At 39.2% G+C, this 283,085-nt stretch overlaps 7 protein-coding genes and 3 long non-coding RNA genes across 25 annotated transcripts; 5 read left to right on the top strand and 5 right to left on the bottom strand.

The window, feature by feature from the left end:
• Positions 1–14,409: 14,409 nt before the first annotated feature.
• TRAPPC11 (trafficking protein particle complex subunit 11) lies at positions 14,410–41,543 on the bottom strand. Of its 4 annotated transcripts, XM_026105221.2 has the most exons (29): positions 41,034–41,537; positions 40,247–40,416; positions 39,826–39,896; positions 38,584–38,698; positions 36,384–36,483; positions 35,565–35,638; positions 35,199–35,295; positions 34,293–34,426; positions 33,790–33,937; positions 32,873–32,966; positions 31,471–31,550; positions 31,300–31,378; positions 31,145–31,199; positions 29,531–29,676; positions 28,362–28,423; positions 28,131–28,263; positions 27,276–27,406; positions 26,621–26,776; positions 25,929–26,116; positions 25,076–25,224; positions 23,426–23,547; positions 22,601–22,720; positions 21,231–21,296; positions 20,973–21,129; positions 19,234–19,342; positions 18,405–18,496; positions 17,381–17,514; positions 16,809–16,976; positions 14,410–15,363 (listed from the first exon to the last, which is right to left on the bottom strand). In XM_026105221.2, the coding sequence occupies exons 1-29, from the start codon at positions 41,235–41,237 to the stop codon at positions 15,319–15,321; spliced, it is 3,399 nt and encodes a 1,132-aa protein (XP_025961006.1). In that variant the 5' UTR covers positions 41,238–41,537; the 3' UTR covers positions 14,410–15,318. The 4 variants fall into 4 exon arrangements, 2 of the variants coding, with proteins under 2 accessions (XP_025961006.1, XP_064367085.1); XR_003259937.2 differs by lacking the exon at positions 17,381–17,514 and having other exon boundaries at positions 41,034–41,542; XM_064511015.1 differs by lacking the exons at positions 14,410–15,363; positions 16,809–16,976; positions 17,381–17,514; positions 18,405–18,496 and having other exon boundaries at positions 19,234–19,331; positions 41,034–41,542.
• A 98-nt stretch (positions 41,544–41,641) lies between these two features.
• On the top strand, positions 41,642–48,948 carry RWDD4 (RWD domain containing 4). 2 transcript variants are annotated; one of them, XM_064511016.1, is made up of 7 exons: positions 41,642–41,852; positions 42,023–42,103; positions 44,550–44,659; positions 44,777–44,921; positions 45,276–45,390; positions 46,543–46,592; positions 47,937–48,948. In XM_064511016.1, exons 1-7 carry the CDS (start codon positions 41,829–41,831, stop codon positions 47,967–47,969), a joined length of 558 nt encoding a protein of 185 aa, XP_064367086.1. In that variant the 5' UTR covers positions 41,642–41,828; the 3' UTR covers positions 47,970–48,948. The 2 variants fall into 2 exon arrangements, with proteins under 2 accessions (XP_064367086.1, XP_064367087.1); XM_064511017.1 differs by lacking the exon at positions 42,023–42,103.
• Positions 48,949–95,432: 46,484 nt separating this feature from the next.
• On the bottom strand, positions 95,433–100,668 carry ING2 (inhibitor of growth family member 2). The gene is made up of 2 exons (XM_064511014.1): positions 100,130–100,668; positions 95,433–96,712 (listed from the first exon to the last, which is right to left on the bottom strand). Exons 1-2 carry the CDS (start codon positions 100,317–100,319, stop codon positions 96,045–96,047), a joined length of 858 nt encoding a protein of 285 aa, XP_064367084.1. The 5' UTR covers positions 100,320–100,668; the 3' UTR covers positions 95,433–96,044.
• Positions 100,075–108,749, top strand: LOC135328245 (uncharacterized). 7 transcript variants are annotated; one of them, XR_010389044.1, is made up of 4 exons: positions 100,123–100,208; positions 101,434–101,498; positions 102,489–102,606; positions 107,095–108,749. It is a non-coding gene; the product is annotated as an uncharacterized LOC135328245 (long non-coding RNA). The 7 variants fall into 7 exon arrangements; XR_010389043.1 differs by having other exon boundaries at positions 101,434–102,242; XR_010389046.1 differs by having other exon boundaries at positions 100,144–100,208; positions 101,457–101,498.
• LOC135328246 (uncharacterized) lies at positions 102,237–105,332 on the bottom strand. Its single transcript, XR_010389048.1, has 4 exons — positions 105,221–105,332; positions 104,671–104,773; positions 103,606–103,741; positions 102,237–102,492 (listed from the first exon to the last, which is right to left on the bottom strand). It is a non-coding gene; the product is annotated as an uncharacterized LOC135328246 (long non-coding RNA).
• Positions 108,750–113,404: 4,655 nt separating the features above from the next.
• On the bottom strand, positions 113,405–118,380 carry CDKN2AIP (CDKN2A interacting protein). Its single transcript, XM_064511013.1, has 3 exons — positions 117,956–118,380; positions 117,712–117,842; positions 113,405–116,935 (listed from the first exon to the last, which is right to left on the bottom strand). Exons 1-3 carry the CDS (start codon positions 118,357–118,359, stop codon positions 115,524–115,526), a joined length of 1,947 nt encoding a protein of 648 aa, XP_064367083.1. The 5' UTR covers positions 118,360–118,380; the 3' UTR covers positions 113,405–115,523.
• A 2-nt stretch (positions 118,381–118,382) lies between these two features.
• LOC135328244 (uncharacterized) lies at positions 118,383–184,654 on the top strand. 2 transcript variants are annotated; one of them, XR_010389040.1, is made up of 4 exons: positions 118,383–118,617; positions 121,138–121,250; positions 176,528–176,589; positions 178,226–184,654. It is a non-coding gene; the product is annotated as an uncharacterized LOC135328244 (long non-coding RNA). The 2 variants fall into 2 exon arrangements; XR_010389039.1 differs by having other exon boundaries at positions 118,387–118,617; positions 176,528–184,654.
• Positions 161,827–162,785, top strand: LOC112986081 (claudin-22-like). Its single transcript, XM_026105161.2, has one exon. It carries the CDS (start codon positions 161,901–161,903, stop codon positions 162,558–162,560), a length of 660 nt encoding a protein of 219 aa, XP_025960946.1. The 5' UTR covers positions 161,827–161,900; the 3' UTR covers positions 162,561–162,785.
• On the top strand, positions 163,834–164,531 carry LOC112986104 (claudin-22-like). Its single transcript, XM_026105188.2, is given in 3 exon segments — positions 163,834–163,878; positions 163,880–164,335; positions 164,338–164,531. Coding segments are annotated over 3 exon segments (639 nt in total). The 3' UTR covers positions 164,476–164,531.
• On the bottom strand, positions 165,353–271,824 carry WWC2 (WW and C2 domain containing 2). 5 transcript variants are annotated; one of them, XM_064511009.1, is made up of 23 exons: positions 271,140–271,824; positions 233,771–233,880; positions 218,465–218,668; positions 217,420–217,496; positions 212,552–212,631; positions 209,016–209,145; positions 208,378–208,524; positions 207,317–207,390; positions 202,552–202,794; positions 197,611–197,700; positions 195,138–195,751; positions 191,106–191,229; positions 188,533–188,613; positions 188,363–188,449; positions 185,032–185,224; positions 183,107–183,271; positions 182,218–182,336; positions 181,765–181,957; positions 179,582–179,746; positions 177,383–177,475; positions 176,177–176,419; positions 169,760–169,887; positions 165,353–168,027 (listed from the first exon to the last, which is right to left on the bottom strand). In XM_064511009.1, exons 1-23 carry the CDS (start codon positions 271,268–271,270, stop codon positions 167,961–167,963), a joined length of 3,558 nt encoding a protein of 1,185 aa, XP_064367079.1. In that variant the 5' UTR covers positions 271,271–271,824; the 3' UTR covers positions 165,353–167,960. The 5 variants fall into 5 exon arrangements, with proteins under 5 accessions (XP_064367079.1, XP_064367080.1, XP_025960943.1 ...); XM_064511010.1 differs by having other exon boundaries at positions 195,282–195,751; XM_026105158.2 differs by having other exon boundaries at positions 182,218–182,333; positions 271,140–271,820.
• Positions 271,825–283,085: the final 11,261 nt, after the last annotated feature.

Here is a 283,085-nt window from a genome sequence, read left to right as displayed (position 1 = left end):
GCCCTCGAAGACTTGGGCACCTCTCCCTGAAATGCGTCAGCAGCGGCAGGAGGTCTGCAGCAAGCTGAGGTTGTTCTAGTAAGGAGCAGAAAGCCAAACAAACCTGACGGGGCTGAAGTCTTTGGCTATTTCTATTGCCTGATCCAGAGCTTAGGTGTGGTAAATCTGTGTGCTACAAACGGGTTTCTCTTTATTAAAAACTCCCTGGGAAAAGAAAAGTCTCCTACAAGTCGTCAGTGCCACATAATGCAAAAGAAAGGCTGATGTGAGGTGTATTTTTAAATGGCAACTGGACATTCTTGATTTGTATACAATAAGGCAAGTTGCGTGATTTTCAGCCTAAAGAGTACGTCAGCACATCATTTGTTGTTTAAGATACAGTATTCAGACAGTAAGTCAGCAAGCAGCGTATTGAAGATTTCTCCTGTGAGGGGTTTTTAAAGTGCAATTCCTAGAGGAGGAACATTTTTTTGAATCTCTATAGTGGTTTTATACAAGAAGAAACAAAACCTTCCCTCCTTCACCATCCGGCCAGTGGTGTTACCTGGCAAAAGAGTCCTGTACACTCTCCAGCAGAGTCACCTCTTTCCGGCAAAGAAGCTGTTGTTACACTTCAGCAGGTTTTTGGATGGCTGAAGTTTCTAGCAGCGAACTGCCAAGCCACCATGGAGCTACCAGCTACAAGATGAATTGTTAAGATGTTTCTGTCTGTGGATTTTTTTTTTTTTCCTGGAACATACATGCATCTGTTTCCCTTTGGAAGACTGATTTAAGCTGGAGACTTACGCTAGTGCTGCCTGCAGTTGCAGCTGTGAAACAGAGCCGTGTGGGACTGCCGGCATCAAATACAGCACTTACTGCAACAGCAACAAGAACTGAACTTGCAGACTTCACAAATAAATTTTGACAAGTGTTGCCCTCTCCTCCTGCCCCAGGAGGGAGCTGCACGGGCTTGGCCAGAGCTGCTGCGCGGCGCACACGGAGGCCATGTAAACTGGCTCCAGCTTCTCTCTGTACTGCTGTGGACATGCAGGTAAGAGAGGGGCCAGGAGGGAGTATGCTCATAACAGGTAGCCCTGGTGCTCTTTTTGCCATACTTGAGAAAAAGCAGGAGCCATATCGAAAGAGTGAATGCTCCAAAACAACGGCGATCGGAAAGAGCTGGCAGCTTTTATCTGAGAATAGCAAGACCATGGAAGACGCATTGTAGTAGCTGCTTCTTAAATCTGCTCCCCGAACTGTGGCAGCCTCTGTAGGTAAATATAACTCTATATTTGCATAGTTTGCATCACATGAAAACACAGATTTGCAGCCAAGAATTCATAAAACAACACTTCATTTTCCTTTCCCCTTTTGTTTTGGTAACCTGCTTTTGTAATATGAGGATAATAATACTTCCTCCCGTTTGTAAAGTTCCCTGAGATCTGTTAATCAGAAGCAGCATGGGGATTGCTATTTGACAGCCTCTACTCGGGTCGGAGCCAAGTATTGCAGCTTTCGGTCCTGTCCTGCCATCTCCAATCCAAAAGCCCTACTCAGAAGTCCTTACTCGGGCAACGTTCCCACTGCAGTCCATGGGAGTTTCCCGCGTGCGGAGTGACGAGCCCGCTCCAAAGCGGCCAGCGTGCTAGCAAACCGCGCAGCAAACAGCTGACTTCGTAAGTTTTAAGCTCTGCACTTCCGCCTGACTCAGACTTGCTGGCATCCAGAGGGATCCTGGGGGCAAAGAGCACTCCCAAGAAAGGAGAGGTGATTCCTGGTTACGGCAGGTCTGCCCATCTTCCTCTTGAGGAAAATCCTTGGCAACAATATGAATTTTTTGCCATGAGATCACTACTGTTTGGAGAGGTGAACAGGCAGGGTCCAATTATCTATTGTCTGTTTAACAACAGTCTACATATACTAGGGAAGTTAAACTGACCAGGATAAAAATCACCTCCTAGCAGACGTGGAAAACAAGTTCTCAATTTACTCACAAAACATGTATAATACAAGGCTACACATCTGTCACATTCACACTCAGGTGCCTATGTTTAGAGATACAGTAAATAAGTGGCTCTACAACTCCTGACCTGGAAGGCCCTTTTATTTTATTTATTGATGAAGTTGCAAAGATGGGAATGAGACTTATTAAATGTTTTGAAGCCAACAGCTAGTAAAACAGCTCATCACAGTGTTTTTAACGATCAGTGCAGAGAAATGGAGCCAGAATAGATTCCCGCCATAGGAAATTCTTGACTGCCAAGGCCAGGAAATTGATAGGGAGGGAGGAGAAGGGTATGTGTGTATCTTAACCCTATACATATATTTATCTAGAACAGAGAAGTTTTCACGTGTCTTCCAACCTATAATTGTCTCTTATCTGGTAGGGATTTGGGCCCATTGCACAGCTGATTTGGCCAGGTTACAGCCAGACACTAGGACTGGTTTTAGACAGTTTATTTGGCGGAGACAGAATTTTGTTTCAAACTGTGCAGCTCTGCTCTGTTGGAGCTATAAAGGACTCAATACTTGCAGGTAACATGCAATTTTAATTATGGAAATGATGCACCAATTTGCCTAAAGTATCTCCTTGTCAGAATTGCCTTGCAAGGACCACTAAGAATATATTCAAGCAGCTCAGGCACTGATATACCAAAAGAATACGGTATTTTTAATGATTCCCCTACCGGTAATGAAAAGAAACTTTAAATGAAATGGCCATTAATTTTCATGAGTGCTTTGGAAGAAAGAGCAATACTATCTATTTCTCTGCCCTTCTTTGTATTTGCTTTCGCAGCCTGTGGCCTGGAGCGTGTGGGCTTTTCTCATGGCTGACTCAGCCAAGCAAGGAGGGCCAGTACCAGCCAACACCGGAGGGTGCCTGAGTTGACACCTCCAGGGTCAGCTTGGGGGAGACCAGAGGGTCTCCGCCAGCCTTGTCATTTTGATCGGATATTGCTCTGCTTCGTGTAGGTGTGCTTTCCACCTGTTGCTCCTTCACACGTAGGGCAAGGCAAGTCCTGAGAGTAAATGCTACGGGCAGTGCAAAATTGCACCTAGGAGAATGAAATCACCATACATACACCCCAAAGAGTATGGTGAGCATAGGCCGAGTGAAGCAAAGGGAAGTCCTTGCTCATGTGACACATATCGCTGATGGCTCCAACTCCAGCCCTGTACCGGCTCCATTTTCCTGCAGGGACCCCGTTCAGTGAGGGATGTAAAGGAGAGCGTGGTGACCCTACCCCTTCTTTCTGGAAGTATATCCTGAGCTTTTCCCACATCGTGTGTGTCGACCCACCGACCACGACGCGCTTCACGAGAGCAGATCAGCGCTTGCAGCCTTCCTCTGGGCACCACAACCCGCCGCCCCCGCCTCCACCACCCGCCAGGCTCCAGCGCCGGCGTTGCAGGTCCTACCGCATTTCCTCTGCTCTGTTAATACTCTTCTCTCTTTACACTTCACTTCAGGCCTTAGGTTTCCTCCTCCCAGTGAACGCATACAGCCAAAGGCACAATCGGTTCGCAGATACAAAGGTAAAAGGCACCTTACAGCTGCCTGCGATTACTTTTAAAATGCCTGCTATTACTTTTAAAAACATTTGGATGCGGGCTGTGGTATGATACTAGCCACCCCCTTTCGCTCTGTTAGCTGGTGAGTGACAGTGGAAAACCCCCGAAAATGCTCATCTGGGAGGAGATAACCAGCTTCTCCAGCACCACCAGCTGCAGCCCTGCCGGCGCCGGGTAGCACCGATGGGGACGGCAAGTCCCGAGACCTCGTACCCATTAACACCACCACGTCTGCCTGCAGCCAGCTTCTCCGCTCCCGGGTTATTTCCTACTCGCTCGAAACAAAGGGACAAACCTGCAGCTTGGCGGGCGAGGTGCTCACTCTCAGGGCCCCTTTGGCAACACAGAGACAGCGAAAGGGGCGGTGGAGAGAATTCGTTCCCATTTTAATAGCCCTTTTTTATTGCTAAGTCTTTTGCATAAGTGACAATTTGGCTCCCGTCTCCTGAACATCTGCCCCGCTGTATTAGACTTCTTATAACAGCTGTAATCGCTAGTGTAAGCTCTGCTTTAAGTTGTGGGAGTTGAGACGTGTGTGCCCAGTGTCCCAGCTGGTCCTTCTCCAGTGCCACCAAGCCCGTGACATGGCAGGGTATGCTTTGCAAGTCGTTGCACACTTTCCAGCCCGCTCTGTCTGCTCCTGGGACTGATATTACTCTCCCGCAGGTATTTTCAGCTGCCACCTCGCTTTGCTCCTGCCTCCTCGCTTTGCCTCAGCTTGTCAGGATTAGACAGCTTAACCAGTGACCCTCCTCGTCATTAATCTCAATATTGAATCTACTGAGATAATACAGACAGCTCTGCTCTGTGGAGACAAGCATTTATGAAGTATTTGTGAAACCACTTTAGCTAAAGAAGACAGACAGCTCCATTTTGCGCCTAATATTGCCCGGCAGGTGTGGGCACACCCTGGGATAACTCTCCTGTCATCCTGACTACAAGGTCAAGAGTCTCCGTTTGACAGAGAAAACCGCCCTTGGCACTCCGGCGTAAAAATGAAAACACAGCAGCATCCAGAAGAAAACCCTTTATAAACCAGGTGTGCCAGATTTAAATCTCCCAGAGCTTAATACCTTTTAAATTTTGCAGCTCCTCTTTGAAGATTATCTGTGGACCCAACGCCACACTAAACCAGAAAGTTGGGCTTTTGTTCCTCCTGGGACAATGGCCGTTGCTGGCTTATTGCCTTAAACATCTCAGGCATTGTCAGTAGTTGCTGTTAATTGTGAGTAGAGTACCACAGCATAAACAGCGCTTTATAAACGATACTCCTCGTCCTTCCTCCATGTCCAGCACCACCCTCTTCCCCTCGCCTGTCTCTTTGGAGATTTCAAGGAGCTTTCACTTCATTTTCGAAGAAACAACATTGTCTATTTGTTTATAAAAATTGAAGGTGCTGCCACTTCCCATTCGTGCGAAAGAGAGTTGGACGATAATGTCCAAGAATCAGAGAATTTCTTTGCGAGGGGGAGACGGGAATGAGCAGTACTTACCACAGGCGTGTGTACAGGAGCAGCTATGCCAGGGTAAGTTGTAGACATAGGAAAAAAGACTACTTTGGCTTTTCCTTTATTTTAATGTAGGGAAAAAAAACCCTGCAAATAACGAAACCTAACAGCTAGCGTTAGCGTTCATACTTCTGCCTCCTGCAGCTGAAGGAGGATATTCAGAGGTGCGGTGGCTATCGAGGGTGCTAAGCCAGTGCCGGATCTGGTGGTCCTTCACAGGCTAACCTGCCGTTGCCCCCGAAGGGCAGGATCGCCCCGCCGGGAGGCGGAGAGGGGACAGCAGGGTGCCGGGGGGACGTCATCCCGCACCGTGCTGCCCTTTGGTTCGCCCCTTCGGCAGCGGCACCCCAGGCAGCGTTTCCCAGCGCATTCCTATAACTCTTATTTTTCTGGCAGACTCATTTTTTCTTTCATGCAGTTTAATCATACACAATCTCGGCAGTCAGGTTTTTCCATAGAATTACATTAATCTTTTGACAGATCTTAGTCCTTATACACTATCGCTGCTCTTATTTTGCAGTAATGTTCCTCTTTGCCCCAGATGAGCAGAAGTATGATTATTTTTATTTGATCCCTGCACAAACCTAATCTCCAGTTCTGCACAGTTAAGAGAAGGAGGTATTTATTTCTGTCTCAGAGCACAGCAGCTTTCACACACCGTGTTTTTTACCATGGGCACCTTTCACATTTTTTAAGAGCTGGAGCTTGTTGCACCCGTGCTGGATACCTTGGCAGCATGTGGATATTCCCAAAGTGCAGGGCTGGAAAAGCTGTTGCGGGCTGCGCCTGGCGCAGGTGAGGGGAAGCCGTGCCTGGGGCTTGCGCGTGCTGCCTGAGGGAGTCGGTACAGCTCCCACGCACGGCTCCAGTGGCCCAAAGCGTGCCAGAAACACCATGGCGGGGAGAGGCAGAAAAATCACAGTTCAAGATTTATGCAGGTTTGGTGGCTTTTCTTATTGGAAATAGCTATACAAGATATATTGTGAAATCAGTCACTAGTGCACATATATCCTCAGGAAAATTTATAAAAGATAATAGGCTGTAGCACCCACGGATTCTAATACTAATGCAAACTACAACTCCAGGAGCCAGCGAAAGAAGAGCATAGCTCGCAATGCAGGGTCTTTTTGTTGTTGAATACACCAGCGTTTCCTCTTTTTGTCATTAGCAGGCTTTCCAAGAGGAAATATAAGACCATAGGCAAAATACCGAGATGATTTTGAAATACAGTGTGGCCACTAAAATACAATTTCAGCATTTTGCAAGCTGCTAGCAGAATAGAGCCGGGTCGGTGCAACGCCTCAACAACTGTGCGCAGCAGGAAGGGTGTTTGGAGTGAGCCTTAGCTCTGCAGACTGCAGATTAGCACAACACCAAACACAAACCAAGAGTGTAGGTTAAGGGCGCTGATGCTATAGTGAGAGAGACATGCTAAAGGCAAGAAAGGAGAGTTACACCCCCACATTTACCAAGTGTCATTAACCAAGGTAGAACTGAGAGATTCTTAGAAAATTGTTTCTCTAGGGCTTAATGATCTTCCTCGGAAATGCACTCCTGAAACCCCCCCGGAGTCAGGTGTCTATCCACCATCTTTCAAAAACAAAACCTGTTTTTTAAACCTCGTTCAGAGTCAGGGCTCTCGCTCACATGCAGCGGGCTGGGGGCAGAGCGCAGGCTCCATTCCACGTCCCTGCCACGGGAGTCCAACCCGCCTGTCCTGGGGCTACTTCCAGAGGGTGGGAACCAGCTCACAGAATTAAATGCTGTCAGGAAGATTTTAAGATCTCATTTCTGGATTTAGGGGACTTACATTTCATCCCAGTCTAATTATCAGTGTCTGATTCCTTGCTGAGTCTGGCCTATGGCTCTGTAGATGCATTTGGTTGAGATCTGTGCATTTAGGTATAGACATAATATCCTGCTGCAATATTAGTGTAAAAAAAAAAAAAGAGAGAGAGAGAGAGAGAGAGAGAGAGAGGAAAAAAAAGTGGTCAGAAAGGCTGGTGAATCCCAAAACCACAGTGGGTACGGCATTCCTATGGCAACCTCCAAACACTCTTCACACACATGCAATGTTGGTAGGGAGAAGATAGATAGGCAGCCTCTGTGCATTGCTGCAAATATTTCTGTCCCTTATAGCTGTCCTGACGCCTGTCCAAATCTCGAGGCAGCTGCAGGCTTGTGGAAGCAAAATCTTTTGCTAGCCAAAAGTGAGGGGATGCCAAATCCTTTGCTTCTTTGCAGGGTGAACTGGAGAAAGCTTTCAAGTAGCCTCCTGCCACCTTAGGCCGGGCAAGACTCATGCAATCCGAGTGGAAAAAGCCATGCTTTTTTTTTTTTTTTTTGGTACCATTGCAAGTTTACTGTGCTCAGGGAACTGCTGTATCTCCTGCAGCTGCCCCAGGAATACATGCCTCAGGGGTGCCGTCCACCTTGTTTCGAAGCAGACAGGAGAGCAGCCATCCTTTCCAGGCATGGCTGCAGAGGAAACTCCGGGAGATGACGATCCTGATTTCCAGTAAATGACCGTCAGCTTCACAATAAACTAGACACTGGTTTTGCACTGATGTTTTAGAATAGAGTTATATAAAATTCTGCCAACTTCACAACTTGCTGTTTGTGAATTAATGGTAGCAGGTATCAATTTAAAAAGGGGGGGCACAAGGGGCAAATCCTGACGGCCTGCAGCGTTATGACCTAGGAACGTGGGTTACTTGCGGTAAAGGCTATACAGCAGAGTTCAACAGCCAACGTTTGTTGATCTCCTCATTAAAGAGAAATTAATAAAACATCAGTTTAATTTACCTAGAAATAAGAGAGTAATCCTAAGCCAAAGTTTACCACAGTGATTTGTATTACAGTAATAAACATGCAGATTAATCACAGCCATACATCTCTATTTCCGTATAGAAAAACAACACCCTCTCCACATCATGGATAGCTCGTAACTTATAGCCCGTGCTTACAAGCAGCACCGTATTTCCCCCAGCAATGCAGTCCCAGGTAAGCCACGTAAGCTCCGAGCAGCAGCGCCCCTTGCACCCAGCACAACCCCAGGGTGAAGAACGATGTGCCGGATTCCCACTGGGCGCAAATCAGCACAGCTCCCTCCCCATCAGCCCAGTGACCCCAGTTTATTGCTGTGAAGAGTACAGGTATGTAACTAACATATGAAATAGGGAACTATTTCTGTTAAAGTTGCCATGTGCATTCTGTAGCATCTGGTTAAGGAGGATTGCTGCATTTCTTTCTCACTACCTAGAAACTCGTTCACTGAATTCATTTATCATTCTTATCAGCACCCGCTTCGTTCCTGGGCTATAAGCATATTTGAACTGAAAACTTCTGAAGTCCAAATCCACTCTGAGCAATGAGTATCTTCAAGGTCATAAATTAACACAGGCAATTGTTACATTATCCATATAAAAGCCTTTAGTGGACCAGTAACCCTGGGAGAGAGACTTTTAAAAAAAGATAGCTATAAAGATAACCTGTCTACAACCTCCTAGTCAGGTAAACATCTTATAAACAGGTTATTTTGTAGCAGATAGAGGGAAAAAATAGTTTTCTTTGTTATAAAGAGACTGGTGATTGAAAACTGGACTAAAATATTTTGCTTCATAGCTCCCAAATGTTGGCCCAGAGAAAAACTAATACGGAGAACTGAATGGTAAATACTCAAATATTTAAGTGCATTTCTAATGTCCTTCCCTCAGTGATCATCATACATGTTTTGATATTTATTATAGCAGCTTATTTTGTAAACAGACTCAAATCTCAACTGCTGCATGTAGCATGCCGGGCGTCCCCTCGGCACCTCCAGCACTCCTCGGGGCCCCAGCGACAGCTCTCCCCTACGTCGGTCTCCTTTTCAAGCTGCTTCTTGCAGCCACCCTTGTGGCATCTGCCGTGCTTGCTGCTCTGACACCCGTAACAGTGAAACAACATGAAATGACAGTTCTCTTTGAGATTTTGGAATATGTCAGTTAACACAGCTCTCATGGATAGCAGCACTCAGTTATTTCCTGTGGACAAGTGCCTACTTCTGCCTGTAGGCTACAGAGAGAATTTAAGTCCCATTTTAATGTGCTGCAATACAGCTATAACTCTCCTGCTTGAAAAGACAGAAGGCAAGGGGATTTCTAAGATGGCATCCTGAAATCATATGGTGAAATGAGGCTGGGTTCAGTCAGTGCTGCAAACTAATGGAATACCTTCCAGACAGGATGCTGAACTGAAATTCAAGAGTTTCTCTCATTGTTTGGGCATTTATTTCTGTCCTACTGGGAGTTATTTCACTGACACACATAAAGGCATGTATGTCTGAGTATACATACGTATGTTATATATATATATATATATATATATATATATATATATATATATATATATATATATATATATATATATATATATATATATATATATATATATATATATATATATATATATATATATATATAGTATGTGCATATAGCTGCATAATGAAAATCACCTGGATTCAATATTATACATAATAACTTTTAAATTATTCATCTCCCAAACTATTTTAATTAGCAGATGGCAAAAAATACCATTCAAGTAAGGAAAAACAAATATTTTAAAAGCTCAAGCTTTTCCTTTAATGACATTAAAATGTAGTTCATAAAGTATTCAAAAAACCCACAGCAATTGCTAAAGAATGAAGATAAAACAAAATTAAGCATTTGCATGCAAAATGGTTTACAGGGAGAAAGTGGGTGCATGCTGTGGGTTAGAATGACTGTTGGATGATGAACTGTTCACCTTCTAGAAAAAATAATTAAAATCTCAGCTTGAAGGTCAATTTTGAATACCTGATGGAATCAGGTACTTTCTAGCAACTCCTAAATACAGGGAAAAAATGCTAGCTACGTGTTTTCATTTACTTTCCAGGGAGAAATTTTTGACTCCTGATTTCCTCATCCCATTGGCAAGTTCAGACTACAATAACTAGTATGCATAGTTAACATAGTTTTGTATTGATACAAAGCATCCAACAAGCATGGCTGTACAAACTTGATGGCCTTTGCACAATATCATGTTCCCTAGCAAAGCATCTAGAGATTTGGCATGGAAACTTGCCAAAATAGAAATTTCTTTTTAAAAAATTGGATTAACATTCTATTCAGGTAAGGGAAATTATGTTGTCTTGCATACAGTTTGGGGGCATCCAAAAATCCTATTTGAACACATAAACGTCTGGTTTTAACTATCTAGCACTTGCCTCCTCTTTGCAAATATGAAGAATGGCAATGCTGAGAAACTGAGAGTTTTGCTTTCCTAAAGTCTAAGCTACTCTTATTAGTACTTGCAGCATATATTCTCCCCATACCTCCTCCAAAACTAAAATTGTTTCAGGATAACATGTTAATGATAACAAAAACATGGACAAGCAATATTAATCTAGCCTACTCTTTTTCGCAGAGCTTACCACTCAAGTCCAGCTGTGCAACATTCTACAACGTGAAACAGTCTCTCAAATTTTGTTACATTTCACAGGCTATGAGACCACAAAGCAAAAGAACATCAAGCCTTCTGCAGCACCAGGTGAAGAAGGTTACTTACTGCTAATTTGAGGGACTTTAAGATGTGATGACCAAGTATGCACACACCAGATTTGGAGGCTCTTCAGCTGTAGAGCATGCCCTTTGGGGTTCAATCTCAGGATAACAGAGAAAGAAGAGGTGTTTCAGAAATTGTATAAAAAAAAGGAGTGGAGTCAGAAATTGTATAAAAAAGGACAGATTGTCCTTACTATCTACCCTAGGTTGAGTCAGAATTCTTTGTGTTTTTTCCTAGAGGGACTTTGAAATAGAGGAGAAAGAGCTAAATGTTCTTCTGTTGATCAGGGGAAGACAGAGATGGTCACCAAGCATCCCTTGCTAGAGCTACAGCTATTCTCCCTGGAAAAAGGGTGCAGGTATTGAACAGCGTGCTACAAACTTCGTGCATGAGGTTGCTTAAAGTGTGCAATAGACTTAACAATATGCAAAAAAAAAAAAAAAAAAAAAGTACTCTGCATGTGAGAGAAGGAGAGTGCTGTAAGCCAAAGGAGAACCATTCAGCATCCAGAGCTGAAGTGCAGGATATAAAGGTTTGAGAACAGCTGTTCTGCATTTTGTAAAAAGTGAGGTTCAGAGAGGAAAAAAAAGCTCCTAGGCTTCTGAACCAAGAACTAAAGCTGCTTTTCTTTCTGACCATAAGAGCCTAAAGCAACACAAAACATGTTAGCGTGTCAGTACTTCCAGGATGTGTATTGCAGACAGGTAAAGGTGATTACAGATTCATCAACTACAAAGAGCAAGCAGTTCCTGAAGAAGTTGGGGCACCTTTTATAGCTTCCCTCTTTGTTCATATAAACTGCTGCAGTTGTGCTTTCTGCAAACAGGCTGAGCTGGCTGATCCTGATGTATAGCAGGAATGCACAGAGCTCCTGCAAGCTCATAGCCTCAGCAAAACACAACCTCCTTGGGATCTGGCTCCCACCTGAGCCTCCCCCTGCCAGCAGAGGGAGGAGATGGCCTCATCCGACATGGATGGCACCCTTGCCCATAGAGAGGGATTTCCAGTATCACAGAAGCAGAGCAGAACAGCAGGAATAGATTTTGACCAGTTTATGTATCTCAGGACCATTCCATACCCATACTTTCTGAAGTCATCTCTGTACTGCATGAAAGCATAGCCAAGCATACCACTCCTCAAATCAAACAGGATTAAGCAGGTCCCAGTGAGCACTTATTACATCTGCTAAATTTGTTTCTGGTCACTTACTTAAAACAAACAAAAAGCCCACACAATTAGGGTTTAAAACTTTAGCAGAAACTCAAAGCACTTGGTAACTATTTTCCCTTTACCTAGTTTTACCAGGCTGAGTCCTAGAACCATCACTGGTGAGTGTTCCCAACAACTAGTTCTCTAAAAATATCTGATTTTACATGTTAGATAAGTTTCCTTTCTGAATCTTTCTTAAATACAATGGTCAATTAGGATGCATCCTAATTTTTATTCACTACACATCTCACTGCCAGCAGCCTTTTACATTATCAAACAACCACGTTCTCAGTGTGGTAAAAGGTGTTATAAACATGAACAATTTTATGAGCTGTTGTGGTGAGGCAATCACGAGACAAACTTATTGGGCTAGTAGAAAGTGCCTCAGTACACCACCGGGCAAATGTCTGTCAGGGCATACCTGACATCCTGCAAGCTGAGATGCAATGCAACTGACCTCTTCACTATGAATTTGAGACAGCTGACACTCGTTCACAAGTCCTGCATGGGTTTCCATCCTCCTTTTCAGTAAATTGGGTGAAATACCTAGCCCTTGAATTAGAGCAAAGATTACTCTTGTAGCCCTGTCAGCCTCTTGTGAATAGGGTTCCTGCAGGAGGGCAGGGAAGGTAGGTTGCATATGTTCTCTGTTGTTCCAGTCTCTTACTTAGCCTGACTTCTTCACTGAAAAGATATGAAGGAGCAGCAGCTCACCATTTCTTGGAAAAGGAAGCAGTCAGGCAGGGTTAAGGAATGACATACTTAGGTGGGTTTTTTTGTTTTTGTCCCCCCACCCCCTTCTCCTCCTTTACACACAGCAACCTCCAACCTGAAGGAGAATCAAGGCAGAAGTATTTTTACCTGGAGACTTCCAATCTCCCTTGTCAAGTCAGAGAAAGCTCAGAGAGATTAAGAAGTATCTTGTTCTCTAGTACATGCCAAAGCAAGCTGCTGGACCCTCCAAAACCCTTCTGTAAGCCAAAGATCAGAGAAGGCATAGTAGACCACCATAAAGACCCATCTGGAATTAAATCCTTCGCTTTTCCTGAACTTCTTTTAACTAGAAGTTTAGTGGCCAGAAGCAATGAAGAAGGGCAAGAGTACCATGTTTTGCTCCAGACATCACTTCAGGCCAGGAGATCTGAGGTGATGGGACATGTTCTTCTCCCCTCACACACTTAGTAGCATAAGACAGGAAGAAAGGGTATTGCTAGTGCTAAGTCTCCAGCTCAGCAGCAGTCTCAACATGTTGATCTCTGCCTCCCCGCCCCCCCCCCCCCCGCCCCCGAAAGTTATTTTTAAACTGGTCTAAAAATAGCTTCTCTTTTCTTTGACGCTTAATTAGTTTCAATTAAAATAACCTACATTTAAGTAATATACATTGAACTGAAGTTTGAATGGTGCTCATCAAAATACAGAAAGTGATAAAAAGCTGCACTTACCTGTAAATATACACGCCATCAAGACTTCCAATGGGATTTGTTATGAATGAGATATTCCCCTCAGCATTAGAGTCTTATGAGTCAGGAAAACAGTCATCATTAATCACTTCAAGTGTTTTTAAGAAAGGTGGTTTCTGCTTGACATCAGTCATTTAAAGTACTAGGCACACCTTTTAATCTATGTATAGGCAAATAAGACAAGATCTTTCCTTTGTAGTTTTTACAGCTATAATAAGCTCAAACAAAACAAGAAAAGATTCTTTTGGGGAATGGAATGAAGAAAGAATAGAAATTGCAACTACAGAAAAGTAATAAGTAATTTTTCCTACATGATGTAGGATATTTCAATTTCAATTTTTGTATTATTTTTAGACAGTGCCTACAACTACTCACCATTTTAAATAAAAACTAATTTACACAGTTCACTTAGACTCTCATATTGCTATAATCAAGAAAGCATTTTATGCTCACCTCCTTCAAAAAGGAATTCAAATCATTTAGCTGTTAAGACTGTTTCAAGAAGAAAAAAATAAAAAGGTGTCCCAGTTCTCCAGTGCATACTTGCATCAACACTTCTTTCAAAAAGCAGTAGCATAGATGCCAGAGTTACTGTAATCTGAGTGGCTGCTTAAAAAAATCTGGAAGTGAAATATTTTCCGCTCTTGTCTTTTAAATGGAGCCCAGAGATAAGATACCTATTCCAGGTCTGCCACTTAATTCATATCGCTTCAGCAAATAAATAAATTAAAAAAAAAAAACACAGAAGATTTTATTTTGTTCTTCCCAGCAAGGTTTTTCAGTCATCTTTTTCTCTTCTGTACTAATACCTAACAACAACAACATCCACCTCTTACTTAAATATCTTCACCTGCCCTCCACAGAAAGGCTATGCACGCTCATATCTATATCTATAATCGTCAATGCAGCCAACTAGCCTACACTCCTTCCAGCAGGAATGAATGTTTACACACTTGTCCAATACTTTTGCTCAGTTGTTATAGCACTGAAGTCCAGAACAACAGCTCTAAGTAAAAGTATCTGCCTACAACAGCAAACGGCTATAAACAATAGCTACGAAAACAATACAATTAAGGACACAGTTTCAGAAGTACTCCATTACAAGCTGTTTATTAGAACTTCACTTTGACAATAAATAGGGTATTTTCCAATACCAACGTAATTATTTAGAAAGTTAAACAACTGAAGTTTTCACAATGCTTTTCTTTATATATACACATGATTTACTGTATTTTAAACACCAGTTCATCTGGAGCTGTACAACAGCAGGACATCCATTTTTTGGAATTCACACAGCAGACTATCAAGACATCTTCAATCTAGAAACTGTGTGTAAAAATAATCCAGACTCTATCAAGCTGAGTTTGGATGGTCCAGCTGTTATGAATGAGTCTCTTCATTCATTAGACTAGCTGTTGCTGAACTCAACTTCCGATGTATGGCTTACACAGGAGAAATAGTGCCTTTTAGATTTATCGTTTTAAAGAGTAAGCCACTTGATGCCAATAGGACAGGTTAATCATTTGTAGCTGTATGCTACTGCACACCCTGTTCTGCCCTCAGCACAGAACACACTTCTGCAAAGGATGATCATTTTCAGTGCTGTAAATCCCAGTAACAGCAAGTACAAACTTCACACTTCAACCTACTGTTAATTATGAAAATGTCTTTTGGTTTTGGTCAAATTAATTTGCATTTTTTCTTTTTTGCTTAAATACTCCAGACATTTAATATGCCTATAAAATAATACTTTTAAGAGTTTGACATTCACAAAGTTAATTTCAAAAGAAAGAATGTTCACATTAAATAAAGCACCAACTTTTCCCCATGTTTACTCATTAAAGTATCAAAGACTAGATGTTAAAACATTAGTTCTGCTGAGAGTTGTAATTTAAAAATAATTTAATTCTTATGGTTTTATCAAAGCCATGTTTCCAAAGCGAGTTTTATACATTCTGTGCAACATCCCATTTTCTTTAAGTGCAGAGGTACAAGTCTCCAAGTTATGCAGCTGCAATTGAGTTATCATCTGCTTGTCGACCCTGAGGCTTTGAGGAAATAAAAATAGACTTTAAAAATGCAAAAGACTAGAGCTGTTGTGAAAGTCACTTAGTAATATATCATGTTGATCTAGGTAGGTGAAATAAACAATTGTGGCATTAACTCTATCCTTCCTTCTAAGGGTTTCTAATAGGAGGACTTTCATGGAGCACATCCCACTGGAATTTCACTTTGGCCCAGTCAGTACTTGGTAGCAGGCCTCAGCTCCTTACAACCACCTTGTTAAGTGCCAAGGGCAAGTTATTCAGACATGTAAGGAGTTAACACAAGGCCAGGCTGATTAGAGTTCTCCAAGTATTACTCCAGTATAAAAAACTGATAATGATAAATGCATGAAATGAGAGTAACATTGAAAGTTTCTTGGAAGAATCTTAAAACATAATCACAAGAGATGGGAGACAGTAAGGAGGAAGTTTTAAAAGAAAAAAAGCATCATTACAACAAGGTTCTTTGAGGTTCTGACAATTCCAAAAAGAAAGCAAAGAATTCAAAATCCCAGGAGGTACTTTTGTAAACAGGGGAGTGGAGAACCTCACTTCTGAGGAAAAAAGCCTTTTGTATTAAGAGACTCTAGAAGAGTCATTGATTGACAGCATATATAAAAATTAAGTTTTGCCTAGCTCTTTTGGCCGAAATAAAATTGAAAGAATGCCAGGCCTGTTTCCAGGAAATGGGATTACAGATGTCAGAACAAGCCCATCCCAAGTAACATGAACGAACTCTCCAGGCTCACTTGGTAAGAGTTTGACTAAAAACTCAATAAAATACTCTGGAGACAGAAGCAGCAGAAGAACGCAGTGTTTTAGGTTACTGGATTTAACCTACTTTGAAAAAATTAAGAAAAAAGCACATAAGATCTATTTATCATGATGTGACTGAACTGCCTTCAGAGCTGCACCAGTTAAAAAGAAAGAAATGTCTTGAGAGGGATTCGCTGAAAGGATGTGTCTTTAGGAATTATTTAGGGAGGTGTAGGATGCTACAGTGTTTCTGAACTTAAAAGTCACAGGGAGTGCTCAAACATTTCTTATTTTCAAGAGTGCTACAAATTATAGTATTAAAATACTTTATTACATTTAGCTTCTTCCACTGTACTCTAAGAATGGACAACTTTAATACTAATTTTATAAAGTAAGCCAGCTAACAGGCTAAGCACATTCAGCTATTTGATCTAATTTTAACCAAGTGCCTGTTGCACATATATGTCCTGCTTATACATAAACACATTTCCTAAGGATTTTGTTTGACAACAATGCGCAGGTCATCACACATTCACAACCCAAGACTTACCAAAGCAAACAGCTCAGTTGCTAACTGTCCATTTTAGTCTGCTGAAAAGTGGTCAGCTTTGAACAGAGCTAGGGTGGTAGTCCTCAAGCAGAAAGCAGCCCTACAGGGAGCCCTTCAAACACAACAAACTTCTCAGTCTTACCTTTACGAAAATGTGTGTAGGTATGAATCGTCTGAGCAACTGATCAGTGAAGTTTGGGAATCGCATCAAGTTAATATGAAGAGATGGTAACTGCTGATATCCAGCCATCAGAGGATAGAAGTTGTATAACACTTCCTGCTGCGTGCCAGGAAGAATTCGCAATCGGATCTAAACAAGCAAACAAAAAAAAAAAAACCATATACAGCTCTGTGACAGAAAGCAGTTTTTTATTTATTCATTGTTTACAATCTCTGACTTTGGAAATAATGCAACTACTTTCCCCTTTAATTAAAACTTTTACTTTCATTCCTAAACACAACGTTATATACAAACAACAACATGCCAAACATCTCCTAGTTAGGCTTCCATTTAACCCTTCTTTAAAAGGGGCCCGTAGGCACGCTTTCCTCCAGACAGAATTTACCATATTTATCATTCTTCTGTTTACCATACTTCAAAAATTTACGAAATAATTCTGTGATTGTCATCTCTGCATATCAGTGTAAATCTAATCCAGATATTCTTCACTATCAGTTAAGTAAACAGGATCTGTAGATGTGATGTTTTTGTACCTGCTTAAGGCCAGAGAACATGAAGGCATCACTGGGTTCCACTGACACCTCCACATCCTGGACTAAATTGGTCTTATTTTGCAGGTGATATCTGACAGGGAGGGATTCTCGGACTCGACCAAATGATGGAAGATCTTTGGAAAGAAAGTAAATAATCCCATATATAAAATAAGTTCTAGAGTTTAATAAGTAAGCCTAGCTCAAAGACCAATAAAAAGTTTGGAAAAAAGTTACAATAACTAGGCATCTGAAGTATTTCTGATGAGCTTTTTCAGAAGAAAAGACTAAGGAACATATCACAGCTTTATTAGCATTTTTCAGTAACGCTTCCACAACATGTAAGTCATAAACCCCCCAACTGTTTACAATATGCAGGAATGCAGACAGGGAATCACTATGGCAACTGCTATTGGCTATTTTCAGCTTACCAAAACTTTGTCAGATATCGTCAGGATGCTACTTAAAAATATAACGGGAAAGGATGATGGGGGAGTCTCAGTACAAATGAGAATAAACTGAAGAAAGCATAGGAATTTTCTGTTTTCGGTGAGCTCTGCACTCCCACTCTGCTCTTGCGCAGGTGAAGTGCTAGAAGAGAAATAGTTCACCTGCGCAAGAGCAGTTCCAATACTCCAGGCTGTTTCTTTCCTGGGATGCTGCCAGGGCGTGGGTGGATGGAACAATTCTCGCCACAAGAATCTAGAAAAACCTATGGGAAAGGTAGCTTCAGCAGAAGCAGCTGTGGTCTCTGTGCTGCCACGGAACTCAAGTTGTTCCATTTGTAGCTTTTAAGAGAATACATCCACTTAACTTTCCTGCAACTGAGAAGCTGGAAGAGGAGCAAGGCTTGGGGCAGTCTAAGCAATAATACATTTTCTTCCGCTGGCCCCGTAATATCCATCACTAGTTTTCTGTCTTGTGCTACAGTGAATGCAAGTTCTGGATGCTGTAAGATTCTACAGCCGTTCACTTAAGAATATCTAAAAATTTTATTTGGGCAATATATGCTGCCAATTAATATTACCTGCATTAACATGGAGGGGAATGCTCTCTACAATCACATGTGGTAGAGTGATCACTGTACTAACAACAGGTACACTTTCCACAGGAGAACTTCTGCAGGAAAAAGTCAAACATAGACCATATTGAAAGTTATATAACATTAAACGTCAAGTTAGTAAGCTAAAAGAACATTGCTTATAAGTTTTAAGCAATAGACTAAAATTATAGTAATTCCAATGGTTTAAAAAAGAAAAAAACCTTTATATTGGATTGTTAGAAGTGAGAAAAAAACATATATAGAGAAAATAGCAATAGGCAAGTAGAAACAGTAAACAGCTCTCTGTCTAAACAAAACAAAAACCTAGAAGACAGATATATCTAAGCATTTGTTTCCAATTTCCAAAACCAAATGAGTTAAGCTACAGTTAAGCTAGGGTGAGAAATCATTTAGTTTTCTCATCTTAAGAGCATTTGTTTGTTTTTAAACATCAAAAAAACTATTCCTTTAACATGGCTTCTCAAATGAAATACCTCATGGTTAGAGAAAACAGGGAGTGGAAGTCTGTGACAAAAAAAAAAGCTTTGCAATCAACCTAAAATTTTCTAAAGGAGAAGGCTTCATGAAATGTAAAAACCATGACCACATAACATTTTGTAAGTGAATACGTATTTGCTCAGAAGTCTAAAAAGGGAATCAGAATCAGTAATACTGAGATACAAAGTCTAGACAGTGCTTGTTGCAGGAAAAAAAAAAAAAAAAAAAAAAAAAGCCAAACACACCATCACCCCAAACCAAACCAATTTCTCCTTGCCCCCCCACCCCACCCCAATCCTGGCCAAGAGGCACCTACCTCTTCCAGGAAATGATATAACATCCAGTTGCCACTCCACCAGCATTAGTAACTGGAGGACTTCGAAGGCAAAAGCATTCACTGGCACTCTCACCTGTCTGTAAAACAACTATCAGCAAGATTTTGTTTAAAATCAAAGTGCAATTGTTACTACAGAAGCCACTAAGTCTTAAAATCCAATACTACACATAGATACAAAACTGTTCAGTCTGAAGGGCCTAAAAGTGCTTTGCAAACTATACCTACACAGTATAAGAATTGAATAAACCTAGAAGTATTCTGAGACTCAAAAGTGTTGCACATACAAATATATGACAGCTTATTTTCTGAATAGCATCCTGAGGTCTTCCATGTCTATACAGAACAAGCAAGTGCACATTTAGAATCCATACAAAAAAAAAAAGGCAAGTAATGCCAGTTCAAATTCTTCAAATTCTACGCTTCTCTTTCATAGTAAATTACAAACAAGATTTCAGCATCAACCCTCTTATGTTTAAAATAAAAAGATATATGGACATGTCTCCTCTCCTGCCCAAGCGTATTTTTATTGCTAGGGGTTGGGGAAGAGAGGGAACATAAGAAAAATTTACTTGCTTTTTAAGTTCTTTCAAGTAAGAAAATAAGTACTTTCTCATTTACAGAGTGATTTTAAAAAAGAAAAAATATAAGTGCTAAGAAAATAGAAGTTTTAGTCAAAGTAATAATTAAAGGAATCGTTATTAAGTTTTATAAGGGGAAAAAACAGCAACAACAAACACACACGCTTAAAAGCTGGGCAGCTAAGTAGTTGGTATCTGGGGTTTAATAACTCCTGGCTGTTAGCCACTGGTAGTCAAGCACAAGGTGCCATAGCTAATTATGAAACCTCACACTTTGGTGACTAAAAGACCTGGGGAAATCATTGCTTTCTGCCACGCACCCGCCTTCTAGATTCAACTACAAAGGAACTGGAGTCTTGCAAGCCCTTGATTAAGCGGGCACACAGCTGCCCCATGATCAGACAACCATCCAGGCTGCCTCATTTGTGTTCTACATTTGGTTAAAACAGACATGTTTTCACGTCCCTGTTGACTCAGCAAATGCAAAGACATTGTCCCACTGGAAAACTTTTGATCAGCTCTACTGTAAACTATTCTTTTTATCTGACTTTAAAAGTCAGCATATTGAATTCTTAAAGGTTGGGATCTGTAAGGTAATTTTTATATTTAAGTAGCAAGCTATTAAAATGTGTTAACATAAAAAAAGATGCTTACTTCTAATCGTTCTTTTTAGGCTACTCTGTTTAGCTTCACATTTTTCAGTTTTATGACTGTAAAGTCATGGACATGGACTCCTTTAGCCTTTAGATGCTGCCTCTATTAATTGGTAAAAATCTTTGCATTCTGGACGGTACTTGTAGTCCATGAAAGCTGGAAACATCAAGTATCTTTTCATATGAACACTTCAAAAGTTGCACATCAGGAGTATTCTCAGGTGCTTTCCCTTGCATCTGTTCTATTTAGAATTTTGGTTACCATCCACTGATCAATTCAATTTACCAGATCTAGTGAAGGAGAACCACAGTTTTTAAACTTACTGCTGTCTACAATGTGTTTTATCAAGCAACTGAACTATTCGACAATTTTTTCCTATTTAGAGTTTGCCATTGACAAGCAAATACTGTTTTAAAAATATCCCTCTCGCTCTTAGCTCATGCAAAAAATACCTCCATGAAGCAAGCACAGACTAAGAAAACTTACCATTTTCCACGTAAGACTCCAGCTGATCTACTGGGGTCATGGCAGCTGAAAGCTGTAGCTGGCTGGTCACAATAGTGAGAGGCCAAGGAGAAGCACTCAGAATGTCTGTCATCAGTAAGAACGGGATATCTGCAAAGACTCTGTCCAAGTGTTCCAACTGCCAAGACAGACACGAGAAGTGCCAATTTTTAACTAAACAGGATATGACAATCGGAAGTGGTGTGATTCCAAAATATCAGTGATTTTTTGAACACGTACCTTTGTGGAAACGAATTTGACAGCAACATCAAATGGAAACACTGTTTCTATAGTTACTGTTTCATCCTATATAGGTAATGAAAGGGGTGGGAGGAACGGGGAGAGGGAGAAAAATAAAAAGTTACATCCCATTTCAGATCTGGCCACTGATGTCAAATTAAGAGTAAGCTTACTTTTAACACCATTTTATCTAAGTTCTCCCCAGGGCAGAATGCATCAGTGATCATTTTTTGAGAGCAAAGATAGAATTCTTTCTTTTTTTTTTTTTAATTATATATTTATGAAGGTGCTCACCTTAATTCTGAAAAAAGTGTGACAGTTCTCTTCCTCTCTCTCCCACTAAGAGTCATTTTACCACTATAGAGAGTTATGAACTATTATAGTATGATTAATTCGTATCAGGATTATATACAAGAGGAAAAAAAAAAAAAGATGAACAATTGTTTGCATTAGATGTCGGTTCTAAATAAAGTTCCTTAAAAAATAAAATCATGTTTTAAGTGAATCCAACATACTGTACCTCTGTTCCAACACTTCTGTTCATGCTTGGTAGAACAGACCAACATATTTTCATCATAAACACTTAATTTGCAAGCTTGCCTATTTTGTGCATTTCACAAATCAACACTGGTGTAAACAATAACAGATAGTGAAATAAGAAAGCATTAAACTATTAATCTAGATGAAATATGGGAAACTAGATTTTCATCTGACAGTAGAAATTGGTAGTATCACACGTGAGATTAGAACACAGAGGACACTAACTCACACGCAACCCCTTCACTGCTCTAGTATTAAGTACATTCCTCAAAAACAGTTTCATATTTTTCTATCACACTCACCAGAAGGTGAATCACCTCAAAATATTGAGCACTTGCATCAGCTTTTCTCCCCCAGCCTTCTAACCTCTCTCTTTTTTAAAAACAAAAACAAACAAACAAAAAAACCCTTTTCCATAGAATCCATCAACTAAAACTATCTTCTCAAAATGTATTGGTCCTATTAGGTTTTCTGTTGAGAATTACCTATGAAGGAACACAGTTAATTTCTCTCTTCTCATGACGCAACCATGATACTATAAACAAGCATTTCCTTCAGCACAGAAATTGCATTACTTTTCATTACACAAATCTCAGTTCTGTGCATTGCACTTCCACTTTGTTTTGAATGTTCTGGACATCTACCCACGTACAAACTGTTTTGCCATCCATCCATTCAGTGGATTACTAAATATACTGCTGATTTTGCAGTTTTTCTATATACTGGAAATGCTTCTAAGAAATCTAGAATTACATTAACAAACTGCAAGAAATAGATTCTTAATCTAGAGGTTATATATCTCCAGCAACTGATGCATTTTTATGTTATACCCGATGGCACTTGCAGAGGATTTCTTTCTCTTCAACAGTAGTAGTGATTAAATAGGAAACATAAACCAGAAACATCCTTGCACCAACTGTTCCACAACGAATGTATATTGCTTTTTCCATCTGTAAAGTAAAGGAGACAAAAAATGAGTTAAGCAATACTTAAAATGCACTTAATATGTATGCCTAGAGCTGTCCTGAATTTGTTAAATGATCATCTTAGAGTGCAATACTAGAATGACTATTTTTGACTATAAAGAATCTGTTACACTGTATTGTCTTAACCATGCAGCCTACGATTTTAATACTTAGTAGCAGCATAGTTCTCATTGCTTCCCTACTGATGTTCACCTGCTATTAAACAATGCAAGATCAGAGCCATTATTAGGTATTATATGATATACTCAACTTCTCATTTACTAGTCAGAATTTCAGTTCAGTGTAACATCTACAGATTTGAGCCTCTACCCATGCAGAATCATCTTTGTGGCTACTATTCTCCACTGTCCATTAGTCAATGCATTTAATTAACAGTTGAGATTAGCCTCCTTATTTTATGTCTTAACCTTCACCCTTATCATTGATCCCAGAATATATGCTATTTCAAAATTCCATCCAAAAGGGAACCTAGCTAAAGGAATACTGAAGTATTCTTTTTATATTACATCTGTATATTACTACAAGTAAACATTAGGCAAAACATGCCATAAGTATTTCATTTATCACTTCAAATATCTGAAACTAAATATAAACCCTTCTGCATGGAAGTCCTTTTTTTGTTGATGCTCATTTTCTTAACTATGATATAGAAAAAAGGTTGATGATTACCTTTTCCCCTGGTTGCAAGTCTCCTATAGGGATATCAGGAAGCAATGCAGGAAAGGAGTCATCACATGCTTCTGTTCCATGAAGAGTCACTTGAGTTTTCTGAGTCAGGTTGGCATCTTGCCCTAAAATTAAAAACGGTCTTCATATCCACAGAGGCTTTAATAGTTTACGTTGTTCAAATCACTGAAGCAAATACCTTAATGTTTTTAGCTGCTGCTATTTATCTCAAAAAGCAACACACTACAAATTAACATTGTTCATTTGGTTGAGAGAAGCTTTCAAAAGTACCAGCAAGAAGATCTATAATTAGATGTATCTGACAGCAGCTCAAGCTTTCTAAATTGGAGAATTTACCTCCACTAGACCTTTCTCCCGCAAGGTTTTAGTTTCAACTACTTAGGCCAGAAAATCTCAAGGTTAGAAGCCATACCTAGATGTTCCCTACCACATACAAAGCACAATATGGTTATGTGATCCAAGCTTTTCTTGGCAATCTATACCAGCAAGCAAGGAAAGGCAAAGCAAAATGCAAGTTTCACAGTTCTCTGATTCTTACATTTTCAAGTGCGGAGCTTAATGCTTTTAAGCCTTTTAAAAACTGTTCTTCCAAACTACATCAAAAATACGTAAGAAAAACGTATAGATGTTAAATGACATTATTCTTCATTTATGGGTTGACTAGAATAACAGAGCTACAAAGATCATATGGGATCATTTTCTAAGAAAAACAAGTCACATCTTGCCAAAAAGTTGCAACTTCGGAAAAAATACCATCTTTCCTATAAATGAAAGGTCAATAAGCCCAGAATGACCCTGTATACCAAGTTTAATGATTCAAGATCAAGGGGGAAATCAAGACAGAATATTAAACACTGCGTTAGCAGCTCAGCACAAACATCCAATTAAATACCACCCTACTGATATTAATGAACTGTACAAGTGTATGGGGAACGTGGTTCTATTTCAGATTACACAGTACATCTTGTAGCAGTTATCCAAAAGGCAAAAATATTTTTAAGCCACTGGCATATAAGATACAAGCAGTCATAATGAGAATAACATTTGGACTTCATATTTTGAAAATTGTCAAGAGAAACTACACATAGCTAACTAGAATTTAACACACAATATTTTCACTGTTTCCTTTCCACTCAAAGGAGTACAGTTGCAATTCTCTACCCCTCCCCCAATTTCAAGTGTTTTAAAAACCAAACAACATTTTCCAGGAGAACTCCCCACTCCACACATAATGATGATATATTAAAGAAAAATATTTATCTAGCTCCATCTGATACTTTCACTTCAGCAAGAAAAAATCTATTACGTTTTCTTGGGAAAAGAAAGTTATTTACAAGTGAATTAAATAAGAAGTTCCACATTCTCTTTCAAGCTCACGTGAAAACTTATCTTTTCGTAACTCACAAAAACGCTACTGAGAAGTAGCGATTAAAATAATTACAACTGAATGAGTTTGTTAACTGTTGTTCTTATCACTATTATCTCACAATTCCCAACCTTATCTTGGTTTGACACTTAAGTAGGACAGGAGAGCCGTTTATTACAGTTCTCTGCATAGCATTGAGAAAAGAGAGTCAATTAGGATCCTGCTGGAGTAAATAAACGAAAAAAACGCCACACACCACTACATACCTGGCTTTAAACCCGCGGTAAGCTTAACATCTTTGGCAACTGTCTCCTCATGTGACTGGACTGTCACAATCAAACAATACATTTCGTTCGTCAGGGCCGGAGGTTCATGACGGAGCTGAACAGATATGTTTGGCACTCTAGAAATAATCCTTCAAGAGAAGAGACTCAGTTATTGCCTATTTCTTAAATAACGAGTTTAAGACTAGTTTAAAGGAGATCAAAACACCTTATCATTCAAAGAGAGTTCTGACAACTGTGGCATACTCAGCTAGATGTGAAATTCCTGAAAAGCAGTATGATGGGAGATACTCTATAAAAATTAATTGGAACATCCATACATTAGAAGTTCAGATTTTCTGACAAGACAGACAACCCCACCACCACTAAGACCAAATAGATTTAATTTTTCTGAAAACACCTACTATTAGCCTATTTATTAATGATTATTTTCCAATATAGTTTCTTGGGGATTTTGTGCACACACCTGTGTGCACATATGCGCACATGCCTCTGTGTGTGTATTCTTCTGTAAAAGCCATGAGTAACTCTTTCTGGTTTGCACGAAAAGCAGGGAAAAGTCTGCCTAACAGTTAGGTGAAGGAGAAGAAGTGAACTTGGTATGCTCTGAGACAAGGGCAAGCTTTTTCTGTACCTCTTGCCATCTGGGAGCTCTAGAGTCCTAAAGAATTAAGATAGGTATCAACTTATCCCCAGTTGGCTAGGCAAGGACATACTAGAAAGCTCTTTTTAAGGAAGTCCAAACAAGTCTTTCTTCTTCTTTTATACAGAGCAATTAGAAGTCTGCAGGAATCACATAATGACACATCATAAATATTTTCAAGTTTTTACTTACATAGTGCTTGCCTGAATAGTCAAACTGTCCCAGTGAACTTCATTATCTGGAAGCTTAGGTCTTCGCCTGAAGGAACGGGCTGCCTGCAATGCTTCTTGAGATGAAGCAGCATCTCCGCCTCCTCCCCGCCAGTTCAGAATCACACATCTACCAGAGTCACTTCCCAGGATCAAATCCACAGACGTGATCTGATATATATGAATTCAAACATATACTGTCAACTTCCCCTTTGTCCTCAGATCACCCCCTGTAAGAATGTAATTTTCCAACATACACAGCCCCAGTAAAGATGCATATCACCAAAAAGCTTCTGGCGGCTTAGGAGACCGAAGTCTCCACAGCAGCACTACAGAAATTCAATTAAGGAAATTGTGGTGGAAAAAGTATACATGCCCATGCTTGTGCAATACAGTCTCTTGTAGTTTCCTTCACTCCCTCAGTTCCACAGTGCTTTTCCATGCATTACATATATTTAAAAAAAAAATGAAACAGTATTTAAGTTCTCGTGATTTCCTTTTGCTTTGGTATTGCTCAAAAAAAATTTTACTCTAGTTTTGACATTTAATTTCAGGAGTAATAAATTTCAAACATTGGAAAACCTCAGTGCCATTAGCAACTGGTGCCAAATTAGGAGATAGCTTTGTCGTTCTTTGTGAATATCAGTGGGAAAGGTGCAAAACAAATTGACGAACCTCAATCTTCTTTCCTACGTCTTCAGTTTTTGCAACAAATTTGAAAGTGAACTTTCTTGTTTTGCCAGGGACCAAGCACATTGTTCCTTGTGATGACTGTTCTAGAATATCACTTTTTTGATAGGCTTCTTCTACCACACAGTACTGATTGTAATCCTAATATAAAAGAAAGGGGAAAAGAGTTGGTAGTTAGCGGTTTAATACATTTTTATAGAAAAATGGTAGCATAGTGAACATTAAGGCTCTGTTACCAGATCAAACTATATTAGTTCTTGCTACTTTTCACTCTACTGAAACTAGACTTAAGTAATTAGAGTGAATTTTTTTGATATTAAATACCCACTATATTAACTAATCTAACTTCATGTAAAAACATCAAGTGAAAGATGACATTAAAGTTTCAGAAGGATCATTTTAGAGACCTTCATAGAAGAACAAAGATATTACACACAAATTAAACTCGATTTGGGAGTTTTATTACAATATCAATACAGCTGTCAAAAGGGATAAAGATAATGCAAAAAGCAAAAACAGCTTTCCAACTGAAGTTTTAAGAGTCATCTTAAAACAAGAAGTTTGAAAGTTCTTTTCTAAAATTGTAAAAGATATTATTGCATTCTTTTAATATTTATTGAGTTAGAACAAACGTAGTTACCTGGTTATTGAAACTGATGCAAAGCTTAGAAAACCTGATAGGATGAGGACAATCAGCTTTCAAGTATATATCAAACTGCACAGGAACATCAACATGAAAACTTGGAGCAAAAAATTTTGCTTTACACTGCACTAGAATAAAAAAATAAATAAATAAAGTACTTGTTACATAGATCAAACCACAACACTAAACCCCAGAAGCACCCCTTTCTCTCTCACTATTGTTATGGTATGGATTTTTTTGTATATATACACAAGCCAAAGCTTTAAGAGCAAGTGGGATATATTTGGCTCCTGGTACTGCCACACACAACTACTTTTCAGAATTTTGCTGAAAACTTCGTGACAGGGAGGGGGAAGACAGATGTCCAGCAGAAAAAAGAACAAAAATCAAAAACAAACAAAAAACCTTACTCTTATTACATTTTTTTCCGTAGGTAATGTTCCCTCATGCCCCCTTTCCATGAGATGTATTACCTTGCACACATTCTGTCCCCCTTCAGCAGAATTCTGCTTCAAAGCACACCAGAGTTACAAAAGTCTCTCAAAGAGCAAATTCTTACTATTTCCACTTTATTTAAAAGCATAGGTAGCCTCAGTTGGAAGTTGAGAGGTCTTTCCTCAAACATGACACTCAAATGATTCCTTCTGATGTTGTGAGTCAAGACAGAAGATCACTGGCTTCTCATGATTCCTTATCTTAGTGATTTAGAAGAACAGAGCAGTGCTGGCACAAGAGTTTGTGTTACTGGCTTTAATGCACACTGTGTAATTATTTCTAATTATTTATTTCCAAAGTATGATTATGCCCAAATTTATAGTTTGGTGCAAGTTTGCTTGAAGCTTTATTACTTACCAAATGGTATAAAATCTTGGACTTCTATTGTAAAAACATTACTGCCTGCCAAGGAAACACGGTCAGCCCACAATTTCTGTGATGCTTTCACAGCAGTAGCATCACAATCAGGTTCAGGATCAGGGCTCTCATTCTGTATTCAGAGAGAAAATTACAAATTAAAAGAAGGTTGCCAAACACTGACTCCCTCTTAAGAATATCTAAAAGAGAAATAAGTGTTTTGTCACTTGCCATTAGAACTTTTATCAGATTTTTTTCTATTCGAGATTTCTGATCTTCTTTAAGGGTGGATGCTAGCAAACAGAACAAACAAGAAGATTAAAAAAAAAGTAAGAGGACTTTGTAATTTAAAAATAAACCCTTCCTTTAGTTTGCACTTAAAAAAAAAAATCCTGCACAAAACATCTAACAGCAAATAACAAAGCACTTCAGTTTTCAGAAGTCCCCCCATTTTAAGTGTTTCCTCTTATTTTCACTGGAACTGAGCAAAATAATCTTTGGTTAGGCAAGTATTTCATAAGTTACCAGAGGAAAACCCCAAGGGAATAATATCTATAGCTTCTTGTTATTTCTGTTTAAAAACTGAAGGAACAGTATAAAACAGAACAGTTTGGGACACTGGAAGAGGCAAGCTCAGATAAAAACAAAAACAGTAGCTCAAGGATATGACAAGAAAAAGAGGGGAAAAAACTAATTAAAAACAAACATTTTTCTCTTGAAGATGAGTAAAGGTAGGTTTATCTCATTAATTATTCCTCTGTATAAAGCTGGGTGGCCAGACTAATTAACAGAAGATGCAAAACCATTTTTACCACACCTACCCTAAAAATGATACTAGTTAGCAAATCAAGGCACAAAGATTATTCCTGCACTGTCATTAACAGCCACTGTACAAAGCAAAGTGCTTGAATATTTACTGTGCAGTTACATTAAGTTACTTTTTTCTCCTCAAAACATATCACAGGCAAATTTCATCAGCAGAGTTCTAACAAAAAGTCTGAGAAGCATTTGGGATTTTAAAGTCCAGGAAAACGGTCCTGGCTTTTGTTATTTACTACAAAATGTGTTTTTCCCTTTAGTTATATTACACTTCTCCCCCTGCCCCCAAAGTTTAGGATATTTCTGTTACATTGTTTGAAACATACAGCTTCCTGTCTCAAATGAAGCTCTATGCTTCAGATCTCCTGACTCAGACTATTTGAATGCAATTAATTTCATAACAGAAGAACAACAAAATTCGACTTGAGAGAAGATGATCAAAATTCAGCACAGATATAAAATTTTCTGCGGTCAAATCATTTGAAGTACTGTAAATATGTGACTGACAACTGTCAGACTTCCAAACACATATACATTCTTTTTCTTAATAGGTTAACTGAATATATTTCTTAAAAGAATACCTCTGCCCAGTAGCTCTAAAGAATATGTTATATAATCTTTTAGCTGGGCCATTAGATATGAACATTTGAGAGCTGTTATCAATATGGAAGTAAGAAGAGTCCACCATCCTTCACTGCGATATTCACACATAACATAATCCAACAGCCTGCAAAGTATTAAAATTGAGAGAAAAACAAGTTAAACACCCTGGTATTTTAAGAAACTCAGATTGTTCAGTATCAGTAATACAGAAGTTCTCTTGACTAACACAAATGCAAGACTAAAGCCAAGTCAGCTATTTTTATACAACAATGATTTATTGAAATCAACATGAACTTATTGTGAAGAAACTCCTCCAGCTGTCTGTCTTAACATTAAGGACCAACAAAAAAACAACTGGACAGAGACCAAAAGTCTTAGGCCAGCACTGTACTTAAAAAAAAAAAAAAACCTGCTTTCATGTTGAATATGCTGCAAACTTCAAGAGAAAATAAACCAAAAAACTCACAATAAAGTCGCCCTACCCTTCCAAACAGAAGCATCTGAACGTCCCTTAAGCTGAGGCATTTATTTTCCCTTCTATCCCCCATCCTCTGCTTCCTTTGAGGGTTTCAAAGAGCTACAACCACCACATACATCAATCAACCTGTATCAGGCAAAACTGCACATCCTACTATGGCTTTAATACCGATCAATTTTCACTAGTACTAGCAATAGAGAGAGGTTTGTTTTGTTTTGTTTTGTTTTAAATATACTCTGTCCAACTGTTCAAGACAGCAGTTTCTACCTGCTTAGGAAAAGTCTACCTAAATATGAAGTGCCTTTTTAAACAATAGAGACTGTTCATATAAAAATTAGGCTTGATACAATTTAACCTACTTATCCTTGCCTATTTTCTCTATGCAGCTTCTAGTCAGCTAGTAACAACAATAAAATTGTTACTTCAACATACTTCCTTTACAAAATGCAATCTTCAAAACCTAATTAAAACATTGTGGGACTCCTAGATAAAACGGCCTTGACTATTTCCTCTTAAAAACTCAAAGTTAGGAAACTAAATGCAAGATACCAAGTTCAGACAAGACAGTGGCTGCACATCAGTACTGAGCTCAAGCTTTCCTATGTTTGCAGCCATTAATAATAATAGCAGAAAACTGCACTAATAAAATTCATTTTGCTAATTTCCTGGTATATAAACAAGAATTAAACTCAGTTACATTTCCTTATATATTGAATTTTGTAACTTCAAAGTTTTTAATTAAGTATTATTATATTCTCATTGAGGTAGCAGGCAAGTTTCAGAAGTCACTCCTAAGACGGACAGCACTCACAGAGCTAGAAATAAAATAAAATTTTTAAAATTGCCTAGGAAGGCAAATCCCCACAGAAGATTTTATTTGCTGAACGAGGAAATCCCCACAGAGAAGGAATTTTTATTAATCTAATGAGTAACCCATTACATCCACTGTGCTTTGTTAAAAGTGAAGTCCATAGACTCCAAAGCTTGCTTTTCAATCAAATCCAGGTACTAGAAGCATCTTAAGCGAGTTTCCAACATCATTCCATATTGATAAGATATGTGGTCTTACTGGGAAAAGTAGGATACTAAAGAAATGATCAGGGGTAGTACTCACTTCAAAGCTTTGGTGTAATCCTTGGCGTAGTAATATTCTTCGCCCATCTGAACCACTGATAAAAAACAACAACCACCACCAAACATATGTATCAGATCAGTACTGAAAATCTTTGCAAAGTCAATTGAAAGATGCATCTGATAATCTATACTCACTCAAATGACTCTTCATTCTTGGACATTTGTATTTCTTGAATTGTGCAACAGCATTACTCAACAAAGTGATTATTACCTCCTAACAGATAAAACCAAGAGTACTGATATCACTATATATATAACATTAGGATAGTGTTAGTAAAACAGATTTATTTGTAGAATAAAACTTACTGAGTGAAGAACATTTTTCTCTTTCAGCTGTAGGGCTAAAATCCCCAGCTTCTCTTTTTCAGGATCAGAAAGATCAAAGCCTGCATAAGACAGTGAAAAATCCATTACACTGGAATTTTGTCAAGGCCCAAGGGGAATGATTTATGTAGTGAGGTATATGTAATGCAAGCACCAACTCAGGCATGCTCAGATTCTTAAACATTCTTTTTCCTAGGAGATGGATATATTGCTTTAAGAACTCATCCGTCTTCTGTGTTCTAAAAGTGAATTTCTGGAACAAATCTCTCTTTTATTTAAGAAAAAAATGAAAAAAAAAAAAAGAAATTACTCAGAAATAGCAAACTATTGCAAGACGACTAAGTCTTTAGACTGCATCTGTTAACATTTAAAGCATGTATGTTACCACAAATTTGGAACCTTTTTCCTATCCAAACTCGAGTAAAGCTTCAAGCTTGTGTTTCTTTAGCAGCAGAGAACACCAGCATATAGGGAACTGTATATAGCTTTAGAAGACTAAAATCTCATGCTGAAATACATAATCTTGAGTTCACATTTTAACTGGTAGTTTAATCTTAGTAGTAGATTGTAAACTATTTTAAAAACAGTAATCACTTGAAAATAGAACAGGTTAGACAGGTAAAAGGTGGCAGGGATAGAGTTGCAAAGCCCAAAGAGTATACAGAGAGTATAAGAGAGGTGACCAAAGGGAGAGCGAGAAAGCGAGAGAAGCAAAAACAAGTCAGCAATGAGCATTTTAGAACTATTTATGCATGAATGTATAGCTCTGAGCTACGCATTCAAAGTCTGAAGTGATGAGAAAACATCCTCCTTAGTAGCAAAAACACATCTTCCTTTCTCAAGTTAACATCTAGGCATTGCATCCTCTGCAATCCATTTTGAAATGCAAAGGTTTTTCTAAAACATCATCAGTTTCCATCTACAACTGACAAGACACAGTATGGATAGGAGGATGAATTGGTAACCATCATGCACAGGGATGTCATTAATGTTGCTATATCAAGTTCTGCAACATCTTTCCAGTTATGTATTCACTGCAGTCAGACATTACTGCAGCACATTTAATCCAAGTAGTTCAGGTGGCAGCAGCAGCAACAAAGCAGCAGCAGAGGCTTCAGCATGGCCTATGCAACTTTGCTGAAGACCTAACCCTGCAGAAACCTCTGAGGTTTCTTTTCCTATTTTCTCCAGAGATCAAGAACTTCCTGCACTTCTGACTGACACCTGTTCAGTTCATATCACCAACTAACACAAGGGAGTGAGTTCTCAGCCCTGCACACGGCTCTATGGAAAAGAGGTTATATACTTTTGCCTACTAAGCTAGTTGGCAGGATCAGCGACTAAAACGTTTGTCTGAACCAACGGATACAAGACACAAACATACTTAATATTCCCTGCCGCCAAGGCCTTTGCCCATAGAAGTCAAGCATTCCCGTCTGTGTTTCCAGGGGATCCGGACTGGGGTACATCACAGAGGACTGTAAATTCAACAAACAGTCATTAAAAAGGGGGTTTTTGGAGTTTTGTTTTTGGTTTTTTTTGGATTAGAAGTATGCTCTAATATATACACACACAAAACAAGGAATTTGCTTCAAAATATTTAACCTTTCATGCCACCTGCAAAAAGATTACCTCAGGAAACCCAAGCATTTAAATACTTGTCATTAATTCAATCTGACACCCTACTTAATTCATTTTCATTTGTTATGAATACAGTTACAGAAAAACTGGTTAGTCCTTTTAAAACTAGTTCCAAGAATGACAAAGAAAAGGCATTAGCAGAAATAAAGGCATTAGCAGAAATAAATGCATTCTTAAATAACCAGCACATATCAGCTGGAAAGCAGTTACATACAACTAGCACGTACATTTAATCACTGAGCGTAAGGACTACTTTTCCATTCGGCCCTTTCTGCCAGGCAAGTGTCAGAAAACAAACAAAAAACCCACTTTAATTTTTTAATACTCATGTTCTTGTTTCTCTGCTGTAAGTCACCACAGGTACAAAACATGCATGGAGAAATAATGGAAAAATATAACAGTAAGTTTTCAAGCTTGAGACATAGAAAGCCAGAGATGTAAAAAGTATAAAATCTTTCACAAGTATTTTTAAAATGTATCAACAATATTTGGACTCAAATAAATAGAACGACTCATTCATTCAGGACTAGTCTTTACAAGTATCTGTTAGAAAGTAAGGGAAGGATACACGTTTTCCTGTGCATGTCATTTACATGTATTACACATTTCTCCACTCATTCACCTGCCGGTTACTTGCAATTTGTTTGTTTTTAAACTTACGTCGTGGTTACAAAGCATATTTGCTAGTTGCTTCCGTTCCTGTGCATAGTAGGCTGCCTGCTGGTAATAAAAACCCGGATTCTGAGTTTGAATTGCAGTCAACCCCAGCTTAATCGCTTCATCAAACAGGTCACCAAAAGCCTGAAACCTGAAAACCAACAAAGATATTTCTCATAAGATTAGGTACAAAACAGCAATTTTGAACTGAAACGTACATTTCCACTAAAAGGTCTGGTTAGCCTTAAGACAGGTAATAGCTCTCTGAACTTAAGTGTCTTAGTTCTATGGCTGCATCTATGTCATACCCTGTTCATTCCCAGTGAAAAGCTGTCAATCATCAGTGCAAAACAGAATGACATCATATAGCTTTTATGATCTACTGTCTCTCTTTCTTCGATAAAACCCCTCAGAATTCATGTCTTACCTAGACAAATAAAACAATGAGCTTCATCATAAGGTTATACAGGAACTGTAAAAGAAACATTACTAAGTAAAAAACATACTGTTTTGACATCCAAGCAGCGTGCTCAAAAGCCAGTTCTGCACTTCCTATTTTTTTCTTGCACAAGTCAATATGTTTTCTGAACTGAGCAATTGCATCCAGCGGAGTATTATGCTGAAAACAGAGACGACAGATCTAGAAGAAATAAATAAATAACTTTCTCAGGCTGTTAAGGATTTGTTAAAAAAATAAAAATCTAACTTTAGTTAGTTCTAAAAAGCACAAATAATGTAGAGAAAACAAAGGGAGAAAAGTAAATGTAAAACCTAATGTATTGCACCTCAAACTGTGCAGTCCTCCACTTCACCTAACATTATTCTCCTTCCCCTTCTTCCCCAAATAATAAATGGAAGAGTGCTAACTCTGCCAAATTCAGGACAGAATTGCAGAGCCAATAGGAAGATTATCATCTTTGAAGCCTGCAATGACCTCGAAAAAGATTATGACATTCGATGAAGTCCAACTCCAGGACCTTTTTAAATGGTGGGATAGTGCTGTCTTACCTAGAAGCCCCAAAAGATGACCAGAGGGTTAATTTCCTCCTCTTAACAAGCAGTATCTAACTTACACTGGCTTAAGTTTTGTCACAGACTGCTAACTCCTCCTGTACAAAGTGAGAGTTAAAGGTGTTCAGTCCTTCAGATGACTATCTCAAATTAACTCCAGCCTTTCAAGATACTCCTGAACTGCACAGGCTCAGCTAAGGATCTCTTTTTTTTTTGTGGAATTCGAAACTGCCTTTGCAAGCCTGAGTGTAAGAAATTGGTACCCAGTGATGGCTATTTCTAATCTGTGTCCTTGAAAGCAACATGAAACTGAACATTTAAACATTTACAGATTAAAAAGTATGAACTACTTTTTTTTTTTTTAAGCTTAGGTAGTCGAAGAGTAAAAGCATGCTTATTACCTTGTAGTTTATAAATCCAGCCATGGTCTTGATTTCTAGCATGTTTGTTTCATGAGCCCTCAATTCATGCACAAGATTATATGCAGTTCTGTAATTTCTAAGTATGAATACTTAAATTAGAGTGAATTCGTACATGATAATCGATTTGTACATTATAAAAAACAATTGAAGAACAGAATTACTGACAATAGAAAACAATCTTCCAATTAGAGCGTTTTTCCCAGTAAAGAACTCACCCCTTACATACTTATTTAAACAACTTTGCATTCATGCCCTCCTTAGGTAATAATAAGCCAGAAAATGTTTACCATAATCTATGGTTTAGAGGGAAAGGGGGCGGGGGGGAGAGATGTGCACAAGCCTTACTTTAGAGCATTCTGCGTATCCTGTTTCAGCTCACTGAAGAATGCTATTTTGAACTGGTGTCTAACAAATAAAAGCTGCAAAACACAACCAGTATACATCATTCATAAACATCTGAATATACCTGCTATCTATAAAGCAGATACAGGCGATTATTCTGTGAACATCTGTGAAATTTAGTACTCTACTTGAAAAGCTGCTTTGGCAAAAGTTTTGTAGTAGTCCTCTCTGTTACCATGACTCAGCAACGGTCTTTTTCCACATTTAATGTATTGCTAAGACTTTTACCATGGAGCAGGTGAGAACTTTGTAACAACCAAAAAAAATCTCTAAACCAACAACTTTGGTTGTTGGTTCAGAGCTTGCCATTTGAATCAGAAGTTTGTGTGTTTGAATAGGTATTTAACAACTTGAAAAGCAAAAGCTAAAAGCCAAACTGAGTCCAAGTTTAAGTTCCAAGTTTCTAAGGAAAGCACTTCTCAACTTGCTAGGATATTACTTTCTGACAGGTTAAACCATATAAATAATTTTAAAAAATTATGGTTTTCAATTCTGGAATGTTATCAGAGAACTTAATTTTTGGGATGTCATTTTCCTGCTGGATGTGAGGAAGGCAGACTTCAGAACAAAAATCAAAAATCAGAGTTAAAGCTGTAGAAAATAAAACACAGTTTACTTCCTACACAGAGAGAAGGAATCTCTTAGTGGAAATGGGAGGGGAAGAGGAAGAAATAAGATCATTCATACAACAAGCAACCCTTATTTTTATATTGTAACATGTAATATAGCTTGCATATTATTTCAAAAATAGAGTAAGATTACCTGATGAGTGGTTTTGTTCAAGAACTCTTTATGACATTTAACTCTTCGTATTTCTGTATAATAGTAGTTCTGTGCATGCTCATAGAAAGCATTCTCCAACCTGTAACAAAGTTGTTCTTCATTACCTTTCTCCCATGTACAAAGAAACTGAAGAACTTCAGTAAGAAAGTTACTTTTAATCACCATTCATATTTTAAGACTGTAAAAAATAGTAATTAGTAGTACTAAATGCTTTTGTAAATTACTATACTGGGTAGGCGTCTACACGTGAGGACTTTTCATGCAAAGCCTTGCATGGGGTTAGCATAAAGCAGAACAAGTAGGTTCAAGAGCCTTGGTGTCTTGATTTCTCGCATAAAAATCTCTAATATATAACATGAGAAAGCCTGGGGATAAGCTGTTAGGAGTGTGCAACTGAAGACCAGCAGTTGCTCTATTATGATAGAAAAGCCAACAGAAAGTGGAGAGATGCCTTGGTCAAAGCAAGAAAACCTTGCAGAGGCTCCTGGGTTAAGCCTCAACAGGTCAAGGGCTGGACTGGGGAGCAGGGGGAGGAGTAGGAAGGAAAGAACAGCAGTAAGAAAGACAGGAAATTATGGGACACAGACTATGATTCCTTATCCCATCAAAACATCAGTGACTACCTGGGCCACAGGTGACAATCGAAGATGCGTTTGCAAGATAACTCACCCAGTGGCAAGTCACGGGGGAAAACAGAAAGACAAAGACAGAGCTCTGTACATAGTATGAGACGGAGGAGGATCTAAGAAGCATATGTTGAAGGAAAAAAAAAAAATCAAGGAAAACAAGAGAAGATCAGAATCTAGGAGCAGAATGCATTCAACAGCACTGAGGCACACAGAGAATAAAGGATGAAGCACTAGTTCTGGGATTTGGCCAAGAAGGGATCATTGAAGACTTTGGCTAAAGCAATTCAGCTTGTGTTCTCCTCTCTGCATGGAGAGGATGGAGATGAAAACAAAAGAACAGAACACTAGAAAGCAATTGCTAGCTATGAGTTCAGACACAAAAGGAAGACACAATAAATTAAGTCTCCCTGGCACCGCAGCACTTTATTCTTAGTATATAAGAGACAAGCCACTCTGGGAAAATAATTGAAGTTTGTTAAAACAAGCAAACAAAAGAACCAACATCACACATTTCTCTCTTACTACTATGAAATCTCAATTAAGAATTCAAAACAAAAAGATTAATATCAGGAATTCTGTATTTGATTATAAGTTTGAAACTTTTTTAAATGTGAATGAAGAACTATCAGTCCTTAAGGGTATAGCCTTATCTTTGCATACTTGGAGACGGTCATAAATCCTTTAATCAAAATGCAACTATATGCAGTCTGTGAAGGCTTGTGCTAGTTAACATGCAGTAAACATTCCCTCTCTAGCAACAAATACAATAATGGCATTAGTTTATTCTGAGAACTTTACTGAGTATTATGTATAAATAATGGGGTGATAGAAGGAAGAATTAATCTCTCAGGGCACAACCCCTAACCCTGAGCACATCTGGAAAACAAACAAAAAACCCCCAAACAAAAACAAAAGCTAGTTTTAATAAACCATTATTTGCCTTTTCCCTTCATCTGTACAGGCAGTCTTCGTTTCCCTTTTCTGTATTTGAAAAATCCTGATCATTTATTTGAAGTCACATTCCCCACAGACATTAAAACAGAAAATCATGAAGAATATAAAAGATGACAAGGACATAGTATCTGCAACCACATAAATACCACTTAGCATGGATGGAAAGAGAAACATTCAGTGAAGCCAGAAAGTTGGGGGGGGGGGGGGGGGAACAAATATTTGCTAATACAAAGTTACATCTAACAAAACATTTGTGGGGAAAAATATTTAGAACCAGTAGGTCCAGAAAACACTGTAGCAATAGAGAAGTTTGCTTTGCCTTTACCCAGCTTGAGGAAGGGAACATGTTGGAATACCTAACAATGTTTCTCAGAAAGCCCACCTAGCAACATCTGACAGTCATAACACAACCTTACACAGAAAGGGCAGAGGTGTGGAGCCCATCTGGTAGCAGAATAACCTGAAGAACTTCAGTGAATGGATAAAACGTTCATTGTTGGTCCACAACAGATGTCCCACATAGCTATCATCCCAAGCCATCAACTCCATCATTACTGTGCGCAAACAGAGGAAAACAGTGTTTTAAAACCACTTACCTTATAATATAACCTACAAGATGATCAGTGTGTGGAAGTACAAAGAGGGATTTTCCAGAAAGGTCACACGCATTACATAAAGCTGCTGCTCTCTCTGATGCAATAACATCTTCCCCTAGTGAGGCCAAGGAAAGCACAATTAAGCAGTATGTAGCGCAATCAAACTAGCTCTAAAAGCTTGACCAGTACAAGGTATGGAAAATCTAATACACTGAACATTGAGTACACGATCCTCCTTGCTTCATTCAGAACACTATGTGCTTCATCCAGTGGAAGAGATTGCTAGCTAAGCCACTGCCAGAAAACTTCAGTAATAAGGTAGTAGTATGCCATAAATGTTTCTTTAAATTTCTGATCTCTCATACAATTAAATATACTGTATCTTGAAGACTAAAATGGCATCCAGAAAAGACAAGTATAATGCAGGTATGGGGGTGAGAGGGCGGGGGGGAACACTATCAAAACCACCCCACCTTAACCAAACACTAGAGAATATGCAGCTAGAGCTGAGGTACCGGCTTGAGTGAAATTAAAGATTAAAACCCACTACCTTTCACAATTCCACTCAACTCATGCATTTTTCATTCACATTCCCTACTTTGGATCTTGCCATTAAAAGACTCCTTCATCTCTCCATTAAAGGGAATTTGCTTTCCTTTAAACCCAGAGCAGAAAAGGAGTCTGCTGAGAAATTCAGCAACTTCCCTGCCATACACCTACCAAAAAGATATGGCCTAGAAGTTGGCTCATCCAGAGAGGAGCTAGCTGAGAAGGCATGCATGAACTTAACAAGCAGTCCTACCTTATGCTCCAAGATTTTATTGATAAACATTAGCAATGTTTGAATAAACTAAAGGCTTCTGTAGCTACCAAATGCCCTTCCTCTAACTCCATTACTTTTATATTTTTTCTTGATCTCCAGAAAGCTTTAAAATACAACCTACTTACAAGCAGGCATGTTATGCATATTGCACTAACATGTCTTTTTTGATACACAGTATCAAAAGCTTGACTTGGACATGGGAGGAAATAGTTAAAAATAGAAGCATAAAATCTTTAGGGTCAACTGCCTTGAGCATTAACTCCATTTACCCACCTCAGTGCAGCCACTGTATTTCATGCATATAAGTGACAATATATTAAGAACTGTAGATAATACGACAAACGATGGTCAGTTCAGGCCTTCTGAGAAATAAGATAATCACAACTGTATACAGAGCAGCTTAGCTAGCTTTCTATTACCTGGAGGTAATGGTGTTTTTTTCTGAATCAAAACCACAGCAACTTTCGTATTTCGCCCCTGTAAACTTTGCCTAAAATAAAAATAACATAACATAACGTCAAGGTCTCACCTTCTGTTTGTAAATAATCAGAAGAAAATGAGACTTCATTTTGGATGGAAGCATTAAAAGACCACATACAAGAAATTAAAGCAAATGCAACAATGCACTGCATCATTCAGAGAATGCAGTGTTTTCTTCTTTGATCACATAGGAGAGAATAATTGTGCTGAATTTAGTAAGCAACATTTAAGGAGTTCAAGTTGCCCTGAATTTGTGTCTAAGAAAAGAAAAAAATATATTTTGTAATGCAAGAAGGATTCTGCAATTTACACATGGCCATTAGCTTATAACACATTATGAACCAAACAAAATAAGTCTACCTGACAATTTCAACTCGAGTAGCACATTCAGACTGTTTTTCTTTCCACTGCGGCTCCTCCCAGTCCAGTTCATAGAATACCACGACGAGCGCTGGAACCAAATTCAGGTGTTTGTTCATCCAACCAGTCTTCAGGATCCCTTTCGGAATATACCACTCATAGGACGTCCTCTGAAAATATTGAGCATATTAAAGCAAGCTACCAGGTCCATTTAGGATAGCAGGAAAAGGGGTATTCTATTCTTTAGTACAGAAGGAGAAGACATCCACATCCTTGTCACTTGGGGAAATGTCTGTCACCTTTCCTTTGACATTCTTCCCCTCAAGCCTGTTTCCTAACTAGCAGGACATACACCTCCTTCCTTCGCATCAGGGCCAGACACAGGAGACATTAGTAACAAAGAACAGGAGATTCCAGGTAGACTGGACAAAAAGGGACAAGTTTAGAAGCATTTCGCAGGCCTGTATTGCAAAAGGGGGTTGCATTTGCTCGAGAAGCTGTGAAAAGGAGCCAGAATAAGGAAAGAGAAGCCAGTTGGAGGCTTTGTTCCTTGCCAGCACCGCCGAATTATGCGGCTTTCCAAGGATCAAAACCCACCGATGTTGCTCCTTAACCACCAACGCAAAGCAGAAGACACCGCGCAAACGCCCCGGCTGCCGCGTCCCGCCCGGGTCACGGCGCCGCCCGCGCTCCCTCCCTCCTCACCACCCGGGGCGGCGGCACCGAGCAGCGCACCGGCGCGGCCCTGCCCGCGGGGGCCGCCTCGCCGGGGGCCCGCGGCGGCTACCTTGGTGCGGCACTTGGGGTACTCGTGGTCGCCGGGCAGCACCTTGAAGGAGATGGGGACGCGGTCGGCGCGGCGGTTGGCGCAGAAGGCGTCCCACACGGCGCGGTGCACGGCGTTGTACACCACGTCCAGGCCCGTCAGCGTGACGAAGGCCATGGGCCGGCAGCACAGCTCCACCGGCAGCTCCCACTGCGCCGGCGTCATCCTCGGCCTCGGCCCGAGCGGCGGCACCGCCACTGCGGGCCGCGCTCCTCGGCGCCCCGGCCGCGCTCCCCGCAGCCAGCTGAGCTGAGCTGAGCTGAGCTCGGCCCGGCCCGGCCCCGCGCAGCGCCGCCGCCGCCCGGGAGCCGCTGCGGGTCACGGCGGGAGGCAGGGAGAGAGGGACAAGCCGCGCCGCGCCTCGGGAAGCGAGCGCCAAGAATCGGACGGGCAGCACGAGCAACCAATCGGCGCCCCTGCTCCCCCGCTCCGAGCCACTCAGGGAGAGCTCGGCTGTGACGACGCTGGAGCTAGAAGGAAGCGAGGCGAGGCTGGCAGAGCCAGCCAACGGGAAGGGGAGGGTGACGCCGGGAAGGAAGGACCAATGGTAGCAAAAGATAGCGTGATGCATCTCGGGGGAGGGCGGGGCCGCTGGGCCTTCCACGCCTGCGCGCTGCGCTGCCCGTGCCACGCCGGGGGTGTGGTGTCGCGTTGCGCCGCGTTGCGCCGCGCCGCGCCTGCCCGCCCGGGCGACTCGGCCCCGGCGACGGGGCGGGGGGGGAGCTGCCGCGCGCCGCCTCCCCCGCAGCGCGCGCCATGGCGGCTAACGAGGACCAGGAGGTGAGGCCCGGCGGCGCCCCGCCCTCGCGGCGCGGCCGTTAGGGGCGGCGGGGCCGTTCCCGCGCGGGGAAGGGCCTGATCGGCGGCCGGGGAGGGCCGAGGGCGAGCGGGGAGGAGCCCGAGGCTGGTCTCCGCGTCCGCAGTGACCGGTCGCTCTCTGCTTCCTTCAGATGGAGCTGGAGGCGTTGCGGTCTATTTACGAGGGAGACCTGTGCTTCAGGGAGCTCAGCCCGGTGTCCTTCCAGTACCGGGTAAGGCAGCGGAGGTCCGTGGGCCGGCGCGGCCTCCTCTTCGTCTTGGCGTTGTTCTGCGCGTCGTAGCTATAATACAATTTTTGTGAAACAGATGGGTGCTCAACAGGCTACAAAGGCGCTAAAGGCCAGGTCCGTAGGCCGTTGTTCCAGGATCTTTGGTATGGTGATGCTTGGTATCACAGTGCTCAATATTCAGGAACCTTCTCCCAGGGTGGGTTAATTATCCCTGAGCTAGGAAATCTGCTTCCTTGTCTATGTAATAGATGTAGTGCGTACACCTGTCAAAATGGCCAGAGCATGCTGAGTGATACTTGAACTAGCCCCTAGGAAACCTCAGTTTTAGAAAAGTATATATGTAAAGCTCTGCAGCTTCCCTGTTGCTCAGTTACAAGGTTCTCATCTCTTGTCTGGGGGCAGTTTTTGTGCCTTAACTAGCTGCTAAGGAGAAAATGCGCAAAATGCTTTGGGTACGTATACTGGTGTGATCTGCTCCGAGGAGAGGTGCAGGAAGTTCTAGTTTGAGGTTTGCAATTCAATTTTGTCATGAATTTCTTGCTGGCTTTCTCAAATATGAAGAGTTATAAGTTCTCCTGGTAATGGGCTGAGGCAAGTGTTTGGACTGTCAGAGAACTTTGCTGATAGAAACTTGGGTGCCCATGGGACAAAAGGGAGAGTTCTGAACATGCTCTGCCCCAAAAGAGGGGAATAGGCATCTAAAACCTTTTGGTGTTTTCCTAAAAGACTTCAGAATAGCATCATTAATTGTAATGAGATAGGTCGATTTAGTAAATAGCACTTGAATCCTACCCATGCAAATGCAGTCTTCCTTTATTGACAGGACTGTTTCTTTGTAAACTTATTGTCCTCAGAAGAGTAAATGTGTCATCCCTACCTGCCTACAACATAGCATTCTACATTTGGCTAGCTTTTGTCTTTGCTAATTTTTCATAGATGAAAAAAGATCATGGAAAATTAAGAGAACCCGATTTAAATACTACATACTTAGTGTCAGATAAAGACCATAACACATCTTTCCTGTGGAAGAAAATGTGTGTTGAGACAGTGTGGTACAATTAACTGCATGATAAAGTTAAAAGAATTAATATGCTGTTTTTCTGAGCCTCATTTGCCTACCACATAGGTATTTTGTAATCAGTGTGCTGAAAAATTGAGATTAAAGACTTCAAATACTGAGAAAACGTAGTAGCATTGTTTAAAGTCAGGCTGCCCAATTTGCAGGCTGCACTGGTAGGAGGAGTGGCAACCATGCAGCTTTCTCTATGGATTTGCTCTGTAACGTGCAGACACTGTTTTCCTGAGATAAGGAAAGCTCTGTAAACCATACCACCAGTTCTCTTCATGGTGGCTCTGGAAAGTGGACAGCTGTGGATGATGTCTTGATAAATGTAGCAGATTCCTGATTTAAAGCCTAATGCTTTTACTCCTAAAACAGATGCTACTGAACATCACATTGTCCACTCTGCTGACACAGAGATTGTAAATGAAATAAAAACAGTGATTTTTTTTTTAATGTAAGTCCAAAATATAGAAATAGCGTCATTTGATTTTTGAGTCATTTTGAAGTGCAGTAAGTAGCCTTCTCTTGACTTTTTTTGGCTATGCTTCATTCCACATAGGTTAATGAAGCCAGGTTTTGACTCTTCTAAAATTAGGGAAATTCTTCTTATGGTATTAAAACACTAATTAAACCAAGTAGTGTAACAAATCCATGTGTGAAATGTTTATTTCTCTTTGTAAGGTATGTTTTTGTTAGCCTGTATTAATTTTCAGTAAAAATTGATTTGTTTTTTATTTAACTGAAGTTAATCCTTATGGCATAATCTATAACATTATGGGTGGTTTTTTTATCCAGTCTCATTCTACGGGCTTCTTGAATATTCTTATTAGTAATTCTTTCTTATTATAAGCTAAAATATCTGTAGGGTTAAAAAACAAGTATTAAAATATTTACCTATTACTTGTGCTATCTTAGGTCATTAATTTATTATGTTGTGTATTTCACTACTGTGTTGTGGTTAGTTTTCATATTGCCCTGAGCCTGGATGAGGGGGAAAAAGTGGGGAAAAAAAAGAAAGCTTTATCTTTCCTATTCTCATATATGTTTGTATAGTATTTGGCTTGCAGATGCTACAAAGAAGCTTTTAAAACCAAGCAACATCTCCACAAAAAGAACTTAGAATGTTTCTGATGATGTTCATAAAATGAAAACTGCAGAGTAGAGGTTAATGTTCATGTCATAAATTTAATACTTCTTTTCTAGATAAAAGTTTTTTTTCCTGACAGGTAATAGTATGAAAATAGTTGTTATCTTCAGAAGGAATTTTGATAATCTTAAAGACGTGAAAGATTCACATACTGGGATTGTAATCCTTAACGAGCTACTGAAAATTGTTGATTTATGAGGTTTTTCTTTTCCCTTCAGATAGGTGAAAATGGAGATCCCAAAGCCTTTCTAATAGAAGTTTCTTGGCCAGAAACGTATCCACAGACAGCACCAGTCATATCGATGGACGCTTTCTTCAACAACACAATGTAAGTATTTATGACAGTTTCCCCTCTCTAGCTTTATATGTTGGGGGGGGGGGGGGTTGGTTGACAAACTTTTCTTCTCCTGTCAAGATTATAATTGAGTTTTATCATTTTTTTTAGATCTTCAACTGTTAAACAAAGTATATTGGATAAATTAATGGTAGAAGTTGAAGCTAATCTTGGAACTGCTATGACATATACACTTTTTGAATATGCCAAAGATAATAAAGAATCGTTCATGGAAAATCAGCGTGTTAACACTGTGGTGAGTAGATAAATTCAGATCTTAATCTGTTGCTTTTAAAAGCACTTCTCAAGTATTTTATATGGTAAATAGCAAAAAAATAGTTATTGGAACTCTAAATACTTCATCAGTTTATCTTTAAGATGTTAATCAGTATACTGCATGTAAACATGTTAGTGGCTAAACAGTGGCATGTGGAATATAGTGCCACAATGCTCTGTGGTCATAATTTATATATATGACAGTCAAACTGTCAAGACCTATTTCAGTAGGTCTGGTTCAGTAATCATATACAGGTATCTTCATTCTGTATTTGTATTGGCTTCTAAAGTATGATAGGTGAATGCAAAATATAACGATTTTTATCCTTCTCAGACTTCAGCAAGCAATAGTATTGCAACTGGAACTCCTGATGTGCCAGCAAGTAAGAAGAAAGATAAAAAGGAGCAGTTATCCAAAACCCAGAAACGAAAGCTAGCTGACAAAACAGGTTTGTTCACTACCATGCTGTTTTGTTTGAGCAGTATGAGTCCAACTTTTATAGCAGTGACATCTTGCTGGAGCCAGAATCAGTAGTCTCTTGCTTATAAAATTAATTACTTTAAATCTGTGGTCTCTGTTTTGCTTGTTTTACATGAATTATTCTTACCCAAAATGTTAGTTCTGATCAAAAGAACTTCATATGGAGTACATATTTTAAGATATCTTTTTTTTTTTAATTTTGACAGAAGTGGAATTTTCAAAAATATTTTGGTGGAGAGAGCATTTGGGACATCCAAAAGGCATATGTTTTGTTAACAGGCCCTGATAAGTAATTCACGTTATTAAGAATGTAATTTCTAAATGAAAATGTTATTTTCTTAACATAAAACTAAAACATTTAACTTAATTTGTACCCTCAAAATAGAGGTGTTTCTGCAGACGCTCTCTGCTTTTAATGAAATGATATGTTGTTGGTTCAAAAGCATTCAGCATTTTCACTGCTTCCGCAGAGGACTTGTATGTGTTCAAACTTAATTTTTTTTAAATGATCTGAATGATACTATCCTATTGCAGCAATAATTTATACCCTATGATAGGAATTTCTACATATCATGTACCTTTACATATCATATACATTCTAAATGTATAACTGGCATACTAAATATTTATCTTATAAAAGGGAAATATGTGTAAAAAATTTTGTTCTTTGACAAAATGCATCATTACTCCTCAACCCAGCATCATGTTAGAGTTGCCTTCTGAATCAAATGTTAGAGGGACTATGTTAGGTATTTTTATTTAAATAGAATTACTTTGAATAATACAATATATTTTTCCAATATTTGCCTTATTAATATCTTTTGGTTGTCTTAAACTTTTAAAGAACATTTAATTGTCATTACAAGTCTGTCGTAAAAGAATATTCAGATATTTTCAGAATAGTTTGAGAATAACACAGCTGTTTAAGAACAATTGTTAAAGTAAATTCTAAGAAGGATATTTTATATAAAAAATACATTAGTGTTTCTTTTTGACCTCATGGTTTTGTAGTAGAGAAATTCAGGTTTTCTTGGTCTTTAGCATTTCGATTGTTGATTTAAAGAAAGATAAAGGTTCTCTTTAGCTCATGTGTTGAAAATAAAAACTGCTTGTTCTACAGATCACAAAGGGGAACTTCCTCGAGGATGGAACTGGGTGGATGTAATTAAGGTAACATGATTGTTAAGAATTATGAAAATATACTTCATATGTACTTTGGTTTCCTTCAGATATAACTACAAATTATGTTTAATCTGATGTTTTTTTGCTTTTCTTCCTAACTTTGTTTGGATTTGACTGTGATGTCTGATTCATTTCTATATACATCCAGCATGTAAGTATTCTCAAGTTATCTCTTTTTAATACTGAAAAGATTTGCAAGAAATAGTAACAATTACTACTCATTTTCGATCCTAATTCATCTACTTCTCAAATGCTTAAAAAATGCTTAATTCTTCTGAATATTAAACAGCATCTGAAGCACTTTCATTCTTCTCTGAAACTTATTTTAGTTTGTTTCTTTTAACTAATTGAGCAATTAAATTTTAGTTTTTGACAAGAGACCTTTGATGTCCAAACACACTGCAAATATTCTGTCTTTGTATGACAGCAAGATATAGAATAAAATTAATAGTGCAGCCATGTTCTGGAGAGCAATAGATAGGAAAGTAGAAGCAGTGAGTAGCTTTCTCAAGTAGGGGCACCTTACTGTCTCCTACAAGCCTGAGCATTCTCTGCGCTAACTCCTCCAGTGAAGAATTTTCTTCTTGTTCCCTTAGCATTTGTTTATTTCACCCCCTTGTCTTTGCTGTTAAGTGCAAATGAGTATAGCTGCCTGACAAATTTTATGGCAAACTATTTTATTTTATGCAACCATAATTAATTCTAAGTGTAAGACCTAACACCATTTCTAGTTGTTAAATAACAGTGAGCAAGTGGTGGTTATGAGCAGAGAATTAAGTGACTATTTGTAGTGGATTTTGTGGACTCCAGAGAAATTTCCTGATAGATGCACTACTTCTAATAATTACAGACTTAGCTTTTAAGAAAGGAGAAAAATAATTTAATGTCTGTTTTTACATTTTGTGCACATCTGTATGTGGGAACTGTTTGAGATGTGTGGAAATAACTTTTTTCAGTTATTGCATCTGTTTTCTTTTGGAGAGCTAGGGACAGAGTCTTCAGTTTAACTAGAAGGTGCCCTAAGGTGTTTTTTTTTGTTGTTGTTGTTTTTTTTCCTCTTCTTTTTAATAGGCATAACCTTTCAATTTATATTTTTGAAAGTAGTTCATGAAAAGGGAAGATGGAGTTTTAGGTTCAAGAAATAAGCTAATTTAGTATATAAGCTTAAATATTTTTGAGTCATTTGCATCTCTTGGTACAGTAGCACAGTCTGTATTATTAACTAAATATACCTGTATTCTATGTAAGATGGAAATAATGTTGTTCTTGTTTCCTAATAAATGGAATAGCAGTCTAAACTTTGAACACTTTCTTTTTGTGTCTCTTTTATAGTTAAGCAAAACTGGTTCTAAAGATGATGAATAAAGGACTTTGGTACAAGGAAACTCCACCTTTTAATACAGTGCAATTTTGGGTCACCATCTTTCTCTTAATAATTTTCTTACTTGTTGAAGTAAACGTTTTATAAAGCTCAATTTCCTAACTCATAAACCTAGTCACACAAGTTTATCTAAAGACTTTGTGATCTTTGACAACAAAACTTGCCTTAAATGAAGGTTAAAATGTGACAAAGGATATAGAGAGCCAATGTGGTGAAATGAATAGTGATATATGCAGTGTTAATTATCTTATATTTTACTCTGGAGTAAAATCCTGTTATAGTGAACCGATGATACTGTAAACATTTCCTGATGTTCTTTTTGAATAGAAAAAACCCCCACTATAACAGTGATTTGTCACTTGACAGCATAATTCATCAAAATAAATTATTCCATGGAAACAAAACCTTTGTCATTTGTTTATCTAATACAAATGTAGAAGGAGAACCTAAAAATTGTTATATGACAACAGAGACTAGAGTTTGTGGCCCTGTTTTCACTGGTTATTGAGTAAAATAGTAAACTGTAGCGAATGCAAGGCCAAATACTCTAGTCTATTCAAAAAGAGTGATTATAGCAGGAGTGTATCATCTTTTTGTGCAGTGTACATCTGTTAGTCTTTCTCCCATGTGCATCTTTACAGAAGCCTGAGGTCTGCACTGGTGGAGAAGTGTTCCCTTGCGTGCCTCAATGAGTGTTGGGGTTTGGTATCTCTTTCACTGAAGAAATGGGGGTTTCTGGGAGGGATTTGTTGGCTGAATGGTGGAACAGTGGGAAGAAGTCAGCACTCCGCCAAATGTGTTGGGAAGACCTTTTCTTTTCTCTTCTTTTTTCTTTTACTGGTCTGGAATTGGAAAGAAAAGTCATCTTTACTATATGAATGGTAACTGAATACAAGATGCCTTAATGTCCTTTACTTTTTTTTTTGTTTTGAGGTGAATTTTAATAAATTACTATTTATCTGCTGTGGTACGTGTTATTTTTTTAATTGTGTATTGTCTGCTACATTTTTACAGCTAAGTTTGAATTTGCAAATAATTTTCTCTTACAAAGAAAGTATTCTTAAAAATTGGCAGAAGAAATCATTTTTCTTCCTTCAGTGTATGATTGTGTGTTCTTCAGGGTAGCAGTGAGTATTTTGTTAAAATGAGTCAGGCATCCCAGTGGGAATCACAGAATATCCATCGTGTTCAGTACATATAGCCAGTCCAGTGACTTCTTGAAAGAGTATACTGCACTGCATGTGCTGTGCACAGCATTTAGTGAAACGGTTGTTACAGGAGCAGACTGGACGCTCTTGCGCAGTGTTGCTGAGATGAGAGCTTGCACAGCCAAGAGCAGGATAGTTTACGCTGCTGTCATTCAGGCTTCAATTGCTGCATGTATGGGATGACTGCAAGGTGTAGACATTGCTGATTATATCAAGAGAGCTTATATACAATGTATATTAATATAGTTAGTTCTCTTAAATTTTTTGTGCTTTGCCAAGGGAGGATAGACTAAGTGTATTGCAAAATTACAGCTTGTATTAAAAAAAAAAAGTTGTATGAAATGTTGTGACTACAGGTGAAAAAAAAATTAAGAGACCAAAGAGACTGTGAAGAGGTCCGAAAGAAATATGATCTGTACTCATATCATCCAATAAGAAGCTTAGATTTTATTGATACAGAGCTACAATGGGTGAATGTAAGTGGTTTCTTAATAGGGAAGATTATTAATACTTACAGAATTTTTTATTTCAGAAAGTATGATTTCTTTTTAACTCAAATTGTATTTAGTAAGAAGCTAATAAAGTACACCAGGTGAGACTTTCTCCAAATGATGCAGTCTTACGTTTGGCATAAACTAGATGCTCGCAGCTCCAGTCTGCGCAAGAACATGTAGAAGGGAGTAGCGCTTCAGCAGAAAGTCGCTGGGCTGGTTGCTGTGCTCCTTTAACAGGGAAAGGCACGCTGCAGCTTCAGTCTCTGCCAGCAGCAGAACGGGTAGGACTTTCTATTCAGAATCTCTCCAAGGGGAATTAACTTCTCTGTGCTAGTGTCCTTGGTGTATAAATCAAGTTTCCGTGAAAATTTATCTGAATGCATCAGTTGGGGAGAGCAGGGGAAGGACAAATAAGAAGCACTTCTCTTCCTTTCCGAACATTTCTGTGTTTAACGGCAAGTGCATTAGCCTCGTGAAATGCCTGATTTTTCAGCTTCAGTCTGCTCACAAATCGCACACTGTTGTGAAGATACCCTAGCAATTTCTTCTGGTTCTGTGAGCAGTGATTGAGAACATGTATTTGTTTAGAGGTCTGTTTTCAAGGAAAATACTTTGTATCAGCTTTTCCTTTCTGTGGATATTTTGAAAGATAATTTGTTCTCTTAAACCATTTTTTGCTATGACACAGTAGTTGGAGCAGAGTCATTTCAAAATCTAGTGCTGGATATTGCAGAAAGGCCTGAGCACTGGAAATGGGAGGAAAAATGCAATGATTCTTATCAAATAAGACATGCTATAGATAGAGATCATGACTACTGAGTGAATTTTAAACAATGCTGAAAAATACTTTTTTTAGTGAACTAATAGAATCATTGGCTGTGGAAACTGTTTTATGATTTATTTCAGTAGAGCAAGAGTCACTTGTTTGTAGGGCCATGCTATCTATTTCAATTAATGGATTTTGCAGTGAGGCTTTGATTGGAGTGAAAAGATAAACATCAGTACTAGCAAAAATAGCGGTGTCCAAGATACAGGATGATTAAAAAGGAGTTGTCAATTATTAGAAAGTTTTCCATAATGCATAGATACTAATTGCCTTACTGAAGCACTAGTTGAAAGAAATTAAAAAAAAAAAAACCTCTTTATCTTATGGTGTTTTTGCAGTAACCACTTGGCAAATCTCATCTGATCATGTATAGCTTCCTTTTTCTTTTTTTAACTTTTTCAAATTTGTCTCTGAGAATCTTTCCTCAGGACAGACTTGGTGAAGGAAATGAGATGGTAATGCCACAGTTATTGCATATTAGACCCAACACTTATATGTGAAGTTTAACTTAATTTTTTTTAACTGAAATTTAACTTAAAATTTCATATAATCTTTTCGGTCTTTTGGTACATATTTGAATTGTTTAATGTTCCTTATGTTCTGGAAAGTTGTTGTTTTGTGATAGATTCACTCACTTGGGGACAAAGGTTACTTTTTTAAGAATTTATTGCTTTAGTTGTGGAGGGGGGTTCCCCCTTGCTATCACTTTAAGTTTTGAAAACATATTTACGGAGTTTTCCAATTATACAAAGCAGTACAATTATGTTTAAATTACCTATATTTCTCCTTTAAAAATCTTTTTTCTCCTCTCTCAGTAGGCTGTCATTTTGTAGTTTGTTTGCTTGCTATTGGGGGTGTGGGTATGTGCACGTGTGCGTGCGTGCGTGCGTGTGTGTTGTCTTTTGCTGTCAGTCCTGCTGGTGCCCTGGAGCACATCGCTAGGCAACGCACTCTCCAGCTTCAAGTTACCAGAGCTGTTAGCATAGGATGTATCCAGTTTTGGCTTTAAACTGATTTGATATCTCTAGAAAACAGTGACCTCCTCTCCAAAATCTGTCCAGCTGTTTCTGTTGATATGGGCATTATTTTGTCCTGTGTTTGTAAAGCCTTTGAAAATTTCATAAAATGTATGGCAAGGCACAAGGACTGTCACTACTGTCACATTGGTATTTTTTTTTGGATGAAACTTCAAAGAAGTCTTTAGTCATATTTGCTTGACGTTAAATACAAGTTCATTCGGTGATGTTATTGCCAAGACCAAAGGAGCTCCACTGCGTTATAATGTATCGAATCCCTGGGAATAATTCAGACTGCCTTTAAGTAGGTTAGATGGAGTGCTGGTAGCTGTGAATGATTGACGGTATGGACCTAGCATATCTTGCTCACCTCATTACTCAGACTTACACAGCTGCTACTGCAATCAAGGCTGCTATTATCTGCGCTGCCACTGCAGTTGGTGGTACATGAGGTGAGTAGATAAAGCATACCCAAGTGATGAGTTATAGATTTTGATGAGAAAAAGAAAGGTAGAAAAAGAAGCTATTTCTTGATTGTGAACCTTTGGTAGAAATGCATACTTAAGGAGTCTGTCTTCTTAGCTTTGGCAATGCAAGTGGTTTTGAGACTGTACTGTGAACTTTGTGTTGTGAAAGTCATTAAACTCGTCTGAATTTACAATAGTTCCCCTTTGTAATCTGTTTGTATCATTTCATTTAGTGGTTTATGCTATTGCATCATAAGCACTTGTACTAGCAAAGCCAAAGAAACTGCTGCCTCATAGAGACTGTCTTGAGGGGAGAAAGAAAACCAAAAATGAATGAAAACAGAAACTGAATGGGAGTAGCAGAGTGATGGGGGAAGAAATGTTCATTCACTAGATAAAATATAAGAACTGCGAGAATTTTGGATAGATTGGAGGAAAAAGTGGAGGGAGAAAAAAAAACAAAACAGGATATTCGTGTACACAAAACTGGGAAGGAAGAGCACAGGTGATAAATCTTTGTTGCTTTGAGACAATAAAACAAGACAAAAGCTTAGACTCCAATTACAGAGCTATAAATTCTGGAACGAGGTTCAGATATGACAGAATACTAGAGGGTAGATTTTGTTTCTGCCACTGTCACTTATTCTTTCGCCAACATAGCTTTGTCTTCCTCAGAATGGGGCTCTTAAATGTTCCTGAGAAGAATGATTCATTTTTTCTTTCTGTTATTTTTCCTGTTGTCCTCTTTCTGAGCCCATCAAAATAATCTCTGAAAATCTGTTCTGCTTTTAGCAATGAGACAACATACTGGCTAGGTCTGGGGAAGACATCTTAGAACAGTTGGCAGGGGTAGAAGTAGTAACTTTCTTTTCTCTGTCGCCCATTCAGAGCCAAGTGAGGAGCGACTCCAAATGGCTGGATTACATAAGACATATAAGAATCTAAATCCAAGCACCAATATCTTATATCAGACTGAAAGTTTCCCCATCTAGTTTGAAGTTTTATACAGCCATCCCTCGCCAATGTATCTGAGGCATTCATCCTTAAAACACCGCAGAAATTGTAAAACTCTTATTTGAGTTGCATACTGCAAGTTGCTTAGCTTATGGGATCTGATAAGGTCACAGCAATGAGAGACAGCCAAACTGTAACTGCACAGCTTTACGGGAGAGTAATGGGGTTGTGTGGGTGACTCTGAGGGCATAATTTCATCTGCAGTCTCTTTATTACTGGTAATGATCAGTGAAAGGGAAAAGTCAGTCTAGGATAAGTTTGGAAGGTATCATTCAAGAAGAAAGTCTTTTTCTTCCAAAACAAATACCTGATACGGTGTCACTGAGAGGCAATAAACGCAACAATCATCTTGTACAGAGCTACTCTTCGGAGCAGGATCTTAGTTTAAATCAGGTAAGTGGCTCTGCTACTATTGCACTTTATGATTTTCTGCAGGAAAAACACGTGTGAGGAAAGCATTACTGTCTAGCAAGCTGCTATGTCCACCGTAGGGAACCATTTGATCTCTGCTTGTATGAAGACTGTGGTTCAGTTGACCTTGAAGGGAGAGATTTTATAATAGTACAGTGAAAATGTAGCAGCTCATTGATAAGAGTCTGATGGAAAGTAGTCTCTGTAGATGTTTAATAAATTTTCATAATGTTAACAGTTTTATATTTTTCTCTGATGAAGATCAGCACTAGAATATTGCCAGTTTTCAGTTAACTGGTATACAGCATGAGTATGACTTTTTTCTCCTCAGACCATATGTCTTTAGATGATTAAAAAATACAGGAAGTTGTATTTAAATTTTACATGCCAAAATTAAAGCTGCCTATGTGGTGTTTGTATGAAAAAGATTGTGTAAAAAGATTTTCATTATGTGATCAGATACTTTTTTTTCCTCTGGTTGTACCCAAGCAGGTGACTTAGTGTTTTGCTTCCTAGTGTTCCGGTTAGTAGGAATACTATACAAAGACCCAGGTTTGTTTCAGATGCTCTTAAATCTGAAAAAGGAGAGGGGAAAGAAAGTTTGCACTTCATAAAAATAATGAAAGTAACACAACTGTCGCTGGAACAAAGTGGACATTTGAAATGGGATAACCAAATTAACTTGCCTCTGTGTCTGGTCCAATAAAGCCGGCTGGACCTGAATGGTTTAGTGCCAGTTTCAGAGTCAGTATTCATGCATAGTGAATCTGTGACATTTATAATCCTCTTGTGGATAATTTCACTGTGTGCATCTTCAGTGCAGGTTTTTAAGCGATTCTTTCAATAAATTTGTGTTAGATATCAATACAGATCCTAGTGTATTACTATTGGACTCACATCCTCTATGTTTCATTTGATTAAGGACAGGAAATACACAGCTGACTTCTCTGTGAAGAAAGAAGTCTGCATGTGTGCTCTCCATGAAGGCTCCCTGGACTTAGTTAACAGACATTACCATCATTTAGAAAGAGTTAAAAAGGTGATGTTCTACAAGATAATTGTAGTAGCTTATATGATCGTGGATCCACTATTTTTGTATATTCCTGTCTTTGATAACTTGCTTACTGTGATGCTTGAAGTGTTGTGGGTGCAAGTAGATATATTAAATTGTTTGTGTGTGTGTGTGTGTGTGTGTGTGTGTGTGTGCGCGCGCGTGCATGTAGTAATTGTTCAGTCAGATGATTTCAAGAGCCAGTTTGGGAGAAACTTTCTTCCTTTCCTGGGCTAGCTAACCTACACTTTCCTATCCTACAGTAGGAAGATTCTTGAAGAGATTAATACGTAGTAGTCCTCTTAGTTCAGAAGCCTCTTCCCGCTTGAGGTACAGTATAGTATTAGCAAGATAGAAGAGATTCAAATATTCATATAGTAATTCATAATGACACACTTGCTGTTTGGCCTTATCTCAGATTCTGGTCAGTGTTTTTTCAGTTTTATATGAATCAGTTCTTCCACCTCCTTTTCTTAGTAAAAATTTGCTCAGCCTGGAAAACAGACTGTAAAGTTGATTTAGTCAAGGTACTGCCTTCTTCAAATACCTGTAGGAAAAAGCAGTGCTGGAACGTAATTAAATTACGGTGGCTTTTGTGATAGATATGATAACCTGTAACCTCACAGATGTTATTTAAATGTGTCAACAGTAGTAGATACAGGTTCAGCCCACCTACATCAAGCTACTTTTCCTGTCTGTGGACATTCATAGAAAAGTTTCAAGGAGCTTTAGCAGAGGCTTTCAGATTGGATGCCTCTTTTGGTAATGACTGTTGTTACTGGAGTAAACTCTTATCAGTCACTAATGGTAGAATCATAGATAATCATTCCAAGAAGAGCCAGTTGTTGCTTATCTTTATGCCACCTGTGGTTTTTGTTTAGTTTCACAGCACCCATTCCTATTGGCAAAGGACCTCTAAAGACTGTGTGTATAGCACAAAGCAGTCCTGTGTAAATAAAGCATTAGCTCTGGGTAAAAGTACTTGCACAGCAACTAGTACCCAGCTTCTTGAGCCCTGACATAACTGCAGCTACCGGGGAACTCGGTGAACAGGATGGATGTATTGTTTAAGGATCATTTCATAGATTACTTTGGGGCGTATTTGTTTGTTTATAGACCAGTAGTGATTAGCATGCCACAGGCTGGATAGCAGTACCCGGTACAGCTCTCTGGTGTGTTATATAGATGTACATAGAGGGAAATATGAGGATGGTCAGCCCTTTATGCTTATTGGGTGAGGTTAAAAGTCAGAGCATTCAGAATGCAGACGACGTAGCCACAATATATGGACCATAGTCCAATCTGTCCTGCGTGAGGTACCAAAAGTGTGTATAATCTGCATGGATAGCCTCTTTTTGACAAACCATGGTTATTGGAGAGTAAGTAACCACCGTATACACGTGTAGTCTTTGGTTTATTATAGTAACCAAAAGTATTAAGCTGAACTCCTTTAATCTGACTATACTGGGAGATTCAAAGCTGCCTGATGCAAGCAAAGCAATCGGTAAGCAGGTGGTTTGTTCTGCCCCATGTAGATATACTTAGATTTAGTCCCACTCCTACAAGTAGTGTCTCTCCAATCTGAAGTAAAAATGGAGTTAAAAACAAAGTATCTCCAAAATATAGGAAAAAATGGTTAACAGTTAAGTTAACCAGCAAATTAGAGTAAAATTTCACGTAAGAATGAGAGATTCTTTTAAAGTGAATAGATCAGTAAATGCACACAGAATCACATAAACACTGTCTGGAAGAAGCCTCTTGAAGTCGTGCAGTCGAGCCTACCTCGTGAAGCAGGGCTATTGTTAACACTAGATCAGATCACCAGTGGCTTTTCCTAGCCTTGTCTTGAAATTCTCCAAGAATAGAGATTTCACAGCCACTCAGGGCAACTTGTTTCAATGCTGCACTACCCTCCTAGTGAAAATTTTTTTTGTTAATGTCCCACCTGAGCATCCTAAACCATAGTTTGTGGCCAGCACTCTTCGTTATATTGTCTAGTGCTACTACTGAGAAGTGAACAGCAACGCTACAGGAAACTCCCAGAGCAGGAGCCAATTTTTCATTTACAGCACTCTTACAGAGTGTGAAAAGCATTTTGAAAATACCTACTGTCACTGCTTTTCTCTGCAGACCACAGCAGATGTGTCAAGACCCATTAAACCAATTACTTTCCTGCTTTGAGAAAAATCCTCAAAAAATAGAGATTAACGTTTATAAATACAAAGTTCATTCAGGGCAATAAGATCTTTGCTGAACAGAATCCAGACATGACTTCTTACTGAGCCGAATTCTAAAGATATGATAAAGATTTAAATAAATTCTGTTCTGGATATTATATTTCAGTTACCTGGTTTTGTTTTTTCTATGCCATTGAAAGCTTGTAGCTGCCTGGATGCTGAAACAGTGATAAGCTGTTATACCAGCATGCCAAAAAAGATTGTTTCCCTCTAGAAGCACAAGACTGAAAACAGATTCACATAACTTTAGAAATCGTTTTTGTAATAAAACTGTTCAGATTAGGGTGAATTTCGTTCAATTAACATTTTGTATGTTTAAGTTATTAATATACTACTTGCAGTTAACAAGACCAGCAACTCTGAGTAGCGTAAATGAGAAAGTTTCTTTCTTTTGTTGGTAATTATCACCTCTAGAAACTTGGTTGTCATCAGCATGTACCCTAGACAAAAATAAGTGAAAAAACAGATGCATATGTGAAGACATATTTAAAGGTATTTGATAAGTATCTTTTTTCCCCCAATTGCATGGAATTTCTGATAAGCAACACTTGTACATTTACCTCCTGTGCATTTTTCTAGTATCAAATGCAACATTGCCTTGCTCAAAGATCAAGTCAGCCAGTTGGACTGCAAAAAGTGCTGGGGAGTAAAAACTGATCAGTGCTAAGAAATAAAGAAACTTGTAAAGTAAAGGTAAGAAATCAACTGTGAAGAATCAACTTGCAGCCCAAATTTAGTAGAGCCATACCTAAATTGTCTGCAAATGGTGTACTCAGCGTTACTGTATGTTTCCTTCATAGATTTTATGTGGAAAGGAAATGTGCTGGGGGGGGGGGGGGGGGAGAGAGAAAAAAGTTTTATAAACTTCTGAATGGTACTGATTACTCACATCTGGAACTAATTAAGATAATTTGTGTCTCATTATATCTGTAATACAATGTGCAAGCTACAATATGTCTCCCTCCTTATTTATTTTTTCCTGTTACAAATTCACATACTTGAGGCCTCCAGTACAGTTTCTGACTGTTAAAGATTGGACAGAATCTCTGTGGAATCATCACACAGTCTTTGACTGTTTTAGAGACATGAATCCTTCTTCTGTTAGGTGCTCTATCAGCTTGCAAGCAGATCTGAGAAAAAAAACAGCTCTTACAGTGCCCTGGAGCTCAGGTATGCTTCCTGTTGGAAAAAATGAACAGCACAAAACTCCAGACAGTGATATGTACAGAGCAATAATTAGGGGACACATCAATGTGCCATGCAATTTCACTGTCTTTATTAATTATTCTAATAACACTGTCATCAAATAGGCAGATGAGATTTTATCCCTTCTCTTAGAAATGGTGTTTAACTGAGGCCCAGGTGAGATATATACTTATTAAGGCAGAGGTAATAGGACTCAAAACTGTATCTGTCCATCTGCCAACCTGCACAACAATTTGGTAGGCCATAGCTGCACCTACCTGAAGTAATTGTCTGTGTTCTTTCATTATGTTTTATGATTATAGCAGTGTCTTAATTTTCCACTATGTTGTCACAGCTTGTCTCTCTTACTTACCTTCATAATACATTTTACAGGGATATTTTCAGCAATGATCCTGCATGCAGGCAACCAGCTAAGAGCATGCCTCACTTGCTCTCAGTGAGAAAGCATCCACTGAGCTTTTTAAGACAGGTGAGACTGGAAACCCAAAATGAAGAGAGGGTCACTCAGCTGGAATGGTCAGCAATACATTTTTTTCCTAAAGGAAGGAGAAGAGTTAGTTTCAGTGCCAAAACAAGTTAAAAGAGCTAGAGACATCACTGTTCTTGGCACTCTTCAGACTTTTTTGGTAGGATAAGCAATACCTAGTGAGTATGTTAACTGCTGTAATAAATATGTAAAAAAGACAGAACCTCAAAGATATTACTTTCCTTAATAACCCTAAAAGCCTTTTCCTGTTCTGATCCATTGGCATATGTAACTCCTCCTACAATCTGCAGGCTATTATTTAGGCTCTGCCAGAGGAGCAAAGAGCCTGGAGTTTGGCCAAACAAAATAAAATGTGTGCTGTGAAATTCTGCTCAATACTAAGTGTAGAGAACAAAATGCAGAGTAAGCATAATAATAATACAGGAATAATTTAACAGCAAAACCACACCTTTCATGATGTTTTTTACAAACACAGAGATCTTTTTCAGGTGTTCATGTGAAAAACAAAGAAAAGTCAAATGATTATCCTGAGGCTCAAAGTGATTGTATATCATAGCCAAGAATGTGATCTTGTACTTCTTTCTGCCACCTTTTGCACAGTATAGCACTCACATGAGCAATTACATTATGTATAGAGAGCATAAAGCTGCTAGTCTGCAATCCAGTAAGGAAAGTTGCTCCTTCAGGAACATCCCTGCTTTTTGTTAAGACTACTGCAGTTGGTTACTGGTTAGTTAGTAAAAGTTAGATCAATTTAGTTCTTAATCAGTCTTTATGTGATAATCTCTCCATTAGAGGAGTTTGCTGATTTTGTTGACCTCTACTTTGTTGATACCTTTCTCTAATGTTTTAGAATTAAATTCAGATTCTCATACTAGAACCACACTTGATCACAGATTATTAATGCCCTGTTCCATACGAAGAACAAATCTTTGATTTTATCACCCAGAATGACACAGGCCTTTTCTTTTATTCATAATCATGTTGCGAAGTGGTCATTTCCACATGCTTTATTTTCCACTCTTTCACAGCACTACTGTCTTGCAAATTTTTCTCCATCACTTATGTACTTTCTGTCATGTTACCTGACCCAGACAAAATAATTAAATTCCAATCAATACTTTATTTTATCAGAGTTTGTTAGGAGTTTTCACAGGATTCTGAAATGATCTGTGTTGCTGCCAGAACACCAAGTTCTTCAGTGTCATCTTCATACATGCTATGTTCTCTTCCAGCATATTTTTTTTAAGTTATTTTGACAGTAAGTTTTAAAAAATGCAATTAAGAATGTTTTTCCTCTCAAGCTTTGCAGCAAGAGATTGCTCAAGGATTCAGGGTCCAGGGCTCTCCAGAAGATCACTCTTGCTGCTTCAAGAGGAAGATCTGTGACTTGGAATACAACCTGTCAAGCAAGCAGGCTTCAAAATGTATTTACATCCACCTTGTGAAAACAGAGGTTGATAAAAGGAAATATGAAGCACATCAGAACTTCATAGAAAGCATCCATATACTAGTTTGCCTACCATCAGTTTCCTTTATTTACCTCTGCCCAGGATGTTGAGGATTTCTTTTCATCATGTTTTAGACCTTTAAACATGGAAAAAAATGAAGATCACAGCATTTTCTATCTTGTCTTGACTGCATCTCTGTGTTTTCTCACAGTGCATCCTAAACCTGCTGTAATCTTATACTCCCAAGTCAGGTATCTTCAGTCTTTCTTTAAATCCCTCCTCAGAATTCCCTTCTTGCAGCATACTTTTCCCACTCAGATGTTTGTTCTAGTGTTCTTTATGCCTCTCCCTTAATGGGCTGCAGTCTTCTAAGACTTCTTCAAGATCAGTCTCCAGTTTGTTTTGTCCATTAACTCAATGCTCAGTATTCAGGAAGAGCTATATGGGGAAGATGCCACATCTTTTTTTAAATCCTTAAAGAGGCCTGCCAAGTTAGAGTGATGGAGAAGGCTGAGATTATGCCATTCTGAATTCATCCCGAGTACCCTACTCTACAAGCAGTCCCATCATAAAAGGTACGATGATCATGGAATTAAGGCAATGTGAATCAAAATCTTATTAGCACTTATTAATTTATGTTTAATTAAAACTTATATCTGCTCATTTATTGCTAATAAAGGTTCTTTGTCTCAGTAACAAACTCGGTTGTGCCTTGCAGATCTGAAGAAGCCAAGGAAAGTATTAGATACGATCCAGAATAAATGTTTTCTTCCTAACTGTAAAATGAGATCTAAGTGGGCTCATTCAGCGTTGGCGTTTTGGAATGCTTTTCTATTATATGACCTCGCAAACAAAAATGGTATTAATCTGTTCAGAAACCATGTAACACAAGATACAATGTATATATTCGTGGCTTCACTTTATCTTGATTCTTTCCTTCAATCCTCACCCTAGGTCACCTTTCTTGTCAGTGGATATGTGCTCTGGACTTTGCAAATTTGTAAAATGAAGAGAACATTATCGAGCACAAACCTGCTTTGTGTTTTCTGCCCATCTACATTCCCCTTAATCTTCTGTCTTTCACTTCAGTGAAACGGGTTCGTCCATTATTTGTCTCATCCTTCAGCATGTTCTCTTAAAGTAAGCATGAAGAATTGTTATTTTCTTGTTGCAGACCTAAAATAGTCAAGTAGAACAGTAATGTACAAGCTATCACATAAAATTGTTAGAAATAAGTTTACTGCATCTTGTACTAAAAGTCAGAGTGATCCATGTACTAAATATACTGCACACATTACTTCGTTATTGGAACGGTTATCCCTGGTGGCCTTCCACTACATGTTGATTCAACAAATTTCCATGCTTGATAGGTTTTGTCTCTCTTTGTAGCTTCACACCAATACTTGTAAGAAAAATGTGAGCTGGGACAAAGATGGAATTGCCTCATCAATAGCAGATCCTATTTCTCCTACCTTGAGTGCCTGTGCAGTGACTTTCAGAAAATTGTCATCACACAATTCCACAGATCAGCTCTTGACAAGGATCTAGCCACTACTCTGAAAAGTTGCAGTGAAGGAATCCCTTTGTATTTAAGTGAGCCTGAAAACGATCTTGAGACTAACAAAAATATGAGCAATTTGTTTGGTGTCAGGTGAGATGTTTCTAGTCAGCTGACAGATAGTTTTGTCCACAGACGGCACACTGCTTACTATGTAAGGATTGTGTTTACAACATATTTTTAATTAAAAAATTGAAGAAAAATTGGAAAATCAGCTTGGTAGCAGAGAATATTCTGGGGAAAATGATACCTTAAATTTAATTTTGCCTTCTGTAATAATTTTGGTATTCCTTTGTCTATGTGTGGCACTTTATATGGATTTTTTTTTGTTTGTTTGCAATTATGCAAATCTATTGGGATCTACACTGAACATAACATTAGAGACTTTGACCTCTGTCTTTCGAAGTGTTTACAGACAGCTAATGCAGGTGAAGATAATGGCATATTTTGTGCATACTTATGAAGGCAATTTTATTAAAAATTTGAAGATAGGGTATTGTATTTAAGGACACAGTTTGCATATTAAATAACTTTCAGGTGTACTTCCAGTGTCATTATGAAATAATGATGTTTGGGTTTGCTGTTTGTAGGTCAGAAAGTTACTCATTTACTTGTAAGACTGCTGGTATTTTTTATGAATGGAGGAAAAAGAAAATGCATTTAACAAAGGCTTTCTCTCCTTCTCTTTACCCAGAATGATGAAGTCCATGGTTTTCCCTGAAATGCTGGATGTCAGGAGGAAAAAAACAAGTGCTTAGAACTGACTGAGATGAGGCAATTCCGGCATATGTTCAGCAGAGTCAGGCTGTGTGAGTTCAGCAGCAAGCTGCCACTTATTTTATGCCCATCAACACAAAGCTAAATAAAACATGGTTTAGTGGAGGGGATTTGGAGTATCTCACCTGTCTATAAAAACTGCTGATTTTTTTTCCATTTGGGGAGTTTTTTGTTTGCCCTATTCTTTTTTCCAAATAGTAAGTATGTGATTGGTCTTAATAATACCCCAGCAGTTTTTTATTTGTTTTTTTTAATAATAGTTTCCTGTAAAATTTTAGATCAAGTACAAACTCCCTTCTGAACCCTGCCCCTACTGTCATCATGCTTGTGTTTTTCTGGATCTGATAGAGTTATACCAGTGTGGTGCTCACCTGAAAGCAACCAGAGTTTAGACAAGCTCTATGGCCCTAAGTGACATCTGAGGCCCAAAGTTAAGACAAGCTCTGGGGCCCTAGGTGATATTCTGCTCAGTGTAGAGTCCTTCATGGGAAAAAGATGAATAAAACCTCTAATACATTCAAAATGAAATTGCAAGCAAGAAAGGATATAAAGGGGCATTTGAGGAAGTTTCAGTGCATGTGAAGCTCTTTCTCTGATTACTCTCTGTATTACTTTGGCCTTCGTTGTGTCAGATGGATAAAATATACCTCTGTGGGATGACAGACTAATCTTTTTTTCTGACAGAGGGATGATGTTTTTCACTATGGGAGAGTAAACTGTTTGGTTTTCTTTGCACCTTGAGTATGACAGCCTTGTTTCTTAAGGCAGCAGAGGACTTCCCCTAAAGACTTGTGATACTCTGAGCTGGCCACATCAGATTTCTCTCTTTTGTACTTTTTCCACTTCTCATATAGAATTAAATGTGTCATTGGAAGAGAAACTTTTTTGGATAACCTGAAGAATCAGATTTTGTCTTCCATAAAAGGTTAATTGCAGTGTGTGGAGAGGCAGGAAGTGGAAAAAGTACTATCATGGCAAAGGCAGCTTCTGTAGCTTATGATTGGATTCCTGGGTAAGTTTAATACAGATTCATTGAAACAGAGAAGTATTTAAAGGAAAGGAATTTTTCACATGGATGGAACATAATTTTTTGTGTCTTCTAATTTATTATTTCCCTATCAGAGGTGCAGTTTTAACATTTAATTGTTAGTATGGTGGGGGTTTTGCATGGATTTTAAAGCTACCAAGGACCTTTAGATAATTATATGACCCCCTGTTTGTCATTGGACATTACATTCACACGATAACCCTATATTAAATTCAGTAAGATAAGAGCATTTCTGTCCTTGAGAGACTAAGCTGTGTGCTGCAGACTGGTAGCAAGAGATATCCAGTGTCATCAGTAGCAGATGCAGTAGCAGAATACAGGCTGGGGCTGACCTGGAGCAGATCTGCAGAAAAGGCCCTGAGGGTCCTGGTGGGCGATAGGCTGAACGTGAGCCAGCAATACACCCTGGCAGCACAGGCCCGCAACCTCCTGGGCTGTATTAGCAGCCAGGAGCACGGCCAGTACCTTGAGGGAAGTGATTATTCCCCTCTACTCAGCCCTATTCAGGCCACATCCGGAATACTGTATCCAGTTTTGGCCCCCCCAAGTACAAGAAAAACATCAGTAAACTGGAGCAAGTTCAGAAGAGGGCCACCAGGATGGTGGGGCTGGAGCACTCGCCCTGAGAGGAGAGGCTGAGGGGCCTGGGGGTTGTTCACCTTGGAGGAGAAATGGTTTCAGGGGGACTGGATAGCAGCCTGCTTGAACCTATGGGGAGGTTACCAAGAAGACAGAGTCAGGCTGTTTGCAGTGGTGCATGGTGGGAGGATGAGAGAGAGCAAGCATAAGTTGAAGCCACAGCGGTTCAGGCTGCATATAAGGAAAGACTTTTCACTATGAGGACAGTCAGGCAGTGGAGCAGGTTGCCTGGAGAGGTTGTGCTGTCTCCATGCTTGGAGGTTTTCAAGATCTGGCTGGGTAAAGCCCTGTGCAACCTGGCCTGATCTCATAGCTGGCCCTGCTTTGAGCAGGACATTGTACTACAGACCTCCTGACATCCTTCCCGACCTGAGTTTGTCTGTGATCCTAAGAAGAGAGACTGCATTCAGTGCTGCAGGAGTAGAGAAAAAATCCTTCAAAGCTGTAGCCAGTTTGATGTAGAAGAATGATTTCCTATCATCAAATCTGACCATACGCATGGCCTAAAGCTTGGGATTTTCTATGCCACCTCAGTATAGGCATTCACCCTGCCTTACTCCAGCTTGTTTCAGTGTTTCAAGGAGACACAAAACACCTTCCCTCCCTCAAATTTGTCTAGTTGGATATGTACCCGAGAGGAGGAGCAGTCTTTTTCCTGACCTCTGCAGATGAATGCCAGAAGCATAAGATTTCCTTATATGTATTGTCTTAGTAGAACTATGAGCGTGACAAGCAGGTTGATAACAAATCCGTCCTGTCCCCAGTCTATGATACACTAACAATTAATTAGCCAGAGGAGAAGATTCACAGATTAACGGAGGAGAAGAGGAAACCACTGTTAGGATCCAGACCCACACTTCTGCACAAACAAGCCAGTCTGTACTCCAAAGAACCTAAACATGTAAGCCCCTCACCCCAGAAAAACTTATACTAATTAATGTAAGATGCAAGCATGTAAAGCAGTGTAAAGGTAGAGGGAAGTTATTAAAATAAATCTAGGAGAAGTTTCTAGGGTACTTTATCCATTGCTTTGAATTCCAATTAAAATTACATACCTAGTGAAGAGCTTCTGAGAACAGGTTCTTTAGTTGTACCTGAAGGTTGGGTGTCTGACTTTTTAAAAAGTAAATTATTAGTTGGAAAAAAATGCCTTTTATAAGTTCTAAAGGCTTTTTGTCAGAATGAAAATTCTGATTTAAAATGTGTCTTCAGTTTAGTCTTCTTTAAATGGGTTTGTCTCCACTTTAAATATGACATAACTCCATAAGTACTTTGGTGAATGAATAGACTATGCACTTGTATCTGAACAATACAGATTTGGTCCACAGTATATTGCCATTCATGAACTCATGTGGCCATTCTTACCCAAAACTGTTGTGCTTGTTTACTCTGTTCTGGTGGGGACATTGTTATTCTCCCAAAAAAGCAACTGTCAGTATGTATTTCAGATCCACAAATAAGCTTCTGAAAGAAAAAAATATGTATTTCTTTTAACACAGGGATGTAAGACTTAAAATTCAATTTACTGGTGCCACCAGTGAGAGCAGTGTTAAGTTCTATTAAGCCTCTGCTACCAGATTGTTGAAGTTTGTAATATCTCCATGCATTTATTGAAGGCGACCAAATTTTCAGTTCTGTTTTGTAGTTCAGGGGTCACTGGTGGTTATTTTAGTGTTATAATAAGTTGCCATTATCATAATCCACATATTCAGGACACTGCAACAGGGCGTGTGCCTCATTCTTGTGAAAAGACTTAGATTTATGCTCAAGAATATAAATTATAAAGCATGTTTTAATTTTCAGTTGTTTCAACTGATAAACCTGTAGATGTATGAGGTTTGTAAATAAGAAATCATAGATTTAGAAGCATCTTTCACTTTTTCACTAGAGCGAAACTCTTTACAACAAACAAAGAATCTTTGTGGTATGAAGTCTGCGAAATGAGAATTTTCTGAAAGCTACAAACAAAATATGTTTGAGAAAGGACATCAAACTTCAGTCTTCAAAGTATCAGTCAAGAATCTGAGAGAATATATTCATCAAAGAAATAATATTTAACCAGTTATTTATTTTATTTTAATCCACATTAGGTGCTGAAAACAGATTTCTACCTGGACCAAAACCCCCATGTCTTTTTTTTTTTTCTCTGAATTTGGGGGGAGTTCAGTTCTGATGGGAACCTTGCAGCTCCTCTTTTGAACACAAATGTGTCAAGTTTTAGTCTTAAGCTTTGATCTCAGTTAGAACTGTTACTTCGTTGCTATATTTTCTGTATATTGTTAAAAAATATGTAACATCCTGAATGCAGTTTCCTTTTGTTTCATGATAGTTACTTTTACTAGAACTTGCTATTCTGTGCAGTGTGCATTACCCACCAGAGGGAGCTGAAGCAGAGAACTGTCAGAATTTGATTTGACCTTCTCATTCTCGGAGGGTTCCCTGGTGAAAGTCCTTTCTTTCACTTCCTGGGGCTTTGGAACAGGCCCTTTGTCTTCAGCTCGTCTTGGGAGCAGATGTGGACTATGCAGGGAGTCAGCGCTCAGATTATGCTTTGATACAACCATGTTACAGAATGCCCTTAAATGTTGACATGGAAGGATAGAAATGTAGGGATGTACTCGATGCCTTTGTAGAGACTCACCTGAGCACTGGTTCCAGCAGCTGCTAGTGATCAGTGCTGGCTATCAAGCGATCAGGTGCAAAGGAAACAGCGGTCAGTGCATCTCCTCTGCTTGCCTCTGTAGACAGGAGCTGTGTTTAATACATAGGATGCTTTATATCTAGTTATAAAAATGAGGCCTGTGGCTATTCTTTAACCAGTGAAGATAAACTGTGCTGCAGGAAATAAGGTAACTATAGTATCGGTGCCTTCCATCAGGGGAAATAATGATAGTAGATTTGCTGACAGCAACCAACACCTTCCTGTTTGTCCTCCCTCAATAACTCCACATGCCTAACAAATATCTGAACTCTACTTTCAGTGCATTTGAGTTTGCAGTAAAATTTCATCACAGGCTGTGGCTGAACTGAACTCCAGTCCTTGTCACAAAGGTGCACAAAGGTGCAAGTTACATCCTCTGTAAGAACATCTGCTAGTTCTTATCAATTCTGATTAAATTATTTACCTAAAGCCCTTTTAAGTCTTTGCCATAATATAAAATAAAAATTGCAATGCAATGGGGTAAACCATAACTAAATACAAGATACTAAAAAAAAGAGTGAACTGTTTTCAATTAACTGAAGTGTCATCTTTCCTTTTAACTAAGGATTTTGGAGCACTAGTTCAAGAGCTTTCCTCATTGCTAGAGTTAGTTCTAAAGGATAAGATGTTGCTGATTAGTTTGGATGAGTCCAGTGGGCTTTCAGAAGGGTACAGAGCTGACCTTTCCGGGATGCCTCCTGAACTCTGTGAGAATGTGGATTTTATTGTTTCTACATCTACAGGATGAAACTGTACATCCTTTAGAACAGTGAAAGTAAAATACTTTGCATGTCAGTATATAAAGCAAATTGCCATCTGATAGGATGACTCATTGCAAATTTTTGTTCACTGAGGATGGTGGGGTATGACTGGAAATTAAGAACAAATTCAATTTAAAAAGGCATGATATGCTGTATTGAGCCTTAAAAAATATAGAGGGGAATATTGCAGTTTTGATTCCTTTACCACAAAAACGATTGTTTTCGTTTATTTTAAGTAATATGATGTTTGAAAGTAAAGCCTCCTGACTTGTTCATATCATTATTCATAGTGTAGATCCATTTTGTTCAATGGGATTATGCCTTTGAGCGACATTTTGCAGGATGAGATCCCTTATCTAGAAAGGTGCTGTGTTATAGCAGTTTAAGCAAGGGTCTTCCATTCTGTGACCAAGGCCCTGGTACTGCAATAGTACCTGTGGATCAGGGCTACCTGCTCAGTGTTTCTGGAGTCAGTGGAGATTTGTTTAAGAATAGATCTGTTCAAGCAGATCCAGACAAGTTTGGAACAATAGACATTAGTTTTCTCAGAGCTGTGGCAGGAGCAAAAGCCCTGGATACCTCAGCCCTGATCTCAGTAGCCAAGTGAAGAAGCATCATAGGATCAGGCATTATGGGGTATTTGTATGGAAAATATAAAAAGCATTAGTAAAGGATTATTTAGATTTATCTTAGTTCCAAATTATTATTCATAATAAGGCTTGAGTTATGAAGCAGATAAACTAAGTCTTTAACTGGGCAAAGTTTTACCTTAAGCATGTTGTGTAACAAACACACATTGGGAACTGGGAGGGGGAACTGGGAATTGGGAACAAGGAAGGGGAATTGCATCATTTGGGATTAACCTTTGGAGAGGCCATAACTCTTGAATGTTTGGTTTTAATGTGCTTTTGTATTTATTATCTTTCATCCCAAAACTTTTCATGAACTGTTGATGTTGCCACCTAGTCATCTCAGCAGAAACAATCAGTAGGTCCTTCGTAACAATGAAAAGAGGGATATTTTGGTCAAAGTCTATTAGTCCATAGGCCTTCTCTGTCATTTGTGGAAATGGCCAGACAGATGTCCATAGACCACTAAATTGATCATTGATTACTAATATTTGTTATTTTTGAGAAGAGGGAGTCTTTGAGCAAGCAGCGGTAAAAATTATACTGTATTATGCCAGTCCTTCCTCTGTCAAGGAAGCTTCAAAATTAATATTTGCTAAGTTACTGGTGAGGAGTACAAAATCCCCAAGGGCTTAGTGCTTTAATGCTGTGTCACTCCTCCTTGCGGTAGTTTTGATGCTGATTCACCTGCTAGCTTTCTTGGATCAAGATCTCTGTCACACCATTCATGGGTACCCCGAGATGCACCATAATCCAGGGCTTCTGCTTTTTGGGATAAATGGAATGTGAGGCCTCCAAAACCCACAGCCTTTCTGAGGGACCTCAGTGGCATTTCAGAGACAGAAGTTTGGACTTTCATCCTAGAGTTTTATGTCTTATTCCTTTTTATGTTTTTTTTTTGTTTTTTATATCAGAAAGGTGAAGTTTCCCACTGGAAAGTGTTTTTGACTACCTCAAGTAACTTTTTTGTTCTCATCACTACAGGTAGTATGATGAGTGGCCTTTGCATTTATTAATTCATAGTAGAGACTATATTCTGGTACCCTTACCAGAGTAGTACTTCATTGTAAGTAGCCCCCTGAAATAAATACTCTGATTTAAAAACTATGTTTTGATACCTGTGCTCATCTCGAAAGGTACTTACCTCCAAGAGTAGTGATTCTTGTGATTCTGGTAGATGCCAATATCTGGCCTGTCTCTTAGTTACTGGACATTATGATTTCTAATATTAGATTCTGTTAGGACATTCTTCTAAGGTAAATATTCTCAGATTAACTTACAGAGCTTGGTTGTGGGTTTTTTTATAAAGCTATTTGTACCTATTTATTGTTTGGTAAATAATCTGGGTAACTTTGGGGTCCTTAGTTCAATAGTGAAAATAATTATTCTTCCTCTCTTCAGTTTTAATAGGGGTGGCTACTCTGAGGCACAAAAAGGGGATGCCAAATGTCCATGATAGAACATGGTTCATATTTTAAAAAGCTTAATTTTACTGACACAAGAGAAATGCCTGAATCTGTCACTGAGGGCTTTTTTTTCTATAAAAAGCAATACTGTGTTTCATGACATAGCCTGTTTGTAATGTATTTGGGTTTTGGGGGGGTTGGGTTTTTGTTTTGTTTTGTTTTGTTTTGTTTTGTTTTGCATTCCACAAGGCAATAGCTGGCTTGAATCAATTAAGTGAGGCCCTCAGATTGTCCAAGAAAGTTTCACTGAAGGACCCTCATTAGTTGGCTTCCCAGCTTATAAGTCATCTGCATCAAATTGTAGCTGCAAGTAAGCCCATGGCACTAGGTACTATGAGTCTTGTTATTTAAATAATTGGGATTTAATTGTGATGTTTATCATATCAGTTTGGCACATTTTCTTTTTTCCTAATTAGATGTTAAATTGTCTGTTTTGAAAGATAGTTCTTAAATCTTAAAAACATAAAATACATGATCTATGGCTTGATACAAAAGTTTCTGTAGTAACTCTGAGACACCAATGTTATTTCTGAACAGCTAATGTTCAGTTCTTGTGTTGCTGAATGCATTTGTGTATGTCCACATGTTGGAGCACTAGGAAAGATAATTACAGTTAATTATAGAAGAAACTGTGAGCTACTAGCTTTGGTTAGCTATGGAAAGTAGGAAATGAAAATTATTAAGAAAAGATTATAATAAATATTATATAAAAATAAATATAATAAAAGATTCATTCTCAGCAACACAATTCTTAACAGATATTACAGCAGGGTAAAGAAGATGCTGACATTTCCATTGCTTGTCATAATCAGTTGTTTAAATTATAATATAAAAGCATATATATGTATTTTTTAATTAGGTGACCCTAAGAAAATAGCCCAACCTGCCAGTTCTTCTACCCTGATGCTGAGAATCTTCCATCCCTCTTCTGCCTTCAGCATTCTGCCTTCGTGTGCCTTGTGGGCTTCCCTGTGACCTCCTGTCAGGTAGGAGGAAAACACATAAAACAACTCACATTCCTTGTTCCTTTCTCAGTAGCCTGACTGGATAACACTTGAGTTTTGCCTGAATAAAACCTGGAGGATGATGATCCTTAGCAGCAGCCTGAGGCTGAGAAACACTCTAATGAAAGTCAAATGCCTTGTATTTCTCCACAGTGTTCACTTTTAACAATACAAGACAAAGGCTCCAGTTAAGACATTTCCCTCGCCCCCTGTCTTTTTCTTCCTCCAGTGTATGAAGGATCCTCTTCTGCTGTGAGAATATGAGCCAAAACTTTTGTATTTTTGCAACACTGACTTCCAGAAATTTATGTTTATTTGTTGCTTGGGAAAAGAAAATATAAAAATTAGACGTCAGTTCTCTAGTCTCTAGCTGCTATTTAATGCTGTCAGCTTCAACAGTTAAGTGTTGATTTTAAAGGAACAGTTAAAAGCACTGCTAGCAGTTCATTTCTACTCTGTCTGCTGATCTTTAATGGAGCATGCTCATCAAGGACTGTGTCTTGAGGAAAAAACTTTGAGAGACTCAAAAGAAAACAAAAACCCCCCTAAGCTGCTCATGTTCCTCGATCATAAAAATGAGATGGATCATGAATATTTTATCTCAGCCTCTCCAGGACTCAAAGGTGGGATGTGACATGCTGCAAAACTCTAAAGACCTACACAAATAATTGCATGACTGTGTTTCCCCTGGATTTGCAGCTCCTTATGTAACTACTGAGTGTGTTACAACTGAGAAGTTATGACCTCTCTTGTGGGAACTGTTGTTTCAGTGTAAAGCAAACAAAGCAAACCCTTGTGATTTACATGTCATGATTCTTTGTTTCTCATGTGTACACTTCTTTATAACATAAATGAGGAAAACATAATTATGTAAAAGAGAAAAAACTCAGAATAAACTAAGAAATGAGAGAAAATGAGGACAGGTAGAAGCAGGGGGGAATAGTTTATCCCTGTCTCTGAAAGGAAATCTTTCAAAATTCCAGACTACAAACAGGCTGGAGGATATTTTTGCCATATATTAAACTGCCATTTTGTTTATCAATAAATAAATAATCTGGGAAAGGACAGAAAATGTAATTCATGCAAATTATATGTTTTATTTAATTCAACACAGAAAAATATACCAAATGTCTGAAGGGTTTGTTTTGACTGAGAATGTTGAAACACAATGTTTAAGTGTTTCCAAAGTTACCTATTTTCATTTTTTCCTAAAAAATGCCAATATTTTGACATACCATCCCAATTCATGATAAAAAGCTAGTTGATTTTAAAACTATATATAACATTCTTTTAATATATATAGGATTTGTATAATAGGATTTGTTCCAGCATAGAAATTCTGATTTTTTTCACTCAACCATTTTTTTTATCCAGCTGAACTGCAATAGTTTCTTAAACAATAGAAGCTTGTTAAAGTTCAAGCCACTTTTTAATAGTATCAAGCTATATTTTCATTATTTCATATAAAAACCCTAGGCCTGTAAAAATGTTTTCAAGCTAATTCTTCATGCTATGGTGAAGAGGTTAGGAGCCTGACAGGTCCCATAATAAGCATTTTTTTTTCTAATTTTTTTGAGAATGTTGGTATAGCTAATTTATTTATCAGTTAACATGAAGGATTCATCTATATATCTCCTATTATCATGATGGCTGAGCTAATGCCTTTTTGTGTATAGTAGTTTCCTGTAAATTTGCAAACACATTATTAACTCCACTAAGACATCACGTATTGAATTGATTGACGTACTCTCTTTAGTATGCGAGGTGAAGAAATAAAATGAAAATTGAAAATGGGAACATCTAAAACAGACAAGTTATATCCAGAAATAACTATGTAAACTAGAGCTAATGGGTTTTCCTTTATGTCAGGACAATAACTGGTCAGGATTAGTAATTAATTGTACTTGTATCAGTTGTACTGGTGTAAATCTGCCTGCTAATCAAAGATACATTCCGTTACAACTGGAAGCAGAATTAGGTTTAGAACTTGGTCCCTTGTGTCCCACAAAGTGACACAGACATTGAGAGCAGAACTTAGGTGACTTCAGCTGCCTAAAATTATGACCTTCACCTCTGCCCTGCTTCCCCCATTCACCTGCTGACTAACATTTTTGGTATTTAAGTTTCTCCCAGTAATGCCCAGAAACAGCTCACCATGACAGAGTTGGGCAGCTTAATACTGATATCACATTTCTTGATATCTGCAAAAAGAATTGTTTTGCTACGTATTTTGTCTGCTAATCCAGAAAACAAGCCTAATATACACACGTGTGGGATCAGTAAAAATTATGCTAATACAGTGGCCACCCTTGCACTTCTGTTTAAAATATATATGTGTATGTATGTATGTATATATGACTGAATATATTTATGTATATATGATTGAACACATATATATGATTGGATACATCCCCTCCTTAAAGTGGCAAGTAGAGCACTTAAGCAAGATGGTGGGAGGCAGTGATTCATTTTTCTTATATAAGAAGAGGTTTAAACCCACATCTTCTCCCTCCAGGGAGAAAGCCGTACCTTGCGGATGAAAGAACTCTGGCTCTGCTTTTGAATCATTCCAGTTTTCATGGCATAATTAAAGATTCACTATGATGGAAACACTAGCCATCAGGCCTCTCGTGTTGGAACAAAAAAACACAGGTTCCAGTTCTGCTCCAACGGCCATGTTTATTTAACATGCAGTAGAGCCTTTGGATGAAATACAGCCTTGAACCAGGAACTGTAACCAAGGACTCCCTTCTTTCACATGAATGATAAGTTCATGCTGGAGTAATGGCATTCTGCTGTGATTTTATGATTAAGTTACAACCTGAGGCATGGCAGAATTTGGTGATATTAAGTGTGGGTTTGTAGTTTGCAGAATATGTGGCGGGATGAATCATTTGACACTATCTTACGCAGTGCATTAATTGATGAATACCTAATACTAATTAATATGTAGAAAAGACAATATTTTGGAAATGGTACCAAATGGAAAGACTTTTTGGCTTGAACTCTGAATCCTCTCAGTTCTGAGCAACTGATTTCTCAGTTTTAATGATGAGTTAATTCTAGTTCTGTGCCCAAATGCAACTACAGTTTGGTAACTTCTGGGTTTGCCTCCTTGATGAAACTCTGAGAGAACAATCAGACAGCAGCAGTAATATGATCTAGACCAACTGTATGGGAAATAGACTATAAGCCCCCCCCCTTTTTTTTTAAAGGGTGTTGTATGCGTCTAATTATAGACTATTAATGAAATCATGTTGTTTTTTTAAATTCATTAACTCCTTGGTCAGATGGAAAAAATCACAGCAGTTGCAGAAGGCCATAAGCATTTCACAGTTGTGACCGCATCTCAGGATGGTACTTTGAAATTCCGGGATTTAAGTGTTGGCAAAGCAACCATCACACTCCACGGAGTTGTGAAGAACATTGACTGTACTGTTGTGTGTCAGGAGTAGAGACTGGTGGCAGTGACTGAGCACAGTTCTTTTAAAATCTGGGATCTTCCATTAGGGAGAGTAATGATCAGCTATACGGATCACTTGGATGTGCCAGTACTGACAGCTGTAATGAAAGGGCAAGTCCTTGTTTTTTTGTTTTTTGGGTTTTTTTTTTTTTTGGGGGGGGGGGGTTGATGGTAGCCAATTGGTCAAGGTGAGAGGGGTTTTCTTGTGCTTGCTCTTGGTTTTCTTTGTGTTCATTAAATCATAAAAACAATTTATATTTCAGCAACTTTTGGAAAAAAATATTCCTTTGACTTAGAGGATGAGGGGAGAGCTGGTCTTTGTGGACAAATGAGCTTCCTCCGATATGTTTCCTTCTGTGCTCATGGTAATAGTCATCCACAGAGAAATAAATACACTTTGAGAGGTGGCGATTAATAGCTGAGAGGTAGCAAGGAACAGCTTCTTTTACCACTTCTGAGTTGTAGCTGACCACATGTACATAAACTGTCCTTGGCACTAAGTAGAGTTGACTTTTTTGTACTAAAAAGGTAGGAAAGTTCACACAGTTAATTACAGCTGAGAAATCATATACAGAACTATTCCTTATCACCTCTAAGCGACTTGTTATTTGCTGAAGTCATTTGTAATTTTCAGTGCTGTGGCATCCTTTGTCATCTACAAACCCAGTAACGTATTGGTCATAAAAATTACGGGAAACTGAAGGGGAGACATTGGAACTTGCTTAGATAATAGGCCTATGTGTTTTCCGCTACATCACTGATTGTTGGTAAACAGCCTATTAAATCTCCCATGAGATTTTTTCAGTTTCAGAATCTTGTCACGCAAAAATAGTAACAACCACATCAAATAACTTAAGTTTCAGCTCAGGGTTCTGTTCTTTGACAGAAACTTATTATGTCCTTCAGAAGAAGGTACAAGAAAGTTTGTATCAAGCTGCTGTCTAGTAGACTTTGCTGTATGACTTTCTCAGTTAGAAATTGCCTTACATGCTGAAGCATGGAGGTTTTAATAGCTTTTTTAATGTTTTATTCTATCTGAATCCTATCTAACTTATGAATGGGCTCATTATACATATTTCAACATTTCAGAGAGGAGGACTTATTTCCGTATTTATTTTAGTTGTCAATTTAGTTAAATAATGGGATAACTTGTCAGGATTTTTTTCCCTGTGGGCATTTTTCAACATTTCAGTGGGAATTAATCTGTCAAACCTAGTAGATAGAAAGTAAAATGTAAAAAAAATTTAAAAAGATTAGCAGGAGACTCTTAGTTTTGAAAAGCAAAACAAAGCTTTCATTATGCAGTTTACATTGGTACCTCCTCAGCAGTGACTGCTGCATAAATAACAGCACTGTATGACTCCTTGAATGTGCACTTTAGGATTTTCTTAATGAAAGAAAATAGGAGGAGAGAAAAATCTTACAACTCTTTAGAAGAGGAGATAGATTATATTATGATTTCTTTCAGATGCAGTTAACTAGCTATAAAGTGACCCTTCACTTCTCTTTTTAGATTTTTTGGATTCCTTTTTCCTCTCCTTCTAATTATTTTTGACTGTTTTTTTCCCTTTGAACCTGCATTTCATTTCCACTGTCATTTCAGTCTTTTTTTTCAGTTCTCTCCCTTGTTTGGGTTGATTTTTCTCTCCTGCTTTTTGTGGGGGGTGATACTTTCATATTCCCTGTTTTCACATTTGACTTCCTTTCCCCTGAGAACATATTTTATTCTGGGGCAGGGAAGGGAAAGGAATATATGGCAGATACAGGAAATATGCTCAGCTCTGTGCTTGAACCTATACTATTTTTTATTATTTCAGGTTTTTGACCTGACTGACTCATGCCAAGTGCTGGATGAAATACTCATTTCTTCAGCAGATATTCCTGTGCACAAGGATTGCTCCATATTTGTATCAAGGAATTCAATGAAAGATTATATTCTGTGTGCTCATAGGTTAGTAGAAAGTATTTTCCCCCACTGAGAACTTGTGATTAAAATCCCTCATCAGAATTCAACTGAATATCAGCCTTCCATCACTGTATTTTGGTTTCAGTCAGAATTGTTCATAATTTCTTCATATTTACTCTATTGCTCTATATTTGCTGTATTGGCAGTAAATAAGCCAAATGATATAAGGGAATAAACTTAAGGTTGTAGGTGTGAATTCCATTGTCTCCCCATATCACTCCCTCAACAATCTGCTATATCTTCCACTACCACACTGATATTGCAGGTACTTCTTCCAAAAATAAGCTGAAGGGCTTTCTGTTTTGGTTTGATATGTCAGTCTAGCGTGCAGCTTTATACAATGTTTGTTGAGAGTGATTGTCAGACTGAAAAATCTGAGAACATGGTTTGTGCTAATGCAGCACCAGGTGTTCTCTCAGTTGGTGTTCTACTCCCAGCATCAGCTGGGAGCTCGTTATTCAGCTTTGCTCTGTGTAAATATTATAGTGACTGAAAAAAAAACCAAACAAAACAGCTTTTCTAAGTTTGATTAGTCCACTTTTCTAACATGCAACAATAGGAAAGGACAGTCATATTTACTTATGCAGTATATTTGACAGGATTAGAATCATGAGGCTCAGAAGTCCAGTGTCTGCCACTTACATTAATTTGGTTTTCAAATAGCACTGCAAGTATTCTGCGTTAAAAACAGAAATGGTTTGCAAAGGCAAATCCAGTCACAAGGAGGTAAAATAAAGTGTTAGGAAGAAAAGTGATGTAAGAGAATGTAAAATATAAGAGAAGCAATGGGCCGTAGATAAAAGATTATAAAGAGAATAACTCAAGGAGCATTTTGAGGTCCTTATTGAGTTCTGTATTTTATCGCTAGTATGTCTGAAGGGTTTAAAAGCTAGATTTGCAGATGCTAATGACATTGGGAGTACAGCAAATCATAACATATACTGCATCTAGATTAAGCGCGTGCGGAGACAGGGGCAAAATACCTCAACAAAAGCAAAATCAAACCACAATAAAAATACCAACTACTGTACATAACAATCTTTTGTAGCATTAAAATGAGCAGTTAATTAACATATTTGGCAATCTGATAGTTTTTCATTCCTAAACTGTCACCACCAGAGCAGCAAGATTGATCTTTCTACCCTCCTTCTCCCGAGCATGTCATAGTTAGTATTAAAAGTCCGAATCAAGCTGCATCAGAACTTTTGGGTTTTATTCTGTAACTTATTTATCTAGTTGATTCTTACAGGATAGACCTGACATTATCATATACCTCTCACACTGGTTTGCACATACACATCTGGAAGCAGAATTCAGTCTTCCTTGCATATGCACTTTGTCTTCAGGCTTTATTTAGTAGTGTGACAGTATAAGGCTGCAGATGCATTTGTAAGGCTGCAGATATGTTTTGTTTTAATTGACTCTACAGGAATAAAAAATAAGCCATGGTATTCAATGCTAGCAGAGGAGGGGTGGATGCTAAGCTGATATGCCAAGAGCCCATGGTCACTGTTCAAGGAGTAGCTGTAGCTAATGACTACTTCCTTGTGATCTCCAAGTAATGAATGTTTAGAAACTATATTCTTTCTCCTCCAGAAAATAAACCTGTGCCCAGTTTTTTTAGATATTTGGGTGGCCAGTGAGATCTTCAATAGCAGCTTTTCTAATGTAGGAGTTTTTGAAAATTGCACTGGCAGCCTTCCTGCAGCTTTAGGTGCCTAAATCAACCTAAAAATCTGTGCTTTTAACCCTAACTTCTTCACCCAGCCGAATTCCATCTCAAGGCAGGAGTTTCTAGCACTCTCACTTCTCCATTAAACCTTGCAGTTTCTGGTATGTGCATCCTACCATGCCTGACAGCTATTCCAAGAACAAGTTCTATATTACTCTGTTATTTTCAGGAGGGTCAGCAGGGTTGCCCTTATTTTACAATAACATGAGTTTGACAAATATTCTTGAGAGAGCAAGTTTTCTTTTCACTTAATGTTACAGCTTTAAAAACACCTGCTGCTTTAAAAATGTCTGTAGTGGGGTAGTAGAAACCTCGCTCTTGCTATGTACAGCTCTGTTGTTTGTTACAGGTGCCCTTTCATGAGGCAGCAGGATATTGTGCAAATAGAACTCTTCAGCGTTAGCACCTTTGCCTACTTTCATACTCGTAAAGGTTGCTGCAATGACTTTATTTCCACTTACTTCATTAATGATCTGGGCTCTTGTCTTGTGGCATTCAGCCCTATTCCAAACACTAATACCACTGAGATAATACTCTGGAATCTGAAGGCCATAAGCACATGGTCAAGTTACCTTTGGTTCCTCTTGGAAATGAGCAGTTTCATTTCTGCTGCCATTTGTTAAATAAAGAAGAATTGTTTTTATAGATTGATTCATTTCTGAAGGGATCGTGTAGATGGAAATCTCAGACTATGAATATTGTCATTCCTTAGCTATTCCTTAGCTATTGCACAGTCTGTGCTAGTGTCTTTCAATAATATTAAATGACCTGGGTGCTCTGAAATCAATTGTGTGACAAAGGAGATAGGCTTAAGTTCTGAACAAGTATATTTATTCTTGTCAGACTACAAAAGATGTGTGAATCAAATGTCTTAGGAATTCTCTGCCACTTCAAGAAAATTAAATTAAGTTCCAAGGACTATGATTACCCCTTATCACTGAAGCGTACTGTCTAATCCTAAAAATACCCAATTTCTGGAAAACAGAGATCTGAATTTCAATGCTGAATTCAAGCTTTTATTGTTATCCCAATACTTTATCAGTAAAATGAGTTATTTTTAAAGAGGTAAAATTAAGTATAGGTTTTATATCTTCTTGTAAATGATGCTAGGATGAGATTTAAATATATATTTGATGGGATTAAAGTTGAATAATGGCTTATTGTTAAAAATGTCCCAAGTCCCTAAATCCTGTGCAGTTTGGCTTAGGAAAAGGTATCTGAAATATTCTTTCTGAAGACAGTTTTTCTGTTAAGGCAGGTGGAGAGAGAAAATTTTGCTATTTTCTAAGCTCTCTGTAAGCCAGATCACATCAAACTTCATACATAGCAATCAGCACCTTGTATTTCACCTAGAAAGTGAACAGATAACCTGAACAGACCTGTATCTACCTGGCCTGTGTCCCAAAATGGTGGACAACAAAATTCATGTAGACCTTGCAAGCAACTTCACAAGACAGTCCCAGTAGAACGACGACAGGCACGTGTGTTATGGAATATTCTATTTCTACACTACAAATACTTTCTTTTTTTCAATTTAACCTTAAACTTGTAGGTGTTTGCCCTGAACTTCCTTATAGTTTAGCCTTTCATTTTGGAGAGAACTACCTTCAAATGTGGCACTTGGCTTCAAAGGTCAATGACCAAGCTTTGACTGTTACTGCAAACAAGTGAAAAGAAATAGATGGAACTCAAGACATTGTGACTATGAAGAATTATCCCAGGCGAGTTCAAAAAAGACAGATCTTCAATGTTTAAACATTCTCTGTGTTTTAGATTAGGGCAGGTAGCAGACATCATGACAGGCACAGTGCTGCATTTGAAAACATGATTGAAGCCTTTAAAAGATGATTCTGCCAAAAAAAAAATTAAAATGTACTACTTCCATAATTTGTTTCTGAAGGGCCTTGCCAGTTTCTGATGTAGTGTATATACTGCAAATGGCAGGATTTACAACTATTTTAAATGTATTCAGTGATGATTATTGTTGGCCTCATTCAGTTAAAGCAAGTTCGACATAAAAGTGTTACCAAAAAAAATCATCCTCACAACACCTTCATGTGGCAGACCTTTTTAGAACCTGTCTTAGACAAGTTATGTCAAAAAAAAAAAAAAAAAAGAGTTTCTAAAAAAAGTTGAAAGCTCAGAACTCCAAAAATGAGCTCCTGGTTCCCACTGGCTTCAGTGAGCCCAGGATTTCAGCCCTATGTTGCAACTGAATGTATAGGTATCTATGCTAGGGAATTAGAGATCACTGTGAGAAGTGTTCATAAGACTCATAAATCAGGCTGCTTTAAACTTCAAAATAAAATGGGGACAGCTCTGTAGCCTCGATAATTACTAGTCATAGATTGTTCTTTTTTGTTTTGGAGGTGCATTGTGTGCAGGAATCTTAGTGCTGAAGTCCTTACAGTGCGGAACATAGTAAAATCAAAATGCAAGACAATGCTGTTGTTAGAAAGGAAAAGGGACTTGTAGAAAGCATTGACATTGTGCTGGTGAGAGATATGAAATTCTTTGTCCCTACAGACAAAGGGTTGGCCTCTTTTCTATGGATTCTCCAAGATGCCTTTTTTGGGTACTAATTGCAAATTTATTCAGAAAGTAAGATTGTGGGGGTGCATGCTTATGGATGATTTTTTTTTTCATTTCCATAAAACCTAATTAAACAAGACATTAAATTAGATAATTCATTATACAAAGCAGGCAACATTTTTTTTAATATATTTTTACTAGACTGTTAATTTATGACCTTTTGAAAAAAAAGTATGTGAAGAAACAGACGAGTCTTTACCTCATGCCTTGCCAAAGTAAGGAGTATAGGATTCTTGAGGGAGGACTACTGCTTGGCCTCTCTGAGAATAGGTAGGAGTTTGTCTCTGGCACTGACTGCATCATCCAAGAAGTTTTACATATGGAACAGATCATATGTTCATTCTCTGCAGATCTAACTACTAAATACTTTTAAATATAATGATTGTTCAGTCAACCCTCTTGAATTTTTTGAGTCACGATAGTCATTAGCATTAAGGGCATTCTCTTAAAATCTGTCAGATACGCATGTAAGTGTCTCTAAATAAAGCTAAAAGTTGCAAATGAAAAGTTGAAATGAAAATGAATTTTTTACAGTATATTGTGCATCTGAGTGGAAACTTTAAGCCCAGTTAGGGTCAGCTGTACTTGTTAGTTTTAAAGCTACTGTGGGACCCAAATTGTGAGCTAAGGCTGCCTTTTCCACAGATGGAAGAAGGCAAAAAAAAAAAAAAAAAAAAAAAAAAAAGTCATTTTCTAGAGATAAAATCCTGTAACAGTAATAAAGACCTCACTGGAGCAGAAAGATGCAATTCATTCTTCACTGAGCCTGTTGGACTGAATTGGTTTTCCTTAGTGTTTGTGAGGTCTGTGAGAAATGTTTGGATAAGATCTCTTGGTGCTGTTCCCAGAACATGGTTCATGTGAAATCAAAGAATCCTGTTGTTTTGCTAGGGACCACTTTGTCATTTGGAATTTGGAGACTGGGTTTCTAAAGGATCAGCTGAGGCCAGAACCCAAAGGCAAGACTCCCGCACAACCTATTTATTCTGGCAGGCCATCTTCTATCAAAGGCCACTGGGGAGCTGTACAAGGAGCCTCCACCCAAAAGGAAAGGGAGCAAAGGAGCTGCAGGTGACAACTTTAACTTCATTAGTGCTTCAGAGCTGCAGCTGAAACAACTGTGGTCCAAGGCATTGAAATATAAATTCAAACAAATAAGATTTTGTTAAAATAAAAAACAGTTCATCATAACTTTCCTTAAAGCCAAAGTGTCCTTGTCCTGAAGCAGGGAGATCAAATAGACAAGGGCCAGACTCATGTACAATTTTTATATTTCTTCAGTTGCAAGAATTAATGACCCTAGCTGCCTGAGAAGAAGTGAGAAGGAGGAGTTATGACTATGCTCACTTAAATAGTAAGTAGCATCACTGTCCCTAAGCACTCTAGACTAGTGGTTTCCAATCTTTTTTCATCTGTAGCCCCTAAAAATTATCCATTGGCAAGCTAGTCCTGGTTGAACTAGAGGTAAGCATAATGACAATTATCCTCGTTACTTCTCATGGACCCCTTAAAGTCTGGAGCTGCACACAGTCTATTTTGACTTCTGAGTAAATGCAAGGAATTTATCTTAAAGCCACTGTTGCTATTCACAGTAGTTATTTCATCACCTGATTATAATGTACAAAAGATGAGGAGTAGGTTATCCAGAAACCTTAAAATTACAGTGACTACCTGTTAGTGAGTTGTACATCCTCCCTTCTGAGAGATTTTGCTTCAATAAATGTAATCAAAAAGTTGTATGAGGTGGCAAATGTCAATATTCTGTGTGTTTTAGGACTTTGAAACCCATGAGAAAGGCATAATGAAACTAAGACTGGAAAGAAAAGGAGACTGGAGAACAAGGTAAAACAAATTAAAAAACAACAATTTGCTAACGAAAAACATAACCACCATTGGTCAGTACTTGCTCAGAGGAGATGAAAAGGTGAGAAGCAACATCCTAATCTGTCATGTTTTGTTTTAATTACAATGTACGGTGTATTTTCTTAGAAGTGTGCATCATTTCTATCTATCAGATGAGGTAGGCAGAAATACTTTCTCAGCTCATATCTTTTATATATTTACATGTATTTGTAGTAATATTTATTGAAATCTGGTGCATTGCAGATGCTAGAATGCAAATAACCAAAAGTGTTGTCATTTTACTGAATGATAAGTAAGGCAATCACATAATGAAACAAATTGTTTCATCATTTGACATGATGTAGATTTTTTGATAACACAACGCAAAATTCACAACATTATAATTTCTCTCAATTCCCAAAATATTGTTCTGCTTACTGATGTACATTTTAGGAAGAATGCTGAAAAGCTGCTTTGTCTTGCTTAGTAGTTTCATTTTGTGTGTGTGTGTGTCTTCTTTCTGCCTTATTTTCACTCCATTGTTTCCATTATGAACTGATATCAGGAAGATCTGTTTTAGGGTAGAGAATAATCATATTCATAATTAAGTCCATCCCTTGATTGCTTAGAGTTAATTTACACTGATTATTTTTCTAAATGGAAATTTTATACTTTTTCTTCCTAAAGGTCATATTTTAAATTGCAGTAAGAATTTTGCAGTTTCATTGTGTTGTAGCCATAATGCCTTTCTTCACAAGTTTGTAAAGGTTATTAGTTATTTTTGCTATTTATTCTCTTCTGTGTGAAATATCACTGGTAGGCTGTCATTTGCTTTACTATGAACAGTTTCCTATCTGACTTACTGTATACAGTGTCAGCCCTGCACTCATTCGAAATGATATATCCTAATTTTCTCAGCCAGCACTGGACTGGGTCAACAGACCAGTCAGCTAGAGAAGTTATTCATATGGAGACATAGGATAAGGCTTATGCCTAGAGGGTCATATGGTTTTCAGATTCATTTGACCACCACCAATGCCACTTCACAACTTTTCTAAAGAAATATGGTAAGAATTAAGAAAAGGATACATATTTTTAATTAGATATAAATGACATTAAAAAGAAAAGCACTGAAGTACGTCTGCAGAAAAGCTCTTGAGCTTGTGAATGACTTGTCAGAGATCTACTCCTAGGTCACAGTATGTTCATACCGTGCACACCATCTCTGCACGTTGTTTGCAAGCCCTGTGCCAACTCCATGTTCTTCAAAGTGGTACATTCATGCTCTTCTTGCACACTGCTGCCTTGACTTACAGTGGCCACTGTCTGGTGTTTCCCAACTACAGTGAAGAAGAGAAAATCAACTATATCACACTGTAGAACTCAGAAACTAGAATGGTAAGTATTATTTTTTGTAAGCTTAAATGCAGTTTCATGTTGAAAAGTGAATGCTAGATGTGGTATTTATAAAAATAACTGTGAGTTTGGATGGTGAATATTTGCAGTAAGCTACTTGGGAATGATCTGCACCGTAAGAATTATTTACTGAACATGTTCTCTAGTTGCTAAAAATTCATACAGTCATTTTGCTAATCCCTTCCAACAGAAGAAAAGTTGACACTTATAAAATACTGTGAAACATTCTTCCAGTGTTTCTTGAATGGGTGGAAACCAAAGCATAGCTTCAGCAAAGCATGTTTAAAATACCTGAACATCTGTCAAATTTCTATGGGTGTGAAGATTATTATTGTATTATTGTTACATAATTAATTAGTTACATATACAACAAGTAGAAAACAGAGCTGGAAGTCCTTTTAAGAGGTCCTTTGCTTCAATAACTCTCAAGTTTATTATTGGGCCTACCTTTCTACTGTAATAAATAGGGTAGACCCTTCATATGTGCAGACATCCCTATTTTCACTCCAGCAAATAGGTAGTACTTCTCCCCAACAGTTAGAATCTTGTCCTCCTTGGGTAGTTGTATCCTATAACCATAGTGTGAATCTCCAAGTATCTTCCTGTTGTTAATCCTAGTCTCGATGCCCCTGGCAAACTGCACCATTCCTTACATCAGTCCTTTAGATGTTCCTTACACATGAATATGCATTTCCCTAGAAAGAGAAAGGTCAGCCTTCCTCATGGACTTCGTGCTGCTGCGGTAGTATAATGTCCAACACAGGTCAGCTCACTTTTCACTGGGGGAATGCAAGGAGTACGTAACGTGTACACCCAGCTGGTCACTGGTGGTGCTCAAAGTGTGCCTGTGTGAAACATACCTGATGGCTCTGTTCACCTCCTGTCCCACCGGTTGAGAGTAAATATTACCTTGTTCAAAGAGCTGTCAGAGAGAACTTTCGGGGGAAAAGGTAGAAGGAAGGAGAGAGAGATCAGATTAAATTCCCCCAAAGCTTTGTCTTGGCCTCCAAGGATATGTCAGTGCCTTCCTCCAGCTCAAGGACTCTTGCTCAAATCCAATTCCCTTACCCAAAGGAAGGATCAGTTATAATTAAACCACTGCTGACATTTGTCTAGCCTGTCTTGTAGCCTCTTCATCACTGGCAATCTTGACTTTCCTAAGTGATATGTTCCATTGCTTCTCTGTCATTACAGTTGGACAGTTGTTTCTTGTTTTGTTTTTTTTCCCCTAATGCCTTGCTTAAACCTTCAGTGCTCTAACTTAAGGATGTTAATTATGGTTCTTTCCACCTGGACACAGATTGCCCCTTTCCTCTCAGAAGTAAAATTTCGCACAACTGAGGACTATTGTTCACTTCAGTCCTCTTGCTTCTAGGCTTTATTCTATTTTTTGTTATAAGTCATTGCCTTGTACACATCTTACTCTCCTCTATCTTGTTGCTTATCTGCACTCCCTCCACCTTTAAGTGTGGTTTCCAAAACTGATCAGAGTAAATTACTTGACATGTCTTAAACAGCATTCCTATTTATTCATTGCACAAGATTCTTTTTTGCAAAATTAATGACACATCCTCTTCCAATTCCAGATTTTTGTTATTGTCATTGATTATTATACTATATTAAATAGTTATTGAGGCACTATTCCTTAAGACTAATATCAGACTGATGATAGTATTTATCTGACAGGTATGATACTTAAAATGAATATTATTCTAACTTGTAGGTTAAAAGCAATTACAAAATAAGCCAAATATGTGCTGCTTGGCAATTACAGATGATGCTGGTCAAACTGTTTTTTAGTGTCATACTGGGAAAAAAGATCAACTCCTGAGTATATTCCTGTTTTATGTATGGTGTGTACAATTATTAGTTCAAGGTCTATAGTGAACAACTTGCTCAGGGCAGAAAAACCATTGGGAAGCTGGCTAATGCTGACAAAGTAACTTCATAAAATATGAAGAATAACTGAATAGATTTTGTGCTTCTGATTAAAGATTTTGTGCTGTAGATTAAAGATTTTGCATGTTTGTAAAAATAACTTTGAGGTGTCTATTCAAACAAGATGACTCTAATATCACTTACTTCCACTCATTTGCACTCTTCCACTAAACAAAACAAAACTGGGGTTGGTCATCTCGCCATCTTTGCTATCTTAAGTGAGAAAAATAACAGATAACTGGTGGTTTAGAATGACAAAGAATTCATTTCTGCTTAAAAGTTCGGCTCTTCAAACAATTCTGATCTTGTAAACTGGAAATGAACAGGACAGGTGGACAGTCATTACTAAAGAGTTAAACGATTTGTTAGAAATTAGGCTGTTGTGTATCATCTTTATGGATCAAATTTTGAACTGAAAAATGCATGCGTAGGTTCCTTGCTTGCTGAGCACTTTCTTATTAACCAGCGCCATCATTATTTGGGGCTGAGATTTTATGTGAACACCCCCCTTTTTCCCCAGCTGAAGTAGGTGAATACCATTCTCTCTGGAGTGAAAAATCTAACCATGGTGACATAAACATGGGGAGACTCTGGGCTGGAGAAGGTAAAAATTAGAATCCCAAGCAGCAAACAAAATAAGGGGATCTAGCAAAAACTTATTGATAAAGAAAGGCAGCCAGTTCCTCCATCCCCAGTTATCTAATGAGTTTCTAGAAAAAGAGGACAGGCATCCATGGTCTGTAATTAAACTAAGAAACTTGCTATTTTTCAGGCTTGCTCAGTAGTAATGAGCGACAACTAAGAGAAGCTGTGCGTGCCCTTTATTGAAAGTTTGCTGGAAGACCAGTCAGCTTAAACAGTTGTGTTTTCATAATCTTTCCAGGTAACAGCACACATGATTTCTAGTGGTTCTTATTTAAGGTTTAAACAGAGATTTACTTGTAATGATATGCTGAAAGAAAAGTACACTACAGTTATTATACAGTCTGTATTTTAATTGAGTTATATCATCATCATGTTCAAATGAAACGCATAATATCCCATTAAATATTATGTTTTCCAGTGTTGTTCAAAAGCAGAATGGCAGAAGAAGAACTACCAGTAATTGTTTCAGTTGGTTCCCATTGATGTTAAAACCCTGACCCAGCAGGTTAGTGATGTTTCAGAGCCTTGAATTAGATGCCTTTACCTCAGACATGTTAGATGCTTTGATACACTTCAGCCTTCAGTAAAACCTTGCACTTTGCTAAAAACCACAAACAGTATCTTACAGGAATGAGATTAGTGCCATTTCATTAATCAGTATTTGCATGGCTGACTTTAGTTCTGGGGCTTGTACCTGGTGTATCTGCTTGTTTTTCCCATGCAAGGCAAAAATAAGGAGTTTCAACATCATTACTTCTTTGTGGCTTTTTTTTTTTTTAATATAAAGCTAGCTTTTGAACAGAGACAGCATCTGCCTGTACAGATTCCATATTTTGCTGGGCCACAATTTAAAATTGCTCCACAATCTTATCAGTTATTCAGGCTGTTGAATGAAGCAAGAATGGAGATGAAGCATCTGCTGAAAGAGCATGTCTGCCTAACACCTTTGGAGAAACGGGTAGTAAGGTAAGGCACAAGCTGTATTTACATCAGTTAGAAAATAAGAGCTATCTGAAAGCACTGTCAGACCAGAGGGAGAACTTAGCTTGAGATATAAAGAATTGAATTAAAGATTATCTGTCATTTTTATTCTTATCAGATAATTACACTTAGAAGTTGTACTTAATTTAGTGAGAAGAAAAGCTGAGACTAGCTGGGACTAGAATCTGGGCACTTTTTGCATATCTGGATGCATGGTTTTACTTTGGCCATAAGGTTTGAAAAACTCTTATTAAATGTTTGTATGCTTGCCAAAACAATAGATCATGATCTAAACTTTAAAATTTAAAAGTAACAACTTTTTTTCCTATTGAGTTTGTTTTGCTAAATTTCTATCTAGAGGCTGTATTCCAAAAAAAATCAAAAAAAATTATTTTTAATGCTTCATTCAGGGGCTGAATAGAATTTTTTTTTGTTTACAATCAGGAAAGTTCCTTCTGTGAAGGACTTGCAGGATTTGAATTAAGAAGAGTTTTAAATTTCTTTTTGGTTCATTTAACTCTCCTAAGTTTCAGCAGCCTTTTACAGTTGGCAGTTAGTGAAGCTTCAGTTCAGTACTTGAGTGCTCTCCACAAAGCCAAGCCTTTGAAATCTGCGAGTGCTTTCTTCTCTGCCATTATACCTCATGCCAGCAAGTGCAGATGACAAGTCATTAAATGCAAGTGAGAGTTGTTAGCAAAAAAAATATATATATAATACATGTATAGTATTTAATAAGAGACTTATGTCTGACCTGCTTCCACCAAGCCAATTCTGTCTCCATGGCAACAGCCAGAAGTGTGTGACAAAACGTTCTGGATTTCTCTGAAGAAAAATTAAAATACTTAAAATGTCACTTTTCAGGGAGGCATCACATTTTATCCTCAAACAGGTTTCAGAAGTGCATAGCATGTTTACAGGAAGACATGTCTTTTGGCTTGGTAAAGCTTCATCAGCTAATGCATTTAAGTACACCAGCCATGACAAACTGCACAAACAGCTCCTACTGATGTGAAAATGTAAGAATTAACAAATATTCCATTAACTTACCTGAGCTGGCAGTGTTTTGGGAATAGATAGATATTTCTTCTGAACTCCAGAGTTTAGAAGAACTCTGATTTGATAATCATGATATTCTTGGTTATGATTTTACTACAATGTTTTTTGCAAGCAGTCACCCAGAGGTACCTTCACAGTTTACTATGAGCATAGTATAAGAGGGGAAGGCCTCAAAATTATTCTTACCTTCTACTGTTAAATAAAATTTAATCATAACGTAGATGGATTTGCCAGTCCAGTGTACAATATCATTAGATTACTGCATTGAAAATCATAGTGAACAAAAGTACGTACTTCTGTTTTAAAGGCCTTCAGTGGGATGTTTCTGTATGATCTCCATTATCACTACTCAAAATTTCTAAGTTTTATGAAATTACTATGTACCTTACCTCCCCCTTAAAAAGAATTAGATGTACGTGTGGGAAAGAAGAGGTTAAGTTTTGAAAAAGAAGAAAGAAGATTCAGATTTAAAATATGGTTAAATCACCTGAGCTGGGATTAGCGACACAGGGTAAGCCAGCACACCTCCCTCATCCAAGGGAGAAGGCACAGCCTATCAGAAAAACAAAAGACTATTTTAATGGCTCCAGTAAAGGGTCCACAGACAACAAGTAAAGGCGTTCAGGGTCAGAAAAGCACGTACTCCATTTCTTGTATCAGACAGAAAGGACAGGGTTAAAAATAAATAGAAAAAGAGCAAGAAAATAAAACTAAAGAAATAACAGTACAAGATAATCTCCATGTGAATAGCAGGGTTTTTTTTTTCCTCTTATCACAGATTCCTTTTACTCTAGGCTTTTAATGTCCTTTTATATTCATTTCCACCACTCACACTAATAGCCTATTAGTGATTATAAATATCTCAAGCAACAAGAAAACCATATATCTGTACATGCCTGAAACTAGCCCATAGCTTCCGGTGGCACATTGTACAAGCATGGACTGGTGGAGCACTCGAGAGCTCATGAACGCAGTGCACAACCTCTGTCCAGCTTCCCCCCCTCCATTAAAAAAAATAAACCAACGCTGTTCCTCCCCTGCCAGCAAATGTATCTGCTGGGTAACCTCACACCGTACCAGTCTGGGGTCCAGTCTTCATGCTGAACCTCACCGTGTTCTCTTGGGGAAGGCTACAGTTGCAAATAAATGGCACTTTTCCCCCTGAAAGTATGAAACTATTAAAAAATGCAAATTTAAGCCCTTAAAATGTCAGATTTGTAGCTAACCAGTCACTTTTTATTCATACTGTGTATAATTACCTAGCGTCATCCAGTTTGCCTCCCACAAAATCTCTGCTTCATTGAGAACACACAGGAGCAGAATGAAGGTTGGGGTGGTAACTGTAGGCCTACCATTTCCTAGCCTGACTTGGTGACCTAAATAAAACTTTCAGTATTAGGCTTTTCCAAGATGTAATTTATACTATGGTTGTCAGGAGTTGAGATAGCAGTTGCCATGGAGCTTTAATCTTTTTTTAGGCTTTAGTCAAAGGAAGCTGGAAATCTGTATGCTGGGTAGAATCCTGGCTCAACAGAATTTTATTTAAATTGGGACAGGATTTCATCCTAATTTGTCCACTGATATTAGTCTAAAAGATTCTAGAATTCTTTTTAGCTTATTCTGCTTCTCAGTAGGAGACAGGAGTTTCCCTTTAGGCTTTTAAATCATGCTAAGTTCAACCACAGAATTACATAATTGCTTATTTTTTTCAACTATAAGCTGCAACTTTCTACCAGCCTTACTTTCACTACAGTAATTTGCTCTGTAATTCATTTACCAGTTTTACCATTTTCAGTGGAAGTACTCTTAGATATGCCAAAACAAAACTTTGGAGAGGATTTTATTGCCTATGTGCCCACTAAGCACTAATCCCTAATCTGTAAAATAGGCCTGTGGAAAGGAGAACTAATTACAGTTTCAGTCTAGCTGTGTATGCTACTTATAACTTCCCTGATGTGTATTTCAGAAAAAAAGCAGTGTGCAGTGCATGAAGTGCATCTCAGAGAAACATGAAACCGGCAGTACTGCTGCAGTCAGTACCGTTCTGTGAGAACACAGCATGTCCCGTTCCTTCCTGTCTGCAGCACAACAGAGGAAGTCTGGTCTAACATTTGTCATTCAAACTTAAAGCGTTGTTGGCTTACTTAAAACTGAACTTGCCCTAACTAGTAAACCAACAGAATGCAGAGATAGTTGGGGTGAAAAGAAAAATAGAATTTGTCAAAACAAGTTGTTAGAACTCTGTACCCAACCCCAACCAAAAATTAAAAAGCATTCAGATGTAATACGAACTTCATCTTAAAAAGAGACTTTGATTCAAAAAACAATTATGACAACTTCATTAAATTTTTTTCAAACATTTTCACAAAAGAGAATAGTTTACTGGCCAGCTCTAGGGAATTAGGGAATTCTCTAGTCCTCTTAACAGTTTCCAAGACTGCAGGCTAATCAGAGTATTGGTACAAAAGAGATGATTTGAAACTATTTTGAACGGGGCATTTGTTATCAAAGAGACCTTATATAATAAAAAGAATAAAAAGTTAACATTTCTTCCAGGTGAAGTAAGTCTGTGGGACTTAAAAAGTTGTACAGTAACATCTGTTTTTATAACTGACAGCAAAATCTCCTCCCTAGCAATAGCACTGGACAGCAAAACAATTCTCATGGCTTTGAGTGACAACCCTTCTCTCATCTTGAGAGGATCAGATGCAAAAGCAACTGTGAATTCCACTGAAAGAGACTTATTTAGAGAAGAATCCACTAGCAGTGAGGAAGAACCTAAAGAAAACTAGAGTGTCGAATGATTCGAGACACAAGGAGTATCTCAGATCTCTTAAGGACAGCTATTCAAGAGAGACAAATGTTCACTTATACCCAAGAAAAGCTGTACACTGTCAACAGGATTCAGAAAGCTTGTAAATGCTCAAGGAAACTGCTTAAACTAACCCAAAAGAAATTGAGAGATGAAGTGAGTAAGTCCTGCACATCTTCAGAATCAGATGCTTTGCTCTGAATTGCATGGAGGTATGCATCTCCACTCAAGGTTCAAGGTTTTTCAAGATTTTGTGAGTTAGGCTCCTATAGAAAGGCACTACTTTCCTAATCTCTGTAGTCTAGTGCCAACCTTCCCAATGCACAACCCAGTTAATTTCTTTGGTCTGTGGCATTCCATAGGTCAGTGCATAGTTGGCTGCCTCTGTTTCCTCAGCAGACTAGCCAAGAGTAGCAGCTGTCAGGGTTGCCAGTCCTGACAGAGGAAGATGTTCTACTACTAAGCTATACAATAGGAAAGTTGCTTCCCCCCGTTGGTAATACATTTTTCATTTTTTGCCACACCTGACTGACTAGACAGCTGACTTGCACATCTGTCACTTGAGTTTAAAGTAGTAGTTTAGCAAGCAATAGCTACCAAGACAGCATTTACTTTGGTATACAGAATAGAGGAATTTCAGACATTGCCTGAAGTAAGTGCCTTCACCATTTCCAGTGGATTTTTATTAATTGCTCCATTGGATTCAGCTATGTAAGGCTACAGAGATAGGATTAAAAAAAAAAAAAAAAAAAAAAAAAAACAAAAAAAAAAACAGGTCTAGATTGTGGCATTAAAAGTAGGGTTTCTATGAGAGACCTGCACTATTTTCTTTAACCTGAGGTGCCAGTGTCAAAGGCTTGCAGAGCTGCTGGAGACAAAGACCTCTTAATAGAAGAAACATGCATGCAGAAGAGTGCTTAACTTGCTTATCTGGCAGTCACTGCAGTTTTGTCCCAATAGACTGGGTGTGTTTCATACAATTCAACACAGCTATGTCTAAAGAACAAAATTCAAATTAAGGTTTTCAAAACCAGATCTGTTGAAGTCAGAAGTGGTGTAAGTTACAGAAGTGCCAAACTTTTCCAATTTTAAAGTCTGAATTCAGGCAAACTGTAGTAGTTGCCTTCAAGCCAAAGTTAGTTGCTTTCAAATGCAAAAAAAAGGTCGGCAGATTTAGAAAATGCCACCTTCTTTACAAAGGCACACTTTAGCCTTAAAGGAACATCCATGATGAATAATCCTTAGATAAATTCAGGGAAGAGTGGGGCATTTCACTTACGACTGTACTAGTTTCAAGTCAGTTACCCCCATTACCACTTCAGGATATAGAGACTAGTTAATGCTTGGAAGGGTAATGCAGTTAAAACAAATTTAAATGCATAGGTATTATCATCATTCTTTTCAGCAATCAACAGGTATCAGTGTACAACAGCATGCAGAAATTACATTTAAGGTATTGGTGCCTACCACGTCTGTTAATTAACCATGTTTGAATCCAGACAGCTTACACAATAGAATAGACAGACCAACTGGAAACGTATTCTGTTAATCTTGCATGCTATTCAAGACTTGTCAAAATTTGAGTCCAGAAAAATGAACTAACTGCTGGAGACATCAAGATGGCTTCATAACACAGGCAGCAAATGTTAAACTGCTCATTTTGCTTCCAAAATAGTACACTTCCTAAAAGGTATTTTTGTTTTGCTTTAAAATTTGATTACATGATTATTTTATCAAGATTAATAAAAATGGCCCAGAAGATGACAGTCAAGAAACACCATTCATCTGAAGCCTTTTCTCTTGAATAGTTTATGAAGACCTTTCACTGCTGACAAACTTGCATCTTTTCGAAACTGAAAGGCAAAAAGCCAGAACTTTAAGCTAAAGGGCACCACATTTTCCCAAGCTTAAGAGAAAGAAAAATGTAAGCTTGATCTGTCCACGCTGAATTAGGATGAAATATCAATTTTCATGAAGAGGAAGCAGTTTCTTGTCTAGTTATATACACTTTTGTCAACTTCCAAACACAATTTATTGCCCAAATTATTTTCTTCTTTTTTGCAAGAAACTAGACTTACTTCATGGTAGTGAATACGTATCTTCAAAATGAATTGATTTAAGAATCTTTACATTTCATTTTCCTTTCATGGGTGCGTTTTATTCCATTAAAAAAAAAAAAAAGGAATCAAACATTAAGAAGCAACATAAGAGTTCTCTACTTACCATGCTGATTTCATATTAGCATCTTATGCATGTTTTCAATGAATTACCATTCATTGTGTATGAAAATAGATGCAAAACTGCAAAATCTGGGTTTGGATAAAAATAGGTGGCAGAAATCCTAAATGCCAGACAGCATCAGATCTTTTCTCATGCAATCTCTCAACAATTTAGAGTATTTAAAAGGGGCAATTTCAGATGCACCCATGTATATTTGAGGTAGACTGCTAATCTGCTCATGAACTAGTGCTGAGTTATTCCTGTATTTGAGTGAGTTCATGTATTAGGCAAGTACCATTTCCCCAGCAGTATCTTCACTGGCAACCTTGAGAATTCATATTCACCACTAAAAGGATGCTTGAAACAGAGAATCTCTGCATAAGAGATTTATCTGGACCACTTTCAGAATCTAACATTTTCTTTCTACAACACTGCAACATATCAAATACATTTTTCCTGCTTCAGCAGTTATTCCAGATGAACAATTATGGGATTCCCAGCTCCCTTCATCTGCCTTGAAAAGTATTCTTGATTTAGCCAATAGAAATTCATGCATACTTTCAAAAGATAAATTTGTAATGTTAATAAGATACAATTTCACTTGTACTTTGTTACTGCAACTTCAGTGCTTAAAAGTGGGTCTTTCTAATACTAGAAAGTATCTCCATTTTAAGTACACATTACATATTGATACTTACAGTCCCTAGTCCAAGTATTCCAGCATATCTTCCCAAGAAGGAAATTTAAGAATCATTAAACCTTAACAAATTGAACGAGGAGTAAAACGTGCAAAGAACTTAAGACACTTGTCTGCAGCAACTAGCCTCATCATTCTCCATATGAAGTCGGTAACAATGATCCAGTCCCCTCAAGAAGTCCATCTTTGCAAACTGAAATTAGCCAACAGCCTAGAAAGTAAGATATGGTCTTGGAATAAAGGCTTATGTTCTCTCCTACCCTGCTGATGGTCAGAGCCTTTACCATGGTTTTCTGCAACAGCTATTTGCTTACTGTGGTGCAGATCTCCACAGCATAGCTATTCCACTTCATAAAAATAAAATTTTAGAGCAAAGACTTGAACCCCAGCTTCACATTCCCCTGCCATATGTTAACTACAGTATCACTTGCAAATGCTAAATCCCATTAAGGAATCAGATCCTAATTGTCAAAATAGGCTTACTATTTTATGTAGCTGATAATATTTAGAGACCAGCACATTGATTCATACCATCTGGCCTGACTGCTTTCCCTTTTGTTAAGTGCAATGTGTCTAGCCCTCCAGCCCCAGCAGTCACAGCTGTACTAGCACAGCCCTCTAGTGGGGATGCAGGAAGAGTTTTGCTGGTATTCATCCAGCAAAGCTTGCTTTAGCTAAAATTAAAATCTGCCTTCCAGAGTGCTCTCAACTCCGCATAACTGCTTTTAGTTTTGGCTTGGCCAGAGATGGTGTCACTTTTTTCTCTGTGCTGTCAAGGGAGACCTCAGCAGCAAAGAGCAGAGCCCTATCAGGACTTCCGAGCACTTGCAGCCCAATTAGAGAGCGCACCCACACCCAGCCCTGCAGAGCTGCTCTGCTAGTGCTGCCGAGAGCACCAGGGCACAGGCACTCGCGGTGGAGAAGGCTGTTGAGCGGCAACCCTCTGTGGGACACCATTCACTTTTCCTCTATTAACTATTTTCATTGCAAAGGAACAGAAAACTGTTTTTATCTGTATACTTTTCTGCCTTCTCTAGGGGGTGGCAGTTAAACAGTACGTCCTTAACTATCAGCCAAGTACTGTTTCGACACTAGCATACTTCAGAACACCACTTAATCTGTCAGATACCTGCTCACATTTGCCTACTAGCTCTATGCCAGTCACGCTTTTATGATTATTATTAGTTATCAAAGCTTTTAGTGAAGACTCTTGCCTTCAGGCTTTTTAGCCAGTTTCCCAAGCCCAAGAGCTTTGGTGCTGTGCCTAAACCCAGGCGTGGCCACGCACTTATCCAAGTACCACTGAAGGAAAAGCAAAGCTTATATCCCAGAGAGCACAATCATATTTCAGCTCTCTACAGATCTATTATGAGGACAGTTGTCATAACATTTGCAATTTCTGATCCCCAAGATGTCCGTATGCCCTCTCAAGGGATCCTTTTACCACTTCAAGACTTATATAGGCTGTGGCAAGACAGAAAAGGATCCAGGACACAGTTTCAGCATTAGAGAAGTATCTTAACCAGTAAAGACCATATCAGGATGCTCAACAGAACCCCAACAAAACCCAGTAAGAATATCCAAAACTGCTTATACACCTTCATTACTATCGTATCCAGAAACTGACTCCCGAATGTAAAGTCACCAAGACAAGAGTTTAATATTGACATAAAAAGCATAAGTTAGTGGTATTTTCTTCCTTGAAATAACATATTGGTCATATGAAAGTCACTGAAGAGGTCTGCCTTTAGCTCGGAAGACTTTTACGTGCAGTTATGGCTGAATTCAAAAACCCTAATTCCAAATATGTGATGTTAACACAAAAGCCAAAAACTTTTAAGACCTGGGATACCAAACAAATTCAGTTGTTAAGATTCTAAGTTATGTGAGGTGCTTCAGAGGAACTCAATGAAATTCCCATGACATGAAAAGTTCTTCAGTATCTTTCCCATCACCACTATTTCAAGACCCACAAGGTTTTTTAAAATACTAATGGGGTTAAATTGAAACCAAGAGCCATATGCTTGTAATGTCTTCTGTGAAGGTCTGAAGCCACCCTGTCTCAACTATGTGGTTATTCAGTGCAGAAAGTTAAAGATCACAGAAGGTATGACAGCTTTTAATACTCCATTAATATTATAGATTAAAAATTATTGCATAGTCTTATGCATTTCCTAAAACAGCGTTCTCTGGAAATTAAACATTTTAATATAAAAGGAGCAACTCTTTAAAACATGAATTGCGTTCACTACCTCGATCTTCTATCCTTTTTTGATTTGTCAGTACATTTGTCCATAGTTTTCTCATTATCTCCTCTGCACTTGGGGCAATACCATTTCCCCTTTGGTTTGTAGGTGAGTCCAACACATGAGAAGTGAAACCACTCAATAGGACACTGTTCATTATCACATCCTATCATTTCGCCATAAGACACTTGGTTACATAAGCAGTAAGTTGGTTCATTGGGATCAATTGCAAATTCTACAGGTGAAACTTCCCTCTCTTGTTTGGCTTTGGAGCGTTTTTTCTTCTTGGAAGATTTGGATCTTTTTTCTTTAGGTGGCTCATCGCAGTCATCAATACCATTTGCTATATGGCACAGATCGCGGCTTTCACTGGTTCGCTGGCGACGGGGTCGACGTGAAGATCTCTCTGGTTGGCAGGATTCCATCTTTGCCTTTTCTAGAGGCTTTTCGTTCTCAGACAGATCTTGAAAACACTGAGAGTGTGTTTCCATTTGCCGCGCTCTATTCTCTACCAGTTCTAGCATCTGAGTAACTATTTGAATTTTTTCATCTCCAAGTTCTTGGCTGTTGATTAATGCACGCTGAAGATGCTGCTGCAAGCGTTTCTTCTGAACAGGATCATTTTCTGACTTGTATTTTTCATAGACATCATCTATTTCTTTTAATGCTTCTACAAAATGAAGATAATAGGAATAATTACACAAGATAGAACATGCTCAAGAAAATATAAGAATGTATTTCTAAATGATGAGAAATAGTACAAATTTTAATTATAGTATACCCTAGTGGGCTAGATCTGGTATTTAATGCAAGTTGCATGTGATCATCAAATCGATGTTTAAGATCACAATCTGTTGCAAGAAAATTCTTTGAAGTTCTAAAAAAGAGAGACATTTCCAATGTCTCCGTTTGAGACACTGGGAAAGAAAGGATAACCCAGGAAAGGGAATCATAGCTGTTGAAGTACCACAGTGTGAATATTCGACAGCCTGCCTCCATTTGACAAAGTAGGAATTTTAGTTCAGATTCTTTACCACAGCAGTTCTAAAGCCCTGGCCCACAAACCAAAGCAATAAAATGTGCTGTGTTATAGGAAAAAACTTAGAACTCACATGGTCATCACTTGAATACCATGGATAACACTCCAGAATTAGGATATCCAGGTCCTCCACCTTCTCCTTCCTATTCATCTAAAGATTTGGCATTACATTTTCAAGTGGACATAGTTACAAAGCTACGCAGGAGTGAATGGATGATCAGGATTTAGATCAACTTAAATCACTCAGAATGGTTTTCTTTCATATTACCAAGACTAATTAAAGCAAGTTTCATTTTAAACTGAGGTTGAACTTTTGAGACTAGGTCATCTAATGTTTAGTGCATCACAGGATTTTTTTTTTTTTTTAAAGCAACCAATAATGAGTGCTTCAGGTTGACTTTTGTTCCCCCTGCTCTTGCAAATCATGCAAAATAACTGGATGAGTTGCATTGAATCTTTAATACATTCTTAGTTCTCAGAAGCAAGTTTAATGAACCCAAATATGAGATTAAAGCCATAAACCAGTCTTAGTTTGTACCCTAACATTTTTATTTTGCTGGATTTAAAAATACTGTTTCCCAAAAGTTATACTAGACCTATACATAAAAGATGAAGGAAAAATGAAAAGAACTAAATTAACTCAGAGCTGCCAGTGAAATCTGATGCACTTTGTTAGATGCAGTATTTTTCTTCACAAACAACTTAAGGATTTTATTTGAACGTGCAAGGGAATTTATGAACAATACCAAACTAATATACTTGCTTCTGAAGACAGAAGATACACTATAAAATCTCTCTCTTCCTACAGAGCAGCTTTTTACAAACTAGCTTTCATTTTTAAAGAATATTGTCTGCTTTGTACAATTGTTAAGTGATTCAAACTTGCTAAGTGGAAATCATAGGTATAATCTCCTCAACACCGCTCACAGTATTGTTTTTTTTCTCCTGCTGACATCTGGAAACAGTAGCATTAAGTGTGAACAGTCACTTTTTATTGCAAATTCTGAAACGTATAGGACAACAGAAGCCAACAGCATTTTGTTCTATTCCAGACTTTCACTTGGGGAAGATAAAATCACTACTGTGACTGTCCAATAACTCAACCTATTTCTTCTCAATACTAGTATTGCAGCTGTCATTACAAACGTGAGTGTTTTTATCCCTGCACCTTCAGCTGCATCTCTTGCCTGTTGCCCTGACAGGGAAGGAAATCTCATTCTCTCCTCCTGAAAAGTGCAGAGTAAGGTATTTTGAAAGCTGTTGAACTAGAAAGATATAACCAGAGTACAATATGCTGCAGCCACACTATTTCCCACCCAGACTTTTTTTTTTGTGAGAGAGAAAAAAAAAAAAAAGTGTAGATGTAGCTACATAGATTTCCTATATAGGCAATGCCCTGCCCCATAGAACCGACACTTTTTCCACACTGTTACAGAGAACAAAATTGACTCTATGCTACTGAGGCACTTTTTTTTTTTTTTTTTTAATTCATTCCCTGGATGTATCCCTTGATATTTACCTGCAGATATGTCAAACACTTTAAATGGATCACAATCAGGACAACCTCCCTTCCCATTCTCCAAGCAGTAGCCAAATTTCTCACAAGTGGAGAACAGAGAACTTTTGGATTGACAGAGATGCGAGTTCGCCATACTAACTCCTTGTTAGTCCCTAAGATTAGCAAAAGCATCCATACACCCAGCTAAGTAGCTCTGAAACCCCTGAAAGAAAAACAGCACCAAGTGTTTATTACAGATAATCTGATTAAATTTGGTGGAGCTTTCAAGAGCTAAAAGGATTTCAGTTTTCTAAGCCCAGGGATGACTTGGCCCTCCCACATGAACTAGCACTACCTTTTAAATTAGCCAGAATTATATTAGCAGCACCTTTAGATGATCTTCAGACTTGGGCCTAAAATATTTTTGTCACACTCTTATGTTTTTTTTTTTTTTTGACCAGACATAGTTAGGTAAAACTAAACTAGGTTTGTAGGTAAAACTCTACAAACCTCTGCTTTGGTCCAGTTTAGTGGCTGGAAGAATACATATAAAAAATATAGGCTAAATAAGAGATTAAATTTATTTAAGACAGAGCTAGAGCGTTGGCTTACAACCAAATCACCACAGATTGCATAAGGAACTTGCTAAGCAGTCCTGCCATGACAAGGAATTAAAAACACTGCAAACAAGCCTGTACACTTCAGACTTTAAAAAAAACACGGAAAACTTACAAAAGCCTGTTCTCATGCATCTTCCTGGGTAGTTAGAAAGATAACGGGAAGAATCCATTTACAGCAGCTGCCTTCTGAGGTGCTCTGTTTAACCTCTGAAGGGCCTTAACGGTCTCCTCTCACCCAAATTTAGGAAAGCCTTCTATCATAAAGGGAAATAACAGCACTCCGTAATCTCCAGCTCTTATATACCACAGGAGCAGACTCCTACCCAGCTGCGCAGCATGTTGATGCCGTCTGGTCTCTGCTGCGTACGTCACGTAATAATACTATTAGGTAGCGGATTCCTATCTTATGGTACCAGCAGTAATTAGAAACAAAAACCACCACAGCTGAGCGGCCCCAGAGCGTGAGGTGGAAAAGGTTTAGTTCCTATTTAACCGGCAGCGCGGAAGAAGCGGCGGTTCTGACCGAGGCCGACGGTAACGTGCCGCACCACGGGGTGGGAGCACCGCTCCGCGCGGTGGGATGGGGGGAGCCGCACGGAGGGCTGCACTGCCGCCTCTACCGCGTACTTCACCTTCCACTCCAAGACCCACTTCCCTGGCGGGGGCAGGAAGCGGGGCAGCGGGTACAGCGCCCTGCGCGCGGAGGCGGGTTTACCTGGCGGCCGAGAGGCGGCCCCGGGGGCGAGGCCGCTCCCGCGGGCAGCGCCCCCTCCCCCCCGGGCGCGTGCCCCGCCCCCGGCCCCGCCCCCCGCGGCGGAGCCGGGCCGGCGCCAACAGCCGGTCGGGGCCGCCGCGCCGGGCGCATGTGCGGCGGCCTCGCCCCCCCCAACCAACCCCCCCGGCCCGCCCGGTGCCCGCGGCGGCGCCCACCTTGACACTGCGTGTCCATCTCCCGCAGCAGCGACACGTTGCGCTGGATGTCCAGCGGCAGCGACTCCACGCACTCCAGGTAGTCCTGCACGTACAGCGAGAGCAGCCGGGCCCGCTCCCCGCCGGGCGCCGCCGGCCCCGCCACCAGCTGCGGCCCCGCCAGCATCATCCCCCCGCGCCCGCAGCACATGCACCGCGCCGCGCCGCCCACCCCGCGGGCCCGGAGCGACCCCCGCCCCGCCCCGCTCCGTTCCCGCGGCCGCCGCCGCCCGCAGCGACAGGGAGCGCGCCTCGGCCCCGGCCCCGGCCGCCGCCGCCACCGCCGGGTCCCCGCGCCCCTTCCCGCCCCGGCGCCGCCGCCGCCGCTGCGAAACCCACTTGGAGCCCCCGCCCCTGGGCGCTAGGCTACGCGCATGCGCGAGGCCCTGCCCTTATAAGGCGCGGCTGGAGGCGCTGCGAGGGGTTCGCATTCTCCCGCCTTCCTCCCTCGCCCGCTCCCAGTGGTCCGGCGCGTGGCAGGGGGCGGGAGCCGCCGGGGAGGCGGAGTCGCCCTTAAAGGGGCAGCGGCACGCGTCCGGCCGGTCCCCGCCCGCCCGCCCCGCGCCCAGCCGGAGCGGCGGCTCTCGGGGCCAGTGCCCGCGGCAGCCGCAGCTCCCCGTGCCCCGCCGCAGGGCGGCGGCGCCCTTCCCCCCGCCTCCCCGCCAGGTGCCCCGGCGGCGGCCGCGTGTGGGCGGGGGCGGGCGGCCGTTGGGGGCGGGGCGGGGGCTCCCAACGGCCGCGCGGCGCGGCCCGGCCCCGCTCAGCGCTGTTTCCACCCGCGTCAAGCAAAGGCGCAGCGGGGGTGGCGCTGCCGGGTGCGAGTGGCCCCGTGTGAGCTTCGCCTCTGCCGCGGCCGGCACGCAGTCGTTACCGGAGAGGAGGGGGCGCCGCGAGGGCTGGGGGCGGCAGGTAGGGCGAGCCCCGCCGGGAGGAGGCCCCCGGGCGCGCCTCTGGCCGGGCTCGCTCTCACGGCGAGGGGTTTTGGCGTTAGCTCCCTTCTTCCGCCAGTCTGCCCGTGTTTGCTCGCTCTGCCCCGCATAGGCTGCGTCCTTACAGCCCTTAAGGGCGCGCTTCAGCTGCCGTGCGTTACCTTCCCTTGAATATATAGGCTGTGAAACCATACGCTGTATTTTCAGTCATAATCCGGACCCTTCCCAAATTCCGAGGAAATAATACAAAATATAATCGAGCAAGCACAGCGGTGCGGTTACGCTCTTTTTAGAAACTCACACTAATGCGTTGCTATAAATACTTCACTTCTGTAGATGTCACCTTTTGCAACTTACAGGCTCATCGCAAAAGGCTGGCAACTCAGTAACAGGTCAAAAAGGTCGATATTTACTGCCGTTTAAGTTTTATATGTGATGTTAAAGCCTTACCCTTTGCCCTGTCCTCTCATTTGCTTGGAATGTGTTTTGGCATATGAAATCATAATCTGTCAGTGCCAAAGCTTCATCTCTCAAAGTGCTCCTTTGCAAAGGCATTGTATCTGAAAGGAGGTGAATGGGAGAAAGTTTTACTGCAACAAAATTTATATGCACATTAAGTTGTTTGCAGATGGCATGTATATTTATTTCCCAAACATTGTTGTGAGCTATATCCATTTCTGTAACAGTTTATTTCTGAAGAGCTGTTTTCATCATGAGGAGAGGTTGGTACTGACAGCACAGTTACAGGCTATATGCAGGGAAGATGTCACTTTCTGTTACACTAGAGTGTGCTCCAAAGACAATTTTTTCTCACAGTATCAGTTGATACAGTGAGACATCCCATTAATTCATATCTTTGAACTGTAAGAAGCAGTAGTTTAGACTATTCTTGCCCACAGTAAGAGCTACCTTATTTAGCTTTAAAGAAGAGCAAAATAATGATTCATGATAAACTATTACTTATGGAAGCTCAGTGACATTTTATCCTGAGGAATCATTTGAGAGAATTTTAAATAAGGCATCAAAGAAGTTTAGTCTTTTAAAACCCACTTGCCTGCCAACAAATCTCCAGTTTTGACAGAGTATCCTGTGTCCCTGAAGGCTGATGCAGAATTTGTTATCAAGTGATGGCCACGATAAATATGGTAAGAAATACAAGTAGAAATATATGTACTTTTTAGCTCTACTATAATTGGGAAAAAAATTGTATCAAGTAGTTTTAATTACTACAAGATTGAGATTTCATCCCGACCATTCCTTCAGACATTTTAATGCCATCTTTACAACATGAATAATAATTGGTGAGCACCAGAAAAAAAAAAATCTTGTGGAGTCTTGGAACATAGCCAGGAGTCCTGTGCATTTTACAGTATGTTGCATTTATATTTCAGGCACCTGAAAAAAAAGTGAGAAAAAAATACAAGACCTTGCAAGCTTTGAAAAAACAGCAAAGATGACTGAATTCAAGGGGAAGAATAAATACCTTGTCTCTTATATTCCTGCATATAGGTAAGCAGCCACTACTGAAAGCATACCCATCTTAATCGTACAGATAACATTTCAAGATGGAATTGATCTAGAGTAGTGGTTGAGCACTGACACGGGTTTCCCAAGAAGTTATGTAGTCTCCATCCCTGGAGATTTTCAGAGCCTGGCTGGAGAAAGCCTTGCACAACCTGATCCAACTGTGAAGCTGACCCTGCTTTGAGCAGGGGACTGAACTAGATGACCTCCAGAGGATCCCTTCCAACACACTTTTTTCTATGATTATGTGAATATATGATCTGTGCCAGATGGCTCCATGGCTAATCCTATGACGAAGTCGGTATGTTGAACCTCACTGATTTCCTCTGGTGAGCAAGGAGATCGGCACCTTATATGGTGGCACGCTGCAAGCGTTACTTTGTTAAGACCCCAGTTGAGGAAAGTATTTGAACATGCTCTTAACATCCAACCCTTGCAGCTGCTGAACTGGTATCCCCATGTAACAATAATTTTCTGAATCTATGTCTAAGATGTTAAGTAATCATAGCTGTAGACAGACTTCTTTTTCTCTGCCAGAGTCAGCAATGAGTTGGCAAATTTATAAAAATGAATCAAAACAAAGTTGTAGACAGTATTTTCAAATCGTTGTTCATTACACTGATGTCACTCACTCTGGCCGAGAAAACAGGAAGTCTGCAACTCGGTGCGCTCATGTTCTTAAGAGGACACTGTAACGTTAAAATCCATATGCCAATAAAACTAGGTCCTTGTCTTCTGTGATAGCTTAGATTAATGAGGCTAAATCTCAGGTCAGTTTATGATATTTGTCTCATTTTTGCATAAACAGACTTAGAAAACAAAAATAATCTAGCTACCTTCACTTTCTTTGATAGTAAATTGCTGAAACTTTATTTTACAATGATCATTGCTGTTGTTTCTGAACCGTTGAAATCTAGTCAACTGAATTCTTTCATATGGTATGAACAAATAACACTTACTACGCAGGCAGAAAGAATTACTTACCAATGCAAATGGACCTGGATTAATATCAGTGATACAAAGTTCTGTAGAAATATGTTGGCTATTTTGAAGAGTTGTGTTTCTGTTTATAGTAAGCTCAAATAGCTGTATCATTCTGCCATCTCATGAAGAAATCAAACTGAGAATTACATTACAGAGCAGTAAAATAAAACAAAAAAGTTAATTAAAAATTAACATGCTAAAATTAAATGTTAATTAAAATCAAATGTTAATTACAAAAGTAATATATTTGCTTGGCATCACTTTTTTCTGACCAGAAATTATATATGCACCACTGGTAAAGTAATAGTCAAAAAAGTCATTTTAGAATAACTGATAGAATATGTTACAGGTGGTTTCTGTGCTAGAAACTTGCTAACTATTTGTCACTACGGGGGAAGCAGTATCTAAGGCACAGCAGAGATCAGCTCATGTTTCCCGAATTTAAGTGCATTCTACTGCTTTTTAACACTAAAATCAAGATTTACATTTTGAGCAGTTTGAGAATGCTTCAGTAATATTAGACCAGATTTCCCTGCCAAAAATAAGGGGGGGCCTTAGCTTACCGGATATTGAGGTTTTGAAGGAAGGAAAGTAAAAACAGCAGGCTGAATCCTCTCATTTGATAATGCCTCAAAATGACAAGAACCAAGCACTGGAGAACTTTAATGTATGAGAGAATTCTCAATTTGCAGGTTGATAGCCACCTCCTCTGCAACCCAGCTACATCCCTGTCTTTTGATAGCAGTTTGTAAGAGTAATCTGGTGATAAGAAAGGCATGGTAGAGCAAAATACCATTATTTGTAGAGATGGACAGGCAGAAGGCTCATAAGTTAAATCACCTGCCTTCCAGAAGTCCTGCTGATGACAAGGCAGCTTGTCAAGCTCTAAAATGGCTGAGATTTCCTGGTTCACACTGGGTTTAGGAAACTGCTGAGTATAGGCACCCAGGTGGGGCAGGTGCCAAGCTAGCCATATAGATACAACACAACCATTCTAATAATTTCTGGAAGCTAATCAGAGTGGCAATGGGATTCATGCATGCAGCTGCAATAGTTACCACTTACCCTCTCCACTAAGCGAGGAGTTACCAACATGAGGTAAACATTCACAGTGGTATCCAGAATGAGTTACTAGGGTGTATTGCATCAAATCCACCTCAATGGTCATCTGCCAAGATCAAATAATAAAGAGTAGAAATGTATTCTGTTTCTCTATATTTGTTTATATGTCTCTAAACTACCCCCACTTTTCATAGAGAAAAGATCCCAGCAATTTTGTTGCTGTATCATTTCCCAAAATAGTTTTCAAAGTCCAAATCAATTTGCAGGTTTGCTCCTATTTCACCTGTAGTAATCCTCATTTTACATCCTCAAATCTTAGGTGATTCCTGCCCTGTTTCATGTAATAGTGCAAAAGCTGGTTAAATTTTTTCAGCTTTCTATTGATACCCTAGAAAGAGTTTCAGTCTGTAGAAAAAATAATGAAAAGGAGAAGACAAGTCCACAAGGGGCTGTAATTGTGAAAGATCTACTTAGCATTTAGTGGCAGTATTCAAAGGATGATAATAGGGTGCTTGTTGTCAGCAAATGAACACAATTATTTCTGACTACATACATTCCTTGGCCGGTATGCGTCTTTGCTTTCCATAGGAGGAAGAGGATGAAGAATTTTCTGGGACACTGAAAAAACAAATACAAAGAAAAGAAAGAATGTGTACAAGCCAATGGGCTTTTTTGACAGTCAGCTGCAGAAAGCTATAGGCCATAGAAAGGTTATATAGAAAGGCCATAGCTGGCCTTAATACAAGTAAAATTCCAGGAAGAGGCTATCCTTGCCAGTGCTACAGAGATAGTGTATTTGTCCAGGTAAGCTCTTTTTGAACAACTTCTCTAACATCAGGTCATCCAAAAAGCATACTTCCCCGTAACGTCAGATGTAACGTCAGATGCACCTTTCGACTTTCCTTAAAAAGTAGGCTTGATATATCTGGTGGAGTGTAAATCATATGGAAGCAACTATTATTATTTTTCCTCTTTCATTTATGCAAATGCAGAGCAGTTAAAAATTATATATGGATACCATTGGATCCTTTTGATAAGGACATGAACTGAATGAGTGCATTTCCTGAAAACACTGGCATGTCTCTCTTATCCAGCTAGCCTCAGCTGTACCAAAGAGCTCTACAGCACAAAGCAACAAACATCCACACTCATCAGGAGACATATGTTCTTCCTAATTTGAATGCAAATATCTGCTTAATGTTCTGGAGAATTTCCAAGCTTTCTGCTTTTATGCACTAAAAGAAAATTTCTTCCTGAGCCTGAATTAATGATCATTTGAGTTATATTAACAGGAAGAAGAAGCCAGAAGTAACACACAGCTTGTCTTTTTTCTTCAAACTGATTAGTTCTATTTATCTCACAGACTTAAAATTTGGGTAAGTGTGTAAAGCAAGTGTATATCATGCTTTGTTTCATAATAACCATTCATTTATTTTTACAGTTCTTCCCATTCAATTTCCATACTCTAATTCCACTGCTATACTCAAAAGTGTTTTGAGAGGTTGATAGGCCTAAGATGGGGGAATGCTAAGGAATTCAATTTAATATTACATCATTGCTTCATTTAGGGCATACTGACATACTGTCACTTTGTTTTGAGCAGAACCACAGTGCCCCTTTTTGAGAGTACGGGTTCTGTTCAGACTGCTCTCTGGAAATCAGAGGGGGCTGGACTAACCCCAGCTTCTCACAGATGTTGTGGAGCAGTCCGTCTGACTTAGGAATGGCAGGAGGGGGATACTGCTCACCAGCTGAGGGGCCGGGTCTGGCTGCCGCGATGGGCAGAGCCTCCTGGATCCCCCCCTGCTGCTGAATTCGGAGCTCAGGAAGGGCAGGTCAGGGACACTTGCCTCAAACTGCAAGATCACAACTCTGAGCTCAGCATCCAAGAAACCATTCTGAGTTCTACCAGAGAGATCTTTCTGGCTGACACCCAAATTCTTGTGAAACAGGAGCCCTTGCTATTCCAAGAGGAGTGCTTCCCCCTCATTCACAATGGGGATGTATCCACTCGTGGCCTCATGCAACATGCCCCTGTTTCCACCCCATTTCAAGAACTGTCAGGAAACAGCTTTTGGCTAGTGACTCCTCTTCTTTACTTATTGTTCTAAAGCATAAATAGTTGATGGTTCACTTTTAGGCTCCGGAGCCAGCCACTATGCTAAATGGCTTGGGAGTTCCATAGCTGATGTTTAGGGAAGCCAAGTGAGGAATGATAACGAGTTAATCTTATGCAAATATGTGACAATCATCCTATTGTCTTACTTGAGCCCTGAAGCTTTTTCTTCTCAAGTCAGCAGAAGAATCCAGGTGACATTAATGGAAAAGGACCAAGCCATTACTGCCAAGGATAAACAGAGGATTTTTTGTGTTCTTATATTAACTACATGCTAATCCCCACACTGCATTTCTGTGATTGTGTTACAGGGCACAGAATATCTATAAGAAGCACATTCTTTCTTCTTCCATTTGTGAGGAACAGCTGTACACACCAACACACCTTTGTTACAAAGTTTGTGAAACAAAAGCATGCAGTGTACCTGCAGGAAGTTTCAGTAGTTGATGGTTTAGGACAGTCATCATACTCTCCTGTGTGTGGATGTTCATTTTCCCCTCCACATCAGAAAATAAAAGTGGGATTCATCAGACCAAATGTGGATATCTACAGTTAAGGCTGAGAGAACCTTAGCATAAATATGTCTTGTCCTAAAAATGTCCGTGTTGACCAAAGAGGGAGCCTGGGTCTGTTGTCTGAGATGGCAGTGAAATTAATTCCACTCTCTATTCTGAAATGTGGTAACTATGAGCCCATAGTTACCATTTATGAATTTGAGATTGTATGAATTACAGAAATCCCCCAGAAAGCTGTAGAGAGGTTTTGGCAGCTCTAAGTGTGCTTTGTTAAAACACCACACCAAACACAAGGAAGCCTCATTTAATTTCCTTGTTATTGAGGGTTTTTTTTCCTCTCTCTCTTTGGAAACTGCTTATCCAAATCTAGTAGAAATGATTTCTCTCTAGTACAATTGAAAAGTCACTGCAAACAGTACTGAAGAACAATTTCATATCTTTGAAATAATTTTCTAGCACCAAATTACAGAGTGTTTCTTAGGGATGCTACTGCTATGCAAATTCTTCAGTGACAAAACTTACTTCTCATTACCAAAACTGAATATTATTCTATGCTAACATATGACTGATATACACATTTCTTTCAAGAACTGAAAGTCTATATTTGCTTTATTATTCAGTTCTGATTGGGAGAAATACTGTTTAAACAACATAAATAGATTCCTAGCCTCTCACCCCTCCTCTTCCCCAAAATAATAAAATGACGTGACATTTGTTACAAACTAAGCAAGGATTTTTGGTTGGAAAGCTGTCGTCAAAATATTGGCAGCATCTAACTGAATTTAGTCTGTCTCTTAAACTGCAGTTAAAATATAAAACACCAAAGGATTTAGAAAAACTGGCAAGCATTGGTTAAATCTGTTTTTCTTGCAAATAACAGTATTTTTCCCAGTGTGAATTCATCTCTGTCAGACGCATTTAGAAGAAGTAGTTTTGCAGTTCACTTGAGCCTAACTATTAATGTTACTTGACTATGAATGACAATTCTTTAAGGGGTTGTCGTTTCAGATGTCAGAACTGAACAATTCATTTTCAGCTGCAGGAATATTACCGGAGGAAGAAAATACCTAACTGGAAACACTGAAAGCCAGTCTTGCATTGCCTTAGCAATAGATAGCTGTGCCCACAAATGATCACACCCCATTTTCATATTATCCTTCAGCATATTTGAAAATATTACCAACTGTCAATATAAAACCTGAGTTTCTAAACAATTATATGTGTGTGTCTTAAAAGCATGTAGAAACCCCTGCTTTCATTTATTAAAGGCCAGCCATATATTTGCTAGGCACATACAAGTACTGATAATACTCCATTCAGGCCATCCTTTTATTAGCAAGTATCCTAGGTCAGTCCCAGCAGTCACAGGTAGATGTTCATTAAAATCACATAGTTTTAAATTAATGCAAGGAAGGCAAGTGAAATTAGTCATAGCTTAAAATACTGATATTTCTGACAGCAGACATAAAATTGGGGGGGGGGGGGGAGTTGGGTGCAGTGGTACCAAACATAAATGACTAAATATTTTCTTTAAAACACATACCCTGGGTAATAGAAATACCTTTGTTGTGGTTGTGGCAACTAAGAAAACCATTTAGAGGGCAGACAGATACAAGTTAATTGTTATTAATTGGACAAAGAGTTTAGTATATTGTACAATATGCAAAACATTGTAAAGATACACATTTCAGTAAGCAGAAAGAAAATAGGCTAAAAAACATATTCTACAAAGCAGATATTTCTGTTATTTCCTCTGCAGTTTGCAACTTGGAAAACTGAGGAATAGATCTCTCTAGTGATTAATCAAGGGAAAGAAAGAGACTGTATCAGTTGTGTTACCAGAATTCTTTAGATGTGTACTTTTTTTCCCTCGGTCTCAGGACCACAAGACTATGCCTCTTATTGTCATCTAAAGTTGAGGTGAGTTTGGTTTTAGACATATCTTTTTCTACTAACAAATCTAAAGATCAACATTTACCATAATTACAAGTGAAAGATTTTGGTTCCCATACAGAGAAAAGCAGCCTGAATTGTTCAGATACTAGAGTGCAATCTTTTAGGGTCCAAAAATAAAATCGGTCACTGCACAAGCGATTTAGCTTCAGACTGTACTTCAGGTGCTACATCTGCTACAGAGGGATGACAGCTCATGAAATGTTAGCCTCAGATATCTCCTCTCTAGCGGATGAAACTAGGACGCTGGGATTTCATTACAGTTTCTCAATGCAAAAACAGAGAACTTCATAGAGCTCTGCCCTACTTTAGTTGTTTCTTTAGGGATGGGTTCTTTGATAACATTTTCTCTTTTGTTTGAAACATCTGTTTTCCCACTTAAATATAGCTGATCACATGAAGAATTATGGGAGAAAGACAGCCTAGTATTTCACATGGCCAAGAAAGCAACAAAAATGACAGCTCAAGCCATGTGGTTTATAAGCCCGTTGTGCACCCTTTCAAAGTATTGTGTGAAGTGTCCAGAACTGTCATAGCTAGTTCTCCACGGAGGTACTCTCGGCTCCACACTGGTTACTTTTGTCTAGCAAGACGAGTCCTGCACTGCTGAAAAGATGTTACTGTTAGCATATTACTGGAAGAAGAATAGGAGATGTTAGAAATCAGTGGGGTTTGCACACTGTACTGCAACTGCAAATAGGACAAGTGCCTGTAGTTTGACCAAAAAGAAAACAAAGGACACCGCCTGACAGCTTACGAGGCCATGGCTCACCACAGAGGATTCATAAACACTGAAAGAGCGTGAACCCAGAAGTATTGGTGCTGGGCTGCTTGGGCACTGTTGTTTTGGGAAGCACCTCCTGCGCTCTGCTGTCATGTCGCATGCCCAGGCTTGAGGCTAGTGCAGCAGAAAGCTCAATGTCATGGAGCAGAGCATGGTGATGTGGTACGTGTTTGACAGACTAAAGGCAAAAATGGTACCGTTTATAAAACTAATGCAGTGTATCAGTGTGGCTAGTGTTTGCATGCGCTGTTGCAGCAGCACTAGCATCTTACACAGGATCAGAGAGGTTAAGCAGGTGAATCCCTGCCTGGAATGCAATTCTGCTGGCAGGTACAGGCGGTAGGTGTAGGCCTTCTCTGAGAAGGTGCATGTGAGCATGGAAAACAAGGTATACTTTGTGCTCTCGCAGCCTTGCGCAGCAGAAGGACGTGTATAAGGAAACACTGTGCTGCACTAGAGAACTGTCATGTTTGTATTATGCATATCAAGTTTTCTGCTCGTGCTCTGATATGCATCCACGTTTGATGTTTAACTTCCGCGTGGTGCAAAAGAACATGGCAAGATACTTCCACCTGGCCTCTTGCTTTTTCCTGGAGCAGGGAGGGAAAGCCATTTTGGGCAGCAACAGGAGCTCTGCAGGCAAGTGCCTCCCGGGCTGAGCCCACATGTGAGGAGGCAGCTGGACGCCGAGTCCATATGAGAAGAAGAGGAGGGTTTAGGAGCACACGTTGTGGCAGCCTCCACCACTGCTGGGAAGGCTTCGTTTCTCCCCATGCGTGCTGTACTCTCACCGCAGACAGTTCTGCTGCGTCTGGGAGGTTACCGCTGAGCAGAAGCTTTCACCCGTCACCCACCACTGGCCAAGCGGCTCAGGTGGTGAATTACGTGCCCCAGATGTGGCAGCAGGAACAAGACACCCAGCATGCACTTTTCTAAATACGCCTGCCTTTGTTTACACCGGCCTAACTGGCACGTCCCAGGCAGCTCCCCAGGCATCACCCTGCTCGCTAGCAGCATCCTGTGGCTGGTTTTATCTCCCGGTGGTTTTGGAGAGCTGTGATTCGGGGGGAAGGCGCTGCCTAACCCAAACTCGAGCACAAAGTCAGGACAGCCGGGTTCCCCTTAGCAAACACGGCTAAGGCGGGGGGCACGCTGCTCGACGCCGGGGGCTGGCCCCCCCCCCGCGGCCGCCGCCCCCCCCCCGCGGCCGCCGCCAAAAGGGGATGGCCTGAGAGTGAGCCCCGTTGTGTTGGTGCGGCGGCCCGCGCCCGGCGCGCCTGCGCACTACCTGCGTGCCTGTGGCCGTGACGAGGGCCCGCCTCCCGCTCACCCGCTCGGCCCCAGCGGGCGTCTCGGCGGCGCTGCGTGAGGCGCGGAGCGGGCGCGCGCGCCGGTGGCGCGCGGCACTCTCTGCCCGCCGTCCGGGGACTTTCCCCTAGGCGGGCCTGAGGCCCACGAGGAACGGCACGTCCTCCGTACGTAGCCTAGAGAGCAGGTCTTCAGAGCATCCCGGCTAGGGACCCGCGCCGCCGCCTTATACGGCGCCGCGACCGCGGGCGCCTCGCGGTTCGGGCGAGCGGCGCTCGCCGCGCCGCTGACTCCTCCCGCGAGTCCCCAGCCGTCGCCCGCAGGCGGAGGAGCCCCCGGTCGCCGCCACGCTGCCAGGTGAAGGCAGCACCTGTCCCGCACAGCGCGGACCTCCGCGGCGCCTCCTCCCAGCGGCCCCCGCGTGTATTATGCAAATCAGCACCTGCCGGCCCCTCCCCCGCGGGGGCGGTGCGAGCTGCCGCTGGGCGCCTGCGCGAGGAGCCCCGCGGGGAGGGCGGGGGCGGCCGTCCCCGTAGGGCGCGGCGTAAGGGGCCCTTGCTGTCGGGCCTGAAGGCGAGGGACTTAGCGGCCGCCGCTGTTTTAACGCTTTAAGCAGCGTTTCTGTGCGAGTCTCATGCTGGGAGGGTCTTTTTTTAGCTATGCCTCCCTCGAACCGAGGGGATACTATTCTGCGTAGCTGAACAGTGTCTGGGTCCAGAATACGCGTCACTGACATCCAAAATAATCTTTTGAATGGAAAAAAATATTTTTAAATCTATTCATAACATTTATAGCAAAAATACTTTTGCTTGGGAAATGTCCTTTTAAACACAGACACAGAGAGATAACTAAGCAGTTACGTATCTCTAGACTGAAGAAGAGGGGCCATGTGGTTTAGTGCTCAGATCAGCAAACTGGTTTGGGGGAAAAGAGTCATTCTAGGATCACTTAGGTGAATATGCCTCAAACTTACTTGTATGCCTTAGTTTCACTATTTTAATATTTTCTCCTTTAGCCAGCTTTGCACTTTCTTCAGGGCCCTCCAATCACACCTCCTGCACTATTGCAGAGGATCAGTACTACAAGAAATCTAGAGGTCATTTCATTCCCATACAAGACGCAACATGAAAAATCAGGTTATTTTTTTCCCCACATCATCAAAAAGCTGTCCATTTTAAAGCGATGCTCTGCCTCTTGTATAGCTCCCACACGCTGCGCCACACAGCCAGAGCAGGCAAGGAGCTGCTGCTGCTGCCACCATAAAGAGCAGCCTCTGAACAAAGTTCAGAGGAATAATTCATTTCAACAACACTAAAAATCATGTCAGATTGTTAGATCACAGTGCAAAATAATCAGATGCACCTGCCTCTTGCAACTGCAAAATATTAAATTATATTAGCAGTAATTTAGATCTAAGTTTGATTTCCTGTCGTTTAAGAAGTTATTTCAAAACATTCTCTTCTACATCTGAGACAGAGAACAGAAATGCAAGATTCAGACCGAGTGCTGGAACAAAAGCAGTCATTTTTACTATACCTAAATAAGCCTCCTTTTACTGATAGCTACCTAAATTGGTACATGACTGTAAACTGCTAACGGCAAATATGACAGGTGTCTGTAATGAGCCAACAATCCTTATTTTAGGCGTTCTACAAACCCTCAGAGGAAATAGCACTGATATTTAATTTTAAGCCTCTATTTCCTGTGCTCCTGTACCAAATTCAGGGTCATTCTGTTGCTTTTGTTTGCTGTCCTCAGCCAACTCTGTACACCTACAGTTTCAGTGTATTTGTTCTAGCCAGTGCAGTTTGAGAGTTAAATACCAGCATCCCAATTTCTAAGATACTACATGCAAGTGAAACCTAGAGGCTTTACAGCTAACTAAATTGCATGAACCTTTTCACAGGCAGTTCATAAGAATTTTTACTTTCTTCCTTTAGTGTTAATGAAATGTTAATCAATTCTCAGTCATTCAAATGCTTGATGCTTATTTACTCATGCTAGAATCTACTTGCTTAGCTACTTTCCCATGCAGAATGTGAAATAAAAATAACACACTGATTTTCAGAGTTTATAGTAGGAGTAGCTACACTCATCCTTTAATGAATCACAACCAAACAGCTAAGAGAAATAACATTCAAAAATAAAAAAAAATAGAAAGTTTGTCAGGACTTTAAAAAAGGCTTCTAGCACCTCCACCTTTTAACACAGTTATCCTAACATCCCTTTTAGGTTAGTAAATACTGTTAGCCCTATTTTACAGATGGGAAATTGGGATATTCACATTGCAACACATGCTGCAATTTTCAACCACAAATTAGGAGATGCCCAAAATAACCAACAGAAAAGCTAAAGTTAAGAGGGCATAGAACAATTCCTGCCCTTCAAAAATAGTTATTCGATGTCTCCACCTCAACAGGGTGAGGATTTGAAAACAGGTCTCACATTTCCTGGCATGAATACCACAGCTCCTACATACAGCATGAAACTCACTCTGAGCTAGAAGCAAGCACCAAACTTTTATGCTGTATAAGAAGCAGTTTAACAAGTTGCATTCCAAATGTTGGGTCATGCTCCAGAAATACATATGGGGAACACCTGAGAAACCTACTCGAGTTAAGGATGACTTAGGGCACAGAAGCACAACAATCAGATGGAGAAAGTTAGGAACTGACTGACCAGAAGTACAATATAAGCACCTTACAGTCTCCAGGTGCTACAGACTGAATAGCCACTAGCGTCCAAAATCACGAAAGGTACAGTATAACAATGCCATTGTGTTTTAGTCCCCAAATCACAACAGAATTGAACTCTTAAGTGGACATAGATACTACTGAGATCCCAGAAATTCCTATTCACTCCTGTAGCACTTAATCAATGAATCTGTCAATCAAGTGCAAGGTCTCCATTAAATGATACTAACTACTGTAATTAGACAAGATTAATTCTAAATAGTACTGAAGACATTATGTTTTTTACCATTACATGTCATTATCCAATATATGAAACATGCAATTTGTGCATTTATTTCAAGCACATTGTAAATAAAAGGTAATCTCCCACTTTCTTTGCTTAAAACCATTGTGAACATCATGTGAAAATGTAGCAAAGGAAGGGCTCAATTAGTATAAAGTCTTTACAGTATATTTGCTGTCTCTAGAAGACAGCAGCATCTTGATTTCGCTCATCTACTTCTTGGTAAGGGTTACAAAAGTAGAAATAGCTATTTAATAGGTCCGCTTATCAGTTTACACTATTTCAACTATACATCCAAATAAGAATCAACACATCCTTGAGGAATTACACCTTGAAACCAAAGTAAAGCTTTTCTGAAGGTGTTGCAAAAAGTTACTGAAATGGCTAGAATATTTAACAGCTAAAAACAAAGTACTATAAAAGCATATCCCAGAGGTTTCACTTTTAGTAGCAGTCAAAATATGCTTAATATAGAAATTCATGTTTATTTGAAAAAAAATCAAACTGTAAATGGTATTTCACAAAATAAGTTAAATCTGCTTACAGAGTTTTGGTGGCTGAAGTCACTGTGACTTGACTGCTAATTGACAACTTGCTAGTGTAATGTTATATGTGATCTAACTTGCTAGTATAACATTAAATGGGATCCAAGTGTCATTTTTTCTTTAACTGTTACAACTTCTCATAGAAATAGTCAACCAATTATTTTCTCTCCTAGTAAGAGGAACAGCGAACATTATGAACAACATGTCTGAAACAGATGATTCAACTTTTTGATTGAAAATTTCAAACACTTTTCAATCATTCAAGTATTATGGTCCCTATATACATACTTCTATGCAGCTAAAAAAAGACATGGTAGACAATTGAGCACACTGCCATCAAATTGTAAGAATTACAAAACTGTCAGATTTTAAACAGCAAATTGTACCTTAATTGTTTAATTAAAAATAGAAGAATTAGGTAGACTATTCTGCAAATAAAACAGCACACTAGTGTGCTATATATTAAGGCATACCTTTAAATGCGCACTTGTCATCTCTAACAAGTTTTATACAATTGCTACCAAGTGAAAGGAATATAATTGTCTTGCAAAACTGAGAAAGAAATACAAAATATCTGGAAGCCTATGTTTTTAAAGTACAAAATTAACCTTCAGTTCTTGTGTTGAAATACTATACACAGTATAAACAGCAATCCTTGCCTACACGATCTCTCGAGGATTTCTTAAAGCTGGAGGTAAATTTGAGGGTTTTGATTCTTCATCCAGAAGTACCAAATCTTCAATTTCACTTCCTTTGTATTTTCTTTTACATATCTTCACAATAACTTTCTTCTTGAGGAATAATTTCAAAGCTTCTCTCGAAGCAACTGCTTTGGCATTTTCCATACTTTTACCACAGCCAGTACCCAAGTAGACAGACTTGCACCTCAGTTCACAGACTATATTTTCTAGAGAGCTCTTATTCTGAGGTAAGTCTGCAAGTTCCTTCAGTGGAACAAAAGCAACATCTAAAGTAGCTTTTACAGACTGAATAGATGAGTTTAGAAGTTCTGCATGATTTACATTAGGACTGAAGCCTCCAACAGCAACCAGTTTCCAGGCTACAGCTTTGTATAGTCTGTTGAAAAAAGGCTGCCTTTCCTTTGCATCTTCACTGGTTAACGGTTTGCACAAAGCTCTAGCAGGACTTTCACCTGCCTGCGAGCTACTCTTGGAGGCAAGTTGTGGAGAACCTGTCTGCGTGCCACCCTTGGAGGCCAGCAGTGAAGCACCTCCCTGAGCACCAGCCCGGGAGGTCAGCAGCAAGCCACCTTGCTGAGTGCCACTCCGAGCAGCCAGCAGCGAGGCGGCCACCTGAGCACTGCTCTTGGAGGCCAGCAGTGAGCTACCTTGCTGAGCGCCACTTCGAGCAGCCAGCAGTGAGGCAGCCACCTCAGCGCTGCTCTTGGAGGCCAGGAGCGAGGAGCTCGCCTTAGCACTGCCTTTGGAGGCCAGCAGCAGCGAGGCGCCCGCCTGAGCGCCACCCTTCGGGGCCAGCAGCAGCGAGGCGCCCGCCTGAGCGCCACCCTTCGGGGCCAGCAGCAGCGAGGCGCCCGCCTGAGCGCCACCCTTGGATGTTGCCGATGGGGCATTTGCTTGGTTTTTGGAAGACAGAGATGCAGCGCTTGCCTGCGGGGCGCCCTTGGCAGCCGGCGGCACCGCTCCTGCCTGCGGGGCGCCCTTGGCAGCCGGCGGCACCGTACTTGACGTAGTTTTCTTTTCAGGTGATGGCACGTTTTCACACTTGCTCTCCTTAGATGGATTTAAACAAGGCTTCTCTACTGGCTCCTTTTCAGACGGAGATGGAGTTGGCTTTTGCTCAGTGGTATTTTCAGCATTAGCAGGTTTTCCTTCTATTTCAGTGCCCGATGCTGCGCCTGCTTCCTGGTTTGAACTGCAAAGCGAGTCTGAGCTTTCTGAGTCTTTGCTGGTATCTTTTTCCTGCTTTTTTGGCAATGTGCTCTCCATTTCCTTAGGGGCTTCTGGCTTGGTAGTTTTCACATCCTTTCCAGTATCCTTAGAGTCTTTGCTTTTCTCTACAGCTCGTTTCTTGGAGGGCTCCTCTATCCCTTCTGCAAAACAAGGTAAGTATGTTATCCTCTTTAGCTTCTCCACTATGAAGTATCCATCTAGAGACAGTTTATCAAAATTCTGAAAGCTTTTGATAAGGAGTAAACCCCCTGAACTTAGAAACCATAAATTCAGTCATTTGTGAATACATCTTGACTTCTAATTTCAAGTATTAACACACTATTTAAAAATACTTTAGCATTTTTTAACAAAGAACTAAAAGTGCTCAGGTGCAAGATTCCAGGTTTGGTTTGGGACCTGTTTGCACATATGAATTTGTATTCTTAAAGTTCAGTGAAAGAAGGACCGGAGTACATCAAAACAGACTATCTGACCTAAAAAGCTTACTTTTCTACTAATATCATAAAAACCTCTTTAAAATACCACTGTGAGAATCTCTTCATGACACAAGAGACTCAAAGCTTCTTACAAAAGAACATTGTCTGACTAATGGTAAAAACAAAATAGCAATAATATATTTAAGCTGGAGTACAAAAGTCTACATTGTATTAGGAAATCAACTTAAAACATGGCAATTGTAGAAATTCAAAAGTATTCGAGTTATCAAAACAATAACTCTAAGTTACCAACGCAGTAAGTATACATTACATCTATCTGTATAGGTATTAATACGGAAAAAATAGCACAAAGAGGGGAAACAATTAATGAGTTTTAAATTATCGTGATTAAGTTTATAAATTTGAGATAAAACAAGAACACATTCAGAAACAAGCATTTTCTAGACTCCTATGTATTGTCACAGCTATGATCTGCTAACCATTGCTACTTGATATGCCTCTTTTCTTCACCTTGGCAACCAGTTCATCTCTCGTGGTGCGGACGGGCGCGCCGGTCACTTGGATGCCTTCGGCCATTTCCAGCGCTTTCCCCATGACCTGAGGCGGGTACCTGGAGAGGCGAGAGGAGACAGGAGGGAGGGGAGGGGAGGGGAGAGGAGGGGCGCCGTCAGGCCGCTGCGCCGCACCGCCCCCGGCCCGCCCGCCGCCGCGGCCCGCACTCACCGACAGCCCAGGAAGACGTGGTTGGCCCACACCATGGAGAGGGACACGAGCCGCTGGAGCTCGGCGCTGCCCGCCGCCGGCGGCGCCCCCACGTTGCGCAGCAGGAACTCCCGGCGGTGCCGCCAGTGGTGCTCGGGCTCGCAGGCCCCGCGCAGCGCCTCCGCCCAGGCCACCTCCTCCGCCGTCCGCCCCAGGGGCTCGGCCGCCGCCTTGCCCGCCATGGCCGCGGCCCGCCCCCGCTCGCCCCCGCCCGGCCGCCCCCCCGCCGTCGCCGCCGGCCCCGGCGCGCGCTGCCCCCGCCCCCGCTCGGCGCGCGGCTCCCACAGGCGCGCGGGGCCCCCCGCCTCCCTCGCCAGCCCCAGCAACGGAAACAACCGCTCCGCTCCTTCCTTCCGGCCGCGCATGATGACCTCACAGCCGGCGCGCGCCGCGGCCCGCCGCCGCCCCGGCGTGCTTTGCGGCACGAAGTGGGGAAGGGGGGAAGTGCGAGGGGGAGGAGCCAGGGGGCGTCTCCGCCGCGCAAAAGCCCGCGCGCGCTACGGCCCTGCCCTAACGGTCGTTTGGGGGCTGCATGGCCGGGGGGGTCGGTGGGGGCTGCGCGCTGCCGTTGGGCTGGGCTGTGGGGTCCTGCCGAGCACTTCGCCCCTTACACCTCGTTTCAGGTGTGCCTTTGAGCGCACTCGATATAGATACATGGATATACCTTACGGCTTTTGTGTTTTGTTTTGTTCTGTAGCTTAAGCCTGGAGTTTCTCCCTGTGCACGGGTGGATACGGCACGCACATTGTCACGCTCGGGCGGGTTCATGCTTTCAAGAGCTTGCTCTTCTAGAGAGCTGTTTGCCTGCCATCCCGAGCCCGTGAATATATGGCGGAACACCCATTCCTCCATCTTTCTTACGTCTCTTTTTAACTTGTGGGGTGCTAGGGGAAAAGAGATGATATGGGCATCTCACTTACCTGATTTGTAGTCTACCTGGTAACAATTTGAACAAAACTGTTACTTTTGCTTCTGTTTCATAATAGCGCTTAGAGATTCATACCAGTCTTGCTGAGATCAAAGATGGTGGGGTAGATGCATGTTTTTGCCTTCCTGGCGTGCAGTAGGAAGGTGGAGGCAGGGAAATGGGTTGTTGCATTTTGGAGGAAGCATTAATACATGAGGGGTTCTAAGTCTGTGGGCTGCTGGCTGTAAAGGGTGCAAATAATTGCCTAGTGCACTTCTGTGGACTGTCTTTACACTGAATAAGTTTACCCTAGAGTTTTATACAAAAACAATTGCAGAATTCTGTTTCAAAAAGTAATGAAGAGACAGGGAAAATATTGTATGTTTGTCTACCAAGATGGTGCTGGTAGAGTTAGTGCCACAGAAGAGGGGATTCTGAAGGGCTGTAGCAAGAGAGTGGTGTGGTTTGGGGGTTTTTTTGTTTTGTTTTTTTTTAAGTAAAAGTTTGTGCTTGCTTGAGTTTTCATTTTTTTTAATGCCTACATGTCATCATGAAGTGAACTGCATGATTGCATTTGAGGAAGAAGTGTTTCTCCTCAAGTGAGTTTTAAATATCTTATTAGAAATTGCTGTGTAGTATGACTGCATGTTGTACAGATAATATGCCAGTCAAGAGTAGGAACTGGGGAGGGCTACACTCTGGAGGATGATAGGGGCTATCCTGTACACTTGGATGGATCCCAATTTTAGGGGACAAATGAACTGAGAGCCATTTCACCTTGTTGACCAGATGAGTGAATGCAAACATAGGTGACAGCTGGATAAAAGAGGGCAGTCCTTCACACTTCTGGTGTGCTTTTGCAACAGCTTTTGGCTGTATCAAGTAATATTTGTTGTCTGAACTGGTGGTGCCTTATGCTGTTAATTTTGGGCAGAAAGAATGTAATGCCTCTTCTGCATCAATATAATCTTTTTCTAGGTACAAATATGACTTAAACCAAAATCGAGCCTTTTTTCTTCCCTGCCTGTTTGTTCCAGACATACTCTTTCTACCTTATTATTGTGTTCCTGAATCATATTGGAAATGGGCTAGATCCTAGCCCTAGAGCATTGAGCGTCATTCATGTGCACACGCAGACACAAGTAGATTTGTACCTGCAATGCTCTTTGAGCGCTAGAGACACACTGTGTCTTGGGTTGATTAAAGAAGTGTGTGTGGTAGAAAAGAGAGAAAAACACTGCTGTTGATTTTGAAAAGGGAAACAAGTAGTGTTTTCATTCTCACCAGGAAAGGCAATTTTGAAGTTAAACACCTCATTGATGGTGCTAATACTGTGCATTTAATTTTCGAGATTGGAAGAAAAGAGATGTTTTTGTTCCCACTAGGGAAGGAGCTTCTAAATACTGTATTGATAGTAGTGTTGTTAGAGTCATTTGGGGCTTGATAATAGCTTCTCTTGGCAAGATATAACTAAAATCTCAAGGTGAATCATACCAGTGTCTACAATCATAGCAATGCATCTGCACTTGCTATATAATAAAGAAAGTTTATTTCTGCCTTTGTAAACCAATGAATTATTATGTCTTCAAAGTCAAGTCTCGCTGAAATGCAGAGGGCAGTAGCCCCATTGAGTTCAATTATGTTCTGTGCAGTTAAGGTTAATATATAGTAACACTCTTTATTCAGCTTAATATGAGAAGTGTGCGCTTAACATCACACCCATGCAAAGATAAAGCTCAGAGTTATTGCCACAGAAGGGTAATAACAGTGGGATCTTACTGCCTTGGCACAATAAATCTTCTGAGCGTCTTCTGTAGGTTGGTCCTTACAATAAGTAATAAGCAAACACTTGAGAGCCCTGGCTTAGGTTTATTAGGAATTCAGCTTGAAATAGGAAGGGGATGATACATTTTGCTGTCTCCCGGGATAGCATACATGTTCTACTGGAGCAGATCATCAAAGGTCACCTAACCAGACAAGGGGCAGCGTTTCCAGGGGGTCGGGTCCTCAGGTGCCAAGGTAGTCAGTCACTACTGTTCAGTAAGCCAGATGAAGTGAAAATGCTCATTTGCCTTCTGATCTAATTAACTGAGACTGTGGAAGTATATTAGATACCACCATTTAAAATAATCCTTGGATTAAAAAAACATGTATTTGCTAAAAGAGCATCAGTGACTATATAAGCCTGTTAATGGAAGGAAATTTGGAGCTAATCTGTGTTTTTCTTTCACCACAGTTGTGCTACTGTTGTGCTTCTGTAAGCAGCTCTGGAGTATAAAATCACCCACTCTTCTGTGACTTCACAACCAAGGAAAATGTATTTTCTAATTGCAGTGGATACAACTAAAGGTAGAAATCAAGATCTTAATTTTTAATTGTTTTCCTTTACACGTGTGCTCTTAATACTAGCTTAAAATATTATTTTGCATTTAGTAATATGTTATACTTGAAACATATAACAGTGCCTACAATAGGGTTGTCTGTTACTTCCCAGTAGATGAGTTTGTAAACCTAAAGCTTACCACTTTGCTAAACTTCCATTGCTTGGCTTGAAATTTTCTATACTAAGGATGGAAGTTTAGGATGACTCTCATGCTAGCAAATGTGATCTAAAAACAAAGTCAGGAAGAAAAAAGTGGTGTCTAGGATAAAATAATGTGGAGATCTTTATCTTTTAAGTGCTTAAATGCCTTTGTGCTCTCGAGCAGACTTGTAATTTGTGTTCTAGAGAAACTGAATTTTCTGGGGGGTGTGTCTGATCTTCTGCTAGCATTTAGTAAAAGTTACAAACCTTTGAAAAAAATGCAGTTTACACATTTCTGACTATCATGTTCCCCCACCATCCTTGCTACTGCTGCAGTCAAGCCTGCTCCATTTGGGGCTGCAGGGCACAGAAGAGTCCTCTGCTGCTCTGGACTCAGATGGAACTGGGAGTGGAAGTGAGGCTATAGACACCATCCCCTGTGGTCGCAAAGACCTGTTGCTGTTTCTTGCTCTCTACTGGTGCCCAAGCATGTCTGATGGGAATGGTAGGGGCACAAGTATCTGAATGAGGGGAGGAAAGCAGTAAATATTCAGGCAGGGAATAAGCCTAGCCTGAAAGAAATAGGGATAGGATGCTGGGATTTGGTGAGCAAGGAAATGAATTCTCAGGGAAAATGAAAGAGGATGAGTTCAGACTGGTAAGGCAATGGGACAAGTACATATTAGATGAAGAAGGAGAATGGAGAAGGAGACTGTGCCAGGAGACTAGGACTGGGAGAAATAATGGAGGATAGAGCTGGAAGCCAGTGCAAGGAACAGAAGAATAAGAGCACATTGGTAAAGAAGGAAAATTAAACAGAATCAAGTCTTGACTTTGAGCAAAGGGACAAGCTGTGATGGGAAGGGGAGCACTGACAGAGGAACCACTGGGATTTGAACAGAGATGTTGAGAGAGGAAGGTTAAAACTCCATGAGCACAGAGACATTAGCATTTCAATAGTTTTTGCATCTGCTAGTGTAAGACCAAGAAAATATTCTGCCCTTCTAATTTTATATAAGATGTTTTCTCATCTTTTCTATGTGCTGTAAAGGAACAAAAGAGGTAGGAATCTATTTGTTTTCAAAAATCCATCCTGCAAGCCTTCCTTAAAGAGTTTTTAGGCAGAAAGCCTTAGGCCCTTGGCAGACTGCTCTACCTTAGAGCTGGAGAAAGCAAGAAAATGGCCTTAAGACTCTTAATGCAAATATTGGCATGAGATCACTGTAATTCAAGAGGAATCAGGAAAGTGTGAAAAGGGCAAGAAGGTCTTATCTGAAAAAAAATCTGTAATGAGAGTATAAAATACTGAACTTTTACTTGAGTATATGCACACATATGCATGTTTAGACACACATCTAATACAATATAGGTATGTTTGAAGATATGTTTTAAACATATGTATATTATTGGGGCTGTAAGCACCTGTAAATGGAGACACCCCTTCTTCAAACTATTCATGCCTTGGAGGAAGAGAAGAATTGTAGCTAATATTTTATTGACTTGGGCTGGGGATAGCTGCATTACACAAATGGATGCTATTAAATCTTTATACTGTGCTGTGGCAGTATGAATTTTGTATGTGCCACATATTTTGCAGACACAAATAACTATTTTGGAAATGATATAAGGAGCTTTTCTGAGACTCCAGGCAACAATGTCAGATCTAATTTAAATTATTGCTATTGAAAATCATGGTTCTGTTTTTCATTATTGTTATACCAATAACCCTGACAACCTGCAATTTAGCTGGTGTGAACAGCACCTCCTGAAAATACAGAGTTGCTTTGTATCAGTACTTTTGTATATCCTCCTTCTGTCTAGGAGTGATATTTCACATCAGTTCCACTGGATGGCACTGAAGGAGACAAGATTGCATGGAAGTATCTCCAGAAGTTCAGTACAACTCCAAAAAGTGTGAATGGCTTACTTTTTCATTCCATTACTGAAATAGACAAATGCAGACTCATTTTCCATCATGATACAATAATTCGTCATCAAAACCAGCTCTTAAATACCCTTAGCTGTAGTTCTAGGTCTCAACAGTAGCAAAACTACAGTGGAGACAGAGTTGAGGTTTCTCAATCTAATACACCTCCTCCCCTCAAAAAGGCAAAGATTTAAAAATGCAGCTTTGGCCTATTCCAGATTCTTACATAAAGGTTTGTAAAACATTGCCTGAAGAAGTTTGTCCTTGTCTTCTGTGGTGATGCTGTGAATATTGGGCAGTTCTATCATCATGAGCAAACATTTTTTAAGTTAGCTTTTAAGCTCATTTAAAAAAAATACATTGGAATTCATTGAGAATTAAAGCTCCCACCTGTTGAGGAAATATGATATAGTGTTTCAGAGAACCTCCCAGCTTGAAACTCCATCTGCAGTTCCTACACAAGGACCCCTGTTTTTTCCTGAGTAGGGACTGTGTGATCCGGCTTGGAAGGCACACAATTACTCTCTGTCACTCAGACTTATAACCTGGGAGTCATCTTTGACTCTGCTCTTTTTCTTAATCTCTGTATCTTGATGTATATGAATTTTGTTTCCTTTTCTTCTTTAAAAATCTCCTCTGTCCATATCACAGAAATCCTTTTCTAGGCTTTTGTTATCTGTCATCATGCTTATGACAGCTTTTTTTCCCTATGCCTGACTTGACCTGTCAAAAAGGTCCCCTGAAACACTATTCTTACACTTATTTCCCTGGCCTATTTCTGTGGCTCCCTTCTGTACTTCTCTCTCTAGTGTATCTCCATAGATTCCCCTGTCTCCACAAGCACTCTAGTCCTTTGAGTGCAGTTTGACAATTTTTTTGGCAGCACTGCTGGCCTAAGACAGTCTCTTCTCCCAGCCATTCACTTCTGTCTGTTCGATATCCATGCTAGTTTGCTGGCATGGTTGTTTTGTTCAGCTGCGTGGTAAACTGGATTAGGAACCCAATCTGGCTGAAAAAGAACGTGGGGGAGGGTGGAGGAGGAGAGGCACCTTTTTCAGCTGGCTTCTTTCTCTAGTCTGGTCTATCAAGCAGCACTTCTACTGGTGCAGCTGAGGGGCTGGCTCAGGGGCAGAGACAAGTGGTGAGAGATGAGAGGTTGCAGAGCAGCAATGGCTTATGCTGGTTTATGTAGCAGTGTTGCTAGTTGTTGAGCTAATACCTGATTTTGATAGAGCTAAACCAAGCTAATACCCCTGCTGCCAAAGGTATAGTGCTGTGCCTCCTTCCTCACCCCTGGTCGCAGGTTCCTGTCACTTCCTTTATGCCAGCACTGGTGCTTATCTGACCCCAACCCCTGGTGAGGCAGTTCTGGGCGCTAACCTGGCATAGAAGTATTTGCTTCTTCCTGTAGGGTTGGCTGCCTGGCTTTTCAGCTGGGTGCCTGTGGAGCCCACCTGCTCAGCAGCAGCTCTGTCAACTCAGCTGTCTTCTCAGTTGTACCAGAGCTTCACAACTTCACCTTTCCCTGTCACCTGCTAGTATCTTCTCTCTTTGTTTCCATATCTACTCCATCTGCTTTTCTCATAGTCATGTTAATGATGTCCTTTTGGTCACCCTCAACATATGGAATACCCTCCCTGAAGTAATCACTGCAGCCTTCAGATCTCTCAAGATTTCTTCTACCATGACACATATGGTAAACTGCCATCTGATAATGCCCAGATTAGTTGCCTGAGGAAATTACGTCTTTCATTACTGCACTTAATGTGTCTATGTATTTGCTTGGAATGGGCACACGCTGCCAGTTTGTTCGATGATTTAAAAGAGATTAAACTGCTACAATCTTTTTTATCTTTTTTAACAAAAACTCCTAAAGTTGTGCCTTGAAGGAGATATGTTTTCCTGAGGTCATATATAAATGTCAGAAGCTCATTTTCTGTTGCTTTGCACCTTGGGTCATTACTCATACTTGCGCAAATGGACATAGTATTATTTAGAGTAACGTCTTACAGAAACGTAAATTACTACGCCAGAGACAAGATAGTGGAGAGTCAGCGCTTGTATGAGCAGCTGAGTATAGAGACTTTGGGATTTCCTTTCACCTAGTTGTTTTCATTGTTTGGGTTCTTTTTAGACACATGTAGAAACATATCCTAAATATATTTTATCCTAATGTTTTGGTATGGTAAGCATTTTTTCCTGTTCAGAAAAGTAGAAAATGTATGGAAAAACAGCAATGAGTGAAGCTTCACCTTGCCTTGGAAGCAATAAAGTAAAACTACCTGTGTTCTGTGTTAGAAAAAACATGACAGAGGGCACCTCTGCACCATGCAACAGAGCACAGGGCTAAGACAGCAGCAAGCATGCCCAGTACAGCCAGAAGCAGCGGCAGTAGACTTGCATGCATGTGCTGCTGCACCCAAAGGACTTATCCCTGTTGGCAGGTGGGGCTAATTAGATTGGGCACAACAGGGTGGCTGTGAAGATATGCTGTGCCTGTGACCCTCTAGCTCAGACCTGGCTGGAGGATTCCTCCTGTGTGCCATATGTGAACATCTGGAGAGAGAAGTCATTCACCCAAGGCCTTTCATTTGTTAGGCCTGTAGGCTTTCGCTGCAGTAACATGCCACACTCAGATGTCAAACCTGCCTTCGTGCAAAGGATTACCTTGCATTTCAGACTGCAGTGGAATAATGGACATCCAACCTAAGTGCTTCTTAGAATAATTCTGTTTTACTACTTAATTAGGATAGTAAGAACTAATAGAAGAGTAGGGAAGACACTGAGATGGTAATTTTTTCAGCTACCATAACTTTATAGAAACTGTGAGTTCCAAGGTCATGAAGGTAGACAGCGGTATAGCAAAGAACAAAGCCTTGTCTCCTCCAGTGTATTTATCAGGAGACCTACCTGCCCTCTTTGCTTGAGACAAAGCAATGTTTCAGGCTAGAAGTATGATTGTGGCTACAGTGCAAGTTCTATGTGCGTGTAACTGTATGGCAAGTATATTCCCAAAACAGAGTGCAGAATTGCTGTCTTCTCAAATAACTGATTAAGATATCCATAAGCATAACATTCCTTGAAAATAATTTGAAGATTCAAGTTGATGATTGTATGAAGGCTGGTGTTTATTAGTGATGAAAAGGTAAACTAAAGAAGTAAAATAAAAATTTTGTCCGAGAGAGCATTCAGAATGACCTATGGGAGGGAGGGTAATAGTACATCCTTCTCTCCTTTTAATTTTTAAAAGGAGCTCAAGTAGTAATTTTGTCAACTTCTCTTTGTTATTTCCTTTTTATTTGGTAAACAGATGAGATAGAGGTTTTATTAGAATGTAGTGATCCATCAATAATTAGCCCATGGCAAGTTAGCAAGGAACTATGCAACATATTATACTTGGGCATAATGGATTAAGATTTGACACCTGTGAAATTATGAAAATGATGAAAATTAATAGCTTTTTGCAATTGGAATGGGTGTTCCTGGTGTTTTGTAAATTGTTTAATGTCACAGGGAGGGATCCGGTTCCCTGAAGATTTGAGCAACCACTATAAACTTTATAATGTCATCAACCTATCTTTTTTTAATTCAAGGTATGACAGCAATAGAGAAAATACAATAGCAAGAAAATAGATTTAAAAAAATAATATTGTTAAAAGAGAAGTACACACAGAGTAAGTAGTCAAGAAAATGAAGCTGGATATTTTTTGCATTTTTTTAATCCTTTTTGATGCTATCTTCAATTAGGATTTTTTCCACCGTGTCTGCCAGGAAAATTTATGCACGCACAGCCAGATATCTCTGACTTTTAAAGTCACGGCACTTAGCAAATGCTGTTAAAGAGACGCACGAAAGCCAACGTTAACCATGAAAATTTCGTAAATATTTATAGGCAGTGTATGTTTGATTTCTGTTTTTTTTATTTAAAAAATCCATCTGCTGCTAGCAGATTATAAATATTTAGATCAAATTTGTGCCTGGAATACAAGGGCACTATTTCTTCCAGAAAGGCCATTATAAATTAGATACTATAGGCCCAGCCCCAGTTCCCCAACTCAAATGGTGTAGCTGGCATTCTGTTGGGGTGGATTCATAGACTCATATTAAACGGCTTCCAGGCTGTAAGCAACCTTAGTGATCTTGTTCTCTGATCTCCTTCAGGAGTTTGTTGCATAGAAAAATACCTAATTTTGCCTTAAAGACTCCAAGCAATGGTGAATCTACCAGCTCCCCTGGCAAGTTGTCCCAGAGTTTAATTACCCCCACTGCTAAGAAATTACATCCTATTTCAAGCTTGAATTTGTCTAACTCTGGTTTCCAGTCATTAGATCTAGTTAACTTTTGTCTGCAAGACTGTCCCCCCCCACTGTCAAGTATATTTTTCCTATGTATATAGCTGTGCACAGTAATCCAGTCATCACTATTCTCTTTGGTAAATTTAAAAGATATCTTAAACCTTTTATCTTAAAGATTGTTTTTCAGCCTCTTGGATCCTTTTTGCTGCCCTATGTTGAATTTTCTCTAGACTTTACATATACTTCTTGAATTGTGGGCACTGGGTTTTCTGATGCCATGCAGTAGAGTGAGGTCACTTCCCAATAGTTATTCGCCTTTTTCATGTAGTTGATAGATTAACAATTATTATGCATTGGAGCTGGTGTCTGCTGGAGACATTGCATGTATTGACAGATTGGTAGATATAGTCCCTAGAACTACAGAGGTGTGACACTTGTACTCTGAACGCATGTCCATGTTACCCCTAATGTGTACTGTGAATTAAAGGAACCATGCCAGATCTTTGCTACTTAGGTGATCTGTACATCCTAATAATACATTTAAATTATTGTCCCCAATTTTCTAAATAAAAAGGAAGAAGCTGGATTATAAAGAGTGAATTCTCTCCTTCCCATAGGAGAGGTCCTAAATTAGGAAGAGGAGAGGCAAAGGGACTATTCTATTGCTGTACTCAGAGTAGAAGGAATAAGGAAGAATAAGGGCAAAGAGGCACTGAGAGAGCACAGTGGTGGTTGTCTTTTGAGGCAGCTGAGTGGCTGTGCTTTCCTGGGCCGCGGGAAAGTGGAAATAGCAGCCAGTTAGAAGGAGTTTTCCCCAAGGAGAGCTGAAATTTAACAGAAGCCAAAGGTTCTTTGTCATTTCTGAGCTGGCTGTCTTAAGTCTGGACACACACAAAAACTGGTGGGGGAAGCATTGTAGTTCATTCCTTAGCTCGTGCAGGTTTAAAATATGCTTATTAGTATACTTCATTGAGCACATATCATATGAAAAAAATTGCTGTGAGTGCTGGGATGTTGCTTTTTCTTCCTGTAGCAGGGAATTATAAGATCATAGAAATGTCATTTGGAAGGGACCTCTGGAAGTTATCTAGTTCAGCTCTGTGTTCGAAACAGCCTATCACCAATGCTCGCTCAGGAATGGATCTCCCAGGATCATCTGAAAAAATTACTGAACAACCTTCATTTATTACAGGGACCCAAGGCTATATTTTGATATAAATCTTTGTCAACAGCTCCTCCAACTCTTTATCTGCTATCCACTTTTTCTTGTTCTGACATGATCCCTTCCATCATGCAGGCAAATACTTTTCAGGTCCAGGGTAAGCTGCATCAGGAAACTCCCCTGGCTGAAAAAAAGATGATTTTTTCTCTCCAAAGTTTTTCAGCCTAATCAGCTCCTTGATCCGATCCATCACAAGGCTGTATGACTATGTGTGCTGACACATAAATGGCACAGGAGCAGATAAGAGCAGCCAAAAGGTGTGGGGAGCTGCTTATGCAGCACAGCTCTGCAGTACAACTGGACAGCTCTAACAGTTTGCCAATGCCAAATGAGGTGGTTCTACTTTCCCCCCTCCTCCTGGGCCGTGCGTTTCCACTTGTCTGGTGGCCACGGTGAGCTGAACTAGAAGAAAACAAACCCCACCATTAAAAGTGAGTGGTTGCTGAATGGTGTAGTGAGCAGCAGTGCCAGTGGGGCAGGATCGTGTGGCACTGCTCCTTTCAGTGGCAGCTAGCAATTTGGTCGGCTTTGCTGCAATGTGAAATTTCATCTCTGGAAAGCAGTTCCATGGTAGTTTGTGCTGATCTTGGGCAGAGCTACCATAGTCCCTCCTCATGTTCATGTAGCCGAGCAGTGGGTTGGTCCAGGGAGCTCAGCAGCCAAGAACTAAACTTGCCAAAAAAAAAAAAAAAGTAGCTTTTTCTTGACTGATTTCAGGGAGTTGATGTGGCTGAAAATGAATCACTATTTTATGCAGTGAGTTATGAGCCAAACCTGCAAGCTGATTTGCTGTAGTACATGTGGAGAGATGGGGAAGGGATAAAGGCTGGATTGTGAACTCGCATCCTCAAACACTGACAATGCCCATGATTTTACTTGTTCTTTTCCTGAAGCACATTATTGATGTGACTTTTTGTGTTCGCAGTAAGTCTTAAGATTATTGTAAGATGCTGAAAGAGGCCTGTCACGTATGAAGGCATGTGGAGTCAATATTCTGTGGATCATTCTGGACTCAGTGATTATTGAATGGCAGCTTGTGTTTGCAGAGACTGACTCAGTGACCCAGATGGTCTCTTCCAGTCTTATGTTTCTAGCAATATCCTTCCTAAAAGCACCCTACTGTTAAAGCTGTTGACAACTAATTTTTCTTTAGCCTGTATTTTACTTCAGCCAGCTTCTAATTTGCCTCAGCCATTGACTGCTATGTTTCTTTAACAGCAGATAGAGAGGGAGAGATTTTGCTCTTAGTTATGCTGAAGATTTTCCCCAAATGTAGTCATTAGAGACCAGCTGCAAACAAAACAGCACATGCATTTGATTTTTGCAACAATGTTACATTTTGAGTTCCTGTCTGCAGTAATTAATTAGCATTGCTGCTGAGCTGACTCCCTGCGGGACTGCCTGATCATTAGTGCCAATGCCAGGTAGGGAGCCGGAACTCCCAAACCCCCAGGTAGGCTGCAAAAGCAATTGCTGGCCTCTACAGAGCATCTCAAGAACATTTCAGGTGACACGGGGAAAAGATTTTCTTTCTCATCTATATGAGGGGATTGGCCAGGTTTGGTTAGGCTGCTGGCTGGGATCAGGCAAATCCACTTCATGGACAAGGTTTTGTCAAAGGCTGTCTGAAACCCGAAGGGTTGCTGTCAGCTAGTTCACCTGCATTTCGCTGCTATGCTCAGAGAATTATAGAAGACTTGAGAGAGCTCAGGATGCAAATCAATGATGATCTACAGTCCTGGGGTGGTTGTTCCAAATGCTAGTCCAGAGCTAAAAATCTATCAGCTAAAAATCGAACTTGAGTCCAGTACAGACACAACTGAATCCAAGCAGGACAAAAAGAAAGTCCTGGCATGAAATTAAACAACTTCCTTCAGGTGCAGAAAAACAGCAGACAGTGAGAGTATTTACAAATCACTTTTATGAAATATTTTTTTGCAGACTTGGGATACAGTGTAATGTAGTTTAATGTCTTCTCTCATCCCTCATGCCTGTTTCAGAAGAGAACAAGAAATTTAATCCAAACAAAGGATTAGGAAATTTCAATAACGGGACTAGTGCCAGGAGCCAGACAATAGGCCAGCTCTTTAAATGCGCATTCTTGATTGAATTGAAGTCAGTGACTACATCAGAAGAAGCAGAATTGGAATGCAGAAAAGAGGAAATGAAAAGTCTAGAAGAGCAACACAATTATTTTACTTACTGCACCCTTCCAGCAATGTGTCCCATAAATAAAGCATCTCTGAGTAAGGATCTCCCCTCACTGGAGAATAGGGCTAAGGGCAAATTCTGAGAGATGGACGGAAGAAAATGAAATGAGATTTAATATAGATAAATGTAATGTAATACACCTGGGAAGAAATAATAATCATTATATATACAAAATCAGACACTGCTGTTTAGAAAACAGTAATGGAGAAGAAGTCCTGGGAGCGATGGTTTGTAATTAATTACTGCAGACAGGAACTCAAAAGGTAACACTGTAGCAAAAATTAAATGCATTCTTATTCTGGGACAGCACCAGAGATTTGTTTTTACAGTGACTGTGTGGAGATCATTTACACAAACAAAAAAGAGCTAGCAACAACATAAAATCTTTCACGGCTACCATGTTACTAGTTTTTATTTACAAGCTAGATACTTGACCTCTGATACTACAAGCACAAGCTCGTGGTTTTCTATTTGCTGAACAGTTAAACAGCCTGTAAGAGGTAAACTTCTGATGAGTTTGTAGAAGGGTACTTTCTCTTTTTCTCTCTTCATATTTAAATGTGAAACAGTGACTTAAAGTGATCAAGTTTAATGTAGCCAAGACTGAGGAAACAAAACTGCTTTCTTAAAGAGAAATACTATAGCTGAAAGCAGTACAGAGAAAACTAAGACAATGTAAAGCATCCCTTGAATAGACTTTTCACCATTCCATAATTCAATGAGAGGGAATCCATTTGTAAGCAAATGTAGAGATGCACTTTTATTTAGGTAAGAAATGTTGCTCAATACATGCATTTAGCAGATAATGAGCAAAGACATCAAAACTATCAATGTTCCACCAAAGACCAGATGAAACATTTTTATGCTGAGAAGACAGTGTCATGTGAAAGCCTGCCAGACAACCCAGACGGAGTGTCATAAAGCACTGTCTGATTGCAAGACCTGATGGCTGTGTATTTGGAAGTTCACAGACTTGCAGATCAGAACTAAACACAAATTGTTTCTAGTCCTAGAAAAGGAAAGGGGGAAAAAACCTAACAAGGCATAGGCCGCAGGACATTAAGGATTTGCAGGACTATTTCATCTTGCCAGTACTGTGAGCTACTAGCACAGGGTAATCCTGTCTCTGATTCCTTTCAGGCCATGCTGGAAATGTGGCACATCTCCTCACTATCAGGCAACCTTAGGGTGGTGCCATTTCTTCCCAGCCTGATTACAGATTGCCCTCAAACTACCAGGCTGCACAAACACATGGGAGGAGGCACTGATGATACAAGGGCAACTTTTTCTGAGGTATATGAGTGATGGACCATGTCTTAGAGACATATAACTCAAACTGCATTTATTTAGATAAGTAGAAAACTGATTAACTACCTTTTTAAAGCAGCAAAAAATATGGCAAGATTGTATAAAAGCCTTCAAAATTGAAATTTCTTTCAGATTTCCCCCCAGAAACATCCACCTAGGAAGGTAGATGAAGCTATATAATTAGTCAGGGAAGTGTCACTCCCCTTCTCCCCACAATCTCCGGAGGGTAAACTCCAGAGAAGCTTTTCAGAGATTGCAGAGCTTCAACTGCAGAAGGTTTTATTCTGTGAAGAGAGATTGGGAGCATGTGATAATTACCAGCTTGCAGCTGAAGTTCCCTAGCTGTCAGACTATCCTTTGCTATCAGTGTGTGAAAGTAGTCCTCTAGATCTCCCAAGTCTCCCTAAATATGTGCTGTAGTCTGATCTGTCCACATTGGTCAGTACAGCACACCTCAAGGCTTATGGCAAATCCCTTTTCCCTGGCAGATCAACATCCTGATAGAATGAGAAAAGAAAGTTTGCTTTTTGGACAAACGAGAAACTTGATTATTGTTTAGGTGATGCCCACACTCATATCACCTAGGGGAATTCAGTATGCTGGGAGAATCCACGAGTAGCCTGCTAATTCAGATCAGCATCTTTGTATCCCCAAATCAGTGCTCAAGAGCTCTGGCAGGAGCCAGGCCTTTTCTTAAGCCTTGTCCTTCATCTTTGCTTGCTTACAGTTTTTAAATCCCTAGGGGAAAACTGCAGAGAAACTGAAAGAACAACAGTAACTACTGCACTTTGCCAAGAACCGTCCAACTTACCTGAAGTTCAGCGTGTGCTTAAGTGATTCAGGACTGGCACTCTTTCTGAGTTATGGTCTTCATTACTGCTTCTTTCCAGACTGCAGCCTCAGATTTGTGTGAATTTTTTCCAAAACATTTCTGCATTTAATTACAGGATACTTAATGGTAGGATGCACTGGTGCTGGCTCTTGTCTCTTCCAAACCACCTATTCAAGCTGTTAATCTGTGGGTTCTAGTCTGTTTTCAAGGTTGTTTTCCATGCAGTTATTGCTTTTTATCTTTTTCAGTTATGTCTTGCTTACATTCCCAGCTCCCATGGCCTTCCATCCCGCCTCGCCCCAATAACAACCTGCTGTGAGCTATGCGTATAAAAGCACTTAACAACGCTTTCATTGTCTTTCAATGCAACTGCAAAGGTCATTTTCTTGGCTCATTTTTGCAGTCCCGTCACTCCTCTCTTTGCACAGTGCCATTGGTTCCCTTTTCTTCACTCTATGAAATGACTTCTTTTTACTTTTCAAGCTATGTCTCTTCTACAACATCAAGAACTAGTCCCTCACTGCCATTATATAGATGATGCCAGTCTTTTAAAGCATTCCTCTACATAGGCTTTCATGCTTTCACCCATGCTGCTCATTATGTGTAGCAGGAAATCCCTGTAAATACCCACAAGCCTGTCTTCCCATGCTTTTTCAAACATCTCTTCTTGTCTGCCCTGAGGTTTGTCAGAATCTGAACACAGCTACACAAGTGTTTTTCTCAAACCACTTTTTCGTATTAACCAATGTCACGTTGTTTGTGTTCTCTTGTTTGTCTTGAATCTATGAGCCTAATTATAAATAATAAGCAATTCAGGGTCAAAAGTCCCTTTGTTGTATGTCTGTACAGTGCAAGCTACAGTGAGGGTGATTTTATTTGCTGTAATTTTAAGAGCAGTATTAATAATAAAAGTAGAGTAAACCAAATTATTTCTTTATTTGTAACTCTAAGTAACTTCCAGGAAGTAGCTGCAACATGTTTAATTTACCATACAGAAGTTGCTTACATCTATTGACTCCTGGAAGAAATTTGCCATGGGGACTAAGAGAGAAAGAGGGGGACTGGGACTGTGCCTTTTGGGGCGGGTGACTGTTAGATTGGCTTAGCAGCATTGCCAGATTGCACCCTGAGGGACTGTAGCCCATTCGTCTCACTCAGGGAGGACTGTACTCAGGGTTGGCTGATGGGGGCACAGTGGCAACTTTTTACAGGTCCACCACTAGCATCACAGTTGAATTTGCCCACAATGCTCACCAGACAAGCAGTGGCCACTTATTCTGTCATAAGTTATACTTTCTGAAAAGCAATTAGAAGTGATGAGACTGGAGTAGAATTTAGGCTAGTAACAAGTATACGCAAAAGATTTTTAGAGACTAAGAACATAACTGAGAGGTGGACTGAGAGCTAGAGAACTGGGAGATCCACATGGTCTCAGTGTTTAGCAGCCTCGAATATCACGTTTTCATTCATAACCATGAAGTGCCTGTTTTATTCAGGGAAAAAAGATCTTTGTCAAACAATATTGATACTGTTCTTTGGCAAGACCACAGATGTGATTGGTAAAGATGACTCTATTGACATAATACATTAGAATTTATGTAGGGCATTAGTTTTATTTGGTATGGCAGCCTACATAAATGAGGTGGTGTGTGAGAAATGAATGAATGAATGAGAGCTTGCTTTCTACATAGCTGTATGTTAGGTCACAGCCCTCCCCCCCCCCCCCCCCATGCCTGCCTCCTTTCCATGTTTCCCATGACTTAATTCCCTCATAATGTCTCCAGTTTAAAGATGTCCAGTCTTTGCATAATCTGTAGTTCTTGAGGTGCAGGAGAATCCTGCAGACACCTGTACCAAAACCCAAGCTCAGCCGAACTGTTGCAGTAACATACTTGTCATGGTCTTAACAATTCTTCTTGAGAAACTGTTGTTTTTCTTGGGGTGTTACTGAATCTTGAGAGAGCACAAAAACCGCTTTTGCAGTAGAGAAAACAGAGCCCTTGGAAAGAAAGCCAAAGCAGGCCAAAGGAGGCAGCATTCGAAGGTTGCCACACTAGGGCTTTGGGAGCATAGTCTGTGCACAGTTTTAGAGGCAGCTTTCCTTTTCCAGGTGATTCTGTTCCATTAGGAGAACTTGATATTTGATCTAGGTTGCAAGGAAATGCTTTTAAATACTGCATAAAAAGATTAAATGTAGTTCGTGTTCACTCTGTTTATTAAGTATTAGTGAGGGTCCTTCCCTGCAGACATAGGGCAGGCATGGAAAAGTTGTATAGTAGCTCATTTCAATGTAGTCCTGTCACGTGGGTTGCACAACCTGTCCTTTTGCCATCTCTAGATATGACCTGGTAGGGGAGATTCCTGTAAAATGACTTCAGACACCACAACTCGAAGTTACCCTTAGGTAGAAAAATTCTGGGAACACAGTTATAATTGCCAGAAAGTATCTTAAGTAGAACTTTTTTGTTGCAAACGTACAATTCTTAATGATTTCTCCAAGTATGTAATAGAAGGCAAAATTGTTTTTTTGGCACTCAAGAACAAAAAGTGATGATGATAAAATGTCTCTTTAGTTGTCTAGCATGGGTGGCTAATTAAGGTGGCAGGTCATGGAGTTTCAGAATTTGTATGCTTTTTTTGTATGCACTCAATAAACACTGCTAGATATCTGACTCTAATATTCAGGAAGGCCTGATTCCCAAGCTGCAAATCCTATTAATCATCAGGATGTTACGTATTGATTCTAGCAGTTATATAGTAAAAGGGTCTTTGACTTAAGTCATTCAAGTGACGTACACATGCTGTATGAATAAACCAAACACATAACCTCTCTGATTGCAGGTAAGGAGGACTCCCTCCTCCAGTATGTGCAAAAGTCTCAAAAGCCATAATTTAGAAAGCCACGAATGTGTGGAGAGCTGTTGTCCTGACTGATTGATGTATGTAGGAAACAAGGCAGTAAAGACATTTTTTTGTATAAAATCACTTCTATTGTCATCAGTCAAAACGTTTTATTTCCTTCAAAAGTGTATTTTGACTTTTCGAGGTAATTAACTGTAAGGAGACAGACTTATTCTTTATCTGACTATATTAAACTAAAATTGTGTAATGTGCTATGAGAGAAAATTAAATACACTTTTTAGTTGCTTGTAATCATCTGATCTCTGCTACAGTAACAAAGTGCTTGTATTGTGCTTAAAAAAGTCTCTCAGGATTATGAATATGGCTTTAACAAATGCCTAGTGTTATCAACAGAGACTTTAAGTGCAGAAGGCTCTACTGTAATAGAATTGTCTGACTTGGATAACAAACTCTTTAGTATTTGAGCCCATAAATCCTGAAGAGAAAGATACCATTCTCTTAGGTCACTGAAAATCCTAAAAAGGGAATCATTGTTTGCAGAGCTCCACACAGTTAACACATTCTAGTTAATGATTTTACCATAGCAATTACATTGTATGATCTGTCAATCAGACAATTTTAATGTATTTAGTATGGGACACATTAATTTAGTGCAATACTAGTATTTTACCTTGTTTCATGCTGTTTGCCTATCAATCAGCCCATAACAAGTTTTGAAGCTATGGACCAATTTTAGCCAAATTTGAGTAGGAAATTGTTTTTAAATATCAAAGACATTTAAAATCCTGCAACTTTTGTGAATATTGGCAGGTGGGTAAAGAGATGATCACCTGAATGCTCCCATGGGGAAAAGGTTTTGGTACAAGCTCAGCTGTTACCATTTCTGTAAGGTATGCTAGAGGACCAGTTGGTATATGCCTAGTTCAGAAATTGCACATCATGTGCTACCTCTTGTCAAGCTAACAGTTAGGGAATGCGAGATGGACTAAGGAGTACATGCAAATGGTAGCTGGGTGTTTTTAATAGTACACTTATCCACTGGGAACTAGGTTAAGTCGTACCCTGCGCTGGGCTCATTCTAAATCAGCAGTTCATGAGCTTTATTCCCTGGCAGCATCGGTGATTTGTATGTGTTTTATTCAAGCAGGAATCTGATAATACCTCTTTTACCAAATAGAGAGAAGACTCCCTTATACTCCCTTATAGTTTTGGGCTGTAATTGGAAAGGGACTGATCCTCATCAAACTGCTTTGGTTCCTGTGCCCATTGTTTTGGTGTTCTGAACACCTCAAGAACTACAGATTAGCATAATTGCTAAGACGAGACTTTTTTAAACATGAGTTCACTGAGTATGCTTGCCAGTGTTCGTAAAGGACTGGCACCCAGTTGGAGTGCTGACATTGGTTTCAATTAGTGTATGATAAGTCTCTGTTGTTGAAAGCGTCATGGTTAATGGTATAAATAGGCAGAGCAACTAGCTAACAAAATGTAGCTAATAAAATGTAAAGCGAAATAAAATCAGTTTTAATATGTTTGTAGGAACTAGGTCATGACTTTTTTCAGCAGAACAGTTGGAGCCACAGCTTGGAGAAGCTTGAGAACATCTGTTATTTCTGTTGGAAAATACAAGAACATTGAGTAACTCACACCTTTAAAATTCCTGTGTGGGGGAGGAAGCCAACTCATCTCAACACAAAGCTGATTTATTCAGGTTTTGGAGAACATTTGACTAGTTCATCCTTTAGGTCTCTCATAATTCAGGCACAAATGTTCTTTGAAGGGAAGCTTTGAAAAGAAAAGAATTTTCTCCTGTGTGATTAATCTATGAGGTTAGTTGATTCCACAAGGAAAGGCTGAAATGTCTTACAAATTTGCAATATGTACCAGTTAGTTTTGCATATAAACTTATTTATTTCTTCCAGTACATTAAGTTATTGTATTTAAAAAAGCTAGAAGAAACCTAGTTACAATAGAACTGTTGTACAAGAGTGAATTTCTTCTATATAGCTTAAACGTCTGTTATCAAACCAAACATCTTATTATATTTTTGAAATACATTTTTTGAAATATATTTTCTTCTGTAGCAAGTCCTAGGAGTCAGCAAGAGTCAGCAAGAACTGAGAACATTTCTTACCATTACCACACCTATAATGTGTGCATATGTGTTACACTCTGGGCATATACATCACAAAATATAATTGAAAAATCTTCTCTTTTTTATTCTCAAAACTCTTTGTTGGTACAGAGTCTTTTTTCATGACCCATAAATATGCATTCTATGTGCCAGCACACACCAAGGACTGCATATTTTACAAGCACTGAGATCCTCAGCCACCCCCTTAGCTAGCACCAGCTAAGAGGCTTGTTTTCTGGGCTCATGAGAAAGGTGTGAGTTGGCAGCCCTTTGAGAATGAAGACTCCTGGACAGGCTTTGAATATCACAACACAGGCTGAGGTACCTGAAATAACAAAGCAAGCATATTATTTTTAATAGCACAACTTGTGTGTAGTAAATAAGGATGAGGGGGGAAGCAGAAGGCATAACGTGGAAAGAGATGTGGTCTCAGTGATAAGAGATAGCATGGAGATTAGAAGTACTATCTTTGGGTGTGGAGATAGGATGGGAAACAGAGAAACATAATGAGGCTGTGGACTGGAAGCAAACAGTGAGTAGTAGTGTAGAGTAGCTTGAGACAGGGTACAGGACATGGAGCGACCCAGCAGGCCTAGACACTGTAAGAAGAATCTGGTATCAACATCCTTTCAAGTGCTGTTGAAGTTGGTCCCCTGGAGGTTGCCACAATCTCATCTACATGTGGAAAGAGACAATCCTGCTATCTGAGCATTCCTTCATCTTGACAAGGAAATACACTGAAATATGCTTATGGGATAATGGAAAGGTAGTATACCACTCCTGGAAATGCTGTGCTGTTTTGTTTGAGCTCAGCTGCATGTTGGCTTACATCTGCCCAGGTTGGTACTGTGCTCTAGGAAGGATACAGTTCTGCACCTCATTCCCATTTTTGGTCTCCAGACAAGATGTCTGTTTAGACTACATCTCCCATGACAAACCCGTAATCCTGCAAATACTATATAATGTAACAGTTTTGGCAGATGAGAGACTGCGGTCCTCCTTGGGAAAGATTATCCATTGAACAGAATGTGGCAGTTGAACAGTAACTCCCAGAAACTCTACAACAATTCACACAGGAAAAGATTAGTTTTAGATTAACCCAAAATAAAGCAAACTTTATTCAGTTTAACCCAGAGTAATACATTTTGTTCTACATTTCCTAACAGAATAGAAACATTTCAGGAAAATTATGATTCAGTTACTTGATTTTCCAGGGAAAGAAAATCTCTTGCAGAGCATTCCAGACTTTATATCAGACAAAGTGTGTGTAATTTAGATTAGTTTAGTAGAAATGAGGAAATGTCAGATAACCTATTTTTTTCTTTTTCTTTTTTTTTGCCTTTTCTGATTCCTGTTGTTTTAGTGTGGTTTAGTGAATTTTTCACTTCTTTTGCATCTGCAACATTTGTGCTTGTCCCAGTTTTCCTTCTGACTAAACAATCTGTATATCTCTCCTGATATTTTTCCCTCACTCGCTTCCTGTACCTCACTGTGAGGTCCTTTCAGTTTCCCTCATTTCTGTACCTTTTCTTCTTTGTGTTCCTCATCTTTCCTTCCCTTTCCTCTTCACCAAATTCTGTCTCACTTGCTTTTCTAATGTTAAACTGCAATTCCTTTCTGCCAATAACTTCTTGTTCTCTCCCTCAGTCACATACTTTGTATGTTTTCTCTTACAATACTATAGAGCAAGCCTGTCACTTTCCTTCCCTCATCACTCCATTCAGTGGAGCCATGATTTCCTTTTTCTGAATCAGGTTTTCTGTGTTTTTTCCTTGGTTATTTTTTTCTTCCGACTTCAACTTTGCCCCTAAGAGAAAGAATGAGATAGTATTTTTTGCCCCTTGGATGGCATTCCTCCCTGAATGAGGAAGGTTATTTCTGTTCTTGATAGTGTTTAGTCATTAACAAAGAGAGTTTGCTTTGCAAATATTTGTCAATAGTTTAGTTAAATAGTAACAAAAGGTAAACTGTCTGATTACAAATCCAAAATTCCTTCTTCTATGATGGTTTAGGTCATGCATAAAAAGGAAGATCTAGAATTAGGGTAAAATATTTAAAGGAGGTCTTTTTAGCATGAACAAGTATATATGCTACAAGAAGAATTACAAAAATATTTTTGTTATTAAAAAGTACCTATAGCAACTAGAAAATAAAAGTTACAAATTACCTTATTAATACTTTAAATGTATATATATTTTAAAACTAACTGAAAGAATACACATATTAAACTTAAGACAATACAAAGCTTATTTTTCCCCAGAGAAACAGAAATCATGGCCAGAGTACAAGACGAGAGATAATTAGAGATTTGTTTCTTATGTACCTCCCAAGGTAGGGCTTAATCCTACAGTAATCTCTTTATTGAGAGCCAAGTGTTAGTCATGGAGCCTGCTGCATGCATTTGAAACTAGCATTTAGCCCATATATTTGGTCTCTAGTAAGGAGTTGTCCTATGAATTTGAATTCTGCATTGTTTTAGAGATGTATCTTGATATATTTTTTCATTTTATCTTGCACTATCATGCAATAGAAAGGGTGGGCATGGCTTCATGATATACTTGTTAGCTTATGTTGTGGCATAGGAAAGACTTGTCTTTCATGACCAGTAAACCTCCAGAGGCTTTCTGTCTTTTAGCACAGAAATGTGGTTTGTATTGGGCATATGATGAATGGCACACTCTGCGCATGTGTATAAACAGATTATCCCAGAACAGTTTTGCCTTTGAGCATTTCAGCATTGTGTTGCCCCATTGTCAAGTATGGTTGAAGGACAAATGCGTCTGGGGTTCATTTGAGTGTTGTGGATATTAAGCAAATTGACTAGCTTTTTTTGTTTCCAAACTGTGGTTTGTGGGCTTGTTGCGAGCTGGTTGGTTCTTTCAGTTCCCAGGTTAGATGGGAAAAAACAAAGCAGCAAAGAGAAAAAAAACCTGCTGTGGTTAATTTTATTTAAAAAAGAACTAAAGGTTAGATCCACAAATGGACTTAAGTGGTAGTTATGAATGTAAGGTTAAAATTTACACTTGGCTGCAATTTCACATGAAAGAATCCATAATCTTGAGGTGCCTCTTTCTCTGATAATAAAGTTCTCTCCCTGCACGTGGCCTGGGCAGGGGTCCCTCAGACTTGGTGGTGCTGGGGAGCTAGTGCCTCTCTCGTTTATCTGCATCCATCGAGGTCCACAGATGAGGTATTTTCTTCATATGTGGCAGTTAATCCAGCAGTCATTCTTAGAGCTCGCTTAGCAGCACAGGCTCCGTACAAAACACAGCTATCTCAGGGACGGGTCCCTCCTAGAAGAGGAGATACGGGGAAAGAGGTTCTATAGAGGCCTGCGAGAGCAGCAGCAATACATAACAAAACAAGGTGTGGGTGCCTGATTCTCACTCGACTGTGTAAATTGGATTCCAGCCTGGAAAAAGAAGTGGGTGGTTGAAACTTGAGCCTCTCTAGAGGGATCTTCAGAAGGGGAGGGTGTCCAGGTGACTCAAGGCGATGGTGGCCCATTCCTGCGGTCCAGCCTGAAGGAGGGTAGAGGGAATGTTTTGCTGCTTAGTGGGTTGAGATGCTGTGGAAATTTGCTGTTTGTGTTTAAAATGAAACTTTTTGTTTATCGTCTTAGGCCAGTAAAAAGGCAAGAGTGGCCTGTACCCTCCCCTTGTTTATCTGAAGGTTTAATGATTAGTGTATTCATGCAGGCGGTAGGTACATGAAGTCCATTTCATTCACTGCTTTCAGGAATTTGAAAGGCAATGCCCTAATTGCCAGCCTATAAAGCATTCTCGTATTCTGCTCACTGAATTCCCTTTAGTGAAGTTTTGCATGGAATAATTAAATATGCATTGGATCAACAAGAGAGTGTTTGTCACTTGCTGGTGAGAGCACTTGCAAAGGAAAGGGAAGATACAGGTTCTAGTTCTGCCGAATAATTAGTATAGGACAGTTGCCAGAAGGCAGACTGAAACCCATGTGTCCTCCCTTGTGCAGGTCCAGCCACTAGGCTATGGAGGTTACTCTCTTTACATGCAAAAAATAAAAATTGGGCCATGCAGTTGTATATTTTTTCACTGGGGTGAGGAGCAGCTGCTCACTGCTGCTCCTGAGTCTGCTGCAGCATGGTGGTGAGAACGCCCACCCTGTGTTTGGTTTTGCTGCGTTAAAGGCGAGATTCTCTATATTGGGTGGGGGAGACAGCTGGTGGTGTTTGCTGGTCTGTAGAAAGTGCCGGTTTCTTGACTCAGTGGCTTTTGCAGGAACATGTCTGTTCACGAAAACCTTCTCCCATATAAATGGAATTCCTTGTCAAAACCACATTTGCAAGTGCTAGCGTACATAGGAGTTTGGCCACCCATCCAAAATATAACGGACAGAGATCAAAATGAGTTTAATTTGAATAGAGCCTCTTTGATCTCAGCTGAATGACCTAAACTCTGAGCTGTTTACTCTTCTGGAGCAGGCAGGTTTATCTCATTTTATTCCTGTAGGTATTTAAAAAGTATGGGGCCATCTCAAAGCAAAGCAAAATGTGTTTCTTAAACTTCCATGAATCTTCATAAAGGGGGGAATGATCTATTCCTCTTCCCTGCCTTGCTCCAAGTAAAAAATAACCAGATACTCCTGAATGTCTTTTGTACCCAACAGGGGCTTAAGTCTACCCTCTTTTCCCCACCAGGATGGGAGGTATAACCCCAAATTAGCACAGAGGAGGCTTCATAGAGCCCATGTACTTGATTAGTCCTCAGCTACACCTGGGGGTGTGAGGCAAGCATGTGGTGGGCACATCTGCAGGGGAGCTGAGAGGAGCAGGAAAGACCTGCAGGGAGAAGAAAAACTCTCCATGCGGAGAGAGTTAGTGCTTGGTTGCAGGAAAATAATGAGATCCATGTGAGCTCCCTTCTGAAAAAAACCCAGAGCTGGAGGAAGTTGGCAGGCCAGAAATTATGCTTCTGGTAAGTGGCAATTGCTGAAGTCTGTCGTGTGGGGCAAGTGGGGTTTCCCCACGTCTCGTCGCTCTGAAGGGCAGCATGGAGTTTTCTGGAGGGCAGGCCCCCATGCGTTAGCAAGCTGCTGTGGGGTCTTGTTCCCTTTTTTTTTGTTTATGGAGAAAGCTGGGAGGCTGGGGTGAAAGGCGAGCACTGCTGAGAGCCGCAGCGCAGGAGGGGCAGGCCTGCCTGCTTTGCGGCGGTGCTTAGTAAGGGGTACAAGAGCAGTGGGGCTGTGCCCCAGTGGGGAGGACGAGGCCTTTCTCAGCCCCCTAGGGAAGCTGTGGCTCATGTGGTGCTCGCACCAAATCCTGACTGTGACTCCAGTTAGCACAGTCCACCAGGATTTGTGTGGCAGCCTGGTGTGCAAAGGTGTTGTTTGCAGATAGAAATTAGCTTCAACACAGGGCAATGTTGCATTTATTTGGTTCCTTGGAAAGGAAAGAGGCTGATAATTTGTGGGGATGGTCACCAGAACTAACCTTTTCTCTCCCTGAAGAAAGATGTGGTAAGGTGTTGGCCTGCCCATGGCAGAGTAGTTGGTGCTACGTGGCTTTGGTCTATCTGTTTCTGAGGCAGTGCTTTTTTCAGTTCTTTCCTGGCTTTCATGAGTGGTGTCCTGACAGCCCCCTTCATGGGAATGGCTGGCAATATACAGGTGTATTCAAAGGGTGCTTATGGTTTCATTTCTTCTTTCTAACAGCTGAGACAGAGGCTTTTAAAACTTTGTTTTCCAGAAGGGGTAGAGGCAGCAGAATTGAGATTACCACTGAAAATCCATTTCCATTACCCCGGCAATCATTGACTGTAGAATTTATTTGCCCTGTTGGGCTACCTGAGCCTGGAATTTGGAACTTAAAAGGGCTAGCTGTATATACACCCCATCGGTCACCTCCAAGCAAGGGAGCTTTTTTTTTTCTGTCCAGTTCCAGCTAGCATGAAATGTTAAGAAGGGGTTCAAATGATCCAGGATTTTCTTTCTTAATCCAGTTAGTGATACCTATACTGGTATCGTGAGGAAACCTATAGTTACCTGAGGCCTTTTTGTAGCCGTGGTGTTTACTGATGGTGAGGCAGAGCGGGTCGTGCAGGCTTGCGTTGTATCGGTGGGGTGGTGAGAGCTGAGTTTTGTCGCAGAACTTGCGTGGTCCAGGTCTAAACCCAGGAAATGTGCTTAGGTCGTATCTGGGGCTACTGTGCTGAACTCGGAGATGGTACATTATCCAGCCAAGCTTTTCGAGATCTTCCTGTTTCCATTAACAAGTTAACTTGCTTAGAGTGGAAGCATTTAAATGATTTAGAGAAGATATTTTCCAGTTTTGTCTTGGAGTATTCTCTTTTTTTTTTTCCAAAAACAAAATAGTCTCTCCATAACTATAATACATTTTTTTGTCTCACCATATAAATGTTCTTTGCTGCTCCTTCCCTACTAACTAATGTATTTTCTTTTCTGTTTACCCTTCATGCTTTTAAGTGGCACGTATTTGAAAGTGGGCTTGTTTTCTATTGCAAAGCAGAGCTGACCAAAGAAGCAGTATTATTTCTCTTCTAATCATCTGCAGCCTTCAGCTTCTGGAGTGGCAGTGTGTAATATTAAAATGTTAGCTTCTGTTAATTGGCAAAACTGAGGTATTCTAATAAAAGATCCTACTAAAACTGTTTCACTACATCTATTCCTGTTAAATGTTAACTTTCAATTTAAATTTTATGCTGGAAACAATTGGAATAGAAACATTTCTATAATCAAGACGTTATTAAAAGTCACTAAAATCCTCCTTATGCATACTTATGTCATTTTATACTTTCATCTGTGTGTCTTAAGGCTCCAATGGCACTAGAAATGATATCTTGCCATGCATCTTGCCATAACTCCCATTGCTATGCTGTAAGGTAGCATTAAGAAGATCATTAAGAGTGTAGTCTCTTTATGTTCCCATAAGCTTTCCATTAATTTTCATTTAGAGCTCTAAACTACAGCAAAGTTAATATTTACAACAAGATAATACATTACTAACAGAAATGTGAAGCACATCTACTCTTCTTGGTTTATTAATATTACTATCTAGGCACAGATGTGTTTTCCTAAGATTTTTTTGCATGCTAGATGCATGCAAATGACAAGTGTGCTCAGAAGCTTGCTGGAAATGCTTGAATTCCCCAGACCGTGTTGCCTGACTGGCTGGGCTATGCAGCACGTAGCCAGGCCCCAGTCTGCTCCTGGACATCCTCCGAGTGCCGCAGGAGCCACAGCAAGCAGGCCTTGCTGGAGAGACACATAATACATGGACTGTCTGGTAACACTTTTGCTGAGCCCAGTGTGTACCTATGGCTGGGTTTTAGGAGCTCTGTGGGCCCAGCAATGAGCCCTGAGGTTACAGCACATGCAAAGTCAGGAAGTGGATTGTGTTTGCTGGCGCAATTGAGTTGGGCTTTATGCAAATTCAAGCAGGTATTGCTATGTTTGATGATAGAAAGCTGGAAGCCTAGATTCAGCTGTGACTGCAGGACTCCAGAGGCTGGTACTCCATGTGTGGATCTGCTCTACCTGTGTTACCAGGCTGCTCGCTTTATTTGCCGGTACGGAGAGAGACATCTTCCCAGATGCAGCAAAATAAGTATTCTGTAGGGATCACAAATATTTGCACATATTTGCTACACTCTGAAGAAACAAGTGTTAACTTACATCAGATGGGGAGCTGGGTGGTTTCATTGACTCAGCTTGTTTTTCACTGTTAGCCCTGTCTCCTGTACCTTGCTCACATGTCCATTTTTACTGTTTTTTAATTTTTAATGTTTCAAAATTGAAAGCAGTTTTAAACAACTGTTTCTTTAAAAGCTGTCATGAAGCTGAGGAAAATGAATGTTTTTTTTAACTAGCCTGAGGCTGCCCATCTGATCATAGGCTGTGCTCTTGGTAAGGATGGGGACCCTACTTAGATTGAGAAAGAGCAGAGAAAGGAAGTTGAGGCAAGTATTACTTAGTGCAGCATCTAGTTTTATTGTGCATTGGTTAGGGCTTGAGTGAACTTTTGCAATAACATTAAATGTGGCTTTTTCATCAGGCCTGCAGAGTAACTATTACAGAAGGTTTTAATTTTTTATTTTTTTTTGTTTAACTGAAAGCCCTTCAGGACCAAGCACTAACATTTTGTATACTGTCATAGTATGTCTCTATGGAGCACTGCTCCATTTGTGCCTAGGATCACTAAGTAGTAGTATAATGAAAGGAAAAACAAATGGTGAATGACTCTCTTGTGTTGCGCTAACTACACTAAGGTATTTGTTTAAATGAAAGCTTTTAGCATAAATAGCTATGCATAGAGAAACCAATTAAAGTTTTGAGAGGTCTACCTAAAACTTGCATTTGCTTCCACAACAGCTGTAAGAATGAAATAACCACAATAGTCAGACAGGAACCATATGCCCTTTCTTATGTTAGAGTAATAACAATCAACTTGTAGCACATTATTGCACTAGTGTTGAAATGTTTGTAAACTATGTAATAAGGACATTTTTCAGTAAGTCTCTCAGATGCCGAAGAACTCAAGCAGCATTTAATTGAAAACTTAATCTTTAAAAACACTGTCAGCTCTGGTTGTAACACAAGAGAGAGAAGTATAATGTTAATCAACAGTCTGCTATAACTTTCTCTGAAGTACATAATCAATTGGTTTGGTTTATGAATATATGTAAGCTATGTCTGGAAATAAACCTCTAAATGTCTCACATTTAAGTGGAGAGGACGCTTTTTCCTGGGGAAACTGTCTGAAACTGTTGCTCATCACTTTATTACTATTCGATCATGGCTTTGCAGAAATAAACTTCCACATTTTGCTCATTAAAAAAGTGTGTTGCAACAGAAAGCATGATGCATGTGGATAACTTCTTGTGCATTTGTTTACAAGAACAGCTCTAACTTAAATAGTCAAATATGGCAAGTGAGGATTGGCTTATGTTGCAGTAAATGGATCTAGGCTTCTTGAAAGTGAATACCTAGTGACAGTAACAGGATAAGGGTTATAAAACAAACAAACAAATAAACAACCCCCACCCCATCCTACAGATAAAGTAAGCTAAAGCTACCACAACCCGTTACAACACACACCCTTTTCATGTTGAGCTCCTAACCTGATTTCGATAACCATAAGAGTTGATTTTTAAAAATTTAAATAGTGACAATGATAGCAGCTTCAAATTTCCATTGCCATATATATAAACACATGCCTAAGGTTAAAAATCTTAGGTTAGAATCTTAGAATTTTAACATTTGAATACTTATGGGATGTCCTTAAAGGAATGGAGTTCTACATAGCCTTCCGAAACTGAGAAAGAGAAATAGGAGAGAGGCCTAAAGGGAGATGGTTTAGTTCTGCTTCACTTGCATTTAGTTCTTCAGACTTATGTTTTCCATTTCTTCTGGCTTTCCAGTTATACCTGACATCATAGTATAAGGCAGGTTTACATAATTCTCAGATCTTGTTCCTAAATAATTTCTTAGAGACGTGGATTTTTTTTTAATTGATTTTTCACAATCCTGTTAGGATAATAAAATGAAGGCTGCTATTCTTTACCTGAAGGCATATCAGCCTAGTGGCATTTGCCTTCAGATTAAGAATATAAAACAGATTTGATTAAAACAAGATCTTGTTTCCTTGCAAATGTTACTACTGTCACATCCAGCTGTGTTCTGGTTTGTATTGATAATGACCTTGGGTGCTTCAGTGATATCTGAGTCGAGAGGAAGGTGGCAGCTCGCTTTTTTTCCCTTTTTTTTTTTTTTTTTTAATTTGTTTTTTCTCTCCTCCGTTCCTGCAGAGGAGCAATTTGGGCAAATTGTGATGTTTTCCGAGGGGTGAATCAGGACTTTTCAGAATACAGTAGGTGGTGTAGGGGGCACACAGCAAAAGGTAGAAATAATACTTCCTTGGTAGAATGATACTTCCTTTGAAGGAAGGAAGCACAAAGTACTTGGACATCTCTGTGTAGTTGTGATATTGCTGCTGTAACAACCAATCCTGAAGTCAAGAAAACATTTTGATATGAGAATTTTTTTCTACCTAGATGTCTTGACTCAGGAAAGTGGCAATAGATGATAGGGTCACAGCTGATAAAAAATGTCACTCAGTTTAGAATTGCTTATTTTGACACAAAATAACATAGCTAATGCAATTCTAAAAATACTCTTGGAATCAAAGATTGAGAATAGGTAGCCCTGACTTTGATTATAGCGCTTGAGATTTATAGCTCGCTTGTTATTCACTCTGTAGGATGCTAATGGGATCCCAGAGCTATGTATTATTGGAATTTATGGGCAAATGGCAATGTAGCAACATGCTGAGTGGTTGGAAATTTCCATATCTGTTGTGTGTTGATGGAAGACTTGTGGAAATGCGTTTCCTAATTTGGTTTGGCATCCTTGCTGTTAGCAGATTCTTTGTGAGGCTGTGTGAGATTCCTTGTGAGGCTGTGTGAAATAACTTTGTAGTTCCTGATAGAAAATACGGAATGGTAAGATGAGTTGCAGTTGGGGGAACATAGAGACTAGTATGTTTAGCCTTATGTATTTGAGACTAAATCTAGCTAGCTGAAGGGGAAATGAGGTGTCCATGAAGCAGTGTCTGGCAGAAATTTTAGAAGTGCACATTTGTTTTGACACTTGGGAGCACTGAGGCAGCATGTCGTTCTCTGAAGTAAAGGTAAATCCCATTCTTGGGAAGAAATTCTTCTGGATTTGTGCACAAGGCGGTTTTGATTAGCCTGTGTCAGATTTGAACTAATGCAAAAAATAGGCATTGAGGTATCTAGCTGACCTGACTGTGCTTGGTCAGGGAGGAGGGGTAAAGATATAAGAACAAATCACATACTGTCAATCTTACTTTTCCTTTTTATGTTTACATCACCTGGAATTCTGAAAAAACTCTGGCATCAATAGGTGTTCAAAAAGCTAGAGCACTGCATGTCTGTTAACAAGAACTTTGAAGCGCCCCTGTAATTTTCATCTTTTCACTCTCCCAGGATGAGTTGCAGTAGGGTCACTATTTATATCCAAGACTCAATGCTGATTTACACCCCAGGTAACTGAATTCAGTAAGGTTAAATAGTGAATTGCATGCTTCCTAAATTACAGATACTTGCCATCCTTGTGTTAGTTTGTTTTTTATTCATTACTTGATTGTACTCATGGCACATTCTTACTGTTTCCTGATTTATAATGGATCTCTTTATTGAATTATTGAGTAAAACTTTTAAATATAACATCAAAGAATTCTATTCTACTAGCAGTTCTCCTACAGCGTAAAATGTATCAACCCTTAGGACCACTTTCCTCATCAGAAAACTAACTCTGCTAGACTTATTCCTAAATGTGGTCTGCACTAATATGTTCATCCAATATAGCCTTTTTTCTTTTGAAAGTGAAATGATTTGCCTCATAAATATGCATAATTAAATTGCTGTTTGGGCAGGTATCTTACATGGTATCTGTTTTATTCTCTCTAGACACCTTACATGTGCAATATTTCTGTGTGCTCTGAATCCTATTTCACAGGTGAGGAAAAACAGAGTACTTTTAAGAAGTGATTTGACTACAGTTTCAGTAAGTCCATCTCAGAGTTGAGAAGGCGGCAAAAGCCTGACTTCCAACTCATAGTCTTATCACTAGAACATGCCTCGCCCTTGTTCTGCATGTTATTTAGTGCTTTGGGTACTGCTTTGCTTGGGCTAGAGAGCCTCAGTGAATTTGGGCTATACGAAACTGTGAACAGTGATTGTTTGTCAGTAATTTAGTTTGTGTGGAAATTAAAATTTGAGCTCAGGTCTTCTCATGGTCACTCCTGTAAACTCTACTTGTTAACACGTTACCCACATTTGTCTGCTTATTTCAGTGCATTAAAATGGGCTGTATGGTTCTGGTTACTGCTGTATAATAATTTTATTCTATCTTTGAGTTTCTTGGCACTTCCATAGAACCAGTAAGTCTGATACTTGCCTGGAGGAGATTAGTGTTTAGTGTGCGTATAACCAAACAACAAGAAGGAGTCAAGCACTGTTCAATTATTCCAGAACTCCAAGACATAGTCTGTAGTGTAAGTATTATGCTTTAAGAATGGATGAGATGAGGCTACTGGGAACAGCATTCAATTTTTGAAAGTAAAATATAAGCTTTGATTCACAGAAAATGAAACTTGGAACAGCTTGGGCCTTTTTTTTTTTTTTTTTTTTGTTAATGAAATACCAAAAGGAATACATTACTGATGCATGTTTATATTTAAATGTTTAATTTCTGTGGGCACTATTAAATATATATATTTCTGTCATCTGGTGTTTTTTCTAAAGACTATAAAAGGTTTGCTAGGATAGCCAAAATGGAAACCCTTCTATTGTATGTTGTGGTTTAATATATTCTAGTCCCTCAAAAGGGAATAAGTTATACAAGCAAAACTTATTTTAGTGCTGATTTAAAAAAAGGAGGGGAGGGGAAGGACTTTCACCACAAGCTAACGCTGCTTCCCTGGCAAAAGCTTTCTGTAGGCCTGGCCTGAGATCAGAAGCGTGGGGTTTTTGTTTTTTTTCTTTTTTCTTTTTTTCCTCTTCTCTCTCTTTTGAGCTGAACAACGTTTCAGTAAGTGCTTGGACAAAGTGATGAAATTAAGAGTCAGCCTAGGGCTGCTGAATGCAAAGGCACCACCTCTAGACTTAGGAAGTCCCTGAGCTGCAATTAGGTGGAGGCTGGGAGATAGGCTGAGGAAATATCCCTAGCTGCTTGCCTTTTTCTTATACTCTTCCCTACTACAGGTTACTGATAGAAATAGGATACTGGCTAAGCAGTGGTTTGCTGTATGGCAGCCATATGGCTGTTATCCAGCTCTTAATGTACTCTCTTGGGTTTGGCATGATCTGTGAGTGTCTGGGCACAAGAAGCCTTTTCTTACTGTTTGGGGCCATCAGTATGTTTTATTAGTTGCAGCTCTTTGAGCTTGAGTAAAAGACTGATTTTCCCCCATTGAACAAAAAATAAAGCAAGGTAGTCAAAGGTAGGTGAAGATATATTTAGACACTCTGAGAACTGCCTTTTGAGTCCTACTACAACTCTCCGCCTTGACTGCTTCTCATGTCAAATGCAAACAATGGAGTTTCTTTGCCTTGTGATCTGAATTATTTTCTTTTCTTGCCTTCAGGACTCTAGCAATGTCTTTATAAATTAGTTTTTTTAATATATCAGATGCTCATGGCAATATTGTGTCTCAAATATGCCATGTTAATTATCTAATACTTAATATATGTAGCATTATGCTTTAGTTTGCGGCATTTCTGTGAGGCACACTCTCAAAAAAAGCTTCTTGTCTTGATTTGCCCAGCTGACTGTAAATCTGTTTTGCCATTACTGCTGAAATGTTATTAGGCAGCTCTTGGCTTTCTTTCAACTACTGTTTCTTCCGTGAGCTGTTGGAAATTCCCATATTATACATCTGTAGCTCCTGTTTAATTTGCAAGAGTCATTCATTTCGGCCCTTAATTCCTGTTCGAACTGGCGCTAGGGACTGTGCCGGTCTCAGGTTGTTCTACAGTACTTGACGCTGTAGATCCTTCTACTGAAACTTCAGTGTCTTCCTTCCATCACACTCCAGGATCTTTCTAACTGTTATTGTTTAGATCACTTACTAGGCTCCAATAGTGTATTTTCACGCCTGCTGTTTTTTGATACAAAAAGCTAAATTACATAAAAGACAGCTAGGATTTTTGGTCTCTTTTTTGCCATGGGAGCTGCTAAGCTTTTCCTGGGCCCACTCCTCTTGGTCTTCCACAGATAATGCAGCTCTGTGGTCAATGGCGGGTCAGAAAATCCTGTTGTTTTGGGAGTTCAATGCTATGATACCACACTATTGCCAAACGTTGATAAAAGCTCGCTCTTTCTCCTACCAGTTCCATGGCAGTTAGTCTCCTCAGGCCTGTAAGGGCTGTATTATTATAAAATAATCCAGGAGATGTGACTATTCTGTAATTAAGAGGGAGAAACCTCAAGTGCCAAAAGCTACTCACTGACTCATGTTCTTTTTCCTGAATGTGCTATGCCTCACATTGGGCACTGTATTTAGGAACTGTGCTTCAGATCTTTAGGAAAGTGTTCCCAAGGTATCTCCTCTTCTTTCCCTTCCATTTCTCCAGCCACCCCACCTCCTGCCTTTCACAATTTGGAGTTAGTGTGATTCTGACTCATAGCAGAAATCTGAAAAAGGCTGTTTCTGTCTTGTATTTGCAGAAATGTAATAAGAGTCCAGCAGGGAGCTCCGTGCTTAAACATTTCTCAAAACAAACTACTGGCAGAAGTGGGAGATGGAGACTTTCCTGTCAAGGGTTGGGTGGAGGGATACCTGCCCTCATGTCCTCTACAATGTCTACCTGGGAGCTGGGGAAGGGGAGAGCTTGTCAACCCCTATCTTCCGTAGATGTGCTAGAAGCTGGGGACAGGACCCTGTCCTCTTGGCACTGTCAGAAGGCAGAATACCTGTGTGTGCCAGAAGAAACATGAATGCCATACCAGAACTCAGAATGGTAGAAATTCATAAATTGAGTTTGATTTAATGATGGCCTGAACAACAAGAACAACAGCAGCAAAAAAAGCTGCTTTCCATTTGGGATTGTGGCAACAGGAATGTTGTATGCAAGACAGTGGACAATGCCCATCTCCATGGCATTAACAGCTGGGTGCTGTTGCTTAAGAAAGGAGGGCAAAAGGGAAGAGCAGGGATTATAGCTTTAGGAAGTATGATCTGCATTCCAGTGCTTCACTGGTATAGATTGCTTAGGAATGCTGTGCTATTTCCATTGGCAGAAGTTCTTAAAGAAAAGCTAAATAAGTATCTGTTGCTATAGGTTTGCATTCTCTTGTCTTATAAGAGAAAGATGGACAAAAATGACTTTTAATGGTTCTTTGAATTTACGTGAAAACTGTATATATAATTTTACCCTACTTTTGTGGGGAAACTTCCCAGGTTAAGTGTATTTCTATACCCTGCTATCAATGGTGTATCTATGAGTTGTGGTTCTTTTAATCAGACATATGGGGTCAGACAGAGAAGTTCAGTTGCACTCCCTGAGGGATATAATGCCCAGTTTTTCTCTCTGCCACAATTGCAGCAAATTCTGTGATCATTGTCCTGCAGACAAGTGATAATTAGGTAAAGAGAAAGCATGACAATATGATGTAGCAAAAAGGGTTTTCACATGAGTACAGATGCATTACTCCCAACTATTGAACCTATACTTCATGAAAATCATCATGCCTTTGGTGCCAGGAGCACTTTCCTAATCTTGTGCCATCTGTGCATCTGGCAGAATATTACAGGAAACTCATTTATATCTCCACTTGGGAGTGTATCCTTCCTATTAAAAAATACCCATTTTTAGATTTCCTCTCTTACAGTGTAAGATACTGCAGTCCAAATAGACTATTGTTGGCAGAATTAATTTTTCTCCATTTTATTTCTTGGGCTAATGTTCTTATCCCAAAATGATAAAATGCAGATAAACAGTATCTTCACACTAACAAGATGCTATTCACATATTTCAAACTTCAGGAAAGATTTCAACAAGGTTTTTATTAGCCAGTTTGAAATGCTGCTTTCCTCAAGTGGACGGTGAACAGGAGCATAACTGTGGCAATCATGATGGTAATAGTGTAAAAGAAGGGAAGTTCGATATGCCTGTATCAATTTTCTTATGCCATGATAGCTGGGAGTGTGCCTACAGTATTGAACTCTGCCAATGAGCAGGTAGGATCACCACAAGAGAGATCATCTGACTTTCATGTATTAGAGATTATTCTGTATGTAGTAAGCTAGGACTCTTCAGCATGGGGAAGATGACATCTGAGGAAGGATATTAGAGAGATGTATACACAAAAATGAATAGTTCTGAAATAGTGAGTTACGAATGGTTATTTGCTGTTCTTCCTAACAGAAGAACTAGGTGCTACCAAATAAAATGATCTAGCAGTTAGTTTGCAGTTCAAAGGGGAAAAAAATTATAGGGGGCAAATTAAACTGGAATTTATTGTTATAAGATGCTTTGGATGTGAGTAAGTCAATGCCTTTGAGGCAAACTTATAAAGGAAAGGTCCATCAAGGGCAATTCTATGTGATGACATAGACTTTAAGTCCAAGGTCAAGACGTCTTTATACTGTAGGATGAAGACAATATCAATCTATCCTTACCACACTCTTGTATTCTTTTCCTTCCCAATTATCTGCTACTGACGAGATAGACCTTTGGCTTGGCCTGTCCTAGTATAGCCACTCTTGTATTAGTGAATGTAGCTATGCAGGTATATACTAAGCTCAGTAACATGTATGTCTTCATACGTTTCTTTTACCCATGTAGTTTTTAACTTTTATCTATATGGGATTTTGTACAAAATAATACAAAGACTTGGGTATATTGCAGAATATACTTACTTCTGCTGAATATGGTTACTTTTCTGGCAGCTCCTGCTGGTTACCATGTAAAGCAAAAAGCAGATTCTTCTGTGTGACTGACCAAAGAACTGAAAGCAGATGTCTGCTCAAGTGAACACAGGTTTTCTATATATTGGGAAATACCAATTGTAATAATCTTCACAATTGTTTTCTTGCAGTCAGAACCTATGCCATCTTCACCATTTCTAGTTTATGGTAAAGCATCCTCTTTACATGCTTGAACCTATGGTACAGAGATAGCCCTCAACTCTGTATTCAAGTGATGTTCGGGAAGAATGTGATACTTTGCAGAAGATGCTTGCAGCGTTATTTTCAATGTGCAGTGATCGTCAGTTAGTTAAAATGGAAATAGCTATCATTATAATTATTGCAGATGAATGGTGTTGGAAATCTACTCTCTGGGTTGCTATGAATGTGGTCAGGCACTATCTCAATCTGCTGATACAGAGTGAGTCAGGACTCCTGTGGTCTCACCCCTCTCAGCTGTACCATATTTTGCAATACAGCATGCAGTAGATGCATTAGTGGATTCTCTGCATCACCATTTTCACCTCTGTGGGCAGTGTTTCACATCTGAGGATGCTGCTGGGCAGCAGCAGTTGGCAAGAGGGCCAGCAGAAAGGGAGGGAGGGAGGGAAGGAAGGAACATCTGCTTCCTCTCTCCCTCCCTCCAGGAGCCCCTTCCACCCTGTAGTCCCCGTGCGCTGTCCCCATGAAGGAGCCTGACTCGCCAGAGACTATGTGTAGGGGAGGGAAGGTGAGGGGGAGCAGAAAGAAGGGATGAGTATGACAGAAGAGGGAAAGCAGTGTATGGCTAGGTTTTAACTAATTCTGATAAATGTTTGTGGTGTAATACATTAATGACAGGATGTAATGAACTCTTTAAACTAGCAGCATGCTTAGATTTCAGTTATGGGGGTGGGGTTTTATATCTTCTTTACAGTGGAGAAAGAAAAGCCCTTTTTTGTAGTCAAGAAGCTCTGCAGTTATTAAGGACTGTCACTTGCTAGGAAAGAGTCTCCATTTTTGCATCTCCTACCCCCCTGCACCTTAAAAGGTAAAACACTAAAACCATTTAAACTACTAGAATCTGAAAAATGAAAAATAATCATTTCAAACTACTAAGCTGAATTTGTTCAGCCCTTTCTCTCCTTCCCCCCAAATCTCAATTATGGTAGATGAGCGAAAAGCCACAGATGCCCCTCGCTTCCTTCACTTGTCAGACGTTCTCATGGCTCATTTCACACGCTGGCTAGGTTGACAGATGAAAGGTATGTGTAGTCTTCTAATTTACGGCTAACAGTTCCCTATTATCTTTGTAATCCCTATTGTCATACAATAACAATTCCCAGTGTAGGTTCAACAGGGTACTACAAATAATTTGTCTAAGTTTACTGATAATAAGAACAGGCTTTAAGGAATGAGAGAAAGCTTATAATAATAATTGTTTGCAGGTGTTAAGTGAAGAGCATTATAGAAATATATATGTGTAACACTCTATTAAACCAGAATCTCATAATAAGGGATGGATAATGATAGAGAAGCCTACACATTTCCCAGCTCAGAAATTAATTTCTTAGACTTCCATCATTCAAGGAAATCATATTCCAATCACTGTTCAAGTGACATGAGTTTTCATACTTACAGTAATCTCCTGTATTGACAGTACATCAAAACTAGTTCCCTGAAGAATAAGGCTAATTTTCTAACCCATTCAACCCTCACTTTGAAGTCTGGATTGGGATAGTGATGGAAAAGTTTCTGCAAAGGTTGAAGTACTGAGCCTTAAAGCATTCTTTATTCTTCCAGTATAATGATGGCAAATCTACCCTCTCTCATTTCAAGCTTTTGAGTAAGCCTCTAAAGCAAAAATAGGCAAAGTTTCACCTTGCTTAACTCTTTCGGTTCCTTTCCCTTCTAGATCTTGTCCAGCTGCTGTTAGTCTTACATGTCATCTTATTTCAAGGTTTTAATTAATCTTAGGAAAGAGAAACTGTTAGCAAGGCTTTTCACTCCCTGAAGTACATTTCTTTTGCATATATAATAGGCTTTTGTTAAAGTTGCTTAATGAGTTACATCCAGTGTTTGAAGAGGGAAGGTGTGCAGGGTTTGGCTGTCCCTGCAATACCAAAAAGCTGGCAATAGGTCTGTTTGAGGAGGGAGGTCCTATTTGGAGGCCAGCAACTATTGTACCTTTTCTCCACGCAGGAAGGTTTTGCAGCCCTTTCTTGGCCCACTGGTGTGCCATGGGGCAGCTTGTGCCTGCCAGGTCCTCGCCCTCCACCGCTGTCCTCCCTCCGGCTGTTGCCTTGCTTGCTGTGTGCTGGCAGTGGCATAAAACCATCTGTAATGACTGCACACCAACCTCAAGTGTATTTTCTGCCCAGGTCAGGGAGGATGGTCAGAAGAGGTGATGGCCTTTGTGAATCTTTGCTTTGCCTCTGCTGAACTGTCTCCTTCTGCTGTAACTTCTCAGCAAAATATTCAGCTGCATGTATTGCTGCTTCTTCAGTCCAGCAGCATGCAAAACCATTCTAGCACTCATTGAAGGGGACTCTCTTTAGATGTAGTACAGAAAGAAATGGTATAGTCTCATAAATCATCACCTCTAAATATTGAGAAAATATTTTCTGAAAATATAATGATGCCATGAGCTGGTGTAAGTAAAAGTTAGCCTGTCTTCCAGAGTGGAAGCTGTGATTACCTCCATCCCTGGTGTACCCCTCACCAGACTCTCTTCACTGTTTTCATAACAGCTTCCAAGTGCTCATAATTAAGTGTTGCTGCTGTGGCTCCCACTAGGCTTCAGGTGGGTGTGTAACAACTAGGGCAGTTCATATGTTGGGGTTTGGATGTGTGTAGATGTTGTGTGAGCTTTAGTCATTGGACCTTTCACATCTGCACCACATCTGCTATTCCAGCTCTGCCTAGAGCTGTCAAACTTGGTAGTGTCATTTCAATGGAGAAACCAAGGAGAAAGTTGAACAGAGAAGAAAAATAGTAATAACTTTAGTAAAAAAAAAAAAAAAAAAAAAGGGGGGGGGGGAGTTTTAAAAAAAGGAATTTAAATTAGTCCATTTCATCAGCAGGCCAGAATGTACCTGCTGTTGCTCTGTTGCAAAGTTTATAAGACTCTGAATGATTGGAGGTCCACAGATTAAAGGAGTTGTCAATCTGTCTTCACTGCAATGTTCTCTGAAGCACCGTGAAGTTTTAGTATCTACTAATAACTATTTTGGGGTATTATGTCGAAGTACACTAAGACAATATTGATTGTTGTCTTTGGCTTGGTGTTTCCATTGATTTCATTGATGGACACCTCAGAAATGCAAAACAAAAAACTCCTCCATCATCACATATTGCTGTATTCCTGAATAAAAAAAATGCTAACTCCTGCAACTACTAGTTCAAGCAATAAGTTGAAAGGCAAAAGACTGCCAAGTTAAATGAATTAACTCACTTGTAATAAGATGCCAAAGACACTATCTTGCTGCCTTTTGACAGTAGCTATGTTTACTGGCTTATACTAGGCTTAATTATAGAAAATCTATACACAGACTCAAATCCTATTTCCATCTTTTGCATATGCATCTCTAAGATGGAAAATCAAAGATAAGAGAGACCTGTAAATGATTCACGAAAGTGTTAGGTATTTAAATGAGTGACAAAAATTATTTATGGAGCTCAATGACTATCTTCAGAATTAGCAAAAATTATGGTAATGTTTGGGGAGTGTTATTGGAAACACTTGTAGCTCGTAGAGGAACACACTTTCGGACAGCTGGAGGAGAATAAACAAGCCCACAAAATGCGTGTCCTTATGCCTTATGTAGGAACTGAAAGTATAGGATAGAGTCTGCCTCTGATGAGGCACCGACTGCTTTTGTGGGATTAAATTGCTTAAGCAGCTCCCAGAAGTTCTGCACCTGATATTTCCTTCTGCTTATGCTGAACATAAAACATTTGGATAATTATCTGGGCTGCAGAGCTGTGTAAAGAGAACAGTTCCCTAATACTCTTTGCAGGGGGTAAAATATTAGTGCATCTATCTCTGGTCAAGGAGGTGCCCAAAACAGTTAGTGCAGAGTTTTAAAGCTTTAAAAGAAAATATTTATTACTTGAAATAAGATTCAGAATCCTTGTGTTCAGACTGAAATGGTTTTATTGGGGTGGGGGGGATGTAGTGCACTTATTTGCATAAAATCGTATGCATGCTAACTGTCCCCACTCTGCTTTAGACTTGTCAAAGTGATGCTTGGAGTTGCTTAGAATGAATGATGCTGCCCCAGCCCTTCGGATAGTGTTGCTGAAACCACAGGAGCTCAGTCATGTCCTGTGCTACACCCTACACAGGCATCAGTTGTAAAGAGAGTTATGGATGCTTAATGTCTCACAGAACTGAGGCCTGAAACAGTAAAACGGCAAGAGCAGCAGGTGTAAAACATAGCAGTCGGGGGTGGGGGAGGTGTCTCTGACAAGGTGCTGGGGGCCGTCTCCACCAAAACCCTTGGGATAAATGGGCTGGTGCAGCCGCTGTTTCAGACCATGCAGATGTGGGCATACACTTCTGTCACTGCGGCTTAACAGTGCGCTCTGGGTTTACGTTTCAAATTACCCTGAACAGTAGGGTGAGAAATGATGGGAGACCGGGGTTCTGTGATGGAGAGCGCTGTAAGCTGGTGCGAGCGTGGCCAGGACGCCGACCTGTGCAGGGCCTGTGGTGGCTGTGTGTCGCCTGCTTCCAGCCGCTGGGGCTCACAGTGGCTTTGGTATGTTGTCCTCTGTGCAGGCACAAGTCTGCTGTAATAAAGCTTCCTCCGGGAGCGGGACATTTTCAGAAAAGAGAGTGAGAGGCAGAAATAAATAATGATGGGGAAGATAAGTGTGAAAGAAGGAAGATAGGAGTAAGACAATTACTCATCTGAGAATCTGCATCTTGGTTCAGCAAAAGTTCTTTTTTGTTTTGGGGCTTGCTGGTATTTTCATAAGATCAGTAAGTTCCAAGTTAGGGCAGTATTTCAGACCTCGTTACTGTCCTGGGGACAAGGCAGGTCTTTTACCTGTTTTTTTTTTTTTTTTTTTTCATTGGCAAAAAACAAGGGTTCTTTTATAATCCTGCACAGGATAGTATAAGGAGGCTTTGCTTGCTTTAAGTATTGCATGGTTAATAGTAAGTTGCAGAGCTTATTGGCAAATGTTACTGGTACGTCAGTCTGAGTGCTTCTGACTGCTAAAATTAAAGGCTGGCACTCTGCTCCAGCTATGCTCAACATTAGCAAAATGAATGGACTTCACATGCCTGGTCTTGTGCTTTCACACTGTACTGACTGCTGGAAAAAAGAGCAGGGGGAAAAATGTTAAAGGTTCACAGACAAGGAAAGCTCAATTGCTTTCCAATAATAGTCTGGCAGTAACCATGATTTAAAAGTCAAATAACTATGTAGCCCCCGAATGAGCAGAAGCACTCCTGAAGTGTAGCTGTTTATCTGAAAAATGATTCCAATGGCATTATGGACTTTCTTGCTGAATGTCACGGTGATTTCCAGAACTAGCCTTCCTGCTTTAAACACAGAAAGGGGAGAGGAAGGATACTGCCAAATCTGAAAATACCATCTGGAGTTTGAATCGATGCATGCTTTTTCTTTTGCATAGTGGGTGGCCACAATTAGAGCATCGCTTGCATCAGTTTGTTCCTAGTGTTGCCAGTAGTATCTGTGGTGATTCCTGCTCTTGTGCATAGTAATCTTTTGACCAGGTGTGGGTGGCTGGAGGGGGTGGATGCACAGGCAAAAGGGAAATAGGTCACCATTCTTCGTGTTGGCTCTTCATGACTTGTGGAAGTAAAAATGCAAAGGTTAGAAATTAAGGTGAAAATAATACAGAAATCAGGAGGAGTTTTTCTTGCAGCAAAATTTCTTAATGATACCCTTCAGGAGTTTGGAAACCTTCAAAGCCGTGTTACCTTCTTCCATCACCTGATAACCCATTTGCAACAACAGAGAATTAAAATATGCAGATTTGTCACGTTAGTATGTTATCACATCTAGCAAATGAAGTCGAGAGAGACTGGAGAGACTCTCTGGGTTGTACACATGTGCATGTGTTTACACAGCTTTCTAGATAGTTTGAACACTCCTATATAGGCTGTGCTGTTAAATCTGTGGAGGGGAAGCAGACAAATGTTCTTGCTGCTGACCCAGTAGATGAACACAAGTGTAGCGGATGTGGCAGTTTGGAAAGTAGGAAAAAGCAGGCTTTCCTAATGGGAGAAGGGCATAGCGGTATTTTGCTTTGATCAGAAAGGCACTAGACGCTTCCTGGCTCTGGGAAGGTTGAGTGCCAGATGTTGTTAGACACTGAGTATGTACTTTGTGCCATCTGCGACGTGGGCTCTAGGGAAGGGGATACTGAATTGGTGTAAGCTGCTACCGTGGTATTGCTGAAGTCCTGGGGCAGGTACGATTTACACTGGCTGATGATCTGCCTGAGTTCATTATGGTGGAGGGATGTCTAGGATTTCATTTTCTATGGTACTTTGACCATTCCCATCTCCTTTTCCCCTTAAGAGTCAGTCAAAACAAAGCCCATTTTAAAAGAAATGAATGTGGAAAATGTGAAACGTAAGGATCTTTTACAAAGCGTCTTTTACAGTGCTGCGGACATAAAACAGGGCAGTGGAAGATAAGCCATTATGTATGTTAAGGAAGTCTAAGAATAAAGATTATAGGCAAACAGTCTACCTTTCTTTACAAGGCCTTGATTTACATCCCTGAAATCTCAAATTTAGCCATTACAATGAAGTCCTGTTGCAGACAGAGCTGACTTTTTATCACCACTTAAAATCTAATTAATCCGTATTGAAGCACAAAGATTTCTGTTGTATTTTAGGGTGAGGGGTCATAGAGCCTTCTTTGTTCATCCTCAGGCTTGTAATCATCAGGCATTGGGATATAATTTTACCAAGCAAATTGGAAGGTAGCAGATCAAATCCTTATCGGAAAGCCTAACTCATGGTTTAGTGAAGTCCTTCGTCCTTTATGTGAAACACTATAGTCATGAAGAACAAAAAAGTGTTTCAGAGCATACAAAGGGTTAATAGCAAAGCCTTATATTTGGGGCACCAGAAAACTAAAAATCATCATAGCTTCCACCACCACCAAAGGTAGCAGTTGCTACAGAACTGCTGGGGAGACGTTCCTCCTCAGGCTTTTAGGACTCTGCTCTTACAATGGCTTTGGTCTATCGACCTGTAATGCAACTAAGTGGCATATTATTATCTCTCTTGGGATGGGTCCTATCCTGTCTCACTACTTATTTACCTCAGTGGAAAAATCTTAACTTGGAACTGAATGAACTGGAGATCTGGACCATGGGACTCTGGCAAGCTTGTGTTGTCCAGGAAGAAGGGGGGATGCAATGCAAGGACTTTGATTCTTTCTTAGCTTTGCCTCCAGAGCTCAGGATTTCTAGGATTTTGATGTTTTTTTCCAATGGACTGGGGCTTTTGGGCCTCTCGCTCTCAGGATTTGGGTTGGACTGTTTGAAAATTGGTGAAAGACAACAGGAGCTAAAGAAACGGCTGTTGCTGTTTGGAGGAGTGCTCTTCTGGATATCCGGGACTACAGCTATTGTCCCAGTTTCTTGGGTTGCCCATTCCACAGTCCAGGAATTTTGGGATGAGAGTATACCAGATATTGTCCCCAGGTGGGATTTTGGGGAAGCATTATTTGTTGGCTGGCTTGCTGGATTTTGTCTTATATTAGGAGGATCCCTACTTAACTGCACAATCTGTTCAACTGAAGTCCATCCATCTGCGGGCCATTATGCTGTAGCGGAATTGCAAGATCAGTGTCAACACTTGGAAACTGAAACTAGGCCTGAAAATTGAAGGTTTTAAGTAGTACAGAAAGACTGCCCTATCACTTTCAAACTCTAGTGCAAGCCAGATGCTTGTTCCACTAGTAGTTCAAAGGACTCTCTGTTACCTAGCTGATTTGCTAAATTTATGTCTGTTTTTTCCGTAACTGGTATTTGAAAGCAGTGTTTTCTCACCTACAGAACTGCTTAAAATTTTCTTTCCTAGCAGGATGCTGAAGTTTTCATAGCTTGCGCAGAAAAGATGCTTTTACTTTCTTAACTGTACTGTAAAATTCTAAAAATGAATAAGCCTGTTCCCTTACATCTTGGCTTTTAACCAAAGTATGCTTCCTTTTCATATAAAACCAATTAAATGAGCCTCAAAGCTTGACTCCCTGTTGCAATTTTCCACCTGCCTAATGCAGTGACATATGAGCTTGAGAGTTTTCACATCCCAAACAGCCTGCCTTATGTACATTGCCTCAAATAGCTCTTCTGTGTACTTCAAAACTGTTGGGTTGTCTGAGAAAACTGTGGATCTCTAAAAATGCTAGCAAGATGTGCAGAAAGCTTTTTTGTGCGTGGAGTATTGGTGTGGGTTCTTCATGTCCAGTAAGTTGTTTTCCTAATCCAGCACACTAAACAACACGTACAAGTTATTCTAGGTCTTTTGGCAAGTGCTTGCTTTATGCACCCAAAAGGAAGGCTGAGAGACAGGCAGCTCCTCAAAAATACTTAAGGCAATCTTTTTTGAACAGAGGAACTGAGTCTTACATGTCCTATAAAAGGCTTCCATAGCAATAATGTTGTTCTGAACATGTAAACTTTCTGACTTGAAGCAAATGATGTTATTCAACCAGGCACAATGCAGACAGCTTCATTTGTTGCAAGTAAAACTCTATCAATGTGCTATTTAAACTTTATACATGTGATTCCTAACATAGCTTAATAACAAAGTATGAGATGCTAAAATTAGCAGAACTGTTGTAATGTTTAGGCAGATTGATGGCAAGCAAAGTACAGGCTTCTCTTTATTATTATTCTTTAAACAACCCCAAATTTATGAAATGTGAGCCCAACTGTGGCCACACCCTCCAATTACTGGTTTACCACAGTACTTCCCTGTCCCCCTAAGCACTGCACATGGAACCAGGTAATATGTCTTGCAAATGCTGGAGGGGGATGAGTGTGTCACACTTTATAAAGCATTGTTTTAACTTTTGCTTGTGTTCAGTACGGACAAAGAATCAAGCAGAATATTGTCTGCAAAAACAAGCAGTTTAGCCCTTCTGTGACTGCTAAAAATGAACTTAGTCCACAGAGACAGGCTGCAGGTAGTAGGATGGATTTTTAACTAGTGCCTGTAACTATTTGCCAGATTGGAAAAAAAATCTCACTTTAGACTTAAATGAACTGGAGACCTGGACCATGGGACTCTGGCAAACCGGTGTAGTCCAAGACGGAGGAGGAACACAGCATAAAGATTTTGATTCTTTCCTAGCTTTGCCTGTAGAATTCAAGATTTCCAGGATTTTAGTATCTACATCAAATGGACTAGGACTTGTGAGCCTTGTGATCTCTAGTTTTGGTTTGGACTGCCTAAAGGTGGAGGACACAGAGCAGAAATTAAAGAAACAGCTGTTACTACTTGGAGGAGTACTCCTATGGATTTCTGGAGTTCTGGCCTTAGTCCCTGTTTCTTGGGTTACCCATGTTACCATGCAGGAATTCTGGGATGAAGATATCCCAGAGATTGTGCCCAGATGGGAAATGGGGGATGCAATGTTCAGTGGTTGGTTTGGTGGATTTTTTTTATAATTCTAGGAGCATCCCTACTTCTGTCCACCATCTGCTTATCAACTGACCATCCATTACCAGAGCAGCATACAATGGTGGATATGCAAAATACCCATCAACACATGGAAATTGAAAATAGAAGATTTTAAAAAGGGTAGATACCAGGTTTTCAGATTTTATTCTTGCATCACAGTAAGAAAGTAATCTATTTGTTCAGCAGACCTGTTTACAAGATATTAGGGGGATATTTTCCTTACTGTATACTTCCTTTACTAACTACTTACCATACCTTTAACTACTTACTACTTTAATTACTACTTAATTTTAATTAACTGATGAGCTATACAGAGCTGATTAAGTTACTATGCTTTCTTCCAAAACCTGATCAATTGCTTCTTTAGGATAGATGAGCATAAAATTTTGGATCTCTGGAGCTGCATGGAGGCTTGACCATCTGTTATACAGCAGAGCTCCTCCTATTGACTTAGAGGGTCTGCTTCACTGTCTTGCTTAAAACAGTAACATTAGCTTAAGCCCTCAGACAGTTGTTTGTGCCAGCTCACCAGGCATTACAAAGAATGAACAGGGTGTAATCTGAAATGAAATTCCTCAGACCTTTACCATTTATATTAGTGTAAACTAAACCTTCTCAGACAATGTCACGTAATACAAGATTCCCCTTTGTCTAGGGGAGAGTGAGAATATACAACTGAATGTATCCCAGCATAAACTCTCTCCAAAGAAAACCAGGTCACAGTATTTTTGAATAAGATACTGTCTGGTGGCAAGTTGACCGGGCTCATTACATTCATTAAGTAAAACCTGCAATGGCAAAGAACTAACTTCAAGCATATGAATCACTTTTCTTTATAACTTAAGACTTGTCAGTGATTGATGTGAACTTTCTATAAATTGCAATGACTTTAAGTTGACAAAGCTGTAGCAACCATCTGTTTCTACAAAGAGCATATAAAGACACAGAACAGCAATAAAAGAATGAAATAAAACACTAGTCTGGGAAAGAGCTTTGTTTTTTAAAAAAATGTATTTTCCAATCACTGAAACACATGGAAAAGTGCAGAGACAAGTTAATCTATGTGATGTATTTGCATATTCTTACAGACAAAATTAGAACAGAAACACATTCAGAATATAACCTGATTAAATATTTAGTTCAGTCCTGAGCATTTGATATTTTAATACAGTATAAACATAGCAATAGTAAAAAAGGATCTTAAAATTATTTGATTTGTATCCTATTAAAATTTCTGCTAAAATTTGCTCATTTGGCTAAATATTCTTGTACCAGTAATATTTAGATTTTGATACATGCAACTGCAGTGACATTGGTACCTGGAAACAGAACTAATTATTATACCCTGCTGGGCAGAGTAAATTCTACTTAGAGAATAATATTTTAAAGTTTAAACTGACAGGGGTTTATCCATATGCATTTTAATTCATTCTATTGAGTGTTTCAAGTGTGAATAATTTGAATTAATAAAAAAATACCCAAACCCAGAACTGTTTAAAAGCTGTCTATAAAGCATGTTCAACCCTACTGATTTGGGAACTGAAACATATTCATGTGCCTAAATGTCTCATTTTTAAATGAGAGTTTTGCAAGCTAAAGCCAGCAATACTTCAATTTTGGCCTCACCTTGTACTTATCAGGTGATAATACTTTTTTGAAAGTTATTCAACATGGGAGGGAAAAACAGCTAATCTGGCATGAATTTAGAGAGCTCTAAATGTTTTCCACAAATAGCATCTTTAATGTCAAACATTTTTATGGGCAGAACTGAACTATATTAAACAGAACATAAATAAGACTGTAAATAAATAAAAGAAAAATCATAAAGTACACCTCTAAACATCATTCTACAAACATCTTATATAATCAAATTGAGAAGTTGAAACAGTCAACCTTCATTTCACCTCTACATTAAATAATTCCAGATTTGTTTTTTTTAAATTTGACCTTTCAAACATGAATGGTATCTCAAACCCAAGAAACCAAGAACAAATGGGGCATTCATAAAGGACATTCAGCCAGGCATCTAGCCCAAAATAGCGTAATGTTTGGCTATGCCTTTACAAGAATTGATGTATTTGTGCATAAGAAAATCCTCAGGTGAGGCTTACACAGACCTCATCACAGAATTGTCACTTTGAGTTTGAGACAGCTGCTACAATATTGTGGTTATATTCTCTCGCACTTTCTCACAAAGTAATTACAGCCTTTTGAAAGATGAAGACCATGTGTTTGTGGCTTGTTGCTTGGGGACAAAAACTTTCACCAGTGAATTAAATACACCTGAGTGTAACAGAATTATTTCATTTTCTACTTGGTATGTTATCTGCAGTGTCTAGCTACTTATGTAGTACATGCAGAGAGCCTCAACTGCTTTACCAGGACAGGGCTTTTTGAACACCTTATGCTACATCTAACCTTCTGGACTTCTAACAAAATAAATCCAAGCTGCTGTGTCTTCCTAGCATATTGGTTCTGGTAAGACAAATCTGAAAATTGCTACTCGCTTTTACTTATTACACCTGTGCAACCTGAACTGCATGCAGGGTCATACTGTGTATTTTTTAAAATGGTATTTATCCTATTGAAATAAGTTAAGCCTCCCTAGTCAGGAACTTTTCTTTTTCAGAGAGGGTTTATGATACCAACAAGACTTCTGATATCTGAGTCAGTATGTGACAGAGTGAAAATTTTTCCTTCTGGTGCAAATACTTTAATGAAAACATCCCCATATGTAAAATTTTTACATTTTCCTAGTTGGTAATAGACAACCTCCAGGACAAAAAACTACACTTAAAAATGAGAGTTTCTCTATATTGCAGTGGATATAACTATTCTGATTTCAGTGTTGGTATTATAAATTTGATTCAGCTTCCAGTTCAGAAAGCAGATGCCCTTTTGGTAGTCTCATCAAAATTTTAGGGTTACTTGTCTGCCTTGCCTTCCCACTCTCCTGCAGATGCAAGAAACCTTTTAGTGCAGGTTGAAGTACTGTACATTCACTGAACTCAGTCTCTTCGTACAAAGAATTAAAAAACAAAAACAGAAGAAACTTGTGTTTCAGAAACAAAATTCCAATGTGGGTGCTGAATCTAGTTAGCAGCTGTTGTGAGGCAGCCTTGATGTTTTGGAAAGGAGCTTGCACTTACAGTTAGCTTCAAACTATAAAAGTCACACTCTTGTATGAAAATATTGCATGGCGTAACAGCCATCTTCACAGTCTGCTCACATGAAAATAGTGAAAAGATAAACAATCTTCTGTTGAACATAGTATTTCTCAACACAGTGCGGTTCAACAGGATACATGCTTAGTACTGCCTTTGTTCCTTCGTTCCATCTTTACAAAATAAAAGCACACATGCAATACATACAAACTGTACAAAATCAGCATCAGTATACCAAAACTAATCTACTTTGGTTTTCCGGTTGTTGGGTTTTTGCCTTTTTTAAGAATAGAAGAATTCAATTCACTGTATTTTACAAATAAACATATCAATGGTGAATGTAAAATAGAAGATCTTTAAAAGCAGGTCACTAGAACTACAAAGTTCATCTAAAACAAATGAGCAAGTAGAAAACCACTTCAATGAAAATGCATGACTATACATCATCAGCTGGAAGGGCTGGTATACTGATCTTTGCTCTTGTGAAGTATGCTATCTTCTCCCTAAATTCAGAAAAGAAAACCACTTATTAGTTTATTATTCATCACTCCAATGTCATCTATTGTAGAATTCCTGATGTTACAGCATAGTGAATTTATTTACGAACTCATATCTTAAAGAACCGTGTGTTTTCCAACAAATGTGGTTGCCAGAGCAGCCTGACATAACTCCTTTGTTAGGCAAATTTATGTAAAAAGCAACTTCAATTTTGAACAAGAAAAATTCAACATTTCAATAGTGACTGCAACACAAAGGCTGAAATACTGACCTAGTCACTGTACTTCCTATGATGGTATTTCAGTGGAGGGAGGAAAAGACAAACTAAAACACTTGATCCTGACTTTGGAGAGGGAAAAATCTTTAAGAATAAGGTCTGGACAAGACTCAGAAGCAGAACTGTCATCCCATTCTCCAAATGCTTCTCCTGTGCTATTACCATTCTGTCTCCTAGGGACTGAGAGATTACTGAAGCACAAGGAGCCTGCACCCATTTGCCTGCCAGCAACCTGGGGAGCAGATGACAAATTTGGGGGTTAAGAATTAAAGCTCAGAAGAGACATTCTTCTTAAGAGCTTCAGAGTGTCTCTGTGTGATTAGTCTTTGAGGTTAAACTACTGTAACAAGCCCAACCAGCAGGATGAGTACAATTCAGCCTTGGGGGTGGTAACTCCTTGTCCAGTAGACTAAACCATGTTGTCAACTGCCTAAACTTGAGTTCCAATCAAGAACAGAATCTCAAAGCAAAATCAACTCTGTAAACTTAGTTCCTGGGCTAATTGTGTGGTGATCAGAAGATAAAGGAAGACACATTTTTTGTGGGGCAGTGATGATGTCTTAAGCGTTGTTACCTCCGCAACTGTGAACAGTGCAGAATCAAAGCAAGCAAAGCTTTCAGTGTGTGCCTTAGAGGCCCCTATTTGCTTATGGATTTCTCAGACTGTTTATAATACAGAAGTTTAAGAAAAAATAAATCCCCAAGTTTATTAGCAGTTCACTCAAGCTTCCTGCACAGGAATCCAGAAATCAAACTTTAAAAACTTGTGTTAAAACATAACTGCAAACTAATTTCATTTGTTTCATCACTATCTGGAAAAGCAAGTATCGTATTTTTCAACCATATTTTTTTACATGGAAGTGTGGTCTTCAGGCTGCTAGCCTGCCACTTGTGTCCAGACCATTAGGAATTAACTCCAGTTAAAACTGAGATTTGAGACATAAAGTGTTTTTTCTGACTTATGCTAAGTGAGAGAACCAAACTAATTGCTTCATGTCCTCTCTGCTGCTCCTGCAACCAAAAGGGTAGAGAGAGATCCTGATCTCCCTTAAATGCAACAGTCTTGAGCAAGACACAAGTAATGTTTCATCAGGTTCCTAATCAAATGTGTATTGTCCAACTTCTGCTTAATAGGTGATTTGTTTCAGGCACTTGGCATCACTGAAAAAGTTTGTATTACTTAAAGCACAGTGGCAACTTACCATGGGTCAGCTGAGCCATGGTGACAGGTCATGAATATGCTTAGCCCATAGCAGATACAGCATAGTGTTATGAAGTTTTTTGTCTGCTCCTTTGAATCTACAACTTTTAGCTGTGTTAAAAATGAATTATGTTTCTTGCAGCCCAAGACTGAGTGTTGATTTTCAAATAATATCACAGGACATGCTGGATTATATTTAGAAGTAATTTCTATTACTTCACTACAGTAAGAAGAGCCCAAAAAGCAGAACAGGCCATACCTGAATGACTGCACTTGCAGTGGCACTTTCTGGCTCTGCTCCCGTAACCGACATACATCCTTGGAAGCTTTCCTCATCAGCTTCTCGGCACTTAAACCTTGTTTCTGTTCTTCCTTTGACTGTTCAGCCTGTGAAGGAGAAAAATGACTATATTTTGATAATACTGAGCAACTACTCATTTCAAAGAAATTACCTGCGTCAAGCAAAATCTCTGTACAAAGGGTCAGCAAAATAAAAGACTCGTATCACAGGCCTATGAAGTGGGCACTAAATAAGATAACAGAAGTTTTCCTAAAAAATAAATAGAAAAAAACCCCATGCTATGACAGCTGGTTACCAGTTGTCATAAGGTTTGATGAGATATTTCTTAAGGTTATAGTTAGACAATAGCTATATTTGCGTGAACAAATGCTGTCTAACCAAATGTCCTTTTAGAACTGAGATACAGTAATTCTATTTCCATGTAAAATAGCTTTCATTAGGAAATCAAAAGTGTTAGAAAAGTTGCTTATCCCTAATCTGAGATGACAGACAAAAAGAAAAGACATGTTCTAGAAGTATACATCCAAGTTTTGTTAACCTTGTTTTCAAAGTAAATATTCATGAACTCTTACTTGCACTTTTATTCATGACAAGACACTCGTTTTAAAGAGAAATTAAATTAACCTGTTATTCAAACGTATGCCTATTCTAATACTTGCAATAACACTTCCATTTTTTGTTAAAGAAATGCTAAGATGCACTAGCCACAGAAAAAAGCACCAGGGATTGAAAACATATGTTTTCATATTGCTTTCAACCACCTGGAAGTCTAGCTTTAGCATGCACTTCAACTCAGAGGTGTTCTATAGTTTTATACAAGAAAAAAATTGCTTTAGAACACACTAAAATGCCTACATTTAACAGATAAGTAGGGAAAACAAAACAGTCAAAATAGATGTTTTCCTCCGAATTACTATTTTTCACATAGCCTTCTAGTATGAGAACGCTTTGCATGCTCTAAGGGCATAAAACAAAACCAAGTTAAGCTGATACTAAACCCATTAGCATCAATGCCCAGGACCATACAACTGATACACCATGGATAGGAAATATGGTCACTCATCATTAACAAGGGTATTCATGTTACTACATCCAAAATTTCTAGTCAGATCTATTTAAATCCTAGGTTTAGGTCCTTGATAGGAGATTAAAAAGCTGGTAGCAGGGGTTACAAAGTCAACAGTATTTTGTATACAAAGGATGTATTTTAGCATTTTCTGTCACCTCAGATTAGGAGTAGGCCTTTCCTAAGCCTATGAGTCCTTTATCAGATCCTGCAAATACAAGCTGAAGGGAACAGGAGCTCTGGATTAAATAAGAGAGGAAAGATAAGCGTTCCCAAAGGCTGTCTTAGTTATAGTCATTTCCATCTCAGCAGTCCCTTCTGGCTTGCTTCGCCCTAGAGCTGGGGATTTGGATTACCAGCAATGCCCTCTCCGTCCTAATGGTAGTTAAGTCATAGTCCTATCAGAGAGGTTCACTTAAGCTGCTGAAAAACACGGATTTTGCATGTGGATAAAGACCGATTCTTTACTTTGCACTGTAGCAGAGCCAAAGCCAAGGCAATCAGCATGGTGAGCAGAACACCAGCCTGGTACAAGAGATCTAGGATCTTTTCCTGACCTGACCACTGCTGAGCAGCTAGCTAACCACCAGTAAGTTACAGTATTTCTGTACTTCAGTACTGCTGCCTCTATTACATATTTCTGTATCAAACACTGCCATATCAAGACAAATTCATAGTTGTACCATCCTCCATTTTGGTGATAGATTATTACTTTTAAGAGTTATTTTAACTTTGTCAGTGGTTTCTGAGTGCCCAGTATTTTGAACAGCAGCTTTTCCTTTTCTTCTTCTTCTTCTTTTTTTTTTTTGGTGGACAGACAGCTGTATCTCTTAGATAAAAGGCCACTGTTCACATGCAGACCAGTTCCATAGCACATGCATTATGACCCCTGTTTATGGGATGCATGGCATGGGCAGTGCCATGCTGCGTGTGCACATTTATCCTCGCCCTAGATTCTGGTGACTGCCACACAAATGTTACTGTATTTTGAATTTTGCCAGCCATCAAAATTGAATAGGAGCAGTTCATGCTCTTTAACAGTTTAAGTTTTTGAGATACTAGTTTTTGGTGCTTAACTTTAGGCATTCAAGCTTGAAAATGCTATTCTGTTATCTCATATTAAAACACACACCCCAAGCCACAAAGTTGGTTTGTTACTTAGGAGTTCTTGTCTCCAGTTCCAAGTTCACCCTAGTAGGCTCCTAAACAACAAAACAACTAATTAAACAAAGTTAGTCCATACTATCAATTTCATACTGGGTATTTACAGAAATCCATTTATAGCAGCATAGTGGTACCCTGTTGAAATGCATTCCAGTGATTTTACAGAAGAAAACCACCATCTCAGAAACCTCTGCTCAGCTTGTTTTACTGTTAAGTTCATTCCAAAATACCTATGATTTTAAAATGAAATTAACCTATAAACACTGTTTTTCCTATTAGTTATTGAACATAAACTTGCAATCTACAACTGGAAATGTATTAATTAATTTTACATATGTCATTATCCATAGGTTTTATCAGTTTCCCTAGCTAATATTTATCAAAGCAGTAAACATACAATACTTCAAAAATTTCTTTTATTTTCCCCCTAATCATCTAGGAGATTCTTGAAGCTGTACCACGTTTTGGGTTAACAGCATAGATATAATGACTTCTTTCTTCTAATATTCTTCATTACTTTGCTGTGTAGCTATATGCACTCCTTTTGACATTTCTTGATCCTTTTATTTTTATATGCGTGAAATTACTGTGAGCCAACAATATGTAGCGACAGATCATGGGTCTGCAGACTTATGATCTCTGTCAGGTTCAGCTATTCTGGCTGTAGAAGTTACTTCTATGAATTTTAATTTAAACTAGTGTGGCAGGCTGCAAACTGCAAGGGGTAGGGAGCTAAAAGACATTCTCTACTGGTGCAGAGCACTAATCTCCAGCAGAAGGAAGGTGCGGACAGCTCAGGGAAGTAATTTTTTCCCGTTTGCCACAGCTACATCTAACATGCATTGAGACTCAGAACTGAACAGTTTCAGAATGCTCTCACTGAGACTTTGATTTCAGTTCAACGTCTATGCGATGCATGTGAATAGGATGTACATGATCAGGTTTATACTGCTATCACATTGCTTGAGTGGCTTACAAAAAAGAGTCAATTCTCCATCTATATAAAATATAGAAAGGCACGCTAATACTCTGGCCACTCACTGAATGCCAAAATCTAGCCTCAGCCAGGTTTGTACAGCTCCAGTTAAAGAAGGGGACAGACAAATCTCTGTATCTGCACTTTACTTAGGCATAAGATAAAGTATAAGGAAACACTTTCAAAATTAAAACTGAAACACTAATTCCTGTCTTGTTCAGTGTTTTTTGTATAAAAAGAATGAAAATGAATCTAAAGAGAAACAGTTAACTGTGCAAAACACCAAAACACTGAGAAAAGGACCTCTTTGTGATACTAATGTCATAACTATAGATTACCTCCACGTAGAAAATGTACTGAAAAGTCATAAAAAAGATATTTAAAATTATTCACAGGAATCTTTTCTGGATTTATGCAGTGAGGAAGTACTTCGGAAGACACTACATGTCCAAAAACTTACTTGTATGAGAACTTAAGACTGAAACTTTACTTCAAAATACTGCATAGTTTCTCACAAAAAAGCTATCTAAACAAGAGGAAATGCTTCTGCTGTACAGGAATTACCCACTGTTTTCTGATCTGCAGATATTAGCAGGCTCTGTATCCTTGCTGTACTTAGGAAGGGAAGGTATGGAGTCTGTGTATTTGGCTTCAAGCAGAGTGACTGCACTCTAGGAAGCAGCCACTGAGTTTCAACATTCCCCACATCTGTGGTTTCATTTTTCACTTGAGATTGTCTCAATTTCTCTGGCATTTCCAGCTGCTGCATTAGTCTGGGCCATGATAATGCCTGCAGGATCAAAAACACGAATCTATGACAATGTTCTCTAGGCTGCTGTGTTCCACTAACCAGAGAGGAGACACTGACAGCAGAGTACAGCATTCTCAGGGTTGTTTGCTCCACAGGGGAACGCTGGAATGATACCAACAGTGGAAATATTTCTAGAAACTTTGTAAGTATTTTTCAAAGGGATGGTGCCGCTGTGGTCATTATTCTGGCTTTTAGCTTGAAAAGAGGGACTTAAATTCTGTGCTGCAGCCTGCATATATTTTAGGAATGGATGTTATTCCTCTTATTCCTCATCACAGTGTGCGTCACTGATGCCAGTCAGTGACATCAGAGATGTAAATATCGGATACAAACCCATCTGCTGCTTTGGAAGAACAAGCTGAAGTACAAAAGTAAAAGACCAAAGTATTTATAGTATTAAATGATACAGAGGTACGCTAGCAGGAATAGCTTTAGAGTGAGCTTAGTGTTAAATAAAGGAAACAGTTTAAAATGATGATTTCTATCCTGCATTCAGTGTTAGATATAAACCATAAACTTTTAAATAAGTTTAGCTATATTTCTTTTACATAAACCAGAATTTTCTAGGCAAAACCTTAGATCAAGTATAAACAATCAGCTCAAATGAAAAAAAATGCATGGCTACATTATTTGATGTTAAAAATTGTGCAGCCTCACTCCATTTTGCAAGGGTTTCACAATACTTGACAATGTGCTAGTATTTTACAGCCATTTGGGAACTCTACCAAGTATGGCCAACAGCAGATACCAAGGAGAGAGACAGACAGACAGAGGGTAGAACACAGCAAGAACAGAGCTAGAAGAATATATTGGGAGAGTGTTGTTATCTAAGCTATTTGATGGTCAAGGATTTCTTAAAATAGGTGATATAATTGTGGTTAATGACCTCTGATGGATTTTTCTTCCATGAATTTATCAAACTGCTTTTTGAACCTATGTAAACTTGTAGCATCCACTATGTTCTGTGGCAAACATTTCTGCAGTTTATCTAAATGTTGTGCTACATTTCCTTGTTCTGAACCTGCCACCTCTTCAATTTCCTACTTCCTGTATTATGAGACAGTGATTAACTGTTCTCCTCCATGTCACTCATGACTTTATAGACTTCAGCTGTATCTACTTTTACATTCCTAATATCGAAGTTGTTTCCTCCCTTTGACCAACCTTGTCAACCCTCTCCAGTTTTATTATCCACTTTGAGATGGGAAACCAGAACTGAACCGTGTTTATGTTACAAGCATACTATGTATTTATACCACAGAACAATGATGATGTGTTTTGTTCCAACTTTTTTTTTTTTTTTTTTTTTTTTTTTAGTATTCCCCTATGTGTAACTTGCTTTTGGATGTCTGCTGAATACTGAAGTGATGTTTTTGTAGATTTCTTACAAACCACAATATCTCACTCCTAACAGCTAATTCAGAGCCCATGTTTGTATATGTAAATATTAGGATTATCCCCCTATCCTTTACACAAGACTATTTACTGATATTTACTTTTTTTTTTTTTTAAACAAACTCTGTTACTTACATATTAGGAGGTCATCAGCACCTCTTTACAACTAGATTCCATTTTTACTACTCTGAATAACTCGGCATTATCAAAAGACTTTCTCATCTCCATCAGCCATGAACAGCTGAAGAGCACAAATCCCTCCTGGTTTCACTGGCAACCTCTCCTTGTTGAGAACTGATGGTCATAGACTCATGTGTGTTGGGAGGGGCCTCCAGAGCACCTCTGGTCCAACATCCTGCTCAGAGCAGGCTGCTCAGGGTCTTGTCCTGTTAAGCTCTGAATATCTCCAGGGGTGGAGTTTCTATAACCTCTCCGGGCCTCTGCTCCAGTGTATAAACACCCTCACAGTTTAAGAAAAGAAAAAAAAGAAAGAAAAAAGAAGAAAGAACAACAACAAGAAAAAGGATACCCATGCCCAACAATCCCAGCTTTTTCATATATAAGTCAAAATTTCTCACGTTCCAGCTTGTGGAGTTTCTCCTCCAAATTAATGTATTTAGGTGGCACTACAAATATACTACTTCAGATTCTAGGTTTAAATGCTGTAGTATGAACTAATCAAGAAATATTCTTTATGCTATGTAACTGCAAATAAACACAAGCTTTTGTAAATATATTTAATATGACAGACCAAATTACTTAATGAATTATAGAAAGGTAGGGGTATACACGTATTCAACTCATGCAATATCTATAAAAGTACATATAAACAAGGTGATAATGTATCTTTAATTTCTTCCTCCATTTAAACAAAAACATGACTGGTACCAAAAATAATCTAGTAGTCTTTCCTAAAATACTAGTCACTAAACAAAAAAGGGACTCAATGATTGCTGCTCATACCTGCTTTTCAGCTTGTTTTAAGATTTTCTGGAATCGCTCATCCTCTAGCACACACAAGGGAAGGTCTGTCTCTCCTCTGCCTTTCATCTCCTCAAGCTTTTGTTTAAGATCCCTCAAGGCCTGAAGCTCATCATTCAGACGACTCTGTCGTGTGCGAGATGCCTGGAGGTCCAGCTCCAAGTCAAGGGAAGTGCGTATGAGGCGCTCTTGTGTAGCTCTTCGCATAATTGGCTGGCAAACAGGCTGAATTATTGGGGAGAGAGAACAATAAAAGTTAGTATGTAGACAGGCTGGTGTAGGGCTTGACATTATACAGTAAGAAAAGCTTAATTATTTTTTGTTTTCTTTTAGGGAAAAAGCTGCTATGATAAGATCCAAGTCCAAAAATCCATCTATTCTGGAATTATTTTTCTGTGAGTAACTAAAGAATAATTGTAAAAAATTCACAAACCAGTTGTACAATGATGTATGTACAGGTTAAAAAAAAAAGTCTGATCTTTGGAACACAACTGCACTTATGAATGCTAGGAGTCCAATACTATCCAGACTTTCCCATAAATTTCAACTGTATTATTTACTTTTATCAGTACTTGCTTTTTTAAGGCCTAAGCACACACATGTTTACAGAGTTCATAACAGTAAGTATTTCTTTTAGATTACTTCAAATTTATTTACTATCCTTTCACTGAGCATTTTTGCATGAATAAATTGGGCAGGACGAACCATTCCAGACTATGCAGTATTTCTTTCTTACAAGTAAATCAATTTTAAAAGGGCATCTGAATCCTTGAAATTTCACCAAAATATGCTCAAGATATATGTTGCTGCTTTTGACCTTTGTGCAGTTTAAGCCAACTTGGGTCACTTGGTAATATAAGGGATCTTTAACACAGATCACTTAGATAGCAACAAGCTGAGGGGCAACAGTAAATGCCATGATGGTGAGCACCAGAGCCAGCAAGAAGGCGGGAGCAGTAGTCTCACTACTTGCTTCAGCAACAGCTAAAACAACATGAGCTTTGCTGGGGAGGGAAGATGAAGGACTGAGATCAGTGTGTTAAGATTTCAACCTGGAACTGCAGGGAGATCGTGTGGTATTTCCATTGCCCTTGCTCAAGTACTTGAAATAAAGTGTGTTGTTTAAATTATTTACTACTCTTCTTCCCAACTTTATCTGAAACCATGTCCAGGTAATGCAGCACATACCCGTTTAACTCTTAGGCTCCGCCGTTCTGTGGCATTTCTCACAAAGAGTGCCTTTTTGGCTAGTGTTGAGCTGTCGCTGTCACTTCGATTCAACTGTCAAAATATATATGATAACAAACAGAGATATAAAGCAGGCATCTTCACAGAGACATACATCTGTATTGATAAAAGCAGCCAGAAACGCTCAGTGTTGATATACATGCAGGTCATTCTTAGCATAAAAGAAGATTTCTTTCAGCGAGAAAAAGAGTCTGTAAAATTTTATTCCTAGACCAAGGTAACTATTGATCTTACTAAATGAACACTAAGTAGGCTCTTTAGGAATGCAAGCAAGGTAACGATGGTTATTTAGTACTGCCAAATCACTGGCTAGCTTTTATATGACTGCAGATCATAAATAAATTATGCATTTCATTTGCTTGGGGCAGGCTTTCAACAAATTTGCCATAGGAAAGGTAAATTGCTGTAGATATGCACCTGTCCAAACAGTACTTTTATATTATTATTTGTAACAAGTATGGGCATGCCATTTCCTGCATCTCAGAAATGTGCATCACAGCACACTAGTTGGTTTTCCTTAATTACAGCGTTAGTTCCATATACATCAACGCACATTGATTCTTTTGGGTGCATCAACATATGTGGTGGTAACCTTCAAAGCAAAGAAGCATCTATTTGAAGGATATTTATTTCAGCTCTTCAGAAAAGGACAGACAAAAAAGAATCATTCTACTGACATTTCAAAACCAATAAAGCCAGTGCCCTAAAGCATACTTATACAGGACTGACTGGAGGTTGGGAGCAGGAAATAAAACCTCTTGCAATACGAATGCTCTTCTCTAGAGAGAAATCTGTCTTTTCACCATGGAGACACTGCTGACAACTCCTCCCTGGATACAAACAGGTAACTACATCATCACTGATGTCCTTGAAGCACTTTTCTTGGGAGGATACGTGGTTTGTTCTTTTAGATTCTGGCTTCTGGCAGCACGAGTGTGGCAAGTTTCAAGGCTACAAAAGCCCAAAACCTTTCTGGATACAAAAAGCTCAGGAATTTATACTAATAAAACTGTCAGAGCACCTGGTGTTACTTCCCCTAGAGGACCTCTGCAGACAGTAAGTGAAGGCTACAATTTTTGTCAACACAACAAGTTTCCAGTCCATTGGAATTAAAACAAAGGCTAGATTCTAGATTCAGCCAATAATCTATCCAAATTTGGTAATTATTATATACAATCTGCTGCATTTCAGTATGGAGGTTATATGGAATAGTTAAGTATTTTGATACTATTGATTTCTTTTGGCCCATCACAGAGAAGTGACCAACTTTAATATTCCCAGATGATTAAGGCAACCACCTCTAACTGAACTGGAGAGAAATTAAAGCATAAAGTATTAAGAAAGATAAGAGCCAAACTTGCATGAGAAGCCTCTAGAAACTGAACATCAAAATAGACTGCCTTTTTTATGGTTTCTGTAATTAAAATTTATATAGAGATAGTAATTCATGCTTAAATCTTGAAATACATGATTTTCATTGTTAATTTAGTTGTAACAGTGTTGATATTTTAAATCTTTTTCCATGCTGCCACAACTCTAGAGAAACTACAGAACTTTGTTGCCAAAGCCACATTTAAAACTCAGCCCCTAGGCAGCACTTGGACATCTTTCAAACATGATCACAGCAGGATTTTAGAACAGCATCATGCAGCTGCTAAGCAGGCTACCCAGTTTTAAAACCAGCTAAGATACAAAGCAAGATTCAAAATTGATGACTGAGCTCTTTCCACACTGTTACCCTTAAATGGTTACATTATTAAAATATTTTAATGCAGTGGCAGTTTACAGTAATTCTATTCTACAATTTTACAGATTAGTTTGCTGTGTGAGAGGTGCAGTTCCTGACATGCAGTGAAACACACTTTTTGCAGATGGCCTGCACAGGAATCTCTGTTAGCCCCTCCAATAGGCTGTATTTTTGCCCTTTTAAAGGTGTTTTGCAAGAGTGTGCAACTTTTCTGAAAGCCAGTTCTACTATACATCAGGTCAGTTAGGGAAAGAAGGAACCTAGAGAAAGCACAGACTCTGCCTCTTGCAGGGAAAATTGGTACATGACTCACTGTCATTAATGCATCATTCCCAAGAAGTTAAATGACTCTGTAGTTAATAGCTCTTTACTCCAAGTGTTTTTCCTCTTACCCTACAGATGTATTGGTTCCGCTCGCCTGGAGAGAAGGTTTGTGAGCGCACTATCATGCTGTTCCTGACAAAGGGATGCTGTCTTGAGCTCCAGCTGGCTCTGTCCTTGGGTCGGACTGCTGTGTTCTCATTAACCGATTCTTCAGTGTTAGTCTCTTTATCAACCTATGAAAAGGAATTTAGTTTATAAGAACTACTATATCCTCAGACATGCCACTACATAGTTTTTGTGTCTTTGGATTTTACAAGCGTTGTTACCATCTCGTAGGGGATGAAAAAAACTAGTAGAGAGCACAAGAAGTATCTCTCACATAACAGAGAAGCTATGCTAAGCAAAGAAACAAGAGATTCCTAAAACACACACCAGTATGGGGGGATAGGGGAAAGAAGTCTTTGAAGGTAGTCTTTGTAGTCAGTAAAAGTCAAAGCTTTTGCAGAAAGGCCCTCACTGCCCTACAAATGGTCTAAAGTACCATGGTGCAAACAAGCATTTTTGTTTGCCATTTGCAGATTTTTTTTTTTTAATTCTGCATTTATATTTAATTTGCTCTGTATTTGTAGGACAGCAAGCTTTTGCCGTACTGGAGACAGCATCTACACACACTGAAAGGGGTGGCTGGGAAAGCTGCAATGCCCGAGTTCTTTCAGACACCCTGTTGTATATCCCCCTAGCCCCAGAGCTGAGCTGGTTTATGGCAATCTCCTCCCATTACTGCAGAGCTGAACCTGCTTTGTGAGATCCAGGGAAGAGGCACAACTAAGTCCCATCTCTGAGGGGGCCCACTGCCTGGTACAGTTGCCCCACACATCACAGGGAGCCTCAGAGGCTGACGTCCCCATATACAGTGTGGCCCATACTTGCATGCAGCAATCATCTTGACAGCAGGGCTAGAACAAGCACTGTCGTGGCTAGCACACTCGGTGTTACCGATGTACACTGGGGCATTTTCTTTGACTTGAGTAATTTAATGAGGTTCATTGTTTTGAATATTTAGGTGATAAATGCAATGAATGACCTAAACAGCACAACTGCAACCTTGAAAGGATCTGGCACAAGAAGATCTATACGACGGTTGGTTTTATAGTAAGGTCGCTACATCTTTGACTCTGCCCAGGTCCAGCCCCCACTTTGCAAAACACGTGTCTGCGTGTGCCTAACCTTCAGAAGTTGTCCTTGATGTGTCTCTTTGCTGACTTAGGGCGTTGATCTATATTTGGTTGCTACCCAGAAGATTGTCAGTCCTTTTATACCATGCCCTTGGCTCATTTGGCATCTTGCCACATCAATTGGAAGTTAGTTACAGTTTCTAGCAAGTCCACTGAGGTGTCAAACTTTTTAATGTCATAGATTTGAAGGAACAAGATGTCATTCTTTGTCTTTTCACTTTGCTGTTTTACAGAACCTACAGGTCTAATCTATGCAATAGTATTGCATCAAGATTTACTGCATGTAGAAAGGTGTCCTAAAATTTTTATTTCTAGGGTATATACTACAACATCAGGGATGTCTTTATTAAACCTTTACTAAAGGTGTTTTCAGAAAGATGGAGTATTATTTAAGGCAAACAGTTAACAATTTCTAATTCCATGATCTCATTACATGCAGTATGCGGGTAGTTCAACTGCACACCATTTGCTACACATTTTGGAATCTTCTATTTGTTAATCTTTCCTCCTCTTCTCTGCTAAGCCAGTTTCTGCATTTCACACCCTAGAATAAAGGGAAGAAATACGGAAATGCCCTCACTGGTTTAAAGGTTTTGACATCTGCTCCACCCTATTTATTTGAAGGGAAACCCAACAAATCAATCAGAAAAAATAGGAAACTAAAACAGATGTGCAGAAATATTTTAAAGATGCACAAGTTAAAGTTACTGGACTGCGCTTGTATCTTGAATGTTCTCTCTACCCGACATAGAAGTGTGAAGATTGACATTTTTATTTAATTGACTTAGAAGTTCTGCCTACAATATCTGTTACACGTCCTATGTACAGCTCAGAAGTGACCACACTGATTTCATTAAATATATGTTCCAAGAGGCACTAGGGAAGGCCACGTCAAATTGTAAATGCTCAGACACAGCAGACTTCTAGATTTAACTGTTCAGAAATATTTCTTAAAACCAATCAACGTTTTCAGACATAGTAAGATACAGTGGGAATGCATAATGTAAGATATTCACCAGTGTTAGTATTACAGAAGCTTGCTGGCTTTCATGGGCCTCATTGCTGTTCTCTCTGCCCTTGTCTTCATCTGTCTCTGCTGGTTCAATGCATAACCCCAAATCACTAGTACAGCTGCCTTCTACTGTGAGCTTAACGCCATCTTCCTCTTCATCCACAATTTCATCAGATGCTTCTGCAAGCATTTCTAACCTGTATGGACAGAAGTAACCCAGGCTTATTCTCAAACTGATAAAGCCCACCAGAGAAACCTATTGGAAGACCTAGGTTGTTAATGAACAACTAGGATATTGTAAACCTAAAAGAAGGTGAATAAATTGACTGCACAAGAGAATGAGATTTCCCCCACCCCCATCTCCTCCAAAAGTACAGCGCTTTCATTAGCCTAAGAATAGGAATAAATGAAAGGAATCATTCAGACATGCACAGTGAAGGGAAAAAAGCAGCTTTACCAGTCTTCCTCAGAGCCCATTTGCTCCTGTTGTTCCTCTTCCTCATCTTCAGCCAGCTCTTGTTCCACTGCTTCCAGCTCAGCAGATGTCCGCTCTAGCAGAGCTGAGACAGCATCCTGCTTGCAAGGAAAGGGAAGATGAAACCAGAACAAAGTGACATACAACATTAGGTTAAAAATGACAACTCTTACAAAAGCTGTATTTCCCTGGTGTTCCCTGATGCCAGCAAAAGTGTGACTCATATCACCAGTTTAAGGGGTTGAACTCTCCATGTGTAGTGCATTAACTGATCGAGATTTACTCTCTTTATAAACAATGCATTTTTGTATTTTGTTTTTAAAATGATAATGCAATCAAAAACGATCCTCTTATCCTGTAATATCTTTTCCCTCTCTCCCTCTTACACTTGTAAAGTGCCTAGATAAAAAGAGGTTGTTCTTAAAAGTCACATTTTTAGTGACTTTTAATGTAGTTCTTTTAAGAAGGTATAAAATAGATTTATTTAACTAGAAAAATTAGCATACAAATTGCATACACAGCATTTTTAAGTGCAGTAACCTTAAGCATGTGAATTCAAATAATAAAAAGCAATTTTTAATAACATTCATTTTAAAATGAAACAGTTGAAGTGTTTCAATATTGGAGTCCAGTTCTACAATCCACTAAGAAGCCTCAGCCCTCCTCACACTTCCGAGCAAGTTTCTAACTCCATGTAGGACCTACTTACACAAAGTCACTACATGCAGAAATGCCTGCAAGACGGGACCTCGGACCTTCCAGGGAGGTGGAGGAGGACAAAGAAGATATACAAATAACCATAACACAATGGCCCAATTAGATTCTATGGCTTTTTTCTTGCTAACGCAGCAATAGCCAACAGATTGCTCACCAAATCCATTGAGTCTGATGACTGCTTGTTTAACAGAAACATAGATTCTTCATTTTGTTCCTTGTTTTTTTTGCCAGGAATCTGCTTGCAAGGCAGCAGGTTGTACCACAGAGTGTAAGTCTCATCAGAAATGGATAAATCTGCCAGACTGATCTGAGTTCCAGCCTGCAAAGAATATGAAAGGAGAAGAAAAGTTTAAATTTGTCGGTTTCCTGCAAGACGGCTGAAAATTAATTCTACAGTATTTTTCATGTAAAACAGGCAGTGTGAATTTGACATGGATCTTGATTCTTTTTAACTGTACAATCTTCCTACTTCCCCCTGACTCCAGTTAAAAAAAAAAAAAAGAAATACATGAAAGGTTTCTCATATTGTCCATTCTGCCATTTTGTATTTCAGCCTGCATAATTTCTCCCCACATGCACACACACAAAAGCCTCTTCATCATCATAATGCACAAAAAAATATTTATCTGCTTTCTATAGTATTCAATAATGAAAAGCTGTGGCAGTGAAACCTGTAGCATCAACTTACAGAACAGCAAGTCTTGACTGAAAAGTCAATTTTTCAGTTGTTCCACCACAAAAATCATTGATGCAGCACACAATGACAGATGACCTTGTTTGGTTTAACCAGTGAAGAAGCAGATGAAATAACAGTAAAGGACATTAAGAAACCCTTTCATGCAGACAAGCACTAACATCCATTGAGTTGGCACCCTGGGAAAACTTGTAAGCGCTCGTGCTTGGGCTGTGCCTTGGCGATTAAAATCCTTTGTTCTTTGGCAAAGCAAAAGATCTACAGAGCCACTGGGCCGAGCACATCACTCTTGCCAAGACTCTGGTCACGTTGCCCAGGGCTCTCTGCTTGGGGCACTCTTCGCAACTCCTTCATTTGATCTAGTGATTAACCTCTACCTCTGTGGGGTTTTTTCACCTTTTGTATCCTGCATTCTGTTACATTTTTTGTTCTGCAACCATTCCTTTATCTGAGGGGAAAACTCTTGGTTTTCTTCATTTCAGACAGGCTGATGAGTTCAGCCACTAACCCACTGAGAAAGGCCAGCACATTCCCCAGGCATTAAGTTAACTTCTGCATGTCTGAAACTGAGAGGCTGTTTCCAGCAGCCTGGGCTGATGAATCCTGCCAGACACCAATTTCAGCATCTCTTCATGGTGTTACAAGTAAAAGTCTCACTGTGCTACTAAGCCAGACTCTTAGTGAAAAACAAAACTGAGTTGTACCAGACAGCACAAAGTAATCTGAAAGTAAATTAAGCATCACTAGTTACGTGATGGCCACAATTAGCAAAAGACAACAAACAAAAGCAAACACAAACCAAACTCAGCTTCCAATAGGCTGGTCTATTAATGTTGTGCCTTTTTATTATTTCTACAAGTCATAAAGACTAAAAAGGTAGATCTAATGTAAACTACAACACGCAAAACAAATTTTTCATGACAAATTGCGATAATGAAGGTTTGCATTGATTTTTTGTGCATATTGTGGATTGGATTCAGCTTTTACTTTAAAATTCAGTTACTGTAACATTGCAGTGAAGTTTCTTATGATTTTATATATATATATATACACACATATATATACACGCACACACACACACGTGCACACATATATATACAAACTACAAAACTGGAGTACCAATCTGTAATTAAAGAGTTAAAGTAACATGGGGTCAGAATCATCAAAACACCTTCTAAAACTTCCATCCAAGATTAGAGTATGTATCTGGAATTTCAGAGAAAGGTAAACTTTTAAAAATAACAACAGCCAAGATATGTGTCAAAATTTTTCACCAAGTACTGTAGAATTTTAGCAGCTTTGACCACCAGAATAGGCAGGGACAAAATAAACAAATGTATGCCAAAAAAAAAGAAAAAAAAAAGCCCAGTAATAAAACTGCATACCAAGCATTCCTCCCGACGACTTCTACTGGCAGCACAAACATCCACTTTCAATGTCTTCTGTAGCAACATTACTTGGGAGATGGCTACTCTGAATATCTCGTTGAATAAAATGGTTTCCATGGCAGGATGAACTTTAGTGCGGAACAGACAGCTGATATCGGTTGAGGATGGAAGCACTGCTACTCTAATATACCTGCAGGACACAAAACAGAGAACTTTACTTGTATTTAAACTAGTGTTTTCTGGATGACGCATGATAGAAAATGGCCTCATCAACTAAAGGAGAACTGCATGGTGAGATAAGAAACAGCAACAAATCAGAGATGGGACAAAAAAGAGGTGGAAAAGAGAGAAGGGGCTGAGGAACTCCCCCTGTCCCTTGCATATACATTTCCCAAAATGGTATTTTTGTGCCTTGGGAAGGTAATAACGTAAGAGGTGGTTGGTTTCTGTTTCTATCCAAGTCTATCTTCTGATTTAGTACTGAGAACACTGAGAATCATATCACAGACAGAAAAAAACATTATCTTAATGGTAATTTAAAAATGATAGAAAATTGGGGGAAAAGAGAGTGAAAGTAAACATTAAACTCTTAGCAATACTGAAAAGCAGTGCCATTTCTTTTAATTCTGAAAAAAAGCAAAGAGAAAATTAGGCAAACAGAAAACTAAGACAAAGGATAAAGAAAATAGCTAGGTGTATGGCAAAGCCATAGCTCCTAGAGATCAATTAATTATTAACTTAATACATTAAAGTGAGACTTAGAAGAATGCCAACTTGCTAGCCTAAACTTAAGCACAGGCAGTATCTTGAAATTGTTATGCAAGTGCATTCTTGTTATATAACAAATATTAATGGATATTAAGTAAGTAATACGACCCAACTTGCAGGTCTCCCTTTAGAAGTAGCTTGATGGAGTCAAGACATTCCTAGTTCAATTTGTCTGGTTACCTATCTAGCGCACAACTTACCATACACATAAACACAGCATACTTCTGCTTTATCTCTTTTCTATGCCTCTGCATTAATTTATTTCTGGCATTGGCTTTAAATATAAATTTACCTTCACTGTAGAATAGAATGCAATGATACTAGCTTAAAGCAAGAAGAAAGAAAAAGTAGGGCAAGGATTCTCCAAATTTTAGTATTATTGCTAGCTATTTTCTGGTAATTGCTTTGTACATGCTGTTAATAATATTAATGGTTTTTAGTTTTACATGGATTAAACCAGAAGAAATCAGGCGTGGGAGAAATTTGGGTTTGTTGTTTGAATTTGGGCATAGCCATTATTCCCAAGTTATGCCCACCCTTCTTGGGGTAAGGAGTAAGATACAAGTTGTTTGGTTGGAATGTACAGCCTGGATAGCAGGTACCCAGCACTTTGACAAACCAATCCTGAAGTTAAGGGGTAGTGATAATGTAATTCCAGTAATGCTGCTGCTGTAGAATTAACATGAATGTAGGTGATTTGCATAATCTACTGGAAGTAGTCTTTTTAATACATTAACTAATAAAATTAGGAAGCATTAGAAAAGAAGTAAAAATAGTATGACATATGTTAAAAGTATACCTAAAAAGTGGTTCGTTGGAGCTTTCTTTAAATATTTGTTAGCCAGTTTATTGGCATCAAGCCAAAAAGAGGGCTAAAACAGAAACAAAGGATAAACTGCTCAACAGTTTTGCTTTGTGAGAGTGCTTACTTTCATTTTAATAATAGTAAAAAAATTAAATTGTCAACCAGTGCCTCAAACTTTGCTTTGATAAACCTATGCCTTTGCGACTGATCAAAAATGACCCTGATACAGTAAGTATTTGACTAGGCTATACCCGCTCTAGAAGTAAACAGTTATTACACATATTGTGGAAACAGAAATCTAGAAGTCCTCATGTAAAATCTATTCCTCTGTGTGGAAATATTCCACGAAGTACTAGTATACCCAGTTTGATGTTCTAGAAAATACAGATATGACATAACATCATTTTTCAGCTCCAATTTTTACCACATATATGTACAGCAGATACATACATTCACACAATGGCAAGTGACAGAAAAATTGCAATTTGCAAGGTCCGTCCTTTACCCTTTCCTTTCCTCCTCCTCATTTTGGGTCGTTTCAGTTTTATTTAATCTTTTTAGCAGGATCTCTGGTCTTCTGCACTGAAGATGCCTAAGTACTATTTAGAAGTACGTACGTTAATTCATAAAAAGATGCCAGGTATGACCTAACTTTTTCTTGCAGAATATTTTGTTGACATCCTTACTTATATTCTGCATTATCTGCTTTCCATCTCATCTGTGTTGATTTATTCTTCTACACTTTCTGCATTCTTGTGCTTGGAAAGGCAGTGAGGGGAACGGAGAGGGTAAGAGAAGGAAGGATGGTAGCAGACAATCATTTATTATTAAAAAGCAAACAAAGAAACCCACCCCAGGCCTCTATCCCTATACATCCTTTCCATATTCACTTGCTTCATATTGATCTGTCAATCCAATTCAAGGTGACCAGGTGAAGGAGAGAAGCAAAGGCGCAAACCACCAAAAAATTTTTTCCCCTGAGGACTGATTCTGTTCCAACTCTAATCACATTAAGGTTCTTAACAGCTTGTTGAACTAGCCTTCCAGTGTGTAAAATGTACAACTGTCCCCAAGGCCCCAAGGTAAGCTGTACCTCTTTGTACAGACAGGACTTTTAAATTATAATTTCTGTAGTAGTATTTTCTTGTTCAGTCATTTTTGCTGTTTCATACCTACAATTTCCATTGTAATGTTCAGACTCTTCCTGTTGTCCAATACAACACAAGAACTAACTCTTAACAGATCTTGAGCTCCAGTTACTAGGGACAGTGTAACTCAGTGTGCCTGTGCTTGATCATTTGCAATTTATCAAGTTACCCCTTACTTTTAAAGGCTTACTTAAAAGACAAACATACACTATTTTAACCTCATTTTACATTAATATGGCACAAAAATGTATCAATACAATATTTTGAGCTTAAAGAATCACAGTAGCAAAGTATCAAAAATGTTTTTAATAGATACATAATTGTTCTGCATTTGCAAAACTATAAAACTTGTACATATACTAAATGAAGCATCATTTAAAAAATCTTTTTGTTCCACTTTAGTGTAATGTGCAAATTTCCCAATAATTTATTTTTCTTGAAGCATTACTGGAATCTGTAAAACTAAGCCCCACTACAGTTTGAAAAGTTATATATCTATTTTAAGTGCTGTTCAGCAATAAATCAATCCATTCCTTTGGAGAACTTGTACAAATTTTTATTATACTCTCACATATCAACATTACTGCTCAGTGATCATTTGACTTACATTTTAGAGCCAAGAGGGACAGAAAATGCTGGAAGATTTCTGAGCCGGACTATGATTACCACAAAACTTGAATTGCTGGGGTCATATCTGTTAAATAAAGGACAATATGAGACCAGTTTACTATTTGCATTTACATATAAACAGAAATGTCCCCTCTGCTGGTCACTTACCTGAGTCCTATTTGTACCTGGGCAGCCTCTAGAATTGTTGTATCATCTTCACTATATACAATGTCCTCAGTTTCATTTGGTCTAGGGCAAACAGGCAAATACTTGATAGTTAAGAAAATTACGATTAACTTTCAGCAATAATGGAGTTATGTGTATACAAAGCATATTACATTAGCGTAAACAGGCTGACTTAATTGCAGCATGCAGCCCAAATGAGAATTTCACAGCCTACCTGATAGCAACTTGTGTTTTAGAATAGTTGCTGCCTAGACAGTTTGACACCTTCAGTAAATGATTATTGAAGCAGGCCAGACTGAGGCAAGAGAAAAACTAACAGCCTTTTTCTGTGCATACTTAGTATTTCTCCTCTATCCCCTTGAATACAAAATTGCAAATCAAGTTTCTAAGAAACATCTAAGTTGAATATAGAATAGCGCTACTGACAGCATTTGAGAAGCAGCAGCTCTGTCCAATGAAGAGGTTTCTGTGCAAGCAAAAACAGCCTCTTTCTACCGAGCCGGTTTTCAAAAGCATTCAAAGAACCAACAGGCTCCAGTCTCACAGCTGAAGAGCCACTCCAGCACTGAATGGAATTGCAGAGAATCACTGTGGCAAAGTAATTTCCAGGCATTCTCTGGGAGGTTTGAATGAGGATGTGGTATTAGGGGGTTTCAGTGATTTTTAAAGCTTGATGTGACTGTTGAGATCGTTAAACAACGGTCAAAGTGGGAGATGTGGAGAATGACACAGACGTCCACCCATACCTTACCGAGACATGACGCCTTTATTTTGAAGGACTACATTTGGAGGTTTCCTTTTCACTATTTGTTTTATGGCTGCTGGCTAATTTGATAGGGTGCATTTATCTCCTCCCCTGCCTTAAATTGCTGAACACAAAGGACCAGTTTACAGAGTGGAAATTTCTGTATTGTAAGCTTGGGAGTGCACTGACAGATTACAAGTTATTCCACACAGACTGCTCACAAAGACACTTCTTCTGAACACAGGCAAATCACACAGAGGCACGTTACCTCTTCAGTACTTCCTACTCAATGAGTATTGAGAGTATCTACACCTGGATCTAGCACTGAATAACTACTACCTGGAAATCTTAGCTTCCACAAGTGGCAATAATTCCTTTTGTAGGCAAGCTCAGGGGATGCAACTGTCATCCTTCCTCTCTTTCTGAGGAACAGCAGGGAAGATGAGGATTCGTTCTCTCTTCCACCTATCCCACAGCTTGCAGTCATTTGAAAGGACAGTTAAAGAGCTCCAGAGAACATCTGTGGCATTTGGTCCAGTATCTCTTCACTTGATCCACTGGGTTTATAACTGGAGCAGAGAGTAACTTCTGATCACAGTGACTCAAAATTGAGACAAGAAGGGGAAGACAGCAGACCAGAAATACACAACCACAGCCACCTGGTCAAGTGAGGACTGAGTTTTTACAGATGAAAGTTTATTTCAGCCTAAGAAATTGCATTAGGAGTCTAGGTCTAACTGAACACATGGAGCAAAGACATACTGGGATTCATTGTTCAGGGTGAAGTACCAGGTCCATGGCCTAAGATGAGACTGAACGGCCACTGTAATACTTCAGCTCAGTAGAAATCCCTTTTGTAGTTGAGCTTTTGTGTTTGGTCTCATCTATTTTTATTACCTTTTAATTTGTAAAAGACTTGACTAGTAGAAGTACTTTTAACAGAAGCCAATAAAGCCCCTCTCCATTTACGATACCATAACACACTTTCATCTCTCTTAATAGAAAGGCATTTAGACTGGCAACAGAACATCTGTATCTACATCTTTGAAAGCATCTTGCTAAAACACATCTCTTGGAATACTCAAAAGGACAAAAAATGCTTAATGTCAGGAATATGCAGAAACTGAGGTGAATGATAAAGATTTTAGTTTCTCTCAGTTTGCAATATTCTTCTGTTATTCAATCTAAAGTTCATTGTTCTCCCTGCCAAGAAACAGACAATTCTGTACAAATAAATAATCTGGTAGAATCCATGTCTTGTCATAAGGAAGCAACAGTAAATACATTTCTTCTTCTATCCTGCCTACCACAGTGAAGCATGAATATTAAAACCTAACCTGGTTTATTTTAATGCCAACACTACATTTGAGGATTTTCTCATCTTTTCTCTATCGTCTTTTTAAAAAGGAGCAAATTCAAGCAAAATACTATGTAATCATATGATTGCATCTATTTAAACAAAACAAAAAATAACAAAAGTCACTCTGGGCAGTGTCAATACAGCAAAATGGCAGAGCCTCTACAGTTTAAGTATAGCATGTCTGCTAGGAAACAGTTTTAGCAAGAAAAAACAGGAGTAGAAAGTAGTACTAATTATAACAGCCAAATTATAGAAAAGCTGTAATGCCAATTTCTTAGCTTTTAAGAAAGTAATTATAAAACTCCATTTTTTGTCAATGTGCTTTTCTTTCAATATGAAACTGCAAAATATTTATAAAAGGGCAAGACTGATAAACTGCTTATGCTGATATAATGCAACTCTTTCCATCAAAAGAATAAATGTCTATAAGCAGTTATTTCTCAAACCTACTGTTTCACAGAAGCTTCATATACCCCACTATCTCCAGCTACAGACTCATCAGACACAGCAGCAGATACACAAGCTGTTTTCTCCTCAAGCAGGTGACTAGCTGCTCTTCTTGCTAAGTCAATATCTAAGGAAAAGAAGAAGAATGAAAATTAGTCCAACAGATTAATCATCAGGAAAAGAGAAGTGCATAGCTTAGAAAGTTGTCAAGTTGAAATCAGTGACCCTTAACTGACTATCACAGAGTTCTGTTCCACATCATTTACCATTCTGAGACTGTATTACTGTATGTTATCGCATATTCTGGCTAGGGATTTATATGTCCAAACTGATGAACTTTAAAATGTAAAACTATTATTCCTTTCCAAAAGTACAGGCTTCTATCATCACCCATGTCACTTGAGCTAATTATTATCCCTCATTATCTTCATCATTAACCCTCATTATCCTGAGCTTTGAACCTGTATTTGCCATCTTCACATTCTGCACTGTAGTGACACTTCAGCTACATGCAAAGTGATTGCCTACTGTTTATTAAAAATTTAGAAGTCAGATAGATGCCCCCCTCTCCAGAGATATAACTGCAAGAAATGAAAAATCCCCTCTGGTTTACTATCATCAAAAAGTTTTTATGCTACAGAGTCTTTACTATCAACTACTACTTAACTTTAATCTTCAACTTGTATTTATACGCTAGTGTCCTGCAGTGAAGAGCAGCATTCACTGAAAGCCACCGTTCTGCAGCATGATAAGTTGAGGGCCTATAGAATACTTTCATCTGAAAAGGAGTGAGAATATTGGTATGCATTACACTCCCCACCTGAATCATGACTTTACATCTTGTTAAGATGTTTAGAATTTAAGGCTTCAGATTAGATGATTGATTGCTGCATTTCTGCTTTTATTTATGGCAGTAGGAATGCTCTTTCCTTGATGATGAAGTGCTCTTTCCCTTCGCCCCCACCATCTGAGGGGTGAAGGTGATGACATGATTTATTGATTACTCTTAGGAATTACCACAGCAGCCTGAACTGACTTTGACAATGACAGAGACTGACTGTGGAAGAACTACACGATATTCCAACTTGGCTGCTGACAGCAGGGACCTGTACAGAGGAGTAAATATATGTATGGTTCACCTGTACAGGAAAGCCAGACATAGACAGAGAAGTGAGTGAGCACTTCATCTAAGGAATGAATTTAGATTATGATATGAAAATATTAGCTGTACTGTCTACAGGTACATTTGCCCCCAAGTTAAGGTTCTTACAGTTTTGTTAAACTTAAGTGTTCGGGATGAAATTTCCCATGCAGATTTTATGCCTCAGGCTGAGTTAGTTGGAAAACCTTCCCATTCAGTATCACAGCAGTTCCAAGGATGAAATCAGTGAGCAGAAACACTGAGCCAATCCCAGCTCTGTGCCTCACTTCTGATGTACTGAAGCCTCAACAGGAGGCCCATTTTACTGTGAAAACTAACAGTTAATTAATTAACTTCTGCCGTTTCAAAATCCGAGTGCTTGTTTTGGCAGCCTTAATACAGATTTTAAAATAATTTATATCATATATATGACCCTCCATGAGGAAGTAAGAATCAGTATGAAGAATAACAAGATGTATTTATATCGTAAAATCATAACTGCTTTTAGACTTAAAAATGCCCTGACGCTATCCAGAATAACAGGTCCTCAGAGAGCTCTAAAATATTAGATAACCATATGGTGCCTCTGAAAATAATGATATAAAGAAATAAGTTTTCACAAAAAATCAGTCTGAATTAATTTCTGATACCTCACGGCCTGATGTGTGCCTGAATTCCAGACCATCTTAAATTCGGTTCTCAGACTAAATGATTTGCAGCCAGATTGCAAAGAAAGGAAGAAGTTAAGTTAGAAAAGATATACTGCTGGAATATGAGCAGGAAAATTAATTATTTTTCCATCTTCTATCAGATAGTTCCAAAGCAAAGGGACTACTGTGTTCCAACAATACTGAAAAGACAAAGGGCAGGATGACACAGAAGGCAAAATAAAAGCTCTAAATCCCTTTTCATGTTTTTCCACTTTACATTTCACAGGTTCAGACCGTTAGGACTTCAGTCAATTTTATCTCTTCTTCTTTCTGCACAGTTAGAGTGGAGGAGGGAGTCCCAGCTTATACTATGTACACTGTACATTTCTCTGCTGATGCCATTGCTATTACCCTGGCCGACACTGAAAAAAATGGAGTCCTGCAACAAGCTGAGCTAATTAACAAATGTTATAACAATTTTTTTTTAATAGCAAGAAAGAGTAAATTGCTTATTAAAATATATACCTCTGTCTATGTTTCCAAGTACTTTTTAAAAACCAGCAAGCTCCTGGGGCAAAGGTTTAAGCTTGGCAACAAAATTGGACAATACACTCTCTAGCTAGGCTATCGTATTTATTCTAAGACACCCAAACTTGGCCACTTCACTATCAACTCAGATCCAGAAATGTGAAACTAGGAATGTTAAGTCTTTGGATATCAATTCACCGTATCATTACATGCTTCTATAAAGGTGTTTAAAGAAATATTTTCAAGAGTTTCCCTGAAAAAAAGCACCATCTTTCTTTGGGTTCACAATAGCTGGGCATCTGGGATCCATTTCTTGGAAAGCACTGCCAATTGCTAAAGCATGTAACAGAAAGCCAGAGTCAAAAGAGAAATAATAGCTACAGGTGAGGTGAAAAATTAACAGATGGTCTTACATTACAGAGTGGGACTCAAGAGAGCCTGGGTTGCGACTCTGCCACATAATCATTTTATGAGTTGAAGCAAATAACTTAGGACTCAATTTTCAGAAGTGCTGATCACATGCATCTCAAATGGGGCTGCCAGTGCTCAGTGCTAGCGGAAATTTGGCTCCCTCAGTTCTTCATTGGCAAAATGGAGCCACTGGACAGCAAAAACATACAAATGATTTGCAAGATACTTAAATGCTGTGACAAAGAATGACATTAGAAAAAGTCAATAGATAAATGTGCAGAGAAAGCACAATGTACTGGCAACCTCAACAACAGGCAGCAAAGTCAGTGCTCTAAGACTCTGGACAAGCCATCAACTCTTGGCAGCTAGGATTTTTATAGCTCTGACTCTATCAAGGCGGTGACAATATAGGAAAACTATATGCATTACCTTGCTTTACTGCAGACTAAAAGTGGAATTAATTACACCTAATTCAGCCATCTCAAAGTTAATGTTAACTAGTTATCAGGAAACCTCTCCAGACAACAAAAGCAGACGGGCAGATTCACAGGGTGATTCATCCCATCTTCCTTAAAGTGAAGGATGTTTTCAGATAGGATGACTCATCCTTTGGAAGTTACCCACAGACTGTAGAGGGAGCCTAGAGTAGCTTTGGTGCTCTGTCTAACTTTCAGATGGATAAAAAGCTAAAAGCTCTAAAATCTACACTAAAAACGGGTATAGACTCTCACTGTACTGCATGGAATGTGGTAATTCATTTGTCTTTCTCAACTTACACTGAAAATGAGCTGCAGATGTTTCAGTGACAGCAGGTTCAAATAATTACCTACAAATATAAAAGTCCTAACTGTAAGTCCAGAAATCTCCAATACTGAGGATGCCAATTTGTAACTTATTCTTCAGTGAGAAATTTGATTTCTGATTTCTAGCTACTCAAAAAAACCACAGGATATTTCTGCACTTTGCCGATATGCCCTAACAATATATAGGGACACCATGAATCTCCTCCATGGCTTCTTCAGGTTTTTCTTAGTTAACTTTTCATGATAAGAAAGTCTGTAAATAAGGTTTCCTTCTGAGACAGCTATGGAACAAATCTAAATGGAATTGGGATGAGCATATCTCTGAGGACCCAAAACTAGAAGTTACATGCTGTCCCTCAGAATTACTGACTGCCCACAAAGGCAAATTATGTCATTCATGCTATTCTTCAGTTGTACAAGTAGGATCTCTTTGTTCGTAAGCCAGCTGTTAGTTTAAAATTTTCACTTTATGTATACCTTTGATACTACAATTTTTTATTACCTGCACTTCCTTCATGTAGAGAAGGCAGAGCTTGCCTAATGCTTTCAGTAAGATCTTTATCATCTGTAGGAATCTCAGATCCTGCTCTGGCATCAGAGTCCAATAACATTTGGTTCTCACAGAGACTAATGCCTGCAAAATCACCTGAAAGGTCACAATCTTCAAAGTCTGTAGTGAGGTGATGCAGAGGGGAATTTTGAGCTGACATTGAAAATGCACCTTCCAAAACCAAAGGGGAGCCTGGGGGGGACAAGGAAGACAGTGAGGATCTTGAAGACAGTGATGTCACAGATTTGGGAGGTTCAGTCAATTTTGGATGGTCTGAAGCTGAAGGAGAGTCACTGTAACCCAGTCTCCCATGGGAACTGACCACTTCATTTTCATGAATAGTAGTGATAGGCCCCGAAGGAATGTAACCACTTTTTTCTTGCAATATGAAGTCAAGTTTATACTGATAGTCCAGATCTGTTATTTGATCGCCTTGGTTATAATAGAGATCCGTAGAGCTGAGTGAGTTTAGCGACCCTCTGCTTGACGTGTTCAGAGATCCCCGGCTAGATGCCAGAGATCCCAAACTGCTCCCTGAAGACACAGATAACGTACTAGCTGAAAGGCTGCAAAGAAAGCACAAACACACACACCAATGTTACTAAATTAAACCAGACTTGATCACCAGCACCGAAGAGTACAAAAAGAGGTAAGATTGACTGGAAGCTGCACTGTAACAATTTCTTAATATTAAATGTTATTTGGGGCATTACTTTTTTTAAAGCAATCATATTGGTTTAGGTCAGGGTGCCCAGGGCTCAGACCATCAGAGCAATTTATCCAGCTTATGGCCAGTTCCCAAAGACCCTTTCTTCTGGAGGAGGCTGCAGATTTGACAAATTGGTCTGGCAGCAACAGCAGCCTTCTCTCAGCTGCAATGTTTCCTCAATGACCTGCTCCACCCTCGTGTGAGCACTCATGGGGCCAATGGGATGGGAATGGGGTCTCCAGGAAGCAGCTGAAGGCAGGAGAGGACTGCCACACCTTAAGCAATTTATGCAGCTGGCCATCTGCCCAAGCGCCTGCGAAAGATGGCAGCTAGAAGCAGGCGACTTGTGGCAGAACTACTTCACATGTATAAGACAACACACACGCTACATGCACAGAAAATCCAATTATGTAAGGACGGCAAAGGCCACGACATGCAGCCTTCTCCTGTTAATAAGTGAAGATGAGCAGCCCTGCCAGGCTGCTCATCAGAGAAACCAAGTGTCACTGCCTTGGCTCAGGAGGACTCTGCTGGGAAAAACTGTCAAGAAAAATAATTCGAGACAGCCCCTTTTAAACATGTAAGAGGTGTTACTGAACAGTAACAGAGCTACCAGCTTTGATAATCTTGCCACTGGGCTAGAAAACTGCTTTTGACTGGACAAAGAGACCCACAAGCACAAACAAGAGCACAAAATCCTTAAAAAAGGATTTAAGAGACTCTTTCCCCACCTAATCACCAATCAAGATGTACTTCACAAGATCTGGCTGTGGTGTTTGAAATAGCTTCACCAGCCTAGATCCCAAGGATAAAATGGTATGGCTTATTGAGAGAGCGCCTTTATACAGTGTTTAAAAACATTTTTCCTCTTAAAGCTCCATTTTGATTTCTAAGAGAATACTTAAATATTAAGGCAGCTTTCTGAAGGGTGTATCTACTGGGACATGTAAGGAGTTTGACCAAATTCAGCTGCATTTGCTAAATAAGCATAGTGGACAGATGATTTTGTAGCCCAGGATATTGTCCATGAGTGGGAAAAACTCTTCCCTAGGATCAGCTACATGCATCATTAAACATCACAATTCCCATCAAAGCAAAGAGTATGAGTTCACAGTCTCTGTAATGGAATACTATTTTGTTATCGCTATGAATTTCATTCACAAAAGTCAGATTTTAAAACAATGACTGTCAGGAAAAAGATTCTGCTGAGAGTATTTTCTATTTGCAGAAAGCAAAAGTCAATGGTTGAAGAATAAAACTAGAATCACACAAATATTTACATGCATACATGTATTCATTGGGCCTCTCCAGTTATTACACCAAATAAAAGCTACAGTTCTAATAACACATTTTAAACAATGTCCAAGAAACCATTTTTTCCCCTCAATGACAGTATTTGGGGGACCTGACCAATTAGATACTTTGATTTTTTTTTTTATTTATTTACACTGAGGCAAGATAATATGCCTCCCTGCTTAATCATAAAACTCATTCAAAAAATCCATTCTTGTGTACTTACTGAAATTATGAAGGTACACCGGGTTTGCATGGAAACAAAATGCTTGAAGCTATTACACTTACATTTTATTACTTCAATATTAAACAAATTTTGTTTGGCCTCTAGCTAACAAAAAAAATCTAAGAATGAAGTTTAGACATCCAGGTCTACTAAACTGCAGCTGAAAACAGGTTTTACATTATGCGGTGCAGCCTCACCTCCTAAGTTGTGAATGCAAATAAGTAGTTAACTTCGTAGTTTCTTCAAGTTTCTGTACCAACTCTTTTCTTCGCTCTTCCAATTTCAATCTGGAAATAGAGGTGTATGTAAGCATAAGAAAGCATTACAAAATAGTCAACAGACTAGGTATGTGTGGCAAAATACTTTACATAAGATGGAAACAAAGTGAAGATCCTTCTTTTTTTCATGTGGTTCTCTACTGCCAAAATTAAAGAGACTGTGCTAGCTCTGAATCCTATCGCAAAATCCTAACAACTTCAGCAGTGACTTTAACTGCAGAATACTAAGTGCCATAACAAACTTAATGGTCATAAAAGCAAATAAAATGTTGGTATAGTTACACTGTACCAAATGAAAAATGCACACAATAAAAGAGCAACAGATGAGCAGTGAGGAAATGGCTGTACCTTCAGGAAAATAAGATCTGCTCTACTATCATTTTAAAAAGCAATGTTATACACTGGCTACTCACTAAATATAGTTTCAGACAGAAAACAAGAACACTAATTCCTATATTAGTTCTGATAACACATGAACTGGGGGAGCACTGCAGGAAAGTTAAAATCAAAACACTCCCTTTGAATTTCTGAGTCTTTGCATGGAGATGAAGTGTAAAGAAACAAAGCAGAGGGCAAGTGTAAGGATCTGAGATGACAGGAGGTGTCTAAGAGTCCTCGACAAAGATTTCTACATCCCAAACAACTTTGTCATCACCACAGAGCCACACAGCATCGTAATGCTCATTTTCAAGGTTCACTTTTCTGCCAAAGTATGGTTATTCCCTTCTGCACCATTATCCAGCCTAGCTCTACAAACACAAATGGTGGAACTCTCCCGTTCATTTTGGATGACTGTGAACAGTAAGGATTCACTAATCTTTACACTGATCTTTCCTATTATAATTCCCTTTTATCACTCCATTTACAACAGCAAATATATTGCTTTCCCTCTGTGAATTTAACTAAAACCCTCCCATAGTTGTGGATTAGCACATTCCCCTCTAACCCTTTTACCCTTGCTCAGTCAAGTGATACATGTAACAAGTTCTCAAGCAACTAATCTGAGGGCCAAAAATCACTACTTTTCTTTTTTTTTTTTTTTTTTTAAGATTTGAGATTCATGCTCAGAACCCATTTCTTTGGCTTTTCTGTTATCTCAATGATGTCTAAATAGAAATTCAAATGCAGAGAACATTACAAATAAAAATAAATTAAAAAAAACCCCAACAACCCTTGCTTTTTTATGCAAACCAAATGAAACACTCTAGAGAGTTCCCAGAATTCACTCACTCAGTGCCAAATACCAGTAAAAAGACATCAAGTCCTCAATTCAGCAAAGCATGAAAAGCACTTGCTTACATCCATGCTTATTCAGCAAGCAAATATGGGTTATGCGAAGGTGAATAAGTTACCCTGAGGTCAGCCAGGGTGTGAACTTCTGCTCCACTGCCTACACTGCATATGCTCTTACACTGCAGTAATGTGTTCATCTGCCAACACCTGCTAAGATGGTTAAAAGAATACAGAATATTTAACTCCTTGCTCAGACATATATACAGGCTTCCGAACTAAGAATTATGTGCATCTCTGCTATCAGATGCTTTTCCCCACCTTTTCTAACGATTTTTCAATGCCTTTTGCCTTCTTTCAAAGCCTAATCTAGCCTGCTTTTCTCAAGCAACAGTGCTCTTTGCTAATTTTTTTTTTTTTTTTTTTTGAGTCTTTTCAAGTGAGCTATGACCTTATCTCCAAGGAAGGGGCACAAAAGTTGGAGCATGTGTTTCACTACCAGGGCAAAAGGCAAGAGAAAATTAAGGGACTAAGAAACCTCTTCTCTGACAGAAGTCCTCAACACAGATGCCTATATTTGTTCTACTTAATTTGTACCGTTAAGCTAAAAGGGTCCCCCCACTTTGACACAAGGAAAAGTTTGTTTTTCTCTGTTATTTCAATTTATTCCCTGGATAAAAGAAATTTTGCTGGATGCAATCTCATCTACTAGTAATTTAAAAAGTAATATTAATTCCTGTATGTAAATTCTAAAACTATTTTAGTCATGAGTCACAAATACAAGTTAGTTTGGTTAAAAATCACTCCTGGAAGATCCAAGATATGCAAGAAATAATTTTACTATCCTACGACAAATTCTGACATTTAAATCATTTTTTTCCATCCTACATCAAGCTAAATTCAAAACCTTAAAGCAAAGAACCTTTCTTCTTTATAGGATAAGCAGGAAACTTTAATATCCCAAGACCAGATAAACACCCAAACCACCGCCATGTTGTCTATTCTGACATGGGCCTCTGTCACTCTCCCATTTGCATTCCTCCTATCTGAATTAATCTCTTATTGCTGCAGTGACTCGAACGTGAGTTATCTTTGTCCAGCTTTGATCATAAATTGTAACCTTGCTGAGAGTGGCTAACATCATCTTAAAAAAAATTAAATGTATTAGAAGTTAAAGAGCACTTACCTCACCTTCTTTCAATGCAAACTTGTCATGTGGACATGTTTGCTTATGACAGTAGGGGCCAATTTTGCAGGCCACAGCAAAATAAATAAGTAGTAGTAAAACCATGCATCTGTTTAAATACCAGTGATTACCTAGAAGACTTTGCCAAGGACTAAAGAATAAGGGAATCTCCCTGACATGAATGCAAAGAGGCAAGAAAGCAGCAACTAGCTTTCAACAGTTGCACAATCTGGATATTTCTGTACAGTCACTGGAAGGCTTCTTAAAGCAGTCAGCCTGTGCCCTTCCTCTGCTTTTTGAAGTTGATATGTTACGATTTATACCCTCCTTTTGTAAATTGACTCTGAGTACATTACTAGTGGCAATTTCAGCAGCCTACTCCCAAATAACCCTGGGCTACACTGATAATGTTTTTAAGTCAAAGCAAGTCTTCCATTTCTTCTTCTTCTTCTTCTTCTTCTTTTTTTTAAACTCGTCACATCAAGCTCTGATAAAATCCATAGCTTTCTACAGAGTTGCTTCATTATCGGTACCTGTGAAAATACTGGAAACCTATGGTATCCATGAAACTTCATGAAAGAAAATAGTAATACAACAACAGTGCAGCTCTTGGAAGATAAGATGTTGTGGCTGCTTCACTGATAAGGGAGAGGAGAATCTTTCTCATCTCCAGGAAATAAAATGTTGATGTTTGATCTGATAAAATTAACTGTATCCTTTTCTCAAGTTAACATTTCAGGAAAATTTTCATCTGAGTTCTTCTTAAAAAAAAAAAATTGTCTTATAGCAGACACACGAGAAAGAAAAATAGGCTTGGTGTGAAAAGAATTAGCTTACTCTTAAGTCATCAAGGGAGAAACAGTTTTAATATCCAAGAGTTTCAGGTAGGGATTCACCAGAATGGTAAAACAAAACAAAACAAACCCCCCCCAAACTTCCCCAAACCAGAAGGTACCAAAAATACTGCCTCAACAAGCAGAGTATGATACAAAAAACTTTCAGCACCTTCAGAAAAAGACGAATATTTCACTTTTTCAGTTACAGGATGCAAATCAAAGGAGAAAAGTTGAAAGAAATTAGGGGAAAAAAATCTAAAAAGTGAAATAAGTAGCTATGTTGCTAAACAAGGAAAAAAACCCTGCTGTCTCATTTCATCTTGACATTGGAAGACAATTTTACTTGCCCGTTGTACTCTTAAATTTGGGATCTGACATGTATGGAAAAAAGGTCAGGTGCTGAATTTTCTTCAGCACTGAACATGCAAATGCAAAACACAAGACTAAGACATCAGCTATTTACAGCATGAGTGAAGATTTAGCTATAACCTACAATGGCATATAACCAAAATATTTAAACATTTAATTTGTGAACATGATTTCATTATTGATCCCTTCTCCTTTTATTAATGGAAGTCAGAAAGCAATGGATCCATGGTAATTTAGATATTGCTAACACAGATCGGTATTTTCTCCTGTAAAAATATAGTTTCGCAAGGACACAGCTCTTCTTCTAAAACATTTTTGGATTCTCAACTTCTGCAGTTTAAAATAGTAGAAAGTGTACAAATGTGTTTAAAAATCACATCTAATCTGGACACACATATTTTGTCAACAGCAAAAAAAATCTCCTCACTGCTCAGCTACAATGACCCAACTTTACTGCCACTAAATGAATTTGGTGAAACTGGAGCAAGAGCAGGCCTTTACTATCAGAGGGAAATAGGAAAGTGTTATAATGCCAATTGTATTACTTCTGTAAAGCACACTACACTGATACACACAACTACATTTTTGTTTTTATTGCATTTTTCTATCCAGTGTGAAGTTCTCATAAATTTATTTCCATCTGCAGTTGATAAAAAGTCTATTTGTGACAAACTCCTTTGATTTTCTCAAACGCCATACCTGGTTATGTTTATTGTGGGAGCTGCTTCAGTTATTAGTCAGGAAGCAGCAAGTTAGGAAGGTTTTGCAGCAATTATGCTTTTCCTCTGAAACATTTGAAACATTTTTTTCTTTTGGTTGCATTTTTTGTATGTAAAAACTCACAATGAAAGGTTTCAGATGTTGCAACAATCAAGATAATCTTTGTAACCTGAGTTCAAATAGTTGACAGCTATTATCAGAAACTAGTGAATGATGTATTGCCCTCCTGCCGGTATGCTGACATTCCTCAGTTATTTAACATCTGTCACAGGCATTTTCATGCTGGTAACAAACGCAGAGCAACTGATATTGCAGAGCACATACAGGGTGTGCGCATTCTCTCACAGTACAGAAGAATTTGTTACTGCCCAGCAAACTAATAACAAATTTAATTAAGATCTACATAGACTGGTTACTGAAGGAAAACAGCCCATCAAGGCATAGTTCAGGGTCTGTAATGAGTACAAAGGTCAGATTGCAGAAAGAAGCATTTAATATTAGCAAAACACAACTCCTTACCTTTCAGCAAGTGCTTGACTAGGCGTGCTTTTTACAGACAGCAGCTCTTCTTCAAGCCTCTTCCTTTCTGCTTCTAGCTGCTCTAGCTCATCTGGAGTACGTTTGCGTGGTGTAATAAACTGGAGTTCCTTTAGAAGCTCTTCTTTTTCATTGATTAACATCAGTTTTTCCTTTTCCACGTCCAGTGCCCCAGGCCAGGCCTCACTATCTAACTTAGACAGTTCGATCTTTAAGTTAGCCATGCTAAAATAAAACATACCAGACTTGTCTGAGCCCAGCACATCATACAATTCCCAGGAAAGACAGAACCGATGCAGTATTTTGAAAGATATCAGGATGCTTATCAGGATACAACATTTTCTACTTAAGGCTACCTACTTTAATTTTGCTTCACAGGAATGCACACTTGGCCAGAAAGGCCATCTATCTAGAGTAACGGGCTGTGTAATCCTTTCTCTGTCCTGGATACCTCAGAAGACAGTATTTCTGAGAAGCACTTCATTCTCTTCCCCGTGAATAAATTTCTGCCAAACTCTGGAAGTATGAACTTGGTGTCCTTTCTAAATTCACCTGTTTCATATATGGAAGAATATGAACATAGAATAGAAAACAGAATAGAAAATGAACGGCAATATATGCTTGTTGCAGAACAACCGGAATACAACTTAGCTTGTGCATTAAAAATCCATTTCTCCTTTTGTTCAGATGGTTAGTTTAAGTAAAACTCACAACTTTAATAAGTGCCTTAGTGGAAATGATCTGTCAGGGTAACACAGTAGTGGCACTTTGCTTTACTCAGTGGTATGATCTATTTCTCCTAAGCTGTTCGAGGCCGATTGCTCCTTAAAAACAGTACACAACCTTTGTGAAAGAACAAGCACAACCGTAAGGCGCTTACTTCGGTGGCATGTACAAATGAAAATCTTAAGAGGCAAAAGCATGGTTCTTCTATGTGATTAAAAGAAAAATAATACAACAGTGGCTGCCTAAAGGAAAAGGTGATTATTAATTTAAGTGTCAGTGCAATTGCCATTCCCATTGCAGATGTCAGATTAAAAATTCAGGAGAGCCAAGACTTAGTTGTCTACACATATAGTATAGATACACATATAGATACAATGGAAACAGAAACTTCCCTACATTATTACACTGTAACTCATTCCTCCTTAGAAAGATTATTTCCAATATTCAGCCTCCATAATCATTCTGTCTTTGGTCTCTGCAGCGCAGCTTAAAAATTGCAGGCTTTGGAATAAAGACTTATTGCCCACTGGAAACTATATAAAGCATAAAAACTCCCACAACGAGTGCCACATATCTAATGATATGCCAAATGATAACTTTCAGGCACTTCCAACCTTGGCCACACCTGAATTAGCTGCATAGATAAAGATATGCAAGCTTTGAACCAAGTAAAGGTTCTTAGTCTTGTGTGCCTTTTTCTTGTAGGCTGGGAGAAAGGCAGAGAAAGGAAAAGTAAAAAAACCAAAGATGTTCCTAGACAATCTAGGGCAAGAGGAACTGATCTGTTACTTTTATTTATTTATGACTGCCATAATTAAATACACATAAGTCAGCTTGTCAGCTGATACAAGTCTGTGCAACTTCAATGTTACCAGACACTACCCAAGGTAACGGCCAGTGCCACATTGCATAAACACACAGGGATAATCTGGTATGTATAATCTTTCTGTAGTCCTGACAAATTTCTGGGAAAATATTTTTCTTCCTTCCAGTCTGTTTTCTGTGGTTAACAAAGCTAATAATATCATGCTTATTTAGCAACTTGATTATTAACTTTACAGTACGTCAAGGCACTTATTTATGGTCAAAGCTAAGAATAGTTAATGTTGAATCTAACTATCCCATTGCTTACACTAGAAGCTTAAGGAGAGAAAAACATTTTATTTACAGAGATAAGATTTGCTTCCTATCTCTGATTCCATGAAAAAACAGCAGCTTAAAAAAATGAAAAAACCCATACACCCAACAAAACCTACTTTGACTCAGGATATTTTCACAGAACAACAATGCAAAATAAACGCAAATGCAATCAGCAGGGCTACCATAACCAAATGGTAGGATGAAGCGAAATGAAGCATTTCAACATACTTTGCAGCTGTTATATCTATCATTTATATTCAACAGTCCTTCCAAGGAGCAATACTCAAAGGAAAACCAACTGGATAATTTCAGATGGATAATGAGATGTTAAGACTTTCATCTCCAGGTCACTGGTTCTAGCTAACTTTGTTCTGCAAGTAGCTGCTACCGACAGCTGCTCCATGGCTCGTGGAATGGGATGGTGGTCTCTGGACAGTTCTTTTGCTCCCTCTGCTATAGACGACTCTGCTATCATGGCACCCTATTTGGCACCTATTGGCTGCCTCCTCAGAAAGGCAAAGGACTAAATGGACGTGAAAACTGAACTACTCTCACTCTTTCAAGGTAAGGTTAAGGCACATTGGTTTCACCACACTGGGAAACCATTATCGCCCATCTCTCTAAGCAACAATTTCAATCTGGAGCACAGGGAATTTGGCACAGTTGACAAACATCAAATTCATCAACTTCCTTGTGTGCATCTGATTTTGTCAAAGTCAATAAATTTTAATGTTGCTTAAATATGTCAAATTTGGGCCACACAACTTAATACTTTCCTCAAAATCCTAAGAATACCTACAGACAATACTCCATCTCTTCAAGACACTCTGCTGGCTAAGCAATATTAAATATGCAATATGCAAAACTGTCTGATAATTTTCAAACAAAGAAGCTCACTTTTAAGATCCTCTCTTTCTTAGTTCTATTAACACAAAACAAGTAAGAATTTGCACATTTAATATTTCAGAAAGGATAGTCATACTTCTTACGTTGTAGCGATGATTATAATGGCCATAATAATTTTCTTGAGGGGTGGTGACATGTAACTAGATATTGAAGTTTATGTGGAAACTGGGATGTTTTCCTCGTTATTCCAGGATATGAACACTTCATTAAAGTAACCCTGTAGTCACTGATGAAACCAGCACGTTCCAACTCTTTAAAGACTTCTTCAGCATGTTTCCAGGGATCTCACACTGTTACTTAAAGCTCAAAGGAATATTCACTATTGGTCACTTCTCAGAAAAAACTAAGACAGCACTTAAGAGAAAATAATTTAACCTTGAAACACCACTGACAAGCTATAGAAAATAAATACTTGGGCATGTAAATACATGCGTTACCGCATTTTTGACCCATTTTGACTAATTTGTGAGAAGGTAAGATCTTGTGCTGCAGTACTCTCTACTCCAAACACTGTGCTTTATATTGGGTAGGAGTGGTAAACTGACTTACTGCCAGCATATTTTTTTCCCTACAAATGAGAGAGAAAACATGACAATGGGACTTCTAGGTATCAGGACATGGTCAAAACAGTCTGTTTTTAGATCAGTTTTCTCTGTAAAAAAGTGCCATCTATATGCATCTAAAACACCAGCTGACAATTAATATCATTTACATGACAACTTGGAGCCAAAATCATGCAAGTTCAATACTGAACAAACACAGTAACTTTAGCATTCTTTGTTGATTGCATTGATTATATAAGATCATAAAGTTTTAGGATCCATAATGAAGATATGAAAGATTGCTTTACCACCAGTAAGGATGGTAGCAACTACTCTATTCGAAGAGGGTATACATTTAGAAGTAGGCATAAAAAATATTGGTCATGCAGCCTCCTGCCTTCAAAAATTAAAGTTAAGCAAGCCTTCATAAGCTGCAATTTTCTCTTCCTGCTTTTCTCCAGCTGAGCATGGTACAGTATTCCAATTGAATAAATATTTAAACTGCAGAGTAAATGGTATTTTAGGCACAGTTTTGTCTGGGGAAAAGCATTTTTATTTTGTCCCCCACTTTTTTTTTCTTTTTTCTTTCTTTCTTTTTTTTTTTTTTTTTAAAGTAAAAAAAGGAATTTCAGGTGCAAAGTAACTTTCAAGATTTTCTATTTCCCTTAGATTTCAAAGTGCCTTCATAGCAAAAGTTATAAGGTTTCTAAGCAGCTGAAACATCTTCTAATTTTGTGAAAAGTATTAGAAAATAATACAACACAGCTAATACATTAATACTAAAGATATATCCATGCCTTTTTTTTTTTTTTTTTTAATAGAGAAAAATCTTCTCTCAGAATTATGTAGCACTATTCCTTGCACTGTTCTTCTGGAGCATCAGCAGGCATGTAATTCTAACCCAGAATGTTCTGCTTTCTGATGCCCACTCTCTGGTGCTGTGGTAATTCACCAAAACAGCACTGCCTTCAGGAGCAACCACTACAGAATTTATTTGAAAGGCATTCCATATTCATCAGTGGGGCAGTTTCTAATTTCTTCTCTCATCTTCATCTCTGAAGAGCTATCAGTGGCACAAGCTGAGATGATGATCCCAAATAAGGATTTAAATGGGCATAAATGGCTTGGCAACGCCTTTCAGGGGAAAGCCAGTTTACTCCATTCCCTTAGACTGGGAACTGCCATGAACTTGTCACTGTCTGCATCTTATTTCTTAACATATGAAATTTAGCATTAAATGTAAAATCTACTATTCAAAACTACCAACTCCTCCAGAAATCTCCTGCGTACCGAAGAAACATTTTGCAATATTACCTACAGTTCATCCAGAGAACCGGTCCACTAGATGTCACTGCAAGCACAATTTTAGTGCTGCACAGACCTGAAACCTCCCAACTCGGACCATAATTTAACAAAGCAACTAACCCTATTACCTTCTTTTTGCCTCTTCATATTGAAGACTTAGTCTGACCTTTTCAGCTAAATTTGATCTACTTCTTGCTCCAACCTGTTGAGAAAAAACATCAGCCTTATTACCGTGTAAAACTGTTAAGTCAATACAAAGCAAATGCACAGGCTAAAGAAAAAATACTATTTAAAAAATAAAAACACATGTGGTTGCAGCCATACACTCGCTAACTCTTAAAGATCAAGGTAGGAAGCTACTTGTATGCACAAAACACAGTGATGTTTTCTTCTAATACAGTTTATCTATTTTTAACTACCATACTACCAATCGCCTATATTCCATCAGAGTAAAGCAAGTGCATTTTCAAAGTCTTGCATTGATTTCACCCAAAATTTTGATCTCCCTTGAACTCCACCGAACTCAGGATTTAGAATTAAGTCAGTGCATTTCAAAGCAAGACTTCAATAAAATTGCTAAAAACACATACAAGCTTATCTCTTTGTTTGGAAAACCCAGTACAAGCTCTTCCATATAAATTTAGCTCACAAAACTCAAAGGAGAGTGCCCAAAATAAGCACATCTTTCTGTGGCTGTAAATATACTGTAATACATAGATCAGTGAAACAGAAGCTTTAATGGACCACTGATCAGGTTGTTCCATTAACTGTTTTTAGCTGCTTGAAATGAAATCAAACAGTTAAATTCTGAGATCTTTGTTCTGCAAGTTAAAAACATCTTCATTTCAGATACTGTTTATAGGATCAGTTGCACCTTACAAACTTAACCAAAAACCACTATCTACTTAAAAACTGATCTTTATTGCAGAGGAATTGTTTGATTAGATCAGATTGCCACAACTGCTTCATGTCAAATGTAAAAACATCCTCTGAATCTTGATTTAAAATTTAGGGGCAAAATCAGATAATTGATAGTAGGTAATTTTCAGCTAAACATGTGTGTGTGTGTATATGTATACACATACATACCCCTATCCACAACAGTAAATAAGCATTTGATTCAAATTCCATTAACTACAGCATTGTGATTCAGTTTCTCTTTGTACTTGACAAAATGAAAAAAGCTCACCTCACCAGAAATGTCAGTCTGAGACCCTGCATCCAGAGTTTGTCTAGACAAAGACAGCTGAGAGTTTACAGAGCTTGAACACAAGTCTGGTTCAGATCTCCCAATGGTCTGGTCAAGACTGAACTTCTCTCTCAGCTTGGCAAGACTCTGTCCAGGAAACAGAGAATGTGGTGGTGTTACATCTGCTTGGTACTTTACAGTGCTTACAGCCACTAGTAGCAACGCCTGCCAAACGGTTTCTCTCAAAAAATGTTTACGTAAAAGACTCCAACATAAAAATTCTGTTTTCAGTTTACATTAAGCAAACTATCCTTTCAACCAAACAGTTGGTAGGTGACACTAAGGAACACCAACACCTGTGACAATATAAAGGTAACATATGCATTGTACCTTATCTACAAGTTTAGGTATCTCTGCTCTCAAACTGACTGTCACTGAGTGGCTTTTTGAGTTAGGAAAGTCACAGGCTTCACTTTCTCCATCTAAAAATTGCTTTCAATACTGATTTAGTATTGAAAACTCATGAAGAGTTTTGAGATTCCCCTAATAAAAATATAAAATGCCAAGTATTTAGCATAAATAAAGTTTCTTATGATAAAACAAAACCATACAAAACTTGCATCAACCCCACAAAATACCTTCATGAGATCTTGTTTTTCTCTCTCCCCTGAACTTATGGCCTTTCTGATAGACTTCAGTTCACTCAGAATGGCTTTGGCCTCACAGAGTTCATATCCACTCTGGCCTCCAGACATTTTTTGGTCAATTCTGTGGGGGGGGAAAAATTGTAATACTAGATACAGAAAATAAAATTAACATCTTTGCGGCTCTGTTTCAGACAGAAGCATAGTTAGAGAACAGAGGGAAGGAGATAAGAGCTGTTTTAATGGCCATGCAAAGAGGAAAAGGGACAGTGAAGTCTCCATTAGAGCATTTACCACATAATCCTTCGCAAAAAGGTCAAGCTGTTGGTCACACACAACATCCAGTGGATGGGCTTTCCTGACGTCAGGACATTTTGTAGAAAAAAATCCTGTTGGCATTAAAATCAGCTCAGCTGAACTATTGGGGGCCTTACCAAAGACAGAGACTCCACAAGCAGTTTCAGCTGATCCAGTCATAAAGACACCGGGAGCAGAGAGCACTGCCTAATGCAAGATTCCTAACGATGCTACCAGGAACACAGCAGTTCTGCTGACAAAGCTACCAAAATTCCCATCCACACTTTAACTCTCTGCAATATAGAAGCAGCTTTTGGGTACAGTTTTCACACTATTAACTGTTAATGAACCCTACAGAAGCAGAATTTATTAATACTATCTCCCTACTCAGATACATGCTGTGGCATTTGACAGACAAGTAATGTTTTTGGTACTAATCAGCCTTGCAGAGAAGAAATTTAACCTCTTGTTTACCCTAATCCTAAGCATTAACAGTCCAGAACAGTTGTTCTGCTTACATAGGCAGCAGCTTCGCTCCTACCCACAGAATCTCTGGACGATTAATACTGTACCTCATACATTGAGAAAATTTACTGAATTCCTAGAACATCAAAGATTTTTAAAAAAAACCCAAAAACCCAAAGTTATAGACAAAAAGATACTTAATTGTTGTCTTTACATATTTTCTTCAACAAGCACAGTTTGTAAACACATTTCTCCCACCTCTAATTTAACTGAATATTTCATAGCATCATACAAATGACTGCAGCTGTGCTTCACAAAATTAAAAACAACAGGCATCTTCCCAAAAGTCCAGCATCTAGTGCAGAATATATTCTTTTCTAATGCAACTGGCTTTCTGCTTTTATCATCCATCATCTTCACTAGAAGACATTAACCTTGTAAGTGAGGAATGAACAAACACTTTAATGATCAGAAGTGATCTTGAGCATCCCCTACAAGAGCAAACAGACAAAATTCTTGTAACAAGGTACTCTTTTTCTTCCAATTTTGTATACAGGATAGCAATTTCTAAAGCAGTCTTTAAAAGGTGTGAGCGTATCTTTTTCCCTTTTTCCACATTTCAGTTTTTGTGCAAGAGACCTGCATCTGCACAAGAAAATTACCTATATGCCTCAGCACTCAGATTCCTATTCAAGATTTTTTTTTTTTTTTAAACTGGAAAGTTCCTCAAACTGTTACATAGGTAGGTAATTATTTATTGCCCAACAACACTCAATTTTTGGTAAGTTATCAGGTTTCTAAGGTCAAATAGATAGAGGACGTGCCAACGGTTGGGGTCATGAATGAACAGTTGGGTAATACACCACGTGCTGCCTCGTAATATGATACACCACATTCAAATTGCAACTGCTTTATTCTGTATATAATTAAGATGGACATGAAGGATATCTGACATATAAGATATTCCATCTTCCTGTTTTAAATTAATGGGATTAGTACTGTTCAGAAGTGGCTGACTGAATTTTTACAACAAACATCTATTGTGTTCCTGTGGAATGCTGTTGACAGTTTCTGAAACATGCTTTGGATTCCTATCAAAATGGCTTGTGAGCAAGCTGCTTTAAAACAATGTTTCATTGTTGAATTAATATAATAAAACCAGCATGGTTGGCTAACCTTTAATGCTGGGATAGTAGCATGAGTTTTTACTACTTTAAGCTTGAGAATCAATGTCTTCTTTCCTCTTTTCTAAATTTTGCTTTGAATGAAGTCTGTTTATGACTAAATAAAATCAAGCAATCATTCTTTTCTCCCCTTTTTCTCACCTTTCACTAGTCTTTATATATTTAAATAACAAACAAATCCTACATTTCTGTTCTAGTCAAAATGAAGGTGGATAGGGACTTGACTGACATCATCCTAAAGTGCTGAGGGCTTTCAGTTCCCAAGTGACTTCAAACTCTGGATACCAGAAAAATGATTTGGTTGTTCTCGACATGTCTAGTTACGATAGAACTCAGGGAGCAACATTTGTGTTCACTATCTTTTCTAGCCATTTAGCCATTTCCCCAGACCAGAATTTTTTTCCTCGCTTCAGAGAAACTATACTGTGTAGAACTGATATACTAAAATACACAGGAAATAGCCTAAAACACATCTTGGTTAGAGCTGGGAACTAAGCCCCAGTCTTTCAGCTCCAAACGCAGACTCTCTCCACTATCCTCAGCAAATCACTTCTCTGTATTTTGGTACTCTACCTGCAAGACAGAAATATACTTCCCTTCCCCCACCTTTTGTCTGCCTTCTCTATATAGACTGCAAGCTCTCCAGGAGAAAGACTATTACTTATGTGACAGTGTGCTACCATACAGAGGAGACCCTGAGAGAAGGGTAAATACATCCAGACAATATTATACTATAATGCTGCAACATTGCTTCTGCTACTGGAACTACTGTACTAAGTGCACACAGCTCAGCACTATGTAACTGTAACCCTGAATGTACAGGTACAATACAATACAGAAAACAATTATCATTATTAAATCTCTCTTCTCATTGGTGAAGAAAAACATGCATGTCAGCAAGGTTTCCACTGTAGTGAATAACCACCATATTCCCTCTGGTGAAAGTTCTGAGCAAGGTTTAAAATTTTAGGGCCCAACTTCATAGGTCAGGAGCAGCAGGAAGTGCTCAGACTGAAAAAAAAGATCAGTCTCTAACAATCCAACTGGTTAAATACCCAGAATGCTCACTGGCGTCAGCATCAGACCTTTGGTGCCGAGGCATCCCAGCAACTGGAACAAAGAAAGTCAGGTCCCCTTTAATCGTCAGACTGTGACTCATTTCAAACTCTGCACAGTTGTGCAACCTGTATACCTCTAAGAACAGCACCCTCCTCTCTCTCTCTTTCTTGAGCCCAGAGGTAGGGAGATAAGGAGAAGGAAAGAGACTTTTTTTCTTTTTTTTTTTTTTAAACAAGAGTATGCAAAGCAGCCAAATTCTTCCTAGGGAACCTTAACTTCTGCCTCTATGCAACATACATGACTTCATGGAAATAAAACCAAGATAGGGAACGGATTTATCTCATGTTTTCACTTGCATAATAGGTTTACCATTCCTACAGATTTCCTGTTTCCTAATGGCAAAAAAAGAGTTAGATTCTCAATTTTTTCCCAATAATTATCTCACATGAGATGTATTCAATTCTATGACAAAACAGAAATTGGAAGGCTGAATTAAGTTGATTTCAATGACTTTCTTATACTCACTGTTGCAGTGTTTCAAAGCCCTGTTCTTTGTACAGCAGCTCTTGCTTCATCTGAGAGAGTTCCCTCTTCAGCTTCTTAACCTTGTGTGTTAAATCAAAGCAAGACTTAGAAAATTCCTCTTGTTAAATGGCATAGCACATGGCTTTGAACGATTAATGTATTCTCTACATCAGATGAGGAAAAAAGACTGTAAATTGCTCTACTGACACATATTAAAAACAAATGGATCTGTTCTCTTCCTGATGTCTATGGGCAACATGCTTTAGTATTAAAGGGACACAAGCAGATTAAATCACATTCCTTATTTGTATCGATACCACACTGTGTTATTAAACCTGAGAGAACTTTAACAAGTAATTTACTTCTCACTTGTTAAGCATGCATTCCAACTGCCCTCCAGGGACATTCCTGTTTATTTTTAAGCTTATTATATTCCCATTTTTTCATTCCAGGAAGCTCTCACTCCTTTACACTGGAAAAGACAAAGTATGCACTTCTTTTTTTCTAAGAATTATCCTTTCTTATAAAACCTTATAGACACTGGACCCCAAGTATATAATGTATACTAATTCAAAAAAGACAATCACAAAATACATTTGGATTGCAGATATATGCATTAATTTAATAGAAATATCTTTGGTCTACTCCCTACTTCCCTAAATCTGCAGGCTCTTTTTTTTTTAATCTAAAAATTTCTATTTCGAATGCTAACAGATATGAGTACGCTACACAAAATATTTATGAATCAATGTTTTAAAAAAATTCCTCCATTTAATTTTACATCACACTTCCCAAATGTACCAAAACAAAGTTTCTGGATCACCTTTGAAACAGTGTTCTTTTAAGGCAAATTAAAACTTATCCTCAGTTTACACACAGTGACAGAAACGCTTATGAGAAATCTTGGTATTTATACACCTGCATCTGCCTCATTTGCGCTCTACATACTAGTCAGCTCTTGCTAGGCTTTTTAACATACCAATCAGTAATGTTAAATATAGAAAAAGTTAAGAGTCCCCTGCTCTCACCTTCCACTGTGAAATTCCTGCTCTGACATTCTGCTTGCTTATATATTTGCTTTAAGATATTTACTCTTATGAAAAATGGAATATATTAAGAATTTTATCACTTTAATGACTGAAATTAATCTCAAAATTTTTCTCAGACTTTTTGCATCCAACTCCCCTTAGATTTCCTACTCAGTCCTATTCTTCTGATCAGAAAACGTGAGATTCTCAACATGTCAGTAACCAAAAGTATTGAGCATCAGCAGCTGTTACATAGTCCTCAGAAAGCCTCAAAATGCTTTGTATGTCTAAAAAACCCCACTAATCTGAGTTTCTATATATGTGTTTAGGAACGATACTTAAGCATTTGAGTTTGCAGCTTTTGGCTAATGAGTTTTCTGTGACAGAAATAAAATGCTTTCAGTCTCCATTTTCTCCAAAGCAAAATTCCTTACCTAAAACAGGGGTTAGTTTCAGGCTATCGAAAGCTATCATCACTAGCTGCTTCACTTTTATTTTGACCATATTGGAAATATAGCACAATAAATGCGCAATTTCTAACTACACATTCAAACTCTCATTACCTATGTCTTACCTGACTAGCACCACTTTCCCGCAGTTAAGCGGAACACAGAACTAAATGAGAATCTAGAACCCCCAAAATAATCGCTCTCAAGTGTTCCAGTCAACTGATGCAGTATCACCTCTGGGTTCCACACAATGTTTAAAATATAAACGAAGTCCCAACTTTTCCTAGAAACAGAAAATGGCTAAACTTTTAAAAACAGAAATGTGGATTTATAGTAATTGCACATGGCAGACTTGATTTCAACATAGAGGACTGGATCTCTCAGAAACCCTTATGTTTTCCTCGAAATCATTTTCTGAGTGTCCTCTGCTGTAATTCATCATTTCATTACCAAGAAATGTAAGTTAGGTATGTCATCCTACAAAGACGTGACCTACATGATAATATAGACTGTGTTTACTGCACCATATTTATATTAAACTATTCTTGTGCTCCTTGTCTTCTCCTTCGAGACTTTTATAAAACTCCCCCTTTTTTAACATCTTTGCACTTGTTTTATCCTTCAACTCTTTCCTAGTGCTTCTGCACTTCTTCCTAAGTCTCCTGCCTGACAGGCCTCTTCTGGCTGCATCTTGAAGCCTTCCTCCGTGTCTAAGCTCTGAATTGCTCCTTGTTCAACATCAGCCTTTCTCTCTGCACTGAAATCCTATCTCTGATGAGGCTTCTGTGCTAACCCCTTCTACCCCCAGCACTCAAGTGCTAATGCCGGCACTCAAGTACTAATGGAATAAAATAAGCAACTCACTATTATATAAAGGTTCAACCCCCTACTTACTGTACACACATAATACATATTATGGTCACATACACTTGATATTGTTTGGATTATCTTACTGATGACTAATTCAGAACCCAAATAGCCCCATTCAATGCCTACTGCAGGAGCAGATCCTGCAATTACAATCTTCTTGAGAAAGGTCTTTTTTCCCCTCACTTATTTTATATAAAAGCTGTCATATTTCTGTCATATGTTCTGCATGATATATTGTGCAATAGCTAATTCACATATCCAAAAAGTTCCATATGCATATATTAGGCACAGGTAACAAGGCCAAAGGCCATTTCAGAACTTCCTCAAATGCTGGCTTTCTCCCCTTCAGCCACCATTAACCTGATATTGCCATTAAGACTCAGCCAGCATGAGAGAGAAACAGGTTTAGTACATCTGACCTAACAGTTCACTAAACAATGTGCAAATTCTAACTAGTTGACTAGCAGCTTGCTAATGACTAACTTTGTTTCCCATCAAGTCCATGCATGCATATACTGTAGAACGCCAAAAGGTTGCACATGAGCAATGCATCCTCAAACATTCAAATAAGGCAAACTACGATAATACAGTCATACCTCTCTCTTGCCATCCTCCTTGAAAACCACTTTCCAGCCCTAGCATCACAGGGCTCCACTTTTTGTTATCTCAATGATTTTCATATCCAGTGGGTTTGGATGACACCACAATTTATGCTGATACAGATATTCTTGGACAGCACCCTCCTAAACTCTGCAGACAAGATTCAGGTCACCTATTTTAGGCACATTCATAACTTGGACTTTGCAATGCCAATAAATGAGGTGTTGAGCACCAGCAGGGAGAGTCAGACTCCTTGACTCCAACAAGCAACAGAGAGAGGAAGACACCTCCAAAAAATGAATTACTGTGATTAACACACTGCCTCTCTTCTCAGTGAATGGACAATCTGTAGATCGGTAGCCAAGAGCTGATTCAGTGTTTCTGCATGCTGAGTTGGGAGCTAACCAGAGGAAAGTAATGAGAAAAACTGAGCACAGCACTGTGCCTGAATTTTCCCCTCTTTGACTCTGAAGTGACCATAGCTATATTTTGTTGTGTGTTTTGTTCTTCAACACCACTGTTAACTTCGTAAATATACCAGTGATCCACTTGCCAAAGGGAACATCTGTTCCTGCTCTACTCATTTTAGAATGAAGCCTTGTTCTTTCCTTCTCATTCCTCTCTCATTCTTGCTCCTGCCAGGCTGACTTCCTTATCACCTTAGACTCTCCCTCCTAAACTTACAAGATCTGCCTCCCACCTCCTCACTGCTGAAAAGAGTTTTCTCATAAGCCACCTTTCCTCATGCTTAAAAAATAAGGGATTACAAGCTGAGATTGGCAAGGGCAGACAGAGCGAATAAGCAGCTGTGGGGGGGGCAATATCTGGACACCAGTTTTACAGTGCTTTCCATCACTAATTTAGGCTATTTAAATACTTAAATTAAGTTTTTAATGAGCTATTCCACAATTCCTTTCAATCAATAGTTGTTTATATTCCTAATCATAACTCTTACTGTATGTGAAGAAGGGTGTTATTTTCTGAGGCTTCTGCGAGTGCTGCTCCATGCAGAATCCAGGAGGGGGCAATGAAAGAGCTAAATAACTACCATCTCTTGTGCTGCCTCTACTCATGCAAAAATCTTTATCCCAGTCCTTATTCAAGCACTAAGCTGTGAGGTGCTGCCTTTTTAACCTGCATGGTCTGATCTAATTTTTTTCATTAGTAACTATAGAGAGCCCAGGCTATCCACAGAGCATTGTATGCCACAGCTTAAATAAATGAACTCCCTGTATAGATTTTAAATGTCTTCCACATCATTTACTCCTTATTTAAAATTAATTCACTAGAGACTAAACTGTGAATCAAAATTCTTTTACATATTAAGAGATAACCAAATGCAATGCCCGTAATATGAAGTCTGCGTCAGTAACCTTGCTGAACAGAGCTGACCAAATAATGGATTTTTTGATACATTAGCAATTTTAAAAAAGGCAGTAAAGTCTTGGTCTGAACTGTTCCATTTTGACAAAAGAGAAAGTCTCACACCACTATCAATAAGTGTGTTTTTAAACCAACACAAATTTATGAAGGAGTTCTTGTAGCTAGTGGTGCCTTTCTCAGAGAAAATTGTGTAAAACAGTCATCTAGCTGCAGCTCACCTTGGCCTACTACTTTTCTATCTTCATCTAATTATTTTTACTCTTCCTTTAAAAAATAAAAGCATAAAAGAATAGTTATCAGATTTACTTAAACCCACATCTAATCAGAATATTTTTCTAGTTTCAACCAAATGTGTTACCTAAAAGTAACAGAGACAGTTTTAAAAATTCATTAAAAGCCCCTGAATAGTATTTAATGAGAAGACTGGGACATTTCAATATCAGTAAAAAAAAAATACCCCCGCTAGTTCAAGCTTTGCACTCTATAGTCATAAACTTTGTACAAAGAATTGAAATTAATCTACATTAAGCACTCTCACCCTTAATCTGGTAGTGGAGATTTCAGCCTTCAGAATGTCAGGGTCATACTTTGTACTTGATGAGGAGCCTGAGAATACTAAAAAAACAAACAAACAACAACAAAAAAAGTTAGTCCCCTCTTTGAAGAATTGATATTGATCTAAAATCTAAAAAATGTAAAAGTGCAGAAAAATACTTTTAAAAAATATATATCCTTATTATAGAGCAGCATGTCTCTCTCTCCCTCTCTCTCTCTCTCTCTCTCTCTCCCCCCCCCCCCCCCCCCATGACAGAACCTAAAGGTAGCACCTCATTTTCCCTGGCTTTCAACCCCTTGTTTTCTGTTCCCATTCTTCTAGCTGAGATATCTTGGAAGCACCTCTTCCTGGAAGGTCTAATTTCTAAGGAGACTTCCGGAAAGCAGAGCCAGGTTTATTCAGAAGCCTGAGAGGTCCACTGCTCAGTTCTTCCCGAGTTGTACATGAGACTTCTATCACACTAACCAATTTTAAGAAAGATGCTCTGCCAACGAACCAAACACAGGCCTCTGAAAGCAGTTTACTGTGTGCTAATTCCTCACCCAGTATTATTGCATGTATCTCCACTTCATCCCTGACCACTGCACACAGGTTGCAGAATTGTTGTATGCTGTTCTTGTGAAGCAGCAAACAACCTACCTGCTTGGTCCATTGCAGCTACCTGTCAACACAGTAGGGTCATCCTGTTCACTTTGAACCTAGATTTGGTGGAATTTTGTTCTGACAAACCACCTGACAAAATAGATTCCCAAGCCCATGCTCCAAAACATAGCTCAAAAGAGTTCAATTGTAACAGGCAGATGAGAGTTCTCTCCAGCAGAATATCTTTATGTGAAAAAAAAAAAAAAAAAAAAAAAAAAAAAAAAAAGAGAGAGAGAGAGAGAGAAAAAATGTAGAGATGCTATCTCTAAAAAAGCCAGAGTACAAGATGTTCATAGCAAACCTTGAAAATTCATCCTAAAGTGAAACAGGATCCCCTGCAAGGCACAGATCAAAGAAGTTATATTGTATCTTCTACTGTACTTACAGCTTGTACGAGAGCTTGATTTTTCTTTGTAGGCATCATTCAATCGTACATACTCATCCAGTGCAAGTGCTAGCCTCTGTTCTTTCACCTGGTACAGTTCTTTCTGAGTACTGAGAGCATCCTGGGCTACTGTAAGATAATCTTTTAACATTCTCTCTTGTTCTTGCCTCCACTGTTTCCTGGGATCTTCTATCTGTGTTGTTTCTTTATAGGAAAAAAAACAGGATTTAAATAGACCTCTGCTGAAATCTGCTCACAACTGAATTGTTTCTTTGCCTGTAACGCACAGTTGTAGAAGTCTAAACCACACAAAGTCAGGGGGTGGGGAAGAGAGGGGAACACACCCACACTGAACAAACTCAGTTTACATAACTTGAATACTCTGAAAAGTCCAGTTTTGTTTTAAATTAGTTGAACAAACTCTAACTTCTAGCTTTGGTAGTGCTTGCTTTTTAAAAAAATGTTTTCACCTTGTTATTTGAGAACACAGCTTGTCTTTGGTTATCAGGCAGATGCTGATTTTAGTGAAGTTTTTCTTTGCCACAGTAGCGTATGTGTGAGAAACAGTATTTAACTGATCAACTGCTAAATTAGAAATTAAGTTGCATTGGTAATGCTATATGTTAGATCATTACTACATCCTAAATGTTGAATTAATAACACATTCTGAAACTTAAAAAAAAAAAGAAAAGAAAAGAAAAGAAAAGAAAAGCAAAAGAAAAGCAAAAGAAAAGCAAAAGAAAAAGGCCTTTCACTCATATTTTTGCATCTGGAAATAACTGGATGAATAAAAAGATTTTATATGACTTGTTAAAGTTGCATGCATTTCTGAACAGAAATGAAAAGTAACTTTAGGGACTCCATTTTTTTCAGCCTTCCTCAACTTCATTAATTCACAGTCATAAGCTATCCATGTTTCACAGTGGTTCTTTATCCCCTTTTCCTCTACGAAAACAGCTTTTAACATTGTTTTCTCCACTGTAACTGAACTAACAGAACATTAATTCTCAAAATCGTCTCAGCCAGCTCTGTCCAGATCACTGTTAGTCATCAGAGCCAATTGCAACTTTCTCCTACGGTCAACAGAAGTAGAAGGCCACCTTCAGAGGGCACTTCACTCCAACTAAAATAGGTGCCTAAGATACACGGGACCAAACTGCCTTTTTGAGGCATCTATGTCTTTCCACTGACTACACAGGTAATCTAAATGTGTAGGCTGGAATACGCCCTTAACTTGTAAATGGCATTAGGTCAACCATTTCAACTCAAGGAGCCACAGGGAAGACTTGCATAGAATGAATACAGCAAAGAATATGACACATTATAGTGCTGTATAATGCAGAATTTATGTGATGTGATCAATCTGACTCTAGGCTTTAAGATTTTCTTATTTGTATATGCAAAAAAAAAGAGGAATTCAAACTGACTGTCCAATCATTAGGATTTCCTGACTTAGTGCAACACATTTTGAAGATATACAATGAACATTCTTCTTTTAAACCTATACTAAGTAGAAAAATTGATGTTCTCATAAGACATATTCATGAAAAGTCTGAAACCAAAATGCAAACTGTGCACCATACTGCATTTTCTTTGTAAGTTACATATTATAAATCTACATAGATGACAAAAAGAAATATTCAGTACTGAACTATTTAAGTGCAAAATATTTACTTCAGAATTTTTGCAAAAATAGGGGGAAAAAGGTCAATCTCTGGGTTAGTTTCCTGGCACCTTAGTTCTCCGAATTGCTTCACTGGGAGAACCTACACTGGCACATGGAGCAGGGGAAAAAAGCAGGAACATGTGGATGAAGACAAGGGGAAAAAATAAACAACCCACAACAGAACCAGCTTGATCGCTTTAAACTGTAGTGAAACCGCACTTTTGAGAAGAAGCACTCGCTCAACCATAGATCTGAAAACACGTTTTGTAACAGCAGAAGCTGATGAGGACAGGGTCTGGTTACTAACAATTTACCACAGTGCCTAACAGTTTTTCAACAGCCCTTTTTGGTGCTAGTACCACATACACCAAAAACATGGAAACGAAAACAGGATACTAGAAAATATCCCGCAAAACTAACCCTGTAGAAGCCTAAACTGGCAATGTCTATATGATTACTGATGCCGTTAAAAGCAGACAGACACACACACACCCCCCATGCTGGCAACCACTTCTCCGGTTACAAACATGACAAGCTTTTGTATCTCTACCAAGAAAGCTATTTCTTAGATGTAGACAAAGCAAGCAAAGACATCATGTAAACCCAAGTGCAGTGAATAAAAGATTAAAGAAAAGAAGCTTTATACACAGTTGGTTTTCCAATAACCCCAACAGGGTCTCTCTCTCCACAGCTAACTATAGCTGCAGACACGCGCGCACGCACACACACACACACACATACATCCATGTTTCTAGCCACCTGCTCTTTTCCACAAAGATATCAGGCGCACAAAGAAGCAAATCAATACCTTTTCTCTCCTCAAATGGTCAACACATGTCCCTATCTGTGGCCACTTACTGCTGTTTGTGCTTTAACACACCTCCACTTTCACAGTTATTTACACAAGATAAAAAGTGCTGGTTTCCAGAGGTGTCCCTTTTTGTGAAATAGGATGAAGAGCATCCAGCAGGATTCTCATGGGTCAGTGATCAAATAGGATAAATGCAGTTATGTTGGTTTTTTAGAAGACTATAATGATGTGATTGTGTTTTAAGAGTGCCACTAGCAGCCACCGAATAATCTTACAAGATTGGAAGGTCTCATCTTCAAGCATGTTGCAGGTAATTGCCTTGTAGGTTTTAAGTGAGGATTGCTCAACGTGCAGCCCAAAGACCAAACATAGCCTGCAGAGTCCTAAAAGGTGGCCTACAGATGCCCTGTCCTTGTGACTGCAGGACAAGGACAAAACCGATCAACAGCAGCTTTTTTATGGCTGACAAATTCAATCAAATGTTTTCTTTTTGCCTCTCAAAGCTACACGCGAAACACAATACTATGATTACATGAGTTAACACCTTTTCTATAGGAAGATAGTCATAAAACAAGCTAAACATGACCCTGCATTTTAAAAAGCGTATACAATAAATTCAGATTACAGAGGTTTGGGTAACTGCCTGTGTGGGTAAGCTGACCAGCCAAACTATTCTGAGACAACTCCATTTGAAGGTATTTTAGTCTAGAATGAATGCTCTGCTTCGAAAATACAGAAATACTCTCAAAAAAGCAAACATTACTGAAATGAATATTCCAGAATTGTTACCCCTGTCAATTTTCACCAACCAGAGAAGACCTTCCTATACTTAAAAATATATATATATATATTTTTATATTTTCTGCTGTATGTCTTCTCAAATATCGTGGTATAAAAAAACTCAAAAAGCAAATCATTTGTTTGGCACGTTGTTCATTTTATATATTTTATATATGCATACAACACACACACACACACACACACACACACGTGCATATATAGTAGCACCATATGCTTGCTCACGTAGAATTCTCAGCCTTCTGAATTTTAATCAGTAGGTTTACCCTGCAGAGGAAAAAAAACTTCAAAGACAGAGCTGAGGATAATATTCCTGGCACTACAATACTACATTTTGGAAAGTAAGTTCATTTCAGCAAGTATATCTTGCAATAGCCAATACAGTAATAAAAAAAATGCAGAGTTGTTCTTTCAAAAATAAATATTTATAGTTCTCAGACTAAAGCTTCACAAAGATAAGGATTTTTTTTCCTTGAAAAATAATGTTTTAAGTATCTGGTGTTAGGGTCAAAGGTGTGTATGCAAGATTATTATTGGGATAGTTGCATGCACGTCACTGAGTGAACAGCTTGCTGAAGATTTAATAATGAGATGTGAAGCCCTTCATCTTGAAACCAAAGACTGGGATTCAAACCACCAAAGACATCCAACATTTTCCTACCCTTACTATTCACCAGCTGATGCAAATAAAAAAGCTTTCCTGAGTTTATTATTATTATTATTTATTTTTTATTTTTAAGGTAGATAAATATTTCCATTGGGGACTGCAACAGGATGCCCTACTAGCTTGTCTGCAGCAGATACAAATTACACAACAAATACAGATTGTTAGCTAGACTGATGGTGAGATGTTACTTCCTCTGTTCAGGTGAAAAGTGAGCACTACTCATGAACACTAGAAAGGTCTAGGGTTGTATCTGTTCTAGCACAAACTAACTGGGCTTTAATCACCAGGAGTAGAGAACAAAGAAATCCCCTCATCAGGATCTCTACAACAATTTCTGTATTACCAGACAGGTAAATTCAAGAGGTCAGTTGTTTCTTGCAGAGAAAATGAAGATACACTGGCCACCGTTTTCTGTAGCATAAACTTGTATGTGAACAGAAAACATTTCCTTAAAAATGTACCTTCAAACAAGTAAGAGTAGTACATCAGGCTCTATAAACAGGACTGCTTAAATTCAAAAAATTCTTTATATGTTAACAGCCTCTGTTCAACCACAATGCAAAATAATGATTCACAATAACAAGATGCATATATCCCCAAATCTAATACTCATGTTACACATTCCTAGTTTGACTTGTTTTTAGCTTCATTCAGCAAACTCACTTGTGAACCAAAATTACTCAATTCTATTAAGAGATCTTGATTTAAAACTAATTAATTTAATTTTAAATAAATTACTGCAAGTGCATAGTTAATAAATTTATGAAAAATTATAAACAAGGTAATTTATTCCCTCCTATTTTTAGAGATCTGAGCGATTACCCGCACTGGGGAGAAATTCTCTGAGACAGAAACCACTTCAGGTCTGGCCCAGCAGCACTGCACAGCAGCAGGATGGTATGCTCCACCCAAGGACATTCCAGAGCACTGCAATTACTATACCCCTGTAACATAAAAAAGCAGGCTGTGCTGGCTTTAATCAGGCTGCTATTAATGAAATACAATCTTCATGGCTAACTGCCATCCAGGTTCGATGCACTTAAACCGAGCAAAGAATTTGGCCCAAACAATAATTCAAAGCCAAAATACCAAGACTTTCTTTACTGCCCTTGAAGCAAATTCTAACCAAAAGAATAAACAAAACCTTTCCGGGCATAATATTACAAGTGCTCTGTGTAATTATGCATAAGATATATATTATACATAGGATATTCAGGCATGTCAATTTTTTACGAGTTAATGTCAGATGTTACATTCCTGTCTGCTACCAAGAAACTCTGCCAAGTTTTTTTTTTTGTCCACTTTAACAGAAGGAAACTATTACCTTATCTGCAGTAGATCGTATTTCTCTAAAATACATGAAATTAAAATCCCACTAGAAAATCCCACAGGGAAGGGAATGGCTCTCTGGCGCCCTAGTACTAGAAATGAGAGAACTGGACATTTTTACTACAGGATTAACAATACATGGAAGCAATAGTTTTTCCAGCATCTCCCCTTGCCAAACAAAATAGTTCTGTTGACTGGCTCCAGAGTGACCCACATCTAAGCTATCCTCACCTAGACAGGTTGTATTTAGGCAACAGAGTTAGAGAACAAGTACTCTCAAGGGGTCCCACAAAGGATGCATAGCAAGAGGAGAAAACATTACAGGATTACATTTTTCACTGTTGTCTGTTTAATCACATGCCCCTCTTACAGCTCTTCATGAACGTAACAGAATCATTGTCTCAGAAGAGAGGCCCACGACCCGGTGCCCAAGGGCAACCAGCTGACCTGGCCAAAAACAAGGGCCAGACCCAAGCCCTGCACAACAGCTGAGTGTGTGATGATGACCCAAAGACCTGCCCGTTTGACTCCCTCCACTCATTTCCCTACTGCCGTGCTTGTACCTGCATGCATCCGCGACTCCGAGACTGAGCGCCAGATGCAAGTGGTCAACCTGGTCTGCAAGAGAGGAAGGCCACAAGGCTGCACTGAGCAACAGGCACACCTCCGAAGCACCATGCCCAGGAGGCACACAGGAAGGGATCCTGCCCACCAGCAGCCGCATAGCCGCCCAGCTGCGCACCCAACAGGCAGGCACCTCCTGCTAGGCAGCAGAGCAGGCTGCAGTGTCGTGTAACAACTGGAGCTGCCATAACAGCCCCTCGCTTTTTGGCAGTGGTGGCTTCCCTGACCTGGTCTCCACCTCCATTCCCATGTGTGTTACACAGTCACATTTCCTCTTCTGGACAGGTGCTCACCCAAAGCCACCACAAAGCCTACTCAACTCACTAGACCCACCAGAACATTCAATGGGCCAAAAAAAATAACATAAAACCAAACAAAGCATTTTCTGTCAGGTTAGGCAAATAGCGCCAGGCTACTGAAGGCCTGATGAACACCAGAGACAGTATAAGGGAGCAAGAACCACAAGCTGGGGAAGGATTTTTTGGAACAGCAGAAAGCCACCAGATCTAGTCATTCATAGTACTAACCTTCTCCTTCACAGACCAACTTAGGGAAAACTTAAGCAACTTGGCACAGAGGGCTCAGATCTGGAAAGCGGAAAGCCTCAAATGAGGAGAATTTCAGGAAGGCTTCCAGGCCTGGAAACCAGGGTTACCATATAAGACAAGCGGTGACAAAACTGCAATAACTGAGCTGTGAAAAGACATAGCTTCTGACTGACACAGCAGTGTCACATACAGCAGGCTGTGCTCCAGGCTGCATCATGCCACTCAGCTAGATACTCCATGTCAGAGTGGTAGTTTCTCTTTCTGAAATATTAAGTGATTAAAAGATAGCTTTATTACACCTGACATCTCTAGTTATCTTGTATCATAATTACATGGCTACTACCTCCAACCACACAGAACCCCAACTTTAACAGAACAACACAGGCCTCAAAACCACCAAACCATTAACTGACTATACTTGAGGTTACTCCATCACTAGTGTTTCCCCTAAATCCCAGTGGCTGAAGAAAAGTATCCAAAAATCAATCCAGATAGGTCTTTGTATAGTCCCCAATGACTGCTGTGTTAGGATTACATCCTACTCCACTTCACAGAAGCTGTTTGAAAAGATGGGATATCTGGAACAACACTCTATGTCATGGTGGGGGAAAGTCCCTGGAAAAAGCTGCAGTCAAGTGAAACTAGGTGAGCCATGCTGAAAGAATATGAGGATTTCAGTGGCATCTTTTTACATATTAGACGCACAGGGAAGTCTTAAGATGGCAAGCACAAAACCAACACCAACCCTTTGACATATAACATCAGAAGAGGAAAACTGGTGCCTGATATGACCCCTCACAGAATACTGCAAGCTGGCTTAATGGTGGGTGGCAAAAGTAATTTTATAAATAGGATTGCATAAGCACTATGGATATGTTTATTCTATGAATATACTCCATGTTTCTTAATAAACAAACTGGCTTTCAAATTTCCAGTATTTTTGCCTGTAATCAGACAAAAAAGGAAAAAAAGGAGTGCAAATATTACTTCATCGTATTTCGGCTGGCATAACAAATGATGCAAGGATTAACGAACAATAAAGGAGACAAACACATGAGCACTAGCTTCAGGGAGAATAACAAAAAAATGTGACTAGACTGGCTTAAGGAATGCACTCATTGTTTACATGCCAGAGGCTTTCTGAAAGTTTTTTCTTTTATTCCTTTTTTCCCTTCCTCTTTCCCCTTTTTAAAATACTGACAACTCAAACTCAAATCACAAGAAAAGCAATTCCCACCTAAAACTTCAAGGAAGAACTCACACAATAATATTATATTTATGTATTTGTTCTATGGTATTTTAAAAAAAAAAAAAGTGTATTACAGAGACATCAGTTTCCATAAGACCATGGAGCCCTACAATATCACATAAGCTTTGGCTTCAGAATTATCTAAAACATTGTTGGACACTCAAAATCATGTTTTACTGCATAATAAGATAAAATATGAGTTATGAAGAGAGAAATGAAGGAAAATTAGGCTATTCAGGGTATGCTTCAAGTTCTCCACAGTTTGCGTCCTGCCACTGACACTTGCCTTCTCTCTTCCAGACACTTTCCTCACTTTTCCATAAAACAATTCTATGCTTGAATTTGAGAAAGCAGAGGGAATGTCTTCCAGCTATACTGAACAAGCATGAGCAGATTTCCAAGAAATATTTATTCAGAGATTTTTACTAAGAAATATTGAACAACATGTTAGCCTTATAGCACATTGGTTTCCGCTAGGCATTAGGTAACAATGACTATTTACCTCAGAGCCAAGTGCAGTAGAAATTCTGAGCATTTTGGTTTACATCAGCCAGCCCTCAGCAGGTAGGTTATGTTCTACTGCTATGGCTGTCAGAATTGTGACTCATACCCACAGGTATGATCTTTACATAAATTTTAAAAGTCATCAGCTGATCTTCCATCCAGAGCCTTCGTTACCCTAGCCTTCCTTCTGCAGCCAGCATCAGATTACTCTAATCCCTTCCCACTATTATGGAGTGCTATAATGGCCAGAGAGCAGGGAAGTTACCTAATTATAAATAAGATTCAAGATAAAACCTACTGCACTTGGATTTTTACCACATGTGCTTGCTGAACCCAAAGAGTCTTTATCACCAGTCCCCAAATGTTTGCATGTCAGAACTCGCTTAAAAGGCTGTGATGGGTTGTGGGAACAAATGGCACACACTTAAGATCAAGAGACACAGCTCTGTTCCCTGAAGCTAATGGTAATTGCAGACTCATAGTAGGATTTTCAGATTTCTTTCCTCTCCAAGAGTGCTACGTTACGTACTTTCATAGATGCAGATGTACTGGAGCGTCAGGCTGGAGCAGAGACCAGCCAGTCTGTCCACAGAAGTCCCCATGTTAGATAAACCAGTCACACAGGCGCAAGTTGCCATGAAAGCCTTAAAGACTGTGACAAGGAATGGAGAACCTGTGGCTACAACACTGCATTAGAACTGTCAAACAGTGTAGGTAAATGACTAGAATTTTAAAATTTAAGAAAGAAGAAAATCAAGTGGGGAAATAGGAACCTCCAGTGAATTCTAGTCTCAAACCAAGCAGGTGCAAATCCCCACCTCTACACTTCCTGACCTTTTAGCATCATTCTGCCTCTTAATTTTCTTTTTCTTCATGGATGAATCAACAGTAGAAAGCAGCCTCTGGGAAAGGACTGAAATGTGCATTCATGCTTCTAAAGTGGACAGTTAAAACTAAGAGTAGGGATGAGTTGCAGAAGCAGAAAAGGTGGATGTTCAACTTCTCTTCAAAGAGAAGAGCAGGGATAGGGAGCAGGGAGAACAATTATCATATTAAACACAGAATAAAGAATGGCAAAAAAGAAAGTAGATGAATTACAGCTAGCTAGGAGTAGCTATTCCCTCCTGTCTTTATCTTTTAAATACTGTTACCCTGTTCCTTTCTATAATACCCTTGTCACCAAACAGGGCCAACAGCACCGTACTAGTTTTGTAAGTTAACTAGATCAATGCCATGAAGAAAACTTCTTGCCTGGTTATTCCCAAGCCTGAAAATAAGAACTGGAAGTCAAGGAGATGACTTGTTCAGGAATACGTCAGGCTCTGAAAGCAAGGCGGAACATGCCTCCCAGTCCAGGATCCTCTAAGACTATTCATACCAAGTCAAAAACAGAAGTCTTTCAGATAAGCAGAGGTCTTAGAAAGAGAGAGGATTTAGAATCACAACCTGTATTCTCTGAACTCTGTAAATTCTCCGGATGTAAAGGAAACTAGCCTGTTGAGTGCTGTCAGTAGTACTTCTGGAAATCAACTAATCATATTACAAGATAATTTCTCAAATTTCAAGCATTTGAGAATACAAATCAGAATCTTAACACTTCAATGCAAAATTAACACTTACTGTAATAATACATTGATATCTCTAATAGCATTAGGGCAAATCAAAATTTGGTCACAGACTAATATATTTCTGCACAATCTATACTTCCTAGCTTTTTTTTTTTCTGTTGTTGTTCTCTGACTTTAGACCTGGAGATCTGTCATCTGACCCTATCCAGAAACAAATGGAAAAGTCACCATAAGAAGATGCAGATTCAGTAAAAAAAATGCATTTGGCAGTACTACAGTTGAAGAATGATCTTGCTGATCACAAAGAGCTGTACCAAGGACTTCTCTTATCATGCTTCCTTCCAAACTGAAAACACAAACCTGCTGACTGAAGTTCAACTATTTATTCATGATTAAAAGGTCTAGAGTAATGCCCATTGACAGTAGCTTTTTGAGAAATTTTCTAAACATATAATTCTAAATATTTTTATTTCTAAAGCAGAAATCTAATTAACTGAAAATTAAAATAAAATAAAATATAAATAAAAATAAAATAAAAACTTAGAAAACAAACAGCTGCTAGACCTTGACAGCCCACAGTTAAAACTGAAGAACAAAAATACCCAAAACCAAATTATGGTTCTCTCAGTGAGGAGGGCCTGAATTTACTAACAATTACAGCAACTATTGCTTAATACTGTGTTAAATCAGCAAAATCACAAATTGGTAAATGGCACGCTTACCAGTTGTTCATATTAAGCCGAAAGTAAAAGTTGTTCAAAAAAAGCTAGTGTCATACTAAAAAAAAAAAAAAAAAAAAAAAAAAAAAAAAAAAGTATAGTGATGGGAACTCACAAAATTCAAGGCATAAAGTCCAAAGTATAAGCAAAGCATCAATTTACATAAAGGTATGAAAAAACACAGCAACACTGCCAATCATTTTGCAACTCTATACACATGCCATTTACGCAGTATGTAAATGAAGTACCTCATAAAATATCTTCAAGATTAGCCAGAAAAATCTTACAACATAAACAGTTTCTTTTATGGGTCAAATGAAGTAAGAAAACAAACCAAAAACCTCTCAAGTATTTTTTTGGTTTGACAGTGAGATTACTCATGTGGCTGTTTACAGTGGTTTCATCAGGAAAACTGTGGATCTTCCCTACCCTCCTGACAATAAAAAGCAGTTAGGAACTAAAGCACATCCTATTTGTTTGAGAAGTTTGGTTTTGTTGTAAAAAGAGTAAGATAAAAAAGAACAACTCACCATACTCATTTGATGCATTCCTAGCAGTAAATAATTAAGATAGGGCCCAGTCCAAGTTAAGTCGATTCACGTCAGCAAAATTTCTTATATAGTAATACTGATTTTCATTCCATTCCAATTACTTCAGGTTAATCTCTTACTATATAATCCTGATACTGACAATAAGGTTTTCTACCTATCTAGTTTACCTCTGCTCTATTTGAAATTTTAGGCTTTTGTTTTTATATCTTGACAGATCTAAGCACAAAACTTCAAGGTAGAAATTAGATTTTCAGACATCTGGCCAACGATCAAGAACTAAGACAGAAAAGAAACCTAGAAGTGTACAAACAGGTATCACTTCTTAAACACCACTCCTGCTTAACACCCAAACAGAGCTCCTAATACTCAAAACACGGCTTTGTTTTGCTGTTGCAGATGCCCTAATTACAGATGCCCTATAAAAACACACACAAAAATAGCTTGACTGACTTTCCTAGCTTCACAATCTGAGATATCATTCATTCAAGAAAGAAAAGGGACAACATAGTCAACAAATCTAATTTATTTCAGCAAAACTTCCAGTTACCGTAGGCCCATATCCTTCAGCATCTAAAATCTGCGAACAAGCATTTTTACAGTGTGAAATTCAGCAGTGCTGGCCACCCTCGCGCTTGAGCTCCCCAACCCGGCCCATGGTTCCCCACACAAGAAACAGCTTCAGTGGCTAAAGCAACTCCCCCCTCCACACTCGCCCTCCATCACCACCTACGTCCTCCCCATCCGAGGCCCCCCAAGCTCTTGGGACCTCCTCGCCACCTTCCTTCTGGCCCTAAAGAAACACTCTACAAGTTCTCCCTTTCATTGCTCCCAAGCCCTTCCGCCGCCGCCGCCCGCCGACCCGCACGCTACGCCGCGATGCCGACCAGAGGGCCTAGGCAGCTGGGGGAAGGAAGGAAGGAAGGAAGGGGAGGGGGGAACGGCAGCGCACACACCGCAGGAAGCGCAACACTTCCCACCGTCCTCATTCGCTACGCACACGTTGTGCCAACGCAGCGCAAGGGCAGGAACCAGAGCAGGCAGCGCCTACTTCAGCTGCCACTGCCGTCTTAAGACATGCACGTGGAAACCATAGCCTCAAAATCCAAACGACCTCCTGACAAGCAGGCGCAGGGTTTGACAGGTCAAGGCTGTAGTTTCAAAATGCTTTTAACCAGTGCTACTGCAATTGGCTGCTGTCCGCTGTCACCTTCCACCTGACACCTGTATTGTTCCTACCCCCAGGTCACCTTACCTCCCTCACTTGCATAAAGAGGGGTGTGGAAAGGAGAACAAATAGTAACTTTTTTTCCATGCCGGATTAGTTTCCACTCAAATCAGCTCCCTGATCTGATTCACTGTCTGGCCATGCAAATGTTCATGCCAGTATAAGCAAAAATATTGCAGGGACAGAGTAAAGGCCAGAGGTAGCAATACAGCAGGACCATTTCTTTCAGAGATTTTATCAGCTTAAAAGTGTTTGCAAATCCAAGCAATACCAGCATAATGCTGGCATAAATACCAGCAATTACCAGGATAAGTATTTTCATCTTAACCACCTGAAGTCTGGTATCAAAAACCCTCCAGATGAATTTGGAAAATGCAAAATTGATCGCTTTGCCTTTAATATATATGCAATGAAGTAGAATAATAAGTTTGGGTTATTTCTGGTATTGCTTAAGTTCCTAACCATGTTATTCATGAAAGTTAGTAAAGGTCAGCAAACTAGACAGCTAAAGAGGATGAACACACAAGTACAGCTACACAATGAGCATTATAAGAGTGAACAGCATGAGCTAGAATCTTTGGACTCTCTTGAAGGAGAGAGCCTGCAAAGAAAGGAGCTCCTCAAACCCTGATCACCGAATAGCATCCCTTCAGGCAGCCCTCTGACAGATAGTGCTACTGAAAAACAGGCTAAGCATTTAGGTCCTTATGGTATTAGCTACCCACATCATTTGCATGTTCTGCCTTGATAGATGGCCTGTAATCTTGTCTCCCTTGAAGCTGAAAGCATCACATTAAAACTGCTAATTGGAGTAGCATATTCATAGAGTAATGACCTCAGTCAGTGTTTCTCAAAGTGGCTTGCATCATCCTGCATTTCACCTGCTGGAAAGCAGCTCTGCAGAGACCTGGGGGCCCAGGTGGACAAGCTGATCATGAGCCAGCAATGAGCCCTTGGGCAAAGAAGGCCAATGGTATCCTGGGCTGCATTAGGAAAAGTGTTGCCAGCAGGTCAAGGCAGGTGATCTTTCCCCTCTACTCAGCCCTCATGAGGGCACATCTGGAGCACTGGGTCCAGTGCTGGGTTCCCCAGTATGAGAGAGACATGGACATACTGGAGCGAGGCCAATGAAGGGCCACTCAGATGATTAAGGGACTGGAGCATCTCTCATATGAAAAAAGGCTGAAAGAACTGGGACTGTTGAGCCTGGGGAAGAGAAAACTGAGGGGAGGATCTCACCAAAGCATATAAATATCTGGAGGGAGGGTATAAAAAGAACAAAAAAACAAGCAACAAAACTACAAGGCTGAGGTTTTTAGAGCTGACTAGAAATTTTGAGTGTCTATGGAATACAAGAGCATGATTACCAGAGCAGTGATCTGAAAGCACTTTCGAAACATCCCAAAATGCTGATCATCTATTTTAAAAATTTGTATATTTAAATTTTATAGTTTTAACCCAAAGCAAAAAAAAGTTAATGACAAGTTTCCTCTCAGAATAGCGTTTATTTTCAGAGACAAATGCTTTTCTTTCTTCAGCTTTTGAGTTCAGTTCAGTACGTCCCTATTTTTTCCAGTTCAGAAATGTGCAAGTCACAATAATACCGCATGTAAGATCAGTAGACTCTCATTGTTTTTCCAGTAAAACGGGACTTTAAAACCCCAAATGAGGTTACTGGATGGGATCTAGTTCAAGATTAAGATTAGGCATCTACCTGCAGGTGTCTGACGAGCACTGCAGATATCAAAATTCCTATTCTAGTTAGAGTTCCAAGTCCAACCTAACCGTTAGAGCTTAAATCAGCTCATCTTAGAAGCAAACAACCAGCCAGTCAACTAAATCACACTTTATGCTATATCAACTACATTGACTAGATCACTATTGACTATAACAGGAACTCAGACATCTCGGACTTGATTCAGATGCTCGCACATTTGGGGTAACTGTGGAGTAACCAGCCTCATCTCCAGCTTTTGTTCTAGAAGACCACTGGTCCTTCACCATCCCTGTGCTGTATCTACTGACCTCATGCATTTATCTCTGCTAAACTAAAGCATTTTAAATGGCTCTAGAAATGTATGCTTAGGTAACTACACCGTGCTGCTAGCACAGATGCTGGCACCTCCACTCAGGTACTGATCTCAAATGGAATCCCTCCTACCATGTTACTGAAGATAATTTCTGAGAAAATAAAGGTATCAACCAATATGTAGTAACAAAGACAAAAAAAAGAAAGAAAAGAAAAAAGATAGAAGTGCTTTCAGGGGAACGTTGATTTAAATAAGCCTAACACGTGTATTTCAAAAAAAAAAAAAAAAAAGTTTTTTTTATAGTTTTGTATGGTTAGGCATAATTCCCATACAGTTAAAAACATACATAAAAATAGATCCCATCATCTTGTACCAGCAGATTTTCTTGTGAGCCTTTTGAAGCCAACAATGTTATACCACAAAGACAAACTTTCCCCAACATTTTGATTCCCCATTCCCTTTCCAATTACTACAGAATACAGTGTTATTTACAGCCAGGAATGTGTTCTACAATATGTTGTACTTAGAGTGACAATACATTTGCCAGACCTCATATACAAATTACATCAAATAAACCTCCTTACTCCATTCCAGCTAATCTACAATAGCTCCATTCAGTGGTTAGATTTAAGCCAATTTCCATTACTCACATCCAACTAATCTCCATCAGTGTGCATTCCTGAATATTTAAAAATCACCAAACATCCTACACTTTACAGATACCAACAGATGCAAACTATTTTTATTTACTGTACATTACAAGGACTTCTTCCACAGAAAAAGATTAAGAGTCACGTGCATGATTTTGAGCCAGCTTCAATACATCTGCAACTATCCAACAAGCCACTGCACACAGGATAATGTGCCTATTGAACAACAGGAATTGTTACCATAACTAAAATGCTCTTGCAAGAAATCTTTACCTACTCCTACTCTAATTTAGGAGCTTGTCAGAAAAGTCTAATCTAGATGAGCTTTCTTATATAATCAATACAGCAAACAGAAAAATATACTTACGGTTCATGTGATCAATATAATAGACACCAATCTGAGGATCGTATGCAGCTTCCCATCCCCAAGGCAGTTCATCCCCAACACAATCCGCGAATGACAGGGGCTTTGTTAACCTAAAAAGAAATAAATGAGTTAGAACTATAGCTTTTCTCTTCCCTACATATCTGTTATTTGTATTAATTCTTATTATGACAAATGCTAAAGAGTTTATTAGATAGCAGTGACAAAAGAGAGTAAGTTATTTCTTCCTTAGTGTTTAAGCTCTTATCGTCTTTCCTCCATTCCATCCTTCTGAACTTATTAACTCCAAGAATGTTAAATTATTGCAAACATTTTCCTGTACGAGACAATTTGCTGCAACACCTTCATGTTTGACAGTAATTAAACAATAACCAGTAGGTAAACATGCAGCTGATAAAACAGAAATGAGAGCATAGGTTTAACTTAGAAATCATTGACCCACAAATAAACCATTATTATTACTTATTATTGATGGATCTGACCCATCAAATTCCTTAAGTAGGAATAAACTATAAACTCGGGTTGCAGAAATTACAAAGAACCAACATGGACAAAGCTCTTACATTCCAAAATTTCTGCGGGGGGGGGGACAGATTTAATCTTTCAATCACAAACATGTCTCCACTTCCTCATATTTGTCCAAACAAAGTTCACAATGTAATCACATGAAGATAACATACTTAATATTAAGTTTCTAAACAAATTCAGGAATATAAGGCAAGTTTGCTAGTTTATTGCCCATTACAAACTGCTGTGCAAGACCTCTAAACTTAGAAACAGTGAAAAAATGTTAGAAAATTCAGGTGAGATCACCAATGTGAAATTACATCTGGGTCACTATGGATTACAAGGCAGCTCAGAAGAAAAGAAAAGAAAACCCACAAAAATTGTGAGAAAAGTTTTTTTAATTGGGAGAGATTATCGTGAAACTGGCCACAGTCACTTTTCTCAGTATAATGAAAAAAATCAGCTTCTCTGGTACCTATTTTCCTTCTTTTTAAACCAAACCCAGTATGTCTATGCTGTTTCACCTTTAAAGTCCAAGAGTTTCCAGGTTGCAACATCTTAGGGAAAAAAAATGGCTGTAAGCTCTGAGGCCAGACATGGCAAGAACTCATGGTGTATATATTAAAAATTTCAAGCACCCTTTTCCACTATTTGCTTTCCCTAATGCAAATATTGTAAAGTCATTAAAAACACAGATAAACAAAAAAAAAAAAAAAGAGAATTTTTTCTTCAAAGGGGTAGTCTTCTCCCAAAAGGACTTTGGCTCAAAAGCCAAGAGACCACCAGTGCAATAAAAGCGTATATCCCATACTTAAAAGAAAAAAAAAAGGGGGGGAAAAAGAAATTAGAAAAAAAGGCAAATTACATAAAGTATCTGACGTAAAACCCACCTGCTGGACAACATTGAAACATTTTTAAACCCAGGCCCGGCGCTGCTCGGAGTAAGGCTGTTGCAAGCAGCACCTCTCCGGAAGCAGCGGCCCAGCCTGGCCGGGTTGGCCCGCTCCTCGCCCTCGCTCCCTCTCAGCACAGCAGCCGGACCAGCCGCCAGCCCAGCAGCAAAGCCGCTCAGAGGGGAGCCACTGCCCAGCAAAGCAGCAGCTGCCCAGCACTGTCACATCAAACACACCTGCCCAAATGCTACCTCTTAATAATTACCAGCATCACAGCAAAAGTTACTGTTTTGTTTACAAACAGTAACAGCTAGACAGAAAGAGATGAATCTTAGGAAAGCAGGAGAAGCCCTTTAAAGCCAGGATAATGCACACAGTCACGGCACCTTCTGATTAGCTTCAGCCAGGCTGTCCACAGCACACAGCACCAACAGCGGAGGAAACGCAGGGTGCCCACGCTATGGAGTTCCTGGGCCATTACTCAGAGGAAGTACCAATCACGCAAAATTAACAACTCGTTAGTGCGTTTGGTTAGTCATGTGGACCGGTGCCAACTACTACGGAGCATCCTGCTCTAAAGAAAGTCCTGCCTCAAGTTAGAATACCCATTTAGATTTTCATAAAACATCTCTTAAACTACATAAAAATAAAGGACTTGAACTTCATCTTTAGCTTTAATGATATTATATTAATAAAAGTCTCAGAGTTCAAGCCATAAAAATACTTGAAATGCAATATAGCTGAGTAGGGATCACAACAAACTAGCATAAGCATACACAGATGGCCTCTAATAAGTTCAGTTAAAACTCTGCATAAGTGTTTAATACTTTCACCAAAGGGATACAGCACAGCTAGCAAAAATCACAAAAAGTGATTTTTTTTAAACCACCTCCATAGGGAGGGTATAATCCCAAGTACTATCCTGGCTTTTCCTCTGCACTCTGCACCAATTTTATTTTTAAGCAAATATTGACTTATTTCTATTATAGGTCATTCTATAGGTCAGACCTACAGAGCAGAACGACTCCAGAATGATGATAATTCATCCTCTCTGGTCAGTTGGATGTTCTATCCAGCTGTCATTACCTTTCAGAAACGAGGCACCATGAGGATGAACAGCAGCTGTCCTCTCCTGCCAGACACTCAATAAATTAAAGCAACACTAAAGGACAGAGGAAAAGTACTGAGGTGACCCACTGTAGGCCTTAAACAAAAGCAGAAGAAAGAGGGAGACAAACAGATGTACATTAGTACAGCAGAGAGGACAAATTCTGCTCTGCTGGATTATGCTGCACATCACAGCCTTAAGGTCTGAATTATGTTAGAAGAAATGTTCCTGAGTAGATTTTTAAAACACAACAAAGGTTGTGCATTTCAAGATCACAATTACTTAACAGTGTTATATCTTGATCTGCTGTCATTTGTTCCAGCCTTCTGATAGCACAAGCTTTTTGAGCCAGACCCTGGCTTTTACAATTGAGCAGCAATCAGTCTGGTTTCAGCTCTCAGAACTGTCCCAACATAAATATTTACTTTTAAGAGAAAGGTTGAAAACAGAGAGGGATATGAGACATAACAGGAAAGGAAATAATACCTAAGAGAAAGGACTAAAGGAATCTCACCTGTGTGAGCATCATCATCTGTGACATAACAACATACGATAGGCAGATCCCCATTGCATTCATTAACCATGACACAAGAATAATGAGGTTTATTGCACGATAATAGAGTATTAAATGCTGTGTTTCAGGACACTGATATTCTTAGACAGTTTGTAATACTTCTTTGGTTTGTGGTTATGAAATTGAAGGTTCTTAAAAGATTGTGTATATTGAAAAAAAGGAAAGATGCCTTAAAAGTCCACATTTAGTATAGTGTGAAGTTTAATTAGTTAACGAAAGTTATTTTTAATTGATATTCACTTAGCTCAAGTATTCTCACATATGGGCGTTATTATCTTTGAGGGGGTTTTAACCCTATAAATTCCATGCAAGTGAAGACTAATTTATCAGCTTTCAGCTCATATTTAACATTTTTTATATTCTCAACACTACGTTGCTACAACACTCCATTTCAACATAGGAGTTGAAATGTACTCTCAGGACCAAGAGAACAACAAGTGGATGCATGTAACAAGAAGTAGATACTCTTAAGAGAACCAAGGTGCATTCTGTAATTCCATTATGTAAACAGTATATAATTAGGCTATTGCCAATTGCTTCACAGATGCCCTGGGAAACCAAGGAGACAAATACATCTTGCAAAATCGAGAAGCTGTATTACCACCTCAAATCCATATTTTTCTTTATAGTTTTCAAAACACAGTTAGCTAAGTCTTTAAAATGAAAAGTAGATTTTGCAATGATACATACATTACCATCAACAGACACTACTGCATTATCCGCAGTCATGCCTTTAAGAATAAGGCTGTATATGTATCTAAGGTTAATAATGTTATAAAATGGAAACATAACTACTTACGGATTGTCAAAGCTATATAGTTTCATTTGGACCAGTTTGAATACTCTCTTGCTTGACGTAGTACCTTCTAGACCACAAAAATACTTGGAAGACAAGTTTTTCTCTAAGGCCAGGTCCAAGAAAAATGAGACATTTACTGCATATGCTAGTGAATGCTGTCTCTGGGTCAAGACACAGACAACCTATGTTATTTCATACTTCTTTGACCTATGACTACTAATGTACATGTTCTTAAAAATGTATACACATGTATACATACATACAGACACACACATTTTTCAACACATTATTCCATGCAAGAAGGAAAACTTAGTTCTGCTGCATTCTTTTTCTGATTCCTTTTTTCTCCAAAATCTATCTAGGACAAAATCAATTACAACACTGAAGCAGAGGTTACCCATATTATGATTAAGACTCTGCTTTCCCAACAGAGAACTCTGGACTTTGTTTTTTGTTCTCTTCTAAACTCAGTTGAGACCAATACCACTGACCTTCTTAGCATATTCCAAGGCTTGATTTTGTCCTCTGAAGGACTCTGAGTAAAGCTAGAGATATTCTGCTTAGAGTCCTTGTTTGTACCAGTTCTGCAAGACTGATGTATTGTGATTTATAATAAATGTGCTGGAGGATGGGGGTAAGGGAGTAGAGAAAGGTTACAGTAGGCAGAATTCAGAAAACTGAAAAATTCAGACTCTTTTTTTCCCCTCAATTACAAAGGGGAAAAATACATGTTGATAAGAGCTACAGAAAAAATACCTGACAATTATGAACAGGTTCATCTTAATCTCTTTCAAAACGACTTCCAAAAATATCTGCTTTGTTGCATAGTGCTTGACCTACAGAAAAGAGACTTGGAGTTTGGAATTCAATTATAATTAGGGTCAATGCTCAACTTCTACTGCAACTTCAACATGCATTTGAAAACTTTCTCCAAATCCCACTTATCCCCTAAAAAGTTTACCAAAAATGATCTCATGTTCTTTGGAAGGTAGCAAAATGCAGTGTGACATTTACCTGAAGTATTGCACAGATTAAAATTCATATCCATTCATTCTATATACAGAATTATAAATAACAATTACACATTATGCATTCTGTCTTACAATGTGGTACATGCTTTTACTTTTTCTTTTTTTAATTGACTCCCAACTGTTCTGAAAAATATGCATCTTTACTCCACACTCTAGGAACTGACAAGACAAGACAAGACAGAAGCAAGTTATCATTTAGACATGCAAAAATGAATATCTATTAAAACATAACTGGAGAAACCCAAAATGCAAGGACCACATGCCCATCTACCTGGAATCTGACTCACTTGACTAGGTACAGTCTTACAAAAGGGTGTACAGATGACTCTCCAGTAACACAATTTAATAGTAACAAACTTTCTTCTACCTCTGAGGGCTTCCCTACAAATATTTTTAGTTACCACAGAGACACAGAATAGGAATATAAGATCAATGTCAGCTAATTTCTTATTTAAAATTTTTGCAAAAAGGTGACCTAAAATGTTACATCCTTCTTTTGATCCTAATTATCACATCAGCTGGGAATATAAAAAGAACATTTCAAACAGTACAGGTAAGTCAGAGGTCAGCAGTTTAAACAGGAAAAAAAGTGGTGCTCATTTGCCCTCTGTTCATTGTAAAGAGTAATAGCTTATAAAATGCATGAAAATAACAGTTTAACAGTTTTTCTTTCCTGACTACGCAGATTTCTGTTTTCTGCTTACAAAACACACATCTCTTGAAGGAAAATGTTGCTGAGGAGTTGAACTGACTAGGTAAAGGTATGTACATGAAATGTGATCACTACGGTATTTGCTGGTTGTTGACATCAGATTACGCAGTTATACCTGAACAGTTTAGCTCATGAAGTGCTAACAAGGAAAGAGCGTGAAGAATTTCTCACTACAAGTTCAAGACTGATAAATGTAAAGATTGCAATTAACTGACCAGGCAAAGGAATGCATAAATAGAGGAAGAAAAGTGTTCTAAATTATGCACTAGAACTCTAATATAGTGTTCAAATTGGATATTTCTATCCATTCACCTCTTGCCAACTTTCTAATGCTGCAGGCATTGTGAATTGGAAGGTCTATAAACACATCTTCTAATCCTATGCCAAATATCCTCCCAAACAGGGATTTAGTTCACCTCTGGCACCCAAGATGGTTTTCTTATATAAAAGTCAGGGGCATAATTCATCTCATCTAACTTTTAGACTTCCAAAGTTAGGTATCTAACTTCTATTACTCATTTAGGTTCCCTAGAGAAGCTGATTCAACACACCTAATTTAGCCTGAGGATGAATCACACACTGAAGGTTTCCCTCTTTTTCTACTGACTAGGGAAGAAGTCTAAATGTATGGCTCCTTTGGCTACACATTAACTAAAGTTGTGGGACGAATACCATCCAGTGTAGCGGAGTCCATACAAAACAGCAAAGGAGACCAAGCTTTAACTCCACATCGCAGGTTAGCGCAGGAAAGCAGCAATGCTGCTCACTATGGCTGAGGTCAGTATCCATTAAGAGCACAAGTTACATTAATCAGGAAGCCAATTTTCACTTTTATACAACTTACAGTAGCTGAAGCTGCAACAAAATGCTTACTATTTATTAATAATATTGTTGTCAGTTCCCTAACTTTAAAAAGTGATAACTGATCTATCTATCTCTATATACAAAGGCACAGAATTTGCATGGCTATAAGATAAAACATCCTTTCACTATATTCTTTGTTCATTCCGGTCTATAAACTAGCAAATTCCGTGCACAATTTCATTCTCCAGAAAGCTCATTCATGTTTCTGCTGACACTATGTTTCTAAACACCATGTTCTTAACATTTAGTGCCTCCCACTCAGATACCAAGTCCCAGTCCAAGACATTATGTACAATCTTTGTATTGCTTAGGTACATTCTCTTTTAAGAGGGCTATAATTAAGATACAGTACTACTTTATTGAAGTTATTACTTCAAAAGAGTAACTGAGTGGGCATCAATAACAAGTTACAATACATCAAACAAGGACTAGCATGGTGGTGGCCCCCACGTTATTATAGTGGTGGGTCTTTAAACATGGCAAGGTTAAGTGTGTTTACCTTGCTCAAAAGATTTGTTCAGTCTTTTTTCAGTGAACATTAACAACTGCCCATATTTAAAAGACAGCAAGCATGTCGGTTATTTAAATGAATACAGAATTACTAAAATTAAACATCATCCCATTCTTTAATTATGAAAAATTTGGAATAATATCAAATTATGCTGCTTGTGCACTATTAATGTAAATCTGTTTGTTTCATACTGTATATGCATGCACAGAACAGTATAGGTTTATATTCAAACAGTGACATTCCTAGAATTTACCTGTAGCAGTACATTGATAGTACCGTGACTTCTCTTTCTTATGTCAAACTGGATGCTCAGAAGCTAACCGCAGCAAATAAAGGCACAGAGGAGTTATACACATTTAACAGACAATGATTTATTAAGTCAACCAATAAGTATTTCATGGATACATTTAACATATTTCCACTCACTTTTCGTATCTCAGATCATATTGCTCCTGATAACACAAAGATGGGCAAAACAGTCAAATTTGTACATAAAGAATTGAAACTTGACATAATTGGGCACTGATTCTAGATTATTAGGTTTTCTAAAAAGTGTAGAGGTCTTATATTTTCTTTAATAGCTTGCAACTGCTATCCTATGATTATTTTATACACTTAAATACTTATGACAGGCAACAGGCCTTAAAGAAATACATTTTTGGGGTTTTAGGGTTTTTTGGTAAATGAAAATGTTGACACATACAGGTAAGTGCTTATAGTAAGAGATATGAATAAACAAACAAACTGTAAGATCATCACCTGACAGCAAAACAGCATGGCAGGATATAATGCGGCTATGTACCACTGTGAGAAGGAGCTCTTGAGACCATTTTACAAGCTCAAAAACTTGGCTGCCAGTACTGAACTGAAGACTTTTCGATGGTGGTTTACAATGATATTTCCTAGCATTACGATTAGAAATGAGCTATAGGTTTGTGTAGACAGGACTAGAACACTTTCAGTAATGTTTCAGGGTACATGATTGAGACTTGGAAAAAAAACAGTTCCTTAAAAAAACTCCTGTCTAGCTACCCAGTAGAGAATGTCAGCAGAATACTGTGTTCAGGTAGCATACAAAGATCAAGAAGAAAGAAGACTTGATCTTTTTTCCTTCCTTAAGTTGTTTCTGATCTCTTAGGGGTTTTTTGTCTAAATTACTGAGAAGAAGCCATTTATTCAGTATCTTAAATAAGCAAGGTACTCAGGTCTGCTGAAACATTTTGCTGAAAAGAGAAGTATGCTGAACAGTGTCTTAGTTCTCATCAGAGAGCCCTTCAGAGACACTGTTACATTAGTGCTACCATGTGAAATGGCAGTACCAGCCTGTTATCAGTTCTGTCTGTTACTGCTACATGGCCTTCCTGAAGACAAACTGTTGTACCATGGCACACCACCTTTCATAGTATTCAATAAAGACTGCTTAGAAATAGCAAGCTAATGTCACACCAGTAAATTTTTTGGAGACAAGCACCAACTACAGTAGAAAATTGCACTCTATTCCTCAAGCATTTTTCCAGCAGCTGCTCTCCTTGAGCTAGCTGAAAACATTTAACTGCCAGGAAAAGGATGTAAAACCAACCAACCTACCTGTTTGCAACCTCAGTACAAGAAGAAAAAAAAAAATTTACACACCACTTTTACTAAACTTGTATAACACTGAACAATAGAACCCAGGCAAAAAAAAAAAACAAACTAAAAATAAACAAAAAAAACAAACACCCAACTGCCCAACCCTTAATTGCTTCCAATATATTATTACAAACATCACCATTTTAAGCCAATACACTCTTCCAGCTATGAATTTAAGAGAAAAGATGCATTGTACATTGAAAGCAAAAAGTTTTGTAAAATTTAAATCTACTTATCTTGAAAAGAATTGTAGAGTCCACTTTAACAACAGCACAAATAAGTTTTCAAAAACATAACTTGTAATAAAAATAACTGAAGAAAAACAACTACTGAATGAATGTTATCCCTTTAGATAAATAAGGGGGGGGGGGTTGGGAAAAAAAAGAAAAGAGAAGGTTAAATATAAAAGTTAAAATTCTTCTAAGATGGAACACAAGACAGTTTTCCCAAGAGACACCCCCCCACTTCACTTAGCAGTTTTGCAAGTGTCCTGTAGAACCATCAGGGATTAATTAAGTGCTTGTCCCACACTAATGAAAAATTACTTTTTTGGGGGGTGGGGGGGGTTAATGGTATGACTTCATTGCTCAGAAATTCCACACATTCCCAAACTCCCCAAGCTTTATGCAATACAAAAACAAGTCAGGGATTAAACCCTCAGGTTCTCTAAAGACCTTGCCAGTTTTGTCTAGACTAAAACAAAAGAGGGAACTGATATCCTTCACGCACACAAGTAAGCAAGCAAACAGCGAACATATAGCTTAAGACTTCAGTACAGAGGGTACAATACAGAGAGTGAATAAGGATGAGAGCGAATACGCTGCCTTCCAGCTTACCATAAAATGTGATGTGCCTCTTAAAGATTGCCATAACATATATGGGCAGTAAGATATGAAGGGGTTAACATTAGCTCAATGTCAGCTCTCTCTGCCCCTTCACAGGTGCTTCTGAAAAGGCATATGAACTGAGTGGCCGAGAGCCAGGAAGGGAAGAATGCTTTTGGGAAGGAAGAGACCCACACCCACTGGTTGCAGGGCCAGGTCAAACTGCCTGCTGGCATGTTTTTTTGTTTCCTTTTCCTTTTGATTGTAATAAACTGTTTTTGCTTTCTACTTACAATTACCATCAGTGAAGAAAAAGCTCTGCTGAATGCAGCTATACACTTTGCTACATCATTTTGTCAGTTTAAGATACTGAAAGAAACCAAATATTTAAGTGAGGAGAACAAGTAATATTTTCCAGTTCAGCATACTAGCCATTTGTTTTCTGTAGGGCATACAAAACCAAATCAACTTACTGCTGATTTGCGCATCCCTTTACATTGCCAAGCTCAATGCAAAGATGACATTTTGAAAGGTTATTGGGAGGGAGAGAGAGGAGGGGAAAGAAGTGGAAATGGTAATGTCACGAATGTTTTCTCCTGTATTTTTCTCTGACACAGCAGTTGGTCCTATACTGGCGTGTAAGCACTATAATATTAGACACCTGGAATGTGAGGAATGTCTGATAACCATAGCCTGGCATAGGGATAATTCCAAGCCATAAACCAAACGATACAACCTTTGAGCTTTCCAGAGGAAAACTCAAAGGCAGTGAAATTATGAAAAGGCTATTATGTACAGTGTTGCTATAGGTTATTTGTATACATGGCTGTACACTGTTGATAAAGAAAAGCGTGTTCTTATTGATTAAGGACACCGTTAAGAAAAAGTAGCTATTGCTTTTAATTCAAGTCCATAAGTACTTTTTTTTTTTTTTAAACCTGCAAACTTGACTTGGAAATGTTTCCTTTATCTGTCTTCTCCCACTTTCTCATTTAATGCATTTATTCTTATCAAACTATTGTACTCCCATATAATAGGAAAGTGTACCCTTAAAAATGTGTGTGTGTATATTTTATACACACATACATATATGTGTACATAAATATACATATACACACACATCCCTCCCCCCCCCCAAAAAAAAAGGAAAAAAAAAAAGGCAGCCAAGCATTGGCTTGTGAACATCAAAGAAGGAAGCACAAACTGTGCAATAATTTCCATAAGCAAACAGGAGCAACATATCTGTCCCAAAGAGCTTACTATTTAATTGAAGCATGATATAACACACAATGGGAAGAAAATGCCCATAGGTTGGAATACTTTATTAGAATAAATCAAGACTGACACATTTATTGTAAGGATGAAAACATTTATTCTGCTACTTTGAATGGTCTGACAGCTTGAATATCTGTTACACAGTAAATATCAAAAGTACCCTTCACAGCACACAGTTTACTATTAAAGGGTTAAATATAGGACATTCATGTAGTGAGAATTAAATCTGAGAAAGAGAAATGCATTTCAAAGACACAACACAGTCAAAACCAGAAAACAATCATGATCATTTAATGTCAGTATTAAAAGATCTTCCTTGTCCCTAACCTTTCACTTTCCTCCTTTCTGCAATTTCATAGACACACCACTCCAAATCATCCCTCTACTCACCTCATCTACAGAAAATGATTTTGAAACTTTGTTTTGAAGTCCGCTTCGCTCCTCTTGCGAACAGAAGCTTGCATTACAGGGAACCTTTGGGTTTACAGAGAGGATATTTAAAAGCACTCCTTCCCTAACTCTCCTCCCATTGAAGTCAGCAGGAGCATTACCAATTTCAGTGATAGGAAACTTATCTGTGACAAGCACTTTTGAGAAGTATCATTCACCTGAACATCCCAAATAACTTCACAAACGTTCAGCTTCAGCACAGTGAAGCACTGCAGCCCAGTGCTCCTACCCTTCCAGCAGCAGGGAAGCGCAGGCCTGCAATAACTGCCCAAGGTCACAGCAATTCAGTTACAGACCTACCAACCGGGCCCACAGAGGGACCACGTCACATTCCAGCCATTATTCTGAATACTAAACTCTTGACATCTAGATTTCCAGCTTCTCACCTAATCACTTGTTTTGCAACAATTTTTAATGAATACTTTTTTCAATCATTACATATTTTGTAGTATATTGGAGCTCCTGTTGCAAAAAGAATGAATTTGATCAGAGCTCAAATGCTGCACAAAGACTTGGGCCAGCCACAGGGCATTGGTACACTCAATTTCCAACTGCTACATTAGTAAATGCCTTAAAAACGTATTAACAATCATTTACATGGAAAAGGAACAAACACACCACTGATTTTATACAACTGCAAGCAGCATTTTTTTTTAAGAGGTAGAAGATACAAATACCTTGATATTAAGAACAGACCATGAAAAAGTTTGACAACCATTGTTGTAAATGGTTCAGAAAGTTCCCTCAAATCATTTCAGCTATGGTTCCATAGAAGGCAGCCTCTAGAAAAATGTTCTCATTTTTGAGAATGGAGTGATGCACTCTGCAGCAGCCCAGAAGCCTAGAAAACACAGGAGAACCGCACAAAACTGAAATAAAGAATAAGGACTGTAACGAAGACGACTGCTTCACATGAATCTAATGTTGAGCTTCAAGTGCAGGTTGCAGAAGTACCAGAATATTCCAAAATCACAATTACAGAAAAATTTCAGATATATGTTCTGGGTCTCCCTTTAATCCCCCCTCCTATTATTTCAGTATGTAAAATGCATTGAGAAATGCAGTTTATTAAAACGATATGGCTTTTCTTTGTATCTTCCCAGACAGGCCCAAAATAGTATCATATTAAACAAAATCAGTGTAGAGTTTCTTTGGCACCTCCACTATTTTACATTCCTTATTTGCAATACTAATTGAATTCAAGTTTCAGTTGAAATTTATTCCCAATGGCAGTGACGTTTGAGGAATGAGAAACATGCAACAATTATATAACAGGAAACATCTAAGTGTTCTGCTGTGATTTCCTTCCCACACACCCACTCCCAGAAACTGCATTCAAAAAGCGCGAATGAATACAGCAAGTTTCATAGTAGTCACTAGCAGGAATATAGTATATACTAAATTTATCTTATTTCCATAAGGTGCCCTGTTTAAAAAAAAAAAAAAAGCTTTTGCCTTATGTATCAAAGTACATACTTTACAGGTCAGATATATTTTTCAGTTCTTAGAAGGGTGAAATTTAGAAAGAAAGCATAGAATCTTATAAGCCTTACTTCAACATCCAGCATACAACTGCTTATCACGCATCCTTCTTTACTGAGTACACCTGGCACAACCAACAGTTGTTCAGAGCAGAGGAAATACTTTCAACACAGTGATTTGCAATGATTGCTCAGGAATTATGTGAGACACTGTAAAAGCGGACCTGGATCTGCCAGATGAGCTAATGCTCTACTTACAGACTGCAAGCGAGCTGTCTACCTTTCCCATGTGGAAATGTACTTCCTCCTTCAAGTTTATTTACTAGTTTGTATTACTGGTTTAAAAGATTATTCTAAACCAGGTTAAAGAATAATTACTTCAGAGTACATAACATCAACACCTAGTCCGTGAGTATGGCATCTAATAGCACAGAGTAGGTTATCATCATTTCTTCAAATAATTATACAAATATCAAAACAATATTCACAATACTCTCACTACTAGAAAACAGCAACTTTTTACCAGTCCTGTCTTTCAAGGTGAAAGTGTATGTGAGAATGAGAAAGAAAATGAGAACAACAGAATGAGGTTAATCTGCACATTTTCAATTTTAATTGCTTAAACTAACACTTAGAGACTCAAAATTAAAAGAAAAAAGAAGTTAGTCACAAAAATCAGTGAAGAGGTTTTGTATCACTGAATCACTTTTAATTAGAGGAAGAGACATCAAGTATTTTTGCCAATAACACTGAAGAAGTCATTCAAGTCCTTGTGGATGGTTCTTTGAATCAGCTTAACATTTAGCAGAAGTCAAAAAGTCAAACAGCTTATTTATGAGTTACTAGGAAAGGGATATAAGACAAAGCAGAAAACATCATCGTGCCATTTTTATAAACCATTTGAGTGATTACTTCTTTATACTGTGTTCAGCTCTGATACCCTTCTACTTTCCCTTACCCCTACAGTATCTAGAAAACAAAACCACAGACTAAGACACAGAAAAAGGTGAGCAACGATGGGCAGGGCAGGGAACGCATGTGTAACTGACCAGATTAAAATTATACAGCTTTGAAACTGCTTACACCATGGAAATACTATACAGGATACTATAAACAAGAAACGAAGAGGGAGCCATTATCCTCTATTTCTCAAAATGTAAGGAGGCACACAGGGACATCGAAAAAGAGCAGGTTTGAAACAAAGTTCAATACAATGCTATAGTATTTGAATTTCACTGCCACAGGATTTTGTAGCAGCTAAAATGGTAAATGCTTTCAAAAATGGATTAGACAAAGAAATACAGAGAACAGACCCACAGCGACAGTAAACATGATATTCCAAATGCAACCATTTTGCTATTGCAATTTCTAGTCTAAATTCACTCTTCTCCTAGCACATGTAGAAATAAGAATTAAATCTGCTACTCCTTCCTTTCCTGAGGCTGTTATGACTGAAAATTAGAATTCCAAAGACAGAAACCATGCAAGATACACTGTCTTCTCTTAAAGTAAATCTAAAGAGAAAATTCTAGTTACACAGAAGCTGCTGACCTTTACATTAATGACAAAAAAAGGAGGTGATACTTGATTCAAGATAACTACTAAAAATAGCAGCACAATAGCTAAACAGTATGCCACATTCTTCATTCTTTGGCAATAGAAATGAGACAAAATAGACGAACCCTAAGGGTTAATTTACAACACTGAAACAGAGGAGAAAGCTTCCTACTGGGAGTTTTAAAAAACAAAAACAAACAAAAATAAACCACACACCACTTTGGCCTTACGCTCACACTGGCAAATTGGAGCCTCGTTAGAAAGAATTCTTAAAACTGTGTGCCTTGCTACAGACACCATTATGGAGATGCAGCAACTCATAATGAAAGATATCTTTGAAGTCCCTTTAATGTATCCTTATTAAATAAATATTTAGTTATTTAATGATTTATAATGAGTCACAGGAGTTTTTCCTAAGCCTTTTTTTGTTTGCATCTGTTCAGTTAGTCACAAAAGATTTTTCTTAAATACAAAATACATATTTTTTAATTGCATTTCTTTAGATTTATGGTAATCTCATCTTGGCAAATAATATATGGCCGATACTGAACAGTACATCTCTCCTGCAGAGGTCACAGCAGTAGGGTCTACCTTGGGGGGGTGGGAGGGGGAGGAGCGTCACAGCTAGTCTCAACTTTCTGACCAAAGACACACTACCAATTCTCTTCATCTGCCCCAGTCACTTAATAGCTTTAGACAGCAGTCCAGGTTTGCCTTCTCTTGGGCCAAGACGCTAGTAGTCAACAGGTCATATTCTACCTGGGGGCCAGAAAGAGGTGGTGTACTGCAGGAACCTGCCCTGGAGAAGGCAACAGTGTACACTCTCATCTGGCTTGCAGTTGACACCAAACTGGAGGAGGGGTGCACAAAAGGGCCAACAGGAACCTTAAAATCACCACAGACTAATGGGAAGGGAGAGCCCCATGCAGCAATACAGGCTGTGGCTGACTGGGAGCAGATCTGCAGAAAAGGCCCTGGGGGGTCCTGGTGGGCAACAAGCTGAACGTGAGCCAGCAACGCGCCCTGGCAGCACAGGCCCACAGCCTCCTGGGCTGTATTAGCAGCCAGGAGCACGGCCAGTACCTTGAGGGAAGTGATTATTCCCCTCTACTCAGCCCTATTCAGGCCACATCTGGAATACTGTATCCAGTTTTGGCCCCCCCCAAGTACAAGAAAAACATCAGTAAACTGGAGCAAGTTCAGAGGAGGGCACCAGGATGGTGGGGTTGGAGCACTTGCCCTTAGAGAAGAGGCTGAGGGGCCTGGGGGTTGTTCAGCCTGGAAGACAGACAGCTTCTAGGGGACCCAACAGCAGCCTGCCTGAACTTACAGGAGGTTATCAAGAAGAGTCAGAATCTTCACAATGGTGCACGGTGGATGGACAAGAGAAAAAAGGCATAAACTGAAACAAGTTCAGACTGGATATAAGGAAAAGCTTTTTCACCATGAGGACAGTGAAGCAGTGGAACAAGTTATCCAGAGTAATCTGGTCTGATCTCACAGCTAGGCTCTCCTCTAAGCAGGAGGGTTGGACTAGGTGACTTCCAGAGGTCCCTTCCAACCTGAACTGTTCTATGATTCTAACTTAGTGTTCACCTATTCCTTCTCTTGCTTCTCTCATCACATATTAAAGACATTTCCCCAATTCTTATAGAAAATCCCACAATGATGCTCTGAAATTGGCTTTTCTCTCGGCACAATGTGTGTAGGTTCCTTTGGTATCCCAAAGCATGCCTGCAAATACCACCTTCACTCAGGCAACGCATTTATTTCTCTTCTGATGAGTTCAGACCATTCAATCAGCGCACCTTAGCCCATTTTTTTTTACTTTTTTCTGCCTGGCCCCATGAAAATTTCAGTGGCCAAATTTCTGGTTCTATGATTATCATAATCCCACAAAACTCCTCCTTCAATACTACTTGGTCTATTTTTCCAGAGCTGTAGGTACTTCCAAAACTTACTCAGGAAGTCAATCTTTTCATATCATTTTTAAATCTTTGCTGTCCCCACTCTTGCAGGGCATGTGGGCACATATACATATGCGTGTACTCACTCCTGCCTTCGTCATAGCATATCATTCATCTATAACGCCTAAACTGGCCTACAGGCTATGCAACCTGTCTTAGCTACTACAATTATTCTCCTTTTTGATCTGCATGTCAGACAGACTCAATGGACCTGCAAAGCTAGGATAACAGACTAGATGCTGCTGCAAGGACTGTTTCGCCAGCTTGTTGCTCCACCCATGTTTTACCTCATTACAGCTCAGAAAGTTACTTGGCAGACAACTGATAATATCAATACCTTTTGAGCTGCCTTTATTGACAGAGCAGTTTCCACATGCCTGCCACACAAGGGCAGAAAAGCGTACTATTAAAATTCATATGGATGCCAACCCATCATCTTAATTCTCTTTTAAACCTACCTCTCCTGCACTGCTGACAAACATAATTGGCTAGGAAGCACTGACTGCTGCCTTCCCTAGCTATTTTTGTTATTTTATTCTCCAGACTAAAACAGATTTGTTTATTTTTCTTTTGACAAGATATCCAATGATGGGGTTTTAAGGTCCAAGAAACAATCTTTGTTACTTGCCTGTATCATGCTAAATACTGAAGTTTCACAACAATTTAAACTGATCTAAATTGGCTATCGCAGTTCTGCTTTCCCTCTGCTTCCAACTACATGTTCATGCTCGTGCTCTTGTACTTGGGCTGGCACTTATCTGACTCCATAGCAAGCCAGTTCAAAGAAATACATTGGTAGCAGCAGAGAGGTTGAACTTTGCCAGCATAGCCATCTCACCAGCTCACTACCAGTACTAATGCCAACACAAGAGACAGTGAAACCACAGCAGTCCCAGGTGAGATTGGTATGAAGTAGTCATGAAACAACAGCGGTCCTAAAAGGCACCAAAGCCCTGGTTCTTGATGGATCTCTTAGTAATATACATGATTACTACTACTACTCCTAGATTAATCTATTAAAACAGACAGATAAGACTCAGCATGCAGAATTAGACAGGTACTTGATTACACTATGGAGTTTTTACATGGTGAAAGTTAGTAGGCTGATTATGGTAGGTTGATTGATGCAGGGCTTTTTGACTGATAGTGAACTTTAACTGGCTGCAAAGCAAAATTTGGGAAAAAAGAGGAGAAAGAACAGCATTTAATTCCTACTGTATTATGAAATGGAAATGCTCAGGCAATTAGGAAAATTGTAGTTATTGCAATAGCTTGATGTACTGGCTACTTGAATTTCTAAGTAAAACCATGTAAATCAATGAACAGCCTGATCTGCAAGGACTAAACAACTTACAGAACAAGCCAAGGGTACAACCTCATCCTACACCATTAAAGTCAAAGGCAGCCTTGCCATTGTCTTCAACAAGGACAGAATCAAACTTTGGTCGCAATTATGCTTTAGTGATTTGACTTTCGTTTTATTAGCCAAAATCAAATCTAAGAAATATTCTGTTCCTCTGTGAGGGGCCTTACTTTTACCACTGAGATTTTTTCCTAAGCCCAAATGACTTCCTTAATGAGGATCTAGAAAGGCGAGTTTAAAAACAATTGTTAGTGACTCTAAAAGCTACAATGCTGTCTCAAATACTGAACAGAGCCACTTTCATAGAAAAACGATACCTAGGCATAAACAATTGATTAAACAGTAATCTCTCACACTGTATATATCTTTAGCACTGGAAGAAAAAGCAGGATGCCATATAAGCAGGGTTTCAATAAATTCAGCTGACTAGAAAGGTGCAATTTCACAGACTTCTGAAATTTTTAGACATCATATTTTTAAATGATTACTTCATAAAAATCACTTTTAAAGTATTTTGCTAGGTGTAAAGTTTTTATAGTTAGAGCAATGAAAAATCCCAACATTAGCTCACACAGTGGCAATATGCAGCCAATTCTTGCCAAGATAAGCCTTATATCTCCATTTGCCATTTATTATTCTTTTAAACTGAATAGAGAAGATTGCTCTTCAGAGAGTCCGATACAAATCTCTACTACCCAGTTACTTGTGTAATCCCTTTAAACTTCTCAGTGAAAGTCTCCTACTATCTCTCATAAATCAACCTACATCACCTGCTTTTGCAAAAAATCTTTAACATAAATATTAATACTTTGTGATACTATTTTTCCTCCAGTTCTACATGATATTCTTAGGTTCCTTTGGGAAATTACTTTGTGTGTCATTCAAGCCTTTAAAACAGAACATATCTACTTGGAAGCTAGGCTTCTGACTCTCCTCCTATAAATATCAGTCATCTAAAAACAATTCCAGAAGTTTTGGAGATCTTAAAAAGAGGTGCCTTTCTCTCTCACTGTAATTAAATGGGAGTCAAACATCTAATCTGTTGAAAATGCCATCAGGTGCCTATACGCATTTTAAGGCTCTACCATAGAGTAAATAAAGCAATGAGAACAAATACAGGGAAAATTAACTTCAATCAGAATTGCTTATGTGTATGGGCACAGCATTTGACCTAACAAGAGGACAGATTTCCAAACTTACGACAGTCCATGCAATTCTTTTTTAGCCTATTTGCAGGTGCTCAGTGTAGCTAAAGTTCTATTTTAGAAAGTATGTGAAAGAGTTAGGGAAGAAAGAGTGAATCATGGTTATCCACTGTCCAACAAAATCTGTTTTCTGCGTTTCGGACTCTGGGGATTCCATAGTAAGTTTAAGAGAAGAAGCTGGAATTTCCTGATCTGGCAGATATAAGTTAGGGTGGGGGAGGATAATTCTCAACAGAGCTTTTAAATGTGAGCTTGGAATTTTACCGGACAGAACAATGATTGATTTAAATCAGCTATAAAAAGAGAGATCTGATCTTCTGTCAAGTCTTTGAAATGGTAGAAGGTAAGAGGAATCAGCAGTGTTGCATGCTAGTTTAATGAAAAATTCATTATTTTACATTTAGTTCTAAACAGTTTTAACACATTTTCAGGTTGATCACTTTATGCTTTCAGTTGTAAGTAAACCAAGCATCTCTTTTTGTGCCAACTGCAACTGAATTTTTACAGGCAAAAACAGTAAGAGTAGGTTTTTTCAATAAAATGAAGCAGTTAAAAATAAATAAATAAAAGCTTTCCTGAAGGTGATCTGCATTGCTTTTGATTGTTGTTTTTCAGTATATATGGTACTTTTATCCTCCCCCAACCCAGCTCCTGTGTTTCACGCACTTTTATACTTAACAAATAGTGGAAATACTCTGCTCTCTACTGGAAGTCCAAGCAAAAGGATCTAAGTTCTGTCCTCTTTGCTGACATCACTGCTACATGCCAAAGATATATACAAAGCATTTTATTTTGCCCATCACATTCTCTTTCCCTCATTTTGCTACTTGTTTTTAAAGTCACTGTATTGCCATCACCTGCCATTATAATAATAAATGGATTGTAACAAGCTCTCTAATTTGGTTTGCATACACTTACATAAACAACATAATTTAAAAGAACTAGAGATGTCCACCAAATGGCACCAGAGCAGTCACTTAGTAACAGTGTATGGTACTGCTCATTTCTTAACATTACAGTAATCCAATCATTATCAGCATCTTGGTATCAAGACATGAAAGATGTTCTGTCAGAACGTGATTTGCGCCTTCAAGAATCTAACAATAATAGCAAAAATCTTCTATTTGCAATCCTAGAATCCATAACCACAAATACATACTGCCACACCTAATTTTCGATAGTGACTTCTAGCTTCATTTGATCAGAGCCTGCTGAAGAAACCCATGGCTTTGTGCAACAGAGACAGGGTTTGGAAAGGAAGAAACAGTTTGTTGCCTACTTGTTTTTTCCATGCCTGTTTTATTCTTCACATTGTCCCTCTAAAACCAGCTGCTGGGAGATATGCAAGGAAGCAGTAGTGCTTGGTGACCCTTACCAGCAGCCAAAGCAATTAGCTTGGTTGACGGAGCATGGTAATCCACCGTGGCAGCTGAGGAAAGCAGGCTAGAACATTTTTTGATCCTTTCACTGGACTTTGGGATGACACATTCTCTTCCCATCATGAACCTAACTTGGAAGCTTAATGACTCTCTGAAGGCCCTTTACTGCACTGACACTCCCTATGCTGGGCTATATCCAAAGTCCTTCACGAGTGGTCCAAACAGCAGTAAATGGTTTGCTAATGACAGTGTTCTGCACTATGGATACTTGCTGCAGACAATAACAACACAGGCAAAATGACCCATCTGGTGTGCTGCCCCTGTGATAGTCCTATCAGGCAGAAAGACTGCAAAGTCTGTCAGTACGGCAAAGCAAGCAGAGCCTGATTTGCAGTTGCTAGGTACAGAACAAGGCAGAGAAGGGTCAGAGGAATCCCTGAGGTACGAGGGATGCCTGTAGTCTGCCATACAAAGAGGTCAAACTCCTCACCAAGACACCTAATACAAGGACTGAAAGATCCAAACCCTGACCTTTGTGTCTCTGCTCCCTTCTGTCTTGTTTCCTCCAGCTGCTATAGTGCCTCAGAAGAGGAAAGCAGAAGGGTGAAAGCCATTCCAAGGGCAAAGGTAATCCCAAACCACAGCCAGAACCTTCTGAACTCAGTTTTTAGAGATCTGCAGCATAAAGACCTAGCTAAATCTGCTGGCGTCACCCAAGGAACACAACTAACAAGAACTTTATGGAGCAAGACGTGCTCCTCCTGCCAGTCACTAACAATCCTAATTGTGGTGTTAAGCTGCCAACAAGCTAAAACCTATTGTGGACTTCAACGCAGTGAAAAATGTTGCATTCTCCCACTGCCATCACCCTTACCTACCTTTTATTTATTCCATACTATTCATACAGATGGAATGATATAACTGCACAGGCTAAGACCCACTCTTTCCATCATGTCCCTACCTTCTGCTTAGTTACTTGAGCTATTTTCTGAACGTACAGAGAAAAGATCAAATGCTAGGAACACGAGGCATACAGGACATGGCAACAGAAGCTGGAAACTACCGTTGATAAAAATCTGAGAGGAATTTATGGAGATTACAAACTGTCTTTGGTTAAATATTTCTAGTGATAGGCACTCCTCTTCATGCTATCTAGAGGATAACAATTACATTTCACAGGAGCTTTACAGCACTGCTTCTTTCTATTCCTTTGTGAGGGCATCCCAGAAAATTTGCAAAATGTTCAATTTTTAAAACTGAAACCTAGATTTTTTCCTGTTGCCTTAGATTATACCAGTTAGGGGAATAGGCCTGTTCGGTCTCATTCATTCAGGGAAGGTGGCTTTTCAATAGCACCAAGTCACTCTGTGTCAGAAAAGGGCCTGGAATCTGACTCTCACATTCCAGACCACTACCCTGACCGACAAAGCAATGAAATCTTCCTAGTCTTTTACACTTCCCAAAGGCCTTCCCCACAAAAATTTTCTTCAGAAAAATACTAGAGCAGTACTACTTTTGCACAGCACTTTTATGGGTGCCAGTGGAAAATTTCCCTGCAATGAATGCATCTTTTACAAATTAAACAGTTTGCAGTCCATCAGTTACTGTTAGTGCAATAATCACTCATTACATATTTTACGTCTTCCAGTGGAGGAATAACACAAAATCAACAGCGTATTCATCATTTTAAAAGAAGCATCTCTGTATATCTTAGCTTGAAATGATACACATTTTTACAAGAAAAAAAATAGAGATGGAATTATTATTCTTCATAAAATTGCAAGAACTTAAGAAACAAAACAAACCTTGCAGTACAAGGAAGACTGGAAAATGCTAGGATCATCAAGGACCCCATGTAATTTAAAGGCAACTTCAAGATAGCCTCTAACCAAACCAAATATGCAACCAGCAGTACAATTCTTCCAAGCATCCATCCACAGGTAGCAATTTAACAAACAATCACAGTGGTGAATAAAAGTTGCTATGATCTACGAAGTACAGCAAGGTGCCATTCAGGAGAGCTGTATGCAATCATGCATCAAGAAGGCGTTTCCAGAGAACACCAAACTTTAAAATATTGTCCCTTCTAAAGTCACATTTGAAGGAACAGAAAAATCATCACAACTAAATGTTTTTAGTACATTTAGTACTACTAACTTTAACACTACACTGCAAATAACATAGCCCTTAAACCATTATCTTTAATAAGCCAATCACTGGATGTAATATTAGAATTTGTTGGGAAAATGTATATTAGAAGCACATGCTAACTCCTGGACATGGGAGGCCTATTTCAATACTACCATAGACCATAGCCAGTCTTCAAAGAAAGAAAGCCAATTTCTGTACTTGTGTTCATAGGATTTATAGCTAGAGCAAAATGAAGCTTCACCTATGACACAGTGTGGACACTACTGGAGTGGATGATGATTGAGTTAATGTCATTTTACACTGCAAAACACCACTAATAACCTCCCACTATCCTTATAATGCCCCTTCCAATGTAACACATTTTAGTCTTGTCCTGTAACTCCTTGATCATCTTAAAATTTTTCTTTTAAAGGATCGATATTTGAGATTAATATCTTCATGTGAGGCATGGTAACAAGTACTTTCCTTGAATTTAAGCAAATTAGATCAACGATGAATTTCAGCAAAATTAACTAAGCATCATATTTGATGATCTACCCCGATAATACCACATTTACCTACACACCCTTTCCTAGGAAGGGAAGATCAGTTATAAAACCTTAAATTATATGCTCTTAGTAACAGCAGACCATAAAACACTTTCTCCCTTTTTTAAATAAAGGTAATGATAAAATAACATAGGCTGAAAGGAAACTCTGGAGTTCATCTCGTCAACATCCAGCTCAAAGCAGGGCCAATTCTGAAGTTAGATCAGGTTGCTCAGGGTCATACCTGGAGCATCTCCAAGTGGAGCATCTCCAAGAACACAATTCCACAACTGCTCAGGGCAGTCTGTTCCAGTGTTTGATCACACATCCCAGTCTACGCTGCCAATTTTTCAGATTCACTGTAAATCACTTCCATTTACCATTTTTTCAGCTTTTCTAGGATATAAATTATATATTGGTCTATCAGTTTCAACATAGCAAACAGTATAAATTTTACTTCCATTAATGTTTTGTAGCAGTTAGTTACCTGCCATTACTTTCACATACCTCAACATCTGTATGGAAGACCAGAGTAAAATATTAATTCAGTACGCATTCCATACCTAATGGATGGAAATCTCAAAATAATGGAAAGCAGGTAAATTCCCTTCTTCCACCGATGTTGTAATACTATAAGCTTTTGTTGGAATATGACCTTTGACAGGGTTTTTATTCCATTACTCTTAAACCTTCCTACTCTGCTTCATAGCAAAGCTGTACAGCTGCATTAGTACAACTGAGGGGATGGGGTATCAAACAGGGTGGATCAAAATAAGGTGGAGAGGGAAATACCTTCAGTCATTACTAGCATGAGAGTTTTCCTTTTGTGAAATCAAAACCTCAGTTTCTGCTAATCCCACCTCTTTCTTCCTTAAATTCATCTGAGCAACTGACCACACAAATTGAGATGTCAGCTGAACACTGCCCACCACCCTATCACCCTAATCGTATTATATCATGAACCATTTTATTCTCTGAAAAAAATCTTTGATTTTCATGTGAAAGCACCCTTTGCAGCAATTTATCTCAATCAGATATGCAGCACTGAAGTACAGTAATGCATTAATTAGTATCTTCGAACAGAATTGTAAACAACATGAAATTTGTAAAATTATGGCTTTGCTCCTCTTCATTTTTTTTCCCTAACAAGACAGTGTTAATTATCATATAGATTCTCTGCCCACTCCCTTCTCTTCCAGCTTAATATCTGATTTCTATTACCTGGTATATTTTTAGGGTATTTCTACAACAGACTCAAAGGTGACAGCGCTATAGATATAAAAAACTATCTTTAAATTGCCTAGGTTGGACCTTGATGAGTCTATCCACAGCAACATGCTGTTCATCTACCCTGCTTCTTGATCAGCTCAGAACTTCTGTGACTTCAGTGCAGGCATTCTTGAAAAGAGAATGGATCTCACAGTACAGAAAAGGGCAGTTTGAAAGATTTTTGCATTAGCAGTATTTCTTTTTTTATTTTCATTATCAAGCAAGGCTAGGCTGATTGACAGCCAAAGGAGAGACCCCAAGGAGGTAAAAGAAGATAGCACTCTTTGGCTACATCACAGCTGGGGGAGGTGGGATTTGGGAGTACTTCCCATCTCTTGAGTTGCCAGCTACTCTATAATGAAGTGAAATTTGGCAAGTATTCATTTGAAATACTGTATACACAATGCTTTTTTGTCTGTGGACAGAGCTTCCACATCTCACAACCCAAGTGTAATGCATACTATTTTTCAAGGCTGTTTAAACAGCTAGCATTTCAAGAGATTTATTTTTTCGTTCATCATCTCTTGGGAAGTTCTGATTTTATTTACATCCATGTTCCCACCTTCAGAACACAAGCCAGTATCACAATCCTACTTTCAAGGTTTGTACCGTTTCCCCAGCATAAAAGTTTTCACTTAGTTCCATTTGGTGAGACTACTTCAGATTTATGACGATTTGTGAAAAACAACTGTATAAAACAATGGCTTAAAATCATTTCTGTCTAATTATAAAAGTGATTTCTTGGATATCATCTGACTTCTTTAAGCAAAAGAAGAAAAACAAACCAAAGTACTTGTCTCAAAAACAAGAAAATTCTCTTTTCCTTTAAATTCTGGATACATACAGAAGTCAGAAGTATCACAATGAACAGCTAAGAAAATTTCTGCAGTCTACAGCATTTTTGTCTAGTTAAAAAAAAAAGAAAACTACTTCTAGATGGAGTTAACTGTTTTAGGCAATCTTTCTGCCTCTGAATAATTACTTCAAATCTGTTCTTTCAACCAAAAATCATATCCAGCAACAGCTTAGAGACCACTCAGAAGCAGGCAGGCAGCTTCAGCCCAGACTCTAAATAGATAATTATCCATACTTTTAAAAAGTCCTATTACATATTGGCATTGTTGCTGGACATTTCAGCAAATAAGACTTGAGTATATAAACTAGTTCTTCCACATTAAAGCACATCATTACTGAAATTTATAGACCACCATGCCTGCTATGGCTTGGCTTTTGATATAGTATATTATATACTAATTAAGCATCTTTCACATTTTCCTGTTCTTTTCCTTTTCTTTATATGTGTAAAATTTGAAAGCAATTCCCAATAACAATGATGAATTTCAGTAAGAAACATCTAAGGAAAGCCTGCATTTTTTAAGAAAAGAATATTCAAGTGAAGTTCTAATATTGGTCACTTTTAAAAACTTTTCAAATAAAGTTAAAGTATTACAGATTAGCCTTTAATCAGATCTTCTTCAAAAAGGTCTGTTAGAACCTTACTACCTCCGTAAGCAACGACACTACGTCCACAAGGAGGGTTCCTTTAGGAGCACAGCTACTCCTCAGCATTAGACATCTCCAGTTCCACAAAAACTTCAGGCAGCTGCCTGAAGCTGCTCCATTCCCCAATAAACTTGCCACATCTAGAATAAAATGAAAAATGAAGTGCCGATTATGGGAACTCTAATTTGGTGGAAGACCACTTGTGGTTTTTCTTTCTTTCTTTATACTCTTCAAACATTTTAAAAATAGTTGAATAAACTTGTCTAGCCACATTAGGCAACATATCTACAACCAGCCAGACGACATCCTACAACTTTTCAGTAGAATCTGACTGACAAAAAAGGACAGGAAATAATTGGTATCGGATGTTTTAAAGAAAAAATGTTTTTGTAAACAAAGCCCTTAAACCATTCTACATTTGTCCTCATTGGAGCTGATTTTTCTTGCCAAAACTTCATTTGGAAAAGGAAAGCTTTGATGGCTTGCATGCATTCTGAGCGAATGGGTCAGCCAGGTCCTGAATGTAAATTAACAACCTGCCATGGCACAGAAGACTGTAGGTCATGTTACATCACTGCAGAACCAGCAGAAGAGCAAGCACAAACATAAATAAGGACCAAAATACCTAATCCATATTGCCATAATTTGTTCTGCTACAAGCAATTCAATTTCTAGACTTGAATAGCATTAACTTAGATAACACAGCAGGGTAACTAATAACAACCGTTCCTCAGTGAACCTCAAACTTGAGTTCACTAAAGTCTTTCTCTCAAAGAGTAGATACAAAAAGAAAGCCTAGGGATTATAAATAACAGGAGAAAAACAGAAAAGAACATCTGAAGCTCAGAATCTTGAACAAATCATCTGTTTACTGTGCGAGTTCCTGCGTATTAAGCCTTACTTAGAGCAATAGTAAGCCACTGACTGAGCTAGCCTGACTAAAAGGCATACAGTGTTTGTGTGCTTTGCTGCATCCCATAATTTCTCTAGTCATTTGAACACTATTTCAGGAATGTCCCACAGAGGTCTTAAATGATTATTCACATCCACAGCATTCTACCATTCACCAGAATGATTGTAAATGTATTAGCAGTTGATTTCAAACGTTGCAGTACTCTCAACAGGAAAGGAAAAGGTCTTTACTCCATGTCAGATTGCTATCTTGGACTGCATACTCTTGTGTACAATCATTTACTACTTGATGCTTCAACAAAATATATTTTAAACATTTAGTACTTCCCTTCCAATGATGCTTCTTCATGCTATAATCCACACAAGCATCACCTCAGTTTGCCACATCTGGGCAGAACAAAGCTATACAACAACTGCAAAAGAACATGGGAAATAGAAAAAACTTTGGCCAAACTCCTACTGTGTAGGAACATTAGATACTGAAACACAGCAGTAAAGTCCTCCATTTCTGGGGTCTCTCTAGAGATCTACATTCCAATCCAGTAAATTAAGGGGAATATTAGTGATTTACTTTAGAAAGATGAAATTCAAGTCAGACTTTCAGAGATGGCATCATCTGATCAGTATGCTGTTTTCTCTGCTGCACACTAACTCTCTCTACAGACATTCCAATTCTGGCAGTTTATCACTGTCCACTCTGGAATTTATTACTGAATAGCTTTGTGCTTTAAACTCATACCATCGCTTATTTTGCAAGTCTCTCTGCCAGAGAAGACCACAGCTCTCCAAACCAGAATCATCCACCACTGTGCCATTCTGCCCAAGCTAAAAAGGAAAAAAAGAAGTGCAAGTTTCCCTTACAAAAGCTCAAGCAACAAAAGTGAAGCATCATTTAGGCCAGATCCTGCAGACAGTAAAACTGCATTACCAGGAACATGAACAAAATCAACAGAATACCTTAGGAAAACACAATTATACTCATGCTATAACATTTGCTAGGTCAAACTTGCAAATCCATCAGAAGTTACTGTACAACATGGCATAATGTGTTAAGACCACCACTGACAAAATGAGTTGAAAAATATTTGATTTTTCTTTTTGGTAATGTGTGAATACACAAAGTACAGATGGTAAAAGTCTTGGGAATATGGGGTCAGATTTAGACAGGCAGTGGGCTTGGGAATACATCCCCGAGAACGTGCAAAAGCGTAATCAAGCCCTGTATAGTTCTCAAGGCAGAACCACGATCTACCTTTTTTTCCAAAGTTTAACAAGAATAAACATGTAAATTAAAAACAGAAGTAAACTGTTAATATGTTCCTACCCAGCCATCATTTCCTAAAGAAAATAAACTACTGCTACATCCTAAACTGCCTGAAAGCTCACAAGTCACTTAATGCTTACCATATCTCTTAACAAAAAAAAAATATGTATATCTTAAATTACACTACTCAGTTTTGCACTGAGCAAGGATGAATACATAAAGATACCTGAAGGTGGACATTCAGTGTAACTCAAGACAGCCAAAACATTTTAAAATTGAAACCAAACCTCAATTAACAACATATGTTTGACAAGAAAAGTAGAAGTATGTTCAAGTGCTGGCCTATTATGGAAAAGAAATGTCATTTAGCTCACAAAGTAATTTTATATCATATGCATCTCAGATGAAAATATAGTAGACCGAATATGGGGCAAAGTAGTTTTATAAGCAATAATAACCACAGAAGCAAAGTCCATTCAGACTCCATTAAATGTCCCACTTTCCCCAATCCTCTCCAGAAAGCAAAAAAACCTTTCAAATAACCCCTCCCTGTTTTGGCTCCTAGCTACTCCAGCCTTACCACACTATCAAACTTTCCCAAGTCAACTGTTCTCCACTGGATCTCTGCAAAACAGAAGCCCAAAGCAGCATCCCCCTTAGCAGACTCTACCTCAGTCAGGCTACAATTCTGCAGCTAGATGAGGACAGGCAGAACCTGTCCAGAGCTCCTACATATCCAAAACAGCACGTGAACATGAATCAAATCACAGGATGAAGATCATAATCATTTGCTAAAATAAGAGTATTTTAAAATCTAGCTTATAAATCAAAACAACATCTCTTTCTGTGATGCACAGTAACTGTTTAAATATTAACCAACTAAAGTTTTGCATAGAGTTATTTCTAAAAGGAATTAAGAGTTTTCAGACAGTTATTTTGTTAATACTGGTGGAAAGACAGAAAGTTGCAAATCTATGTAAATGTTTTTAGTATAATCAAGGTAAGCTGAATTAAGAGTAAAGGGACTAGGCCTTAAATAAGAATAATTACTCTTTCTAGGTCAGATCATCAGGCCATGAGATAGGCATTTCTGAACTAGACTACAGTTGAACAACTGACAATATTAAACATAGACAAGAACACCCATTGTTTCTTCATCAAGAACAAATAAATGCCTTTCCCGGTCAATCTTTCTGCTGTCCAAAACAGACAGTGCATGAGGTTATGATGCCTGCTCTTTAAGCTGCAGCAGGCCAAGCCTGCTCTTCTGGAAGTATTAGAAAACTGTACAGCAAATCACTCTCTCCTCCCATGATTAGAAATGTCACAGAAAAGTGACAGACAGATGTGTCCAGAGGGGTTCCTTCACAGTGTGGTCAAAATAAAAACACTGCCATGCAATTACGTGACAGGAGACACCTGCACTCTGGTCAAATCCTGTTCCTTGACAAGATGCATACTAAGACAGACATCTGCCACATAGCTAAAAGACAGACACCTTTCATCATGCACTGGGCATATTTCCAGTTAAGCGATGGACATGTATGCCATCCCTAAGTTGTATGGCATGACGTGCTTGTACACAATCTGCAGAATACCAGATGTTCATTTTCCATATGATTGAAAATATGTGCATCTTTGTCAAACGTTCTCAGGTCTAGGAGGGAAGTAAGCTTTCAAAAGCAAAGGGCAAGGCATTGAATCGGAGTACTCTTCTTCAGAAGTCAGACCTGCAGGCCATGAGATAAGCTCACCTGGACACAACTACAGTTTAGCACTTGAGAGTATTTCAAAAAGAAAGACAGGTGTGTCAAGTACTGTTCCTTCACCAACAACATGAGAAAGTTGCTAACACAAAGACTGTGTCATAACAGGATTTAACTAAAATGCAGATTATTCTAGATCTTTTCCCCTATAAGAACAGTCAAAAGTTTCATATTTTTAGGCATTGAAATCTTGATATCAGGACAAACAGCATATTATGGAAGGTATTCCAGTAGAGTTCTTCTTGCTTTTTAACTAAAGATTGGTGTTTGATTTAATGAACTGATTAAAATAGTATAGACATACCAAAGCAGGTCCAACATGCAGTATTGTATAGCCTATATACACAGTATGCACAAATTTGTTTGCTGTCCCAAGGCAATACTAGTCTTTACATACCCAAACAACTACTTTGAATGCAATGCAGAGTTGATGAGATAAAGTTGCCTTTCTTCCAGTACAGACAGTATTTAAGTTCAAAGGAGGGCATCTGATCTTGTTCTATGAGATGCAAGTGATTGTTTCAGTTGACAGAATACATTCAGATCACTGACACACTGCCTCTAGCTCAGAAGTCGTAATCATAAAAAGAAATCTGAAAGCAAATTAACCTAAGTGAGAGTACACTTTTCTTCTTTTAACAAAAAAAGTCTCTACCCCAAGCAGCTCTTTCATTATCCGTCTAAAGAGAATAGCTAGAGATTGACTTCATCCGGTAGAAACTTCAACATTACTAATGGTCTTATTTAGAAACTGTCACTGAGATGAGCCACAGTATTCAGCCAAGCTCAAAACATTCAACTGGAAAACAAACAAACAAAAAATCCAAAAACCCCAAACCATACAAAACACTGAAGCAACACAGAAGGGAAACCATAACTACTTTCCCTGTACTTCATCACTCTCCCTTTCAACCACTATCTGCTCCTTCCAAATGAAAAACAAGTCAATTTGTCCAGATGACTTCCTCAAATACATCAACGAAAATAAATGGCTAAGGACTACCCAGCTTGCTTCACCCAATAAAACATTTAAAGCCTCAAGTTTCTTATCATTCTGCTTGCCTAATTTTACTGCAAGCCACCATTTGCACGGTGAAATACTTTGCAGCAGAGTTTAAAACACATTTTATGAATAATTAGGAAAAAAAATGCAGAGAAAGTCAAAGAATTTCTGACCTACTTTCATACACAGTAGAAGTTAGTAATTCACAGGCATGTTGTCAACAGCAGCACATTCCTGGAAAACAGGGTCTCATTCTGCACAATGACAAAATTTCTCTTGACTTCAACAAGAGCTTCAACATAACAAATGGTAAAAAGTCAGGCCCTAAAGTTTGTAATATCATGAAGATTCCTCAGTGACAGAAACGTGTTTAGGATCAAAACATTTGTGACAGTTGTATTGCTGCTTCACAGCAACACAAAGGTAAACACACAGCACGTGAAAACAGAAAAACCACAGCAAAAGAAATGGAAACATAAGAACACAGTTTCACGGCAGCTTAAGTTGATCTTCATCCTCATTTTTCCAATCTCACTCTCCCCTTTTGCTCCCAGCTCTGCATTCGCCCCCCTCCCTCACACCAGTACTAGTATTCTCTCAGTGACACAAGGAGCTGATTCTGCTGAAAAATACTCCTACGGAGTGTTTCTTTTCAGCCAAATCATCTCCTGGGATCAGCATACTATTCGGTGGCATAGCACTTCTGACGGCAGAGGAGAGGGACCAGGAAAGAGAACCATGGCAGTCCAGACTCAGAGGGCTGTATTACCCCTCCAACCCTTCTTCACTTCACCTGCAAGCAGTTTTAATAAGAATTTACAAGTCCCAGCATAACAGTTTTGGGAATCTCAGCACCGTTTCTATTTATGTGCCTTTCTGAAAAAGTGGCAACATGAAAATACTACCACACACTGACCCATTTTCACTCTCTTCCATTCCTTTCTTGAATATTCTCCTGATTCTTAGTCATCTCTGTGTGATATAAAAATGCTTAAATCTCAAATATCTATAACTTTTTCTTGACTAAATAGAAAAAGAATATTAGAAGGGGTTGAACACAAGTTACTATTTAACTGGAGAGAAACAAAAACTCCTCTTATAACCTGAAAAAACTAAAATTGTAAATAAGTCTATATATTCACCTTTACCTCTACAATCAAAACTGCTCTCTAAGCCACTACTTCAAAGTAAAGCCATTTTCCTTCCCCTGGAACTATAACGTAGTTCTGAAGGGTTCCTCTGTTTAACCATGTTGTAGTAGCAAGACATCTCTAGCAAACAGTTCAGAGAAAAGGTGTATTTTACCTCATGTGTACAATTTCTCACTAAGCAGGGCTTACACTGTGCATAAGAACTACAGTATTACTACCTTGTAAGTCAAGGTAGCTTTGTTTACTCTAAACAGCTCAAGTAGGCAAGTGCAAGACATTAGTCTGGGTAAATGACGGTCTAGACCGCTTGCCCAATTTAACATAGCAAGTCACAATCCTTGGCTTTAACCAGTGGTATGTACTTTGTACACATAAGCAAATACTCTGTAGCATTTCCCGACTTGTTAACTTTACATGCTCCCAGATGAAAGATACAGAGCAGCCCTATCACTCCAGGAGAAGTAAAGAATAAAAGCGTTATCTCAGAGTTACCATAGCCGTTTTCACTAATGCTAAAATCAACAACACAGCCCCAAGCAAATGACAGACTGGTTAAAAAACCCACATACACAATCACTATGTACTTTAACACTGTCTGATGCTATCACAGCTATATTAGCACTGTAATATTAGAATTCTACTTTATACTGGATAAACAAATGAAGGTGTCAGAAGTTCAGACACAGCTAGTCTCTCATCATGGGTTCAGTACTTGCATCACGGGTTTTATTTTAAACAAATATACATTGATTAAGTAAAAGCAGTTCCCAACCTGTCACTGAAACCAGAATGAGATACCAGACGGTTTCACAGGGAATATGCACTTTCCTGGACAGACAAGCAGACAGAACCAAATTATCTGGGGTTATGATAAAGAACAGCAAGTGATACTACAGGCTGAAACAAAGCAGAAAAAAGATAATCAGAGAAAAAAATTGTCCTATCTCAGTATATGATTTATGCAAGTTGTACACCTCAGTGTGTCAGCAAATGATCCTGTATTTATTTTCGAAAATAGGAAGGTAGCTATATTTCTCATTAAGGATACAATTCGTAAGATATGGTGAGGCAATCATGTAATACCTCTATGCCATCAAAAAGGGGAGGCCCCTCCACCACCCAAGAAGTTTCAGAAGTTTTTTCTTCAAACTATTTTAGTTGAGAACCTACAATTATCAATTTCACCCATAACTGTACCTGCCTAGCATCTCAGATGCTGGACACTTAAAGTAAAAGCTGTTTTACTTATCTGTCACAACACAGCTTACCTCCATAAAAAGAGTATCTCTAAAGTATTTTCCAGTCTCTAATGATGCCTATCATGTCAAGCCCTTTTCTGCTTGCCTGCTATTTGCTCTCCATTTTGTATGCTACCTTCAACTTTTACCAGCACGGTATCCCAGGTGCCACTATTTCTCTGACACTTTCCACTATGACTCCAATCTTCCACCAAGCACCCTCGGGCTATGGTAGTGTCCAGTAAAGACACAGGATGAAAGTCCCCATGCTAAAGTAACTGCAACCTCAGCACTTTCCCTTCTCACAACCTCTGCTGCTCACAGGACAAGCAGCAGCAAATTCCAGTGAAAGAGAAGAGAGCTAAGCTTTTTTTCTAAGAGGAAAGGGCATGGAGCATTTAACTGCTGAAACCTAGTAAGTTCCTAATAGAAACAGACAAATCTTAAACAAGTTACAGAATTGCATGGTAAGAAATGTGTTTTCACCTCCCCAAAAATGAAAGTAGCAATGGAAATCGCATTCCCTCTCCACATCAGTACTGAGGAAACTATCTTTCATAACCTCTGACTAATAAGGCTCTCTGGTTTCTGCACATCTGATGTTTTTCAAGCACTTTCTTGGTTATGTAGTTAGCAACTGCTCTAGAAACTTTCTAGCAAAAGTATCCTAAGAACTGGGGAAGAGGGCTGTTTCTTTGTTTGCGTACTGGTAAATTTTCTCCTCAATGGAAAGCATGGTGAGGAAGGGCAAAAAGAGAGGACAGTTTTGCTTTCATAGCAGCTCACTCCTTATCACTCCGACAAGAGTGCAGACAATATTTAAATAAAGACCAGTTGCAACTTCAGAATTTCTGATGTGGAACTCATTTTAGGCCAGCTATAAAAAAATACATCTTGTAAATCTGTGGTGATCACAAGCAAAGCATGAATAATTTAGTGTACAGAAACTAAGACACAGGAAGCCCTGCATGCCTGATGAGAAACTTGAACATCACCCAGCTGCTGGAGATTTGAGGGTGCAGAAATTCCTGTCTTTTTACCTTCAGTTCCTCCTTGGTGCTCTACTCTATGCTGGTTCCACTTACAACTGTGACGAATATGAAGCCCACTAAAAATGAATTGAATAATAGGAAAAAAGGTAATATTTTCCTCTCCACCATTCCCAAACCTTCTTATTGCCTATCAAAAAAAAGTTTTCAAAAAGCCTTACTGTACCTCAGCATTAGGAACTTGAAAGAGTTTGAAGGGAACTTGAAAGAGTTTGAAGGGAACTTGAAAGAGAAGTATAAATTCCTCCAACCCTTTCACACCTTTTAATTTGGCTCATCCTCTCCAATCCATAGCTGTCTTCACAGCTTTTTATAACTTTATCAAATAGTAACAGGGTACGATTGATATTTTTGGCTGTTTCATTTCTCACAATAAATCAGTTTCAGAGGAATTGACAAGACAAGTCAGTTCCCAGTGTGCTGTAGCTTGGAAAAGTTACACACAGAAAGAATAACATCTATATATTTAGACAGTGAAAAATGTTACTAGAGCGCCTACATTCTTGTCTAAATTTACATCTCTCTTCCTCACACTTTATTCTTAGAGAGCTTTCTCTTTCGGGCCACCAGCCTTCCAAACAAATCAACACAGTACCCTAAGTCCTTGGAAAAGTCACTGTTGACTAGCACAAGACATTAAAAAACCCTTAAGAACAGAGCAGTACAAGTAATATCCACAGCGCTCCTAAAACGCACAAGCCAAGGCAAGTGTGACCTTCTCTAATGTCAATGGGACTACTCAGATAAATGAAGTAGGCAAAACTGAGCCCTAAACTTGAAGCTGATGCTAGACTGTCCTCGCAACTGTACATAGAGTTATATTACCAGACCTGCCCCATATAAGCAGTAACAAATGCATGTATTATCAGAACATTCTAGAAAAGCACGTATATTAAAAAACAGTTCACACTCAAGTTTCAGGAAAGCTCTGGAACACAGTATTTTCTGCTGTCAGTCCATTCCTACACACAAACTTCTTAACCAGTAACAAAGCGGTTCCAAATTGCGCCCCAACACATCTGGTCACCCACAGGTGTGAGGCCGGCATCACGCGGCGCCCGTCTCCAGTTTTTATATCTACTGAACCAAAGAGGATAAAAAATAACTTTAAAACTCCAAGTGTGACTTTTCTACATAATCATTCTGGGAATGCTGTGTAAAAAGAACAGAAGGGGAATTGTCTGTAAAAGCATATCTATTCTACACTTGCTTTAGCAAAGAGATTTCAGGAACCTAAGAACTATAATATTGCACAAGTGTGTTATGAAAACTTTATGACTTCCACTGGAGAAAAAAGTTGAAAATAATGAAGTTCTAACATATTATCAACATGGGTAAGGCGTTCGCAAGTCTTTCTACAGAATCCATTATCTTCACTTTGACATTTAAGGTAATTTTCAGAAACAGCATGAATCCAGATTTTGCTGTGTTGATACAGTTGGAAGATCACTTTTCACTTTTTCTGAAAACAAACCCTAATTACATTGTGTACAGTTTCAGAACGTATATTCTCTATATACCTGGAAAATACAATGGGAGCTAGAGCAAGGTCATCACAGAACTTTCAAACAATTCTTACACACTTTTCCAAGCTGGGTCATTGATATAAATATAGACTGTAAATACAGCTACTGTAAACTGTACCCTAAATGTGCTTGTCAGTCTCTCTTCCATGCAGGCAATTCAGCTTCCCAGTTGAGCCACATGTAATAAATCAGGGCTTCTCTTCAAGCAGGTAGGGCAAAATCTCTCCTGTTTGTTTTGCAACATTAAGAAACACGACTGACGAGGGTTAACAATTATTTCAAACACCACAGTTTTCAAAAATGCCTTCTGTTCCTTAGTCCTCATTATAGACAATCAACTCTCAGGGCTTGACTTCTCTTTCATGTGTAATCAAGATATTAATGAAACAATATTTATCCCATCCTTATAGGATGACAAACACACAATTGTTACTCACTTAGCCATTTAGTCTACTAATGAGAGTAAAGATTCAAATATTACTACCAAATATAAACACTCTTGAACTTTTCAAAACTACAGAACGCATAAAAAATATTCAAAATTAATGTGCTCATGAGGCAGTGTTACCATGAGTAGCTTGCAATTTCCACTTTTTGCTTTGCTTTTCAATTGTACTTTCTGTAATCTGCTTTGCAAACAGAAATTAAGAGATGTCTAAAACTAGACAGAAATTTAAATACACTATTTCTAGAGACAGTAGAAAAAATGACTTTTTATTGTCAGAGGTAACATACATATTTATAGGCACACAGGCACTCAAGTACCCCAAAAGGCCAATTTATTACAAGTGTAATAAATAACACCACATCACTAATATTTACAAGGTATTTAATATGTTTTAAAATGCAAAGGAATTTAAGCAGTAAGTTTACCAGCACTATTAGAATTGGCTGTTACAAGTGTGACAGAGAAGTAGGCCTGATACAGCATGTGATACTTGTCAAAACCTCCCCTATGCAACCTAGAGCTGGCGAGCTCCATCACAACTACCTTTCCTCATTTCTGCAGAGAAACATAAACCGAGCCCTCCATTTATAATTCAGCAAAGCTTGTTTCATAAATTTATAATGTCTCTTAATAAAAGTTTTTGGTGACTTGACTGCATGTTTTCAGTAATAATATTTTGTAATAGGCGCAAAGTTTTGGCTTTTAACTACTTTTCGGGACCACTTCGGGTTAAAAACAAAAACAAAAAAACACACACGTTTTACAGCGGGTACCCCGGGGTTTTTATCACCGGCCTATTAAAACAGCCGCTTCTCGCGCCTGCAGCCTGCGCCAAGTCGAAAGCTCTGCCCAGCTGAAGGAGCCGCCGTCACCCTCCGGCGATGGCAACGCCCGCGCGGGCCGCCCCGCTCGCCGGCGCCTCTCTGCAGGAAGCCGCTGGCTTCGGCGCCCAGCTCCGGGCAGGCCGGGGCGCGGGGCCGGGGGGCGCGGGGCCGGGGCGGCGAGGCCTAGCCAGCGCACGCGGCCTCCCGCCGCCTCGGCTGCGCGGCCCCGGCGGCGGCGCCCGCGCCCGCCTCCGCGACTTTTGTACCTGTCGGGGGCTCCGGCCGCCTGCAGCGCCCGCCGCCGCCACCGAAAGCCTCCCCCGACGCCCCCGCCCGCGTTACCTCCGCGCACAGCTCTGAACCTCCCCCCCCCCCCCCCAATAAAAGCAACAGCCAACTTCAAAAAGCCCGACAGCGCGAAACCGCGCACCGGGCGGCAAAGCAGGCTGTGCCCCAGCCGAGGGCTCGCAGGGCACGCCGTGCCCCCCGGCAGCTCCCCCCGGGCCCACAGGGGCGCCCCGCACCACCACCACCCCCCGGCCCGGCGGCGAGGCGGGCGCCACCCCGATTCCCCCCCCCCCCCGCACCCACCTGTCCCGGGGGTCGATCCAGCTGGTCTGCTTGGTGTTGTGGTCGATGTAGAAGACTTTGCCGTCGTAATCCCTCGCCTCCTCCCAGCCCTCGGGTAAGGGGAGCTGCCCATTCCCCGCTTTCCTAGGCATGGTCGGGCGGCGGGGGTAGTTGCTCCATAGGGACAGAAAGAAAGACGGGAAGCGGGAAAGGCCCCCACCCGGGCCGGGGGGCGGCGAGGGGTCCGGAGCCTAGGCCGAGCCGGGGAAAGGAGGGAGGGGGCGCAGCGAGCCTCTCGCAGCAGCTCGGGAAACCCTGCGCGGCGGCCAGGCTTCAGTCCACCATGTCGGGGCTGCCGCCCGCGCCGCGGCAGCCGGGCCAGGGCTCCCGGCGGAGCCCAGCTGCTGTCTGGGCGCGGGTGCGGGGAGCCCGGCTGAGCCCCGGGCGGCCGCGGCCGCCGCTCATTAGCATGAGATTAGCATCCATCTCATCTGCATGCACATTCCTCTCGCCGCATTCCTCAGCGTTAACCCTGCCGGCGCTGCCCGCCGCCGCCGCCCGGCCCCCGGAGGGGCCGCGGGGCGCCCCGCAGGCGGGCAGGAGAGCGGCGGGAGGGGGCCGCGCCACGGGGCGGGGGGCAGGAGCCTTCCTGTTGCACCCAGGCCCGCTCTGCCCGGCCTCCCAAGCGGGAGGGGCCGGGAGCTGGCCTTGCGCGGGGGCAGCGGCTCGCGCCGTGGGAAGGGGGGAAGTGACCACCTGAGAGGGGGCGCGGCGGCGGACAACGGCCTCGCGGGCCGCGCCGCTAACGGCCACCAACGGCCGCCAGCCCGAGCCCCGCGCCGGCTGGCCCGCGGGGCGCTGAGGCAACCCGGCGGCACCCGCCAAGCCTTTCCGTGCGGCCCCGTGTGCCGCGGCCGCGGCTGTAAACACGCGAGCGGCCGGCGGCGGAGGTGCGGTGGGCGCCTTTGTTCGGGGCTGCTGCCTGCCTCGCCTCAGGTTGCACAGGCGCCTTTAATTTAGGAATTTCCTGGCTCTTGGGGGCACGAGCAGTCACAGCCGCAGCTGCCTTCTAACGTGGTGTGCTCATTGTGCAACGCTCGCCGCTCAAGTCCCTTTTACCCTCGTCGTCGTGCTTGCGGTCATGGCATTACCAAAAGACCTTTCCCTTCCCTTCGGGTCCGATAAAAGACATTACTTCTCACAGACTTTGCCTTCCACCCTTGTAAAATCATTCACATGGGCCCCCTCGAAACGTCAATAAGTTAGCTCACGGGTAACATTCATAAAAATGTCCTTGACATTTAAAATACCTAAGTTCAAAATTTCAATGAAAAAGAAAAGACAACCTCTCTCCCTTAACCCTGGAAGTGCCTAAACTCACTAGCAATCCTTTTTTTTTTTTTTTTTTTTTTTTTTTTAACAGAAACAAACACCGGTGGGTAATACACATATGCTCTTGTTTGTGCCCAGAACCATTCTGGCCTGAACAGCCGGCACCTAAGTTGCATTAAGTACAGAAACGAGGTGTGAATTACTGCGCATTTATCTCACATTTGCCACAGGAGAAGAGCACTTGTGGCTGGTTACCATGGTTCAGCTGATATAAGGTAACTTAATGAGCTCTATTAATTTGCATGTGTATCTGATTCCCAAGATTTGGCACAAGAAGTAGAGCACCCATGGTGGAATATGACTCTAGTTTAGCAGCTAGGACTCTTAGGTAACCTAAGTTTTATTCCCTGTTTCCTAAAATGTCTTATTTCCTTTAATTTAATGGTTACTGGATTAAAATAACAACAAAATTATCCTGGGAGAAGAGGTCAGGGACCCAAAGCTGTCCGTCCCCTCTTAAAAAAAAAAATCTGTTTAACTACTCTGCTGTAGTTATCTTTAGCACTCAGATTTTTGAATTATTCTCCTGAGACAATTTACAATTCTTAAGTTCTTAAGCACTGGACTTGTCCAGTGCATAACAGGGTTTTGTGTTCCACTTCAGAGGCCAAATACCTAGAAGATACTAGGCATTGCAATAAACACAGGTATTGAAGTCTCATCATTGCATCTGTTCCTAAATAGAAAAAAATAGCAGCAAGAAATAATTTTAATTTAGCTAATTACTAGTCTGGGAAAGTGAAAATCTATATTATTTTAGTCATTCTAGTTACTTTATTCTGTTTTACTAATCTGCTTTTCTGTCTCTCCAAATGGCTTCTGCGGCTCCCCAAAACACCTGTGTGTTGAGCACCAGGCTATCTTAAAGACTTTATTTTCACATCTATTGCAGTAAGGTAAAGTGCAGTGAAACAATAGACATGAAGTAAGACTGTGGTGGTTAACAGTGCAGAAAAACAGCTATCCTAACTTCAGTGGCTCTCTGTAAGGGTTCGGCCACTTGCAGAAAGTGACAGGATCAGTGCCTGTTAAAGCAACTGACTCCTTATTTTCGTTATTAAGTTTCAATGAGTTGATTTGTTTATAAAGTCCAGTCTTGTTTTCCTTCAGTGTAAAGAAGCACTTTCACCATCTGCTTACATTTGTCTCTTTTTCAATAGTCTACTTTAATTTTATGATCTTGTTTTATAGGTGATGTCGTACAGTGAGAAAGTACATGTTGCAAGGATGGGACAGCATAAGCTGCATATCTTTTTTTCCTTTTAAAGCTCAGTTTGCTTTATCAACAAGACTTCAGGTTAGATAAGTTGAAAAATTATAGAGGATATTCTTGCCTTCTGAAACCAGCTGCCAGTTTCTTATCTTCGGCACTAACAAGTAGTTTTTATAATGATGCAGTCTTTCCTAATTCTAAAAAGCAGGCTTGTTCTGCAGTGCTAATATACTCCTACTCTAAACAATCCACATGATAGAAAGCACGTGCTAAGAAAATCTACAGTACCAAGCCAAAACTGAAACCTCATTTATGTCATTATTTTCCCTGAAGTTAATTATGACACCTGAGGCAATGCCTAATTTTTATCCTATGACACACCACAGCTGAGAGAACCACATCTTTGTTTCTTGGTCAGATAAGATCTATGTCCATTTGATTTATAAACATCTTCCTGGGTAAAACTTCTTGTCAGAAAATATCACAATTCTCATTTGTACAAAGCGATAGAAATGTTAATTCTTAATTTTTTGAAATAAATATACTAAGATCATTGCATCATTGTCTAACTTCTGTGTGTATGCTTGTGTCTGTGTGTATACAGGTATGCTTACACTTCAGTATAAATTGTTACGTGGTATGTGTTAGGTTTTCTTTCCACCCTCCCCCCCCCCCACACACACACTTTTTTCTGTTTGAATACTTCATTGTACGTGTGTTTATAGTTAAGAGTCTACAGTCCAAAATGCCAGTTTAGCACTACTTAGGAATGCCAATATTTGAAGTCAGTCTGACAAAGTTGGTAATATTTGTGTAAATGAGATGTTGGACATTTAATATTACTAATGAGAACATGTAGCTTTTAAAGGACTGTTACTGTTCTCGATAACAGAATCCAATCATCGTCTTTTTTTTCCTCTTTTGCAATTTGGACTGGTAGGAAGTAATTTCTTCCACTATCCTTTACTATTCTTTGATATTTCTAATGTAGGAAGGTAGAGCAGATGTTCATAATGATTCCTTTTACCTTAAAATGCACTATGAATGCTAACTAAAAGTAGCTTTGCCCATATACCTCCTACATCCCAACTGATAACCTGCCTTGCTGACATTGACAGCATGCCACAGATTGTTTGGTTTAATTGCATAAGACAGTATAATTCAAAAGATGCATGCATGTTTTATTTGAAACTCGGAAGGCTGCATATGAAGGAGCTGTCTAAAATATGGAACAATGTAGCTAAGGCTTGACTCAAGTTTTGCATAGGACTTGCCAATAAGTATGATAAATAACAATGATATGCCCAATAAAAGGGAGCTAATTGTTCTTCTGTTTTGCTTTGTATATGCATGTTTAGCAGGTATGAAGAAATTCATGTTATAAATAGTATCTAGTTAAAGGACTGAGTTAAATGGGAATTAGCATTGTAAATGTTTAGCATCCTTTTGACTTGCTGTTATCAGCTAGAAGGAGGAAAAAAATGTCTATGTGAAAATTTTGAACACAGTTATGGGCATTGCTGAATTCAGAATGGGGGGACTACGAGCCAAAGAGTTGTGCCCCTGTCATGTAACTGGAAGCATGCTGTGCTCCAGCCTGTGCTAGTGTAATCTGCTGATGCTTCCTGCTCACCTCTTGTTTCACAGTAAATCTGTTCCTGGGACTGACTGTGGTTACAAAAAAGAAAAAAGTTTGTATCTTTTCCTACCATAACATGAGGCTCCCTTAACTCGATGATCCAATGAAGTGATGTCCCTGAAGAAATTTACAGCTGTTACAACTCTAACTTGTAATATCAACAAATGGCTCTGAATCAAGAGCCACTGAAAAATGAAAATGCATGTAGTCCATCTTCACTGCTTTCAAACAAAATTTAAGTGGAGTGGAGAATGAATTATGAAAGATCCTGATAGAAATTTATCTCTAAAAACATCTGACAAAATGTTTGAAGATGTATATTGGTTATTTTGTTATTTTTTAGACACCTAAAACACTGTACATGACAATCTGGACAACAAATCTGAATTCCCTAACATATGGTTACTATAGAACTCTAAAAAAAAAAAAAAAGTCAGTATTTTCAACACTATAAATACTTGTTTATTTATTTAACAAGAGTGAATTTTATCTAAGACAGCCATGTTTTTTAAATCAAAAATTAGGGCTCCTCTCTACCATATTTTTATTTTTAAAAAGGGCTGAAAAAGTCCTGTAAAGAAAGACTGGGTACTTGGAGTAGGGAGGAAAGGAAGAGTGCTACTTTCACTATTGTCTGCTTCTGATGCATGTATACCTCTGAAAGTAAAAGATCTTTGAATGATATTGTTTCTGGTTGAAATTACGATGAAGCTTTGCAGAAGCAATGGAGCCAGAGAACAGCTTTGATAATGTCTATGCTCATTCAGCTTTTCTCTTTACTGCAAAGCCTGCTCTTTCTACTGATATTCAATTGGATAGCTTGCAGCTAAAACAGGTTGTCCTACAAAGAATTTCTGGAGTATTAGTAAAAAAGACTATACCAGGCTCTGATTGAAGTGAATAGATACTGTGGCTTTTCAAAACTTTGTCCTTAATTTTGTTTTTAGGCATACATAGGTGAAAAAAGAGAAATTACATATTTTGAGTCCTTGCACACTTCCACCCACTTCTCTACTTCTCTCCCCTTAAAGTGCAGTTTCCTTGCAGGAGTGCCATGCACTTCATGACTTTCACCTGGCCAACAACAAAGCAACCCAAAGCCTGTCTTATTGTTAACTGAGGCTAAAAACTATGCTGCAACAAAAAATCTGAGATTATGTGAAAATTTTAGCAAAAATGGGAACTGATACATCAATGCCAAAATTCGGCACTGCTAGATCAATTACCCAAGGCTATTTTCATTCTATTTTGCAAAATCCAGAATCCTAATGTTTTAAGATTTGTAAATTTGCAGTATTTGGAGGACTGAACAGATTTAAAGATCTGTACTGTATTATCACAACTGTATTATTCTGTCCACTTTGTGGTGGACATATCAAAAGAGCTGGGTTAAGTGACTTGACAGAGTGAAAAATATCTAATTGAAATAGGAGAGGCATTAGAACATAGCATGCTTTCAACTCCTGAGCTCAATCTGTTGAACTGCACTGTCATTATTTCAGCATGTGGTCTCAGAAGTACTTGGGGTAAGCTTTCTTATCAAAAGGAAAAGATTATAGTTTACACAAAAGATCCTTTTATTCAGTATCTCATTCCCAGGTAAAACGTGGTGTACAAAAGTTATAAATTGCATACAGTAAAGTATGTGTTATGAAATGCCTATGTCCACATATAAGACACATGACACTATTTCAAGTGCTTTCTGTCACTCCTTTGAATTTCTTGGTGGAGCTAGGCATAAATTATTGTTACCTGACTGTTCATATCTGTATGTTCATAAATTGCACTAGTAAAGAAATAGCCTCTAACAGTGTAAAAAAAATTACATGGAACAATAATTAAAAGAAAATAATTAAAAGCTAGGCAAAATCTGCAAAATTTAAGTAGTAAAACATAATCCTTGGACTATAAAATCTGAGAGCTGATGCTGATAATAAACTGTTCTGTAAAGGTGTGAATGCAGAGCTGAAGGATATAAGGATGATGCTTATACCAAAAGGATCACAGAATTGTTAACACTGGAAGGGACCTCTGGAGATTGTTCAGTCCACTCCCCCCTGCTCAGAGCAGGGTCAACTAGAGCAGGTTGCCCCATCTGTCCAGTCAAGTTCTGAGTATCTCTAAGGACTCCACAACCTCTCTGGACAGCCTGTTCCAGTGTTAGATTGCCCTCACAGTAAACAAACAAACAAACAAACAAAAAAAAACCCCTTACATTTAAAAGGAATTTCTTTGCATTTCAATTTAAGCCCATCCCCTTGTCATGTCACTGGATAACACTGAGAAGAGTCTGGCTCCATCTTCTGTGCTCCTCTTCAACAAGTATTTACACACATTGATAGAATCCCCTTGAGCCTTTTCTTCTTGAAGCTGAACAGTCCCAGCTCTCTCTGCCTCCCCCCGTATGTCAGATGCTCCAATCCCTTAACAATCTTTGTGGCCCTTTGCTAGACTCCCTCCAGTATGTCCAGGTCTCTCCTGTACTGGGGAGCCCAGAACTGGACCCAGCACTCCAGGTGTGTCTTAGCAGGGCTGAGTAGAGGGGAAGGATCACCTGCTTTGGCCTGCTGGCAACGCTTTCCCTAATGCAGCCCAGCATACCTTGGCCACCTTTGCCCCATGGGTACCTTGCTGGCTAATGGTCAACTTGTCCACCAGGACCCCCAGGGCCTTCTCTGCAGAGCTGCTTTCCAGCAGGTTGGCTCCCAGCCTGTACTGGTGCCTGGGGTTATTCCTCCACAGGTACTTGGAGGACTTTACATTTCCCCTTGCTGAAGTTCATGAGATTCCTGTTTGCCCATTTCTCTGGTTCTTTAAACAACACAGAGTGCTACATAATTCAAACTTACCGAAACAAATTACTGAACTGCAAATGGCTTCCTGAATTCTAGACCAGAAGTGTGTCAGCAAGTGAGCAGCTGAATGTTTAGAATCAGTGCTAGTCCAGCCTGACACTAGAACAAGAGGTAAACCTCCCAAGGATTGTGGACGGTGGAGCATCCAGCAGCGCCAGACATCATCATTCATGAAAGACATTGGTTTTTACATGGAAGCATTAGTACCTGTTTCTACAACTCAATATACTACATTCTCTGATATAGAAAAGAAAAATGGTGTTTTTGAACATTGTCTCAGAAACTCTCTGATTACCTAGCCACTGATAGCTTCACTACAGAAAATAAAAAATGTGAAAGAACTATGCTACTCCTATGCAGCAGCCTGCTTCCCACTTTAGGAACTCAGGATTTTTTTTTTTTCCAGATTGCAGAATATGGCATTTCAGCTTGAGGAAATAAAGTGGAGTATAGCTTCAAAATGTAATAGAATAACAGGTTGTTCTGCAGATTTCATCTGGTTTCACTCCATATACTTAAACCAAGACTCTCTGTTATTTTTGATATATATCACTAATTGGGTTGAGGAATCACCTTTTTCAGTGGCAAGTGCTGCTTTCTGCCAGCTTCTTTGCCTCCCCTTCCCCACTCCTTTTTCCTTCTTACAGATATTACCTGCTCCCTCTTAGGCTACTGTTGCTCTACAACAGCCAGCTCTGATCTGCCAGGGCCTGTGCTGAAACAGAGCTAAAACATAATGGGCCTGGCCTACCCCACGTACTGGTGTGCCTCTGCACTGCGCTCCCCAGTGCGTGCTCTAGTAGCTACATTAACCCTGCGGTTCCATTCTCTGGAGTGTCTCAAATGCCAGTTCCCTGAACAGCAGAGCAGGGACTGCAGTCACCTCCATACCAGTTGCTGCTGTGAACAGCCTGCAAAAGACCAAGCTGCCAACAGTGACATCTGCTGTTAAACTCTGTGGCTGGGGTTACCACCGAAACCGTCACACCCTGACAGAGATAAACCGGGTCAAAGCCAAAACAAGAGTGCTCACCCCTGGATTCTGTTCCGGAAAGGCTCCAAGGGGAGATGAACATGCAGCACATCCTTCAGTGGTGTCAAAGCAGCCCCAATGCCTGGCTGATAGTCACAGCAACAGTTCCTGGGAGAACTGGAAGAAGAGGCTACTGGTGGTTGAGAACTGCCGTCACTACCATCATCTGCCATCCCTGTGCCCACCCCATTCCTCAGATCCTCCTGGACCTCTAGGTAGCTTGCCTCTCCTGGGCTGACCTTCCAATGCTGGAACCTGAGCTGCTTCCAGCAGATCCTTCTATCATGCACCCGAGTATTTCAGCTCCCAGGAAGGCTTATGCATTAGCTTATGCATTAGCTTAAACTGGAAGAAAGCCCTGTGAAACTATGGCCTGGAATCAGCACTCCTTCGCTCCTTCTACACTAGTTACAAGAACGAGCTCTTCTCAAGTCATATGTGACATTGCTAACTACAGGCTCCAAGATGCTGTTAACAAAAAGCTAAGACTTGATCAATATAAAGATATATTTTTAAAGTTTTAAGTTGTTCTCATAGAACATATTTTATAGGACAGGCTAATGCAAGGCTTTGGGTTTTTTTGGTAAGAGGAGGCAAAGGAATAGGCTGGGGTAGGAGAGAAGAAGGTAAGGTGTCGTTTATGAAAAGAGATTTCCTTGAATCAAAGAAATCCTTGAAGGAAATCATGTTTTAAAAAAATCTCAAAAAGAACATAAAGAATTCTCAAGAGCACATATATGCAGATTTTATGTGTCCATAACACCACCTTAAATATTAATGCTTTTCTGCATATATCTTCAAGAGATTTTTTTCATTGTTTCAATCGAAATGAAGGAAGAAAAGTTATAAATAAAGAAAATTTGACCCTTTCAGAATACTGTCTGCTGTATTGAACCTCTAGTGCTACTTTCGCCCTTTATCCTATAGGTCATGAACGAAAAAGTAGTATATCCTGCCTTTTAATGCACTAGAGGCCCCTCACAAGTCATTTTGTCTAATCTCCCTTCTCAATATTCCACATCTGTGGAATATACTTCTCCAGAAATCTCATTTTAATAATATATTCTAATCCATTAAACTCACTCTGGTAAGCTTTCACTGAACCATGACATTTCCAAATCAAAGCAAAATCAAAGGCCTTAAACCAAACTGCAGAGCTGAAATTCTCTTTCATATCCCTTCACTTTATTTACAGAAGATTCATATGTTCAAACATACCAGATCATCATGACAGAATAATTATGATGTCTTGTCATGTCATATTTTTAGAAACTATGTCAAATAATGAACTGGAGAACCTGCAGAAAACTAAGAAATAGCAAAAAACAAAGCCAAACAATGATGGATGAAAGACAACCCATAATGAGCATGTCAAAACTTTCTATTTCCTCTGCTGCCTTACCTGACAGTTGATACTTCTGCAGCACCAGGAGAAGTCCCATTTTAGTCTGATGATTTAAAACCCTTAGGGTGACCCCCCATTCCAAATGCCATCTAGCTGGATACAGGGCAACCATTGTCAATTCCAGGGTATGGCAAAGCTTCTAAACCTCTGCAAAACCTTTCTTTTCCTGACTAGCACTGGGATATAACCTAGATGAATTGCTGTACGTGATTTCTGAGATACGAGATTGTCTCAGAGTGTAGCTAGCTTAATCATTTTTTTAATCTGTGTACCTGTATAAGCAATCAAATTTTTTCTAGGACAAGTGACAGAAGCATATTTTCTTGAAAGCAAGCATCTAACAAGGAGGCAGACAACTAAGTTGCTAAAGTAAGCAAGGGTGAAAAACACTGAATCAAACAAGAAAAACTCTTTTCTGGGTTGCTGTTCAAATGCTTTCAGGAAACCCAAGGAGCTAAATGATAACTATTTAATTTTTATTTGAAGCAAGTCAGGCAAGTGATTTTTGCATCCTCTTTGAATACTGGAATTTTAATTTGAGTGCTCTATGCCAGCTGAATTAAGCATAGTTATAGAAAAGAGGAAAACATTTCCACGTCAGAATTCTTCACCCTTATATTTTATCAGATGTGTTTAAATCTCATTTTACACAAGTGGAAAAGACTACTATTTTATAAATGTACATAATGTGATCAAATCATTTCTTAATCTCCTCTTTGGTAAGTCTTCACTATAAAGCTTGTTTTCCAGTCCCTTAATCATTTTCATTTCTCCTTTCTGACTCCACTCCACTTAAAGAAGATCTTTCTTCAGCTTAGAATATCAGAAATATAAATAACTCTCCAGTAATAGTAACACTAATGCCAGATACAGCTGTAATGTAATTTCTCTATTTCTACTGTAGATGCCCATTTTTTTGTCCAAAAATTGGATTAACGCCTTTGCCACAGCACCTCATTGGGAGCTTAGGTCAGAATATTGCTACTGTGACCTAAGCTCCTCTTCTGTGACCTGGCTTCCCAGGACTAAAGCTACTGTCCTCTAACAATAACCAAGTGTATGACTTTGTTTGTGCTACTGTAATCCATATTACTTGCTTTTGATCACCAGATTCCAATGCTATTGTGCCTGTCTCAGAGCCATCCCATCTGTTTTTCACAATTTACTGTCACAATGGGAAGTATTCTGTCAGCATCATTTATTAATAATCAATGTGTTTTTTCCCTAGCTACAAAACAGAGTGTTTCTTGAGCATGCCTGCTTTTTTTCTGCATCATTATTTATAATTCTATTGTTTCCATCCAGTAATGGATCGATACCACTATGATATCAGAATCTGAAGACGCTAATCTAAACAAATAAAGTCAAAATACAGGACTGCAGATGGATCTGTTTTTTTCAGCTCTGATGCCATCAAAATTATGGAAGTCAGCTTTGGAAGTTGACATACAGCTTAATGTTTTCCAAGCAAGGATTAGTGTATACATTTAATTTACCAGAGTCCATGCTCATTTAATTAATGTAGCATTGAAAATAAAAAAATAAGAATTATTTTTCTTCTGTCACAATTTTTAGTGTAATCTTAATACCATCCATTAAACTTAAAATCTATAAATTTGCTATAATTCATCAAAAATAATGGCTAATAGTTACAATAACAACAATAATATCATTCTAAACCTTATTTTAGCACTGCTACTCTTGCTTAACATTATAGTACTTTTTTTGAAAATGTATAATTTTAGATTAACTCCAAAATAATCTGGACTCTATCTTTTGGTTATTTAGTCTGGAATTGTTTTGTAAAAATACAGTAATTGTGTTTTTATAAGGTAACCTATTTATTCTGCCATCCAAGTAAACACACACACACACACACACAAAACAGGTCATACAGAAACTCAGTAATCCTGTCAGGGATCTTTTTGACATCTTACCAAATCTCTTGAACACTCTTTATTTCCCAACTATTCTCAGACAACCCTTCCTTTACCCAGCCCTGAACCCTCCCCACTTTCAAAAAATCTCAGTCTTCTTTTCTTCAGGGACAGCTTGGCAAATAGATAAGGCCACCCAGGATTCCTCTTGCTACTGCTCCTGCTCTGACTCACCCTCTCTCCCTGCTGTCCTCTTTCCCCAGAGGAATTGAAAGACCTACAGTAAGAGTAGAGAAAGGGACCTAATCCCTTGCTGTAGCATATCATCTTTATCTCTTGGACACTTCCCTGCCATACAAAATTGAGATTTATGTCTGAAGTTAGCGGACCCATACTATACCCCCAGGGGTTTGAGGGGACCTTTTGGAGCTACTGAGCTGTGACATCTGAAAGCAGCAGATCCCATTAGTTTCCTACAGAAACCTCTCCTTCCAGCTGGGAGCACTAGGCACAGCAGTAGGTTTACTGTCTCATGGACCATGGAAATGGGCAG

Source organism: Dromaius novaehollandiae, chromosome 4 (assembly GCF_036370855.1).
Source record: "Dromaius novaehollandiae isolate bDroNov1 chromosome 4, bDroNov1.hap1, whole genome shotgun sequence".
Taxonomy (NCBI): Eukaryota; Metazoa; Chordata; class Aves; order Casuariiformes; family Dromaiidae; genus Dromaius; species Dromaius novaehollandiae.
The sequence above is the reverse complement of the archived record's forward strand: the minus strand, read 5'-3'. Positions and strand labels throughout refer to the sequence as shown.

Coding starts and splice junctions, on each gene's coding strand:
- RWDD4 (XM_064511016.1), top strand. CDS start 41,829: ATGGCGGCTAACGAGGACCAGGAG. Junction 42,104..44,549: donor CGGTGTCCTTCCAGTACCGG/GTAAGGCAGCGG, acceptor TTTTCCCTTCAG/ATAGGTGAAAATGGAGATCC. Junction 44,660..44,776: donor GCTTTCTTCAACAACACAAT/GTAAGTATTTAT, acceptor CATTTTTTTTAG/ATCTTCAACTGTTAAACAAA.
- CDKN2AIP (XM_064511013.1), bottom strand. CDS start 118,359: ATGCGCGGCCGGAAGGAAGGAGCGGAGCGGTTGTTTCCGTTGCTGGGG. Junction 117,843..117,955: donor CACGTCTTCCTGGGCTGTCG/GTGAGTGCGGGC, acceptor TCGCCTCTCCAG/GTACCCGCCTCAGGTCATGG. Junction 116,936..117,711: donor AGGCATATCAAGTAGCAATG/GTTAGCAGATCA, acceptor CTTGTTTTGCAG/AAGGGATAGAGGAGCCCTCC.
- TRAPPC11 (XM_026105221.2), bottom strand. CDS start 41,237: ATGACGCCGGCGCAGTGGGAGCTGCCGGTGGAGCTGTGCTGCCGGCCC. Junction 35,639..36,383: donor TGAACAAAACCACTCATCAG/GTAATCTTACTC, acceptor TGTGTTTTGCAG/CTTTTATTTGTTAGACACCA. Junction 26,117..26,620: donor ACGTAGGAAAGAAGATTGAG/GTTCGTCAATTT, acceptor CATATATATCAG/ATCACGTCTGTGGATTTGAT.
- WWC2 (XM_064511009.1), bottom strand. CDS start 271,270: ATGCCTAGGAAAGCGGGGAATGGGCAGCTCCCCTTACCCGAGGGCTGG. Junction 209,146..212,551: donor GGCTTTGAAACACTGCAACA/GTGAGTATAAGA, acceptor CCCCCCCCACAG/AATTGACCAAAAAATGTCTG. Junction 169,888..176,176: donor TAAAACAAGCTGAAAAGCAG/GTATGAGCAGCA, acceptor TCTCCTTCACAG/GCTGAACAGTCAAAGGAAGA.
- ING2 (XM_064511014.1), bottom strand. CDS start 100,319: ATGTGCTGCGGGCGCGGGGGGATGATGCTGGCGGGGCCGCAGCTGGTG. Junction 96,713..100,129: donor GATGGACACGCAGTGTCAAG/GTGGGCGCCGCC, acceptor TTCATTTTGTAG/AAGCATTAAAAGAAATAGAT.
- LOC112986081 (XM_026105161.2), top strand. CDS start 161,901: ATGGCTTTGGTCTATCGACCTGTAATGCAACTAAGTGGCATATTATTA.